The sequence below is a fragment of the Amphiura filiformis genome, chromosome 1 (genome assembly GCF_039555335.1).
Source record: "Amphiura filiformis chromosome 1, Afil_fr2py, whole genome shotgun sequence".
Lineage (NCBI taxonomy): Eukaryota > Metazoa > Echinodermata > Ophiuroidea > Amphilepidida > Amphiuridae > Amphiura > Amphiura filiformis.
Genome location: NC_092628.1, coordinates 47,589,101 through 47,861,834, shown reverse-complemented (window position 1 = coordinate 47,861,834; position 272,734 = coordinate 47,589,101). Strand labels below are relative to the sequence as shown.

Sequence of the window (272,734 nt, the reverse complement as noted above, 5' to 3'; positions counted from 1 at the left end):
ACCCTGGGTGCTGTAGTTTTGTGAAAATCTGAGATTTTGAATAAAACACAGGAACCGTCGTTTTATTATTACAATGGAAATATTAGTCAAACGCATACGCGATATTCATAACACAGTACGTACATGGCGTGTGGGACGGTGATCTCACAACCAAGGATCGTACCAAAACACGGCCGAAGGAGTGATATGTATTGGCGACATCGGCGCTGGTAGTAAATTCCAATTTTCTTTGCTTTGCCTTAATTGTCGGCTCAAAATTAAAAGGGGATATATCTGACAGTAAAAGCTTACATTTTATGGCAAAGATTTACTAATCTATTTTGTATGAAAATGTTATAATATGGCTTTAAGGTTTGAAATCCAAACTATGATGGTTCAACAATGGGTAGTGTTTCTTTACTTCCCCACTACATAAGGTATTCACATCTTTTGCAAATGAGCCTCATGCTCTTGGAAATTTCAATAATTAAACATTTTTGTCCATTTTGTATCAAGTGGGAAATGTTAGACTCTCCTGGAAGTTGTTATGTTATTGAGAAATTTGAAAATAAAGAAATTATTTTACAGTTAGCATAATATTGAGTGTTTCAATACTGTTTCCTGTGATTACTTCTTTGATAACTTAGGGATGAAAATTATAACTAACCCCTTTTCTCTCTCTTATTTTTGAAAGCTACAACTGCTCAAAACGTGTATCAAATTTTGAAGTTGAGGTAGCAAAAAAAAAAATAATTAGTATATTCTGTACATTTTGACACCTTATTAAGTAAATTAAGCTATAAAATTTTGCCAAGATGACCTTTTGAGTGATACATAACCTTTTCATGATAAGATCCTCCACTTTCTTGGATTTCTTCACTGTGGCCGCATCATCCGAAAGTGATGGACGTCCACTTCTTGGCTCATCTGTGAGGGACATGTGGCCAGTTTGGAAATTCCTTTTACAAAAAGCAACAGTGCCATATGATGAGCAATCATCACCGTAGATAGCTTTCATTTCATCATAGATTTTCTAAGCATTGTAGGCCTAACCCTTCAAATGCAGGAACTTAATCACGCTGCGTGCCTCAATTTTCACCATTTTACAGGTTATGCGCCTACTGCCCATCTAGCGCCACCTGTAAAAAAAGTAAACATACTTATGAGACCATTTTTGGACCATAATGTAGAGAAGGATCAGTAATTGCACTGACAAAATTTCATCGATATAGCTCCTTCGCTTCTTGGTGATGTCAAAAACTTTTGGATACCCCCTCGTACTAAAATAAATACCCGGGATCGATACATGTGAATTTGCTATGCACGAGTTTGATATGAGAAGAAAATCTTTGGATACCGGGGTAGAAAATGATGAATATCTCCCGTAAATGATTTCGGATGTGGTTCCTTGCACTTGAATATATATTTTGAACAGATATGATAGTCGTTAGCTTGCGTCTTGAGAGAGTAGCTTGGTCTTGAGTCAAAAACTGACTATAATTCTGATTTATATGTGCCGAATTATATATAGCGCAGTGTATAGGCCAATCGTGAAGGTAGTCGAAACGCACATGACCTATGGCGTCAATGCTTGACTCACACACTAGCAAGGTCAGTCACCGAGCTAATCGGGGCTATTGTCAGTAGCCTTAGTCAGATGTCCTTCGGCCCATTATGCGACTCAAAACTATTAAACAGGTCGATACAAAATGGCCATGAGTGGCGGTGGATTCAACCTACCATGGCGATTTCTGCCATGAAGATATCGGGGCGATGACACTGTGCCAGGCTCAAACAAAATGATCAAACCAGGCTAAAAGGCCTATATAAGCATGCTGGCCTATATGAAAAAAAAAGATTGCTGAACATGAGGCATAATGTGTATACCCGGCCCCTGCTGCATGATTACTTGATCTAATTAAAAACCTCTCGTCGAGGTTTTGCCAAGTTTTAAAAATAACGGTTACTTAATGAAATAACGGTTAGTTCATGAAAAAGAAGAAGTGAAATTTAGCAAAACGCGACGAGGTTTATTTGCCCGTAAGAGAGCTCTATTGTTCCGCTATTGTATCCACTATTGTATTCTTTCATAAAAGCTACTGCAAGAATCGCGGCAATCCCTGATATCGCTGGTGTCTACCGCCGGCGTTTCGTATTTAGGCCTATTAAAAAAATGATCCGATACTCTTACATTTATAGACTTATTCCCGCTTTTTATATAATATTCAGAAATTGCAATTATGAAAACTACAAACTTTGAAAGTGAAAATATATTACCATCGAAAATATATCATACTTAAATTCTATAGAATCTATAGAGGCATTGCATGTGACGTATCATCCCGTAAATATGGCAGACTACTCAAATGCATTCAACAAAAGCATGATTGCAATCTACCGTGACAGTTCGTCTCACACACATAACCCTGCACTACGATCAAATAGGTTGATGACAACATTTGATTGAATGGACTGTACTCCGCCATAACTACGGTGAAGGACAAATTCTTTGTTTGGAGCCAATCAATAATTTCATGCAGGGCCTCTATAGATACCCAATCCAGAAGTGCCCATCTATTTTCTAATTTTTTGTAATCGCGCCCAAATATCCCCGCAAATATCTTATACACGGTTTTATTGATTCATTTTGGGCATTTCAAAAGTTAGAAGTCGTCAAAAATGGCAACATCCATTGATAGCAATGGTTGAGTAAACATTGTCTAAACACTAGATAAAAGGACAGCTTTGTACTACAGAGAAGATGTGAGGAAAAGGAGATAGATCCAGCTATCCTCAAACAAAATATGTGTGCTGCCGCTCATTCAAAAGTAATCACGCTATTCAGGTTTAACAATAAAATACAATAAAGGGGTTCGAACCCATGATGGGTGTGATACACAACTTGCTGCTTAATAGTTTTAGGGAAAGGTCAGTGTCTGTATATCATCATACTATGCATACCATGCATGCAGACCCTAACATTTAGTTATATTTCAAATAAAATATGACCGAAGTTCCATGGCAAATTATAATTTCTGACGCTTGTTGACTCTGTCAACCTCTACGATTTATGATGCAGACTATTTTCAATTATCAAAATATCTTTATTAGGTTTGCAGGAAATGACAGGAAAATACATACAACAATAAAATAAACATGATCAACAATCATCCCTTTTCTAACAAAATCCTAAAACACTCTCCCTAAATAATTATAATTCGAAATAATAACACCTATTCATTTATTCATTATAAACCTCTCGCAAACTGGAATGTGTATGTGGTGAATTGTAATTTTAATAACCGATATATGGAAACAAACAGGTACTATAATATTATTTAAAATCAAGAATAATATCAAACAAATCCTCCTACTCGAACAGTACACTTAATTTAGGCCCGGGATTTAGGCCTGCATTATCAGTCCAAGAGAGTGCCAAATATGGATCAGGAGGATTATATAATAATACCCTGCTATGACAATAGCTGCACTAGGTTAATCGCAAAGAGCTTTTAAATAGAAATAGAGTCGCAATAGATTATATAATCTTTTGTTCGTTTGATGCCGATTAGAAGTTGCGACAGGCTATTCAGTATATATCGAAGTTACGTAATGTTACTATGTCAACGGGATCACGCGCTAGAGTAATGAACCACGATCGAAATGATCACCACATAAAGTATATGGCACTCGAAGGCATACCAAAGTAGCGTGATCCGGTAACCAAGAGAATTACGTAACCACTTCGATGCTGAATTCATAAAAGTGGTACCATTGTTTCGAATAAAGGGGCTCCGCCAGTAAATACGTCACTGATCCGCCATCATATTAACGCTCTACACAACAGGCGAGAATCAATAAGTGACCACACTACAGTCATGTGTAAGGGCAGTCATGTGTAAAGTGGTACCATTGTACTCAATGTATCCCATATATGTGCTTGTGTGGGTCTGAAGACTATAAGGAGGCTTTAGCTGTCGATGCAATCATCTTTACCACCCACCTGACGATAGGTGTTTCATTTAAATAAATTGAATGCTCTTGGTGATCGATTACACATTAGAATGTATGAAGGCTGCCATTTCCAGTCCATATATCTATATTACACTATAATGGTAATCGCTATACGTATACATGTAAGTATAAGTATAGGCCTATAAAGGTTGTTTTTAAGAAATTTCCATTTAATTTTATTTTAAGAAGGAGATTGGTATAGAAATAGTGGCGTACCCAAAAAGGGGAGGGGATTGGGGAGGGACAGATTCACCTCTGTGAGAAGTCTTGGGAAGGGTGAGGGAGGAAGAGGGGAGGAGGGGATATGGAGAATGAGAGAGGGCTGGAGGAAGGGATAATAAAGACAAGTAGATAAATAGAAATATAAGGAAAATGATGGGAATGAGAGAGGGAGGGTGAGAGGGACAATGAGAGCGAGGGAGTGATAAAATGTAGGCCTAGGAAAGAATAAGTACAGAGAAGGGAAAAGAAAGGAATGATGAATACATTTGTGACGTGTCATGTCAAAAGGAGACACTTTTGGGCAGGTTATCAATTTTGAGGTTTTGGCATGTCTTAAATATAGAGATATTTTGCTCCACAACACCCTTTTCCCCAATGAAATCGGACATTCCTGAACGAAGATGTTGAGTTCGTAAGTTATGGTATTACAAAATTGGAAATTGAGATATCGGCCTTTAAAAATATTATTGCCAATGTTGAGAGTATGAATAACCTTGAAAAATGTCTCAAAAAATACAAGATGCCAGTAATATTTCGGTCTGAAACTATCAGATAATATTTTTAACATTAATAACATCACAAATTCGCAACAAACCCAAATTGTGAAAAAATCACCCCCGGGCAGATTTTTGGCTATTTCTCCATTTACGATCCTGCCCAAAAGTGTCTCCTTTTGACATGACACGTCACATTTAATAATAATTATTAGGCCTATATAATAACTAAACACATAACAGCACTGGGCAGCCATTCGACGATGTCAATGCCTTTATTCGTTACGTAATTAGAACGCCCAGTCAGATGTATTTCACACCTACCATACACAACTCACCCAATTTCGCAAACTGGACGTTGAATGTACACTCTCATGAATATTGATTGGCAACATTTTCCAATATGTCAGCGCTCTAATCGGAAACAATAGAACAATAGACCCTGCAGAGCGTTGGTTAATCGTATAATCTCCTTTATGTGGTTAGCATGGCTGGGCCAGGAAATCCACAATGTCAGCCAATGTATGTACATGTATTCGGTACATGTGCCATATCTTTTACAATGGGTGATAAATTTCTGGTTTGTTTTATTTCAAAACGCAACAGTCGATATTCTAAAGCTTGGTCCAAATCCAAGAGAAGAACCAACTCTAGTAATTTATGTGGTTTCAAATTATATCGGCCGTTGCCTTTTTGATAGAAATGGTGTTTGTTGATGTGCACAGTTTCCCATTAGATCATAACATGCTGTTGTACATCCAAGGTCAAAGGTCTTTTAATCCATATTTGGCGTTCTTCTGGGACTGATTATGATTATAGACCTAAGGTAAAAATACTTGAAGAGATAACAAGAAACCTTTCGTGCTTGGCCACTGTAGTGCTTGGCTGATCCTTGCTGGATGAAGGTCAATATTGATCTATTATGTGAGTGAAATCAAACACCGTGTCCTCGTAGCTATTCCCATGTAATCGAAGGTCGTAAAAATTAATCCGATAACAATAGAGGGTATTCATTACTACATCATTGATGTGGTAGATCAATGCTCATGCATAAAATTCTTCCACATAGGCTGTTTAGCTTAATCCTCTTGAAATGATATCATCACACTGATCAGAATGATCTTTATGTTATTACAGTGCGGCCCACATAAAATGTTCAACACAAAGTGAACGATGTTATAACTTGGAGGGCTAACAAACCAACACCGCCAAATTCGACTGACGTGTGTACAACGTGAGAAGCTATGAGGAAATGGAACACTCGTTGTCTGATAATGCATGTGTTTATGGTTCGGATAGCGGTTACTTAGCAGCTCTCGTTCCGCTTGGGTTTATTGAATACACTCTATATATAGTCATCAATATGTCGTTTCCAGTCCCTGGCTGAACTATAGGGTTCAGCTATTATTTTTAAATAATTCTTTTACCCCATGCAGCTGATTGGGGTGGTTGCAGGTCGTTTAAAACCACTAACCGCGAAATGAGGATATCGAACATAGGCCCCCGCAGGGCTACAAAAAACTGCTAACCGCGAAATATGGATATCCAACTAGTTTGCCCCTCGAAGCTGTAAAAAACCACTCATCGCGACTATGGATATCCAACTAGTTTGCCCCGCAGGGCTACAAAGAACCACAAACCGCGAAATATGGATATCCAACAAGTTTGCCCCGCAGGGCTACAAAGAACTGCTAACTGCGAAATATGGATATCCAACTAGTTTGCCCCTCGAAGCTTCAAAAAAATACTCATCGCGAAATATGGATATCTTACTAGTTTGCCCCGCAGGTCTACAAAGAACCATTAACCGCGAAATATGGATATCCAACTACTTCGCCTCGCATGGCTACAAAGAACCACTTACCGCGCAATATCTTTTTACCTCAAAAAAAGAATTAATATCTACCAAAACACGTTTCAAAACGTAAAAAGGGGCCAAGTTTAAAAAATCTTTCCTGTGTGGCTTTTCACCCTTTTTTAAACTTGGTCCCATTTATGAAAGTTTCTAAAGACCCATACGAAGTCATCTTCAGGCTACTTGTTTGTTTTCTTAGTTGTCAGTGTTTTTTGTAGAGTAAATTAATTAATGTTCGTACTTGATTGAAGGTTTTTCCGTAAAGACGTTATAATGTATTTTGATTTAAGCAAAAGTAGCAAATACTCACTTTGTTAAATTCTTCATCGTCTTGTGCGATCCTGCGCCTTATGTACAGATGTAGGGCCTATAATATGTAACAGGTTGACAGACAGTCAATTTGCTAAGTATATATAATACTCTACTACTCTTTATGAACACGCAATATAATGAAACATAAACCTTCAATCAATTTGATAATACATAGCCTACGTCATATTGCACCGCTTTCGAACAGTCTTAAACCTAATTGTTGCATGTAGAAATTAGGACTCATTCTTCATGTTATTACGGTACCACTTTACTGAATGGGACCAAGTTTTAAAAAGGGTGAAAAGCCACACAGGAAAGATTTTTTAAACTTGGCCCCTTTTTACGTTTTGAAACGTGTTTTGGTAGATAGCACATTGCTATTATAAGATCATCGATCATTGGTTGTTTTAATTCTCATACAACAGATATCCTGAAAAGTTGGAGAATCCAGCACATAAATCATAATGGTACACTTCACCAGAATGAAGTTTAATCCATACATTATCCCCAATCTGTAGTGACAACACCACACTACCACTTATCCCACCATATACGTCTAGCCCTCTTCTTTTGTTTCATTATCTATTGTATTTCTTTTGTTCAAAGTCTGGTCAACTGTCGATTATATCAAGTAATGTGGACAGGTCAAGATAATCTGGACAGGTCAAGATAATCTTGGTCAGGTCAATAAATTTTGAACAAGAGAAGTACATGTTCATATTTAGAAACACTGGCCACATTATTTGACTTTTTGGACATATCAACGAACTTAAAATGCATCAAAGTACATTATGAAGTGATCAAACTAGAGAGGGCTCTAATTTTGAATTTTATATATTTTACACGATCAGAATAAATTATTATGCAAGTTTATGCATATTAGATTTAAATGAAGATGGTAAACAATACTTGTGTGTATTGAATGACACGAAGAACACCTTTATTGAATAATGCAAATTAGTTTGTATTATGTCTCTTAAAGCCTGTATAATTAGGACGAGGGTGTCAATCTACCTTTGTCCCCCCTCTCCCAACTAACGCAGATTCCGACAAAGTAGGTAACAAAACAAGAGCCATGAGGTCTCACAAATTAAGTTCAACCAAGGATATTTTGCACCTAAAATGCAGTACATTACAGGCCACAAGACTAGATGTAGAAAAACTACAACAATCCGCGGCCTAACCCCAACCAAAATAGGTCGCGGAGGGTACACAGGAATATGCGTTGATTTGGTTCAGGACATTTGTTCTATAAGTATATTAAAGATAAATATATATTCTATGGTGTTAAATGAGTAACCGTCATGGTAATTTGACCTTTGAACTATTTGATTTACATATTCATTATTAATATTACGAATATGTATAAAGAATTAATATGGCTATCGAGTGGGATAGGACCACAAATGAATTGAATAGAATCTTCCGTTAAATAGGCTATATTGAAATCAATGCTGTATTGTGTGACGGGATTCGAAATATTATTAAGTGATGTCCTTTAATTTTACTATCCAAATCACGTAGTTCGCCTTTAAATTCATTTCTGCATTACGTCATTATCAATCAATCAATTAAGTGGTAATGAGCCGCGCTGATTGGCCGCTTCTAACCACGCGGTCACGCCAGGATGGAAAGCCCATTCTGGCGTTGACCATTCTAGGTGATTATATTTCTATTTATCTTCCGTTATTCTTTTATTATTTTTATTATTATAAAATGGTACTAGGAATTAAATCATTCTAAATTAACTTAGATTATTATGTATAGAACACGTAGAGGTGATTTGGGAGTCATGAAATTAATTTTAGGATGTGTTTTGAGCGATTTTTGTGCGAGTGACTCGAGTGATCCTTTGTTGTTTTACTTTTCCATGTGTGCGTGCACGGAAAGCATAGCGCATCCATACAGATTTCTTGTTGTTTTTGACTACAAATTCACCCCCAAAATCATGCTTTATCGTGTTCGTATTTCATAATCATAGTTTCTAAACAATATGGTATTCCGTGCTGCTCATGTTGGTATATAACAGAATGTTCTATGTAAAGCGGAAAGAGAGAAATGACTGATTTAGTTCGTCTATCTTATATTATTTTTGTAATGAAATTTATATGGTTTCCATTATTGTTGATATGGCTTGGCGTACGTGCAGGATTGTGCATAGCCATGTCAATGAGGTCAAAGGTACACGTACCGCACAGCGCATTGCTAAGTAGCACATACACATGTACATGCGCTAATTGCATCAATTACTCGGGTTTCCCCCGAATATTATTTCGGATCTTTGATTTAATTAATTATTCGAGATGGCGAGTTGCGTATAATATTAATAGGGATTATTATATTTTCGCGTTGTATTATTTTCGTTTGGAAAATAATACTCTCACTCTCTTTCCCACTTTTCACAATTTTTTATGTGTTTACAATATTGTCTGACTTTTGACATTATTCATGATTATTATTATTATGCAAACATTGTAGCCTCAGCTAAAAGCATTTGTTTAATAACGAAATTACATTTTGTCAAATCATAGAGACTTTAAAATTTAGATCAGAGTATTTATGTGAAACTCACGCAAGTCACACCCAAATACTATTTTGGATTAATTAGGTCTTTATTACAAAACATGTCATGTACAGGGCCTATGATCTTATTTAGGCCTATAAATTGTGTGAAGTATATTTAAATATTCATGTGTTTTATTTTTATAATATGTGGATATTAAGTGCTCACGGAAAGTTATTGGTAAGATGTTATGGTATTTTTATTATCATTATTATTTCTCTGATGTGATTTCAACAGACATTGTGTTGTGGTTCCGTGCACGTGTATGTTTGCTTTTCAGTGCATAGAGAGATAGTAAGGAGGAGGAGAAGGTCCTAGGGGCCCATGCGGTAGCGTGGCGAAGCTCATGGACACATCGTGAGGGAATGTAGAGAGAGGAGGTCCTGGGGCCTAATTGCTGCGGAGAGTAATATGTGGCGAGTTTATGGTAGTAGAGAGGAGGAACACGTCGGGCAGGACTGGTGTCCTGGTGCTACGTGGACTGGTGCCCTGGTACTGCGGTGGGGGTTGACCAATCCGAGTTAGACCAATCCGAGTTGAGTGATAGAGGAGTTTGACCAATCCGAGTTTGGGTGATAGAGGAGTTGACCAATCCGAGTTTTGAGTGATGGAGGGCTTGAGCTTTGAGTGGTGGAGGTAGTTGACCAATCCAATTCTGAGTGATGGAGGGCTTGAGCTTTGAGTGATGGAAGTAGTTGACCAATCCAAATTCTGAGTGGTGGAGGTAGTGACAAGGCCTAATAGTATAGTAGGGCCTAATGGTTTGTATAGTGCTATTGTTTATAACACATAGTCTGTTGAAATCTATATTGTTTTATTATGTTGTAATTTTAAGATAGTGATAATACATAACGATACATACCCGGGTATGTCATCTTTTATGTATTGTTGAAAATCTGGTCGGCACCTAGAGGGGGGCCTCTATGCGCAAATTTTCAATTGCGTTCAAAAACTTGGATGTATTTTTCAAAATATTAATATGTGCCAATGCATACTAGTATGTCATTTGCATGTATTATACCTATTGGCGTGGGGCCATGCTGCCCAATTTTCCGTTTGCCAATAGGTAGTTGTGTTTTATATCATATTTGTTCGATTTTATGATGATACCTTGCCAATACATGCTTGCCATGTCGTGCGCAAGTGTCGTTGATATTGGCATGGTGCCGCGCGGGACGACTATGCCCAAATTTTCATTTTGTACTAAATAACTTGGATTTTTGTATTGTAGGCCTTACATGTTATATAATTATATTAACACGTTTTTCTTATTCATCCTGGCGTGATGCATCCTAGACCGTAGACTGGCCCCAGTCTCGGTTCGGTTCCATCTCTGGATAATGTAACAATAAATAATTACATATAAATGCCCTATGAAAAAAATGCCAAAGTCCTCTACCCCCCCTTATTTTGTTCAATGCCAAAACCCATTCCTCTTCATCCACAAATCGACGCCACTAATTACACCCACCACAGTCAACCATGCAGCAATATAGAAATATACTCGTATTATAAGTGAACGCGAAAGTCCATTGAGCGCTGATTCCTCGACTGGTCCAATCTGTTAGAGATCTCACTTCCAAATATTCGTTCAACGAAGCACGGTGATTCCGATGTCAATTACGAAAGCCCCGCCCCAGTTTCAATTCAAATATGGTAGCACAAAGCTATGCCGCGGGATGTGACACAAGATCGGATGGGACACTTGTCAACAACTGAGAGGTATTGAGCTCAAGTGGCACGCGTCTGATAGACCCATGGTACGCGCAATAATAAAAGGCAACCACTCGACTCGGACTTAGGCCTATTGTCCATATTGCGTATATTATCGCGTGCGGTTTGCAAATGTTTGCACATTATTTACCTAGGGAAACCTTTTCAAATATCTCCGCGCTGCCAAGCTGCGTTGATTGGTCGGATACAATATCGTTGTTTAGTCGCTTACACAAACGTTAATGTAGTGAAAACATGGACGTGGTATATAGAAAGATTGCGTGACTCCAAATCCGTAAAAGTGAACTCCCAGCATTTTGTGGGAACTGGAAGTCAAATTGCTTACAGACTGGGAGGGTCCATGTATTGGGTTGATTTTTTATGCTATGTAATTTACATTACCAGTCGTTCTCCATGGACCCGAGGGAGGGTCTACCTAGACCGTTGCTGTTGTGTAGCGTGTCCATTGATGGTACGGCAACTCGTGTTTACTGTTACCTGCTGTCCTGTTGTTGAGACGCGTGAGACAGCCTGCTTGCCAGATCAAAAGGTGGTGCTGATTAATATGCGAGATGGTTATTATACTTTGTGGAGATAAAGTATATCTACCAAAACACGTTTCAAAACGTAAAAAGGGGCCAAGTTAAAAAAATCTTTCCTGTGTGGCTTTTCACCCTTTTTTAAACTTGGTCCCATTCAGTAAAGTGGTACCGTAATAACATGAAGAATGAGTCCTAATTTCTACATGCAACAATTAGGTTTAAGGCTGTTCGAAAGCGGTGCAATATGACGTAGGCTATGTATTATCAAAAACATTTGAAGGTTTATGTTTCATTATATTGCGTGTTCATAAAGAGCAGTAGAGTATTATATATACTTAGCAAATTGACTGTCTGTCAACCTGTTACATATTATAGGCCCTACATTTGTACATAAGGCGCAGGATCGCACAAGACGATGAAGAATTTAACAAAGTGAGTATTTGCTACTTTTGCTTAAATCAAAATACATTATAACGTCTTTACGGAAAAACTTCAAAATCAAGCACGAACATTAATTAATTTACTCTACAAAATGAACACTGACAACTAAGAAAACAAACAAGTAGCCAAAAGATGACTTCGTATGGGTCTTTAGAAACTTTCATAAATGGGACCAAGTTTAAAAAAAGGGTGAAAAGCCACACAGGAAAGATTTTTAAACTTGGCCCCCTTTTTACGTTTTGAAACGTGTTTTGGTAGATATTAATTCTTTTTTGAGGTAAAAAGATATTGCGCGGTAAGTGGTTCTTTGTAGCCATGCGAGGCGAAGTAGTTGGATATCCATATTTCGCGGTTAATGATTTTTTGTAGCCCTGCGGGGCAAAGTAGTTGGATATCCATATTTCGCGATGAGTGGTTTTTGAAGCTTCGAGGGCAAACTAGTTGGATATCCATATTTCGCGGTTAGCAGTTCTTTGTAGCCCTGCGGGGCAAACTTGTTGGATATCCATATTTCGCGGTTTGTGGTTCTTTGTAGCCCTGCGGGGCAAACTAGTTGGATATCCATATTTCGCGGTGAGTGGCTTTTTACAGCTTCGAGGGGCAAACTAGTTGGATATCCATATTTCGCGGTTAGCAGTTTTTCGCGGTTAGCCCTGCGGGGGCCTATGTTCGATATCCTCATTTCGCGGTTAGTGGTTTTTAAACGACCTGTAACCACCCCAATCAGCTGCATTGGGGTAAAAGAATTATTTTTTTTGAACCCTATAGTTCAGCCAGGGACTGGAAACGACATATTGATGACTATATTATAGAGTGTATTCAATAAACCCAAGCGGAACGAGAGCTGCTAAGTAACCGCTATCCTAACCATAAACACATGCACTATCAGACAACGAGTGTTCCATTTCCTCATAGCTTCTCACGTTATAACCTCATACTTTCCCAAGTTATAACATCGTTCACTTTGTGATGATATCATTTCAAGAGGTCACTTCCCGATTAACATGATTAAGCTAAACAGCCCATGGAAGAATTTTATGCATGAGCATTGAGCAACCACATCAATGATGTAGTGATGAATACCCTCTATTGTTATCGGATTAATTTTTACGACCTTCGATTACATGGGAGTAGCAACGAGGACACGGTGTTTGATTTCACTCACATAATAGATCAATATTGACCTTCATCCAGCAAGGATCAGCCAAGCACTACAGTGACCAAGCACGAAAGGTTTCTTGTTATCTCTTCAAGTATTTTTACCTTAGGTCTATAATCATAATGCAGGCCTAAATCCCGGGCCTAAATTAAGTGTACTGTTCGAGTAGGAGGATTTGTTTGATATTATTCTTGATTTTGAATAATATTATAGTACCTGTTTGTTTCCATATCGGTTATTAAAATTACAATTCACCACATACACATTCCAGTTTGCGAGAGGTTTATAATGAATAAATGAATAGGTGTTATTATTTCGAATTATAATTATTTAGGGAGAGTGTTTTAGGATTTTGTTAGAAAAGGGATGATTGTTGATCATGTTTATTTTATTGTTGTATGTATTTTCCTGTCATTTCCTGCAAACCTAATAAAGATATTTTGATAATTGAAAATAGTCTGTATCATAAATCGTAGAGGTTGAAAGAGTCAACAAGCGTCAGAAATTATAATTTGCCATGGAACTTCGGTCATATTTTCATTTGAAATATAACTGGATGTTAGGGTCTGCATGCATGGTATGCATAGTATGATGATATACAGACACTGACCTTTCCCTAAAACTATTAAGCGGGAAGTTGTGTATCACACCCACCATGGGTTCGAACCCCTTTATTGTATTTTATTGTTAAACCAGAATAGCGTGATTACTTTTGAATGAGCGGCAGCACACATATTTTTTTCCTCACATCTTCTCTGTAGTACAAAGCTGTCTTTTTATCTAGTGTTTAGACAATGTTTACTCAACCATTGCTATCAATGGATGTTGCCATTTTTGACGACTTCTAACTTTTGAAATGCCCAAAATGAATCAATAAAACCGTGTATAAGATATTTGCGGGGATATTTGGGCGCGATTACAAAAAATTAGAAAATAAATGGGCACTTCTGGATTGGGTATCTATAGAGGCCCTGCATGAAATTATTGATTGGCTCCAAACAAAGAATTTGAACCGGTGTCCTTCACCGTAGTTATGGCGGAGTACAGTCCATTCAATCAAATGTTGTCATCAACCTATTTGATCGTAGTGCAGGGTTATGTGTGTGAGACGAACTGTCACGGTAGATTGCAATCATGCTTTTGTTGAATGCATTTGAGTAGTCTACCATATTTACGGGATGATACGTCACATGCAATGCCTCTATAGATTCTATACGCTGGCGAAGTTACGTAATAATCGGATTAACTACCATAGCAATAGGTGAAAACAATTTTTGAATATACCGCGCTGCACTGATACGTTCACTCGGTGCCTCTGCGTTGAACCATATCATGTTGATCACTTGCACCTGTAAGATTAGTATCTTTGAAAAGACCAGTATTGTATTCAATCTATGATTGCAGACATACACAGGTGATGCGTTCAACCTGCTTGTAGTGCTGCGCGATATATTCAAAATTGTTTTCACCTATTGCTATGGTAGTTAATCCGATTAATTACGTAACTTCGCCAGCGTATAGAATTTAAGTATGATATATTTTCGATGGTAATATATTTTCACTTTCAAAGTTTGTAGTTTTCATAATTGCAATTTCTGAATATTATATAAAAAGCGGGAATAAGTCTATAAATGTAAGAGTATGGGATCATTTTGAATGTTAATAAATGCGAAACGCCGGCGGTAGACACCTGCAAGATCAGGGATTGCCGCGATTCTTGCAGTAGCTTTTATGAATAGAATACAATAGTGGATACAATAGCGGATACAATAGCGGAACAATAGAGCTCTCTTACGGGTAAATAAACCTCGTCGCGTTTTGCTAAATTTCACTTCTTCTTTTTCATGAACTAACCGTTATTTCATTAAGTAACCGTTATTTTTTAAAACTTGGCAAAACCTCGACGCGAGGTTTTAATTTTGGAAACCCGTAGTATCAGTCTATACGCAGGACAACCAATTCTTTTGTTATGCAAGGCTCACTCAGTCATTTAATGAGGATATGAGGCAATACAAACGATCGAATTTAGTGTTGAAATGAGCAAAATTTTGAGTTACACCTTTTCAATGTAAAATTAATTTTCTCAGCCAAATGAAAAGCAATAATTTTAATTTTTTCAGTAAATGTCAGGAAAAACTGCAATGCTTGATACTGTATTTTTTTCAAATCCTAGTGTTAAACTTAGGCGTGAAATTCAGTCATTTAGTGTAAGATTTTCGATTTTGATAGGCTTCAACTCTGCCCGCGAGCCTTTTTTTTGGATCAACCTTTTAGCTTTTCAAAGTAATATAGTTCGCTAAAGAAGGATTTTTCCCAACTTTCTAACGCACATCACCGTGAGCGATATATCATAGTTTTGTCAGAATTTCCGTTTTGATTCCATAATTTTTTACTACCAGCTGAAAATTTGTCAAATCCATGCGTGAAATCTTAGGCTAATATTAGCATTGTGGATCGATATCTCTGGGTGCCCGGCCTGGCTACAGTGTTGCCAGAACTTCAATATAGCAAAGAAATTACCTAGTGTTTCAATTGTCATGAAGGTGACTGGGTATAGTGCCTTTTGTTTGTGTTTGTTTGAAACCCACCGAAAGTCATAATGAAGCAGCCAAAACAACGTTAAACATGGAAGTTTATAACAACCTATTATAATGACCTAAAGGAAAAATCATTTATGGCAACAATGAGCCTTGCATTGTAAGTCATGGTTAAAATGTGTTGAGTACCACCCCTACCATCCCTACATACACCCCACTACCCACATCACACACCTCTGCACCCACCCCACCCCCATAGGCCTACTTAATATTACATACCGGTACCTAATAATATTTATATAGCACGGCTATAGCTATACATTTAGAAAGTAGGTCCTATAACGCTAAATTATGACAAATAGGCCTACACAAACCCGAACGCAAGTCTGAAGGGTGTAATGAAAATGCCAACCCGCGATGGGGGGGGGGGGGGGGTCATTCAAAATTCACCTGGAAATAGGAGGGACAGAAAATTAAAATCCCCTATAATAACACGAAAATTTTTCTAGGTTTGGACAGTGGATTTTCCCATGGACCTCATCCTAGGTAAATAAACAAACAAACAAACAAACAGACAAAATGGTTTTCATAATCATGGAATCCATAGCCCCTATAAATTGAAATTGCAGGCTATCACGGGAGCAAATTTCCAAAATTCACCTCATTTACCAGAACATCCAATTGGGGATTTGGGCTACCAAATCGCTGGTCAGGCAATCCTGGTTTTCAATGGAAAAGGGACCTGGTTGACAACAATTGAAATATCGATTATTTCTGCTGGTTGCTCTCAAGATAAAGTACTGAGTTTGACATTTTCAGAGCATGAAGGGAAAAAGGGTAAAATAAAAACGGAAATTCTGACAAAACTATAATATATAGACCCACACGATGTGCCTTACAGAGGTGGGAAATATCTTTCTTTAGCAAACTATATTAGTTTGAGACGCTAAAAAATGAATTCCGTAAAAAGCTCGAGGGCGAACTAAAGGCCTATAAAAATCAAAAATATCACACTAAAAGACAAAATATGATGCTGAATTTTAACACCAGGATTTTAAAAAAAATGTATATCCAAGCACTATGTTTTTAACTGACATTACTGAAGAAAAAAAAATATTGCTTTATATTTGACCGAGAAAATAAATTTCATAGCAAAAAGGTGTATCTCTGAATTGTGCTGATTTTAACATGTATCGATCGACTTTTAGCGCGACTATGCATTTCTAAAGAATTGGTTGTCCTGCGTATAGACTGGTATGTCACACAGATAAGACAAGTGCTATGAATAAATTAGTAATACATTGTTGAAGTAAAAACAAGGTATCACTGCAGTTTCTTTGAGGTCAATCACAGACTCCTCCAGTGCGTAGCCGGATTCTAGCTCCGGCAAACCCACCAATAAAACCACTTGCTAATAGCGTTGTTGCGGCTCCCGTATGCATATGCACCGTCGATTTTGATGAATAGACTTACGGTTAAAAGTCAATCAGCCGTAAAATTTAAAGTAGCTCCACGTGCGTGACGCACCACGAATGCAGGCTGATATCAATCAATAAATCCTACCGTGAAGTCTTTAATGCGACCCTGAAAGTTGTGCCTCATACAATTAAAGAGCTGGGTGGGTGCTGTCCACTATATCTGTTAGGTTTCAAGGTTTGATAGACACCGATGTTTGAATTGGTCTAGCGTCCTCATTGCCCATAATAATTTTTTAAATGTTGGATTCGGGGCGAGTTTTTATAAAATAGGGTATTTTGGTGATAGTGATGAAATTGGGAACACCCAATCTGATAACTTTCTTTCCTTCCACTTTATGCCTCCTGTCGTCTCCCGGCCGGGCCTTTCCCTGCTCCGCTCGCGATTTTTTTTCATACATCATAGGGCCTACATATTTGAAAATTTGTTCCGTTTTTCATAATCAAACACGAAATATTTAAAGCAAACTCAGCCTGAAAAATCAACTGATTTTACCACATGCGTTACAAATATATAGGCCTAATTATGATGTACGAAAAAATAATCGCCCCGCTCCTATCCTGTCCTCCTCAGCTGTCCTCGATCTCTTTTCTTCGCCTTTCCTCTCCTCTCATCTCATCTCCACAGTTGTCCGCATCATTCTCATAGGTTCCTCAAAGTTTAATTTGTTGGGTAGGCCTACACCCTGTCAAACCGAAACACCGTCAGTCCGAACCACTGTCAATCCGAATTAAAAAAAAAAATCTAACCCGAACCCTAAACAATTCTGACTGACGGTGGTTCTGACTGACGGTGGTTCTGACTGACAGTGGTTCTGACTGACGGTGGTTCTGACTGACGGTCTTTTAGTGAACTGACGGGGAGACACAGCGGCGTAGCTGTGATTTTTTCCAGGGGGGGCAAGCCTGTATGTTGCGGGGGCCCAAATCCACCAAATTTCCCTGCACTTGGGGGGGGGCGCCAAATAGACACTTTTTGCCAGGCTTATTGATAATAATCGTATGGTATTGCATATCGTATGGATTCCCCATCTCTCTGTCCCTCCTCTCCCTCCCCCCCTCTCTCTCTCTCTTTTTCCTCTTTCTCCCTCCTTTTTCCTCCTTTTTCCTTGCACTAGTGGGCGGGGGCCAAAATAGTTATTATTATCATGAGAGAGAGAGAGATCAGTGGGGTACCGTGGCCGCCCCTACCCCGGGGAGCTGAAGAAAATTAAATTTTGGCGCCCCTTCCTAAACAGCCCGAAAAGGTGGTTTGAAAAAGTGAAGAGCAAAAATTTACTAATTCTTTTTGTCGCCCCTTCTTCCTTTTGCCGCCCCTTCTTCCGCCGCCCCTTCTTTTTGGCCGCCCCTACCTTGCCCCCCCAAGGCCGCCCCCCCAATACGCGCATGGAGAGGGGAGAGAGAGAGGGGCGCCTGACCACTTCCAATGGCAGTATAATAAGCCCAATATATATCAGTATTAAGATAAAGATAAATTGATGTGCAAATCTTGTTTAAAGAAGCCAAATTATAAATCAACTCACATAACCCCGTTTGTTTTCGTTTGGTACAATAAACAACCAGAAAGTGAGATAAAAAAAGACTTTTTGCTCCATTTTTGCGCAAAATGGGTTGATTCTACCCACCCCCTGAAATTCACTTTGCCCCCTCCTCACCCTTGTACCCCCGAAAAATGGCTGTCGCCGCCACTGCCCCCCCAACATTCCCCACCTCCCCACCCCACCACTGATATGGTTAATTTGCGTAAGAGATTAGAGGACTGCTCAGCTGCGCAAGCCCGCTCAGTGTTATGCTAATTCTCTTCATTGTTTTACCGTACAGGTTAGACACCTTAGGTAAAGGTTTACACCCAGTCGCCTTTGGAACAGCGATTTTATTCAATAAAAGTCAATCAATCGTCGCGATAGCGTAGCGACTGAGTTTAAACCTTTACCTAAGGTGAGTAACCTGTTCCGTAACAAACAATGAAGAGAATTAGCATAACAAGCAACTTGCGCTCTCTAATCCTTTACGGAAACTAACAATGAAGGCACAGAGTAGTCATGGTTCCGGTCATATCCTTTATCAAATGTACGGTATCTAACAAAGGAGAATTAGCATATTGACAAAGGACGTACCTAGTAGCCATGGTACCCGTGATACATAACAATGAAGGCACGGAGTAGCCATGGTTCCGGTCATCCTTTATCCAGAACAATCAAATGTACGGTATCTAACAAAGGAGAATTAGCATGTTAACAAAGGAGGTACCTAGTAGCCATGGTACCCGTGATACATAACAATGAGGTACCGAGTAGTCATGGTTCCGGTCATATCCTTTATCCAGAACAGTCAAACGTACGGTAACTAACAAAGGAGAATTAGCATACTAACAAAGGAGGTACCTTAGCGGTCATTCACCTAATCCTATAGAAGTGGGTGTGTTTACATGTTCGTTTAAATTCGAAAGTAACTTGCGAGTGTGTCCACACGAGACGTAGGCCTACTTGTAAGTTCGCTCCCAGGAGAGGAGAGAGTGGAGGTGAGAGGGAATGAGAGAGACAGGGTGGGTTGATTGGGGTCGTATGTGGGAGAGAGAAGAAAGGGAGAGAGAGCATTATGATGAGAGAAATAGAGAGGGCGCCTGACCACTTCAAAGGCCAGTATAATCAGCCCTATATCACACCTTCGGTTTGTATTTAGTACAATAGAAATTGAAAAAATACCTCATTTAAACAAACACATACAGGTGGCGCCGCGGGGGTGGGGGTGACATGGGAGAAAATTTGTTGATTTAGCCGCCTCCCCATGCCCCGAAAAAAAATACTCGCCCGACATTGTTTAAATTCACTTTGCTCCTATCCCCGAAAGAGAAATTTATGGCGCCGCCGCTACCTCCCCCTCTCCTTGAGACAGGGGCTATTTTAGAAGAAAAAAGTCACTGCACGTTAGCAAACGTAAAATCTAAAAGATCAGCTAGCGGAGACAAGCTTTAGGGGAAGGGGTTGCTGGCAGAGGGGTTGTCTCCCCTCGAGTTCTGTAAACTTTTACAAATCACACGTTACAATCACGCATTTTACTGACTCATTTTTGACGTTAAGGGCTGAAAGCTGAGAGCACATCACTCAGACATACCAAATTGCATTCTGAATACGAGGAATAACCGTAACTGATATCAAATAATTTTGATTTTTTTTTTTAAATTTGCGATATAATACAAATTTTATGACAAATTATATTAAAATTAACAATCCCCGAAGTAAAGTTTATCAATCTAATGATATGCACTTAGTTAAAGTGGAAAATTGATTCATGTCTGGTTCACTAATGTATTTCACTAATTCATTTCATTTTTAATTACCTACAGCTCCATGAAAGTACGCACTAGGATCATAAATGTTATTAAGTTTATGGTATTGATGGTATTGATATGCAAAAACGAATACAATCTCTGCAAAATGAATAAAATGCGCACAGGTGCCTACAATTGCACAAATTAATATCTGTAAAATATAATAATAATATAAAAATCCTTTTGATTTACTTAGAAAGGTAATAGGTTTCATTTAAAATGTCATTCCATTTAATTGAATTGTCATTATTGAAAACTCCATAAAAGTACACAGAACCTCTTTATTAAATGTTGAATGAAATGCATACGTGTCCCTACCATCTTTTAACCTGTCGCACAGTAGCGTAAAGTTCTCAAAATGTGAATGTGGTAAGATTTCTGCAACTTAAGTGATGCAAAGATGCATAAGTTGTCGGCAAATTGCATAAAAAAGTTGTATACAAATTCATTACAAAAGATTAAACACACTCTTCATGAACTAAATGTCTATAGTGCTCAACTTAAAACACTAGATGCTCAGTCCATAAACAGGGTGTTTATTTTCTACAAGCAATATACAGGGTGAGTCCAAAAAGTGCAATAGTGCAAAGAATCCATCTTTATTTTATAACCAGATTGAACTTTTAGGATTTAAAACACATGATATATATATTCATTAGTGGCCTTGTGTGACAAAACGAAGTAATTAGCACTTGCCGTTCTGTTTTTATGACACATTTTACAGCGATACCCAATTTTAATGCTTGTCCACGAGATATCTAAACTTTGAATGTCAGCGCACTATACTATTATACTATTAGGAACAACTGCCATTTTCTTAACCTCATTGGGCACTGAAGTAAAATGGAGCACCCAAAGTTTTATTGTCCCTGGTCTTGTATAAGTAGAGGAAACATTGCTTTTATTTGTTGTTATTTTCCTATTTACCCTTACATTAAAAATGTTCATTCTCTATAAAAGAAACATAAAAATATATGGGCGGGTTTTCAAATGTCGAAAGGAATGTGTGCAAATTGAAGTGGTGTGAAAAATTGGAGTTGGAGTTAGGTGAGGTATGAAGGACTTAAGCAATATTAAAAAGTTAGTTTGAACCGAAAAAGGGAATTGAAAGAACACAAAAATCATCCTTGTTTTAAGTTAAGCCAGTTTAAGATCTGGAGTCCTTATTTCGCAATGTGTGCTCTCATTCAAATTATGGTGCCTCGTGGACAAAGAGTTAAAATGGGTATCGCCGTAAAATGACTCATAAAAGTTCAAGGGTTCTCTTGCTTTTTATTACAAGTGGTGTATACTGAGTGTGGCATTTTCAATAATGGGAAAGTTCAACATGAATGGAATATTGATTCGTTGACCCTTTTTACTCACCCTGTATATACGTTTAATACCAAAATGATTTGATGTGTTCATCATTAAGTGTCTAGTTTAGCGTTGAAAGTGTTCAATTTAGTATTTACATCTATACGTTTACCTTGTAAGCACATAGAAGAGTTTAAACCGGCTGATATCACATGCATTTGAAAAACAATCAATTTTTAAATAATTATCATATGGTTAAGCAGTGCTTTTTTCACTGATCTGGACTCCTCTCTACTAATATATCGCAAACAGGCCCATAACCAGGATTTATTGGGGGGGGGGGAGCTGGACTGATTTTGAAAAAGTGGACCTTTTTCAAAATGTGCACCTTTTGGACTAGGACGGATTTTGAAAAAGTGGACTTTTTTCCCAAAATTTGGACCTTTTTGACCAAGAAGGCTTAAAGATTTTCGCTCGCTACGCTCGCAAACGGGAAGTTTTAGGTTAAAAACGGGGATTTTTTTGGGAAGTTTTGGGATGGGGGCGCCGCCCCCACCCCACCCCGCCCCCTGCGTTACGGGCCTGATTGCAAATAAATAAATTATATGGTCTTTAAAGGTTTCCTTGGCCATAAGTATTGTAAATTTTGATTAGAAAACTCCCGATATTGAGTTAGAGGATTGATCAAGCTACCCCGATACGAGGTCTGCTTGCCGTATAGGCTGCGCACTTGCTTTTTTTTTTATTGGTGTCCCCGGTGGCATATCAGCGGTGAGCGGCGATGAAAATGTTCCTGATGGTCATAATTTTTGGTCTGTTTTATTGGGACAATTGCGCACGAAGCGCGCAAAACCTTTCCATTTTACACTATTTTAGCACAAACAAAGGTGATATGTTGTGGTAATTTGCAACATTACACTATTTTGCCCCAAATTAAGGTGTTTACCGGTTTAAAAAAGAAGATGCACAGGGCAATTCTGGACAATTTCTGTCCGGTATATGGAGCTACCCCCACGCCTGTTGCGGATTTTCTCGTCCAGTGGCTTTGCACCACGGTGACCAAAAAATTGGGAGGAGAGGGCGTTACCAGAGGCGTTGTTCTTGATTTCCCCTGCCAATTGAATCACTGATCGCCACAAACTATACAATATAGGATTTCCCGACTAGATCAGACATACTTTGTGGAGGAACTTCTTTAATTTCTTAGTAATTTTTCGGGCTGAAACTAGTATAGAACTATTTTAACTTATGCCTAGAAGAAAAATTTGCCATAAACATGAACAAGGACAATATAATCAATCGTAGGTCCGAACTTATTTCAAAGTGCCGGCATAACAAAGGTAAAACAAAATCGCCGGACTACAATAAGAAAAATAAATAGTTTTTCCGTGCAGCACCAGTTCCGCGCGGTCCTACACCGGCTGAACCCCAGACAATCTTGGAATGATAGGTCCTTGACTGTTGTAAATGACTCTATTGGATTCCTTGATCCTGAAAACATTGGTATAGACATCAGAATCGTGCTGCTGGGTACTTCTCTGACCAAGTTATGGTGATTTTAAGGGATATTGGCGGCCATTTTGAAAAAAGCCCTCTAGTGATAGTCCCCACACTTTTCGATGGGTCAGACCCCTCTCATTTTATTCAGCGTCCTCAAATCTATTAAAAAACACCTCCAAAACTTCTTGTACTCAATCCGAGAACAGGACTTCCATTCTGGAACCTACTGTTTATACTAACATGAGATGTATAGACACTCTGTAGAAATAGCCTATAGTATAATAGTGCTATATACCGCAGTTGAAGAGACCATATAGTCCTACATAGAGGTCTGAGGAAGAGACGCTCCCAATTCTTTAATTTATTAATTTATTAATTTATATTGGTAATCACATTTTTTTTTTGCTCACAAAACAAAGAGTATAAGCCCGCCCACCGCTGTCAATCATTCGAATGAAAATAAAACAAGCTCTGGCCATGGAGGTACTACCTCCATGCTCTGGCAAAATTAGCAATGACGTAGTCTTAACGAAGTCTCTAACGAAGTCCTCGGTTGATTTACTCATTTAATACCATGTTTACATAATCTCAGAGCATTTTATGACCACTCGATAACAGAAAACATATCATAAAACATTCTCGGTTTGTAATGGTTTAAGGGGGTACTAAACCCCTGTGGTAAATTTGTGACTATTTTTGCATTTTTCTCAAAAAATAATCATCACACTGCCACACTGGTAACAAAAGTTATGGCATTAAGAAACTTCATAACTTTGGAACCAAGTGTGCTGGACCTGTTGGTGCTTTCAGTGGGTGATAGTCTATTGTATGACTAATGTATATGTAATGATTGCGGTGACTCATTTTTCAAAAATGCCTCCTTTGGCCCCCATGGACCAGATCGTGTCACATATATTTTTGCCTTTTAGATGCTTTTCCACAGCTTCACATTGTATTTTAACAGAGTGCCTGGAGCCCATGGACATGGGGTGCGTTTGTGGTTGTGGCACGGAGGGGTTGAGTGCGTTTGATCCATCTTTTCTGCTATAAGTGCACACCCCTTTTAGAGGAGTAAATTTTTAATCAAAGAAATGTCTGGATTTCCAAGTCTGCTTTCTGAAAACAACTGAAATTCCAGTTGCCAATTTCGCTTGAAAAAGCTTGGAAATCCAAATAAATGAAGGAAAAATCATGGAAATTTCAAAAAATGAGCTCTCAAATTCAGGATTTCTGACTATTTTTCTGATGGATTTTTTCGCCTTTGGACACTTAAAAAGTCTGGATTTCCAACAATCACGACTGGACCAAAAGTCTGGATATCCGAACTCCTCTATAGGGGTGTGCATCTATTTTCTGGAATAGCCCAATCAGACATACCAAATTGCATTCTAAATACGAGGAATAGCCTTAACTGATATCAAATAATTTTGAATTTTTGTAATTTTCGATATAATACAAATTTTATGATATTTTTTACATTTAACAGTCCTCGAAGTAAAGTTTATCAATCTAATGATATGCACTTAAAGTTGAAAATTGATACATGTCTGGTTCACTAATGTATTTCACTAATTCATTTAATTGACATGTCATTATTTTTAATTACCTACAGCTCCATGAAAGTACACACTAGGATCATTAATGTCATTAAGTTTATGGTATTGATGGTATTGATATGCAAAAATGAATACAAACTCTATAAAAATGCATAAAATGCACACAGGTGCCTACAATTGCACGAAATTGATAGCTGTAAAATGTCATAATAATAAAAAAAACTCCTTTTCATTTACTGAGAAGGGTAGGTTTCATTTAAAATGACATTCCATTTAATTGAATTGTCATTTTTGATAACTCTATAAAAGTACACAGAACCTCTTTATTAAATGTTGAATGAAATTACACACGTGTCCCTACCATCCCTTAACCTGTCGCACAGTAGCGTAACATTCTCAAAATGTGATAAGATTTCTGCAACTTAAGTGATGCAAAGGTGCATAAGTTGTCGGCAAATTGCATAAAAAAGTTGCATATAAATTTCATTACAAAAGCTTAAACACACTCTTCATGAACTAAATGTCTATACTGCTCAACTTAAAACACTAAGATGTTCAGTCCATAAACAGGGTGTTTATTTTCTACAAGCAATATACAGGGTGAATAAAAAGTGCAATAGTATAACCATTTTCTTAACCTCATTGGCACTGAAGTAGAATGGAGCACCCTAAGTTTTATTTGTCCCCAGGCTTGTGTAAGTAGAGGAAACATTACTTTTATTTGAAGAGCTTTGTTACAAAGGCCCTTACAGCCACTTTTCGACTTTTTGAGAGAAACAGCTTTTTTAATTGTGCAAGTATTACTCGTTCGATTTGATTCATTTTGGGTTCGGATAAAGTGTTGATGAATAGAAACTAAAAGAATAGGTTTGGTACAATTTTCAAGCCTTACTATTTGTTTTAATATTTCTTTTATATCGGGCCTTTTGTGGATGTAAGGGCTTTTGTAACAAAATAAATCTACCCTTTTCTAGAAACCACCTTTGCAGTCAAATTTGAACCCATTTGTTTGCACTAGTTTATGTAACTTGACTAATGCTCTCAAAATCAAAAAGAAAAATTGAAATATCTCATTAACTTTTTTAATTATGAATTTTTAATTAAATCCGGCAAAATGACATTTTTGATCATTTCCGAAGCTATAGCTTTCGTTAATTACAATGAATTTTTCCCCAAACTTAGTGACCCCAAGACAATTCCTTTTGGTTTTAATAATTAAACAACATTCTAGGCTACTATTATACATCACAACAACTATTTTCCTAAAATTTTATTTTGAGCGGCGATGAAAACGTTCCTGATGGTCATAATTTTTGGCCTGTTTTACTGGGACAATTGCGCACGAAGCGCGCAAAACCTTTCCATTTTACACTATTTTAGCACAAACCAAGGTGATATGTTGTGTAATTACACTATTTTTGCCCCCAAATTAAGGTGTTTAACGGTCTAAAAAAGAAGATGCACAGGGCAATTGTGGACAATTTCTGTCCGATGGAGCTGCCTCACGCCTGTTGCGGATTTTCTCGTCCAGAGGCTTTCCCCCACGAGTGACCGAAAATTGGGAGGAAAGGTCGTTACCAGAGGCGTTGTGAGGCAATATTTTGCTTGATTTCCCCTGCCAATTGAATGTTTGACTGACCACCACAAACTATACAATAATAGACATAGGATTTCCCGACTAGATCAGTCTTACTTTGTGGGGAACTCCTTTAATTTCTTAGTCATTTTTCGGGCTGAAACTAATATAGCAATATTTAAAGGGGCATTTCGTGATCCACAGCCTCATCCCCCCACTTTTCCCAAAAAAAGTTGAGATTAATTCGTTTAGCAAAAATATCGCCAAATTTGAATTTCGTTCTGGTGCACCAGAACGAAATTACAACACATTGTCTATGGAGCAGTCTAATACACATCATCATGCATAACTCGCAAAACGCAAAATCGGAATCAACTGAAATTTTGGAAATAAGTTTTTTTGTGGATATCTACTGAAAAATGTCATAAAAAGAGGATGCTAGGATCACGAAATCCTCCTTTAAGCACGGATTTTTAATTCTCACTGCACGGATTTCTATTCTCACTGCACGAACGTGCCAGGAGGCACGTTAAAATAGCCCCTGCCTTGAGAGGAGCCTGAGAGAGGGTGAGATAAGGATAAAGCCACCCTTTGCCGGAAATATTTGAGGAGAGAGGTATAGAATTTATTTTGCTTTCCAAGGCCATGACAAGAACCTACATATATAATCAAATCAACTCCGCAGTGGCTCCGGAATCGGGGGGGGGGCGGGTGGTGGTGTGGAAGCAATAATTTTGGTGGGGCCAAGTACCCTAGGCCCCTTCCCATTAATCTAGGGTAAAATTCATACTTTAAGGGTAAAGTTCATAATTTTAAGACCAAATTCACAATTTCAAGGTAAAATTCATAATTTGAAGGTATTCAAATTTTTTTTGTATTGTATTGTATTTTAAGGTCAAATTCATAATTTTAGTATAATTTATAATGTAATTGATTTTAGGTTAACATGTATGCATTTCAAAACCCGCCCTCCCCCACCCCCCCCCCCTTCAGCCTTCGCGTCTCGGAACAGGCTCAAAACAATTGCCCCCCCCCCCCCCACCTCTCCCTATATTCAAAATCTTCCCAGGCCTTCTGCTCAGCGATGACCATGGAGCTTGTTAATCGCAAGTCACCGCCCTCATCGAAGAGGCTTTGAAATATTAAACCTACTATTATTAGGCATGTCCACTAAAAATTGAAGTACTTTTAAATTGATTCAGACCTAACTTATTGGATGGGAATTGATGAAAGAAACATTTTGGCGTTTAAATAATCTTAATTGGACGTTTCATTCCAGAGATATGGCCTTTCGAGTGTCACGGTTTTATATAGGGCTGCTAGAACATGTTAAAAAGTTAAAGTCCAAAAAGGAATACTAACAGAAAGTGCAACTTTAAGGTACTTTTTTTAATGTATTTATTAACTATCTTATCTGGAACATTATATTTGCTTATAGCAACATGAAAATAAGATCATCCTGAAAATTTAATCGATTTTGTTGACATACAACAAAAAATATAAGACCTCAAAACCCATGGTTTGTTTGGTGAAACCTCAAGCATGATCATAGATGGCCGCCATGGAAAATATCTCCATAGAGGAGATGAACAATAAGTGCATTATTTCAAATGAAAAGCGGTAGTCTTAAACATTGTTCAATCTTTTAAGGTCAGCACATTTTATCTTCAAAAATTATTATATTTCATCATGGCATAAGTTTGGTAACATTAATCACTACCAATTTTGAGAAATTTGCTCCAACTCAGAGGTTATCTTTACTACATTGAGCAATACACTGTGTGTGCATGGAAGCCATGATGGTCCCCGGTTTTTATACTCCCTATGAAATGGACATGGTAGTGAGAAGTGCACGGTGAAGTGCATGATTTGAGATGGGCCGCTGTATGCTTAAACATTCTTAAATTTCTTAACATCCTACACATTTTGTCTTCATAAATAGTTAAATTTTATGAGTATGTAAGTTTGCTTGTCTGATTCACTCCAAATTCGGAGATAATTGCATTTGAACACCTGATGCACGGAATGGTGTCACTTCAACCTGTTGTAGTTCTCATCTCATTAAATTTTTCATTAAAAAAAGTTGATCTCTTCATGCAGGAAGGTCCTCTCTATTTACTGACCAAACAGGACAAAGTTTGGTTAATGTTTTCTGGTGGAATCAGGAATTTCTTGAAACACCCTGATATAGGCCTACATTTGGATCAAAACAAGTATGTACGCCATTTAACAGGCCTGGGATTTCTTGTATCGATCAGTTTCTCCATAGACAATACGTGTGTGAGTGCACGCACACAGTAAATGAAAAATCGTTCTAGTGGAAACTGTATTGAGAGTGGGCATCCCTACTATTATATATGCATCGATGCACAAACCCTCTCATTGTTATGTGTATAGACTTTGGATTCGATTTCAAGTGGGATTTATTGATTTATATCAGCATGTTCTTCGTGGTGTGTTACGCAGGTTGAGTGCTTCAAATTATACAGCTGATTGACTTTTAACCGTCAGTCTATTCATCAAAATCTACGGTGCATATGCATACGGGAGCCGCAACAACGCTACTAAGTACCTAGCCGCTCGGTCCCGTCACAGAGGATGATTTAAGCACTTCCCAGCACTCCACTGGGGTCAACTTGCGGTTAGCAGCTGTGTGAGTGAACATGACACCACTGCCCGGGACCACTGCATAAACGTGTATGGTTAAATTTGAATTTGGACTGATATATTTACAATAAAAACACATTCAAAATGTCGGTCGATTTCACATTTTATGTTATCTACAGAAGGTGTGAATTATCCTTCATGCATACATCACTTTAGATCTGAAATCGACCAAGTAATAATGACACACGGGCAATTCTAAAACAACATCTTTTGAACAGACTTCAATGGGATTTGAGAAGTTAAGTGCAGTTGAAGCTCGCGTGATAACACTTTTACAGTGCATGATGGGGCTTCCTTAAATCATCCTCTGGTCCCGTCACAATTGATTTGATTAAATCTAGATAAGACTCATAGACTCGAACGCAGGACACATGGGAAGAATATTACATTGTCTCGGTGTGTTTTTATTTTGGGAAAACACTAAACTTACACAAGATAATCATATCAGCTTTTCCAGTTTGTCTTTTTGAAAATGAATAAACCATAACCACAAATTCGTTTATTTTGGCTCACCGTATATGTAAGATAAACAGTTCAAAACAGACCATTACCATATAGATAATCGGTGTCTTGTTGAGGTATGGTGAGCATGTTAGTCGCTCGGAAGGCAAGACCCCCGGAACCTTGCCTTCCGAGCGACTAACATGCTCACCATACCTCAACAAGACACCGATTATCTATGGTAATGGTCTGTTTCTCACCCTTTATCTACTACATCTTTATCATTATCATGATCACGCATTGCTAGTTGTTACGTCATTTTTCATCAGGTGAACTTCACTGTCTGTAGATCTGCCTAGCCTCTTACTCCATCAGAACCTTGGCATACCTTTACTCCCTGGGAGCCCTTGACCTGAAAATATGATAATAAAATGATACAAATGCAGGTGAATTGAAGTAAAACAAATGACTAGTATTTTCAGCTGGACTCTTTTATGAAACCTACAAATTCATTACTTAGCAGATTCCCGGGCAGATTGGAGTCCCTCTTTTGGTACACGAGGTCCATCAATGCACTTTACTGATACAGCTTGAGCATGTTGAGTGTTGTCATTTGTTTCAAATACGACCGACAGTGGTAACTTTGGCAGCTTTTAGCAGGTCACTTTTAAAAGTTCAACTGTATAGAAATTGATTTTCGGTAAATAATTGGGGGTGTTAGTATCATAGCCATATTCATATCATAAAGGAATAAAAATCAGTTTCTAAAATGAAACGTGCAATCACATTTGTAGACACTATCAGTGGCGTACCGTGGCCGCCTCTCCCCCGGGTGGCTGCAGAAAAGGTGCATTTTGCCGCCCCCTCCATCAACAATCGATGTAGAGTCCCATTTTTTTTCCAAAATTTTCATTACATTTTTCGTAATTCTTCGGCCATTTTTCTTTAATAATCCTTTTTTCTTCTCCTTCTTCTTCCTCCGCTCATTCTTTTTTGCCGTCCCCTGCTTTTACCCCGGGGCTCTCGCCCCAAAGCCCCCCCAAAAAATACGCGCATGCCCTATATGGTTTACAGTACAAACTTACACGATATGTCAAAATTGAGAGAAACAACAAGCAAGTTACTTACTGCTCACACAAGATTAACTTTTAAATGTTTAAGTATTTACAATATATTAACTCTTTTAGTCTAGACCCGGGGTTCCTTTATGCAGGTATCTATTGAATATGTTAAGATTTCTCTCCGCTGACTTGCCCCACCCCTACCCCACCCCTATACTGACTTAGTTACGCCACTACTCAGCTGCTACTAAGGTAAAAAAAATGCATTTTTGGTGTAAACTGGAATATTTTGGAAGTGATTATTAGGCCTATTTGTCACAAAATTTACCAAAAAATACACTCAACAGTTTTATCAAAATAAACGCCCAAGACCCATTCAGTGTGATCCAGCGCAAGTGTAAAAAAATTAAATTTGTTTATAAATTGCTAAAAAGTGAAGGATAAGTCATTCAAATTCTCATTTGGTATTTTTTATTTGACAAATTTGGCAAAAAAAACAAAGAAAACAGAAGTACTGACGAAGTTGAAGCCCCATTCAAATACATGTAGCTAATTTAGATACTGTCAGTATCTAAATTACAGATTCGTGTAAAATGTCTTATTTTGTCTTAAATACGCGGCTTTCGGTTGAACCACTCGCAGGCTATGTTAGCACATATGAGAATATCAAAATCAGAATTTTGATGATTTTTACGATCGTCCGGATCTGAGACGAATATTCGTCTCAGGTCCGGATGAGCAAATCACTGAATGGGCCTTTAAAAGAATGTCGGTCTTTTGCGCCCATATGTTGCGGATGATCCATCTCATTTACGTTGATCACATATAGGCCTAAGCCTATATTAGATGCAAGTTTGATATCAATTACAATTAAATGCCTTATTACTTGTTAGTAGCTTTAAAAATAGTTGTTGCACAATTTCTATTCATACTTACGCTGCTCTAGCTCTGCACCCGTCTTTCCTGGACCTCTTTTCCCAACCTCTCCACGATCTCCCTTTTCCCCACCAAACTCTCCTTTCTGGCCAACAGCACCAGGCAAATCAACCCCCGGTATACCTGGGTTGCCTTGAGGGCCCACTGGCCCTGGGCAGCAGGAGTTACACGCGCCTATATTTTCCGGGGTTGGTGGTGTTTGGGGATACGCATCTCCCGTGATGAGTGCCAACGTTGTTGATAGCAGACAAAGTTGTGACCAAAACATTTTGGGTAGAAATGAAATGGACCTGTAATGAAATAAATAACCCCAGAAATTAGATTGAGATCATCCTTGATCATATATTTGAAACCGGGGAAGGGGGTCTCGTCTCACGCATGGTCTCAGCCGACCAACTCATTATTTTTGATGATGAGGCATTGAACAGCTAATGTGCCATCAATCTAGTGACTCGATTCCTAGACACTGAGAATAAGCAAAATGATATATGGGTGAGAATGAGACTCAGATGATACATACAACAATTTAGCAATTATCAACAATATTAGGAATAGGCCTATACACACAAAATTATATGCATAAACAAAGCGTCAAAGAAAATAGTGAGATTGCGATTTCCGAACGCAGGTATCGAACACCCGTGCAATCTATTCAAAATCCCGTCACAGGAGAGTGATTTTGAATAGATTGCACTGGCGTTCGATACGTACGTTTGGAAATCGCAATCTCTCTATTATTTAAGTATAGGCCTACTTAAAATTAAAGCAAGTTGACAAATCCCAATAATTTATTTTCAAAGAAGACACCAACCGTAGGCCTATAGATAATGTTGTAAAGAATCAGGTATCCACTAGCAGACGTATGGCTCGTTTCTAGTCCCCTTTCCCTCGTTACAAAAAAATAATCCGTTTTATTCAATTTTCTTTTATGTTAAGGGATCTGGAATGAGCGTTTTAAGCGTTCCGACAGTATTTTTTGTGGGACATGAGAGCACATCAGACGTATCGAATTGCATTCTGAGTACGAAGAATGTCTTTCTGATATAAAATAATTTTCATTTTTTTGAAATTCACGATATAATACAAATTTTATGACAAATTATTAAAATTTGATATTTTTCACATTTTTGATATACCCGGTATAACATTCCTCGAAGTAAATTTTATAAATTTAATGATATATTCTTAAAGTGTATGTAGTTGGGAGGAAAAGCCGACGATCAATTGAACATTTTGACCTTTCATATTGAAGATATGGATTTTTTCCCAAAAGACCTAATTTTTTTGGTGTTTTGGGAAAAATCAATATCTTCAATACAAAAAGTCAAAATTTTCAATTGATCGTCGGCTTTTTATCCCACCTACATACACTTTAAGTATAAATCATCAGATTTATAAAGTTTAATTCGAGTACTGTTAAATATCAAAATATCAATTTTTAATGATTTACCATAAAATGTGTATTACATTGCGAATTTCAAAAAATCAAAATTATTTGATATCAGAAGGACATTCTTCGTTTTCAGAATGCAATTCGATATGTCTGATGTGCTCTAATGTCCCACAATAAATACTGCCCAAACGTTCATACCCCATCCCTTAATAGAATAAGTTGACTTGATCATGCACTCAAAATGAGCGAATTGCACCTTATTGTCTGTTGATATTTCATTTCGATACATTAAAATCGCACGTATAAAATATCACGTATCCATAAAGTTATCCGTAAACATTAGAGAGATTGCGACTTCCAAACGTAGTGATCGTACGTACGTCGATCTATTCAAAACCACTCTTCTGTATCGAAGCGACCTCAAGCGAGGTCGCATATTTAGCCAGTTTTGACGATTTTGCACGTTCAAAACCGTGGATACATCGTTGAAAATGTTGTCTATTTAACAATTTGTTAAAGACAGTCAAGAAGAATGAACATACGAAGGAAAGTCTTATTATTATTATTATGATTCTTTTTGTTTGAAAAAATATCATTATAATAAAGCTACAGCGATGTGTTAAAAATTGGATTTCTTGCTCAAATTTACTCCAACCATAGACCGTGAAGACACGGTCTATGCTCCAACGCGAACGTATGGTTGGTTACTGCAACAACAGCGTATTGTCGCTTAAACTCGGGACATGTGTATCAATGTGCGTTCAAAAGAAGGGCATGTGTAAGAGCTTGTAACCGACTACACCAAAATGTCTCTCTTTTGTTCAGTCAAGTGGTTATTAGCAACGCACTGAAGGGTCTATATTGTTCTATTGTGTCCGATTTGAGCGCTGACATATTGGAAAATGTTGCCAATCAATATTCATGAGAGTGTACATTCAACGTCCAGTTATCAAAATTGGGTGACATGTGTTTGGCAGGTGTGAAATATATCTGACTGGGTGTTTTAATTACGTAACGTATTAAGGTTTTGGCATCATTAAGGGGGAATAATACCCTGATTTTCATCAGTACCCCTCTTCTTTTTTTTCTTGCAAATTTATGAAGTACATAAATATGTACATCACCTCATGTCCTGAACTTATAAAATATATCTACATACAAAGTGCTTTTAAACCATTTTAGTAAGTCATTTTAGCCCTATATATTTTTGTTTACTGTATCCTAGTAACTCAGAAGTGTGTTTCATAACAAACCATAATTTATTCTATTCAACATGTTCAAGTAGATTACATGAATAGAATACATTAAATCCTTTGTTATACTCTCTATAGAAAATCTAGTGGTGCATGCAAAATATAGGCCTAACACTGAATAAATTAAATAAACACTTATACAATGGATGCATAGTCATTAGTCAATTTAATACTATTATGTGTTGTTAGGAAAAGAAAAGGCTATTAGGTCACCGTATGTCAGGTTATAGGTCAATTGGTTCAGGTCAAATTTAAGCATCAATTTTGAATACACATGTGAGAGTCTGTGCTATCATAATGAGGCAAAATTTTGATATTCTGTCTTTAACTGGATATATATCGAGAAGTGCAAGGTGGATATACTAATATACCTTGGGATGTAAATGGTGAGTACAATTTAGAATGCCTAGTTGAGATGGATTTCACAAATAAATATAAAATAGTTACAAAAATCACAAAAGTTAAGCTTACGGAAAACTACCCAATATGGTGGTATAGGTGACAAGAAATACAATTTTTTCAACATTGCTGTAGTATAGTTGTGGTAACCTGTTACCTATGGCTTAATTAAGTTTCAGTGAAATAAGATCGCTAGTTAAAAATACAAAATATAGCTCAACATTGAAAATAGAAGCATTTTAACCAGTTCCTTTTTTTTTAGTTGTGGAGCGCCAAGTTCATGAAGTCATAAAAGAAATCAGGAACCACTTATTCCCATTTTACATATCAACTTTATTTCCCTAATGTGTTAGCAACACCTATCCAAAATTTTAACGAAATCCGTTGATAGTAAGCTTTCCAAAATGAAGTGAATTTAAATCATCAGTGATGTACCACCCTTTGGCTTCTACTTTTAAAAGCATGTAAGCTACGTTGATACCGATGCCACCAATAAAACGAGAAGATTTGCCCCTTCATTTGCATACCACTGTGTCCAATTTTTTTTTGTAATTTCTTCACAAAATGCAAAAAAATGCAAAAAAAAATCAATGTGTAGTACCCCCTTAAGTGGCTGCCTCGTGCTGTTATATCATATGCTTGGATTCTATAATAATAATTATTATTTTCTTTTTTCATTCCTTTCTTTTCCTTTCTCTGCACTTATTCTTTCTTATGCACACACTTAAGCAGTGGCGTATATTTCTTTTTGACATGGAGGGGGGGGGGGGGTTAAGTACCCAGTACAGTGAACCTTATGGTACAAATGCGCGGGAAAATTTTAGCATAGGCCTATTGAAACTAAACTGGTGAAATATGGGACAAAAGTGGAATTAATTCGCGCGAAGCGCTAAAAAATGGCATTTTGTGGATGACCAAATATGAGGTTAATTTTGACAGAAACCAATACACAGGCGTCAATATTGGGAGGGTGATTATATCGACCATCCCCCTGGCAAAATATTGGGGGGATTTATCCCCTCCCCCGATCTACGCCTATGTAATTTAGAGCCCTGTGACTGCATCGCTCTCCTTCTACCTCTCTCTCCTTCTCCCCCTCTTCCTTTCTTTTTTTGTCATCCGCCCCTCCCCTACAATCTCGATCACCCATCCGCTTCTCCTCTTTTCACCTCTCGACCGTCCTTCACTACCTCAATTGGACCTGGCTTTTAAAATGAATATTCGTGATATTAAGAAATCCATTTGATTTTATTGAACAGACCTAGCCTATATAACCATGATAACAACATAATAGCTGCGAAGTAGTTAATTATAGAAAGTGACACAGATAGACCTATATACCTGGCAGCAATGACACGTTGTTACGTTTAATCGATCAGCAACTCTATTGAATTTATTTAAATGAGGCGCCTAAATTAAGATGGGCGGTCAATAATTCTATGTCGACGGTAAAGTGTGTTTTTGTGTGTATGCGACAACTCGAGCACCCCCCCGGATACACCCATGTACTTAGTACGTTAATGCCCATTCATATCACCCCCCAACAATCATCAAGCACATACCAGTAACTGTAGAAAAACGAATATCGTCTCTGTCATCCTGTGAAGAAACCTTCAAGAAAGCTGCGCCGAAATACAACGAAGCACTAAATAACGGTGGTTCTGCAAAACCGAACAACAACAAAAAACCGATCTAGAGAAATCATATGGTTTAATCCACCATTCAGCTCAAACGTCAAGACAAATGTCGGTAGAACCATAACATTCCTATCACTGATCGATAAAGCACTTTCCTGCAAAGCACAAGCTGCAGTTATAGCTGCATGAAGTATGAAATCGGTGATTAAAGCTCACAATGACAAAATCAACAGAAAATCTAATCAAACGGATCTTTCTGATAAGACCTGTATAATTGCAGGATTTGCAGAGTCAAACCAGAATGCCCACTGCGCGGAAACTGCCTGATGAAATCAATTGTCTACAAAGCCACCGTAACCCAAGACAACACAACGGCAACTTATATCGGACTTGCTGGTGGAACCTTCAAAGACAGATACCGGAACCACACCAAGTCATTCCGCAACATCAAATATGAAAAATACATAATGGAACTTGAAGAAAACTAATATTGACTATAAATTAAGATGGGACGTGATCAAAAAATCAAACACAGGCAGGGGCTATTTTAGAAGAAAAAAGTCACTGCACGTTAGCAAACGTAAAATCTAAAAGATCAGCTAGCGGAGACAAGCTTTAGGGGAAGGGGTTGCTGGCAGAGGGGTTGTCTCCCCTCGAGTTCTGTAAACTTTTACAAATCACACGTTACAATCACGCATTTTACTGACTCATTTTTGACGTTAAGGGCTGAAAGCTGAGAGCACATCACTCAGACATACCAAATTGCATTCTGAATACGAGGAATAACCGTAACTGATATCAAATAATTTTGATTTTTTTTTTTAAATTTGCGATATAATACAAATTTTATGACAAATTATATTAAAAATTAACAATCCCCGAAGTAAAGTTTATCAATCTAATGATATGCACTTAGTTAAAGTGGAAAATTGATTCATGTCTGGTTCACTAATGTATTTCACTAATTCATTTCATTTTTAATTACCTACAGCTCCATGAAAGTACGCACTAGGATCATAAATGTTATTAAGTTTATGGTATTGATGGTATTGATATGCAAAAACGAATACAATCTCTGCAAAAATGAATAAAATGCGCACAGGTGCCTACAATTGCACAAATTAATATCTGTAAAATATAATAATAATATAAAAAATCCTTTTGATTTACTTAGAAAGGTAATAGGTTTCATTTAAAATGTCATTCCATTTAATTGAATTGTCATTATTGAAAACTCCATAAAAGTACACAGAACCTCTTTATTAAATGTTGAATGAAATGCATACGTGTCCCTACCATCTTTTAACCTGTCGCACAGTAGCGTAAAGTTCTCAAAATGTGAATGTGGTAAGATTTCTGCAACTTAAGTGATGCAAAGATGCATAAGTTGTCGGCAAATTGCATAAAAAAGTTGTATACAAATTCATTACAAAAGATTAAACACACTCTTCATGAACTAAATGTCTATAGTGCTCAACTTAAAACACTAGATGCTCAGTCCATAAACAGGGTGTTTATTTTCTACAAGCAATATACAGGGTGAGTCCAAAAGTGCAATAGTGCAAAGAATCCATCTTTATTTTATAACCAGATTGAACTTTTAGGATTTAAAACACATGATATATATATTCATTAGTGGCCTTGTGTGACAAAACGAAGTAATTAGCACTTGCCGTTCTGTTTTTATGACACATTTTACAGCGATACCCAATTTTAATGCTTGTCCACGAGATATCTAAACTTTGAATGTCAGCGCACTATACTATTATACTATTAGGAACAACTGCCATTTTCTTAACCTCATTGGGCACTGAAGTAAAATGGAGCACCCAAAGTTTTATTGTCCCTGGTCTTGTATAAGTAGAGGAAACATTGCTTTTATTTGTTGTTATTTTCCTATTTACCCTTACATTAAAAATGTTCATTCTCTATAAAAGAAACATAAAAATATATGGGCGGGTTTTTCAAATGTCGAAAGGAATGTGTGCAAATTGAAGTGGTGTGAAAAATTGGAGTTGGAGTTAGGTGAGGTATGAAGGACTTAAGCAATATTAAAAAGTTAGTTTGAACCGAAAAGGAATTGAAAGAACACAAAAAACAACCTTGTTTTAAGTTAAGCCAGTTTAAGATCTGGAGTCCTTATTTCGCAATGTGTGCTCTCATTCAAATTATGGTGCCTCGTGGACAAAGAGTTAAAATGGGTATCGCCGTAAAATGACTCATAAAAGTTCAAGGGTTCTCTTGCTTTTTATTACAAGTGGTGTATACTGAGTGTGGCATTTTCAATAATGGGAAAGTTCAACATGAATGGAATATTGATTCGTTGACCCTTTTTTACTCACCCTGTATATACGTTTAATACCAAAATGATTTGATGTGTTCATCATTAAGTGTCTAGTTTAGCGTTGAAAGTGTTCAATTTAGTATTTACATCTATACGTTTACCTTGTAAGCACATAGAAGAGTTTAAACCGGCTGATATCACATGCATTTGAAAAAACAATCAATTTTTAAATAATTATCATATGGTTAAGCAGTGCTTTTTCACTGATCTGGACTCCTCTCTACTAATATATCGCAAACAGGCCCATAACCAGGATTTATTGGGGGGGGGGGGGAGCTGGACTGATTTTGAAAAAGTGGACCTTTTTTCAAAATGTGCACCTTTTTGGACTAGGACGGATTTTGAAAAAGTGGACTTTTTCCCAAAATTTGGACCTTTTTTGACCAAGAAGGCTTAAAAGATTTTCGCTCGCTACGCTCGCAAACGGGAATTTTTAGGTTAAAACGGGGATTTTTGGGAAGTTTTGGGATGGGGCGCCGCCCCACCCCACCCCGCCCCCTGCGTTACGGGCCTGATTGCAAATAAATAAATTATATGGTCTTTAAAGGTTTCCTTGGCCATAAGTATTGTAAATTTTGATTAGAAAACTCCCGATATTGAGTTAGAGGGATTGATCAAGCTACCCCCGATACGAGGTCTGCTTGCCGTATAGGCTGCGCACTTGCTTTTTTTTATTGGTGTCCCCGGTGGCATATCAGCGGTGAGCGGCGATGAAAATGTTCCTGATGGTCATAATTTTTGGTCTGTTTTATTGGGACAATTGCGCACGAAGCGCGCAAAACCTTTCCATTTTACACTATTTTAGCACAAACAAAGGTGATATGTTGTGGTAATTTGCAACATTACACTATTTTGCCCCAAATTAAGGTGTTTACCGGTTTAAAAAAGAAGATGCACAGGGCAATTCTGGACAATTTCTGTCCGGTATATGGAGCTACCCCCACGCCTGTTGCGGATTTTCTCGTCCAGTGGCTTTGCACCACGGTGACCAAAAATTGGGAGGAGAGGGCGTTACCAGAGGCGTTGTTCTTGATTTCCCCTTCCAATTGAATCACTGATCGCCACAAACTATACAATATAGTATTTCCCGACTAGATCAGACATACTTTGTGGAGGAACTTCTTTAATTTCTTAGTAATTTTTCGGGCTGAAACTAGTATAGAACTATTTTAACTTATGCCTAGAAGAAAAATTTGCCATAAACATGAACAAGGACAATATAATCAATCGTAGGTCCGAACTTATTTCAAAGTGCCGGCATAACAAAGGTAAAACAAAATCGCCGGACTACAATAAGAAAAATAAATAGTTTTTCCGTGCAGCACCAGTTCCGCGCGGTCCTACACCGGCTGAACCCCAGACAATCTTGGAATGATAGGTCCTTGACTGTTGTAAATGACTCTATTGGATTCCTTGATCCTGAAAACATTGGTATAGACATCAGAATCGTGCTGCTGGGTACTTCTCTGACCAAGTTATGGTGATTTTAAGGGATATTGGCGGCCATTTTGAAAAAAGCCCTCTAGTGATAGTCCCCACACTTTTCGATGGGTCAGACCCCTCTCATTTTATTCAGCGTCCTCAAATCTATTAAAAAAAACACCTCCAAAACTTCTTGTACTCAATCCGAGAACGGGACTTCCATTCTGGAACCTACTGTTTATACTAACATGAGATGTATAGACACTCTGTAGAAATAGCCTATAGTATAATAGTGCTATATACCGCAGTTGAAGAGACCATATAGTCCTACATAGAGGTCTGAGGAAGAGACGCTCCCAATTCTTTAATTTATTAATTTATTAATTTATATTGGTAATCACATTTTTGTACCGCTCACAAAACAAAGAGTATAAGCCCGCCCACCGCTGTCAATCATTCGAATGAAAATAAAACAAGCTCTGGCCATGGAGGTACTACCTCCATGCTCTGGCAAAATTAGCAATGACGTAGTCTTAACGAAGTCTCTAACGAAGTCCTCGGTTGATTTACTCATTTAATACCATGTTTACATAATCTCAGAGCATTTTATGACCACTCGATAACAGAAAACATATCATAAAACATTCTCGGTTTGTAATGGTTTAAGGGGGTACTAAACCCCTGTGGTAAATTTGTGACTATTTTTGCATTTTTCTCAAAAAATAATCATCACACTGCCACACTGGTAACAAAAGTTATGGCATTAAGAAACTTCATAACTTTGGAACCAAGTGTGCTGGACCTGTTGGTGCTTTCAGTGGGTGATAGTCTATTGTATGACTAATGTATATGTAATGATTGCGGTGACTCATTTTTCAAAAATGCCTCCTTTGGCCCCCATGGACCAGATCGTGTCACATATATTTTTGCCTTTTAGATGCTTTTCCACAGCTTCACATTGTATTTTAACAGAGTGCCTGGAGCCCATGGACATGGGGTGCGTTTGTGGTTGTGGCACGGAGGGGTTGAGTGCGTTTGATCCATCTTTTCTGCTATAAGTGCACACCCTTTTAGAGGAGTAAATTTTTAATCAAAGAAATGTCTGGATTTCCAAGTCTGCTTTCTGAAAACAACTGAAATTCCAGTTGCCAATTTCGCTTGAAAAAGCTTGGAAATCCAAATAAATGAAGGAAAAATCATGGAAATTTCAAAAAATGAGCTCTCAAATTCAGGATTTCTGACTATTTTTCTGATGGATTTTTTCGCCTTTGGACACTTAAAAAGTCTGGATTTCCAACAATCACGACTGGACCAAAAGTCTGGATATCCGAACTCCTCTATAGGGGGTGTGCATCTATTTTCTGGAATAGCCCAATCAGACATACCAAATTGCATTCTAAATACGAGGAATAGCCTTAACTGATATCAAATAATTTTGAATTTTTGAAATTTGCGATATAATACAAATTTTATGATATTTTTTACATTTAACAGTCCTCGAAGTAAAGTTTATCAATCTAATGATATGCACTTAAAGTTGAAAATTGATACATGTCTGGTTCACTAATGTATTTCACTAATTCATTTAATTGACATGTCATTATTTTTAATTACCTACAGCTCCATGAAAGTACACACTAGGATCATTAATGTCATTAAGTTTATGGTATTGATGGTATTGATATGCAAAAAATGAATACAAACTCTACAAAATGCATAAATGCACACAGGTGCCTACAATTGCACGAAATTGATAGCTGTAAAATGTCATAATAATAAAAAAACTCCTTTTCATTTACTGAGAAGGGTAGGTTTCATTTAAAATGACATTCCATTTAATTGAATTGTCATTTTTGATAACTCTATAAAAGTACACAGAACCTCTTTATTAAATGTTGAATGAAATTACACACGTGTCCCTACCATCCCTTAACCTGTCGCACAGTAGCGTAACATTCTCAAAATGTGATAAGATTTCTGCAACTTAAGTGATGCAAAGGTGCATAAGTTGTCGGCAAATTGCATAAAAAGTTGCATATAAATTTCATTACAAAAGCTTAAACACACTCTTCATGAACTAAATGTCTATACTGCTCAACTTAAAACACTAAGATGTTCAGTCCATAAACAGGGTGTTTATTTTCTACAAGCAATATACAGGGTGAATAAAAAAGTGCAATAGTATAACCATTTTCTTAACCTCATTGGCACTGAAGTAGAATGGAGCACCCTAAGTTTTATTTGTCCCCGGGCTTGTGTAAGTAGAGGAAACATTACTTTTATTTGAAGAGCTTTGTTACAAAGGCCCTTACAGCCACTTTTCGACTTTTTGAGAGAAACAGCTTTTTTTAATTGTGCAAGTATTACTCGTTCGATTTGATTCATTTTGGGTTCGGATAAAGTGTTGATGAATAGAAACTAAAAGAATAGGTTTGGTACAATTTTCAAGCCTTACTATTTGTTTTAATATTTCTTTTATATCGGGCCTTTTGTGGATGTAAGGGCTTTTGTAACAAAATAAATCTACCCCTTTTCTAGAAACCACCTTTGCAGTCAAATTTGAACCCATTTGTTTGCACTAGTTTATGTAACTTGACTAATGCTCTCAAAATCAAAAAGAAAAATTGAAATATCTCATTAACTTTTTAATTATGAATTTTAATTAAATCCGGCAAAATGACATTTTTGATCATTTCCGAAGCTATAGCTTTCGTTAATTACAATGAATTTTTCCCCAAACTTAGTGACCCCAAGACAATTCCTTTTGGTTTTAATAATTAAACAACATTCTAGGCTACTATTATACATCACAACAACTATTTTCCTAAAATTTTATTTTGAGCGGCGATGAAAACGTTCCTGATGGTCATAATTTTTGGCCTGTTTTACTGGGACAATTGCGCACGAAGCGCGCAAAACCTTTCCATTTTACACTATTTTAGCACAAACCAAGGTGATATGTTGTGTAATTACACTATTTTTGCCCCCAAATTAAGGTGTTTAACGGTCTAAAAAAGAAGATGCACAGGGCAATTGTGGACAATTTCTGTCCGATGGAGCTGCCTCACGCCTGTTGCGGATTTTCTCGTCCAGAGGCTTTCCCCCACGAGTGACCGAAAATTGGGAGGAAAGGTCGTTACCAGAGGCGTTGTGAGGCAATATTTTGCTTGATTTCCCCTGCCAATTGAATGTTTGACTGACCACCACAAACTATACAATAATAGACATAGGATTTCCCGACTAGATCAGTCTTACTTTGTGGGGGAACTCCTTTAATTTCTTAGTCATTTTTCGGGCTGAAACTAATATAGCAATATTTAAAGGGGCATTTCGTGATCCACAGCCTCATCCCCCCACTTTTCCCAAAAAAAGTTGAGATTAATTCGTTTAGCAAAAATATCGCCAAATTTGAATTTCGTTCTGGTGCACCAGAACGAAATTACAACACATTGTCTATGGAGCAGTCTAATACACATCATCATGCATAACTCGCAAAACGCAAAATCGGAATCAACTGAAATTTTGGAAATAAGTTTTTTTGTGGATATCTACTGAAAATGTCATAAAAAGAGGATGCTAGGATCACGAAATCCTCCTTTAAGCACGGATTTTTAATTCTCACTGCACGGATTTCTATTCTCACTGCACGAACGTGCCAGGAGGCACGTTAAAATAGCCCCTGAGTACCTACATACATGAAATATTTACCACAAAAATGTCCATAAAATTTTTCAAAACATCTACTGGTACTCTAATCTTTCATCTCCACAAACCCGCTCGCCGATTCATATAGCCAGCAATGAGCTGGCGACAAACAAAAGATAATAGGTTACTCACCAAATACGAAACTTAAGGACAGGTAGCTACAGTCCGGGCTACAGTCTTCAGAATTCAGCAAAATATCGTACTGAGTTATTGCCGTCAGTTGAAAATACAATGACTAACGGTGATTGTTGGGTGCTTTTATGACTTCATGAGAAAATGACAGGCAGATGGTAACAAAGTTCCGCTCACATCACGCTTCACAGTGTATTTTACCCATAAGAAAAATCATTCCGAACGGACCGTACCGTGCATGCACATATCACTGACAGTGACGCAATCAACCAATCAGCAGTTGGAAAATCGTTAACCCAATGACGTCATCGCTGCATTTTCATTGATACAATTCAAAATCATTCAAAAACACGAGTTTTTAATTGCTTGCAATATTTAATTTTTGTGTGTATGAATGTCAATGTCTATCTCAAATTAACATCGTGTATTATCGTAGCGTTGAATGCGCTGAAGTTTGTGAGTTTTGTTTTTTGTGACATTAAAAATCCATCTTTCGCATGGCCGGCCGCTGTGTGGGTGTGTGTGTGTGTGCGTGGGAACGGGGTCAGCTATGCACGCATGGATTCTGTTAATAACGACCTGCATGCATAAACACTAGTACTGCTGACTGAGTGTACCAATCGTAGCAGGGTGTAAAATATAAAACAAAGTCAATGTTTAATCTCAAATACGTTATGGGGTAAATATAAGCATTTGAATATATTTAACAATAATTTGAACCTGAAAAATAAATGAACATGAAAGTTCACGAGTGATTTTTCAACATATTTGACTGTTGGATAAATATGGGTGCTGCAGCTTTGGAGCTAAGGCAATATGGCGCATTACTTTGAAGTTGGTAATGGGTAAATTACACTGTGCGCTTTAAGGTGGTATTGGATGCATTTTCTAGAAATAAGGAAATGCTTTGAGCATGTTTTAAACAGATTAATTGAGTAGGGTAAAGTACACTGATCAATATGCCTTTTGTTTGAAGCAAATCGGACATACGGTTTCTATACTACATCAAATTATATTTTCTTTGTATCTTATTGTTTTTATCAATAATCAATATAGTTAATGAGCTAAAAGGACTGTAAAGGCTCATTAATATGTAATTTTTGCCAATATTTTGCTAAAAATCAATGCATAAATGTTCATGGTACTTTTATTTTGCATACTTTTGCCCTGAAACTTGGTCAAAGTGTTTCTAATATGTTCTAATGTATTATATAGTGAAGCCGCCCCTCATTTGCATATTTGCATAATTAATGAGCTAATTTGCATAAATGCTAATTAATTATGCAAATTAGGGCGGCTAGCTCATTAATTATGCATAAATTATCTGGAAGTCATTAGGAACACTTTGACCAAGTTTGAAACCAATATTCTGTTAAATAAAAATGTTATGATCATTTATGCATTGGATTTTAGCAAAATATTGGCAAAAATTACATATTAATGAGCACTTTCAAGTCATATTAGCTCATTAACTGTATTGATTATTGAGAAAAACAATACAATACAAAGACATTTAAAATGTATGTATTATGAAAACGGTATGTCCGATTAGCTTCAAACAAAAGGCATATGGATCAGTGTTCTCTGCCCTACTCAATTAATATGTTTAAAACATAAATAGAGCACTTCCAAAATGGGTCCAGAACCACCTTAAAACCCGGACCGCTTGCCAAAACAGCTTCCTATGGCGACCGGGCCTTTGCAGTGGCGGCACACTTGCTCTGGAACAGTATCCCTTTCTCCATTCGTCCTGCTGTCTCCACTGATCAATTTAAAACTAAGCTCAAAACTTTCTTGTTCAATTAATTGACTCTGCATTTCTTGCTTATCATGTTCATGTCATTTAGTAGTTTAAGTTGTAGCGTAAGTTGTACACAGTTGTTTTCGCCAAACGTTTGTGCAAATGTTTGTCAAACGTTTATAGTCAAACGGTTTATAAACGGATAAAGAGCCACACACTAATTTAATGGGGTTTTTTTTTTTTCAAAACATTTGTGAAATGTTTATGGAGCAAAATGTTTGTCAAACATTTTATTTTAATCATCTTTTATGTTTGCTTTTCAAATGTTTGCCAAACATTTTCAAATTTACCTTTAATTTAAACTCAAAATCTAATTTTTAGTCAAAAATGAGACTTTTGGTCAAAATTGTGATTTTGGGACAAAATGTTTATTTGCCAAAACGTAAGATAAATGTTTAAAGTTAAAAGTTACTATCAAACAGTTTCTACAAATTATTAATAAAACATATTTATTAATTGTTTGCCAAACATTTATTTAATTCATTTAATATACATTTCTAATAAAATATGTTTGTCAAACAATTGCCGATCACAATGTTTGTCAAACATTTATAGCTGTTTATAAACGGATAAGGAGCCAAACGTTTGTTAAACATTTTCGTAAACGTTTGGCAAACGTTTGTGATCGCTAAATGTTTGTCAAACATTTGGCGAAATCGGCTATAGTTAGCGCTTAGAAACCTTTGTATTTTGCGCTTAATAAATGTTGTTAATTATTGTGTATGCGCATAGCAAGATACGAAGGGATCGTTTTCCCCATTTTTGTTAACACGTTCAGCAGCTGATAGGTGTATCCCATCATGCTCTGCAGTACCATAGTAGAACTGCACATGACATAGAAAGTGTACACAAAATCCCTCACTTCAACTTTCAATTACTCGCTTATATCAGAGGAGCTTAGACTTTTATTTGAAAAAATATGATCTATAAAGTATTGTGAAACTATCCATAGCTCTCAATATCTAAGCGGCTCTTGTTTATATTTTGTATACATTTGCTATGGAGCAAGCAGATAGACTGCAATGCATGATGGGATACTCCCTGTAGCTGCTGTGTTTTTGCATATAACGATCAAGTTGAGTATTGGCAGTTGCAGGGTATAGAGTATGTATGCCAAAGAAGGAACAGTTTATATTTAACAGGTTATTCGGGAGGGGTGTTTGTGGGGGTGGGGTGTGTGTGAGTGGAGTGGGGTGTGTTTTGGAGTGTTTGTGTATGGGGGTGAGCGAGCATGGAGAAATATATGGTTATAAGTGTTTATGTATAAGTATAAGGGGATATAGGTGACACTTTGAGAGGTGGTGGGTATAAAGTTTGATTGTTACCAAGGCCATTATAATTATACTTGCATCATTGATTACATTTCAATATCATTTATTTATTTATTTTCCTTCTTCATCTCCCCCTGCACTTTCTCCAGTGACCCACCTCGGCCTTCGCATACACAAGGTTCTGAATAAAACATCACACATAAACACGACCACCCCTACTTTTAACCCACTACGATGCACCAACAACCGTATACCCACCAAACGCGTATGCCAAAAACCGAGAACCGCTCTAGTGTTGATAAACATAATTATACTGTGCTTTTGCTGAACCATGAAATGGTATCAGCCTATATTAGTGTATGTTACTTACTTGCTTGCTTGCTTGCTTGTTTACTTACTTACTTACTTGCTTGTTTGCTTGCTTGCTTGCTTGCTTGCTTGCTTGCTTGCTTACTTACTTACTTACTTACTTACTTACTTACTTACTTACTTACTTACTTACTTACTTACTTACTTACTTCATATCTCGAAATGCCAAGAAGGTATGACCCTCCGCATACTCTCAAATGAAAGAAAACAAATTAAAGAATCCAATGTTCAAAGTCAAAGGAGTACGTTCGGATTTTGACATTTCGTAAAAAGTAATAGTTAGTAACCAAGAGTTATATCAACATCCATCATAAAAGAGAGTTGAAAAGGCTTACTTTAAATGTAAGATGAAATTTAATGTAGAAAAAAGCTATGAGCTTATTTCAAGTAAACACCTCCCGATATAAATTACACTAAGTAGTGTGATCCGAACTCAGCCAGGAACCCTGTTTCCAGACAAAAATTTGGATGTTGTTACAATGAATTCAAAGTAATTATATCGTCAAGAGACCCACATAGCGGAATACGACATCTATCCTGAGTCAATCTGCATTCTGTTGCCTGCAAAGGCCGACGATCAGACATAATTAAAAGGAGCATGTCCAGATATCAGCGTTAATTTCATGGTAAACTTAAAACGCATCGAAAACGCCCAATTGCAGTCAAAAATATATAATATTAGTGAATCACCAAAGCGAATGGTAACGTAGGTATGTGGAAAAGAACTGTATTAACTATACAAAGTATGTGCCCAAAGATTTGTCTTTGGCATGTCGCTTTTTTGAAATATCAGCAAAATTATCAAGTACCAGTTATGTTCAACCTTGTAGATCCTAAGCAAAGATGAATATATTAAAATTAAAACCAGTGGCCAATACCTGTACCTTGCAACCCTTTAGCTCTGATTTAAGACCCCACTTGTTGAAATTGGTTGAGAATTAAAGAAATGGAGCTCTAAACCCCAAGGAAGTAACGAAATCAAAAGTGTCACTTTCATGTTCTTATAAATGGAAAACACGTCGCTAGTTTTATGTGCTAATCAATAGAGGTTATCCGTGTTCTATAACCTGCATATCCTATCAGCGACTGCTATACCTTGTTTAGGACTTTCGAAAGAAGTACCTGCATGTGCAACCATGACTGTTTCAAAATAGCCCGCCAAAGTCATGCAGGTAACTCCGAGGTCCTGTATTGAATTGGTTTGAATGAGGAATACTACGGGAACCAGCGCCTTTTGTTAGAAGTCACACATGAGTAAAGTGGATAACCTCTATACGCCGTAGAAGTGACGTAGTTAATCGGATTAACTACCATAGCAATAGATGAATACAATTTTGATTGGATTGTCAAAATAGATGTCAAAGAAAGGCTGATTACTCGCACCTGTAAGATAAATATCTTTGAAAAGAGCGGTATTGTATTCAATCTATGTTTGTTGGCATAAACAGGTGATTATTGAAATCTGCTTGTAGTGCAGGGCGCTCAATTCAAATATTGTATTCATCTATTGCTATGGTAGTTAATCCGATTATGACGTCACTTCTACGGCGTATGGAAGCACGGCGATAGTTCTCTTGTTCGTCAATGCTTTATGTACAAATCAATAGGGCATTTAATCATGTAATGGAGCGATACTGCACCTTTTGAATTTGCATTAGGTTTTGGATCATTGTGGCTTTATTTCTTGACCAATTTTAACGAATTGGGTCTTAATTCCGAGCTGAGAGATGCAGCTATTTTTTTTGGCTCTAATTATGACATATCCTCCTTTATATTATAGTGGTAACAATAACTGGTACCTTAATTGTTTTGCAGACTGTATTCGCACTCGGCGGCCCAGTCACTACCTGCGGCTGTGATTTGGGGTAACTCGTCGCTTTCCCTCTCCAGTTACCTGTACTTTAAGTTTGCCCATACCCCAGGCCTTAACCTGCGATACTTAAATTAATGCTGCTTTTTCAAGCAGGTGTCAAGCATTTTTCAAGCAAATAAGCCTTCAAAATCTCGAAAATTTGTGGCAGGTTTTCATCCCATTTACAAGCATCTTAAAATTGACACTATATCACAATGCATTGTCCGATTTCACAAGGTTAACATCTTCTTTATTCTTTCAAAAATAATATAAATTCACAGCCATTATGGTGGACTTTGTAAAGTTATTTTGAAAACAGCCTTGTTTGATACGGTTAAACTTTTCCCATTTCTGTGCTAGATAATCGTACGTGATGTGGCAAACCGGTTTTGGGTTTCTCTTTTTATCAAAACAGCGTCATGGTGAACTTAAATTACAGTTTATATCATATTCCACGATTTATATTGCTGTAAAAGTTGACTTTGATATTACAGATGGTGTTCTGCTTCTGATTTCTAACGACTTATGTCAATGTGAAAACACAAAAAATGCTACTCTTGCTGCGACTGCTTAGTATGATATCACCATTGTGCCGACCTGGTAGAAATAATTTTATGTTTAAATACAAAAATATTATCATATTAAAATATCAAATTAATAATCAAAATCAATTGATTGACTGAGAATATCCACAAATATATCATTATATTAACACATTGTCTATCACATTATCATTATTATTTTATCTAGTCCGAAGATGAAGGTTGCTGCATCAGAATCTTGCAATTGTCGAAATTCTGGAATTCCAACAGTTCAGGATTTTGACGCAGCCTGTCAAAAACCATGGAAATTTCAGAATTCTAGAATTGTGACAGTGTCCACTGTCGCAGTTTTGACAGTTACAAGTTTTTGACAGGCTGCATCAAAAACCTGGAACTGTTGTAATTCTGGAATTTCGACAGAGGGCGCTGTCAACATCTAGGAATTGCCAGGCGGCATAGGACACGCAACACGTGACGTTAAAGGCTGGCGAAAATACAAGGCTGACAGCCCCATTCAAATTATACGGTTAGCAGTTATAAATTGAAAAACAACATACTTACAGTGTGGTACATTGTCGTACCCCAACGGTTAAGACGAGTAAGATAATTTTGCTTTGACACCACATAACAAATTTAGAATTGTTTGTGAAGATTTCATGATTATGTGTTAATCCAATGGCGACGTCAAAAATGACGATATCGCATCCGGGAATGGCGACTACATGGACTAAATAAATGACAGACAAACTCCAAACTCCAATCTGTTCCTGCTGGTCAGTTGGAACAGGTTTTCTCTGTTTTTATAAACTCCAAATAGTCAAAGTCTTAGCATCACCCGACAATGAGGGCCGATTGTTCCATGAAATAATACATGCGAAACAGCTACGCACATACTGCGTATTTTTACGGTCTCTCGCGTAAACGCGAAGACACGTAACGCCAGACCTGAGAAGTAGGTAGGCAACTCTTGAGCGATATCTGATGCGTATTATAGGCGTGATAGGGATAGGCGTATTTATACTATTCCCGATATAGCACACTCCTCCTTTCTTAGCTTTTAGTCCCGTTGATAAGTTCATAAATTCTTTCAAATCCAAACTTGTAGAACACCGTAACTTTCAATGATTTTGAAACGCGTAACTTGGCTAACTTTAACTTAACAAAATGTAACGTATAATACATGCTGTTTATAGTTCCTTGAACTTCTACTACATATCTTCTACCAGCTTTCACGGAGGCATTCTATTCCTCTGCGACTGTCGCCACTGAATATTACTTGCTTGAGCCGTATTATTTGAAGCTGGTGTTGCTGCTGATCTGGATGTGTGTATATTTTCCATTTCTGGAACATCAGACTGTGGACTCTCTGCAATTGCAACTTCATTTCTGTTCTTCTCTGTTATGCTCAGTCGTGGCCTTTCACATTCAAGTATGCTCTCTTTGCTCATGACTTCATATACAACTTTCTGCCTTCAGGTACAGCAGGGAGACACTGCTGCAGAGTCGGGGAGCTGAAAATTGCCTTTGCCAACACCTGCAACCCCCGTTGCAAAGAATCAGTGTTTAACGTGCTGTTTCTGGTGTTGGATTTCCCATTGGGTGCTCCCATGTGCGAGCTGGTATTTTATCAGAGTGAGGGAATGGGCGCCCTCTGCCTCCCTAGCTCAGTTGCTGAACATGCCAGCATAAGGGCGGAGAAAACCATCAGTTTCAACGGCCAAAATGTTCAAATGTCTGGGCCATTTGATTTTGCTACTGTATCGATGTAGAGAGTACAGCCAACGACACAATCATGATGAGACATTGCTCCGTTCTTTCTCCTTCTAGTTATATATACATATCATGGTGTTCGTGATTTGTTACGTTAGGTTTAATACCAGGTCTTTCAAGAGCACTTGTGAGTTATGTTCCGGCCGGACTTTGTCCTAAACTGCTGGAGAACAGTGTGTAAGATCGGGTGCTGTTTTTCTGGTAGGGCTAGTTTAGTTCCAATGGAAAATCCATCAGCTATTCATGGGCTGTGCTGACGCAGGTATTGACATTGCCGGAATTCAAGAACATCGTCTCATTACGCTAAGCCCAACTGATGAACTTTGGTCAGATGATAGGAACTGGGCTTTAATATTCAGTTCTGCTACCAATCAAAGGTACGGAGGAGTGGGTCTGGTCATGTCCAAGCACATTCACAGATGTCTTAAGAGTGTTGAAGCTGTTTTCTAGAGGATACTATTTGTAACATTCCATGGTAACCCTCAGCTTAGCATCACTGTTGTATATGCACCCACTGAGTGCTCAAAGATCTTCTAACAAGGAGGAATTCTATTCATCTCTATCTGACCACCTGGATGGTATGAAAAGACACAACATCAATCTCATCCTCGACGATTTTAATGCCAGAATAGGAACAGATAGTCATCTTTCCCATCCTTAGCTCATTGGTCCAAACTGCTACCATGATTCAACCAATGACAATGGTGAGCGTCTGGTCAACACTTGGCAGGAGTGTAATCTCAGACCGGCCCAGATGATATTCCCCCAACCCAGGAACCGTCTCAGTACTTGACCCATCCAGCCGGATCAACCCATGCACATTCTAATAAACAGCAAGTGGGTAAATTCTCTCCGCAACTGTCGAGCATACAACTCAGTAAAAGTGGACTCCGATCATCGTATTGTGAGCGTCCGACTAGCTGCCAGTCTGCGAACTAGCAAAGGAAAACCTTGCAAGAGACCAAAATTCAACTGGAAAAAGTTGCAAGATCCTGATAAAAAGGAGGAATTTCAGCTGCAGTTATCAGACACCATTCCTGTTCATTATCCTGGTAGACTACCTTCTGACGAAATCAACTTCTGGAATTGACACCGGCATTGTTACCTACCCACGTCGGTCAAGCAGGTATCCTGCTAGGATGCTGAATGGCCTGGATTTTGCTGATGATATTGTCTTGTTGGAATCTTCCATAGCCCGGGCCCAGTCATAGCTTACTAGTACTGCAACTGCAGCAGCTGCAGATCTAGGCCTTGTCATCAGCGCTGCAAACTGCAAACTGTAACGCCCAACCAGCACTTGAAATCTATGGTAGTACCATCAACCATGTCACAGACTTCGAGTACTTGGGTAAGATGGGCTCTAGTGTTGGAAACCTAAAAAGAAGAAAGCAGCTTTCTGGAAACTGGAACGCCTTTGGAGAAGCCCGTCCCTACCAATCGAAACAAAAATCAAGCTGTTTGAGACAACGTGTGTTATTATCTTTCTATACGGGTGCGAGTCATGGGTAATCACCAAGGACATGGAAAAAAAGATCAATGCATTTGCAACATCTTGCTATAGAGTCATGTGAAACATCAAGCGTGTGGATCGGATTCCAAATAAAACCATCTACAATCTGACAAACACCACTCTGGTTGCCAGAGTCAAGATTCACCAACTAAAATTTCTCGGCCATTTGAAGACGGCGAGCCTGTGAAAGAATATGCCCTTTATATTCCACCACATGGGAAGAGGAAACCGGGACGGCAACGCAGACTGTACTTACAGTATGTCCAGCACCTCCTATGAGATACTGAAGGGATGCTGCAGCCAAACAAAATTGTTTCGCTTGCCCAAGATCGCAATAGTTGGAGAAAGCTTGTAGTCGCCTGTTCCGCAGCCGACTGATGATGATTCGTTCTTGCAGATTTAGACGAACTAGCGATAGTTGTGTCTCGCCCCATGAACATCATGTTGTTGCGTGTTTGCTAGATTTGTATGTCATTGTATGAGAAGTTGTCTAATCTTTGTTGTATGTTCCCTGTACCTGCGCTGATACTTTTTTTTGAGTGACTGTATGTGGCATTCTTTCAGCTGCTCCGGTGCTAGAAGGTTGATATGGCGATACTCGTATACTTTTCACTCCTTGGTTCTTCGGGAAGTTTTGATATTCTACGCTCCTGAATTGCAGACCGGTGTTGCATACGATTGGAAGTAGTAACGCATATCTTGTGAATAATTCTCGTAACACATTAATTAACCGTCGCTTTTGCTGTTGTACCATACTGCAGTTACTGTCCGTTTTCTAATACACAATACACGGTGCTCTCACCATTGACGCGTGACCTCTACAAATAGTGTATGTTAGAAGTATATTGCATTTGCCTAGTTAACATCACTGTGTGAAAAATAACCGGCCAATATTTAAAGTATTCTCCAAACTTCTAGCAAATATATTTCTCTAACATGACCTAAAATTACAGCTAGGTTAGATGTTCAGAAATAGTCGCACTTTCGTAAAATATGAGTGAGGGCAAGGCATAGCTAGCTCATAGCCAGCCAACTCCCCGTGTTAATTGAATGGAGATTTGACCGAAAATATTGAGCTATATTGGTAACGGACCGCTCAGTTCTGAAGGATGCCACAAAACACGGTACAAGCTACATTTAAAGTATTCTATGAAATTCTAGAATATATAGTTTTGTAACATGTCCTAAATTTTTAGCTAATTTAGGTGTTTGGAAATAGTCGCACTTTTGTGTTTTAGGAAGGATATGTAAACGACAGATAACACCAAAAATATGAAGAAATTATTTCCAAACCGTGTTAAGTCAACAATCATTATGTTGCTCATTTTCAAGAATGCTGGTTAACAAAAAGCAGACCATTGTCTCATTTCGTGAACAAAGGTCCACATACCATTGTTTCCTTGCGTTTCCTTTATAATCGGTTACCCAACTGAAGCTGTATTATACCAGCATATTGCGATACCGCACATATAAAACAGACACATGTGCACAACCAGAGAAGATCCGATTTAATCAGTTGAGCTGTTTCAATGAGTGTTATATTGGTTTAATAGCTTTTAATGGGGTTTAAGTCCTGCAAAGGTCGAGGTGAATTCTACTGTAGACATGACTGCATCATGCTCTTCATTAGTATAGTAGCCATTTTGATTATACATATGTAATGACAATGGTAACTTACTGAAATACTTCAGATAATCCTTGATGTTGACCATCAACGGCCCTACCCCGTGTCCAACTCCATTGGCAATTTCACTCCTTCAATTTCCACTGGTATAAAGACTGGTTTCGACGTTGTGTAATTGATACCGTCTCGTGCGTGTCGTCTCGTTTGTCGTGGCTGTAGTCGTAATGTTGTGAAAGTAGTGAAAGTAGCGTCACAAAAGTCTTCAAATTGTTCATCATCATCCGTTACGTACCGTACTGTATTTTGTTTTGCATGGTAGCTTGGCGTTGAATGAATATTCAGCTGAATATTACCACATTCTGATTTCAAATGTCCCACTCGATTACATTTGAAACATGGAAAGTTCATATACATGTACTTGCTTAACCTGTAACACTTCCGTTTCCCATTGTTTTCGTTAGGTCTACCGTCTGTGCTGGTTGACTTCCTCTGACCAAGCTTGGGTCTAGACCTTCCACGTCCACTTCCAGAACTTCTATTCTTACCACGTCCATGTCCATTATGTAGTATTTTAGTCACCGTTGATCGTGTTTTACCGCTGATATCCTTAACATTCTTCATTGCCTTTTCTTCTGCTATTGCCATGTCTACCGCTTGAGCAAAATGATAATCCTTTGCTTGGGGACTCAACAATTTCTCTATCGCATCTTCAGAATGTAAACCACAAATAAACTGATCTCTTAAATTCTGCTTCAACTGATCTCCTTGCAATTCACATGAAGCAATTTCTTCAAATTGGTAGAATATTCACTGATAGATTGACCAGGTTCTTGTTTACACGATCTGTATCTACAACTTTCTGCTAGTACTGAACGTTGTAGTCTATAATGGTTCTTTAATAGGTCTAATAATTCCTTGTACGTTTTACCGTGCGGTGGATCTGGAAAGCTTACATCTCGTAGCGTTTTGTAAACTTTGGTTTCTAAACTGCTCAGAAGTATTGCTCTGCGTTTTGCCATTTTATCTTCCGTACAAGCTGCGTCAGAAACCTGGACTTGTCAGACTTCTAGAATTTCGACAATTCCAAGATTATGATGCAGCAGTCCACAAAACAATCCCATTCTTTCCAGTGACCGCTTCCCCTGACGAGCAAACTCAAATTTTCAGGCTCAAATTTTATCAGCTTATAGTAACATAAAGAGAGCCCTCTCTTGATAAGTTTCATAGTGTGGAAAATAACGGTGTACGAATACAGTGCCCTCGTTAATGCAGCTTGTTCTGTGAGCTTAGAAAAGGGCAAAAGGCAATGGTTGGAGCCCTTTCTTGATAATTGCACTGAGTATTTAAGAAAATAAAACACACACACACACCCACCCCCACCCACACCCCCACATACACAAAACCAATCGGACTACAGAGTAGTCTATATAAAACCGTGAAAACTGCCCTCCGTCTTACTATTTTACAGTACATAATTTAGAATGTAGGATTCATTATAATATGCACCAACAGAATTGTTTTACTAGTTCTTCCTTAAAAGCCTCACACATTTCCTGGCTGAAATTTTCAATTTTCTTTTTTCATCAGATATAATATCTTTTGGCTCATTGAAGTATACATGATGTATAATGCAATGAAAGAATTTGTCACAGGACCATTTGAAATTGTACTTCATTTACATAAATGGTAATAATTACAGTGCTATATAATATAATATACTAATATGCCTGTGTATATCCGCATAGTGTTACTATGTAAAAAACCCTCGGAATCAAAGTATTGTCAGTCATCCAGTTGAAATCAATAAATTTGGAAATTAATCTAATACTGGAACCATGGGATCTCTTTCTTCCACGGTACCACAAGCCTTCATTAAACACATTGAACCACGGGGCCGGTGATCTGATAGATAGGGGGTATTGGTGTAACATATCTCCTACATTAGGGTGCATCTACAGCCCCCCTATTTTTAAAATGTTAACCCTGATTTTTGTCCATAGCATAAATGTGTTCCACTATCAAAATAAATACCTCACACAAAATTTCATCGAAATCGGACCTCGTCCTATGGGGCCACCGGCCATCAGAACATTTGTGATAAGCTATACCACAATTTCATAAGGCAGCTATTTTGATTCATATACTTTGTGTGGTTTATTATAGCTGTCGTATTCTCAATGCTAGTGCATCAATTTAGAGATATTTTAGACCATTTCCAAAGCATTTGCATATTTTTTTGTAAATGGCAGCTATGTTTGCAGTCTTGATTGCTGTATCAAGTAATAGCTGCCTTACGTAAAAGAGTTAAATCCTAAATGAAAAATGTTATTTTCAGCACTCACTATCATGACTATTACATTCATTAAGAAGTTCATTGCTTCTTGAGGAGTCTGGTTTGAATCATCAGTGTTAGATTTGTGCTTTCGGAGATTTGGTTCGTTCTTGCGGCTTAGTTCAACAACTTGAAGTGTATTTTGGTAGTGCTTTTCCGTTCTTGCTGCATCCAAGAAGTCCGCGCTTTAAAGCTTTACATCGTGTTCTGCACAGTCGTTGATAATGGCTCCAATGTTGGCAAAGGATTCTTATATGCTGGAGAATTTGACCATGTATCAACATCTTCAGTGAGAACATTAGTGTTTATTTGCAGGATGTGGATAGTGAACCATGAATTGAGTCCTCATTGACTTAAGTCTCCAAGAGATGTTGCAGGCTTGCAGCGGTGATGTTGGTTGGAAACTCAGGCTTTCCAAAGGATAATCCAATCCGCTTCTTAGGTGCTAAGATGTCTACTGCACCTGAGTTTAACATTTTTACCAAAACCAAAACCCAAGATATGATGTTTTTAAAAAACGTTTTTAAAACAATTTGTGTTTGCTGGGTATAGATATAGGAGCGATGAGCGATAGATTGTCTATCGCTGTTCAAAAGCAGCTAAAAGCGATGCATTGCAATTGCTAATCGAGTGAATGCAAATTCAGCTGTATTCAATGGCTCAAGGTCAAAGAGCCCCTTCTAACATTTTGTAACATATCTTAAGACTGCTTACGAATGCAGTACCTGGTTCATAACTTTTCATATTTTCATGATCATGATGATCCGGTAATCCGGTAATCCGGTATTACATACAGTGTACAAAATATGTGCTAGTCCGGCAGTGCAGTGTACCAAATTCTTACCAAATTTTAAGCAATTATTCAGACATTGAAAGATATTATCAACTCAACTTCATCTACATACTTTTCCATAAAAAATACCTCAAATCTAAGGTTTACCATACATCAAATCTATGGACTACCAAACATCTTGATGGAGTACCTAATTCTAAGTACTAGGTGATCCGTGGGACTATACTTTTATTTTCCTTAATATGTACATTGATTTACTATCTATACCAGGTGACATCCCGCTATCTCTAAGGTTCGCTATCTCTAAGGTTCGCTATCACTAACGTGTAAAGTCTATGGAGATCAGAATCCCGCTATCTCTAATAGAGAAAAGGGTTCGCTATACCTAAAAAAGGTCCGCTACTTCTAAGGTTCGATATCACTAATTTAGAATAAGGTTCGCTAGTTCTAAGGTTCGATATCACTAATTATAAATAAGGTTCGCTATCACTAATTTAAAATAAGGTTCGCTATCACTAATTTTGAATAAGGTCCGCTATCACTAATTTATTGAAGGTTCACTATCTCTAAGGTTCGTTATCACTAATTCCAATAAAGGTCCGCTATACCTAAGGTTCGCTATCACTAATTTTGTTTCAGGTTCGCTATCCCTAATTAATTAAGGTTCGCTATCTCTAAGGTTCGTTATCACCAATTTCGATTAAGGTTCGCTATACCTAAGGTTCGTTATCACTAATCTTAAATAAGGTCCACTATCTCTAATTTTAAATAAGGTCCGCTATCTCTAATTTCAAATAAGGTCCGCTATCTCTAATTTTAAATAAGGACCGCTATATCGAACCTTATTTGAAATTAGAGATAGCGAACCTTATTTAAAATTAGAGATAGCGAACCTTATTTAAAATTAGAGATAGCGAACCTTATTTGAAATTAGTGATAGCGAACCTTAGAGATAGCGAACCTTAGAGATAGCGAACCTTATAGATAGCGGACCTTATTTAAAATTAGAGATAGCGAACCTTAGGGATACCGGGATTGTTAAAATTAGAGATAGCGGACCTTATTTTAAATTAGTGATAGCGAACCTTAGAGATAGCGAACCTTCAATAAATTAGTGATAGCGGACCTTATTTAAAATTAGAGATAGCGAACCTTATTTAAAATTAGTGATATCGAACCTTAGAAATACCGAACCTTTTTCAAAATTAGTGATATCGAACCTTAGGTATAGCGAACCTTTTTCGTAATTAGTGATAACGAACCTTAGAGATAGCGAACCTTAGAGATAGCGAACCTTAGAGATAGCGAACCGTAACCCCATTTTCCGCCCTGATGTGGCAGTGACATCAACGCGTTGAGGCAACTGTTTCACAAACACATCTGTGCAGCGTCTTTAAACGTTTGCATGCCAGTGCCTTTAGTGAACGCTAGTGATTTTAAGCTGCGCCCAAAAGAGCCCAAGTGAAATGTGCAGCTTAAAATCGTAGTCCGGTGGCAGAGCAAGGTTAGATGGTTTTGCCAGTTAAAGTAGTTTTCTTTGCTGATTATTACTCTTTTAGTGGTACAAAATAAGATTTTGGGGGGTGTAAAATGGTAACCCTTGGGCAATTAAAAATATTCAAGATGGCCGCTATGGATACTAAAATTAAGCTCGGTTATTCACTAGCGGTACCATAATAAATGATAACTTAAAGTATTTTGTGTAAATTATTTTCCTTTTGGATGCTTTAAATATAAACTATATACAGTTTTATGACACTCTCGCAATTCAAAATGGCCGCTGTTAAACGTCATAAGCAAAAACCATTAGTTTCAAGGTAAAGTTCTTTTGCCAGATTTTGTTTCTTACAATAATTAATGTACACCCTAGAATTAAGCAGATCCAGTTTGACATTTTACTTCTTTACAATCACATAAAAATTCCAAGATGGCCACCACTGAAATGAAAAGTAGAAATATAACACATTTTGGAAGACTTTTTGCAGGGAGTGTATTGAGTGACAGCTTGGGGCTAACAGCTTTCCATTTGGTGATATCTGAACTTTCCATTTCCATTTGGTGATATTTCTTATTGCGATTGCTTAAAGAATATTATAACTTGTATTGTATCTTGTACCCTTTGAGTTGATGTCAATTTATATTGCTTACTTGTTGCTATTTTTTAACATTCATGGTAGCATAATGATGTAATTATTTCCCACCTTTATTTTCACACACTTGTGAAACTGCATTGATTTGGCTGTTCGCATCGTTAGTTAGTTCGTTAGTTTTTGATCATTTTTTCTACGCATTTGCTTGTTCTTGTGCTATTGTTGACCTTTTTACCAATTGGTCCCTGAACTAATTGCTGTGCGCGATCAGCTGTTTTATAGACCTTACCATCCGGGTCTCCATTATAGGCCCTTCTATCCGGGTTCTGTTATTATTATTTTTTTGTTGGTGTTATTTTATGTATTTTATTTGTTTTGTTTTCATGATATTATTCTATGTCTGTTTGTAAAACGTGTCTTAAACTGAATAATGGTACCGGTTTGATATGCTCCACGTGTGGCTCTAATTTCCATCATGCTTGTGTGGACTCTCTGAGTCCTAGTAAAAATTGGATTTGTTCTCCATGCTCCTTACTTGGTCTTCCTTTTAACCAGTTAGTAAGCGACTATGAATACATTAATGCTATCACTAAGCATAATTGTAACATTGATTATGATAGGCTTCAAAGTCTGTCTTTCAATCCTCTTGATATCAGTAATTATGATGATGATTTGAATCAATTCTACTGTTCTTACTATCTGAATGATTCTTTTAATCAACTTTCTAAGAAGACAACTTCCAGCTTTTCAGGCTCTCAGGCTCAGTTTTGTCCTGTCTCTTGCCTTATCACTTGGTTGATTGTTCTACCGTGATCGCATTTGACTGTCAGCAGTGGGCTTGTGATCGGATAGACTACTTGCTTTACTAATTTTGTATGATATTGTTTCGCTAATTCTGGCATTTGTCATTATATCATGTATTATTGAAGTTGTGAAATAAATGTTTTCTTGAATTGAAATTGAATTGAACTGATATCTGTATCGAAATTATCTGCCCAACTTGTACCAATCCTTCCTGAGCTGAGCGACTTCAATTCCTTGACGACTAATATCAACAGCGCCTGCAACTGCAGCCGAAATTCTTGAAGTGTAGGACCGATCATTATAGCAACATGTAACCCGGTAGTCGAACAGATGGTTTAAAATCATCTTTGAATCTCTGAGAAGACACCCAATGCCACTTGAAGATCCATTGCTTGCTTTTGCACAGGACTTTGTTGCCTATCAGTAAAGTTGACAAGGACTTCTTCAACTTCGGCGAGGAAATTGTAACATGTCAGATACTGATTATGCAGCCAAATCCTCGTCGATAGGGATATTGTAGTGTGACTTTACAAAGCGAATCTCTTTGTACTCTCGTACTACAGTCACCTACGATCAGCACGAGTTAATGTGATTTCCAAATGTGTGCAGCATTCCTGATACAATTCAGCAGGTTTCCAAATGCGATTCTTATCACCAGATAGGACATCTACAACATGTTTTAGGAATTCATAAGTTGCATCTTCTTCAGATGCTGCAACATCACAGCGTGTATGGCTTTTGTCACTAAAAAACAGTAAAATAATACAGTTTGTTTGCTTGTTTTATTTCTTCTTTAACCTGGTACACTCACTGAATTGAAAATACAATCATCTGTTCTTCCTTGAGGCACAGGATCTCTGTGATGCATAATTCCCATCGCGTGAAGATCAGTCACAGAGATTTCTAAATGTTCTCTGATTTCATTTGCCTAGCTATAACCATGGTCGCGCATTTTGCTATCAGATACTCAAATTTTGGCATAACGTTCATGTGTAGATATGTACATGTACATATTATGCAAGCTTCCATCTGTCTGGATGCTTTGAATCTTTTGGAGTTCACGCACTTCCCCACATTAGTATTCCTGGAAGTCAAAGTGGGGGGGGATCAACGTAGTCGTTTGGCGGACTGGGTAGAACCATCTTCCACATAATTGCCAATATTAGTGTGTGTATTTACAATTTTTATAATAGTTAATCTTAAGAAATTTATCATTTTTCAGGCTGACATAAGCTGACATACAAATCATACTCACAATCTTGCTTGCATTGATGATTGCTTGTATACGTGGTGGCCCATCGTTCAGAGAGCAACGATGAGCATTATTACATTCGTTCCCGTATCGGTATGTGAAGATAAATTGAAACAAATACATACTCTTTCAATTTTTTTTAAATGACTGAAGAAAATATGCTGTCTTTTTTCTGCGCACGTTGGAATCTTTTCTCGCTGTATAATATACGCCAGTTTGTCATTTTCAAAACTCAACCTTAGTCCATACAAATGTGGGCTATTACTCAAATTACTCCCTTGGGACAGTAGTCATTATATCTTCACACTCCTTCAAAGTGTATTTTCAAAGAGTGTCATACAATTATAGCTACAATTCTCAGGTATTTGTGTTAAAGAACATATTTCATGATGACAATATATACACATGTAATGATTTTTAATTCAATCTGAATGGTGTATTATATTGCTAAAATGGTCTGAAAGACATTATGCAAATGGTTAAGAATGATTAAATTAAATTAAAAGAAACGTACGCGTATGATATGTTATGCAAACCATTCAATATGTTAAGAAAAGACAGTTACCTATTATGAGCATACATTACACAACTCACGGGACGCCATCATGGCAATTTGGGATCACTGAAGCGTGTCAATTCATAATCTACGTGCACATATTACATATTGAGCCCACACTACCATTATTGCGCACTAAATACGCTATAATTATTTATTTTGTTACTAAAAAAATCATTTGAATGCTTTTTAAGAATTACGTGTCGGCCATTTTGAATATCTCGGATTGCCCAAGGGTGACAATTTCACACCCCTTAGAATCTTATCCTACACCACTCAAAGATCATTTATCAGCAAAAAACTAACTTTAACTGCCCAAAACACTATAATTATTTGGTATGATACCATTTGTCACTAAAACACCATTTGAATGCTATTTCAGAGTTACGAATCGGCCATTTTGAATATCTCGGATTGCCCAAGGGTGACAATTTTACACCCCCGAGAATCTTATTCTACACCACTCAAAGATCATTTATCAGCAAAAAATAAACTTTAACTGCCCAGAACAGTATTTGGTATGATACCTTTTGTCAATAAAACACCATTTGAATGCTATTTCAGAGATACGTGGCGGCCATCTTGAATATCTCGGATTGCCCAAGGGTGATAATTTCACACCCCTTAGAATCTTATTCTGCACCACTCAAAGATCATTTATCAGTAAAAAACAAAAAACAAACTTTAACTGCCCAAAACACTGTATATAGTTATTTGGTATGATACCTTTTGTCACTAAAACACCATTTGAATGTTATTTCAGAGATACGTGGCGGCCATCTTGAATATCTCGGATTGCCCAAGGGTGACGATTTTACATCCCACGGAATCTTTTTCTACACCACTCAATGATCAATAACCAGCAAAAAAACAAACTTTAACTGACAAAACCATCTAACCCCAAAAATATGGTGTTTGCAGCCGGACTATCACTAGCGTTCACTCCCGGCGTTCACTATAGGCACCGGCATGCAAACGTTTAAAGACGCTGCAGATTATAAGCTGTAATGACACAAGTAAGGTTTGCTAATACAGTCCTAGATGTAATTATTACCATTTTAATGTCTTTTATCTTTGTGAGACTTGTGTTTTACAGTCCGTCCTTTCCTATACATTCCAATACTACCTTGAACAAAAGGAGCTGCAGTATAAATTTTTACACATTCAAATATTATGTATTTCACCTTGAATTTAAAACATATTTTTTCTTGGGCTATATTTGAGCGAGACCTAATTTAAGGTTCACAATCCAAACTATGATGGTTCAGCAACCTAAAATGGATATTGTTTCTTCACTTGCCCACAAGGTATTCACATCTTTTGGAATTGAGCCACATGCTCTTGGAAATTTCAATTATTAAACATTTTAGTCCATTTTGGTATCAAGTGGGACATTTTAGAGAATCTGCTAGAAGTTAATATGTTTATTGAGGAATCTGAAAATAAAGAAACTATTTTACAGTTATCATAATATTTAATGTTTCAATACTTTGTCTGTGATTACTCCTTTATGGACAACTTGGGGATGAAGATCACGTTGAGATAGCACAGAAAAGCTGAATATGTTCTGTACATTTTGACACCTCATTTGTGTACATTATATAAGCTATACAATTTTGTCAAGATGACCTTTTGAATCATACAGTTGCAGATTTCAAAGTTGTACTGAAAAAATAATCATGTCAATGTATAACACGATGTTCTCTGCATGACTGGTAATGAATGAGTGTGACCGGGCACATTAACACCTAAAGCAATATTTCTTGTGCGTTTACAGTGCAAAATATAATTTAGTCACTTTTTTGCTATTTCAGTTTGAATGTTTGATGCACAGGTTTTGAGTTGCGATCTTCAGAAAAAGGTAGTTATTGTGATGTGCTTATATTAACTACTATTGTGTATAGGATTTGGAAAAGCACATCACAACAATTTGTTGATTTCATAAAAGCTATTCTGAACAACGTAAGGTCTTATTGTACAAGACTGAGAGCTGCATGTATGTACTGTGGAAAGAAGCTGATTGAACACGTGAGATACAATGCATATTGTGTGTGTACCCCCTGTATGATTTAAACTTGAACTTTAGTACATTACCATTGTAATAAGTAACAAAATTCGATCATTGGTTGTATTAATCCTCATACAACAGATATCCTGAAAAGTTGGAGTATCCAGCACGTGAATCATAATAAAAAAAAAAAAAAAAAATTGTTTGTTTGTCCACGTCCGACCGACCGTGTACCCTGGTCCCGACCGTTTTTTTTTTTTTTTTTTGGAATTTTTTTTTTGGAATTTTTTCAAAAAAAAAGAAAAAAAAAAAAAAAAAGATTTTTTTAATTTTTTTTTTTAAGTTTTTTATTTTTTTTTTTTTTTATTTTTCCCTGGACCTAGACCTAAATGTTAGGATCATTCATGGTTGACCTAAAAAAAAAAAAAATTAAGATGTTTTGTATTTTTAATATGAAAATTGATAATTTGTATTCATGTCATAGTCTATTAATGATTTCAAAATGCATTTAATTTGAATGCATTTTGAAATCATTAATAGAGTATGACATGAATACAAAGCATCAATTTTCATATTAAAAATACAAAACATCTTGAATTTTTTTTTTTTTTTTTTTTTTTTTTTTTTTTTTTTAGATCAACCATGAATGATCCTAGCGTTTAGGTCTAGGTCCAGGGACACTACACAAAAATAAAAAAAACTTTTTTTTTTTTTTTTTTTTTTTTTGTATTTGGTACCCGGTTACCCGCCCGAAAAATGCGCCGGGTACCCGGGTACAAAATTACCCGAAAATGCCAGGCCTATCAGCAGAACCATCTCAAGAGTTAAACCAGTGAAGTGCTGTGTGTTTGGACTTATTTACCAGTCTTGTCAGTTGTCAGTTTCAAGTGCAATATCTGTAAAAAAAAAAAAAAAAAAAAATCCGACCTACCGACCCAACTATTTCATAAGCCTTTATGGACAAACAAACAATTTTTTTTTGTTGGCCTAATGCACTTCACCTTCATAGAGTTGAATCCAGACATTATCTCCAATCTGTAATGACAAAACCGCGCTACCACTTATCCCGCCATCTTTATTGTCATCCTTATCACGCGCTGCACCTATTGTTTTTTCATCATTCTTCATCAGGTGAACTTGAGTGTCTCTAGAATTATCTTCTGTGTTTAAATTAAACATGAAGACATATACGCCAGGAATGCGACATGTAAACTTACTAGTGTTAAGATCAAAATCAGTACCAATGTTTGTGATAACCCTATGAAAAATGAGGACTTCTTCGCTTCCTCCTTGTGCCGATGTCATGACGGCTGTAAATGCTGAGCGTCTGGTAACAGCATTACGACCTTGTTCCCCTTTGCTTCCAGGGACACCTGGTTCTCCTTTCTCACCAGACAAGCCTTTTATTCCATCAGAACCTTGCATACCTTTCACTCCTGCCAACCCTTCTTGACCTGCAAGTATGATAATAAAATGATACAAATGCAGGTGAATTAAAGTAAAACTACTTAATTTCACTACTAACAAATGACAAGAATTTCCAGAAATCGGCAATATTTGTTATAAACTGATCAAATTTTTAAACAAATAAAAAATTTGACATGTTTGAGGGGAAACACATTCATCCATCTCCAAATTCCCGAATTTGAGATTGCTTGATATTTATAAACACTCAGATATATTCGTTCACTTAAAACTGATTGACATAACTTTAATATTAATATTTCACCCCACCCCATTTTTTCTTAATTTAAAAATCACTAGTTCCCAAAAATAAAGAAACAAAATTTCCTTATTTTATGTCTCTACCTTATAAAAAGCTGCCAACTGAAACAATCCCAACTCTGAACTTTTTTTTTGTGATTTTTGACCAAATTCAACACTTATAGCAGATTAGATTATTTTGAAACAATGGCAATACTTGTGCCATTTCAGTTGGTGCATTGATGAACCTCGTGCACAGTAAAATTGAATAACTTTGACATGCATGGATTGATAATTTTGGCAGCTTTTCCAGCTCACTTTTTACAAATTTACACTTTAAAAATATATCAGAAACTGATTTTCGTTCGAGCAAAATTAATTCCATTAATTGTACCCAATTGTGACCCAAGGCCAGTAAACGATTATGAAATGTGGGTTTGGTTTTAGTACCATAGCCATATACATATCATAAGGACTATACATGTAAAATTAGTATTTTTGTAGACCATAATAGCTTACTACACCGACATCAAGAAATTGGTGAAACAAACTGGTTACTTACTGCACATACATAAGATGTAAAGTTTGAAATATTAAAATATATTTACCCCTAAGTCTAGACCCATCCCCCTTTATACAGATGTCTATAATGAGAATGTCACCTTTGACCCCCATGCTACTTATCTGAAAAATTTGCATTTTTGGTGTAAACTTGGAATATTTTAGAAGTGATAGTGTCACAAAATTTATCAAAAGTACGCTCGTCAGTTTAATCAAGACAAACGTATAGCAAAGAAGATGGGAGTTTTTGCATTAAAAGAAATGTTGGTCTTTTGCGTCCATAAGTTGCAGATGATCCATCTCATTTACTTGCGTTAATCACATATGGGCCTTCGGTGCAACTTGGATATCAATTGCAATTAAATGCCAAACTTGTCAGTAGCTTTAAAAACAGTTGTTGCAAGATTTGTATTTATACCTACCCTCTGGACCCATCTTTCCCGGAAATCCTCTTGGCCCAACATCTCCACGATCTCCCTTCTCCCCGCTGTCTCCTTGTTCACCTCTACTTCCATCAATTCCGGCTTCTCCCCTATTCCCAGCTTCTCCCTTTATAGATAATCCAGGTTCCCCTTTCGAGCCAACAGCGCCAGGCAACCCATTCGTCCCGTGTGATCCAGGAATTCCTACCCCCGGTATACCTGGGTTGCCTTGAGGGCCCACTGGGCCTTGACAGCAGGAGTTACACGTGCCTATATTCTCCGGGGTGGCGGTGTTTGGGGATACGCAACTCCCATGCTGAGCGCCAACGTTGTTGATAGCAGGCAAAGTTGTGACCAAAACATTTTGGTAGATATGAAATGGGGATGTTTTCAAACCTGTAATGAAATAAATAACACCAAAAATAAGATCCTTGATATATTTGAATCCAGTGGTCTCGTCTCATGGATGGTCTCAGCCATCAAGTCACATTATTTTTGATGAAGCGGCCCAGTGAAGCGGCAACAGTTAATGTGCCATCAATCTAGTGACACGATTCCAAGGTACATAACAAACTAATAGTATAATTTATATGATACATATAGAGAAAGATGGAGGAACTTGAACACCAGCCTTAACAACTCTTATAAATCTGATGAGCTTGCAACCCTCAATAAGCAGATGGAGGACCTGAAGCTGGCCGACGAGATGGAGAATTACACCACCTGGAAAATCATACACTCGCTTTCTGGCAAGAACTCAAGGAAAGGGTGAAAGTCAAAAAGAGGGATGGATCAGCCCCAACCAGTGACAATGAACTGCTTAAGGAATGGAAGGAATATTTTAGCTCACTCCTTAACAACGAAAGTGGCACAGCAGCTTCAGAACTTCCTGCTCCAGCTGTTGAAGATCTTCCTATTATCACTGAGCCCCAACTCGTGAAGAAGTAGTCGAAGCAATAGCAGCCATGAAGACCAACAAGGCAGCAGCATTGGACTATGCTATAACTGCTGAAGCTCTTCAGGAGGGGACAGTGCCGCCGACAAGGGAGGGTAACCGGGTGCGTTACACCGGGGCCCGGGGTCGTAGGGGAACGTAAAAAGTGAAGAAAACATACTTTACTATGGGGCAGTAAAAGCAAAGAAAAGTGACGTCAGGGGCCCTTAAACATGTTAAAGGGTAAAGAAAAGATACCTTGTATAAATTAACGCATATTTTCTTTGCTTTACTATACGGGCCAACAAAGGTCTCTTTTCTTGTCCAAGGTATCTCTTCTTTGCTTTTACGGGCCCTCCGAGGTCTCTTTTTTTTTTTTCTTTTTATGTGTCCATTAAGGTATCTTTTCTTTACTTATTAAGCTTTTTTTTACATACTCACTAGGTCTCTTTTCTTTGCCTTTACAGGTCCATAAGGTCTGGTTTTTTGTTTGTTTTGTTTTTTGTTTTTTGTTGCTCTTTTACGGCCCATGAAAAACAAAGAAAAGAGAGTAGAGCGTATTTTTAAAAAAAGATACAAGATAGCGTTTGAAGCACACACTCTAATAAATATTTCACTTGAATTGATTTGAATTTGTTTTGCTTTGAAATCTCCCAGAAATCGGGGGAGTGCAGCTTAATCGTGGGAACACAAAATGCATATTTTCGCGCGAATTGTGCCCTTCAGTTTATTATTTGATCATTTACCTTAAAATTGGCAATTTTCCGGGCTTCGCACGGAGTTTTTGTTTCAATAATTTCAATATGGGAGCAAAAGTCGCTAATTCGAATTGCAAATTTTTTCGCGTGCTCGCGCGCATTTGTCCAATTCAACGGTTCATACTTGGATCATTTTAGCTTCAAAATGGTTTGAAATTGGCAAAATTTTTGCACTTCGCGTGGAAGTGATTAAGAGACACTTAATCTGGGAGCAAAATGCCACTTTCAAATTGCAAATTTGTGCGCGCTTCGCGGTTCATATTTGATTATTGGCAGCTAAACATGCTACTTTCGCTCCGCTTCAACACATGTTCAAGGATTTTACACCAACCTCCCTCAGCCTAGTCACAAAGAAATTTACGCCACTGCAACCCCCCAACACACCCCCACACACTTATGAAGTCCTACACCGTCATCACTGATCAAAGGGGCCCGCGCGTTCACATTGCCCCCGGGCCCGTAATGGCTCTCGGCGGCACTGGGAGAGGATAGCATGATTGATATGATTCTTGAATTCTGTGTGGAAGTATTCTCAACGCTGACACCGCCACGTCAATTTAATCATTCCTCTACCAAAGAAAGGCGCCCTCTCTCTCATGACAAACTACCGTGGTATTTCGCTTATGTCCATTGCGGTAAAAATGAACAACAAGATCCTTCTGAACAGGATCCGACCTCACTGACAAGCAACCAGGCTGGCTTTAGATCAGGTCGCAGCTGTGCGCAGCAAATACACATTTTGAGGAGGATCATGGAAGGCTTCAAAGAATACCAACTTCACTTGACAGTCACTTTTGTGGACTTCAACAGGTCCGTCATGTTTTCAGTACTGCGGCATTATGGAATACCAAAAGTTGTGGTCAATGCCATCCAAGTGCTCTACAAGGACTCCAATAGTGCCGTTTTGGTAGATGGAAGTTTCTCAGAGCCTTTTCAAGTAACAACTGGAGTGCTTCAGGGTGATGTGTTGGCACCATTCCTGTTCATTATCTTGGTAACTTCTGGAATTGACGCTGGAATTGTAACCTACCCACGTCGGTCAAGCAGGTATCCTGCTAGGATGCTAAATGACCTGGATTTTGCTGACAATATTGCCCTGTTGGAATCTTCCATAGCCCGGGCCCAGTCACAGCTTATTAGGACTGCAACTGCAGCAGCAGATCTAGAAAGCTGGTTTAAATTGACTTTTATTCAATTTATTTATTGGAGAAGAGAGAGAGAAGAGATCGTCAGGGAAAGAGGGTGTGTGTGTGTGGGGGGGGGTAAGGTAAGGGAGAAAGAGAAACAGAGGGGAGAGAGCATTGGAAGTGGGAATGGAAGGAGGGGGAGAGTAGCCCTACCACAGGGCCTTTTTTTATTACACATTATATACTATACACCATGATATACTGAGAACTGCTAAAAACCCAGTGACAGCTCACAACCCACTAACCGCTGTCCTCGAGATTTCTGGGGAATTAGCAGTCACTGGCAGCAGCTCTCTGGACATAGCCAGGATTTATGATATAGCATGGTTTTGGATCACCACAGTCAAAAGGCCCTATACTAGTAGGGCTAGGGGAGAGGGGAGCTCAAGAGTGGAGTGGAATAATAGGGAAGAGTCGATATCGAGTGTGGGGAGGGGGAGGAGGAGGTTATATATAGGTGGCGGAGGAACGTAGGTAAGAGGTATGTGTTGTGCTTTCCGGGAATAATCTAATTCATAATCAAATCATCTACATCATCATGCATCGTTTATATTTCAGACAAATAAACAAAACACACACCCCCACCCCTCAATATATGCACATGTTTCTACATGTAGGCCTCGTATAGAACTCGGGTGTAGACAAGAGTGACAGGAAGCAACACGATCTTTTAGACTTGATAGAAACCCATAAACCTGACATCATCTGTAGTCAAGAATCACATCTTGATAACTCCTTTGCAACGACAGAGGTATTCCCGTCCGAGTATAACGTTTCTCGTAAGGACAGGAACATTCATGGCGGTGGTGTATTTGTAGCTGTAACAAAGAGGTATGTATCCACCACTGAATATTCCCTAGACAATCAATCTGAAATAGTGTGGTGCAAGATTGAGATTGCAGGTACCAAACCTCTACACATAGGATCGTTTTATAGACCCACTGATAACAAAGCTGAACCTATTCAACAATTAAATATTTCCTTAAGCAAGATAACACAGAATGGTACGTTACCTAATGTCATCCTGGGTGGTGATTTTAATTGTCCAGATGTCGAATGGGTAACCCCCGGGGGGTAACCAACACCATTAAGCCAAATCCTCAGTATGGCTACAAAGTCAACAGAGCTTTATTGGATACCGTTGAAGAACATGGTTTAATCCAACAAGTAAAGGAACCAACCCGCTTGAATAACATCCTAGACCTCTTATTAACCACCAACCCAGATCTGGCGGAGCAGGTCGATGTTTGCCCTGGAATGAGCGATCATAAGATAGTAATTGTTGTGATCAATGTTAAATAAAGCTAAGCGTATTACAAAACCTCCACGTAAAGTGTTTGTTTACACGAAAATGAACAAGGAAGGTTTTAAGAATGATGCGCTTGCTTTCCAAAAAGCGTTTCTTACGAGCAATGAGCGTTCTACCAGTGAAAACTGGTCGCACTTCACCAATGAAATCGGTGGGATGGTAGAGAAGCATGTCCCTCAAAAAAATATCAGGGAGCGTTGGGATGTACCCTGGCTATCGCCCGAAATAAAAGGCTCATCCGTAAAAAAACAACGGGTTTATAATGCATTTAAGAAATACAAGTCTGATGTTCTATGGGAACATTTCAGAAAAATTAGAAAAACTGTTCATAGAGAAATGACCAAATCCAAAAATGATTATCTGAGGGGTCTGGTAGATGAATCGCCCAACACAGGGAGTACAACTGTTGGGAAAAGATTCTGGTCCCACGTCAAAACAATCCGGCGTGAGAGTTGTGGAGTTGCAACACTTAATGTGGATGAAGTTGAAATATCCAGCAGCAAAGCAAAGGCAGAAGCCCTCAGTTACCAGTATTCGAGTGTCTTTACAATTGAAGACACCACGGAAATACCCAAAATGGAAGGTGACCCTTTCCCCACTATTAATAATTCGACAATAGATACAGAAGGAGTGAGAAAACTCCTTGAGGATATAAATCCAAAGAAAGCCTCCGGACCTGATGGAGTATCTTCATATATACTGAAAGAGTTCAATCAGGAACTGGCTCCCATTATCAAGTTTATATTTTCCCAATCACTTGAAACAGGTGACATCCCTTGTGACTGGCTTACTGCCAATATTACGGCAATTTTTAAAAAGGGGCCGAAAAACAATCTGGCCAATTACAGGCCAGTGTCCCTCACGTCAGTCACATGCAAAATCATGGAGCACATTCTCTTTCGTCATATAATGTCTCATTTAGAAAAATACAATATTCTTTCTGACTTTCAACATGGATTTAGATGAAACCATAGCTGTGAATCTCAATTGATAATTACCATGCACGAAATCTTGATAATAGCTTGCAAACAGATCTACAAATTCTCGATTTTCAAAAGGCCTTCGACACCGTCCCGCATCAACGACTGCTTAAGAAGCTAGACCATTATGGTATAAGGGGTTCAATCTGGAAATGGATACAAAATTTAATGAATAGAACGCAGAATGTTGGCGTTGATGGTGAATCAGCTCAACCGGCCCAAGTTCTATCTGGTGTCCCGCAGGGAACGGTGTTAGGCCCTTTGATGTTTTTGGTTTACATAAACGACATTGCCTCCCACATAGACAGTTCAACCCGTATTCGTCTTTTTTGCAGATGATTGCCTCCTTTATAGGGTTATCAGAACACCTAATGATAACGACATCCTGCAAACTGACCTTACATCACTGTACAAATGGTCAAACAAATGGCAAATGAGTTTCAATATTTCCAAATGTAAAACACTTAGAGTCACCACAAAGCGTCATCCAATTGTATGTACTTATAGTATGGGAAATGAAATTCTTGAAGGTGTGACGCATCATGCATACTTAGGCGTCGAAATATCTCATAATTTAAAATGGTCGCTGCATTATAAACAATATTGTCGCCAAGGCGAACAGAGCCCTATGGTTTATACGTAGAAATTTACACCGTTGTCCCAAGTCCATCAAACAACAAATGTACATAGCTCTTGTTCGTCCTCATTTAGAATTTGCCTGCGCTGTATGGGATCCATATACAACATCTGATATCCAAAAAATAGAAAAAAAGCAGCGCAGAGCAGCTAGGTTTGTGGTTAATAACTATAAAAGAACCGAAGGTACCGTAACTAGCATTCTAAATGAGTTAAATTGGCCCACACTACAAGAACGCCGAAAAAATATCCGTCTTGCAACTATGTATAAAATTCAATCAGAAGATATAGCAATTCCAATTCCTGATTATATTCACAGGCAAACCATCACAAGCACCAGACAATATCATCCTCTGAAGTTCCGGTCCATGAAAGTATCATCAAATGTGTACAAATACAGTTTCTTTCCAAATACCATATCAGAATGGAATAACCTACCATCATCTGCTCTAGAGTCTTGTAGTATTCAATACTTCAAAACTGCACTATGTAATAATGTAATGTAACTTAATGTTTAATCTGTATTCTCGTAAAAGTATTTGTGTTTTCATCGTAGGCCATTTTTCTTCTCATGTCGCTTTTGCGATTTTATTGAGTATTTGTTTAGATTTGTTTAGATAAGGAGTCATGAAAGTGTGCCACCTACGGAAGAGAGCAACTGTCGCCCGCGTTGATAGATATCCGATAATGAAAATGTTAGCACAATAGGCTATTATATACGTTGGTTATAGGCCATTATACTTTTGGTTATATATACCCTCTTGTGTCCTCCCAGCACAATAGTGTTATGATTGCAGACCAGTTCATCTCCACTTTTTAATCCCTTGATTTTTGGTTTCTGAACAAAAGAGAAACCAAAACTAATGATTTGAAATGAGGGAATGTCCATGATAATTATCGTCAGCCTGCTACGCTAATTACCTAAGTCATGTTTTGTAATTGTAAGTACAAAATATGGTTCAAAGCATGCATTTTTACATATTTATTCACCAATCTTTGCAAAGAACAAATGATAATGATACTAAGAAGAGGGAATAATCCGAAATAATTAGGGTGATGACGTAATTGATGCATGCTTGAATCCACATTTGTTCTTTATTCTCAAAATTACAAAAATTGACTTAGGCGAATAGCGTAGCAGGCTGACGATATGCTATTGGGTGTATCGTCACCCTGCTAACTCATTTTTTTTTTGTATCGAAAGACAAAGGTACGCACTTGTATGAGGGTCATTCAAAAAGTTCTACCTCCATCATCACATCTCTGTTATCTTACGTGCCAGGATATTGAAATTACCCATGATTATACTCTGAATTCTATGCTACAAAACAAAATGTTATTTGATGAAAATGTGATTTTTGGTTGTTTAGATATGTTGGTTAAAGCAAATACTGATGAGGTATGTCAGAAATGGTTAAAAACCGAAGCCAAAATTTTAGTAAGCATCATATAGCAGCTTTGGAAAATTTCCATTAAAATGTTTTTAAGATGCGGCTGTCTAACTGCTTACTCAGGATAAATATTTTGTTCCTATATGAGCTCTCTGACTTATCTAAGGACTTAAAAAGAAAATAAAACACGTTATATATGAGAATAACACATTGAAAGGTTCAACAGACACACAAATGTTGGTGAAATTGGCCAGCTTTCGACTAGACCACGTTTAAGGGTAATTCGTAATTACGTCCTTATTCTAAGCAATGGTTGCATCTTGAGGTGAACATTTTGTTAATGTAACCTTGTATATAATTACAAAATACAAAATCTGTGCATTCGACTTACTTGATTTTAACTTACGACTCAATTAATACGACTTGAACCAACAAGTGCTCACCCGATTCACGTCAACAACATATGCATGGAAAAGGGTTTAAATATGAAGGTTATTCTGAACGTGTAAAAGACACGATACCCAGTAAAATAATTGTATTTATCTGCCAGCATTAGATATTGATTTGAAATTATTTGAACAGAAATAAAACAATTTAATCATTTTCAGAAATATATCTGTAATGATTTCCACATAGATGTGGGCAGCCCTTTTCTTTTCAGACCGTTTCCAACATACCAAATCTGTATTCACCCCAACCAACACATCTTAAAAAACAGAAATCCCATTTTAATCAAATAACTTTTGTTTTGTTTTGATCAGCCCTATCCATTACCCATTTCGTCATGTCCACCCACTTGCTACGCCCATGGTTCTTGGACTTGATTTTCCGATCAAGTGATATCCTCCTCGATGTTTCAGACGCTGCAAACAATTTCAGCCGCTGGAAGACGCAGCATGGCGGCTTAGTCGCTGCGTCTCTCAACGAAAAAACCCGGGCGAAAAAAAACCCGCCCGCAACACATCTAGACGGTCAGCCTTTTGATTGTCTAATGACCGCTTATTTACGCTACTTACCGGCTGTTTTGCTGTCGAACACTATGATTCGTATTCTTATAATACAAAAGTTATTTGCGTTGTACGTTCAGTGGCCCTCGATGTCTGAAGCAACAATGTAGGCAAATGATTTACTCAACATCAGTCGAGCATTATATATATATACACACACGAAAGTTAAAGTTCGGTATTTCCCCTCTTTTCCCCGCAAGTGATGCAATTTTACATTTAAATCAGTATGCCAAACTTTAGAAGTATTTAAAGTTAGGTATTTCCCCTTTTCCCCCGCAAGCATGGCAAGTTATGTAGCTTTACACTTAAATATGCCAAACTTTAGAAAGTCTTTAGGGCCATACGAATACCTAATATAGGTCTGACATCTAAAATACCTGCCTATATCAGTATCGTGCATTCCTGTATAGTGCTGCCCGAGAAGTGAGAAGCTTTCAGATTTTGCGGTCCTCTGCTGTCGGCTCTGCCTCTTCCAATGTAGCCAGCCAGCTCCTAACCCAGAGGAATCCAGCCCGGGAATCCAGTTGACCAGGCAAACTTTCAAGGGTAACCCAATTAAGTAGGCTTAAAATATAATCAAGCCAATGTTTAGTTATTGTTCACCTCTATACCAACAAACTTTACACAGCTCCTAACTTAATGTGTTTTCCAGATATTTAAAGCGGCCTTCAGGCTGTCCTGGCCTTGGCCTCCCTGGTCTTCATCTTCCATGGGATGATTTCCAGTGGTAGACTATCCTGTATGTGGATGCGACATTCGTCCATGCCCTGCAGATGTCCAAAAATGGCAAAGTAATTCTGAGAGTTGGTTAGATGGACGACATTTTGCAATCTCCCCTCCTCCTTGAAAGTTTTTCCCCGGAAGCAACTGATGTGACCGCCGCCTATCTTGAATATGTTGTATTTGTGCATTATTGTGCTCATGTTCTTCAGTCTCTTGGGGCCTAGTCCTACTTCATAAGAGACTTGTTGTACCCCCCAAACGTGGTCTGTTAGCTTCGGTTAACGTTAATGCCCAGAAATATCGGCACACCGAATCTGAGTCTCGGCAGCTCCCAAGAAACCTATATAAGTTGAAAGCCTACGTCAAATAAGCCTCTGCATGCTCTGCTATATATAATACTTGATCTCATCTTTTTCTGCAGCTAATTTTAGCTTAATTTTGTCCCTCTGCATTGCCTTAATGATGACTCAAACGACAATCGTGTTTATGTTGCCCTCTTGACTCTTGACTCGTAGGTTATCCCCACACACGGATGTTGTGATCAGTAGGCCCTAAATCACATTTGTTTTATCTGTTCATCTGTCAACAGTTCCAAAATGAAAGTTAAAGGTGCATGTCAGTAGAAAATGTGTGTAGGCTATATAATATAATTATTTTTAGGAAAGGAATTACAATTATTTTAATGGCGAACCTAGCTTTGGGGCCAGTACAATAATAATCATGATAACATAAAATTGGATCGATTGAGCCCACTTTTTTTTTTATTGGTCGAGTTTTAAAATATTGGACGAGACGCCGTTTCGCGCCGTACTGAATCATCATCTACAACGCGTGCTAGGCAATGTTTGTTGTTGGTTTTGTTTTTTTGTTTTTTTGGGTTTTTTTAATATTATTATTATTTTTTTGCTTGCTATCTTCTAAAGATAGCAAGTTTGGCCACCTTCGTCATTTTAACATTTCTTTATAGCTTTGCATTCGGCCTAGTTCCGATTTTTATACTAAAAGAAAATGTGGCGAGACATGCCGTAATTTGCTCGATTCTGGTGCCGGTGTCTATAGAGCTCCTGCATTGATCTACATGGGTAATATTAAAATTGAAATATCTCAAGAACCGAATACCGTATGACGCTGAAACAAACTTTGAAATAAAGTGTTTACATTTCTCTATCTGTTTTATGTCATTTTGGTGTTTGTCGGATTCGTGTGATTTTGCTATCAACTGCAGATAGCTCAAATTTAAATGCCCGTTGGTTGTCGTTTTTGTCTGCTGAACGAGATAAAGGTACATACCACAAAAAAGCTTTCCAGAGACTTTACGTGCTACATGTATACCAATTATAATGATATGTGACGTTTATGATTAACCACCCCCTTCGTAGTCCGTGTTACAAAATATGGCTCAGTAGTGCTAGGGTTAATATACTGGCGACAGCATTTCTTGAGGATAGCACCAATGTATTGCCATTGCTATCTACTGAAGACAGCATTTCTCGAAGATAACACCAATGTATTGCCATCTACTGAGGAGAGTATTTCTCTAAGATATCCACACTACATTGCTATCTACTGAAGACAGCATTTCACCAAGATAGCCACACTACATTGTTATCTACAGAAGACAGCATTTCACTAAGATAGCCACAATACATCGCTTTCTACTAAAGACAGAATTTTTCGGAGATAGTACCAATGTATTGCTACCTACTGAAGATAGCATTAACACTATTTTTCGTTAAGATATCCGCAATGCAGTATCTACAGAAAATACAAATTTCACTAAAGATATCCACAATGCATTGCTTTCTACAGAAGACAGCATTTCTTTAAGATAGCAACAAAGCATTGCTAGCTACTGAAAACAGCATTTTGTCGGTATTGCTAGTTATCATGCTATTTTCTATGATAGATACACTACATTGCTATCTACAGAAGACAGCATTTCTATCAGATAGCCACAATGCATTGCCACAATTCATTGCTATCTAAAGGCATCTACTGAAGACAACATTTTTATAGCCACAATGCAGAACTGAGCAATGAATTATTTCTCTAACATGTCTATTTGTCTAAGATAGCCGCAATGATGCTATCTATACAGAAGACATTTCTCTAAGGAACCAGCGCATTGCTATCCACTGAAGACATCATTTCTCGAAGCCCCAATATATTGCTATCTACAGAAAACAGCATTTCACTAAGATAGCCACAATACATTGCTATCTACTGAAGACAGCATTTCACTAAGATAGCCACAATACATTGCTATCTACTGAAGACAGCATTTCACTAAGATAGCCACAATACATTGCTATCTACTGAAGACAGCATTTCACTAAGATAGCCACAATACATTGCCATCTACAGAAGACAGAATTTTACTAAGATAGGCACAATACATTGCTATCTACTGAAGACAGCAGTTCACTAAGATAGCCACAATACATTGCTATCTACAGAAGACAGCATTTCACTAAGATAGCCACAATACATTGCTATCTACGGAATACAACATTTTTCGGAGATAGCACCAACGTATTGCCATCTACTGAAGACAGAATTTCTCTAAGATAGGCACAATACATTGCTATCTACTGAAGACAGTATTTCTCTAAGATATCCACAATACATTGCTATCTACTGAAGACGGCATTTCACTAAGATAGGCACAATACATTGCTATCTACTGAAGACAGTATTTCTCTAAGATATCCACAATACATTGCTATCTACTGAAGACGGCATTTCACTAAGATAGGCACAATACATTGCTATCTACAGAAGACAGTATTTCTCTAAGATATCCACAATACATTGCTATCTACTGAAGACAGCATTTTTCGGAGATAGCACCAACGTATTGCCATCTACTGAGGACAGAATTTCTCTAAGATATCCACAATTGCCATCTACAGAAGACAGCATTTCACTACGATAGCCACAATACATTGCTATCTACTGAAGACAGCATTTCACTAAGATAGGCACAATACATTGTCATCTACAGAAGACCGAATTTCACTAAGATAGGCACAATACATTGCTATCTACTGAAGACAGCAGTTCACTAAGATAGCCACAATACATTGATATCTACTGAAGACAGCATTAATATTTTTTCTCTCTAAGATATCCGCAATGCAATATCTACAGAAAACAACATTTCATTGAAGATATCAACAATGCATTGTTATCTACAAAAGACATCATAAGATATATTAGCAACAGAGCATTGCTAGACTGAAAACAGCATTTTTCTACGATAACCACGATACCGTTTTGCCACTGTATTTACCATGCTATTTTCTATTATAGCCACGCTACATTGATATAATATATCTAAAGACAGCATTTCTCTCAGATAGCCGCAATGCATTAATGTTATCTACTGAAGACAGCATTTCTCTAAGATAGTCACACAATGCATTAATGCTATCTACTGAAGACAGCATTTCTCTAAGATAGTCACACAATGCATTAATGCTATCTACTGAAGACAGCATTTCTCTAAGATAGCCGCAATGCATCAATGCTATCTACTGAAGACAGCATTTCTCTAAGATAGCCGCAATGCATTAATGCTATCTACTGAAGACAGCATTTCTCTAAGATAGTCACACAATGCATTAATGCTATCTACTGAAGACAGCATTTCTCTAAGATAGTCACACAATGCATTAATGCTATCTACTGAAGACAGCATTTCTCTAAGATAGTCACACAATGCATTAATGCTATCTACTGAAGACAGCATTTCTCTAAGATAGTCACACAATGCATTAATGCTATCTACTGAAGACAGCATTTCTCTAAGATAGTCACACAATGCATTAATGCTATCTACTGAAGACAGCATTTCTCTAAGATAGTCACACAATGCATTAATGCTATCTCTACTGAAGACAGCATTTCTCTAAGATAGTCACACAATGCATTAATGCTATCTACTGAAGACAGCATTTCTCTAAGATAGTCACACAATGCATCAATGTTATCTACTGAAGACAGCATTTCTCTAAGATAGTCACACAATGCATCAATGGTATCTACTGAAGACAGCATTTCTCTAAGATAGTCACACAATGCATCAATGTTATCTACTGAAGACAGCATTTCTCTAAGATAGTCACACAATGCATTAATGCTATCTACTGAAGACAGCATTTCTCTAAGATAGCCGCAATGCATCAATGCTATCTACTGAAGACAGCATTTCTCTAAGATATCCGCAATGCATTGCTATACAGAAGACAGCATTTCTCTAAGATAGCCACACAGCATTGCTATCTTCAAAAGTAAAGACATTGGAGAAGATGAAAACATTTTTTTATTAACATGAAGTGCATTGAAACATGAAATAAGGAAATAAGGAAAATAAGTTATTCGGTAGGTCTATGGCTTTCAACACCAAAATTGATTAGCTTGGTCAGGGCTGAGACGAATATACCTCTCAGGTCAGGGGCACCCGACATACTGCAGTTACTGTCCGTTTTCCTATATACACAATAAACAGTGCTCTTACCATTGACGCGTAACCTCTACAATTACAAATAGCGTATGTTAGAAGTATGGGTAATTGCCTAGTTAACGTCGCTGTGTGAAAAATAACCGGCCAATATTAAAAGTACTCTTCTAAAATTCTAGAAAATATAGTTTTGTAACATGTCCTAAATTTTTAGCTAATTTAGGTGTTTGGAAATATTCGCACTTTGGTGTTTTAGGAAGGATATGTAAACGACAGATAACACCAAAAATGTGAAGAAATTATTTCCAAACCGTGTTACGGCCCACAGCCATTATGTTTCTCATTTTCAAGCACAGTATTGTCTCATTTCGTGAACAAAGGCCACACAGTAATTGTTACCTTGCATTTGCTTTATAATCGTTCACCCAACTGAAACTATAATACCAGCTCATTGCTCAAAACAGACACATGTGTGTGTGGATTTAACCAGAGAAGATCGGATGTAACATAGTTGAGCTGTTTTCAATGAGCGTTATCTTGGTTTAAAGGAGGATTTCGTGATCCTAGCATCCTCTTTTTCAGTAGATATCCACGAAAATTCAAAATTTCAGTTGATTCCGATTTTGCGTTTGCGAGTTATGCATGATTATGTGTATTACACTGCTCCATAGACAATGTGTTGTAATTTCGTTCTGGTGCACCAGAACGAAATTCAAATTTGGCGATATTTTTGCTAAACGAATTAATCTGCAAGAATATTTGGTACATAAACATTATGTATAGCCAGAGGTATCCAGTGGTGTAAAAATCTCAACTTTTTTGGGGAAAAGTGGGGGGATGAGGCTGTGGATCACGAAATGCCCCTTTAATAGCTTTTAATGGGGTTTAAGTCCTGCAAAGGTCGTGGTGAATTCTACTGTAGAGATGACTGCATCATGATCCACTTTCGCCCCGGGCACCCTGACCCAAAGTTACGCCACTGAAGCTAACCTGGACAAAGCACATTTCTAACGTCTCAACCAGACGAGGACAGAAGCTGAGGAGAGTTGAAAATAAACTTGATGTCAGAGGCAGAGCAACTGTTACAAGGCTCAAGTTCGCAATGTGATGTCTTGGATGAGTGAGAGCGCCACCACTCTAGGATTACAAGACTATCCAGAGGAATGCCCTTCGAATCATAGATGTGAGCGAAGAAGCAAACTTGTACAGAGCTGAACCTCATCTGAATATTTGAATAAGATGTACTACTACTACTAGGCCTACTACTACTACTACTACAAAGTTCTTAGGGCGCAATTCGCAAAGAAAGCATCGTTGCGCTTACAGTAAAAAAACAAATAGGCCTACATAAGAAAACCAGTTCAGAATAAAACAGTTCAGAATAAATAAGTTTTGAGTCTCTGTTTGAAAAGAGTGACTCAAAGATGTAAGGGGCTGTGATATAATTATGAACCTGGGGGAGTAAAATTTCCGAACGGCCCGCCAACTTGCCTCCCTCTCGGCCTGCCAAAATCGCTTGCCCCCCCTCCCTCTCGGCCCGCCAACAAAAATTTGCCCCCCCTTTACACATGCCAGATTTTGGGATCCCAATTTGCAAAGCTTTTATGGTCTAAATAATAGGCCTATGTTTGCAGCGCAGCGAGCCGGAAAATTTTACTAAAGCGCTTCTGTACTGTTTTCCTAAGCCTTTTAAAGCGTTTTTATTCTAAAAGGCGCCCCCATGAATGTGTGCCAAAAATCGCTTTCCCCCCTTCTCGACTGGCCAAAAATTGCTTGACCACCCTTTTGGCTCTCCAAAAAATTCTTGCCCCCCCCCAATTTTATCCTCCCCATGACTCATAATTATTGCACAGCCCCTAATAACAAGGCAGCGGGTTATTTCCATAATTGTGTGTTAGTTGCTGCAAAATTTCTTTAGGTGTTTTAAAAACTTTCCTGCAATAGTGCAAATTATAAATCCAAATCCTCACATTTAATTTTACATGATTCTGTAAAAAATTATGGTAGAACTTTATGGTTCTTCGGAAAAACGTTTTCAAACTCAAACATAAGGGACCGTTCACAAACACTTGTAAGGGGGGGCCTGATGCAAACAAATTTCATCGCAAAAATTTTTCGGGGCCCCCCCCTTAGCCTACAGACCTCAAAAATTTCAGCGCCCCTTTTTGACATGAAAATTATGGGTCAACCCCCTGGCATAGAAAAGCATATAAACTCAATTTTCCCAGGAAAATTTGTGGTCATTTTATCAGCCCCCCCTTAGGAGGGTCAAACATTTTCAGGGGTCCCCAGGGGGGGAAGGAGGATTATGGCCTGTTGACTAACTGAATACTACTATCGCGGATTCAGGGAAATAGGATTGCTCAAATACGCAAATTAACGTGGTGTAGGGATTTTTTGAGCATCTTCGTTAGAAATATAAAAACAAAGAGAAACATAGACATTCATTTGATCTGTGCCATTTTATTACAGACTGAAATCACTCCAAATAAATACCATACGAAGAAAAATATAAAATCTAAATTTTAGCCATATATATTCCAGTATCTATGGGCCGTTTTCGAGAAAATTTAGCTTTTGTAATAACCTCATAGAGTCAAAGTTCAGTTACAGGTCCGTTTATGTTGGTATGTAAGCGATCGGTTAAGTCCGGGGTTGAGTCTGTTGAGACTGTGAATTTGCCGATACTTCGATTATTCAGGTGAAAATCCTGTGAAAATACGCAACGAACGGAGCCGCAGAGAGATCGAGACCGGCGGTCAGGACAGCTGCAGCAGACGACGTTTTGCACTCATACTCCATGTACTCATGCACTGATTATTAGCTTAAAACGTTCCATCAGTCGGAGTTGATATTTATCCATTCTAGGCATCCATTATATAAAACCCAGAGACCAAGGCACTCATATGATTCTGAAGTAAGATCAACTTTCAGTGAATTGCATTGCATTGCCATTGCTAGTACACACAGCATGCACAGCATCATGAGCATCGTGATGGGCCATGGCATGCCATTGCAATGCCCCTGCTTACTGCTTTAGTGCTAGCCTTTAGCCTATATGTCATGGATTTGAATCTTCTAACGTCCAGCTTTCAAGAAAAGACCTAAATACTGCACTGACTGTGGTAAGTTTATTTAGGGTCATATGCTTATTATTTTAAATAGTAATTACTATATAATCAAATTAAGTATTTCTTGGCCAAACTGGAACAATCAGACTCAGTCTCAGTCTCTGATGAACGCTAGTGCAAGTGGCTCCGCGATAAAACACACACGAATATAGCACGGTACGATACAGAAGAAAGTATCACACCGCATTTGCGATGCGTTGCTTTGCGATGTCGATATATTGATTACTTGTTGCCGCAACTCAACGCAACTCGTCGCATTTCCAAGTTAAAATGTATTTAACTTTAACTTTATTGCGATATCGCAATGCAGTACCGTACTAGTCATGCTAGTACTAGTTAGTAGTTTGCAGTACCATGGCATGGCAGCAGTGTGGCAACGCACCGCATCGCAAAGCAACGCATCGCAAATGCAGTGGTAGTATGAACGGACCTTTACACTGCTGACTGCGTACACGCTTCACTACATGGACGCAACGCGCATGTTCCAGTTTGGCCAAGAAATACTTAATTTTATTATTTTTTATAATTGAATTGATACTACTACCAGCTGACTACAACTATTTTGAAGACCGAATTAAAACGACTAGTTTGCGTCTGACGCCAGGGCAGCGCGCGGTGTGATTGGTTAATGATCTGCGCAGTACGGCATTTTTGGTCTGGTTAACAGGACGTCCGAGACGCAAACTAGACTTTTTAATTCGGTCTTCAATAATACAGCCAGGTAAGTAAAATTCCAATTAAATGAACGCAGCGGTCGCACATGCGCAGCCTGACAGTGACATAGCGTGACGTTTTTTGCGTTCACTACGAGATGTACGTCAGCATGAGCTGTCATGTCATGATGTTAGTAACGAGGAAGTGAATCAAACCATGGCAACACACTTGGTGTGATTGGTTTGTATCAAAGGTTTTTTTTTTGCGCTGTAGTTTGAAATACGCGATATACGATCATGCGTGGTGTGCGTCCATTAAATGTATGATGTAGCATGTAATGACTATGTAAGGCAGGCGCGTGTGTATGCCCGGGCATGCTTTCTTCTGGCCATGCATGTTATCTGTGCATGCGTTCATAATGTTCGAGTTTATTTATTTATTTATTATTTAACCTGGGGTGACCAATCAATGCACTGGCACCAAGGGCTAGACAGCCAGCCGTGTAGGGAGTGTTTTACACACCCAAAATTGTAATGGCACACCCAGTTTTTGCCCGCATGGCCTGATACTTTGTTACACAAATCTTGAATTTACACATCCAGTTTTTTGAATTTACATACCCAAACCTTCAATCCTGCCTAAGACCCTGACTGGCACTGTTCTCCCTTGGTTCCCTTAGCCAAGAATTAGCTAATTTACCTGATGTATACACTAATTATTCAATCAGGGTTCCTTTTAGTTTTATCATGTTTATGTGTTAACCATCGCGTACTATGCGCGCAATGTCTAGAGTGCAAAGGACCTTGTGGAAGTTGTGGAAAATAATATGCACTGGACGGCTGGCAGTGCGATTAATTTGTTGAAGAAAATCTGGAAAAATAATACCAGCAGTGATGTACGAACTCAGTCCTTTAGAAAACGTGCCCCGGGCGCTAACCTTAGGGGCCACCAAATTGACCAATTCAGCATCGATTCTGTGCCCCTCCAAGCGATGAAAGTCAAAATTTTTGTTTGCTTCACACACATTACAGCACAAAGTCAGTTAAAAAGAACATTTTAAGACCGATATTCAACTTCTAGTGACCAAAATTAATAAGTGGTAGGCCTTATTTGTCCAACATTTTAGCGCCCACGCGCAATTGTTTCAAGATATTCTTGGGGGGCAATTTCGCTTTCTTGTCCAAGGCACTACCAACCCTAGTTACGCCACCTATTGGGGTAACCCGAAAGACCCTAACTTTGGCCTGACCCAGACTTTTTTTTTTCAACAACAAACAAACAATACAAAACAACAACAAAAATACAAAAAAAAAGGAAATGATTGAAGGAATCCAATTAGCATTTAATCACATTCCTATAAATTGAGTTTTTGAGAAAATCTCAAAATTTACTTTACTGACTCGAGGTCCATGAGATCGTGCATTTTACATTTATACCCCGGTTAGTCCGGTTACGGTATGTCAACAATGCAAAGTGTACTTCCATCATGTATTTATTCAATCTACTGTTAATTTCTTGAATACAGGTAATAGTATCATCAACGCCTGGTGAAGAATCCACAATGTAGTCATGATAGTGGCACAATCTTGGTCAAGCAGCATGACGACAGTAAAGCTGCAAGGACAGCTCAGAAATTCTGGCTATACTTGAAAACCATACATGGATGATGACTTCTGTTCGAGACATGAGCTTAGCACAGAAGCGGAGGAAGACATGCAATAGGTAATTTATTTATGATTTTTATGAAAGGGGGAAGTAGGCATGACAGTGGCAGATCCAGAACCCTCCCAAACCGCACTTCGCCTCCCTGTATCATCGATAAAACACAAACAATATTTCTAATATAGGGCCAACCTTTTTGCCGGAAACGTAGGACACATAATGCACGTAACACACCGGACTGCGGTTGTATGCGACATATAATAAATTGATGTGATGTAATGTGCACCGCACAGAATAATGAAACAGAGGTGATTGTGCATAGGATTGTGATTCGTTAATGAAGAGGGTCTTTTTTTAATTTTGCAAATAAGTGGTATGAAAATGACCCCTATTTGTTGTGTTTCACAAATCTCTTTTCTATATCTGAAAATACCCCCAAATTTTGTGAAATTTAAAACCAGCATTAGTTACCCATGGATACACTGAGTGCCAGAACCGGGGAGCCCCTATTGCCAGGAAGATTGGTTTTTAATTAAAGCTTTAATGTAGTGTTGTATGACTCATTCTGGGGTGCCTAAGGTTCTCCCCTTGGAATTAAGAAGATTTAACCGATAACATGTCCAAATCGCCCATAAGACGATAAAAAAAACCCTGTCCTATGATCGGACGGGCCTCAGGTTCAAGTATGGTCGGTCAGTCTGGCTTTTTTTAAATTTTGGAAATGACCCAAAAAATCACCAAAATCTGTAAATATTTTTCCATTGGGGAAATGTTCGAAATTTGGGTTGGCATTCAGTTGTACAGGAAAATTTTTTTTTCCCAATTTGTTCAAAATCTAGGTCGGTCAAGCCTGTAGAACAGGGTTTTCTTTATTCATTGTCTAATATAACAGTATCTGGACTGCTCAGGTTTGTTTGTAGCACTGCAATGACTGCATGACCCATCATGGAAGCTCATGGAGGTGCCTAATAGAGGCCGTCAGCCTTTCGCCATCTTGTGGGTACAAATGATCTGTGTGTTCATGCGTCGGACACTACGCGCAGGGCGCAGCTTGCCACGCAGCTGTTATCGCGCATTAACGCGGTGATTTTGCTGCTCACGCATGGAGATCGAACGACCATCACAGCGTGTACCCACAAGATGGCGGCATATGACGTCACGCTGACGGCCTCTATTGAGGTTCCCTATAAATCGTCCATTTGTGCATGGGGAGCTAGTTGTGATTCAGAAAATGCACTACTTGGCCAACTTGTTTGTGCATGGTGTGTGCCAATGTTATACTGAAATTTTGAATACAGTTCAATACATTCTGTACATAAAAATAATTCTCTCTCTCTCTCACTGATTTTCAGAGCTCAGATCCACCAGGATATAAGTTCTGATTGAACACCTGAATGGTCACCTCAAGAAGAAGTTCCCCTGCTTTGATGCCCGCTTTGATGGTGCTGGATAGTGTGCCTGTGATACGGGTTTGCAGCATTCTAGTCAACATCAGCCAGGATTGATCATTCATGTCCCCAATCATGTGGAAGCTGCTGTTGCTGATGAAGTAGACCTGGGACCTGGCCCAGTGTTGATGTGATGGACCCTCCCTAAAAATAACCAATTGCACTAACCCGCCCCCAGAAACTGATGAGTCATTGTTATACCAAGAACAGTGGAAACTCATTACAATAAAATCTGCCAACATAAAAATTCCTGATAACACAAAACTTTTCCAGAGTATATACATTATATATCAATTTTCCTGATAGGTGATAACACAAATTCCTGAAATGTGAACTAAAATTCTAGGCCCTGGCACTTTTGGGTTTTAAGATTCCACTGTTCTTGGAATTGCTATGAATGCTGTTGCTGTCAGGGGTGGTGCAATAATTATGTGTACCCCGGGTGGTGAATTCTCAAAATGGTCTGCCAAAAATTGCTTGCCCCTCCCCTCTGACCGTGCCAAACAATCTTTGCCCCCCCCTTTTGACGTGCCAAAAACCTTTGCCCCCCCCTTTTCATGTGCCAAAAATCTTTGCCCACCCCTCCTTACACAGCAAAATCTTTGGGACCTTTAATTTAAATCCTTAAATTGTCTTATCATATAATGCGAGCAGGAAATTTTGCATATTTTAATGTGTTCCTAACGTTTTCCTACACCTTTTTAGGTCATAATATAGAAACGGTGCACAAAATATCTGTGCCAAAAGCTGCTTGCCCCCCCCCCTTTTGACCTGCCAAATTGCTTGACCCCCCTTTCGACCTGCCAAAATTTTTTGCCTCCCCCCCCCCTTTGGGCCTGCCAAAAAATTTGCCCCCCCCCCTATAATTCACCACCCGGGGGTACACATAATTATTGCACCACCCCTCACAGTCAGGAATAAACTACAATTGTTTTATTTAACTTTTAGATATGTTTACCTTTTATAACTTTATTTCCCATGCTGTATGCATGCATGTTACAAAAGCTCACACAAAAGCTTTTTCAAGTCTTGTGTAGTAGTGGAATAGCCAGTGCCTAATTTGCATAATTCTAAAATGACAAATTAGCAGGGTGAAATTTCAATGTTGGTCAAACTTAGTTTAAAAAAATACCAATGTATTCCTCTAATCATGACGAAGTATTTCCTATTCAGTTACAGCAGAAAAGGGGCAAATTTTCCCAATGACCTATAGTTAGTATAGGGCGCTATGGGGTGATATTTGAGTTAGCATTTCGCCTTGCTACATTAGTGGAACCAATAATTTTTGACATCCTTACACCTCAAATTATAAAACTTGACTTGGTTCCATTTTTTTTTGCTATGCCCCTATGCTGCCCAATAGGGGTCAAAGGTCATAATGGGGCCAAACTGTAAAATTTGTTCTATCATATTGTAATATATCTCATATTGCTAGGAATATAAAAGTCAATTACCATATTACACTAGGGTGCTTAGTTCAGGAGTTTGACCTTAGTTAAGGTCAATGTCAAATATCTCATGCATAGAGGCCAAACTTCAATGCACTGATTCAATCACGCTTTATCTCATATTACTCCTCTTGACAAACTTTAAATAAGAAAATAATTTGTTTGAGAAATGGTTGACCTCAAAATCGGATGTACATATTTCTATTGGACTTTGGCTGCATTAAATCTGATGGGGGGGGCAGGACAATACAAATTGCACCAAAATTATGAATTAAGTATATGTTTGAGATTTCTTATGTTAAGGGAAGTAATTTGACGCCAGTTTCGAATAAATCGGACCATTTTTAAATTTTGATCTCTGTGAATGAAAATTTTGACATTTTACCTATTCGGCCTTATAACTCCTGAACTAAGCACTGTAGAAAAATATGACAATTGACTTTTTTATTTCCTGTAATGAGAAGAACAATTTGAGATACGGTACATAACAACAACATGATGGGACTGTTTTTTAAAACTTAAAACTTAAAAGTTTTGGCCCCACTCAGACCTTCGCCCCTCGTGGGAACCACAGGGAAGCATAGAAAATGGAACCAATCAAATTTTCATCCTTTCAGGTTAAGGATGTCAAAAAACATTGGTTCCACTAATGTAGCAAAAGAAAATCCCAAACCCATAGTGCCTTATACAAAGTGTGGCATTATCTTAAATATATCCATGCAGTATCTATGCGCAAACTATTTTTACTTCAATTGATATATTTAAAAAATAAAATTTACCAGAGTGGTAGGGGTGTCTATGTTGGTGTATGTGATAAAATAGATACTATTCCAAAAATATCCCAACTACTGGTATTGAACTCAAACTTATAAACAGCAATGCCAATGATCATTGGTTAGGAATAGGGACCTTATGGAGACCAAAAGGGTCATATTGGGTTCAAATGAGGTCTCCAGGAAGTAATAAATAATTAGGCCATAAAAATTGCTTGATTAGCGTAACATAAAAAAAAAAAAAAAAAAAAATTAGGGTAGGTCGGTCGGCAATTCTTTAAAAAAAATTTTACACACATTTTAAGCGGTAAATTGCGTAAGATAAAGGCCTTGGAACTTTTATGTTTAAAAAATTTTGTTGCAAAACATAAGAAAAAAGTCTAGGGTTGGGCCTATTTTAGGGTCGGTCGGGTTACGCCAATCAAATGATTTTTTTAGGCCTTAGGGGCTATCATTTTCTTCGGAAGGGGGGGTCCAAATATATGGGGGATCATAATTTTTTGGAAAGAAAAAATTGGGGGGGTCATCAAAATTGGTGACCAAAATGTAGGGAGTCACTAGATGACCGCAGATAGTGTGTTTATTTTATTCAAAAAGACTGATTTCAATACAATTTTGGCCAGTGTTAGGGGATAAGGTGTATTGGTGGTTGGGGGGGGGGGTCATAAATGCAAATGTAAATTTGGGACCCCCTTTCTGAAGAAAATGATAGCCCCCTTACCCAAGGTTGATTAAAATTCTTCTTGTATCATGTTTATGGGAAGGGTGAAGAAGGACAATGGAATCAAAAATCATCCAGGGGCCGTATACATTTTGTTTTATTTCAGGAAATGGTTCTGATTGGGCAAAAACCAGGCATGAGAATTTTCAGTTTTTAAACTGAATTCAGTTTTTTTCTTAGCCAAAATTTCCACAACTTTATTATATTTTAACTTCAGCCTCTTTTTGGTACTTTTTGCCCAACTTCACACACATTTTTGATTTTTAAGAAAGTGTACATGTAGTCGCATGCCTGAAATATTTTTCTGCTATGGAATATATTTCTGCTATGAAATGCTTCAGTTCATGGAAAATCAGTGGCATCCATATGTGACATGGGGTTCGCAATTGCTTGCTCAGAGCAAATAGCTTAATGCATTTCTGGTAATGCTCAAATCAGTCGCATAAATTTCAAAGACTTGGCACATTCTTAGTATTCAAAATCTTGAATACAGGATAGGTAGCACAATATTTAAATATTTTATGTTAGTTTTGATAATCGCCGATTATGATAAAGATTAGAAAATGAGAAAAAATAGAATGCAATTAGTCTTTGTACAAGTATTTGGGCTTGATGTCACAGCCCGGGGGCACTTCAATATGAAATGGATATAAGTCTAGGGCTTGCACTTTCGCATTATGGGGCATTTGGTGAGATCAAATGTAAAAAAATATGGGGTCATTGGGTGAGAGCATGATTTTGGCATTCGTGAGAGCAAAATGTAAAAAATATGGGGTCCTTGTGTGCGAACATGACCTTTTTTTTTAAATGGCTTCAAATTTCATTGTTTTTTCAAAATAAGTAACAAAATCAGTGATAAATGAAAGTTTGTGTTCAAATTGAACTTGTAAGGGTCTTTGGGTGACAGATCAAATGGAAAAATGGGGGTCTTCGGGTGACAGAGCATGTGTTCGTAAAAAAATATGGGGTCTTGGGTGACAGCGATGCTGAAAAAGGGGTCTTAACAGCCCTACATACGCTTCACCTCCAAAGTTGAGTGCCCCCCGGGTCACAGCCTACAAAAATGCCCTAAATATGCAAGTATTTTGCCCTTATTTTAAAAAAATTGACCAAATATTAAAATATGATGACTTTCATTACCATTAGGGACTGTTCACAAACACTTGTTGGGGGGGGGGGGGCTGATGCAAAAAAATTTCATAGCAAAATGTTTTTGGGGCCCCCCTTGTCAGATCTCAAAAATTTCAGGGCCCCGCTTTTTGACTTGAAAATTATTGGTCAACCCCATAGAAAAGCATATAACCTCAATTTTCCCAGGAAAATTTGTGGTCAATTTTTTCAGGGCCCCCCTTAAGAGGGTCAAAACATTTAAGGCACCCCTCATTTTGCATCAGGCCCCCCTAACAAGTGTTTGTGAATGGTCCCTTAGAACTAAATGATTATAGGATTTAACTGTTTCATTTGGCAAAACAGGATATTTTTTTAGTTAAAAAAATGGTACAAGGCTGCAACTTGCTAGACTTGAGTCCGGTCCTCGTTGGGGTAGGGCAGAGCTGCCAACTCTCCATCTTTTCGCAGGAGACTCCCTACTTTTAACCCTTCAGAACCCTTAATTTTGGTCATCTCCTGAAAAGGAAATGGTTTCAGCCCATTAAGATGTACACATTTTGACAAATCTCCTGATTGCAACAGGAAATCTCCCTTTTTCAAGATTCAAATATTGGCAGCTCTGGTAGGGCAGTCTTGTAATAAGACTAGTAGAGTTGCACCCTATTCGCAATCGCTCCAAAAAAAAATAGTGCTGTATATAGGGAGTAGGATTCAGTGGCCTAAGTAGGGGGACAAGGGGGGGGGGCAATGTGCCCCGGGCACTACCACTAGGGGGGGGGGGCGACAAATCGGCCTCACTTAAAAAAATATTGAACCTACCATTTGGCATGCATGAGCATGATTGCAATTTCATGTCTTTTTATCACCCCAGCATCCAAGATATTCTCGGGTGGGGATAGGGGCGCCGATTTTGTTTCTTGTCATGGGCGCTACCAACCCTAGTTACGCCACTGATAGGATTTTGATCAGATTGAATGATTTACAGGAAAGGTGTATCTTGTTCAATTGATCAGATCATGGAAGTATGTACTTCCATGAAAAGATACTGATAAATCTAAATTTTTATTGGTCAAACGTACCTTTTGGAAATAGTACTGCTGATTATTTAAAATTTATTGGGTAAGTGTATCCTGATCAATAATTTTTTCTACAACAAACTTTATTAAATAAATATAAGAATTTGCTGAACAACATTACCTGTTTTTTGGTGTGAATTTATTTTGTCTCATATGTAGATAAGGTTATCAATTAACTTATAAGTATTACACCCCTGGCATATTTTTGCCTATTTTTGCATTTTCTCAAAAATTATAGCGTTGGTGACAAGTAAGATATGTATATTATAGGGGCAAGGACTACAACTACTGCACTGTAAATTCAGCAACTCAAGGCAAGTAGTTATTGATTTATTGATCAAATATTGGTTTTCCCTCATTTTTGACTGTAACTCCACAACTCTTGTCTGTGCTGAAATAAAATTTACAGTGCAGTAGTTGTAGTCCTTGCCCCTATAATATACATATCTTACTTGTCACCAATACGCTATCATTTTTGAGAAAAATGCAAAAATAGGCACAAAATATGCCAAGGGTGTAGTACCCCCTTAAAGCACCATTTTCCACTTTCCTTTTGCCAGCCATCACTACCCATGGCCAGAGAATTACTTATCTAAGTTTGTTTCACAGCAGATATTTATTATTTACCAATTTTCACAAGTCCCTGGTCTGTGACATAAAGTTTGACATAAAATGTGGGAATTTTCACACATGTAATTTTGTGTGCTTTGCCAATTTTGAACTACAGCTAAGGATACCAGTTTTTTTGCAGTCCTATACATGAATGAACACAATTATTATTTGAGTAGTTATTATTTTTGTGGTATCTGCATTAAGCGTGAAAAGCACAAATGTTCTGTGAAAATGTCCACGTTTACATTATTCATGTGCCGGGGGAGAATTAATTTTGGCAGGAAAAACTATATGGGATAATGGGAGGCCATATTACAGGCTGTATCAAAATGATTGACATATTAAATAAAGTTGTGATATTTGCAACATTCGCTACTTGCACGGTTCGCCATTATGCACTATGTGCGGGAGAGCCTCGAACTGGCAGCATACATGAATGGGAATTGAACTAGTCATAACGTTCTGTGTAAGGTTACATAATTCTTCCTTTCATGTATGCTGCCAGTTCGAGGCTCTCCCGCACATAGTGCATAATGGCGGAACTGCAAGTAGCTTAATAGCATCCTCTTGAAATGACAAATTTATATATTGATTAGGTGATTTTGTGTCTTTTGTACTTGTACTGGAAACTGTTGGGTAACAATCATTTTGATACAGCCTTATAAGGTATACAGGGATGTGCCACTCCAGAGGGTTGATTTCTTGTAAGAAACACCTAAACTCAAATCAAAAAGTCCCTAAATATGCGTCCCAATTGAAAAAATTGTCCAAAACTGTCAAATCAGCAGACTTGTAGTTGTAGTACTTGTACTGAAAGTGCCAATTTCCATGCCCATATGGCTCTGTTCCCGCACCTGCACTCATGCCCTATTTTGGTTTGACTTTCAGACCTGTACCCGTATTCATACCCATACTCATGGACTGGGAGTAGCTTTTGTACCCATATGTTATACAAAAAAAACCACTAAATACAAACAAAATAATCAAAGTTTCAAAGCATAAGCAAATTTTGGGAGTCATTTTATTTATTGCAAACACAACATTTTGACTTTTTGATACACAATTGACATCTTCAAAATACATTTAATATCCCAGGCATGGACCTAGACTACTTTCTATTGGTGATTTGGTTCTGTGGAAGGTAGATGCCCAATTTTCCGAATTTCAGTGGTCTTGGTGTTCGGAAAATTAATATAAGGTGTGCGAAAACCTGTTCTATGGACGGACTTGCAAAAAAACAAGTTTCTGCAATAGACTAAATGACCAGTGTTCGAAATTTTGGTTGTCCGGTTGCCCGGGACAACTAAAAAAGTCGCCGGACAACCAAAAATACTGATTCGGTTGTCCGCCGGACAACCATAAATCTAGCCAAAAGTCACATTTGTAGGCCTACAGACAACCAAAAACTTAGACGGACAACCAGAAATTGTAATCTGGTTGTCCGTGGGACAACCATTTATTTTTCCTAAATTCGAACACTGTAAATGACCCTAAAATATCACCGAAAGCATAATTGAAAAATAATACCCAGCTGTATTCCATCATACCGTATTGAGGCAAAATTTTGGTTAAAACATGCTTTTTTCATGATTTTTATAATTTTTTACCTAAAATGCTTTTACACTATTTTGGGGAGTGAAAATTTATTTATTTGACAAGAAATGTATCAATGTATTAAGCTGGATCTTTGAATTAAAAAATTTCACACCAACTTATTTCTGTGACCCATAGTTTTTGACGTACCGTAAAACCCCGTCTACAAGCATATATAGTGTTTTTTATGAAAGCTAAATTAATTTGAAGCAAGCGTAAATATACCAATACAATAGATTGGTCTTAAGATAATACTTGTTTGTATATGCTTGGATCCGTAATTTATTTCCTCAAACTCCATAATGGCGCCTGGATTAATGTAGCTTTCCATCAGAAGCACTCTATATGCTTGTAGACGGGGTTTTTACGATATGCCTTCCAGAATACCATAGGCTATTTCAGCATGAAATACATATTATTTGGATTTTTCCACTTTTATACATGTAAATACATAGACCTATAATAGCAGGAAGCCCACAATAAGGCCGTATAAAATTAATGTTTTGGTTCTCGTCCAGAGGATTTTCATGAATTGATGAGGAGGGAGGTGTTTTTTTTTTTTTTTTTTTTTTCAATGTAAAATGTGGCTGGACGCGGCGAATGAGCCGTAAACTCGGCAAATTTCATTTCGAGCTACAGGTGAAAATATATGCAAATCTCGTATTTTGGCGAAGTTGAGATTTTTGCAGATTTGAAATCTTTAAGCTTTCTTCTAAACCCATACAAAGTTTTATTTTAAAGAAATAAGTGGAAATATGAAATAATCTACATTTTCTGAGGCCCAACTGATGAATGGTCATTTTGCTTCCATAAGTTTGAACGTGTTTTTCTCGGTTTCGCGTTTTGATTCATGACAACCTATAACAAGCCATAACTTCGCTTCTGATTATCATATGAAGTTCATTGAGGTGTCATTTTAATCCCTTAAACATGTTCTTTGCAAATATGTAAAAAAGTAAAAATGACCAGAGGGGGACTTTACGGCTTATTCGAGGTGTCCAGGCACAAATTAGCATTGTCAGTAGTTTTCGGTCTTCTCCAACAGTGCTCGAGGAAACGATGAGGCCCTTTTTTTTTTTTTTCAAATGTGAGATTCTGAGGATAAACCCCTAGAGTACCACAAAAAGACTTGGAAGTGATGCTTGTTCTCTAATAAACTTATTTATATGTATGAAGATTTCATAAATCATTCCAAAGTCTAACAAAATTTAAAAATCTAAAAAAAAAAAAAAAAAAATCTGACAAATCCCAGAAATTGAGGAGGGAGGGGACGAGAACCAAAATATTAATTTTACACGGCCTAACAAGTCCTATGATTAATAAGATTTAGAGAGGTTACAAAGTGATTTTGAAGTTTTCGCCCAACATTTATATCAATGCATTAACACTTTTTATTTCAAATATTTTTTATCATGTAAAATTAACTTTTTGGTCAAAATTAAACAAAATCATCAAAATAATACATTTTACCCAAAATATTGCATCAAGATATAAAGACAAATATTGAATACACATGTGACATGTATTCTCCACACCAAATATGAAGTTCATACTATATGTGACCATCCAGCACAACTGAGCCCTGAAGTCGCCAATCATCATTTTTGAGATATTCAACCAAAATATTCTGCTTGAAATTAGCTTTAAAATGATGTATATCATGTCTACTATAATAGTACTTGACATTTAAGTAGTGAAAAATCAATAAAACAGTCAATAAATCCTTTGTTTCCTATTGTTAATTTGTTTATTGTTAAGTTCAATGGAGCATATCTCAATAGTGGCACTGGCGACATCCGGGCTCAGTTGTGGTGGATGGTCACATTATATTTACTTTCAAAGTTATGTCTGTTTTAATAATTGCATTTTTGGTTTTAAAAAAAGGAAAAAAATCACAAAAACTGCATTTTTCAAACCAAATATCTCAGCTCATGTCGCTTTTCAGAAATGCCTGCCAGATTAATCAGAAAGATGGGACTCTTATTTTTTTGGATAATTTCAACCTGGCTGACACTTTTGCCTAAAAATGATGCACAAAAAACTAGAGCAGATAGACCGCTGTGATCTTTCTACTATGATCATGCAGTGTAAATGTAGTCAACTGAATATAACAGATATACCACTGATTACACAGTGTATAGTGCTATCTACTGAAGATAGCAGACACACTGCTAATCATGCGGTGTAAAGTGCTATCAACTGAAGATAGCAGACATACCACTGATTACAGTGTATAGGCCTACACATTGATTACACAAAGTACCAGTCCTCTTCCCCTTCTCTCTATCTCCCTTTCTCTTTCTTTCTCACTTTTACCTTTTTTAGGGATCTACTTTTGTCGTACATACACTGTAGAAGTGACGTAGTTAATCGGATTAACTACCATAGCAATAGATGAATACAATTTTGGCTATATCGCCCCGCACTACAGCGTTCATGCGGTACCGATGCATTGAACCATAAATGTCAAAGAAATCCTGATCACTTGCACCTGTAAGATTAGTCTCTTTGAAAAGAGTGGTATTCTATTATATGATTGAAGACAGGTGATGAGTGCAACGTGCTGCAGTGCAGCGCGGTATATTCAAAACTTGTATTCATCTATTGCTATGGTAGTTAATCCGATTATGACGTCACTTCCACGACATATAGTGTTACATACCTCATATATAGATTCCTGTCATCTGATTGGTTAAAAGTGCAGTCATTGAATTAGCTATGCCCTCCTTTTTAAGAATTACGTAAAAACTGAACTATTCCCGGCATAGTCATTTTCACATCATCGGTAAAGGCCCCGATCAAACTCTACGCTAGCGATGACGTGTTCAAGCATACACACGCTGGCGCCAACCCGCTGCCTGCCAGTTGCGGTGACGCGATCAGTTCATAACGAAAAACTTTCTTTGTAAATTTTTCTCAAAAAATAATAACACACTGGTAACAAAGGTGTTATTAGTTTTTGAGAAAAATGCAAAAATATACACAAATTTATTGAGGGGTGTAGTACCCCCTTAAAGATTTAAGGAGTGTTTAAATCACACTCATTATGACCATTTAAGGAGTGCAGAAGAGTGTGATAGCACTCACAGAACTCTCGCACTCCTCAAAAACTTTCTTTGTAAATTTTACCATGACCTATGAACAATAAAATAGGCCTTTTAACCAATCAGATGACAAAAAGTATATAAAACAAATATTGACTGCTTTATTCGGGTCATAGTTAACATTATAGGCCCATGGTGATCTCGAAACCATGCTATGACCCTCGGCTGTGCCTTGGGTCATAGCATGGTTTTGAGATCACCTTGGGCCTATAATCAAAACCATGCCGCTCATAGCAGTCAATATTTGTATACTATCTACTGAAGATAGCAGACACATTGCTGATTATGCAGTGTAATGAACTGAAGATATCAGATATACCACTGATTACACCCCGGGATTAGTGCTATCTACTAAAGATAGCAGACACACTGCAAATCATGCAGTGTAAAGTGCTATCAACTGAAGGGTTTAGTTTGAAGGTGATTATGTTCTTATTATGCTTTTTTGAAATTAATGGGTGATAAATAGAACTAGCCCAATTTGCAATTAGCGAGCAAGTTCCATTCCCAAACCAGCGAGCATCTTAGATCATCATACAGGTATAAGAGTCCAGCACAGAGCCTGCACAATTCCTTTTCAATTAGTGGTGGGTTAAGCCCATTATTTATCTTAATTCTGCTACTTCTTCCACAGCAGTTTTTAACATGACACATACAGTGTCATTCACGTGAGGCCACAAATTAGTCCCCCAGATCATTAAAGATAGTCTGATAAAATGTCACTTAATATTGCCAAAGATAATTCAATTCATCTCTTGACTTTTGCTGAAGGCTGGTACTTTACATAAATACTAATTTATAGCATTGTTTGACAAATTGTGTAGGTTGAATAAACGGTACCAACAAGAAAATGTACGCTCCATTCAAAAAGCATGCTTTTTTTCTGTAACCATGGCAGCTCTATAAGAGGTAGATTGATGTCCTGAGGTCCCCTTTTCAAATCATCATGCCCCTGTGAAAGAAGACAATAATAACAAGAACATAATTATTTAAAAAGCTTTAATTATAAAACCATTTGATGTATAATCAATGTTATTGCATGCAATGCATGGACGAAATCTACCAACATGAATTTCAACCAATGAATTTTTTGGATCTTGGATTCTATACCTCCCTGTAAACTTAAAGTGGAGGTGTGATTGAAAGGTCTATTTTTGTTCACGGAGTGAACATTTCCACTTGGACCCATATCTCATATGCACAGTTTATCCCTTACATACACCGTGTCTTGAATAGCTATTGTAGCCCATCAACCCTGTGGTTAAGAGGCTAGGAAATAATTTCTAATGTCTCATACCTGGGTTTATATCCCTTTATCTAATCCTGCCCCACATGACAAGGTTCAGTGCAGAGTCCTAGTTAGATATGAAAATGGAAAGTTAGAACAAATTACTATACACCTGATCCATGAGCTGTGTCTTGTTTGTTTGAATCAGGGTCCTGCGTCACAACATTTAGCTAGAACAGATAATTTTGAAAGCTGAAGTTGTCTGATGAGTAACAGGGGCAATGTGGCGCAGTGGTACAGGCTCTACCTCACAGTTGGAGGGTTGCAAGTTCAAGCCTGGCGGTGCCATCGTGTTGTGCACTTGGGCAAGGCGCTTTACTTCACTTTTTTTTTTCTCTACCCATGGGTGAAATGGGGAGCTGTTAGGAATTTTGTCCATTTAGCACCATCTAAAGGTATGAGCATGCCTTGAGCATTGTATAGCAGAGCCATATTCTAACAACAGCAGAATACATGTGAAAGGTGCTGTATAAATGGCAACATTTATTAATAGTGGATGTAGGCAAGTTGTTCTACTCTTTTACCGGGCTTTGAGTTTTAAAAATATTGAGGAGTGCGATAAATAGCACTCCTCAAAATTGTGAGGAGCGCTATTTTGTGAATGAGGCGTGTGATTACACTTAAATGTTATAGAAAGCTTAAGGGGTACTACCCCTTTGGTAATTTGAGATTTTTTTGCATTTTTCTCAAAAATAATAACACACTGGTAACAAAGGTGTTATTAGTTTTGAGAAAAATGCAAAAATATACACAAATTTATTGAGGGTGTAGTACCCCTTAAAGATTTAAGGAGTGTTTAAATCACACTCATTATGACCATTTAAGGAGTGCAGAAGAGTGTGATAGCACTCACAGAACTCTCGCACTCCTCAAAACTCTAAGCCTGTTTTACTGCATGAAAGAACTGCATAATGCTTGCCATTATGAACATTTCCTCCAAAAAATAATACTTGACTTGGTACTTGACTTGGCTATGATAGTGCTTAAAATGTCTTTATAACCGCCATATTTTAAGAGTCATGACACAATAATTTCTGATCCATTATTACATTTCCATGTACCTTTTTAACATATTATTACACTTAAATAGTAAACGGGGGGAGGAGAATTTGCCCCCAGTCAAACTCTTGCCCCCTGTTTCCCCAGTAAAAACCCAAACTTACGAAAATTTCCACTTTTTGAGCCAATTTTGTGCAAAATTTGTTGATTTTGCCCCCTGAAATTCACTTCCCCCCGCCAAAAAAATCCTGGCGCCACCACTGGCTGTGGCTCAAATAATCATGGCTCAAAATGAACATCATAGTCGACAAACAATAATTTCATCCCGGTACACCGCTGTTCGACAGTGTCTCACGTCAAGCAATTCCAAAATGTTGACAGCCCTGCCACCTACCTTTGATCTGAATTTGTTTACTGTATAGGCCTAATAGTTTTACTGTTGTCATGACTCTACTTACCAAGTTACAGTTAAGTATTATCAATTGTGCCCTTACAGACCCTTCACAGAAATTAATCAATCCATTTACAGATTTTACACATCTTTTGTCGGTCACATTTTCGAATCACACACATAAAGTTAATCGCACATATACGCACGCAAATTAGAAATTCAAACTTTAACAATTAATTTAGAGAATCATTGTTTTTAGATTCAGGATGTATACCAAAATTGCTTTTATTTTTGGAATCTAATTAGGAGTTTTGCACACTAGTAAACCCTAATTTAATGATTTTGGTATGTAAATTTTGACCCAAAAATCAAAAAATGCAACGGCCACTGTCTAGTGCAGGGCAATGCATTCCGAAAATAGTGTATCCATTGCTACATAATTAATCTTGTTACATTGCTACTTCTACAGCAAATACCCTTTATACTTTGTTTTTTGCATGTGTTTACCATTGGGACACTTGCAGGGGGGTTGGCAGTTTTGCAGCATACATGTTTCTACTACGGCTAAATGGGCCACTCTCTGTGACAAAAAGTTGAAAATAGCCCTGTACCACTTTAATTTATTGGCATGATACATGTACATATGTCAGCATAATTATTTATGAACATAATTATTTATGATTAGTGTCTAACAATCACGCCAGGGTTGCGTGCCTTCGCGTATCGCAGTAGAGCTTTGCGTGCCTTCGCGATTACGGGATAGACAGTAAGTAGAAAATAGACGGCAAGTGCATAGCAGTTTTGCCCATCTCATTTCATAGAACAATTGGCCCTCATTATCGGGTGAAGCTTTGACTGCTCGCACTCGCACACAATGGCGGCGGGTCCAGAGCCAAAATTCTCGCTTGTGGTGGGACTAAATTTTGATAGACCTTTTACATTGTAGCTCTGTGCCTGTTATTTTATGGATTCTTCATGTTCTTATTTAAAAAAACAAGTAAGTTACAGACTATATTCAAACACAAGAAAAATAGTCCAAAGAATCAACATGTTGCCATGGTAACACAAATTTATTGATGTGGCGGGACGGAATGATAAACTTCATGTATTTGTGAACACAGTATGTTTGTTGAATTTGTATCAAAAGTACTACTGGGATAAAACAGTGGTTTCTAACATGGGTATTAACTTCATCTACCCTTTTGTTATGGAAAGAATTATAAAATTCACCCCCCTCTTTATAGTATGCTCATTAATTTGTAAAAATCAGGACGGAATGTGGCTGGACGGAATTTTGTCCACCATGTCAAAATCAACAAAAAAACAAACAATTGATTCACTTTAAAACTTTCACTTCCAATGAAAAATTATTGCAAAATATTGACTGAGAAAGAAATTTTTTATGCCTTCCTGAACTTTAAAAAAAATCATCTCAAAATGTAGCGGACTGGCGGGCCATGTTTTACACCATAGACCCTGAAAATAGAATTATTGCTGACATCCTACTACAAAAGGCCTGAAAAAAAAAAAGAAGTTAAAATGACTCTGAGTCTAGCAATGTTGATGAATTCAAATTTTGTGTACTCAGGAATATTTAGTTGATATTTTGAAACTGAAGTAGGCCCCTATTGACTGAATTTTTTTTTTGTGTCCCTTTCGGAACTTAAAAAAATCACCTCAAAATGTGGCGGGACGGAATTTTACACCTATTTTAATTTAGTTCTTTATTTTTGCAAAGTCCACTGACACTGAGATTTTTTTAGTGCTAAAATTGTCTAAGACCTTTATAATACCATAAACAAAAAAAACCCTATCTTTTTTAAATAATGTAGTAACATCAAATTTAACAATTCCGTCCCGTCACACCGAGAGGGCGCCACGTGTGTATTTTATTGCTTGCATTCAAATTGACGGGCAAATTTTACTTTTTTTGCTGATTCATAATCTTTGGTTAGTAGTCTAACCAGCTCTCAAGAAATTCACTCCTGTGACAATTTCTAAATTTTAGGTTGAGTGATGACCATTTTTGGCTCTGGCCCGGCGGACTTACTGCATACACGCTTGGCACGCTGGAGTGGCAGTGGCGGCTACATGATGGACGAACGCGTACATTGTTGTATGTTCCAGCTTGGCCAAGAATGATCTAATTGATGTATGCATTTATTATAAACCTATATAAAGACCAATGGGGCATTATGATTGTTGAAGAAAATATATGCTTGGTGTTCACGACATTTATTTAAAAGTGGCCAAAACAATGTTGACAATATCCGTTCAATGAATGATTCATGCATTCAATTTCAAACTTGACATTGAATGCCGGGCAGGTCCCCCACTGTCAAAATCGGACCAGCCAAATTTACACGCTACAGTTAGTACAGAGCCTGAAAAATAAGATCCCGCAAATCACAAATTGACACACGTATGGGAGCTGCCATGGTGTGGTCGGGGGGGTCGCCGGGGTGTAAACGAACGCGTCACCAGCAAGCGCCCCACGCGATCAATAACGTATAGGCGCATAATCGCGCTTGCACGCGACCGGTAGTTCCTGATATGCGATGACAGGGTCAATGGCCGCTTCTGCCCCCGTCAGACTTTCCTGCCGCTGTGGCTTCAGAGCGCAATCTTGTCACAGCGGCGCGGTACAGCGACATGGTACACAGGCGCCGCTAGCATGCTAGTCAGTCGCGCTACAGCGCACAACCAAGTCGCATTGAATAGTTTTCAATAGTACAGGCAGGGAACCCATACCATAGTGGCTCTGCACAAAAAAAATGATAGGGCAGCGCACAGTGTCATCGACCCTATATCTTCATGGCAGGAATCGCCATGGTAGGTTGAATCCACAGCCACGATTAGCCATTTGGTTCAAACCTTTAAAGCTCTTTAAAACTAATAATTAGTCGAGGGACATAACTAAGGCTACTCACAATAGCCGTGTAATTGATCTTGGTTGTGCGTGAATAAGCTTGTATACCCCATTGAGGTCAATGATCATCGACTTTTTATACTGCCTACAGTGAGTGCAGCTGTACTACACGCTGTAATACAGGACCAACCAACGCAATATAAAATGGTCAGATTTTGAGTTCAAAGCGCACTGCCAATTTTCAAAGCGCATTCTAGCGACTATCATATCTGTTCAACACGTATTTTCAAGTGTATGAGACCACATCTGGTTTCTTGAGAAAAATTCATTTGCGGGAGATATTCATCAATTTCTAACCCACTATCCAAGATTTTCGCCTGATATCAAAATCGTGCATAGCAATTCATGTGTATCGATCCCGTGTATTAATTTTAATGTCTCTGCTCCACCAAATAATTATTAGCCAGGCGGTGTCGGTGTGCAGCGCCAATACCGATCATACCGTAGGTATGCCAGGTGAATTCAAATTTGCCATCAAACGGCATCATTTTATATATCAAATTAAAGCCCTTGAGTGAAGAAAGCCAACACTGAAAACCTTTTTGTCATAGCACTTTCCGTAGCAAAGTTACATCTAGTCAAAGATTGACTTTCATCAAAAAGATTCAGCTAGCAAAATTTAAAAAAAAAGCATTTCGGGGGTGTTTCTAGATCTTAGTCTCATGACGATAGCAGCTTTTTTAATGGAACTGCTATCAAAATCCTCTGAAATTCCATGTGCGTAGTCTCTCATCACCAAAAAAATCATATATTTGGGTCAAGTGAAGTAGACCACATATTTATGTAGGTTTCCTTGAGCAAGCGGTTCTTTTAAATTTCAATGTAAATTTGCATTGCCGGCTTAGGCCATTTTGGCTGACTCTAGCAAATGTGTTAAAACGGATGTTTCCCTCTCATACCGATAGTAGGAATTCCAATTGAATGAACGCAGCTTTCAATAGCTGTAGGCCCTACTCGATCCAACCGCGACCGTATATCGCGTATTTCAAACTACAACGCGAACGCACAACCTTGGATACAATGCTAACCAATCAAGAGTGCATTGGCATGGTATTCACTTCTGCGTTAATCACGCACAGTCACACATGCTGGCGTACATCGCACAGTCAGTGTACGCAAAAAAACCTCACGCTATTGAAAACTGCGCTCATTCAATTGGAATTCCTACTATACATACCGATCAAATGATGTGTCTGTTTTGCCCAGTTTTTTTAAGTTTGCGTTGCGAACTAGATTGGAATTATGCTGGTTTCATACTACCCTGTCCCTGACGCTTGCCGCTTAGCGGCGTGGCGCACACGCATTGCAGACAAACGGACACAATAAAGGCTTGTCATTGGTTGAAACGCCTGCCGCTTGTCGCAGCGGGAAAGTATGCTGGAGGCTTTAGTCTATAAGCAAGCGGCAGAGTAGTATGAAACCAGCAATCAGGGTCCTGGCCCGGGTTGAAGGGTGACACTGTTGACATTGGTCATTGCCGATTGCCGATTGCATGCAGCACATGAGCAGCTGCATAGCATAGTGCATGCAGCGTCCTAACCTTGTCGTACTCGTTAGTCTATTTTATTTACTTTAAAATGTATAAAAATTATCTGTATCCACACAAGTGACACAATACTTACAAATCTTCACACAATCACGCAACCACACACGTAGCCATCGTTGAAATAAAAGCAGAATACATTGCCGTGCTGGTACAACGCACTAACGCCGACATGGCTGGATCAGCAACACAGCGAGATGAGCGAGTCAGCGAAATACCGATACATCGATTAGGCCGTCTGGCCATGCAAGGTTGCCAGTCATCAAGAAATCCTCCGTCCCCCCTGGGGGTCCCCTTTTTGCATCAGGCCCCCCCCCCCCTTACAAGTGTTTGTGAACGGTCCCTATGAAAAGACACAACACACCTGTGAATTTGACTTGATTTTATTTTATTTGATGTGAGGTATCGGTATATGCCTACATTTTGATAACAGATCATGACTGAATAAAAAAATTGTCAAATTTAGAAAACTGAGAGCTGTAATGCTGGATTTTTCTGATTTTGCGAGCTTTTGCAGCAGTCAACAAACTTTTTACGACCCCACTTATTTTACAAGTCATGCATATATGGCAACACTGCATCTCACAACCGGACATTGAATAATGCATTATGGGTAATATTGTGCAAAATGGCTGATTTTGTGGAAGTCGACACGGCTAATGATGTAGGAATTTTTCACGAAAGAGATTGATAGGTAAAGTTTTTGTCAAAATGTCTGATATATCTTAAATGTCCATATTTGTATCGTTGTGTTGATCAAGTTTCGTGGGGTTTGTGGTGATAGTATTAGGGGAAACGCACTGGTTTAATAGGCCCTAACTTACATGAACATGCCCAAGCAATTGGGAGTCAACTTGTCGCAATCATTCATGCAATCTTGCACGCACGCACGTACGCATGTACGTAGCTACGTATAAAAGAACTCATTGGTTTAGTACAGGAACTATGTCTACTTGTACACAGCCCATGTCACATGGGGCTCATAACAGTAAACACTGTGCAGTGTGTAACATTAGTACAAGGAACTTATACGATGTCCTCATTTAGACTGCGCAACTCAGTCCTCAATGATAGTCAGTCATTTATCTTTTGGTCGTTATATGACTATCATTTGAGGGACTCACTGAGTTGTTATAATATATCTTCCGAGGTGCAATTTCAGACAATAGCTGGGGATTAGTGGGGCAGAGGTTATCTATTGAATCCTTTCATGACCACTGAAGCATAGTCAAGTCTGCCAAGGTCGGCAAGGACACTCGGCACAAATTGAAAGACCATGTGAACTCTCGACAAAAGAATGCATGCATGTCAGGTCATCGACACCAATTTGGTGTTTGTTATGACACCAATTTGGTGTTTGTTATGCACCTCGAAATATGTACCTTAAAGTCTGTGTCTAGTCCTCATTCACGAACTGATACAATGTACTATCTGTCCATCGTATAAGACTGTTACCGCACGGCAGCTGGTTGAAGGAATATTACACAGTCAAGAATAGGCTCCATCATTTTTTTGTTCCCTCCCAGTCTCCCAAAACATCAAAAGCGTTGCACATTTACTTAAGACTGTCCACTTTCATATACCGGTAACGCAGACAAAGTAGGGCCAAGCTACCTAGCTCTAGAAATGGTCAAATTTTGGCAAGAAATATCTCTGTGTAATCCTATGTAAGTCCCATATCACATCGTTATCGGCGATCGTGATTTTTTTCTCCTGAAGTTTGGCTGGTACCCACTAGCGTCATGCACGTGACATGACACAGCTAAAATAATCGATCGGAAATCGGGGATCATTAAAACGCCAACAAATTTCAAACTTTATGGCGAGCGGTCCGAATTTTGAGCCATACAAGTTTACATGGTGAACTAGTGTAACATGTAGGTATGCCATGTCATGAATGATGATCCACGACAAAAGCGGCTACGCCTACGGGACGCCAGGTATTGAGGTAGCATATTCATTTGTATATTGTATGTTGTTCATGTGTTGTTACACAGTAAGCAGTAATCCATTGACCATGTTGACCGCTATCCTGTCAATCGCGATATCTAATTGATTTGGGGGGTTAGGGTTAGATTTATGTCTGGTTCCATACAGCAATACGCAGTAGGCTTATTGCTGTCTGGTAAGCAGGTACGAATAAATTCGTGTGAATTGAGACGCCAGAGCAGGTCACTCAAAGTACTATTTTAACCACGCCTCACTCAAACAAGGAAATCTCTACACTAATTCACTCACCTTGCGATCCTAAATATCAGTTGAAACAAACATCTAAGTTTCCAAAAACAACTTTGTCATTCCTCAAAACTACAAGTAGGCATGTCCACTAAAAATTGAAGTACTTTTAAATTGATTCAGACCTAACTTATTGGCTGGGAATTGATGAAAGAAACATTTTGGCGTTTAAATAATCTTAATCGTACGTTTCATTCCAGAGATATGGCCTTTTGGGTGTTACGGTTTTATATAGGGCTGCTAGAACATGTTAAAAAGTTAAAGTCCAAAAAGGATTACTAACAGAAAGTGCAATTTTAAGGTACTTTTTCTTAATGTATTTATTAACTAGGGTTATCTGGAACATTATATTTGCTTATAACAACATGAAAATAAGATCATCCTGAAAATTTAATCGATTTTGTTGACATACAACAAAAAATATAAGACCTCAAAACCCATGGTTTGTTTGGTGAAACCTCAAGCATGATCATAGATGGCCGCCATGGAAAATATCTCCATAGAGGAGATGAACAATAAGTGCATTATTTCAAATGAATAGCGGTAGTCTTAAACATTGTTCAATCTTTTACGGTCAGCACATTTTATCTTCAAAAATTATTATATTTCATCATGGCATAAGTTTGGTAATATTAATCATTACCAATTTTGAGAAATTTGCTCCAACTTAAAGGTTATCTTTAATACATTGAGCAAAACACTGTGTGTGCATGGAAGCCATGATGGATAGCATATGAAATGGACATGGTAGTGAGAAGTGCATGATTTGAGATGGGCCATGTAGGCTTAAACATTCTTAAATTTCTTAACATCCTGTACATTTTGTCTTCAAAAATAGTTACATTTTATGACTATGTAAGTTTGCTTTGTCTGATTCACTCCAAATTCGGAAATAATTGCGTTTGAACACCTGATGCACGGAATGGTGTCACTTCAACCTGTTGTAGTTCTCATCTCATTAAATTTTTCATTAAAAAAAGTTGATCTCTTCATGAAGGAAGGTCCTCTCTATTTACTAACCAATCAGGAAAAAGTTTGGTTAATGTTTTCCGGTGGAATCAGGAATTTCTTGAAACACCCTGATATAGGCCTACATTTGGATCAAAACAAGTATGTACGCCATTTAACAGGCCTGGGATTTCTTGTATCGATCAGTTTCTCCATAGACAATACGTGTGTGAGTGCACGCACACAGTAAATGAAAAATCGTTCTAGTGGAAACTGTATTGACAGCAAGCCTCGAAATAAGCAGGCACCCAGGAGCCATTTACCCAATGGTCATAACATTTTGGCTCCTGGTCCACACCAAAATCATGTGAACCAGGCTCTACATTAAAAAAAAAAAAAAAATAGAGCCTGGTAGTTAAAGCGGGTTTTGTATTAAATGTGTACAAACAGTACAATTAACATTTAAATGACTCTTAGCAATTTAAAAATGGCTCCTGGTTTGCTAGATAATCACAGGACCAGGAGCCGCTTGTTCCAAATGTGTGGCTCCTGGTCCAGATCTGCTTATTTCGAGGCTTGATTGACAGTGGGCATCCCTACTACAAGTAACTTCATTAATAAAAAATTGAAATCCTACTATTACCCGTTATTGAAAATTTTGTTCGATTTATGTCAACCAAAAGAATGCGCGAGTCAGGGAGTCGAGTTCAGTTGACCAAAATGGTAGTCTGCCTCCTGGTCACCTCAGATATGACGTCAGTATCAAGCTGCTTATTAAATATTCATGAAACCTACCAACCGAAATCAACGCCACCTGTTTGACCTTACAGGGGTCAGAGATATGCATATTCATGTATGAATGGCTGCTGGCTGAACAGTGATGCGGATATAGTATTCATCACCGGGACTGAGAAATGCAACATTTTCGATGTTTGTACCGGGAATTTCAGACACAGAGACTCGCGGAGATTTCTACAAATTCGCCCAAAGGTAACCAAAGGGTTGGGGATCGATTTTTAACTATCACTAAATGTTTCAGAATTGAGGTCGGCTAAAAAGTAGACCATTTCGGGGACTGTAATTGGTGTAGATGTCACATTTTGAACAGTGGGCGATAAGTGACCAATTTGGCTTTCAGCACAAGTGTTTGGCCTTACTCTAGGTAGGTTAGGTTGACTGAAGTTCCAATAATTGGAACTCACGTCTCCGACCATGTGACGGTGAGTTCCAATTCTAAGGCAAGGAGCTATGTGTATGTGTTGCCACGATTTAGCGTGCGTGTTCATCACCATATTCACATGTACATATAGTCGTGGAGTGGACTTTTCGCTGCTCATAAAAATCACTCAAAAATCATCTTTTAAAATATTTCTTGGACAAAAGCTGCAGTGATGCGTAGAATAAGTTGAGCAATCACAGATGACATACATCAGTGACACAGATTTCAAAAGTGAATATTTTAAATACTAGATATACTAATGCAAACTTGCCAAAATAAAACCCTGGAGGCACCCTACGGGAGTACCTACAACTTGAGAACAAGTCCTCAAAAGTTCAAAACTTGTTGTTATTACAACTAGGTTGACTGTGACAAGAAAATACTGAGGTTACCAACTTACCTGGCATCCCGTTGCCAATTGTCATACTTTGCTCGAGAAGTCTAGCCAAGAATTTGCTCACCGATAGCTTCACATTGTAAACTTGCTTACCAGTCGTTTTCATTATACCAACTACAGTTTGCACATTGAAAAGTGAACTTCGACGTATGTGATGCAAACAATTCTTGCCATACCTTTTTTATTCATTTTTCAGCCGGGACGGTTACGTTTGCGGCCACGCATTGGTATAGGGATGACCGGTTCTTGTGTATATTAGAATTCTGTGGCACCCCCCAATCAGACCAGGTGCCCCCAATCATGGTTGGTGCCCCCCCAATATGATGACCCACGCTACGCCACTGCTTCCTATACGTTACTGTACCAAGTAACGGTATGCATTTATGTTCCGAAATGTTCTGAATGTTATATTTCTCAAAGTAGTTGCTCTACATCTGTAAATGTTAACATTTTTTTGAAGGAAATTTGATGAAGAATTCGACAAATTTGCCATTGGTTTTTGTGTAGGGCATGAAGGAAAAAAGTTTTGACTGATTATGTCATAAAAATCATAAACATTATAGTGTGTGCGACTTTTGAACACCCTGTATTCGACCTCTAAAAATGGTGGCAAATTGTCTGTTTAGCTGACATGAACCATAAAAAGAATTTAGGATTATCTACTGTGTTTGAAACTTTACTGTTTATGTTCCTCCTCGTACCTTTGCGATCGCCTTCTGACACTAACCGCTTGCTATTCCAAGACGCAGCCACAGAATGACTGGCGAAAACAGATTTCACATTGCAGCCGCTACGACTTGGAATTCACTACCCATGGACATTTACCGCGACCACATCCGCGTTCAAGTCTATGCTAAAGACTCATTTATTTTCTTGAACTGTTCTCTTGTTATTTGACTTTTTGTGTATATTTTTGTAAGCGCCATGGTATCTTTGTGAATGGTGCCATAAATGCCTGTAAATGTAAATGTGTTTTATGCCATTGGCTGGCCATAGGGCCCTGTTGATCGTTGACTTCCATTGAAAATAACATGATGAATACATTTTAGATGGTAAGTCCTATACTATTTCTAGATTTTTATGTCAAGACAAACATTTTGCAACCAATTTTGGCAAAATCGGAGCAAGTTGATATTTTTACCCAAACAAAATATGCGATTTTTACCCAAAAATGAGGTTTTTGTAGAACAACTCTGTAACGATAGGTGGTAGATAGCACAAACCATACATTTTTGAGATCCTAGTGATCAGACGAATAATTTGATGTACGGTATTCATTCCAAAAAGCGCCCATGCCCCAATAAGCGCCCACCTGGGGTATTTTCAATTTGCTAAAGGGTACCATTAATGTTGAAGTGACTGATAGACGTTGATACAGTGAAATAGCTGGGATTAGAAGTCCTGTGTAAACTTGCAATACATTTTCTGCATCAGAATAGCTTCTTGATCGTCTCAGGACCCTTCCATAACCTTCATTGCTTCGTTTCTAATAAACGCCTGTTAGGAAAAAATTAGGCGAACCATGTAAAAAATAAGCGCCCACCCAGAATGACTTTGTTTGTTTATACTGGGTGTCCATATTCAGGGGAAAATTTAAGTATTCCCCTGTTAAGCGCCCTGAGCGCTTATTGGAATGAATACGGTACCTGTTGACAAGATTAGAGCATTTTCCAATTTTTACCCCTGTGTGATCTTTTGTGACCTCTAGAGGTCACTACTACACTACTCACAAGGGGTCAAGTTTTCACTAAAATCAAAGAATCCATAATGATCTGCAACGCAATCCATGTTAAAAAGAGTATACATAGAAAATAGGCCATCACAAAAATTTGCAAGAAAATATCTATAAACAGTAAAATTTGTAAATATATATTTGAACTTTTTTAGGGAGAAAAATCACACATTTTGGTAAAAAATGTGCAAATTGCACGTTTTTGCACATTTTCAAAAACTGGCGCACGCATTTTGCTCTCAAAAATAGCGCATTTTCTGTTTTCTCAATGCTTATAATAAAGTAGTAAAACATTGTTTAATAAAAATCAATGTAAATCAGTCAAGATGAAAAGTTTTTACAATCAAAAACAGTTCATTCACAAAATAAGGCAAGGCATGTTACCTTGACACCAGAGGATGATTTAAGGAAGCCCCATCATGCACTGTAAAAGTGTTATCACGCGAGTTTCAACTGCCACTTAACTTTTCAAATCCCATTGAAGTCTGTGCAAAAGATGTTGTTTTAGAATGGCCCGTGTGTCATTATTACTTAGTCGATTTCAGATCTAAAGTGATGTATGCATGAAGGATAATTCACACCTTCTGTAGATAGCATAAAATGTGAAATCGACCGACATTTTGAATGTGTTTTTATTGTAGATATATCAGCCCAAATTCAAATTTAACCATACACGCTTATGCAGTGGTCCCGGCAGTGGTGTCATGTTCACTCACACAGCTGCTAACCGCAAGTTGACCCCAGTGGAGTGCTGGGAAGTGCTTAAATCATCCTCTGCCTTGACACATGCTTATTCTGTATTTACATCAATTTCAACAAAATACCACTGTCCATTGGACTACACTATATAAATATTGAAATAAAATATCCTTGTTTTGTGAACAAAATACCACTGTCCACTGGATTTCACTATATTGAAATAAACATATGATCCGTGTTCTGTGAACAAAATACCACTGTCCACTGGACTACACTATATCATGATTTAATTGTTTACTATAATAAATTTCATATTCAAAATATAAGCATCTGTGTTTTGTGAACAAAAAATTATCCACTTGGTTTCTTTGCAGCACAAATTATCTCCCCCCCCCCACATAATGGAATATTCCAAACTTCCAGGCCGCTAAGGCGCGACTGCAGAAATTTCCCCAATGTATGCAAGTTCACAGCACAGTATAGGCCTATGCATCGCATTGGTAACGATACTGCTCAAAAGTGTTGAGCGAGCGACTCATGAATAATTAATTACTTGTGATCACAAAAAATTTGAGTTTGTTCATTACACCAATATTCCTTGAAATAGTTTTTGCTATATACAGTTAATATGACACTCCCATGTTAAGTATTCGTCTACGACGGTACTCTCAGAAATTTGGTACTATCTACCTTTTCTAGAACAATTTCGCCTAAAATTATCTTAACATCTACATTACAGTTAGTTGTTGTTGAATCAGTTTTGTTCCAATGTGGTGTTCCTAGAATCATATAATTGGTTTTACTGGCGTTTACTGATAATTCTTTTGCTCAGAACGAGTTACTGACTTCCTTAGTTCATTGTTTTCAAATTAACTAAAATTTGTTTCTTATATCTTTATGTGAGTAGAGTATTGTAGTATCGTCTGCAAACAGAATAAAGCTTAATACATGAGATGTGTTAACAATATCATAAATATAAAGTATAAATAGTCTAGGTCCCAATATAGAACCTTGAGGAACACTAATATCTTTCATTTTGGATTCACACAAGTTATAATATATTGTTTCCTGTTACTTAAGGCCGTACTACACCCATATATTGGTTTGATTGGTCTAACAAAATATTTTTTCATTTATAGCTAGGCGATATATGCACGGATCATGTGAAATAAAAATAATTATGAAAAAACTTTGTAAAAGTGTGTCTTTTCACCCATTTGTCTTAAAGTTGACTGGTTGGTAAGGACGCTTATTTTTTTAGCGATCCACTTTTTACGCTCTGTGACAGGCGGCGAGGAAGCGCAACACGTGACGACGAGGCTGGCGAAGATACACTGACAGCCCCATTCAAACCAAACTACACGGATAGCAATTACAAATAGAAAATTATCATACTTGCAGTGGGGTACTTTGTCGTACCCCGACGGTTTTAAAGTAAGATAATTTTGCTTTGACACCACATAACAAATTTAGAATTCTTTGTGACGATTTCATGATTATGTGTTAGATCTAATGGCGCCCTCAAGATTGGCGATATCGTTTCCATCACCGCCTGGTCTGTGATGTCAGCGGATGTCACTCTCCATAGGGATGGGCGATACCAGCTTTTGTCGATTGTCGATCTAGAGCAGTCAGGGGGTGGCGGCCAAATTTTTAGAAAAAATTAAATTAAATTAAAAAAATGGCTGCGGAGCGCGCTTGCGCGACGCAGGAGGTTGTCTGAGGGAGGATGTTCCCCCCTCAGAAATAAGAAACTGGTGCAAAATGAAGATCTAATTGAAGCGATTTGGTGGACAATTTTGGCACTATTACTCACGGCGTAAAATTTTAGTTTGGCGGCCGAATATTTGTGAAATGTGCGGTTCATGAAGTCTTTCTTGGACAAGTTTCCCTATTGTCGTAGGCCTATAAATTGTTTTAAATATAAATCGCTAAAGAAGAAGCGTAAAATGGCCACTTGTATATCGATTAGGGCCTACGAGGGGAGTGTAAAATGAAGAAAATTGAAGTGTTTTGGTGGACCATTTTGGTACTAGTGTGTTAAACTTTAGTTTGAAAAAGCCGTGAATTAGTTAATTGATGTTCCATGAATTCTTCCTTTGACAAGTTTTTCCTGTAAGCCTATACCGCAAATTGTGTTAACATAGGGCTTAAATTTGCAAATGTTGGAAGAAGAGCGAAAATGATCATATGTTTATCCACTACGTTAAGGGTTAGTCTGAGGGGATGCTCCCCTGAGAAGTTTGAAAAATTTGCAAGATGAAGGTCGAACTTTGAAGCCATTCGGTGCATTGTTTTTACACTACTATTTGAATCAATTGCTTTAAACAGAAAAAGGGCCCGAACTCAATTTGCAAAACTTGAGATTGGCAATTTACTAAAGCATGCATAAATCGATGAAGTCGGTATGGAGTCCGCTCTTAATACTGACTTTGGTGGCAAAATGTGAGGGCCCTGCATATCGGGCGGACCAAGCAGTAATTTTCACATGCTTTTAGGACGAGGACCCGCCTTCAAGCAATACCGAAAATAATCGCAGGCCTATATACATGATATAGGACCTACTTCCAATCGTCCCGACTGTGCGATTATTTAGACATCGGCCTACTCAATTACGTGCAATTTAGTTTTCTCCTCCTTTCCTCCATTTTCTTTCTTTTCTCCTTTCTTCCTTTCTTCTTTTTTTTTTTGGGGGGTAGGCCCGTCAGCCCCGAATCCGCTACTTTAAATGAGTCAATGTGTATGTTGGGGAGGGAGGGGGTACTGAGGCCTACCACATTTAATAACGAACTTGCTTACTCTTTGTGGGATTTCAATCGCAACACAGGTAATAATAAAAACAGTAGCAAACTTCACTTTACTAACAAGATACAACAACTTTACAACTTTCTTTTTAATTAATGAAACGGCAAAGCTTATTTTTGACTCAGAGTTTAATTTTAAGATGCTAGCCGAAGTCAATAACTTTGCACATTCTTCGGGTTCCTTTGTTTCCACTCTTGTTAAAAGAAGACATAAAACCTGATGATCAGCTGACTCTTTCTGTTGACAATTTAAGTTTAAAACATTATTAACACAATTTGTGTGTTGATTGTAAACAAAACCAATAGGCCTACAATTGGCTAGTTTCAAATCTTTCAGAACATATTTTAAACCGTGTTTTTTGTACTGAAAATATTTTGTAAAAGATTTGCAATTACTTTGATTGGGATCGAACATTGCCACTTTACAATGCTCAAGGTCACCAAAACTCAGATGTGTGAAAAATCCTTTTGTTAAAAATTGTATGAAATCATCCCTCAGCGTAAACTAGTTTCTATACCGGGGTACACTTCTAAATGTGAATGATACGGTAGGTAGCTGAAAAGTGTTTTGTGACGTTACATGTATACGTAGCCTTCATTAGGAAAACAATTGTTATTTAAAGCACCGTAACATTTTTCAAAATCGGGATTTTTACCTAATTGTAATAAATATAACATAACAAACACACCCTGAAATGTTTTATCGTGTAGGCCTACATGCCTCGCCAATCACCCGCCATGATGTGCTGCTGAGTGCATATCCCATAGACAATCCATTGGATTATTCAAAACACTGTTAAATGTAGGCCTAGGCCTAGCGGTGGGCCTGGGCTGCGAGATCTGGATCTGGATCATTTATAGGCCTACTCCAATAAAAGCAGTGAATTCTGCACCCGGGATTCTGCATCACACTAGCTCACACTAGAGTTGGAGATAGTTGGAGACCTACCACACAATTTATTCGCTACCTGAAGTCGCTAATAGAGAATGAGAGATTAGAATATTTGTTTTCAATTTTCTAATATTTTTTTTTATTTGTTCCATTAAATAATTCTTTAGGCCTATTCTGTCATGTCTGTAAAGTACGGTATCGTATGACGCTGCATCGGTATCAGAGAATCCATGTATCGAGTATCGCTAACCTTAGTCAAAGGTCAAAACCAATTATAAAAATATGGCGCCGATTTCGCCGGGCTTATCTTCAAGCGTAGCAGTGATTTTATCAGTTCCAAGTTTCACACGGATTTTTCATCTTTTCCTCAAAGTGGAAGGAATACACACCGCTACAGGTAAGTGATTTAAACCGTTACACATGAAGTTTTAGGGTGTGTCCAACAGTTTAATATTGAGGTTTTACCATTGTGAACATACCGATTCACATTATTATCGTGTTTTGTAAGCTTTGCTATTTTCTCAGAAAACTGAGCAAAAATTCACCTAATACTGAAAATTGACTGTTTTGACTGTTCTTTAATTTCAACCGTATCAAACCTGAAACAAATGTGCTGCCTTGTGAACACAAATTTTGCATATCATTGTCAACTGGAAGGGGGAAAATAAGTTTAATTTCATTGATAACATGAAATTGATGCATATTTGTGTTTTCAAAGCTGTGCATAATTAATGCATTTCCAAAATAAAAAATATTTTGGTACTATTAGGGTCTGCCATTGCTGATAAATAAGTGTGTAAAGTGGATTCACGCCAGCAGTTCTGAAATTGCAAATATGATCAAAATTGTGATGGGGTCATCATGTACCTCTCTTTGGCTTGTACAATTAAAAGCATGTAAGCTACATTATTTTCAATACCACCAATAGAACGAGAAGATTTGCCCCTTCATTTTGCATACCACTTTGACCAATTTTTTTTTCTCATTTCTTCACAAAATGCAAAAAAAAAAAAAAAAAATGTGATGGGTGTAGTACCCCCTTAAGTAATTCCTAAACCAATCCAGTACAATGCCTCGAAATCCGGAATCCAGTACAATGCCTCAGAATCTGTGGTAGCAACAAAGTCTAGTGAACTAATATGGATAATTTCTTAGATAAAAAACAAGATGCTGTTAAAAAGATTGGTATACATGTACGCAAGCGAGATTTTTAGTTTGTAAAATGCATTGCAAATTGTCGGCTAAAGAGTGCATAAATTAAAATAGTGAACACTAATATCAACAATAAGTATCTACATTGCAAGTGGAAACGGTTTACAAAAACATACCACCTTTTTTCAGGCGATCGGTGATCGCTGAAACCTATATGCAATTCCAGGCGATCTGGAAAAAAAGAGTGTGAGCATAAATGGCTATGAACTTGGGTCACTGAAACAAATGTTTACATTGGTGTCAGGCTTTTATAATGATACAATAATTATGCCCACAATAATGGCTTTCATTTTAATCGTTATTTGTTTTACTGCTATTTTTACTTTTTGAGAAATTTATGAATTTATCGAAAAATTTTTGGAGATCTTTTTTTTTTTGGTCCGAAAAGTACTTTTATAACTTTTGTATGGTACTTTTGTATGATTTTGCCAATAATAATAATAATAAGTTGTTTATAAACAGTGTGTTTGGTGTTGAGCAAAATCTGAAGTAGGTGATTTTGGCCTGGGTCATTTTGGTGACCATAACAATGGACAAAATAGGCTCCTACTCCTAGCAGGAAAAGTACCCATTTTGGTTGGATCTAACTTAACCATCATTAATTATTAATGTTTTAATGCTTTTTAAACTAAAAATACCTAATAGTGAGCTTGTAAGGTTTGTAAACATTTCACAAAACTTAAGGGGGTACTACACCCATTGATTTTTTTTTTCTTTTTTTTGCATTTTGTGAAGAAATTACAAAAAAATTGGACAAAGTGGTATGCAAAATGAAGGGCAAATCTTCTCGCTTTTATTGGTGGCATCGGTATCAACGTAGCTTACATGCTTTTAAAAGTAGAAGCCAAAAGGTGGTACATCACTGATGATTTAAATTCACTTCATTTTGGAAAGCTTACTATCAACGGATTTCGTTAAAATTTTGGATATGTGTTGCTAACACGTTAGGGAAATAAAGTTGATATGTAAAATGGGAATAAGTGGTTCCTGATTTCTTTTATGACTTCATGAACTTGGTGCTCCACAACTATCAAAAAGGAACTGGTTAAAATGCTTCTATTTTCAATGTTGAGCTATATTTTGTATTTTTAACTTGCGTACATTATTTCACTGAAACTTAATTAAGCCACAGGTAACAGGTTACCACAACCATACTACAGCAATGTTGAAAAAATTGTATTTCTTGTCACCTATACCACCATATTGGGTAGTTTTCCGTAAGCTTAACGCTTGTGATTTTGGTAACTATTTTATATTTATTTGTGAAATCCGTCTCAACTAGGCATTCTAAATTGTACTCACCATTTACATCCCAAGGTATATTAGTATATCCACCTTGCACTTCTCGATATATATCCAGTTAAAGACAGAATATCAAAATTATTCCTCATTATGATATCACAAACTCTCACATGTGTATTCAAAATTGATGCTTAAATTTGACCTGAACCAATTGACCTATAACCTGACATACGGTGACCTAATAGCCTTTTCTTCTCCTAACAACACATTATAATATTATTGACTAATGACTATACATCCATTGTGTAAGTGTTTATATATTTTGCATGAACCACTAGATTTTCTATAGAGAGTATAACAAAGGATTTAATGTATTCTATTCATGTACCCTACTTGAACATGCTGAATAGAATAAATCATGGTTTGTTATGAAACACGCATCTGAGTAACTAGGATACAGTAAACAAAATATATATAGGGCTAAAATGACTTACTACAATTGTTTAAAAGCACTTTTTTTTCTTTTTTTCATATTTTTTTTTATTTCACATGATCCGTGCATATATCGCCTAGCTATAAATGAAAAAATATTTATTTAGACCAATCAAACCAGTATATGGGTGTAGTACGCCCTTAATGTTTTTATTATAATAAACAGAGGAACTAAAAGGCTCACTTCTTTTTCCACGTTACAGATTTACCAATAGTATTGACATCCATTCTGCAGTGTGTTGATTCAGCATTGAAATATTGATTGATTGATTGATTTCAATTGGTTGCCCTGGCCCCATTGTTTTATCATTGATCAGTTTACACATGACTATCATGCAGACATGATTGACTTTTTAGGAAGTGGAAGAGATTACTGAATGTCAATATCTATGTATTTGTAATTAATTTGCTGTCAAACCATCTAGTTTAGAGTTCAGGATTGAGGGGTTAAAAAGTGGACAGGAAGTAATATAATTACCCACTTTGTGCATGGACTGTTTACTGTTTACAAACTTGCATGACTTTGTGACACATGTATGTTTTAGTCATCAATGTACATTACATTACATCAGAAAAGTTGAGATCTCAACTTTCCTGATTTACATGTAGTAATTTCGAACAACCACCTCACAAGAAAAATCTTCAAAAATCACCCAATTGGGCTACCAAATCACAGGTTTGGCAACCCTTTGTATACCGGTTTACCTTGAAAGCTATCTAATGATGACACTTGTATTACAATGACCCTTGTAAGTAGCTTGTTATGGATCCACCTCTGTACAAGACCTTTGACATTTACATGTAGCGAGGTTTTCCTCAGTATATTGTGCTTACTAGTATGGATCCATTCTGAAGATGATGCAAATTTATACAGTGGAATTTGGTTAAAAACTTAAAATCAACTTCTTGTTCTTGAAGTTGTGATTTAAAAATAAGTATGATGGTGTACATCTGGGTAGGGTCAGGGTGACCAAAATGTGAAAATGTTGCTGTGGCATTGTACATTGTACAAAAATATACAAGCCTAGAAGGTGTTATCCGGGGGGGGGGGGGGCACTCACATAACAAGATGGTACGGGTATGTGCGGCGGTCAAGGGTCCCTTTTTCAGGCTCTCCTGCAGTTCTTCAAGACCCTCATTTGCATCATGCTCCAGTTCATTGAGCCTCAAACTCTGAAAATTTGAGCTCTTGAGCTCAAATTTAGACAAAATTAGATTTTTTTTTAGTTCCAAAGCCTATAATTTGGGTCAATTTTAGTTCACAGACCCATACAAAAATGTTGAAATTTCAGTTCATCAAGCTCCTATTTTGCCCCAAAATCATTTCTTAGTTCTCAAAGTTCCTTGAGTTGCTGAATTTTTAGTGCAGTAGTTATATATAGTCTTTTCCCCTATAATATACATAGCTTACCTGTCACCAATGCGCTATAATTTTTGAGAAAAATGCAAAAATAGGCACAAAATTGGCCAGGGGTGTAGTACCCCCTTAATATTAAAGATATGTTGTGTGAAAAGTAATATGCCGATTGGCTTTTGCTCATGAGAAATGCTCTTTTTAAAATGAATGGGAGAAAATTCAGTTGATCTACATTGATTTCACATGATGGGTGCACCAAGATTTTATTGAATTGAAATGGTAATCATGCCACTGTTTTTCTTTGAAATTGTAGTTTAACAATATTTTTGGGAATAATAATTTAACAAATGCACTAAGGAATATTCTTGTCAGTTATTCAAAAGAGTCACCTTTACAGGTTTCTCAGATATGGTCATTTTCACAGTAAAGGGTGTAACTTTTGATTTTTAGGGTCAAAATTTCAAACCACTTAAATATGTTTCTGTTTACTGTAATCATGCATAGAAGCAACTTAAATTCCAGTAAAATAGTGTTTCAAGGCTTAAACCTTTTGATTTCTGATAAAAAATTGACATTTCCATAACATTTTGGTTAAAATCTAAGAAAAATGTATTTTACATAAGCTCAGAAAATTATGACATGAAAGCTGGAATACATGTGAAATCCCATTCCAAAGTAAGTCAACAGATATAAGTTAAATTTTATACCATGTTTTGCTATGTTTGTAATTGCAATTTTGAAAATTTTTAACATCAAGGGTCATTTGCAATGGAAATTTCCCAACCTTAAACATATTTTTTAAGTTTTAATTGGGTTCCTAAAATAATTTAAATGTCTAACTTCATGTACAAATACTACTTGATGAAAGGAACCTCCCAGCCAAGTTTCACAGAAATTGGAGTTATTTTTTAGAATTGGCAATTCAAGCGATTTGTGTTTCGGAGGCTTCAGTTAACAACACAGGTGATCATAAAAGTAAAATATTTGGCTAACTACTACAAGTTGACATGAAAAATAGGTAAAAAATATCACAATTACCAATTTTCATGCTTTGCTTCTAAGTATTGAATTTCAGTTGTGACAAAAATTAAATTATCACAGCAAGTCATTTTTTTTTGTTTCGGAGGCTTCATGTTTACAATGGTTAAACATGGCAGAAGTAGTTTTTTTGAAAACAACACTGTTGGGATCATCTAAGCTGTTATTTTCTTGTGTGTATTGAATCAATGATTCTATGCGGCAGATATTGCAGATTTATAACATGATAATTTTTTCACCCATTTGTTAAGTATGGTGTTATTTGCATGTGAAGCCTCCGAAACAGACTTTCTTGGATATCAGTATATTTTTCAAGCATTAACCATAATATCAATTTTTTTTTTAATTTATGACATTCTGCACATATCATGCAACAATTACAATGCAGATATCAATATGGAACATACCAATTTAGATATGCATAGATGATAATTAAGTTTACTGTTGTTTCGGAGGCTTCATTTGTTTCGGAGGCTTCAATTGTTAACGGAAAGTTTGTATTGGGTCCCATTTTCAAACGGTGATATATATCTCCATGATTTAAAAACAAGTGACTTGAGGATCTACTTTGCTACATTTTGATAAATAGATTGGATGAGCTCTTTTATTTATATTTGCCCAAGCTTGCTGAACAGTTTGTTTCGGAGGCTTCAAAAAAGTTAACGGAAAATCGGCTCTTTGAAGTCAAGATTTTATAAAAAATTTAAAAGCTTGCAAATCAACTAATTTTTGTTACCCATTTCAAGTTAAGATATCAACTGTTATGAATCAAGAAGAAGTGAAGAAATAACCAAGAATTATGAACCAAAGCTATACCCACAAAGTTTGTTAACAATTGTTAACGGAAAATGAAGCCTCGAAACGACAAATATCAAGTCCGGTTCTCAAAAATACAGGGCTGTTCACAATTAAATCTAATGTGGCAGTGTTTACTGAACATATGACCGTACTTTCAGGATAAGAAAAATTATCCATGAACTAACTGAAGAAAACACAGGGTTTTACAAAAATGTTACTGTTTTTTACAGTTTTTCAAAATGGCAATATTAGGTACATTTAAGCCTGCTAAAACTGAACGCAGTAACTCCCGAAGATGATTATGCTACCCAAGGTAGCTGCTAACTAGATGACTTATGTGGCCAAAAATCATGGAATTCTGTGGCTTTATTAGAAAACTACGGATCAAAATGTTAAAAATCCAAAGTTACACCCTTTACCGTGAAAATGACCATATACCAACACTCTTTCAACTTGTTAATGCAAAGAAACAAAAACCCTTAAAACATGTTGCATCTAGTAATTGCTAATAAAAATTGTTGCAGTTTATGAAATTCAAATATATGAAACATTTTGTTAAGAATAATAGTATATCGACATCTCTCCAACACATTCCATCTTGCTGACAAACTTTCCCTGTTAATGTAACACAAAATTTATTGCTATACATGTGCTGCACTTACATCAGGCGATGCTTGAAAGTGTTTCCTGGGATCGATTTAAAGCAGGGTATTCAGTGGGAGAGAATCTTTCCCCGGAGAGATGTAGAATATGAAAATATAAGCAGTATCTTATCTATTAGCATTGGTTATGAGGTATTCTACGCAGTGTCCCCAATCCAGATTGATTCAGATTCTTGAGGGTTTGAATAATGTGAGAAGGGAATGAAAAAACAACAATACAACACCCTGTTCTACGGGTGGAAGGACTTCCAAACTTTGTAGGGTCAGTCGGTCTGGATCGATCTTTTGTTTGGAAAGAGGCTAAATTACTCTAAAAAAATCACAGAAGCTTGAAAAATTTGAAAAATAATTTGAGCAATTTTTGGAAACATATGAGCATTTTCTGAATTTTTGTAAACAAATTTCAGTCAAAATCATACATGAGCATTTCCTGAATTTTTGTAAACAAATTTCAGTCAAAATCATAAATGAGCATTTTCTGAATTTTTGTAAACAAATTTCAGTCAAAATCAAATTTCGGTCAAATCATTTCATTCTCATAATCCCCAAAGGCAATATCTGGGTCAGTCGGTAGTGTAGAACACTTTCTTTGTCACTTAAGCATCAAGTATGCAACAACAGCAAGAGATGAGTAGGTGTAGGGGATTTACACATTAAAAAGCCTGGAAGGAAAAGGCTAAGTGCTGGTGTTAAGCTACATGTACAGTACAGGTATAATTGATCCGGACTGCAGTAGTCAAGGTGAAAACCAGATAGCGCATAATCGTGTAGACAGCTCCAGTATGGATTTCAATTCGACAGGTCTAGCTGTGCTATTCCCACTTAAACATCTAGGGATGAGTTACATTTTTGGTGAAGAGATGAAACGTATCTATCCGACTGTTTGAATATGTATGGGGACGTTGACATTGCACAATTTGGTTATGGAAGGGGAATATTTTGTAAGGGAATTATTTTTTTTTGTGAGGAAAGGAAATACAGGATATTGAGTGCACCCTTTGGCACATTTTACACACCGCATAATTTACTGTTCTACTTGTTAATTATCACTTTGTGAATATCAGCACCAGCACGATGTAGCAGCATGGTGTGACCCTGGCATAACCTAGTTCTTTTTGTACGATAATCAGGGGGCATGCATTAGGAAGAACCTTGCTGAAAGGTATAATTAAAATGCAAGCGAGTAGATTTCCCCTTATTCAAATTTTAAGGTAACAAAGAAAATAATAAAGGAATGGAAGAAACGATATAAAAGAATGAATGAAGAGTTTGGAACACAAAAGATGGATTTTTCTGACCATATTTTTAAGAATTTATTTATAAAATTGAATAATGATTTATAGTCAAAATTATATTGTAGCTGAGGTGGTAATTAATTTAGGGACACCCTCTGTCAAGAACTAGCTGATCTGTGCTCTTAAGGGGTACTACACTCTGTGGTAAATTTGTGACTATTTTTTGTTTTTTTCAAAACTAAAAACACTGGTAACAAAAGTTATGTATAGTTAGCAAAGAATCAATTACTACACTGAAATTTCAATAGCTCAATACTAGCGGTTCAGTATATATTATAGGAAATGAGGTACATCCTAGAGGTACCTCATTTCTTATCATATAACAAACCGCTTGTCTTGGGTCACTGAAATGCCAGTGTAGTAATTGGATTCCTTGCCCCTATAATATACATAACTTTTGTTATCAGTGTGTTATTAGTTTTGAGAAAAGTGCAAAAAAATCAAAATTTATCGAAGGGTGTAGTACCCCTTAATTGAAAAGAATTGGAGATGTACATTTTTTTGAACAAGTTGGCATTCAAAAGGTTATGAGTATTGTGTATCATACATTTCCGGGATGGGTGTGTTATCAATATTTAAAAAAAAAAGGTTTTTGAAATTAAATTTTACGTTAAATAATGTATCAAGTGAGGAAACAGGATATCTGCAATATGATTGGAGTGTATCCCTAACCCAGTATAAAGACTTTGATGGAGGAGGGATTATACAGCTTATATAGAATCAAGCTCTGTAATTCCAAGATGAAGCCTCTTACACCAGGCTAATTCTGTGCTCTGTAATTGATAGGAATGGTAGGCTGATAATAATGCCAAGACATACAGTCAGCAAAAGCATTAAGGGTAGACGAGGTAGTGTTGGTCGAAGCAACCTAAAAATTGATTTTCATTATCTAGATCAATATATTATTGAAAATTAACACCTTGATGTTTTGCAAAAGTTCATTCTACAAATCGTATACTCTGCAAACTTGCTTAATTTTTTGTTGTTAATTAGTTATGTACGTTTTACAAAAGTGTTGTCGTTTCAGCCCTCTTCACAACGTAACTCAAGAACCGCAGCACCTATACAAGTATATCTGTGATATTTTAATTCTTCTACACGCTCGCTATGAATTGAGCAATGCAATTTTTGCCAAAGCTCACTACCATTTGTAAGATGCTGTGAACTACCAAATCACAACAGTTTAAAATAATTATAACCTTAAGGGGGTACTACACCCCTCGATAAATTTGTGTCTATTTTTGCATTTTCCTCAACAACTAATAACACAGTGGTAACAAAAGTTATGTATAGTATAGGGCAAGGAGTTCAATTATTACACTGGAATTTCAGTGACCCAAGACAAGCGGTTTGTTATTTATGATAAGAAATAAGGTACCACTAGTATGTACCTCGTTTCCTATCATTATATACTGAACCGCTTGTCTTGAGTCACTGAAATTTCAGTGTAGTAATTGGATTCCTTGCCCCAATAATTTACATAACTTTTATTACCAGTGTGTTATTAGTTTTTGAGAAAAATGCAAAAACAGTCACAAATTTACCACAGGGGTGTAGTACCCCCTTAAGGTACACCAGTTATGTTCACTCCTGTATACCCTAAACAAAGACAGACATTAGAACTCATTAGAACTCATTCATTGAAATTGGGCAAGAAATAAAGAAACTGTGATCTAAAATCTCTCACCCTGATGTGGCAGTGACGTCAACACGTTGAGGCAATTGTTTTACGCACATATCTATGTGGCATCTTTTAAGTGTGTGTGTGTATGCCAGCGCTTTGAGCATCCGCTAGATACTTGATGTTGCGCCCAATGAAATGCGCACAGATGTCACTGCCACATCGGTGAAAATGGTATTCACCCATTGCACGGTTCCGCCATATGCGAGGAGAGCCTCGATCTGGCAGCATGCATGAATGGGAATTGAACCAGTCATATAACATTGCGTAAAGTTACGTAATACTTCCTTTCATGTCTATTGCCAGTTCGAGGCTCTCCCCGCATATGGCGGAACCGTGCAATAGGCGAATAGTATTAGAGCATATATGTCTTTTTTTTATGTCTTTGGATTTATAAATTGGTATTTTTTTTTTCCATATCATTTCAGATTCCAATGGATTTAAGTGAACTGCAAAAGCCATGTAAAGCAGGATAACCAATGGATAATAATATTATGATGCCGTACAGTCTATGATTATTGACTACAATATTTCTTGTATTTAAGTTACAGGTAAGTATTGGAGTGTGATATATACAATTTATGTATTTCTTCTATACAAGGCATTAGCCAGAGGGGTGTCTTTAGGGTGTCTAAAATGGTCAAAAATACCTTATTCTACAAAATCAGGGTGTCCACTTCCTATTCACTCCATTATAAAAATCAGAATTTTAGGGTGTCCAAATTGAAAACAGGGTGTCCAAATGACACCTGGACACCCCTCTGGCTAATGCCTTTCTTCTATAGCTGTCTGTGGTGTTTGCATAGCAGTGAAGAGGATGTTCGGTATTCTGGGTATTTTTACATATGAAGCGCTTATTTCCAAACCATGTTAAGTCCACAACTCCATGTGTCTCATTTACTTGTGAGATACAATCACAATTTGACAAGTTTGACATTAGCAACAATGAGTTGTACCATCAACAAGCTATTATTTACCATAACAATGCTGCATAACAATATGCAGACTATTGTTCTCATTTGGGAAACAAAGGCTTCACACTATATTATTACTGTGTGTCCATCCAGTGTTTGCTTTGTAATGGTGCATCCAACTGAAATTATAATACCTAGTATCACAACACATTGCAATATGGCACAGGGAAATCAGAAACATGGGATAGTGGACTTAACACGGTTTGGAAGTAAGCTCTTCATATGGCATGTTTCTTTGAGGATCCAGAAAGGCAGAAAAATGGTAGGATTTATACAACATGTTTCTATTGAGCATCTAGAAAGCCAGACAAATGGAAGGATATATATATGCGACCTGTCACCACGAAATGAGCGTTAAGTTGCAAGGCTACTGGGTTAGTGGTCTTTGTTTCCTTCGTGAATGGCCCATTGTGCCCCCATTCACAAAGGACATACAAATGTACTTCTGGCTTGAACAGGTGTGCGACAAACAAAGCCATCAAGTCAGTCAGCCTGGATGTCTCGAAACTACTAAACTACTAAACTGCGACTTTATACATATACTCATTTCGTTGTGGCAAGTCACATATAGCGTATTTCTATTTAGCATCCAGAATGAAGGAATCCAAGCTATTTATACCAAGAAAATATAAAGCAAGCAAGCCAGCTTCAGTGATTGATGAAGACTTTTTCAACCCTGGCTGGCTGCCTAGACAGACAGGTCCAAGGATCCACTTTTACGTTGTACCTTATGATCAATATGTTCATGCAATGCATGTTGTTTTTCCCCAGAAGGGCTGTAATAATTCAAAACCCTCATAAAGTGTGGAAATGAGTTGAAAGGCAGCCAACTTAGGTTTCATAGTGAAGAAATAATTGTGATTGAAAAATTGCAATAAATCAGTTGAACTTGAAGCCCTTTGAAACTCAAAAACCTTTGAAAATGTCACACTCAGTTGGCAGTGACTACTGACTAGCAACAAAAAAAAGTCAAAACTGTCGTTGTATTGAATACATGAGCACGATATTGACAATGTGCTTTGCATAAAAAATCTGGGTTGATCCATTTGATGTATGATGCATTAGAATCGCAAATCCTCAAACTCAATCAAGATAGTATGCCTGGCCATAACTGATATGGTGTGCCATATCAGCGTTGGCAACAGGCTCACATTAATGTATTGAAAGCAAAATTTCCAAGCTTTTGCTTCTTGGTGTAGCTAGTTTTGATAGATTATTTTGAAAGTGTTTTATCAAATCTAAAGTGAGGTTCAAGTAGCAGTTGATCCCTATATTAATGTTGATGCCCAACATGCTTGAAATTGTTTCTTTTATTTGCTACCCGGTTACCCGCCCGAAAAATGCGCCGGGTACCCGGGCACAAAATTACCCGAAAATGCCAGGCCTACTCTTGTTTCTCATGGATCTGCACTCACACAATATGAACATATTTCATGTATTATGTATCTAGGGAGAAGTCTTACAATCTTATAGAAATCATGAATTACGTAGAATATAAGGAATCATAGATGTAGATTATACTTCAGAGAAAATGCAAAACCAACCATTTAATAAAAGCCATAACAACAGCAAAAACAAGCAAACTGTAAAAATCCTGCGTCTGTAGATTAAAAATGTGAATACTGAGCACTATCACATTTACACTATCAAGAATCAAGAATATTAATTGATATTTTGCCCATTATGTAACTGCCTTACATTCCTCCGTCCCATCCAAAACTGGCAAGCGTATTGGTGTTCATGAACAAATGATGTCAGAGAAGGATTGAATGTCACGGAATTGGAACATAGACTCAGCGCCCCCACCTCCAATAGGGCTTGAAATGTTTGCAATTTTTCTTCCCATCTTATTTAATATCTGTATGTTCAGGCCGAAAAAAATCTTGATACCGAGCGCATATAACTGATTTTATCAGTTTGTTTTCAGGGAAAAACAGAGGCAGTTTAACTCATAATCATGGCGATATTTAGCTAGAAATCAAGTCCAGTCAGCATGTCTACGACCCTTAGTGTGTGCAGTAATAATATCCTCTAGGATTCACTGCAGCGTTATGTTTCCTCATATCTACTTGCGCTTAAGTGGGGTTGCTATTCGGTTACTATGCAAACACAAAGCATTGTACCTGAACATAGATGATGAACAGCAACATCGTTGTCCCAAGGTATAGCTGGGCTACTTATATTAGTAAGTTGGGCACTGGAATAAAGTGAAGTGGAATTTGGAAAGTTAATAGGATCCCCAGAGTACAGTATTAGTTACCAGGTTTACTCAAGTATAGCATCTAGGGTTGTGATCTTTATATTTGGAGATGAGGATATTGGATTGTATTTTTCAGAACATACTGAATTCCATAAATGTAACCTTTGGGTAAAATATTTTAATCATAGTTTTTTTTTTTTCTAAAGCAAAATGATTCTATTCCCTTCTCCTTCTCTCACCATGAGAGAAAAGAGAGGAAATATTTTAGTAACTACTGAAGTATGTAGCATTATCTTCATCTTCTCTCCTTTTTCATTTCTTCTTTCCCTTCCGTTAGCAAAAAACCATGGGTTGGGTTAGGTTTAGTACACCGTACTTTAAAATTATGGTTACCTAGCTGGGGGGTTTACACCCCCCAGCTAGGTATTGTAATCGTTCGGGTTCTTCCGCTGGCAACAAACCACTGTAATCTTCCCGCTTTTCTTCCGCTGGCAACAAAGTGAAAATGCACATGTTTTTTTTTTGTTACCCTTTGAGTATGAAACCCGACTTGATGCTATGTAAGAATTATTTGACTAGTGAAGATATGGTTTGGTCTTTTTGAATTATTGTTTTTCTAAAGGAATGAATGTGTTTGTTAGTTTGTTACTGTAATTTGTTATTTAACCTAAGGCACTTAATTAGTTGAAAAGGTAATTAATGACCTGTTGTTTCTGCAAGCCCAGGGAATATATGTGTGGGAGGATTGATGGCTAATATGATTTTGGATGTAGTTAGTTGGAATTGAAAGGTTGTTGCAGAAAACTTGGATAATAGTGACAGTAGTTTGTGTAGGAAGCAATAGTTGAAATAATGGCATATGGGCACATGAACAAAGTGAATAACTTTAGGTGATTGCAAAGCCAAAGGTTTTCTTTAAGGTTGAATGTCAATGCAGTGGAAATAAGCAGTAATGGCATATTTATATAGGTTTTTTTAATAGAAATTTGATTTTTGATATGAACCATGCAGGTGTGTTAAAGGCACTCCTTAACAGTAATTGTAGTATAAATTTATGGGTTTAATATTATGTTTACTATTAAAAGTACTAGTATTAGGCTCTGGCTTATCTTTTGATTTTGATTTTGCACCCGTATTTTACAGACTTTGGTGGTATGTTTGGAAACAGGGGATTAATGAGCCAGGCTTTAAAATGTTTAGCATTTATTTCTGTATGGTTATATGTCCGACCTCTTTCTTTGTATGTGTTCTCTGGCCTCTTTCTTTGTAATGAATGTGTTTTTGGCTTGATTAGTAATTCCAATGTTAGTACCGGTATATGAAACTATCAGATGTGTTTCCTTTGCAGTAGGAACTTTAATTCTTTCAGTGCCATTATCATGGCAGTTAATATCAAACTCTAGCTAGCATTTGTTTACAGGCTCTATGTTTTGCTTAAGTAAATGATTGTTGGGGATTTTCTTGTCTTCTGATGTTAGGGTTTTTTGTTTTATACTTATATCTTAGAGTATGTATCTTATTTTGTTTGATTAAAAACATCTTGCATTAATATATATTTGAATCACAGTTCCTAATTTGTGTGGTTTAAAACATTAACAATTGGTGTTCTTGTATTTTACAGGGAAATTAAACATGGTTTAAGATTAAAAAAAAAAAAAAAATAGCTTGCAAATGGAATAGACCTACATGAATGCGGGATATGAATTCATTTGTTTTCCCTACCTTTTTTTTTTTGTTTATGAAGTTGGGGAAAATAGTATAAAAGCCTTTAAAAGTCTAGTAATTGGTAACTGTAAAAGAAGTGCAGGCACCCTTCATGATACCACTGGGTATTATACTGTGCGTGGCGGCAGCACTATTGTGGTGCCACATTACATTTGATGTAGTATATATGTCATGGACTGTAACATTTGAGCTGTTTTTAGGGGTCAATTGGTCATGGTATACAAGTAATATTGTAAATAATTTTTATTGCACAACCTTATGCCCTACAACAAGTTAAAACTGCATTTCTAAAAGGTTTCAGTGTTAGATGAATTGGTTAGTGCATCGTGGTATGATAAAATTCCTTCTATAATCTGTGGATAAATGTTTATAATCTGTGAGTTAATACATTTTATTGTTATCATGGTTATCACCCATTTGCTGTTTTCTGTAATCATGGTGATCTTGAATGAGAAATACTAGCTAGTACTAACAAGGTAAGACTGATCATAGTTTAATTAATTTAATTCTATAGTGATAGTTACAGGACTATTCATGGGTATTGGAATAATTCTGGTAGACCCTGCGCACAAGTATAACCCTAACCCTAAGCAACCCCAATTATAACCCTAACCCTAATCCTCACCGCTTATAAACCTAACCCTAATCCTAACCCTAATTTAAATTTAAATTATAAGGGGGCTGTCATTTTCTTTGGAAGGGGGGTCATGAATATACTGGGGAGTGGGGGTCATAGAATTTTTAGACCAATTATAGGGGTTATAATTTTTCAACACCCAAAATAGGGGGTATAGAATTATTAAGGGCTGGTGACTCAAACTTTTCGCGCGCTGTGCATGTATTCTTGCACACAATCTTTCATTATATAATGCAGATATTTTTCGCATATAGCGCGCCTTCTTTACACACACAATTAAATTTTAACGCACTCCACACACTTTCTTTGCTCTAAAGTTTTGATGCGCTCCTCGCCTTTGTTCCGGCAATGAATAATTTGTCTTGAGTCTGTGTAGTAGTACATGGTGTTACGTAACCCAGTGCAAAATTTGCTACACTAGTGGAACCAATGCTTTTTAGCTTCTGAATACCCCTACGAACCAAACCTGAGTTGGTTCCATTTTTTTTTCGAATAATGTCTTGGTGCCATTTTGAAATTCAAAATGGCCACTATTTTTAGCCTTTTTAAGCCGATTTGTCCCTAAAGCGCACAAAGTCATATTTTTCTTAATGATTATTTATACTTTTGATTGTCAAAATCCACTAAGAACATGATTAGGATCATTTTCTAGAATCCAAGATGGCTGCCAAATCCAAAATGGCCGCCAATTTGTCTGAAATGGTCTGCCAGCTATAAGGACATTGATTTCTTTCCTTTTTCCTGATTATTTTCGCTACTTATGTTTCTGAGAATCCACTGAGAACTAAAAACTTAATTTGGTCCATTTTCTCCAATCCAAGATGGCCTCTAAATCCAAAATGGCTGCCTTTTATTAAAATATGGCATACCGCTTTTGGCAATTACTATCATCGAGAGTAAAATACATGTATCTCATTTCTGTCAGATATGGATATTAACATGATTCTAAACATCTTAAAGTAGTGCAACAACATTGTTTAAGGAGAATAAAGGTGCATTTCACCTTTCAAAATGGCCGCCAAAGTGTTTGAAATTGGCTATGATTAATTTTTCAGCATTTATGCAATGAAATGCAGAAAATCATGTTTTTAAAAGTTGAAATATATTGTAATTCAACTTTAGACATTTATGATAGAGTTGACCTTGATGCATCTAAATGCCTAGTTGTCATCCATACTCATCATCTATGTTATCAGTATTTTCAAGTTCCTCAGTTTGGTGGACAGAGCTGTATTGGTACACTCTTCATCTGCTCCACAAGCACATGCTTCTGTACAAGTCAGCTCAGATAGTGTCGTCTGCAGGAACATCTTCTGGAGCATTTGCTTATTCCACATCCGCATTCTAACAAGCTCGACAACAGACTCGGGAGCTATTGCAATGTCTGACAGGATAGGTACTGGAATGTTATCTGCATCACTCGACCATCCTAGCTTGAATGGGTCTGGAATATTTGGATGTACCACAAGGTCTTGACTCCAAACATTCTGCATATGCGCCTGCAGAATGTGTTGATGCCACGCACAGAAGTTGGAGGGATTTTATCAATCCCCCTGGTTGGCTCTTGAAGCATTTCCGTCTCAGTTTTTCAGCTATGTTGGCCTGTAGGTCGCTTTTTTTGTGCCCATGAGCCTGCATAAAACCTCTCACAGCCTGAAACAACACTTTGAGAAGGCATTTCTGCATCACCAAGTTGACTCAGTGCTGTGAGTTCTTCAGGTGTTGCTTCAGTGAAGACCTTGAAAGCAGCCTTCTTGCCTATACCTCTGATATGTCCACATGTGTTGCATCCTGTTAAACATTAACAATGAAATCCCGGAAGCGCTGCTGCTTTTGATGTCCCAAGACGGATATGTAGCAAGATTTTCCTTCTGTTGTCACCTCTTCCCATAAGTATGGTTGTCTGAAGACCAAGAACAGTGAGTCTTCGAAGAGCAAGGACCATAACATCTGTATCTTGGGTCAGCTTCAGAATTCTCTGCTGCATAGCATGTTAGAGTGTCTGCTTCCTCTTTTGTACTAACACCTGTCGATGGCTGCAAAACTTTGTTTGCCAGGTAGATTGTGACGGAGTCCTTAGTTTTATTGTTATAGCCAAAAATAGCTTTGAGTCATGGATGGGGTTGTGTCAGCAACAATGTAGGCTCTGGCTGATGATTGGACTCCTAACTTGATTATATCTTTGATTGAGTTTTCTCTTCCATAATTATCAAATATGACACGGCAACCTTCATAGTCACTCTAACACGTCTGCACGTGAAAAGCAACATGAATGATGTTCCGCCATCAACAGGAATGTGTTGATACCACGCACCAGAAGTTGCAGGGATTTTATCAATCCCCCTGGTTGGCTTTTGAAGCGTTTCTATCTCAGTTTTTCAGCTGTGTTGGCCTGTAGGTCATTTTTGTGCCCATGAGTCTGCACAAAATCCTCTCACAGCCTGAAACAACACTTTGAGAAGGCATTTCTGCATCACCAAGTTGACTCAGTGCTGTGAGTTCTTCAGGTGTTGCTTCAGTGAAGGCCTTGAAAGCAGTCTTCTTGCCTATACCTCTGATATGTCCACATGTGTCGCATCCTGTTAAACAATGAAATCCCGGAAGCGCTGCTGCTTTTGATGTCCCAAGACGGATATGTATTGGTTTCAGCAAGAGTTTCTTTCTGTTGTCACCTCTTCCCATAAGCATGGTTGTCTGAATGATGTTCGTCTGATTATATCTTTGATTGAGTTTTCTCTTCCATAATTATCAAATATGACACGGCAACCTTCATAGTCACTCTATCACGTCTGCATGTGAAAAGCAACACAAATTATGTTCAGCCATCGACAGGTGTTAGTACGCAAGAGGAAGCAGACACTATAATCATGCTACATGCAGCTAGCAGAGATCTCTCAAGCTGGAAAGAATGTCCATATCATAACCCAAGATGCAGATGTTATGGTCCTTGCTCTTCGAAGACTCACGGTTCTTGGTCTTCAGACAACCATGCTTATGGGAACAGGTGACAACAGAAGGAAAATCTTGCTGAAACCAATACATATCCGTCTTGGGACATCAAAAGCAGCAGCGCTTCCGGGATTTCATTGTTGAACAGGATGCGACACATGTGGATATATCAGAGGTATAGGCAAAAAGACTGCCTTCAAGGCCTTCACTGAAGCAACACCTGAAGAACTCACAGCACTGAGTCAACTTGGTGATGCAGAAATGCCTTCTTAATGTGTTGTTTCAGGCTGTGAGAGGTTTTTGTGCAGGCAGGCTTCAAGAGCCAAGCAGGGAGGATTGATAAAATTCCTTCAGCTTCAAGTGCGTGGCATCAACACATTCTGCGGGCGCATATGCAAGCATATGTTTGGAGTCAAGACCGTGTGGTAAATCCAAATATTCCAGACCCGTTCAAGCTAGGATGGTCGAGTGATGCAGATAACATTCCAGTACCTATCCTGTCAGACATTGCAATAGCTCCCGAGTCTGTTGTCGAGCTTGTTAGGTGCGGATGTGGAATAAGCAAATGCTCCAGAAGATGTTCCTGCAGACGACACAATCTGACTTGTACAGAAGCATGTGATTGTAGAGCAGATGAAGAGTGTACCAATATGATAGGCCTACAGCTGTGCACCAAACTGAGGAACTTATGATGACAACTGGGCGTTTACATGCCTCAAGGTCAGCTCTATCATAAATGTTTGAAGTTGAATTACAATATAGAAATTTCATTGCGTAAATGCTGAAAAATTAATCTTAGCCAATTTCAAGACACTTTGGCGGCCATTTTGAAAGGTTAAACACACCTATATTCTCCTTAAACAATGTTGTTGCACTACTTTAAGATGTTTCGAATCATTTTCTTATCCATATCTAACCGAAATAAGATAGATGTATTTTACTCTCAATGATAGTAAGTTGTTCAAAACGGTATGCCATATTACAATAAAAGGCGGCCATTTTGGATTTAGAGGCCATCTTGGATAGGAGAAAATGGACCAAATTAAGTTTTTAGTTCTCAGTGGATTCTCAGAAACATAAGCAGTGAAAATAATCAGGAAAAAGGAAAGAAATCAATGTCCTTATAGCTGGCAGACCATTTTAGACAAATTGGCGGCCATTTTGGATTTGGCAGCCATCTTGGATTCTAGAAAATGATCCTAATTATGTTCTTAGTGAATTTTGACAATCAAAAGTATAAATAATCATTAAGAAAAATATGACTTTGTGCGCTTTTAGGGACAAATACGGCTTTAAAAGGTTAATATAGTGGCCATTTTGAATTTCAAAATGGCCGCCGACGACACACTCGAAAAAAATGGAACCAACTCAGGTTTTGTTACCTAGGGTATAAGGAACCAAAATAACCTTGGTTCCACTAGTGTAGCAAATTTTGCACTGACTTATAATAATTCTACGTAACACCATGTACTATAGGTGGAAGTGGGGGGGGGGGGTCATAAAAATTTTCGACCCAACATAGGGGGGGGGGGTCTAAAAAAAGATTGTGCCCGCAATAGGAGGGGCATAAAATTTTTACTCCGGTCACCAACCCCCCCCCGACGTAAGAAAATGACATCCCCTAACCAAACCCTAAAACACAGGGTGCACAGGGTAAACCAGAATTATACCTGGGTAATAATAATAATTCCTATTCATGTTTTAGTCCAAGACACAATCCCAGCAAACACAAAATGTTTTCGACATCATTCGCAAAAGGTTGTCAGAAAACGTTTAAATGTCGGGTTATATAAAGGGTATATTAAGGTTATAAAACGTTTTCATAACCTTAAAAACATTTTATGATATTCTACTGTTCAGCAAACAAAAATGTTTTACAAAAACATTTAAATGTCGGGTTATATAAAGGGTATAAAAACATTTTAATAACATTCCAAAAACATTCTTGAAAACTTGATACAAACATTCTAAACAGAATGTTATTTTGGGGTTGAAAAAATATTTTGCGAAAAATGTTTGCCCAAAATATTTTCAAAAACGGTTTAAAAACATTTTCATGACCTTTATATAACCCGACATTTAAATGTTATTGAAAGGTTTTGAAAAAAACATTTGAAGAACATTTTGTGTTTCCTGGGTTCAAATATTTTAAAATAATGTTATTTTAGTATTGACACAATATTTGGCAAAAATGTTTGCAAAAATAGTTTACAATAACATTTTTTGAAAACATTTAAAAATATTGTGTAGTGTGTTTTCATACAAAACGTTTTAAAACGTTATCATGACCTTTATATAACCCGACATTTTAATGTTATTAAAACGTTTTACCTAAAAAACCAAAAGCCAAAATATAACTTATTTAAAACGTTTACGTTTTTGTGTTTGCTGGGATGTTTATCATCACCGCTCAACATCTTTATTAACCACTCCCGCTTACTAACTGCTCCTGTTTACTCTACTAGCTCCCGCTAGTTTTGAATAAAATAAACACACTATCTGTGGTCATCTTGTGACTCCTACATTTTGGTCATCAAAAGTATTATGCCCCCCCGTATTTTTCTTTCCGAAAATTTATGACCCCCTGTATATTTGGGATCCTCCTTCCAAAGAAAATAATAGCCCCCTAGGGGTATTTATGGGGCTCAAACTCAGTGACAACAAACCTCACAACCAGGGGGAGATTTTACAGGGGTCATGTCAAATCTTAGAATTGCTGCATTTTCTGGCAATATGTAGGGGGTACGGAGCTCAAACTCAGTGACAATAAACTTGATGAGAAGAGTAACATTTTGGAACATTTTGCAGGGGGCAGGTCAAAGGTCAGCTGGGGTCAAACCTTCGAATTTCAATATCTGGACATCTGTGAGGGGTACGGGGCTCAATCTCGGTGACAACCTCATGACCTGGGGAACATATAGGTGACCCCGGAGTGACGTCACAAGCCGTTGACCTCCGTTGACAACAAATCCGATTCAGAAGTCAAATTTGTAGTTTTCTGTGGTTTGTCCCTCTTCCAATCGGCCAAAATACTACCATTTCTATAACTTCTCGACAAGGGGCGTCCAGCCAACAACAAAAATAAAGACTCTCCTCTACATGTTCATGTGTTCAGCTTCACATAAAATGCAATTTTCGCCAAGTATTTAACCTTTATTTTACCGAAATCGGCCGAGAAATTTGCTCGATTCGAGGTCAAAACAGAACGTAAACAACCGAATGAGCTCTGCTACAAGTCTTCAAGTACTCGCTCAGCTGCACGATCTATTGTGGGTTGAAAAGCGTAAGTGTAGCCGACTGTAGCGTCATGTAAAAGAAGTACCCGGATGACCGGGGTGACCTATTGGAACATTTTGCACGGGTCAGCTCAAAAGACATCATTCTGGGGCCAAATCTTAGAATTGCGTTATCTGGACATCTGTAAGAGGTACAGGGCTCAAACTCGGTGACAACTCATGACCACAGGCCGTTGCAACTTCTATACTAGCGCAATACAAAAAGATGGCGACAGCGTCGGCTTCCCCTGTGTATTACCCTGTGCGATAGCCTACTGAAAACTGCAGAAAATGCTGCTGCCACCTACGATAGACTGCGTAGTGCTGTGGAGACTTATGCTAATGACAGAAAAATGCTGCTGCCATCTACGTCCACATGTTGCAAGCGTGACGATCGCTGACCTCACATCGATGCGTGGAGTTACAATTCCATCGCACTTCGTGCTCTATTCTTATTCCATGATGACCAGGGGTGAATTATGGAACATCTTGCAGGTGTCTGGTCAAAGGTCATCTGGGTCAAATCTTAGAATTGCATTTTCTGGACATCTGTGAGGAGTACAGGACTCAAAACTCGGTGACAACAAACCTCATCACAGGGGAACATTTTTGGAACATTTTGCAGGGGTCAGATACCTCCACAACACCAACATGCCCCAGCTAGGTTTGTGGTCTATGACCACCATTTGCCTCTAGTTCCATTTGAATCAGACCAGGCCTTTCTGGATATCTATTTTCAATTTTGCATTAATATAAGAGATTGTCTGCATCCGATGCCAATACTTGTAAGGCTATAATCCTGAAGTGTTTTCTCACAGGATAACACAATATTCCCACACAAAGTGTGATGAAATTCTAACCACACTGCCTAGCCCCCTGAGCACTACCTGCCGATCTAACATGGCCTCTGATTGGTCAATTACATGACATCTTCATTTTAATCACCAATCAGAATGGAGCTTTGCAAATAATTCACCCCAATTTTTTGTGTGGTGAATTTTTTCCAACAATGTTGCTGATTGGTCCAATTGATAATGAAAACTTCTTTTTGGCCAATCGGCAGGTAGTTCTCATGGGGCTAGGGTACAACAAGAAATCAGGATACCACTTTTGCTTGTGTCTGCTGTAAAACTTACTGAATTTTGAGAGCACTGAATTTTTGCACATTTCCAGACGTACAGATTAGGCCTACATGATATTTCAGATTTACAGAACAAAATAATGGCACGATAGCCGTGTTATTTGTTTTAGTGGAAAGCAGAAATCTGTGAAGATTACTTGTACCATGTCGATGTCGAGTTTTAGATATATGTGAAAGAAAGTTGTCACAAAAAATGATGGTGTTTTACAATTTAACCTACTTGTGTAAGTGCATACATGTAGTTAATGTTGTACTTTACATCATGTGAGCATATATTTATAATGTTGACTTAAAGATGCCATCGTCAGCCGCTAGAAATTTCTTAAGATGATTATTATGAGCTGCGCTGAGTGCAATAATAGGGTGATCTGTCAGCTGGTGTAAGTATGTGTTGGAAAACAGAAACTCGGCAGAGGTATTTACCAGAGGGTTTGATGTACATGTATTGTACATGGAAGTGGTTTGTGATCAGCAGGGCTCAAGATGCTTGCTTGTTACTTGGGCTACCGGTACTGCGAACAGATTGTATAAAAAATAGCTCTCTGAATGTGTACTTAAAAAAAAAGATGCTAGAGTGAACAACAGCCCATGAGGCATGAGGGGTGACACACATCAAGAACTTATAGGTCCCTAAAAGACAACCACATGGGCCAATCAGTGGTTCACAGCAGCTTTGGAACAACAAGAGTGAAGGGGTCGTTTACAGTAAAGCATCAGACAACTGAAATAAGATGCTTTAATGCACTCTGCTCTTGAAGACTGGTGCACCGTTGTCAGATATGTGTCTGACTACTCCATCTGGTAGGCTATTCCAAATGTGAACTGCAGTGTGGATGATGCCATGGATATGTTTCATTCGGTTATTCTTTGAAGTTTAGGAGGAAAATCTGCCCACAGCCCTTGTTTATTTTGATTGGTGTAAATTAATAATGTTAGCCTTTTCTGCATAAAGGCCTATGTCTGAGTTACATGTATCTAGAGCATAGCTGATTTGGTATATAAATATTTATCCCACTTTGGGAATGGTTAGGCGACCTGGTCTCATAGTTAATGAATTATCTTGTGTTGTTAGATCATCACATCTCTGCGGCATAGGCAGTGTATAATTCATCAAATATATATTCACTGAGTGGGTTTCAGCAGTAAAATTATATTTTAAAGGGAGTCTCCAGCAATCCTAACATTATGCGTTATATGTTAAAAAAATGATTATCAAACACGAATCACATGGTTTTATTTTTAAAAACAAACTCATTGATATTGACCAAAAAAACGAATAAAAACAGTCGGCTCTCAACACGCGATATTCAAAATTCCCCTCGCCAAAATGGTTTAAGTGCAATGATATAATGGTTATTTGTGCTCAATTGTCGTCAGCTTTCATTGTAAATTACTGGGACGTCATTGTACTCGACAATTTCGGTGCCCGGGAATTTTGAATATCGCCTATTGAGAGACTAATGTGTTTATTCGTTTTTTTGGCCACTACTATGAGTTTTTAAAAATGAAACCATGTGATTCGTGCTGTCATGCATGATAATTATTTTCTAACATTATAAGTAAGGCCCGGCAAAAAACGAGATCTCGCTTTTCACGCCGCGAATCTCGCTATTAACCAATTATCTCGCTTTTTAAGAAAGTTCCCAAGCAGTATACTTACTATAAAAATGTTGCTTTATGCCATAAAAGTTCACCGAATTCCACGAATTGAACTTCTCCATCGGAAAAGTGTGCAGAATTCAACAGCATTGCAACCACATTGCAAGTGCAAAAGCCAATGCTTTACTAATAAAAAATGACATTTCATTGCAAATGAGTTCAAGTTTAGGCCAAATATCATTATATTTATTGAATTACTGGAATATTTTGACTATAAAACATAATTCAAGGTCAAATTTTGTCACTTTTTCTTCGACTCACACCAGCATCGGCAGTTCTGTTTACATTGACCTAATCTGAACAATAGAGGGCAGGCAACATTTTTTTATTTATTTATTTTATTTTTTTGATTTTCGTATTTTCTGGCGTTTTTAAAGCTTCTTGTGCCATTTTTCGGGGGAAAATCTCGCTTTTCTCGCTTTTTAAAATTTTGGATCTCGTTTTTTACTTCCAAAAATTGCGTTTTTTGCCGGGGCCTAATTATAAGGCATAATGTTGTGATTACCGGAGACCTTTAAAGGAGACTCTGCAACCTAAATTGAAGTGCAGTTTCATTTTAAAATATGAAGTTAAAATGTGACATGATCTGGTCCATGGAGGCCAAAGGCGGCAAATTTGAAACTGAGATTAATGTAAAAATATGGAGTAAAAAACAATAAAATAGACATCAAAAAACTTCATAACTTTAGAACCATGTATGTGTTTTCAGTAAATGATGGCCTATTGTATGAATAAGGTAATAATTACAGTAACTCAATTTTCAAAAATGCCTCCTTTGGCCCCCATGGACCAGATCGTATCACAAATGTGTTTTTGAACACTTTTGTCCATAAGGTACCGCTAGATGAAATGTTTTATGCCCTCTTTGTATTTCACATTCAGGACCATGGTTCACCCAACACACTGCTTCATTAACTATGTTTTTTTAAGGGCGGGTGCTCAGGCTCAGAGTGGTGAAGCAAAGTGTTTTATACATGGCTCAAAATAAGCTAAGGTGTCATAAAAGTGTAACACACAATTATTTTTCCAGCTCTTTTCTTTTGGTCTCCAACCAGGTTTAAATTATAGTATGCACATATATCGTTCCTAATACACTAAAAGAAAGATAAGTTATAGACCATTTACTTCACAAATTTAATTTTCTAGCCCTTGCAATGACGTTATATTTGACAGACACAATTTTGATGATTTTCTGCAATCAAATAAAAATTTATAAAGTATTACATAAGGTATTTTGTGGTTATTTAGGTGTAGGACCTACAGCAACTGATTGTGGAAAAAATGTGTCCAAATATTACAATAAGGAGGATAAATTGTTATAAATAAAATATGTGTGTCTGTCAAGCCATAACATACACGCAAGATGTCTGTCAAATGTAACATACAGAATAATAATTTGGCAAAAACAGTAGTTCAAGATGGGAAATTGAATAAAGATCACATGCAGTTTATAAATCACATGTTTTAAAACACTTTTATAAACTCTAAACTATCATCATAATGTGAACATCAAGTGATTTTTAATTTTTTCAAACGTATTGCGTATGTTACTTTTGACAGACACATACAAATCTAGCGTATGTTACTTGCGTACAAATGTTTGACAGACAACACTTAACAATGGATTGTGTCATCAAAAAAGCTTCTCCTCACAAAGTGATAGTGCCACAAAGCTAGGTGGAGCTAAATGCTATGTCATGTAGCATAATTAGCTGTATCACCCTAGTTTAGCAGGAATTACAGCACTTTCTTGCGTATGTTACTATTTGACAGACATTTCAAGAAAAATTTTTAAATTGTTATATGTTCAAAAAAGATGGCAGCCACTTACAAATTGATTATAATATGGAGAAATGAAGTTATTTACAATAGATTTACCCTTTAGTTTATGCTTCAAGTCTTTGTTTATAAAAAACTGAGGGACTTCAAAATCAATCAAAAGTTTGACAGACAATAGTAACATACGCAAGGCAAACTTTTAAATCCTTTTTTTGATCTGTTAACTTATAATTCATAATGCCTCTTTCTATTTTTTTGATTGGTTTACTGCACCATTTTGGGAAACAGGTCACATGAATTTCTATAAGGATCAATAAAAAAATTAAAAGCTGTTGAAAAAAGGCGTCTCTTGGCATGTTACAAATAAAAGTGTAAAAATAGGCATTTTTACAGCTATTTTTATTTTTTTTATTATTTAGAGTGAAAGGATTTTACTTAAATTGTGTATGCTATGTCTTTACTACCTAAACTTGCCACTAAACTAGCAAATATTCCATTTCTATAATTATTATTAAAAAAAAAAGATGTCAAAATATATGGCTATAATATGACACCTTAGCATATTTTGAGCCACATGTATGTTCAATAAGGTGATAGATTGGGCTCTGTCTCTCTCACTTAATATGTACCACTACCCACCATCCTAAAGTTTGTTTGGCTTATATAAGGTGGAAAAATTAAGACTCGTGAGTCGTGACACCGTGTATTGATACAGAATGGCATGCATGCAGTTGGGCGCAATGCTTAGTTGTGTGTTGCATAATGTGTGACTGGTGCATGCTTTCATGTGAATTTACGCGATGCGCGCAGTAACAAAAGCCAAATAATTTCCACCTTATAAGCTGAACTCTAGGTGTGTTTACATGCCTTAATATTTTTCGTGCAACTTGCAGAATGCTTTGAATTCTTAGGCATGCAATAATCCCCCCAAGTTACCAGATCCTTCTTCAGAGTTACTGAGTTATAATAGCTAGGCATGTTTGTACTAATTGGAATTTGTTATTTTTATACAGCTTGCAAATTTTGCAAAGGAAATATGTTTGTCAAATTAACAATTTTCAATACTTATCGGCATGTGATGCAACTTGAAACATCAGCATGGTTGTGGGTAAGGTGCATCTTGGGAAGATGAGGAAGAGCGAGTCCTATGAGAGAGGAGCTCGCTGATGGCTGTGAGCTGCTCTGGATGTGTGGGGGAGCAATTGAGCACCTCAACATTGATTGAATCCTAGCCATCGGGATGTGAGTTTCACAAAGCCTCTCTCTTGCTTTCCTTGTGGTAAACTGGGTCTCATAAAAGGAGTGTGCTAGATAAATGGTTATCTTGATGGATTGGTTTGGGGTATCAGCAGGGTTCAAATTTGGTGAGTTTTTCATGGTAGTGCTAAGAGTTGTAGGAATTTTATTTCTAGATTCTTTTGAAACCTAGATTCCTCTAGATATGTTTGTGAAAATGATCTTTGTAAAGTACAATGAAATTGAACGTCAGAGTATAAAAATCAATTTGACTAGCATTTGACCTATATCGGTATGTAAGTTGCTTCAGTACACAGATTCATTCAGTTTTACCCCCTGGAAAAAAAGGAGAAAGCGATATACTCATACTGGAAGAAAGGCTGTATTCACAAGCCTTGCTATCAGTTGCTAACTTTCTCTTTACCCATCTTCATCATCATGTTTAAGGGGCGTGGTCAATGCAATCTTATCACATTCTGGAATCTTATTATCTTGCAATGTGACTTTTTCTTCCTCAAAAGATCAAGAATGGGGCCAAAATGTGGGAGGGAATTTGATAAACTCTTCACCAGCTGAAAGAACACTTCCAAGCACTATTTGAATTAAAATGGTCTTTAAAAGTAAAAAAAATGGCCAGATTTAGGGTTCACACTGCCCATAAAGAGTAATTCAATTGTAATTCTGTGACACAGCTATAAAGTGACACAGTTTCATGCTACAGCTGCTGTCTTTATGTATAGTGTCTCCTTAATTATCGAACTCTCTTAGTCCGTCAATTCTCCGACACTCGCCTTCACTAGCCTGTTAACCGATTAATTTGAGTCTGGACAGTATGTATCTCATGCAACCTAGTGACCTAGTCTTAAACCTATCACACAGCTTGTACGGCATACATTCTGTTCGTCCTCTGCATTATTCATCTCCTCGTCGCCGGTACAGAATCCTCCTCATCCCGGTATCCTCATCTCATTCCCATCCTCAGCAGATGCAAATTGAAAAAAATCTGAAATGTGCCAATTTAGATACAGGTTTGTAAAAAGTCAACATTTTGACCAGGTTGGAAATAATGCTAATTCACAAAATAAAGTCCTAACTTAACATATAAGGCCCAGTGAAATGAAGTTGTTTGACAGTGCTTTGAGCTTCATCACAGTGCTGGTGGCATGGATTCATGACGTCCGCTTTCGACTGTTTTTCTTTCTTGTGTCTAATAAATTAACGAGTACTTTGGCTGGTTCGTTAACTGATTAATTTGATCCCACGGGTCTGGATATCTCAACCTATACTCTTAGTATTATGTGGCTTGCTAAATTAATTCCAGCATGAGACCTGTATATTGTGCTCGGTATTAGGAGACAGTGATTCTTTGAGTTAGATTTTTGTGGCTTTAACTGGGGCAGACTAGTTAGTTAGTCCCTGCCCTGCTCTAGACCTTCCCTTTCTTGAAGTTGATCCATGCCCCCCAAAAAGCTTACAACATGCGTGTCTATTGAGAAAGGCTACAGATATTGTGCTCTGACATGCTTCATTTTGTCCTTGCTCTCTTGTTCAAATTATGTTAATTAGTGCAGGAATTACTGGCTTTATTAGTGAATTTTAAATTTCTTCAGAATGTTATTGGAACCTTAGGCCTAATGAAGTTAATGTACAATGTAGGTTCATGGCAGATGGCTGCTTTAAAGGATCAGGGACATTTATTACTATGTTAGGGAAGTATGTCGGCAGGTTATCTCTGCAAATTCATTTAAATGTTAATTAGCCCGACTGAATTAGCATAGAAGTCTTGCATGTTTGACTGTCAAATGCGGCCCTACTAGTTAGAAACAAATTTGTTGAATGTACATGTGTATCTGCCATAATAGGATGTCTGTGTCAAGTATTGTCACAATTATTGTGACCCTCCAGTGCAAATGGACTCTAAAAGTCAGCAATTTTCACTTTTTGAAATATTAGACAGCCAGATTCACCTGAAAATAAGATACAATGGTATATTGCATTGCATGTCCATATTGCTTGTTAGGAAGGCAGTAAAAAATCAATAAAATGTTTTAATTGTTTGTTAGCTATTGTTCATTGAAAAAGGTTCAATGGACCATACATGTATCTAGTTCTGCTGACATATGGCCACTTTGGATGGTCACAATTTTGTAAAATGTGAAACTAAAAGACTTTATGTGTATAGACTGGTTCCTAGTGCTTCAAAGTAGCAGAGCTGGCCTTTTCTTGGAATAACAAAATGCATTATATCAAAAACCCTGCACATTTATTCTTATTTGTCATGCATGATTAGCAAATGTGTATTGCACATTTTAGAAGGCTAGATAAGTTCAATCAAAATTAATAGTCATTGCATTTATCATTCAAGCAGTAAATTATTTGTGCTGGCTATATTACTTGTCCATTTACAAAGGAAATAGAGGATTTATAAAGGATGATGACCAATGCTTAAAATGTAATTATTGTACTCATCGTTAGTAATACTAATTATCATAGAAAGACACGGGGAGCGGCAGCTATATGCATACATCCACATGATGGTACGGTAATTAATGGATGGAAGGGTTAGGGAATATCAAGATTTTTCTTGATGGTGTGATCAGGATGCACTCTGGATTCCAAGTCTCAATATTTTCTTGGGTGTTAGGATACATTCTGCATTCCAAACATTGACATTACATCCAATTGTTATTCTAAGAGTTGTCAGGCTATGGATTTGGTCAATGCATTTGAAGTGTGTCTAGTACTGTATAAGTGGTAATTTTCGCGAGGGTTTTATTTTCGCGAATTTCGCGATTAGAGCTCCAACCGCGAAAATAACACCTCGCGAATGTATGCAATAATGTATTACAAGTATAGGGAAGGACTGGGCAATCGCGAAAATAACATTCGCGAAAATGTGTCTCTCACTCCAAATCGCGAAAATAACTGTACGCGAAAATTACCACTTATACAGTAGTACATGTATCAAGTGTGGAAAAGATAAAGTGCAGTGTAGAGGCAAGGAAGTGACAATGGTGAGTTCAATACGTAGACTGCGTCTGTCCTCGGGAAGTCCATTTGACCAAAATTTTCTTCCCACAATACAATTTGGACAGGTAAAGATACCAAGGATCCTTATATTTGGACCAGGTCAATATATCTTGCTTTTCTGGCCCACTAAATTACAAAATTAGCCCATCCCAACCCATCACTATAGCATAGGCACCCAAAAAGTACAAGTTGGGTGCTTTTAAGGTCAGTTTTGACAAAATACACACAAAATTATTGGTCTTCACTTGAAACTTGCCCATCGATACATGTACCAAAATCACTGAAAAGGTACTCCAAAATTGTGGCACATCCCAGTACGCCTTCAACCAGGGAGAACCTCCTCAGGATTCTTTATGTAGGCCCAACAAATTTCGCTCATTACATCATATAGTAGCTTGTTGGTTGCTAAGGTCAACAGCTGAGATAGAAATAGATGAGTGCTCTCTCATTAAATATGAGATTACTGCATGACCTTCTAGGTATAATGAGATTTTATTCATCATACTGATATGATGAATTTTTATCAGGTCAAACAAGAGTTGCCACCCTACCATGTATCATTATATTTTGCATAATTTTGTATGTGGGGGTGCCCGGGTGGGCCATTACATGCCCTACAGCCTCACTACAAAAATACATGTAGGCCTACTTATAGATATTCAATGTAGCAGTGTGCAAATTAAGAAAAAAATGAGGTCATCCAGCCGTTAACCTGCAGTGAATTTCTGGTCATCCGCCAGCAAATCTGGGCTTCAGGATGACCGGATGACCACTTAATTTGCACACTGCAATGTAGTAATACACAGAAGTATTGAAGGTAGCGAAAAATAAAATGGGATGGAGAGAAAAGGAAAGTAATCTGGAGTGGATTGAAGAGAAAATTGTAAATTCAGTCACTTCATCATACTCCTAGAAAGGAAGCTATACATGTAGCCACCCATGTACCAAACACACAAATACACAAACACGCAACCTCCACACACTTTGCGGTTGATTCAAGGCTCAAGCATCTGAAATTCAAGTGTGGCTAAAACAAGCAGCAAAGCCCAATTTAGATCCAGGGCTTCAGACTGTATACCATTTTTTTTTTATCTAAGGGCATCGTTAAAAGCTCCCATTTGTAAAATGCAGTATTGAAATTTTGAAACCTGTCTCTTCTTAAGGGGGTACTACACCCATGTGGTAAATTTGTGACTATTTTTGCATTTTTCTCAAAAAATAATTACACACTGGTAACAAAAGTTATGTATATTATTGGGGCAAGAAATCCAATTACTACACTGAAATTTCAGTGACTTAATTGGGATTCCAGGTAAAAACCACATGTGTCTGCTCACGGTCAAAAAATTTTTATTGCATGAGGCGAAAGGGCTTTGGTAGTAGGTTACAAAAAGTCACATCAAAAATTCCTCCGAGCTTGTTGCCATAGCAACCAGATTTTATGATTTTAGTGGGTTTTGCTTATTTTGGGGTGAAAATAAGAGAAAATATACACTTTTCTGAATTGCTCTTGACTTAAAATTTGAGGTCACATCAAAAAAGCAACCTTATCACCATAAAGTACCATCTTTGCACTTTTCCCATGTGCAAAAAATATTTCAATAATATTTCCCCATGTGCAATTTTAGGGATGGGCAACATTGACAATTTAGCACTTTTGAAAAAATTACATTTTTACCCTATCTTTGAAGTCAAAAATCTAATTTTGCTTGAGCACTCAGAATTATTTTCTCTTTGGTGGTACTTGAGCAGACATTGCCCCTTCCAAATCTGTTGAAAAAACTCTGGGGCTATTTGTCCTGTAAAGCCAGTGTTGCCAGAAAGTTTGCCAATTTTCAAAAATGCATTTTTGAAATAATGCATTTTCTACATATTTACTCATATAACTTTTTATACGGCCAACTTAATTGAAATATTGACCCTTTGCGTACACGATTTGACACACAACTGCTTCCGGAAGCAACACTGAAAGGCTACAGAAGAGTCGTGTTCTGCAAAAACCGGTACTAGTGCCAGAAAATCTGACTTTTTAAATCTATATTTCCAATAAGCGCATACTACAGGCTCTAGGTGGGAGTTTGTGTACATGACTCTTTCAGAAATTTACCTTGCATTTTCATATTATATATGCAAAGACCTTCAAAAAAAGTTTGGGTAAGAAGATCAGATCAAGTGCAAGTAAAGATGGCGTCCAAAATGGCCGCCAAATAGGGGTTTCCATTAAAACACACTATAGCAACATGCAAATGATCTAATGATGAAAAAATATTGATGCAATTGATGTTTCTAATCAACGGAAATAAATATGTGCCCATTTTGTTTCATTCGGATTTTTAAAATTCAAAATGGCGCCCAAAATGGCCGCCAGAATAGCATATTTCCATTGAAATACACTAGAGCAACATGAAATTGATATAATAATAAAGTATTTTCAATGGAGTTAGTTTTTATAACTAAAAGAAAGAAATATGCACACAATTTGTTTCATTTGAATCTCTGCAATTCAAGATGGAATCCAAAATGGCCGCCAAATTAGGATATTTCCAGTTAACTGTCCTAGTAATAATTAAATACAAATAGAATTCATATTTCCGATTCGTGAGCCAAATGGAATAAGCAGTGTGATGCCATGATTACTTATTTGGAGAGTACAAAGCTGAAGCATATAGTGAACTTTAGTAGTTGTAGTCTAGTAAACGTTCCTATTATAGCTGTAGCCTATAGTTAACTATCTTAATATAGCTATAGCCCAGTTAACTTTTCTCAACATAGCTGTAGCCTATTCAACTTTCGTAACGTAGCTGATATGTAGCAGAGTCAATTTTCCTAACTTCTGAGTGCTCGTACCTAAAATCTGTTTGCAAGGATGGATTCTGGCTAATATCGCTTGATGAGATAAAGTGCCCCCCTACCGGGGTCGGTATGCTCCACTGGAATTTGGAGATGGTGGGTCTTTGGGAGCTGACGGCGAACCGGTAAAAGGGGGCCTTTCGGACCTGCAAACGGTTAGAATCAAGGGTCTTTCTTAACTTTCTGGTTGAAAATCGTCTGGAATAACCTAGATAATGTAAGGAATGACCAATTTAGGGTCTTTTAAAGCTGAAATTATAAAAATCAGGAGTCTTTCAGAACTCTACTTTCGTAAAATCATAGATACTAAAAAGTATCTATGGTAAAATGCATGTGTTTTTCGGAGCTGCGCGGTCCACACCATAGACCCTAGATATGAGTTTATAGGGTCTATGTCCAAATACAGGTTTTTTTTGGGTAACTGGTGATAACACTAAGCACCAGCAATGTTACAAGTACCAGCAATGGTAAAAGAATGCGAGAGTTGGTGAAATACATAATGACCATGTTACCAAGAGGCCAATGCTAGTTGATTGAGACATATTTATTTTATCATGTGACTAATCAATGTTATCAGAAATAATAGCCTAAAATCCATTCTAGCAATGTCTAGAGACAATTAAACTGTTCTAGGCGGATGTCGGATAACTGGGTTTTGTAACACCTATGTTGTTCTACTGAGATGCTTTGTGGTCTTAAGTATTAGGATTCCGTTTTGATATTATTTCTAGAATCGATTTCATGGTATACTTCTTATGACATTGATTAGTCACATGATAAATATGTTTTCATCAACCAGCTTCTTGGTAACATGCATGGTCATGGCTTTATTAGTAATACATAATCCATCCTTGCAAAACGATTGTAAGTACTACTAGTACTAATATGTTAGGAAAGTGGACTCGGCTACAGTTCCGTTACAAAAGTTTAATAGGCTACAGCTATGTTGAAAAAGTTAACTAGGCTATTATAGCTATAAAGTTAACTAGGGAAAGGCTAAAAGTTCCCTACACTCAGCAGTCTCTCTGAAGATTAAATGTGCTAAATTGCCCTTGTCATGGGGAGCAGGATTAGATAAAGGCATACAAACGAGGGTATGAGATATTAGATATTATTTCCTAGACTCATAACCACATGGTTGGTGTATTACAATAGCTATTCAAGACACATGGTATGCAAGGGATAAACTGTGCATATGAGATGTGGGTTCAAATGGTTTTAATGTTCACTGGCGTGAACAAAAACTAGTTCTGCTTCAAATGGTTTTGATGGCTTTGTTATTTCAAAAGAAGTAACAAAATCAGTGATAGGTGACTGGTTGCTAGCTGTTCATGGATATATAAGGGTTTTTGGGTGACAAATTGAAAGGAAAATTAAGGGGTCTTTGGGTGACAGCAGTTTTTCATACTATCTGGGAACACCAAGCCCACGTTTCAAAACCTGTATGAGATCGTGCTAGCATATGTACAGATAAAGCTAGATAAAATACCGGTAACAGTAAAATAATTAAATAAATTTAATTATGTAAAATGCACTTATTGGAAATATAGATTTAAAAAGTCAGCTTTTCTGGCAATACCGGTTTTTGCAGAATACAACTCTTCTGCAGCCTTTAAGTGTTGCTTCCGGATGCAGTTGTGTGTCAAATCTTGTATGCAAAGGGTAAATATTCCAATTAAGTTGGTCGTGTAAAAAGTTATATGAGTAAATATGTAGAAAATGCATTATTTTGACAAATGCAGTTTAAAAAATTGGGAAACTTTCTGGCAACACTGGAATTTGAGAGATACCAATGAAACAAATTGTGTGCATATTTATTTCCTTTGGTTATAAAAATTAATTCCACTGAGAATACTTTATTATTATATCAACTTCATGTTGCTCTAGTGTATTTCAATGGAAATAGGCTATTCCAGCGGCCATGTTGGACGCCATTTTGAATTTTAAAAATCCGTATGAAAAAAAATGGGCATATATGTATTTCCGTTGATTAGAAACATATTGTATCAATATTTTTTCATCATTAGATCATTTGTATGTTGCTATAGTGTGTTTTAATGGAAAATCCCTATTTGGCGGCCATTTTGGACGCGCCATTTTTGATTGCACTTGATCTGATTTTCTTACTCAAAATTTTTGAAGGTCTTTGCATAATTTATATAACATGAAAATGCTCATGTAAAAGAGTCATGTACACGAACTCCTCCCTAGAGCCTGTAGTAAATCATGAAATGCGCTTATTGGAAATATCTATAGATTCAAAAAGTCTGATTTTCTGGCAATACCGGTTTTTGTAGAACACGACTCTTCTGCAGCCTCTAAGTGTTGCTTCCGGAAGCAGTTGTGTGTCAAATCTTGTACGCAAAGGGTCAATATTTCAATTAAGTTGGTCGTATAAAAAGTTATATGAGTAAATATGTAGAAAATGCATTATTTCGAAAAATGCATTTTTTTGAAAGTTGGCAAACTTTCTGGCAACACTGGCTTTACAGGACAAATAGCCCCAGAGTTTTTTTACCAGATTTGGAAGGGGCAATGTCTGCTTAAGTACCACCAAAGAGAAAATAATTCTTGGTGCTCAAGCAAAATTAGTTTTTTGACTTCAAAGATAGGGTAAAAATGTCATTTTTTCAAAAGTGCTAAAATGTCAATGTTGCCCATCCCTAAAATTGCACATGGGGACATATTATTGAAATATTTTTACACCTGTGAAAAGTGCAAAGATGGTACTTTATGGTGATAAGGTTGCTTTTTAATTTGACCTCAAATTTTAAGTCAAGAGCAATTCAGAAAAGTGTATATTTTCTCTTATTTTCACCCCAAAATAAGCAAAAACCGCTAAAATCATAAAATCTGCCGTTGCTATGGCAACAAGCTCCGGAGGAATTTTTGATGTGACTTTTTGTAACCTACTACCAAAGTCCCTTCGCCTCGTGCAATAAAAAAAATTTGACCGTGAGCAGGCACATGTGGTTTTTACCTGGAATCCCAATTAAGGGTAGATGCAGTATTGTTGGTCGAAGCAACCAAAAAATCGATATCTATTGTCTAAATCAATATATTATTGAAAAATAACACTTTGATGTTTTGCAAAAGTTCATTATACAAATCATATACTCTGAAAACTTGCTTAATTTATTGTTGTTAATAAGTTATGTACATTTTACAAAAGTGTTGTTGTTTCAACCCTCTTTACAACATAATTCAAGAACCACAGGACCTACAAAATATTTCTGTGATATTTGGATTCTTCTACACGCTTGTAAGGAAATGAGCAATGCAATTTTTGTCAAAACTCACTACCATTCGCAAGATGTTGTGAACTACCAAATCGCAACACTTTAAAATAGTGCATTACCTTAAGACAAGCGGTTCAGTATATATGATAGGAAACGAGGTACATCCTAGCGGTACCTTATTTCTGATCATAAATAACAAACCGCTTGTCTTGGGTCACTGAAATTCCAGTGTAGTAATTGGATTCCTTGCCCCTATAATATACACAACTTTTGTTACCACTGTTGTTATTAGTTTTTGAGAAAAATGCAAAAATAGACACAAATTTATCGAGGGGTGTAGTACCCCCTTAACTGTGTTAATTCATACCCTGGTATCCCCTTAACAAGATTACTACTCTTACACAACTGTTGGCAATTTGAACAAACTGAGGGCAAGCACTTGCCAAATTCAATTAAAAATGCCAAACATAAACAAGCAAGAACACAGTTTGTAGGCTATCACCTTTATACATGTATTCTCCTGCTGCGAGGATCTTTAAAGTAAGACCGGAGAACCCTAAATTTGTTTTGGGACGACGGAAGCACAGACTTGTGTGTTGGACAATGGATAGCTGTTGCCGAAACATGATGAAATTCAACAGCAGTCCTTTAGTTAAAACAATATAACATTTCCATGAGAAATAGACTTTCTATATTTTTTCACAAAATTTTAATTTTCACTGTCTTATTGTGTCCCCTTAAATTTTGATCTTAACAAATGCTAAGGCAAAACAGAGGAAATCATTACATAATGCCACTGTCTATTTCGGCAAGTTGTGTGTCAACTTTATTTGTTTCAATATTTGAGTACACTGGTAGGTCATGTTTCAGAATGTTTGAACAACATTGAGGGCATCGATCTAAGTAAATGTTACAATAGTGCTTTAATCTTTGAAGAATAAGCATTTAAAATGTAACAATTGTGAACAAAAAATTATGCTTTTCAAGAATTGAATTGCCGTAGAAATTCCATGTTATTGTTACCCAGTAACTCTTTTTGTAGCTAGACCGAGAGGAAGCAGTTCAGTAATTAACATAATCTTACCAGAATAAAAGGAATTTCATTCTGTTCGACATATTTAAAAAGGCATTTGATAATATACATGAATTTATGCAACAGATGTAAAATTAAAAGTGATTGTGCACTTGCCAACTGCAGCTGATCTGATGTACAAAATTAATGTAATGCATGCACAAAAATTCCCATGGTAAATCATGTCTATAGATGTAGATGAGCATGATGCATGTGAAATTATGTTTACAGTTGGCATAATGCATGAATTTTGAGAGCAAAATATGCGCATCAGTTTTTGAAAATTTGCCCTAAAAGGTTTGAATTTCCAATATTTAAACAAATTTTACTTCTTTTTCGTCTATATTTTCGTGCATTTTTTTGCGACAGTCTATTTTCTATATATCTATTGTGTTGCAGATCAGGGGTAGCGCTAGGTCGCTTTTTGGGGTCCCGGACCCACCAAAATAGAGTTAGGACCCCCTGTTTTTAAATTTTCCGCAAGTTCAGGGGTCCCTGCAGACCCCCAGTTTTTCAATCTAGCGCTATTGCAGACATACTATTTATGCTGCATTTGTGTAACTCGGACTCGCCAAACTCTACTCAGGACCCCCTACTTTTTAATTTTCTGCAAGTTCGGGGGTCCCTGCGGACACTGGAGTGTTTAGTTCTAGCGCTACCCCTGTTGCAGATCATTATGGATTCTTTAGTGAAAACTTAAGGTTTTTGAAAAATGAGTACTTGAAAAATGGTTAAGGGGGTACTACACCCCTCAATAAATTTGACTATTTTTGCATTTTTCTCAAAAACTAATAACACGCTGGTAACAAAAGTTCGATAAAGCGGTTCGATACTTATGATAGAAAATGAGGTACCGCTAGGATGTACCTCATTTCCTATCATATTTACTGAACCGCTTGTCTTGAGTCACTGAAATTTCAGTGTAGTAATTGGATTCCTTGCCCCAATAATATACATAACTTTTTTTACCAGTGTGTTATTAATTTTTGAGAAAAATGCAAAATAGTCACAAATTTACCACAGGGGTGTAGTACCCCCTTAATTTGGGAAAATCATAAAATTTGCGATCAGACCTATAATGCGCGATTATACCCAAAATGTGCAAATTTTAACTTTTTTTGCGCATTGCGCATTCTCCCTATACTTAGTGTACAGGACACAATTACAAGGAAAAAGTTGAAATGTTTGAAAATGTGTGGATCCTTATCATTCTTGCACCTCGCAAGTTAAGACTAAAACGCCATCTGTGCACACATAAAAAGCAAACAGATATGTGTAAATAACATGTTGGATATAGATGCATTAATGTGGGTATATTATGTTTCAATTTTTACGATCTATAACTTGGAATAAAAACAAAAATGACACGCATGTGGCTTAATATCATCCACTTATTACACATGATAGCATCTCAATTTAATAATTTAAGCGCTGATATCCCATGAAGATTAGTGTTTGGAATTGTTTATTAAGTTACTAGATTGTAAGTGAGCCAAAGTGTTTTATCATACCGGTATTAATCACAGCAGCTGATAGGTATATCGCTATATCCCATCATGCTCTGCAGTACCATAATAAAACTGTTTGTCCCATAGAAAGTGTACACAAAATCCCTCACTTCAACTTTCAATTACTCGCTATCAGGGGAGTGTAGACTTTCGTTTGCAAAAATATGACCCCTAAAGTATTGTGAAACTATCCATAGCTCTCAATATCTAAGCGGCTCTTGTTTATATTTTGTATACATTTGCTATGGGGCCGTGCAGATATACTGCAATGCATGATGGGATACTCCTTTCAGCTGCTGTGGGTATTAATATTATTATCCTATATAGACATGTTCACATGATCCATAATCTAAAGACGGATGGAATGGCAAAAATCCAGGCGTGGAGAAAAAAATTGCAAAGGCCAAAAAAAAGAAAGAAAGTGTTGTCTCTCAAACCGGCACGCATACGAAGGTGAAAGCCATCCTGGTACGTAGCCCTATGCGGTGGTCTTTTTTCTTTAATCAGAAAAAAACAAACAAAAAAACTGGCTGCCAGCACAGCCAAAATAATTACAAAAGAAAAAAACCATCCTGTATTTCACATCTAGCTTAATTTGAATGTAAAAATAACCCACCGTAGCTATTTTGCAAAATGTTTGAGAGACAACCTTTCATTTTTTTTTTTTTTTTTTGGCCTAGGAAAAAGTTGTTACCATGGTGGTAACCAGGTAATTTTTTGCATTTTGAGGGAAATTTTGATTTTCCCAGATAAAGAACTTTGCATACAAATTAAGGAACTGTAATTTAAACCGTGTTATTTCCAGCTGATCCTGGTTGCGATGGTTATTTGTGGAATGTCTAGGGTGTGCGCTCTTGAAGCAGCAAAGTCCCTGAATTGTTGTTTAATGGTTTATGGAATGATGTGGGCCACAGTGGTCAGCGAGTCAGCGACAACCTGTAAAGTGTGCTGAGGCTTGTGGATCAACGTCTAGGCTAGAACAAAGCTGGTGAGAGAATTTAGATATTAAGCTTATACACCATCCCTGAAACTTAAGAAACCATAGCACACTCCACGTCCAGGATAAAAAAAAATTAAAATGTGGAAAAATTTAGGTAATTTTCTAAAAATAAAGAAATACATAAGAAATGTTGGAATATGTATGAAACTCTACAAATTGATGGAGTGAAGGCTTATCTTTCTTTTGTTCTAAGTTTTAAATTAATACACAATTCTGATATGCTACTGTAGCTATTTTGCTGTAAGCCTGATTAGCCAATACTACCACAAGGTCCCTGAAATTTTAGGATTTTAGTTGTCATGTGGATGTGGCATGGAGTTTGAAAATCTAGGGTAGCTTGAATTCTGAGGGCGGTATCTTATAAATAATTTTAAGGGAGGGGGAGCTTAGACATTGATAAATGATTTTCATCTGGTGTAGCATATGGATGCTAATTAATATCACTAGATGTTTTGAGGCTCAGTTTCATGTACCCAATTGTAACCCAGAAATATCATGTTGCGTTTTTTGTTGTAGTTACATAAAATTTAAATCCTTGTATATTTTTTATAGAGGATACTTTTTTCACACATTTTTTGTGAATATCTGGGCACCTTTTTGTAATACACAGGTCTGTATGTATACATAAAATCCATAGAAAAAGAGCATTTATGTAAGCATATTTTTCTGCTCCATGAAGTGGCATAAGTCGCAACACACAATTAGACAAATGTTTGAAATGCGGAATGTTCGGAATAGCCTTGATCAAGGCTTCCTCCTTACTTTTTCTCTATTCATGCTCTTCATTGGATCCATGTATAATCAGTGGTAGAAGTAGGCCTATCATATATGGTCATTTTCACAGTAAAGGGTGTAACTTTTGATTTTTAGGGTCAAAATTTCAAACCACTTAAATATGTTTCTGTTTACTGAAATCATGCATAGAAGCAACTTAAATTCCAGTAAAATAATGTTTCAAGGCTTAAACCTTTTAATTTCTAATAAAAAATTTGACATTTCCTTAACATTTTGGTTAAAATCTAAGAAAAAATGTATTTTACATGTGCTCAGAAAATTATGACATGAAAGCTGGAATACATGTGAAATTCCATTCCAAAGTAAGTCTACAGATATAAGTTAAATATTATACCAGGTTTTGCTATGTTTGTAATTGCAGTTTTGAAAATTTTTAACATCAAGTGTCATTTACAATGGAAATTTCCCAACCTTAAACATATTTTTTAAGTTTTAATTGGTTTCCTAAAATAATTTGAATGTCTAACTTCATGTACAAATACTACTTGATGAAAGGAACCTGCCAGCCAAGTTTCACAGAAATTGGAGTTATTCTTTAGAATTGGCAATTCAAGCGATTTGTGTTTCGGAGGCTTCAGTTAACAACACTGGTGATCATAAAAGTAAAATATTTGGCTAACTACTACAAGTTGACATGAAAAAATAGTTTTAAAATATCACAATTACCAATTTTCATGCTTTGCATCTAAGTATTGAATTTCAGTTGTGACAAAATTTAAATTATCACAGCAAGTCATTTTTTTTGTTTCGGAGGCTTCATGTTAACAATGGTTAAACATTGCAGAAGTAGTTTTTTTTAAAATTACTCTGTTGGGATCATCTAAGCTGTTATTTTCTTGTGTGTATTGAATTAATGATTCTATGCAGCAGATATTGTAGATTAATCACACATTATTTTTTTTCACCCATTTGTTAAGTATGGTGTTAACTTGCATGTGAAGCCTCCGAAACAGGTTTTCAAACATTAACCATAATATCATTTTTTTTTAAATTTATGACATTCTGCACATATCAAGTAACAATAACAATGCAGATATCAATATGGAACACACCATTTAGATGTGCAAAGATGATAATTAATCTTATTGTTGTTTCGGAGGCTTCATTTGTTTCGGAGGCTTCATTTGTTTCGGAGGCTTCAAGTGTTAACGGAAAGTTTGTATTGGGTCCCATTTTCAAACGGTGATATATTTCTCCACGATTTAAAAACAAGTGACTTGAGGATCTACTTTGCTACATTTTGATAAATAGATTGGATGAGCTCTTTTATTTATATTTGCCCAAGCTAGCTGAACAGATTGTTTCGGAGGCTTCAAAAAAGTTAACGGAAAAACGGCTCTTTGAAGTCAAGATTTTATAAAAATTTTAAAAGCTTGCAAATCGACTAATTTTTGTTACCCATTTCAAGTTAAGATATCAACTGTTATGAATCAAGAAGAAGTGAAGAAATAACCAAGAATTATGAACCAAAGCTATACCCACAAAGTTTGTTAACAATTGTTAACGGAAAATGAAGCCTCGAAACGACAAATATCAAGTCCGGTTCTCAAAAATACAGGGCTGTACACAATTAAATCTAATGTGACAGTGTTTACTGAACATATGACCATACTTTCAGGATAAGAAAAATTATCCATGAACTAACTGAAGAAAACACAGGGTTTTACAAAAATGTTACTGTTTTTTATAGTTTTTCAAAATGGCAATATTAAGTACATTTAAGCCTGCTAAAACTCAACACAGTAACTCCCAAAGATGATTATGCTACCCAAGGTAGCTGCTAACTAGATGACTTATGTGGCCAAAAATCATGGAATTCTGTGGCTTTATTAGAACACTACGGATCAAAATGTTAAAAATCCAAAGTTACACCCTTTACCGTGAAAATGACCATATACTGGACTCTCTAAAATTTTTAGTCAGGTCAGATTTTTCACATGAACTAGGGAGGAAGTGTGCCTTGTGGGGTGGGCGTGGTGGGCATTTTGCTCAAACACTACCCCTGCAGTGCACAGTATGCCTGGAGTAAAGAAAGATAAGAAAGTCCACTATCTGGCCTCAACAATTCAAATGTCAAATCAATTTTTGCAAAGTTATGATGCTAAATAATTATTTTTAAAGAATAACTTTTGAAACAGAAATTTTTGTGGTGAATTTTGCATTCACTAACTATGGACGCCAAAGGACTTGAAACAAGTCTATGTTCGGAAAAGGTGGAGTACAGTACAGTCCTTATGGGATGGCTAGTGTTGTGAGGAAAAGAATCAGTGGGAACTTGCAATCCAGGATTTGAACTAGAGACCAGTAGGTTGCTATACCGACTGAGCTGTTGAGTCGGCCTGAGGAATTGGCATCCTTTAATAGAATTGGTATTCAATTAATGCTGTGTTTAAAGTCTGTGAATGTTGCCCACACACACCACATTTTCTCTTACGTGCAAGCATGTATTTACACATATTACAGCAGTGTTACCACAAACAGGCTTGAGCTGGTTAAAATACCATTTTATTTTACCTTGGAGCATTAAGCATGCAAACATAAAAAAGTCAAACTTTCTGGTTACCTTTTGCTTTCTTCTGAACTGAAAATACCTTCAGATAATCTATGATTTTGCTACTTTGAAAAATTCCAGGAAAAATTCATGTAAATTGGAAAGGACTTCAGGGCTGGGACTGTCTGCAAATCATGAAAATGGCAGTACCTGTAGACACTGTAGTAAAGAAAGTTTGTAAAAATGTAATTACTTTTCTGTATAGGTCTTGCTTCATTGATTTTGTATTTGTTTCGGATAGGGCCTGCATAACCGGCCAATCAGATTACTGGTCTGTGTAATGTTGTTATGATTATGGGATATATAATCAGCCAATTAAAAACTTTTTGTGATGTGTAGGGCTACAAAGGCACTGTAAACAAGTGTCATTCTTTTCACCACAAGCAAGGGTAGGTTTGTATCATGACCTATTTTTATAATGGATTCATTATGTCAGAAAACTGGTTTGAACTACTACCAGGCGGACTTAGGTAAAGGATTGTCTAGGGCCTACAGGCCTTACATGAAAGTAACTATTTTTATCGGAAATGGAAATGCAGAACTTTGACTCTGTGCCAAATGTACTATTTTGGAAGAAAAAAATGTATGAAAGTGTGTTTTTGCCCATAAAAGATGGGGCCAAGTATGCAGCTTACAAAGTGGCTTAAAAATGTACTTCAGTTGTCTTTTACAGCCTGTTTCTATTGAGCAAACGGTTGCGGGTTGATGCGAGTTAATTCGGGGTGATGCGAGGGAATACGCGGTAACGGCCCCAGCAGAAACAGTACGGGTGAAGGTGAATGCGCGGTGATGCGAGTGATCCGTCAACCACCTTTTGAGGTGGTTAATAGCGGGAATACGAGGTAACGCTTGCAGTGGAAACAGATCGGGTGACGATTTGCGAAAGTGATACCGGAAGTCTCGTAAGTTTAAAGGTCATACCAGATCGAATATTTCGAGTGAAGTTCATGTGGTGGGTGTGGTTCATTCTCACGATCTGACACCGATAATATATATTTTAAATTGCTATAATTTCGTCTTTCTATAATTGCTTTAATATTTCTACTTGACCGTGGTAGCTCCTAAATCATGTCTGAAAAGGAAAAGGGGTCTGATACAGCGTCCATTATTTGGTCGAACGATATGGTTGCGTTTCTAATTTTATCAGTGGCAAGACATGGTCATGAGGAAGGTTTTATATAGATGGGAAGACTAGACGCAATGCTGATGCTCATAAAAAGATGACGGAAGCTGCAACAATTCAGCTCAGAAGCCACCATCCAGCAACTGCAAAAATCCCCAAAGAACAACATGAAATATCTCCGCGAGTGACCTGAATCTGACCCTAAGGTCACAAAAAGTTTTTTGAGACTTCCGCCTTCCCTCGTATTAACGTGCATAGAGAATCGTTACGCTGCATTTTCAGCCCAGTAGAAACGACCCGGTGAATGCGAGGGGATTGAAATGTGGGTGAAGGTGAATTCGCGGTAATGCGAGGTGCTCAGTATAAACACGCTATTAGTCAAGGGGTAGAGGGAGGTGAAGGAGAAAGGAGACATATTTGGAGACATAAAACTCATGGCGAGGTGAGAATGTGGTTTAACCCTAACCCAACCAGAGCTCACTAAAGCTCACTATTAGGCCCCTAACAGTCAATTTTGAGTTTCCCGTCACATAATTTCTGAAAACAAGTGAGGTAACTTTTTCATTATTCATTATTCATTATTTGTCTGCCTTTCATTATATGACCAACACGCATGTAAAATGTGTTGTTATTTGCCGCTCACTCACTTGAAGATGGATGTTTAGCCCAAATGAGATTCAAAAGTATATTACAAAGAGTCTGCAAGGTTGACAGCAAAATGTATGTTTTGATTTTGATTTTTCCACCAAAAATAAAGCCGAAAGGGATATTCATAATTGTTTTTGCAAATATAACCAGTTTTTATTGGTATTTTTTGGAAAATCACAATAATGAATTCAAGTGAGGGTCAGAAAATGAAGTTAGGGCGGGTGACGGGAAACTCAAAATCGACTTTCCTTGGCCTTATAACCACTGCTCGTGCATGCGTTCCACTTGATGTGATGACGCAATCAGCCCGAGTCATATTATACTAACCCAGGGAATCGCTGGCCGGGCCAGCGTAAGTGATGTACCGAAATAGTGGTGGATGTCACATATTTACGACATAATGGTGTATGTCACTGATACGTCACTATGTTGTCCAAAACATGTGGAATGTTGTACACAATTGATAATATCTAATTAATTAATGATGTGTGTGTTGAAAGTTTGTCAAAATGTAGAGCTTAATACATAGATTATGAAACATCACTCATTTTGTCAAAAATGGCTTTATACGCCGTTATGTCTTCCGAGCCGAGCGACGATGTTACTTAGCCTAGATTGGAGTGAAAAGAATCAACTTGTTGTTTTGTAGTACCCTTAAACATGATAAAGCGATGATGACCTACATTTATTTTGAGGGTGAGATTTAATCGTGAAATGATCAGATTGTTGCGTGTCGGCTTGTTCTTGCAAGGTATAATGCCATATAATAAATAATATGGGATTTTATAAGCTGCAATCTTCAAAATGCACTGGAAATGTAAATCACAATAACTTGTTTACTCTTTTAGGGCACATGTATTCTGGAAATGACCTAAATTTACCTTGTCTCCGAGATTGCATAAGTTATTTTAGATGGTCTACTTGCATTTTCAATGCGCCAATGTTCTTTACATTTTACTTGTCTCAAAGCCCTTGGCAGGTTCATAAATGAATTCAGAATGTGTTTGTTTTTTAAATTTGTTTTTTAAAGATTTTTTTTTAAATTTAATTTTGGAATTGTAGATGTCACCTGCAAGTATTCAAAAGTACTGTAGCATAAAATTGTGGTTCATTTACACAACTGAAGTACAAATATCAAATGAGACTATCAAATCAAATAAATTTTCTTCAAAATATTTCTCAGAATTTCATGATTTTACGACAAAAAAAGAAAGAAAAAACGGATGTGCCATTTCAGCTGAAATGGATGCGCTAAGAAAATTGAATGCACACAGGCAGTAAGGCTTGAGACATAGCTTTTTTTAAAAAAGTTTAAGGATAATTTTTCTTTTAATAATTCACTGGGGAATATTGCTTATATGCATATGAATAATATACATGTACATAATACCCCCCCCCCCATATTTGCAAAAGTATAAGAAAGTCCCAAAATGTCAGGTAAGGTTTTCTATGCTTTTTTTTTTGTCAAAAAAGTTTCAAATTTTGGGAAGGTCCACTTTATACAAAATCACCCCCTCTCTAGAAAAAAAGTCCTCTTTTGAAAATCCGCACCCCCTCAAAATAAGAAGAAAAAAATCATGTATGTGAAGTCAACAAGATTTGCATCATGATTTAGTGTTAAAATCCTGCATGCCTGAGCTAGGCCCTGAACCCAAATGACCGTTGATTGACCCCAAACATGAATCTGTATCATCATATAACATATCGGGATGGCCAGAAATTGGTTCATGCTTAATTACCGATAATGCTCGGATCAGGATGCTAGGATCAACACTACAAGATTTTATCATCATTAGTGTTAAAACATGTCTCTGTGAAGTCAACAAGATTTGTGTTAAAATCCTGCATTCATGTCTGAGCTAGGCCCTGAGCCCAACTGACTTTTGATTGACCCCATACATGTATCATCATATAACATGATAACGGGATGGTCAGAAATTAGTTCTTCTTAATTACCGATAATGATATAATATTGGATGGCTGAGCATGATACCATAACATATCGGATGAGTCATAAAAATATCGGACGAGCCAACGGCGAGTTCGATATTTGTATATTATCATTATCATTATATTATCATTATTAGGTTTTCTTAACTCCTAATAACCCTGAAAACATAATAATGCTCGAATCAGGATGCTCGGATCAACACTACAAGATTTTATCATCAATAGTGTTAAAACATGTCTGTGTGAAGCCGACAAGATTTGCATCATGACATTTAGTGTTAAAATCCTGCATTCATGTCTGAGCTAGGCCCTGAGCCCAACTGACCTTTGATTGACCCCATACATGTATCATCATGTAACATATTGGGATGACCAGAAATTGGTTCATGCTTAATTACCGATAATGCTCGGATCAACGCTACAAGATTTTATCATCTGACATTAGTGTTAAAACATGTCTGTGTGAAGCCAACAAGATTTGCATCATCATTTAAGAGTTAAAATCCAGCATACATGCCTGAGCTACATGTAGGCCCTGAGCCCAACTGACCTTTGATTGACCCCATGTATATCATCATGCAAAATATTGGGATGGTCAGAAATTGGTTTGGTTCATGCTTAACGATAATGCGTGTATCAACACAACAAGGTTTTTATCATCATTAGTGTTAAAACATGTCTCTGTGAAGCCAACATGATACATGTTTTGTATGCATCATCAGTGTTAAAACATGTGTCAGTGAAGCCAACAAGATTTGTATCATCATCATCAGTGTTAAAACTGGTTTCAGTGAAGCCATATCAAAATAATTATCAAGCAAGAGAAGGCAAGTGGGAACATTGGCGTGCTTGTCGAGGCTTCCATCTCATAGCAACAACAATGATCTGGTTATGATGCAATCTGTTCAGGCAAGTGAAAAGACACAGGAAAACAGAAATATGTTTTTTTTATTGATTTTACCTGATTTAATAGCTTTTGGTTTGTGCAATTTACTGATCAGTACTTTTCCAGACCAGGACTTTTTCGGGGTGTGAGGGTCTAAGCCAAGCTGGCACAACTAAGGCCAATTTCTACCTTTTTGGATGGTACAATATTTGCTCTAGCCTTTTGGGTAACGAGAAAGGACTAGTTTCTACAAATTCTAGTCTTACACTGCTACTAAGACTTGTAAGTTGTTCCCTTACTGTACACTTACCATGCATATGTACATGGCATTGAAATGAAATAAAACTTGCCTCTAGAGAGTAGTAAATGCATGGAGATAAAAGTGATTGTTGTTATGGATCAATGACCATCGACTATAAATTATGGACAAGAATTCTTTTCCAGCTATTTAGTTTAATGCTTATTCATGCATAGACCAGACCATCAAACAGTTTTGATGGTCTATGATTCAAGGAATTTAGGTCTACACATTGAAAGTCAAGCATTGAAACGGGCATTGAAAGCTGATTTTACACTGAGAAATTATGCAATGGGTCATCTACAGTTTTATTCTGCCAGGACTATTCTCTGTGAGAGAGAACTCTGAAAATGGTGAACAGAACTGAATTTATGTTGTGCAGAAATATGGTGAAATTCAGGCAGTTGTGACCCAGATTTGTTAGCACTAGCAATAAATGCAAACATCTGCAACCAGTGTTCCAGGGTATGAATAGCTTTATAATGTATACTTTGATCATAGCATGTAAATTGAAGTGAAATATACATTTTCGAGAGTTCTGGTAGTTGTAACTACTGTACTTTCTTGTAGATAAATACAAGCAAGGTAAGATAAGCTTTTCTCGCTTACAACATTTGTGCACCGGCTAATTTGTTCCCTTAACCCTGACCATAAAAAAACCTCAATTCAGAAAGCATAGACACAAGCAGGTATCCCATGTGATGCTATTACGTCATCATGCGAACAGTCATATTGGGACGGAAAGCTTGGCCGGGCAAGCTACTCCCCCGTGGCAAGGTAGACCAGTGCATGGGCGTGGCACCCAAAGGGTTGGGGTTCGAAACAGCACCCAAGAAAAAAAGTTTTCTCTTCTTCTTTCTTTCTTTCCGCCTTTTTTCCTTCCCCCTCCCCAAAAAGCAGCTAGGGCGTAAGGGTTAATACTTTAATAACACTCACTTGGAAATCAGGCATTCAATGGACACATGTGCCAAATTGCCAATCTCTATTTTCTTGGGGGGAAACTGGCACTAAAAATATGTTTATTCTACAAAATTATGCCACAACATATACCTGAATTCAAAGTTTTGAATACAATATTTTTATCTGAATTTTTAAAAACACTTTGTACATGAGGTACATTGGCAGTAGTTATTTGTACAGGAGCCCTCATGACTTGTAGGGTGAATAAATATTTGTCAATGAAATGCATTGAAACTGTAATTGATGTTGTTGGAAGGGGATTTCCCATCTATTTCCCTCCAAAATGTAGTGATAAAGTCCATTAATGTCATCCCATGTGCCTCAGTTCCAATTTTATATTTGTGGACAATTATGTAAAAGGGATTTTGCATTTGAATGAGTATGATAAGCTCATTAAACAAAAACAAGACACAGTAAATTTAGCAGTATAAATCAAGTAGTACTTTAATATACAGATCCTTCTACAATCTGTGACTTAATATTACTGTAAATGCTCATTTCAGGAATCTATTTATACCAAATATTTTGCAATAACAACTTACTTGACTGACCTTTATTTTATGTGCACTAAAGTTAAGGGCTGGGGTATGAACGTTTGGACAGTATTTATTTTGGGATATTAGAGCACATCAGACATATCGAATTGCATTCTGACTACGAAGAATGTCATTCTGATATCAAATAATTTTGATTTTTTGAAATTAGCAATTTAATACAAATTTTATGGCAAATCATTAAAATTGATATTTTTGATATTTAACAGTACTTGAAGTAAACTTTATAAATCTGATGATTTATACTTAAAGTGTATGTAGGTGGGATGAAAACCCGACGATCAATTGAAAATTTTGACCTTTTCAGATTGAAGATATGGATTTTTTTCCCAAAACACCAAAACAAATTAGGTCTTTTTGGGAAAAAATCCATATCTTCAATATGAAAGGTCAAAATTTTCAATTGACCGTCGGCTTTTCCTCCCTGCTACATACACTTTAAGAATATATCATTAGATTTATATAATTTACTTCGAGGACTGTTATATATCAAAATTTGAAAAAATATCAAATTTTTATAATTTGTCATAAAATTTGTATTATATTGTGATTTTCAAAAATGAAAATTATTTGATATCAGAAAGACATGCTTCAGTATTCAGAATGCAATTGACAGGTCCGAGGTGCTCTCATGTCCCACAAAAATACTGTCGAAACGCATAATAAACGCTCATTTTAGATCCCTTAAAGGGGTAGACATGTGTAAAGGAACCTATACCATAATATTTTGGACTAGAGTATAGGAAAAATATACAATTTAAAGGGCACCTGTCCATAAGTTGTGCTAGGGTACTTAATTTATAAATAATAGATAAAAAATTAACTGTCATAGGTCTATAAAAACCAAGCAAGGAACTAAACAATTTGAAACATTGAAAATTTGAAGTTGTGTTTGAAAAATATGCCCTTCATGAGATATTACCGTACTGACGCGAGTATAGTCCCACCCCCAAATTTTCGAAAAATTTCAGAAATTAAAAAAAAAAAATTTTTTTTTTTTTGGTTTTGTAGTGTCCCTTGACCTAGACCTAAATGCTAGGATCATTCATGGTTGACCTAAAAAAAAATGAATTTTGCACAAAGTTTTGTGTTTTTATATGAAAATTGATATTTTGTTTTCATGTCATATTCTATTACCGTACTGACGCGAGTATAGTCCCACCTTCGAGTAAAGTCCCACGGGTAACTTTCGAAAAATTTCAGAAATTGCAACAAAAAAACCAATTTTTTTTTTTTTTTTTTTTTAAGTTATTTATTTTTTCGGCTTTGAGTGTCCCAGGACCTAGACCTAAATGCTAGGATCATTCATGGTTGACCTAAAAAAAAAAAAAAAAAAAATTTCAAGATGTTTTGTATTTTTAATATGAAAATTGATACTTGGTATTCATGTCATAATCTATTAATGATTTCAAAATGCATTGAAATTGAATGCATTTTGAAATCATTAATAGATTATGACATGAATACAAATTATCAATTTTCATATTAAAAATACAAAATATCTTGAAATTTGTTTTTTTTTTTAAATTTTTTTTTAGGTCAACCATGAATGATCCTAGCATTTAGGTCTAGGTCTAGGGATTCGAGTATAGTCCCACCCCCCAATTTTGAAAAATGTTCACCCAAAAACGGGGTGGGACTATACTCGCGTCAGTACGGTAATGATATCCAAATGCATTGAATTTTCGTGCAAAATTCAATTTTTTTAAAAATCAACCATGAATGATCCTAGCATTTAGGTCTAGGTCCAGGGACACTCCAAAGTCGAAAAAATAAATAACTTTTGAAAAATTCGAGTATAGTCCCACCCCCCAATTTTGAAAAATGTTCACCCCAAAACGGGGTGGGACTATACTCGAGTCAGTACGGTAGTTCAACCTTGGTACCAATCAAATAATGGAGACCAAATTGTGATTATATTATCCATTGTATATTATCCGTAATGATTGTCAAACGTCTGTACATAATTTGTTTAAAATGCAACGTCTTACAAGCAGCATTGATTACCGGAGAATATTTGACAGAATGCAATTTAGGAGGAAAGAATCGTGAAAGCTAGATTCGTGAGAAAGGGAAAATATGAAGTATTAATCATGTCATCACGAAATGATGTGCACACAAAAATAATATCAATATTATATACTTGATACGTTTTTTTTTTTTCACTTTACCTTCTAACTTGATTCTGTGTTCCTGAAATCGTCATAGTAACAAATGTATTATGTAATTGAAAAGAATATTTCTGTGCAATGTCATTTATTTTGTAGAGAGACATTGTATAATAATGCACTCATGGAAAGAAAGAAAACAGGCTGACTGATTGAATGGTTGCTGTGGGAACAATTATTTAGATTACGAGCATAACAAAATCAGAGAAGAAAGGCACTCCATAAAAGTCCATATATGTGAGACTTACACATAAAGCACCTTTTTACAAAAAAAGGTTTACAAAAAGGGCCTGAACTAAAATAAAAAACACATCAATAGGAATGAGTTAGTTATATATATATTTTTTTTTATATCTCAATGTTTATAGATTAATTTAATTAAGTTAATCAACAACAAATCACAAAAAAGCAGCAAAAAATTGGATACACAAAGTTATGCAGTCAACACTACCCAAAATTTGTTTTTGAAAAAGACACAAAAGCTATTCTGAACAAATGACCTAGATGCTTTGTAATGCAATGATATTAATGATACAATCTTATTATCTTAGTCCATGATGTGGCTCCTCTTTGGCTATTTTCTATGCACGTAATTGATCTTATCATTGTTCTTTATTCTTTCCTCTTTTCACTTGCAGTTGCTTCTAGCTAGTTAGTACTGGTCACTTACGTTATACCCTTATATGCAGGCTCATATCTCAACTTACTTTGGTGCGATGATCTGTCTAGTGAATCGCATTTCCTCTTACTTTGATGTATCCACATCATATCATTCATCTTCTCTAGCTGGCGGTCAGTGTTGCCTGGTCGGTCACTGATGGTCAATTATATAATGCAGCTGGAACCATTGACCATTGTCATGTATAGCATACAGGTCACAAGCTACTAGAATCTTAAATTTCATATTATACAGGCCTCGAAATAAGCCAGAATTTCTGAGCGCCATTTGGGCCCTCGATCTTAAATGTTTGAGGGCCCTCACAAATTTTTTTGGGCCCGAATTTGGGGCATTGGATTTAAGTTAACCTATGAACCCCACAAATAAGTGAGAAAAAATGGTAAATTTTTGAGGGCCATTTGGGCCCGGCAGATGTATCTTTTGCGGGCCCTCACTGATTTTCGGGGGCCGAGGGCCCTTGGGCCCTCCTTATTTCGAGCCCTGATTATTCAATCAATGTCTTGACACACACATGAACTTCCCTGCATCTTGTGTTTGGGGGTGTGGCTCTGTATGGGTGTAGCCGCGTGTGTGGGTGTGGCCCCGTGTTGGGGTGTGCATGTCTGTAAGCTCTCCAATCTAGGACATTTGAATGATATTTTTTCACAACCACAACAAGCAAAAACATTGGCACCGTCAACTACCTTTTGAGGTGGTTTATAATACTGGTGGATATGCGGTAACGTTTGTAGTAGACACAGTTTTGGTGACGATTTTGCAGGTGACACCGGAAGTTAGCCTTCTACAACACAGTGCGAGCATTCAAAATCTGACCTTGAAGATCACAAAAACTATTTTCTGGACTTCCACCCAACCCCACTATATGTGTACATCCATATCAAAATGATGCACTTGTCGGCTGCTACATGTGTCTCATTTCACATAGCTAGGAATAAATACCAGACTCCTCTCAAGTGGAGGTCACTTCCAATTAAGTCACATGGTTAAGGAATGTTATCTGTATTTCTAAACCATGTGACTTGGGATGATTTGAAGTGATCTCCACTTGAGATGAGTCTGGTATTTATTCCTAACTATTATGTGAAATGAGACACATGTAGCAGCCGACAAGTGCATCGTTTTGATATGGATGTACACATATGTGAATTGTTACCCTGGATTTACAGCGCAGCAGAAATGACCGGAAGAAGTGAGAGGATTAAAATGTGGGTGAAGGTGTAAGCGCGGTAATGCGAGGTGCTCAGTATAAACACAGTATATGACACGAGCTACAGTATTACCCTAACCTGTATTGTTTTGATAGAGTCCACCTCTAAGCCCATCTTATCATGCTTCATTTATTAATTGGCATCAAAATGGCAATTACTCAAAGCAGAACTGTGGCCACCACCTCATGGCTGTAAATTGTGAACTTATATAACAAGCTCTACAGAGACGGCTATAATTAATTAAAACAATATTGAAAAATAAACCACGACATTGGGCACCTGCAGGCCAGCAGATGGAAAATAGTTATTACATTAAAAGCGTTCCTCTCCGTGCGTACCATCAATTTCAGCGATCAGATTTCAGAATTACAGACTAAACAGAGCAAAAGGTCTCTTGGTCGGTTGTTGTATAAAAGGCTCGAGCGTATGTATACTCCCTAGTGCTAGTTATGACCTTTCAAAAACCCTGGGCTTACGTTCTCTTGTCTTTTTTTAGTTGCAAGGTCAGAGATATGCATTGAGGTTCAGGAAATTATGAGCTGAATATCGTCATGAAAAGTTTATGAAAGAGTGATGATGTCACTTGGGAAATTACGTACAAAATTGATCCTTCTACTTGGATCTTCAAATATCATAATTGTGATGCGATCTTGCGAAAGGAGTTATTTGTCGGGCAAATCTAAAATTCAGTTTTCAAGTTCATTAGATGTTCCATTTTTTAGAGCAGGTCTCCCCGTCAGTCCGAAACACAGTCAATTCGAACAACAGTCGGTCCGAAAATCTAATTGAAGTTAGGGTTAGGGTTGACGTCTTTTTCAATTAGATTTTCGGACTGACAGGGGTTTAGATTGACAGTGTTTCGGTCTGTTGGGGTTTACCCCTAGATATATTTGGATGAAAATTTCATCACCATTGGACGTACGGTTCTAGAGATATGGTTATTTTAGTCTTGCTCAGAATGATATATTAAATACAAAGGTAATTAAGCACTATTATTGGCTATATGGCAAAATCAATATTAGCGACAAACGACTCGATTCAGTCGATTGCATCCCATATTGTTCTATTACCGGAAATTGAATATGTTAAAAGCTGGAGAGTGATTGAAGTTTCTGTGCAGCTGTACAACAGTACAATATTTGTAATTGAGTTACATTTTATTGTTCAAAATTGACCTTTTTTTGGTAAATCCCATAAGTTTTTTTGCAGTACACCTGAGAACTTGTCATTTGACGTCACGCCGATGCCCACATCGTTGATCGAACGTCGTTACTGTGCATTGCAAGTTGGCGTGACGTCAAATGACGAGTTCTCAAGTGTACTCGCAAAGGCTTATGGGATTTACAGAAAAGGTCAATTTTAGGCAATTGGGAGGCGATTGTAAAATTGAGAAGCATACTATTGGACATAACCAGATACATTAAATGCTGTCACCGTCATGTATGTATGAATTTTTGAGTTGTTTGTATTCTGCATCCAATCAGTGATTGAGTTTGATAAAAATAAATTGTGCATACCGAATGGTGGACGGTATCTTTCAAACACTCTGATGTGTGAAGCTGATAGAGCGACACAAAGCCTAATTTATAATGTAATTGATTTTGTATTTTGTTTCCATGCATGAATGTTTCAATTAATTTGATAGAGGAAATATGACTTCACTAATGTATACGATAACTAAGTCATCTTTTAAATTACTTATGTGCATGTGTTGCGATCACATCTACACATTATATCGCAGTCGTGATGTGGAGTGCGCAATCTTCGCATCGGGCACGGGAGAATATTTTGGCATGCTTCTATCAACTATTGCCCATGCCTTATTGCTATTCAATACCAGTCCTCGGACCAATGACATATGAGTATGCATAGCGCATAAACCAAACACAACGAGAAGTACTTTGCACGTTATAACTGACTCCAAATCATTCATAGGTTGTACGTTAGCGTATGGTTATGGATCATTGTTGGAGAGTAGATAGGTACGTGACAAGGATGGTCATGCTTTCAGGAGTGGTGTTTTTGCATGTATGTGATGCATACAATATGCATGCCAAGAAAACATGTTTACAATTGTGTAGAGAATGTTCCTTTTGATAAGCTATAAATAGAAATGAGTTCTATTCCAAGAAAACCTGTTTACAAGATTGTCGGTAAAGAATGTTCTTTGTGATAAACATTGCCAGAAATAGGTAGACTGAAGATAGCAGCAAAATTCTATTATTATCATTCCTAATACTTTTGTAAATATTATCAATGTGGTGACCCATTTATGCTAAACCTCCAGAATATGATCTGACTTAATAGTCTGTTTCCCATCACCCGTGCACATTACGAAATTTCGCCTGCGTTTGTGAACCAAGAAACCAAAAAAAATCATTATTTGGTAAATCTGTACCCATGTTATGGTTAATGAGTGAAATACTATTTAACTGGATTTCTTTGACCAGGGCAACTACACCACCACTATATTTATCAGCAATCTTTTGCTCTCTTCGCTGCTGCTTTTAAGAAGTGTATAGTGTAAACAGGGAAGTGGGGTACTGATTGGCTAATTTAATCATGACATGAATTATCGGCACCTGATTCGCCGACCAACAAGCTGCATTGCATCATGTCCCAGGGGGAACCTAATTTTTTATTTGATTTTCAGGATGAGCATATCAGCTATGCAAAAGAACTTTGCAGAGAATGATAGTTGCTTGAAGTGTTTTATCATTAAGAGTCCTACAGTGACCCTCATAATTTGTCACTAAGGCTAATGAAAGTCGATTTGGAGTTTCCCGTAACCTGCCCTCTCTTCATGAATATTCTGGCCCTCAACTTGAATTCATTATTGTGATTTTCCACAAAATAATGATAAAAACTGGTTATTTGCAAAAAAAACTGATGAATAGCCGTGCATTTTTAGCAGTAAAATCAAAATCAAAACATCCATTTTGCTACCGACCTTGCAGGCACTTTATAGTATTCTTTTAAATCTCACTTGGGCTAAACATTCATCTTTGAGTGCATGAGAGGTAAATAACAACACGTTTTACACTCGCATTTGGTCATATAATGAAAGTCACAAATTTAATGAATAATTTTATAATGAAAAAGTTACCTCACTTGTTTGTCTAAAATTATATGATGGGTAAACTCAAGATCGATTGTCACTAGCCTAAAAATGACTTGCTTTATAATTCCCCCATCTTAACTGTTCTTGTATGAACCTACATTGTACATGAGCAGATTACCGCAAATTCCCATTAACATTGGAACTCTTGGTAAAATGAAGCAAAACAACCCCTCATCTTATTGTCTTTCTGTGGCATTAGGAGAAAGAGTGGAAATCGTGGTTGCAAACATTTTTTCCCTATAGGAGATGGTAAAAGTCATAAATGCACCGGTATCCATAGGATGCTGTGCATGCGCCCTCAGTGCGTCAATATCAAATCGCCTCTAGACTAGACACATGGCCATACACCTGTCACCTTGGGTTTGTACCTGACCTTGTCATCACAGGGCCTAAAGGCTAAAACGCTAATTGATACTATACTAACAGCAGGGTAGGCACTCAGGGTGAGCACCTGATTTTGGATTTAGGGGCGTACCTGCCTATTTTATATCACGCATTCGTACGTGTAATGTTGTGATTGATGCTGCAAATACATTGTACAATCATGGCATTTTGAAAGGAATTTGATTCAGTTGTGTGTTTGTTTCTATATTATTGGCAGCCAAGATCTTGCTACTGAGCTTTTATATGAAGCATTACAAGTCCTTTAACCCATAATTACCCATTGTAAGTCTGAACCCATGGTTTAATACTCTAATTATCCAACGAGGGGGATCTTGCCCCCTAGTTTTCCCCAATAAAAACACGAAATAATTAAAAATATAGGGCCTACAATTTTATCGGCAATTTTACAGAAATTTCATGATTTTTGATCCCTTGAAATTCACCTTGGTCCCATCAAAAAGACAGAATAATGGCAAGGTTCTATTAAATTCAAAATGTATCACAGAAACTGGAGAAATCTCAATCTGGCTGTCCATGATCATCTTGCTTTCCAGCGGCTTTGAAGATTCCAAAAGTATGCATAATACCAGTTGCTACTAAGATTGTGCGCTTGCATTGAAAGTTAGTATTAAACTAAGTGCGATTCTTAGATGTCCACTAGTGGCGTGGTAAGTTTTAAGTTTGATATAGTGGTGAATTACAAATTTTGGATTACAAAACTGTCCAATTTTAGATTTTGAGATAGGCTGGTTTAAATCAAGGTTATATTACAAGGTTATATAACAAGGTTGTGACATACATGGTATGGTATGCTAACTAGGGCTGTGTACAAGGTGTACACAATGTACATGCAGTATGCAATGTATGTATCTTGACCTTGTCCTCAGATAGCCCAAGGCTGTGCTAGCTAAATTGATTGATACAAACAGCATGGCAGCTACTTTGTGTGTTTATAATGTACTAGTTACTGTGCTGTCAGAAATCTTGGATTACATCTGGCCCATGAACTTGAACATGTAATTAGGTGCAACTTTATATTAGCTTGTTTACTGAAATTCTACTAGTTTTAGCAACTGTGGCTTCAAAATGAACTTGTAGTTGTATAGTCTGCCCATTTTCATTGCATAGATTTTGTTTTATAAAAGAACCAGATCTACTGAAAAATATCTAGGCTTGAACAGTCACTAGGATCCACAACATGCTCATCTATCAGGGGAACAGTTCTTAAACCCCAATACATTTGTACATTCATTGAATGACCTTTGAAGATTTGGGTACAAAACTCATACTCTGAAACTTGAGGTCAAAATTTGCACTATGATTATGTAATTGAGGTTATTGGACTATGCCATTGGGATGAGGCTCTTGTGGCCCATAGTGAGTGGGGTGCAGGTGTAGTTGGCTCCAGGAGATTTACATTTTGTTGATAAATACAAATTGTAATTTTGAAAACATTCTAAGTTGTGCAAATCTATCTTTTGTCAACCCCATAGGTAGTTCTAGTACACTGTACATGTAGCCATGATATTGGGACAGGGAAATACAATCCTAATGCCTGATAGTGCACCCAGAGATTACCAACCTGAAGCCTAACAATATATAAACATGGTAACCATAGCAACATGTGACAGGGAAAAAAAGATCAGTCAAGTGCCTTGTTGCTTGCAAACTTTAATAACCTTGTCAGAAAAAAACCTGCCAATGTCATATTTTTTGTTCCTTATATATTTCCATTGGTGCTGCCTGTCACTATTATATAGTTTAGAGGAGCAAACAGATACATATCAGTCCTGGGGAAAATGTCAACTGCAATAGTGTATGACTGGCAAATTATCTACCACAGATATTTTGTTACAGAGCTGTTGATCGTAATTATCACCCCAAGCAAAGAAAGGAGAATAGAATTCCCCCTACTTCTTTCAGGGTCTGTGGCTCTGTTATAGCTGCTTTATTAATATTAGTTGCTGTGGCTGTAAATTTGGGAGCACACAATTTGCTTAAATTTGCCATATACATTAATGTTGTGTAAATTATGCAAGGGTTCAAATTATGAGTGCAAATACTGGAAAACACCATATTGTCTAAATTAGAGCTGGGAAAAAAACCTCTCCCAACCAACTGTGCATAAAGGTATAAGCCTATTTGAAATGTAAAAACATACTGCTGAAGGCAGGGCAAAAAATAATTTTCATCATGGGGTTTGAAATAACATTTTACTTTAAACTGTATGCTCTTCGTACAGGGTGTATCAAAATGATTGGTACCGAAGACTTTTCATTTTTTGCAGATTTTTTTATCTACTTTTTGTGCCAGTTTGAGGTTAATTGTTTAAATATTTGTAATTCTTTAAGAATTTTAGATCATAAAGATAGCATATTCTATTCAGAAGTTACATGATTCTAAAGGAAAGTAGGTGTTTTTACACTTTCATCATAACGCTGGATCAGTAGCGCACCATTTTCAAAGATCTATTTTACTGCAAATACCTTGTGAGGATGATATATATGTTGAAAATCATGGAAATGTTTAATATTTTCCTTGCCTATTTCTTCATTCATAATATATATTAATGTAATAATCAATATTTATTGCTTGAGAGTATTATTATTGACTTCAATAATTTAGGTGGGGCGCAAGAAGTTTGTGTATCAACACCATCCAGGGCGGTAATTTAACTTGTATTTTTGAGATTACTAAGTGGATGGTGTGGCAGAAAGGCTATAGACTGTAGAAAGTGTAGGTTAGTTTAGACCTGGTAAAAGTTATTGGAATGGCTCCACAATATTCCACACTTCAGTGTGCATTCATAGTTAAGAATCACTGGTCGACGCGAAGCTATGGAGAAGTGCAGAGAAGATTTAGGAGACAGTTTCTAAGAGCAAGGCGTATCCCATGCAAACATGCTATAATTTGCAATGCTTCAAAATTTGATATGGGCAGTTACAGAATGGACCCATCCCAGTTGTTAAGTTCTTTCATGATAGGGCTTCACCTCACACTGCCAGAGTCGTAAGGCAGGGACTTCATGAACTATTTTTCTAAAAGCATGTGTAAAGCAATTTTATGCTATGTATACTGAGGTGAGTATTGAAGAGTATGTATGCAATTAATGGTTCAAGCAGTGAACCTATTCATCTTGTGTTGTGTAAGTCAAACCATGATTACGTCGATCTTCGTTTAAATGACAATAGCTCCCAGATGCATCAACCTATCAACTTCAGATTAATAGATCAATAAGTTAACATATGCCCCTTGCTATTTATAGTACAAAAACTGTATTAATTAGCAATTCTATAATTTTTTATATATTTTTGAAAATGTCACATAGCCCGGTACCAATCATTTTGATACACCCTGTAGTCATGTTTATGATTAGATTCATTTAAATGTCCTACATTTATGGCCATGGATACTTATGGTGGTTAAATGGTGATATTTGTGGGAGTGTCTAGTGGGTGAGAATGTGTTCTGTAATTGCAATGAACAAGAGTGGTACATTAACTTACGCTACCGCGAAAATACAAAAATACAAATATGTGACGTGTCATGTCAAAAGGAGACACTTTTGGGCAGGTTATAAATTTTGAGGTTTTTACATATCTTAAATAAAGAGATATTTTGCTCGACAACACCGTTTTCCCCAATGAAATCGGACATTCCTACGTGAAGATATGGAGTTCCGAAGGTATGGTATTATAAAATTGGAAATTGAGATATCGGCCTTTAAAAATATTATTAACAATGTTGAGAGTAGGACTTAACTTGAAAAATGTCTCAAAAAATACAAGATGCTAGTTATATTCCGCTCTGAAACTATCAGACAATATTTTTATCTTTAATAACATCACAAATTCGCAACAAACCCAAATTGTGAAAAAATCACCCACCGGCAGTTTTTTGGCTATTTCTCCATTTACGATCCTGCCCAAAAGTGTCTCCTTTTGACATGACACGTCACATATGTTCTTTTAATGACTAGGTCTAGACGTAAAAAAACTCAAAATCACAAAATTAAAAACAAGCAATGTAGTTCAAAATCGGCAAAGCGCAAAAATTTACACATGCGAAAATTACCACTTTTACAGTAAGTGAAGACTATTCTACTTTATTTTGCCCTGATCATAGAATAGCTTTGGCTCCAAACTTTGGAGTCATACAAGAATATTGCAGTCATTTCAGACATCAATGCTACATGTTGATTAGGCCAAGAAAAAAAAATTGTTTGCTTGCCCTCAAATGAATTTTAACAATTGGGTCGGTCAGTCAGGATTTTTTTTTTTTAATTACTAGCAAACTCTACTGTTTGTATTAATTATGGCTCAAAATATGAAAAATCAGACAAATTTGGTGTCAAAATGAATCAACTAATATTACAAAACAAGTAACATGTTGAACACAAGCTCTGAAATGCATTTTTTTTACATCTTCAGAATGCAAAAATTTGAAAAGAAAAAAAAAAAATTTCAGGAATTTCCAAAAATAGGGTCGGTAAAAACCTTTTTTCTGATTTCCAAAATTAGGGTCGGTCGGTTGAGGGCAAGCAAACATCTTCTTTTTTTTTGGCCTTATTCCATCTTCTGATGGATGCGTTTGCAAAAATTGACATAGGCACTGCCATTGTGAGCGTCTTGTAGCCATATTGCAGCTGAGCTGTATGTTAGCAAACAACCTGTATGTTGGCCACATTGAATTATTCATAAAGGTGCCATCTGGATCCACACATAATGACAATTTTAGTTTATAAAAGACTATTAGTGTTAATCAGCAACCAGACATGTAATCGGGGAGGGAATATCAATGGTTATGTAAGTGAAAGAGAGGTGAATAGCTGCTTCATGCAAAATGCATTCTTGTGCAGCACAACCAGCACAAAGATGTTGATTTCTCCGTTGCATTCCTACAATAATGTCTATATCCCATTCTATCCTATTTGATATTTAGGCCTACATCCATTAGCCTTTTTCGAAGTATGGCGTACGCAAAAGGAGGGCAGTCTTCAATCTGGGTAAAACCTGGCAAATTCAAAAGACTTTACCCACTTTGTGCAGCGCCATCCTATTGTGTCCGCCATATCTCGAAAAGGCTAATGGGCACTCAAGTGTGTAGTGCAAATGGTTGCTATTTGCTGTAGAAGTAGTGATGTAACAGGATTAATTGCCATAATGATAAGTCAAAACAATCTTATAATGTATTGCCCTGTACTATATATATAAAGCAGGCTGCACTCATCACCTGTCAATGTCATGCCTCGTGTATGTGTGCAATCATAGATTGAATATAATACAGCTCTCTTCTTCTAAGATGCTGGAATCGTACAGGTGCGAGTGAAACATACATAGACTCGGCATAATATAAAATTTCTATAGAACTACGATCCAAGTCTTTGTGCCTTTCTTTTGATAATCCATGGTGCAATGCAGAAGTATAGTGTACGTCTAGTGCAGGGCAATACATACAAAAACTTGTTTTGACCCATCGCTAAGGTGATTGAATCCTGTTACATCACTATTTCTACATCTCCTCTACACATGTATCCACTGTTTTTGCAGTCACACAGTACATTGTATGCAAGAACCACAGGTTTAATTCTTGGATTGTTTGGACCAGGGATGTGAGAGATCATGCAGATATGTAGCACTCATTTGTCAAAACTGTGGGTTCCCATACCCATAAAATTTTCTCTTACATCCCATTATATCTGAAATGTTTATAATTTTTGAAGGATCATTACAGCACAATTAATTCATACTTCGCTAATATTTAAAAGTGGAAGTTACATTGTACTTACACAAATCTTCTTACAAAAGGAAGTTTGCATCAGTGATATTGAAGGTCGGTTAAACCTCAAATTGAATGGTCTATAGAACTACACTGTACTGCGCCACTACTGCCCTTTAGTCTATGCACACACATACATGCACTTGTATAGGTTCAATTTAACTCATTCTGTATCGACACACAGCATAGGAAACACCTCTACACGCAGTCACTACCACAGTACCAGGATATATAACTTACTGTAGTATGAGGAAAGAAGTGGAATTTATGATAATACTGGGATATTTATAAATTTTAATATTGAATTTGTGTGAACCAATCTTATGCTATGCATGGATATTATACAAGTACTCAAGATGTGGCTGTATTTATAATGGTGAGTAAAAGAAGGGCAACATCAACATACAAATCTGTATGGCTGTAGACTACATGTACATGTAGCTAGGAAGTAAAGTCTCTTACTTCCATGGTAGCGGGCCATTGCCGGTGTTTGTTTGTATACACAGAGTAACTGAATTACATGGAAAATCCTGTTCTGCTATCAGCATTTTTCGCTGACAAGTGACATGTACTTCTGGTTGTCAATATGTCTCAGAAATCAGTGGGTTTTTAAAAGTGCTAATAAATATGTGCATAATTTTAGAATGATGATTTGAATTTAAAAATTTTTTTTAAAATACACAAGCCATGTTCAAACCTGAGTCATTACTCGAGTTAAATTTTACATGGCTCGTGATAAAATGCACACATTTTTTTAGCTAACTCGACTGATTATCCATGTACGTGATTTACAACAAACTTTTTTTCGCAACCAGCAACACTTGAATTTACCAAGACCCTATTGCACCTGGGGATAACTTCTGGACTGTATCGCCATAGGTTTAGGAAGAAAGTACAATTTACTTTGGTTTCAGACACTTTTTTTGAATAGAATTTATTTTTCTCGCTATAAATATTTCCGAGCATTGCATCTCGCTTTCTACTGACAAGAAATCTCCCTTTCTATGTTTTTTTTTTTTTTTTGGGGGGAACAGCAAAACAATGTTTATTCTACAAAATTAGCCACATGTTACCAGCCCTTCTTGCTGTGAATGTTGATGATTTTGTAGAAAATTGCCTTGATCTGTTAATGTTTTGTGATCAGTATTTTCCCCAATATTATTGGGACCTCAACACATATTTCCGGCACATTTCCGGGTTTGTTATTGTTTCTAGAGAGAGAAAATGAAAAATGTAAGTTTTCTGTACGATATTTTGATGTAGTTTTTAATCTTTTTTTTTTTTTATTTTTAAAAAAGCTTCCAAGTTTTACATCATGCGAATGCCCGATTTGATGGATTAGCTTTGGCACAAATTTCTAGGATAATTCCATCTATACAGTAGAGAAAAAACTACTGTCTATGATTATTCAAAAGTGAGAAAAGCATGAAATATAGAGAAATGTGATGTGTACCTCGATTGCCCATCCATACAGGCACATCGTCTGTCCGTCCGGTCGAGTTAGCGATTTATCTGTGACTTTTTTCAGAGGTAAATCAGCCGTGTTAAGGTCATGATAAGCTTACACAACTGTTGTCCATCACACAGGCACCAACTCGACCTTTATTACAACTTACCAGGGCTGGCCACTATCTTGGCCATATCACATAATTAAAAGGGCTACAGTTATATGACTAAGAAATGTAGGCAACCTATATTTTGTGTATGATTGTTTGTGTACATAGGATTACGTAGATAAGCTCTATTTTACGATTAACCTTGTGGCAGTTCTAACTTGCACCGCGATCACTCAAAGCATTCCGGAAATCTATGGATTTTAGAAAGTTCCTAAAAAATGATTATTATCGGATATATGTAGGAAATTGGATTTGAAAAGTGCACTTCTTGCTTTCAATTTCATACAGATTGACGTGTGAGAAAGTATTAAAAGATTGAATGTCCGAAAAAGATTTCAAAATATAGTTTTGTGTGATTTGTGTATACAGACTAACATAATTACAAAAAGGAAGTAGGAAAAAAATAAAAACCGAGCATATTTGATGAAGTCCTCGTCTTTCTCCTGATTTTGATTTAAAGAGAAAGGAAGGTGTGTTATCCTGAGTGAATTTAACTCTCTGCACGCGGGTGCCGACTGCAGACGACAAGTATCAAATTTTCTTTTAGCAATTCAAAAATTTCAGAAGTGTTCATTTTCATGATAGTATCTAGTATCAGCATGAAAAATGCATTATAATGAGTACAAACAAGCCTAGTATTGGTTCAGTGGTTCTTGAGATAGCTCTTGTCCCGTGTTCAAATGGACCCCAATGGAAATAAGCTTCAATAGAGGCTTTCTTGGGTTATCCAGGGTTGTCAAAACCCGGACAAATCAAAAAAAAAAATATTTTGAGAAAATATCTCGGAACTTGGGACTTTTTATGTTGAAGCCTATGGCTAGTATAGTACGCAGAGCATTAAATTACAATTTACTATGAAACTTCCGGAATCATGAATAAAAGTAGCATAATGTGATGCATGTAAACACTGCAAGAAAGAATCTTACAGGCAGCTTGACTTTTGCATGCTGCAATCTGAAATTGCTCCACATAAAAACCAAATTGAGTTAGAATGCAGAGAGCCAACATAAATGTTCTGTTACAATTTTGCGAACATCAACATGTCATTTAGTGAAAACGCTCACAACAAAACATCCATTAATGAGATTGGAGCATGACGATAACGGCACCAGTGCTCGTAGACATGGCACGTAATATCTAGGCCGGTACGTATGGCCATGCCCATGCATGAAAGTGATGATAATTAATAACGTTGCTACATGTTATATGCTGCACTAATTACGAGTACAGTAGATGATGTTATGTGGTTACGTGCATAATCAGAACCTGTGTGCAGTGAATCAAGATTTGATTATAACATAAAAGCGTTATTTGGTCCTTGCTCGAGCTGAAAAATTGCTAGAACTGATGATCGAATAGCAATTGTGATGCATAATAGCAATACCCCTGTGATTGCAGCAAAAGATACTGATTTCTAAAGTAAGGTTGGTTGTTGAGTTATTGTTAGCAATTTCAGATTTTAAATTGTATTGAATTTTTAAAAATTGTATTGAATCTGTAAAAAAAATTGTATTGAATTAAAAAAAAATTGTATTGAATTTGTTTTTAAATTGAATTTGATCAATTTCTAGTGCAATGTTTTGAGAAGTTGCGCTCATGCTTGTTTTTGTGTCATCTAGTAACAGCATCATCACCACCCACACATATTCAAGCTAGTGTTTTGTATCATCATCCAGTGTTTTGTGTCATCATATTAAATAAAATAAGAGGTTGATGTGATTTCCCCTGATGTGTGTTATTTTTTTAATATTTCATTTTCGTGTCAGTTTCTCGGAGTTGATATAGGATGAAAATGTTATTGGGCTTGCATGTTTTCATCATTCCCAGGCATGGAGATAATATGTGACCGTACACCACGAATGAGCCGTAAATGTCCTCAATTGTATTCTGAGTTACAGTGTAAAATGGGCATGAAGGTCATATTCATAGGTATTTCAATTTGGTGCTACGTGTATCTCATTAAATGAGGTACACGTAGCACCAAATTGAGGTACCTATGAATACGACCTTCATGCCCATTTTACACTGTAACTCAGAATACAATTGAGGACATTTACGGCTCATTCGTGGTGTACGGTCACATATGTGTGACAAATAATGGTTCAAAGCTATCATCAGATGGTGTGGTTTAAGATTTGATGATATAATACCCTCTTTGTTAATATCTAAATTTCATTTGGCAGGGTTTATAAAGATTGATGCTATAGGGACAGAATTAGATGCATAATTGGACGACAATGATCTTTTCTGGGAAATATTTATTACTATTTAGGGATGAATCCAAGTTGTACTTGTGGGTTCTATGTTATTTATGCAGCACCTGGAGGAAGGTATGCCTATGCATAACCACAGGTTCTGGCATAACTGGCTATTCAGCTGCTCAGTGCCGGTAGTGGGTAAGTGCAATAGCTGCCATGTGTAGATGAGTACATTAATTTCATTAAACTGTGTGTAAATTACCAAATGTACACAGGACAGCTATATTGCACTTACCCACTTCTGGCACTGAGCAGTCCTATTATTTAATACAGATTGTGTGAATTGTCTTATAATACTATGGCCTATATCTTAAGAATTTTGAGATGAATATTTGTGACACAATCTGGGTCATGGGCCCAAAGGCAGCAAATCACAAAACTTCAGAACTTTAGAACTAAATATGCTAGACCTTCGGTGTGACCTTCGGTGTTTTCAGTATATGATAGCGTAACTCAATTTTCAAAATGCCTCTTTTGGCCCCATGGAGCAGATTGTATCACATTTACACACTGAACAAAATGAAAATCCATACATGTAGCTTTTGTATCCATATGGGTCATTGGTATTGGTCAACATGAATATATTAGGTTACTTTACATTATATAATGACATGATATGTACAATGATAACTTGCTTGAATTCATTCAAATGAAAGACACATTGAAATGCGCAATAATGAAATTGGTTATGACCCCAGTCGGCATAGTCAGTGGGGTAAAATGTTCATTTCGTCTTTTTCAAGGGGAACCAAGCAATTTGCCTAAAGGCCCTAGTCAAATTTATTACCAATCTTAACCTGTGAAAGTCTCCAGGTTTGCCACATGGTGAAGAGTCTGTGGACTATTATCATGAAAAGCCCAGATCATCAAGCAAATCAATGTGTCAATGAAAAGTAATTTTTTTTTACATTTTCTCGGTTTTAATTTGGCCTGAAAGTTTCCAAAATGTAATATTAAAAGCACACAAATACACTTCAAGATGATGGTGTTTACCCTGTTTTTATACATATGTAAAATAAAAACATTAAAAAGCAATTTGAATGGTTAGAAAAAGTTTGATAATATTGTCCGGTAATATTGTCCGAACTTTGATTGATCGGAAGGAACACACCTGCCAAAGATAGCAATAGGCAAGCCTGGTGATGGGTACGGTGCAAAGATCAGAATTGCACGTGCAGCCCTCGAATCGTTTCAACATGTGGTGGATGATTACCATGACACCAAGTGATTCACATCTTACAATATGGTGCCAGTATGAACAGATAGAACATAATATGTGATGCGATTAAGCAAAATCAGTCGGAACTCGGGAATATTGATTTTGAGATATTGTCAAAGAAAGGAAATATTTCTTTTTGTTTCCTCTTGTTTTGGAGACTCTTTAATTGCTCTTATCTTTGGAACGTGTTGTTCAATTTCAATGGGGTTTTCTGCAAAATGCAGCTATGTAAATGCCTTTTACTATCCTATAAGAAACTGAAAATATGATATTTCCGAGTTCCGGCTGATTTTGCTTGATCGCATCACATATGAAGATAGTGTCAGAAAATGGGAGGAGATGCTCTTATACTTTGCGTTATTGCAACAGGAACATGTAAATTGAAAATTGCTTATTATAGTTGCTGGTGCGTTCATTTATATCGGGATCGTCATGTTGAGGCGGTATTGCAAGAAAGCCCTATCTACAATAGCTTCCAGGAGTTGTATTTTTTATTAGAATTTTTCTTTTGATGCCTAATTTTTTGGTCTGTTAAAACAATGTGATGTTGGTGATATTTGTGTTATCATGAATACCGGGATTGTCATGTTGAGGGGGTATTGCAAGAAAGCCCCATCTGCAATAGCTTCCAGGAGTTGTATTTTTTATTTTTAGAATTTTTCTCTCAATGTCTAATTATTTGGTCTGTTAAAACAATGTGATATTGGTGATATTTGTTCCTCTTGTATCTATCATTGCGCCAAGGGCCTACTGTGTATCGAGCTCTGATATACTTAATTCCGGGATATGATTTCGCCACGATCAATGAAGACAAATGAGTAAAAATAAATAAATAAATAAAATGGGAAAAAATAATGGATTATTTGATGTGGGAGGCATTTCAGATGCGGGCACTGATGGGAACCATAACATCAAGTACCATTCGCCTTAATACAAGACCAGCTGCATGATACGGAATATACTGCACAAAATATTGCACAAATTTGCAATAATATTTAAACAACTCCTCGACAACCACTCACTTCCAGCAATCTCGGCATCGCTTGGCCTGAGTTAGCCACAAGTCTAAATTTCAAGGCTCGAGTCGGACCAGTTTCGAGATTAACTTTCTGAAAAGGCGTAGACTATAACAATTAAAAATCACTTTGATGATACAAGATGTCAAGCAATGTCATTACACTCTAGCATCATTCATACCTGGACCTAATAACAGTTTGTCACAGAGCTATATGGTTGCTTAATTTGCTTCAATAGTAAATTAAATTCCACATAATGTCAAGGTCATATTCAGTGGCTATGAAATTGTTAATAAAAAAAACCACTGCACACAAATTAGCTGCAATCAAAGCAATATGATTCTGGTGTCAACAATGCTTAATAATTATGACAATTTTACCATTTCTCCATATATAGTTAACACATTGTACATGTTCATTTTCTGCTGACAACTATTGAGTGAGTTGTTACTAACTGTTGTGTTGTGTAAACAATGTGTTCCGAACACAAAAGAAAATACAATAGAATTCTATTTACAAACATGCCTTTACATGAGTGTTTTTTTTAATGAAAGAGACAAATTGCAGATGTGTCACAAAAACATTACAACATACTGGTATTACAATGATACCTATTTGTACAGCTGACTGTATCAGTAATAAAGTTGCTCAAACTCCATATAAATTATAATGTTTTTGTCTCTTACGTTAAAATCAAAATGGTGGGTAAACTTGTTTCATATTTATATGGAGGACATTTTGCTCTAATTTGCACCACACATGGCGAAATAAACCAAAATTGGGGGCTCCTGGGAATTCCAAACCTTTTCTCCTTAATATGTTATTTTATGCTAAGTCAGGGGCAAATATTTTTGCTGGTATGGTGCATTAAACAAGAAAAGTGGTAATAATTGCAGAAGCTATAGTATAATCAATATGATTATCTGTGCAACGAAGCATCTCGGCAACAACGTGTGAAACAGCTGTACAGATCTATGCAGTTAGTTAGTACATGTCTGTGTACTCTTTGAATTATAATTTAAATATCTATGTAAATTTCAGTCTTTCATTAATAGGCCTATATATTTAGAGGTTGGCAAATGAGCCTGTTGTGTAATTTCTCCTTTACTACCATTCAATAGTATACATAATTTTATTATATGTAGTATAGACACTTTTGTGTTGTTGGAAGTAGTTCTTTATTGTCCAGTCAACTGGAAAGATTCTTCCAATTTTATCTATATTGCATCCCTCATCAAAATGTTTAACATAAAATCTCATTTCAGCAGATCGATTTATTATACAAGTTCCCCGAAACCATTTGATGAATATTGTTGTGATTCCTTCTCACAACGTTTCTTCATTTCTGTAATTGAATTGGTGTAGCTAGAAGCATTATGTTCTCAACACTAATTCCACATCAGTTAGCTGCAATGCATGCTGCAGAGATTGAATCTCGGTCCAAAGCATCTTCTCAATCATATTGATTATTATTATCAGTAAGACGACCCCGCTGGTTTTGCCATTATTGAAATTGATATTTTTCCACTGGCACACACCTTGGTAATAGCAATACAATAAGAAGATATTTCGTCACCATACCTGGTAAGGGAGAGCTGCTTCTTATTGAATCTTAGTGTTAATATCATTCTCCCCTATCAGTATTGATTATAAAAATGAGCCATATGCATAATGTAGACACATGTTGAAATAGATAGTGTTACTGTTAGGGTGGTTTTTATCTCGCATCTGTGTTTTCCTGTTGTATATTAAATAAACGATAGGAATTTTTGTTTTTACTATCCTCTATTGTGTGATATAGGCGACAGGCAGGTCCAATATGTTGAGTAGCGTCGGTATCCACTACGAAATTGTGTAGGACCTGGCTGTCGTCTATCACATGGTAGAGGATAGGATAGTAAAATCTAAAATTTCTATTGTTTATTTTCATTCTTCGCCAGATAAATATTATTTTAATAACTGTTTTATTACCGTCATGAAGACTCCCTTAATATTAATGAAGTGAACAAAACTTGTTTACCATTTTAGTCTGGAATAATTGCAGTCATTCCGCATTAATATTGCAGTCATTCCACATTTACCGTACTGACGCGAGTATAGTCCCACCTTCGAGTAAAGTCCCACCCCCAAATTTTCGAAAAATTTCAGAAATTAATTTTTTTTTTTTTTTTTTTTTTTTTTTTTTTTTTTGTAAGTTATTTACTTTTTCGGCTTTGGAGTGTCCCAGGACCTAGACCTAAATGCTAGGATCATTCATGGTTGACCTAAAAAAAAAAAAAAAAAAAATTTCAAGATGTTTTGTATTTTTAATATGAAAATTGATACTTGGTATTCATGTCATAATCTATTAATGATTTCAAAATGCATTCAAATTCAATACATTTTGAAATCATTAATAGAATATGACATGAATACAAATTATTAATTTTCATATTAAAAATACAAAATATCTTGAAATTTTTTTTTTATTTTTTTTTATTTTAGGTCAACCATGAATGATCCTAGCATTTAGGTCTAGGTCTAGGGACACTACAAAACAAAAAAAAAAAAAAGTTAAAAAAAAAAAAAAAAAAAAATTTTTTGAAATTGAGTATAGTCCCACCCCCAATTTTGAAAAATGTTCACCCAAAAGCGGGGTGGGACTATACTCGCGATCAGTACGGTATATTGCAGGCATTCCCCATATTGCAGTTGATAGTTTAAAGAAGGACATTATAGTGATTTTAGGATTCTGTGTCTAGGAAATGTCTAAAGTTCTATAACATGCTTCATGTACATTTAGATATATCATAATTGTACTAATTTTAGATGCACTAAAACATTGCATAAGGGCATAATCACATGGTATTGATCATTAATAATTTGGAAACATACAGGATAATGACAAAATTCATAGTTGTAGTCCAATAACTATGAATTGCATCTTTATTTTCAATAACAGTCCTGATGAACATGTTCAGTAACGGTAACATTACAGGATGTGCATTTAATACCTATTAACAAGGATGTGTGAAGTGCGCATAATTTTCTGTTTGATTGGCCGATAGCTACTAATGTTACCTGAAAAGTGGGCTAATGTGATAATTACAGATGATGGATGCGTGTAAAACTATTGGAAAATGTGCTATTCTGGTTGATATCCATACCCCCTATGGAAGACATGACCTTAATCTCCCACACAGGGGAGTGTAGATTTCAAATGGAGTCACCCATTCAGGTAACCCCATTTGAAATTAACGCACCCTGTGTGGATGATTAAGGTCATGTAAAATCCATAGGGGGTGTATGGGTTTCAACTGGAATAGCGCAATGCAAGTGCTTGACATCATAAAATTGCAGCTCTTTTTACCTCCTTAGAATTATGCGTACACATGAAGTAGAATCTTAACGTCGAGTGTGCCGGGTCTAATCGTATGCCATGTCTGCTTTGGTATCTGGGTAAAAATATCAATTTTCAAATTGAAGATGTAAGAAAATACAAAATCTTGGAAATAATTTTGTCTATCGCTATGCAACATCATACTGTATTGCAATATGTGGTTCCAGTCTTGTAGAACTAGCTTGTTAATCTTTATAGATTGGTTGGGTTGAAAAGAAGTTTCTAAAATTGCATCTGGGTCATATCTGTATTGTGGGGTGGACCTAAAGAACAGAAGCCCATGAGAGGGCACTCAAACTTTAGAAGTGATGGGTATTACAAAGGGGTCGTTTGGTTTTTGAAAAAAAAAGGGTCATCGGATAGAAAATTTCAAAAAATAAAAAGCAAAATTCATTTTTCCCTAAATTTGCCAAATTGTGACCCCTCAGCACAACTGAGCCCGGATGTCGCCAGTGCCACTATTGAGATATGCTCCATTGAACTTAACAATAAACAATAGGAAACAAAGGATTTATTGACTGTTTTATTGATTTTTCACTACTTAAATGTCAAGTACTATAGACATGATATACATCATTTTAAAGCTAATTTCAAGCAGAATATTTTGGTTGAATATCTCAAAAATGATGATTGGCGACTTCGGGCTCAGTTGTGCTGAGGGTCACAATTTACAATACAAATTTGCTGAAATACAAGAATTTGACAGTTTCATGACATTACTTTATGGCATTTTGATGACAAAATTGTATAAAATAGGGGTCATTGGGTAGCCGGACCTAAAAAATTGGGGTCATCGGGTAGGACTTTAAAAAGGTGTCACTGGAGGGGCCTACTGACCTACTGAGGGGGCCTTTTGACAGGTACATATCCGTCACTTCAAAAGTTAAAGTTCCCCACTGGGAAAGAAGTATGCTATCAATTCATCCTCACTAAAAGAAGGAGGATCATCTATTCTATAACCAATTGACTTCTTCATAATTTTGCACAAAGACATGATTAGATAACACTTTCACAAGTCTTTTTGTCATTTTCTTTGAACATTTTTATAGTTGCTTTAAATACAGCGTGGCATTTTTATGCGAATTGATCCAGGAGTGATTTTACGTCACAGCATCACTGCCTGTATTGGGCACATTGTGGTAGAAATCACAGGCTCACTCAATATACACTTATACATCAATGAATTATATTGGCGATCAATGTTTTAATTATATTCCACATGAATGATTATTGGCTTTTAAAGCAAACAGATTATACAAACAGGTTTTTGTTTTTTCGTAACTTATCAGTGATCTTTTTGCTGGGACTTAAAATTTCAAAATGTTACTTTCGAAATTGTCAAAAGGCAAAACTTACGAACCTCAGTTATTTGCATGTGCTCCTGGCAAAATTTACAAAAATTCAGTACCTCATGAAATAATGTTTATAAATGGTAATTCACTTGAGGTAACTTCAGGTCAGTGTCATGTGATCAGGCAAAATGACTTGTGTTGTGTAAACTAAGTACATACACAGTTATTTATAGATTTAATTGTTATGTTCAAGTGATATGGTATCTTCATAGTGGAACATTATAAATTTTTTTAAACATAACAAACATAAACATGTGTTTTTGACCCCCTAAATGGCCATGCGTTTTGAGTTGGGCTGGTAATGCGTTACATGTTTTCGTGAGATGAAAATTGCATGTTTTTCGTTTAGATATGAATATCTTTCACATATTATACCCAACATATATAAAAGTATATATTTTCTGGCTGCAAATGAACCAAGGAATCCAGAAATGCACTTTAAAATGACATAGGGTGTAACACTAAGGAGTTATGAAACTGAAAATTCCAAATATTTTAGGGAAAAAATGTAAAATTTGACAAATTAAAAAAAAAAGTTAGCTTCACCCCACATATTTAAAAGTTCCATATTTGAATTCCTCTCAGTCAGAGCTTTAAATACATATATAACATCATAGGGTTCAATAAAATTAAAATGATTTTGCGCCAGCCTCTTTCAAGGCATATTTTCCCATTGACTTCAATGTGTAACCCGAACGGAAAATAAAATATGCAAAATTGCTTCTCAAAGCAAATTAAATTACCTGGAATATGATTGTATGGTGTTATAGTATGCAGTTTAAAGTGATTTGTAAAAATGTGAAAAAAGAAATGGACCTCTTGCATCATATGACCCCTGGGGGTCACTTTTATTAAATTTGCTCCTCCTGATCCTCCTCCTCCTGATCCTCCTCCACCCCGCACATTATGCTAATTAGATGCAAATTATTCAAATGTTAATAACTGTTTACAACTTTTTTAAGGTTTACTGTATTGGTCTCATCACAAGCTTTAATTTGACACCAAATTTAACTACATAGGCTGCATATTAACTGAGAAAATGAAAAAAATGAACCCTAAAATGTCGCGCGCATGTAACATCTCCACCTATTTACTGGCCCAACTCAAAACGCATGGCCAAATGCAATTCCTGCTCACACATTAGGCACAGTAACATAAATTTATAAATATTGTATACAAACAAACAAACAAACAGGCAAACAAACCAAAAATATACAAAACCTTTCCATAAATGGGGTTTTAGTAAAAAATATTATTTCTGATTGATCTTTGCTGAAAAGTCATCTGGTCACCAATCATCATCAATAACTGTTTTTATCTGGTAAATTAATTTGAAGAAATGGCACAATAAAATCTGTACTAATGGTCACCATTGGGCTTGTGTTGTCAGATCACATCACTAATGGACAAGTTCAGTAATCAGATCTGTCCATGAACTTATACTATAATAGTTAGTGTATGACCATCAAAATATGCAGTGTTTTGAAATGCATGTTTAAATATATGTAATTCAATGATCATGATGATTGGCACTATTGAACTATTGAAGTACTCAGTGGTTTAATGAGTAGTCCATTGATCCATGACCTGTTTGATGATTTAATGAAATAGTTCATTGACACATGACCTGTTTATTTACATGATCAGTACAGTATTATTAATTAGATCCGTTTTAAAAATGATTTAGGAGGTATTGTACTGTAAAAGCTAACAATACTGAAATGATTGATTCTTTTGAAATCCCTGCTTCATAATTTCATATCTTGTTGTAATTTGAGTTTAGTCTTGCAATGCTTTGTTTTTTTCAAATTTAAACAATATACCATTATTTACCAGTGTTTACAGCAGGCAGCAGGGCCAGTAAATTGGTATGAATCAATTCTTGCAAAGAGGGGTGGGGGAGACTTCTCACAGGGTATTTGAGCTTGATTTCATACTTTCACAAAAAAAAAAAAAAAAAAAAAAAAAATGCAAATTGTTTAGACAAATCTTCATGAGAATTTCTTTTTTTTTTAAATATCTTATTAATGTAGGGCTGCTAAGAATACGCAATTGCGTTATTTGCGCCGCAATTTGCGTATTTTGGCTCCAATTGCGTTTTTTGACATTTTTGAAAAAATCTAAAATAAAAAATAAATAAAATTTTTTTTTTTTTTTTTTTTTTGCGATTTTTTTTCCTTATGGATTTGGAGAGTCTCTGGACCTAACATCTAGTGCTACCATCATTAAAAAAAAATTACAAAAAAAAAAAAAAAAAAAAATTGGAAAAAAAGATACAAAAAAATTACAAGTTTGTATCCAAATGGGACCAATTTGTAACTTGTGTTCACTTCAAAATCTATCTAAGATACAGACTTGTGTACAAAACAATGCATTTTTATATCTTCAATAGACTGTGCAGTGAACACAAGTTACAAATCGGTCCCATTTGGATACAAACTTTTAATTTTTTTGTATCTTTTTTCCAATTTTTTCAAAATCAACCACAAATGATTGCAGTACCTCACTCTAGGTCAAGGGACTCTCTAAATCCGCAAAATATTTGTTAAATAACGCAATTTTTTATTTTTTTATTTTCTTTGTTTTTTTTTCTGTTAATTTTTTTTCAAATTTTTTTTTAATGATGGTAGCACTTGATGTTCGGCCTAGGGACTCTCCAAATCCTGAAAAAAAAAAAATTAAAAATCATAAAAAAAATAAAAAAATTGGGTTTTTGGCGGAAATCGCGGATTTTTGCGTTTTTGGAAAATCGGGTGCGTTTTTGGCCTCCAAAATCGCGTATTCTTAGCAGGCCTATATTAATGCAATTTCAGTTCATATTATAAAAACAACCAGAAGATAAATTATTTCAAAATTCCTCCACATGTCCTTAAAGCTAGTCATCTGACATTGAGGTAATAGAATGCGATGCTAATGTTAATATTCTAGGATGTTATGCTGGTATGGTAGCTATATATTAAACCAGGAAACCTGCCTTCCCCTATGGTTGTTTCTTGTCATATCCTGCCTTGTCGAAACCGCCCTCGTCATTGTCGGAAACAAAGAAGGAAGTTGTCGCCAATGACAGAGAAATTAATTCTCATGTATTGCTTCTGATATGAAATATTTGTTCTTGTGTATATATTTAGAGTTAGATATTGGTATAACATAACGAGGTTCAGATTGCAAGAAATTGATTTTTAAAAGCCTTTTATTTAACAGTAGCATTTTGTCTGCCGTATTTTGGCTTTTACATGTCGTTCTTACAAATTACATTTACTGTGGGAAGTAAATGGTTGGCATTTACTGGAAAGTCTCAGTAAAGATCAAGGCTGTGTTTATCATATCAGTTCTGCTTATTTTGGCAGCGTTTCTATTGGTCTTACAGCATTATCGCGCTTTTTCCTTGGGTATTATTCTACTTTTTGACAATAAATGCCGTAGGAATTTCAGTCGGTAAAGGCAGGCAAATGACGCAGTCTGTTTCTACACTTCACAGTTTTTTTGGTTTTTTTTTAAATGGATAGCTGGTACACAAAGGCTTCTGTAACTCACAATAGAACAAACGCCCTGTACATTGTTTGTATGTCTGACCAGAAAATTGTGGCAATCATGGTCCTGCAGAATTTAGCTAGACAGAAACAAGTGACATTTATAGCAATGAAAAGTCGCATCAGTTGTCACCAGTAAATACCACAAAATACCATGAGGATAACCACTGGGCATACGTGCATCCCATATGATGCCATGATGCAATCACCCCAAGTCCTATACGCACGGTGTACGCTGGCTGGGCCAGCGAAACACCTGTAGCTACCGGTCCGTGATTGTGTGCTTGGCACGCGAGGGGTCTAAGGTTCCAATCTCATGGGTACCAAATAACGTCTTTGTTCACCTTCATTCCTTTTTTGTTTCTTCTTTAACTTCCGATAGCAAAAAATTATGGGCATTGATAGGGTTAACTAACATATGTTTACCTAGATTGAGGCCTATGTTAATTGTATTATTTGTTGGTGGCTGTATACTGTATAAGAGGTAATTTTCTCGTACAGTTATTTTCGCGATTTGGAGTTACAGAGACATTTTTGCAATTGTTATTTTCACAATTGCCTAGTCTTGCCCTATACTTACAAAACTTTATTACATATATTTGCGAGATGTTAATTTCGCAGATGGAATTCCATTCGCTAAATCCGCGAAAATAAAACCCTCACGAAAATTACCACTTTTACAGTAACCATGATAACAGAAATCAATCACTTCTATCTAGTGTTGTTATCTTGTCAGTTTAATTTAATTCAGATTTGATTTATCTGTCTGACTTTTATTTTGAACATTTGTAAATCATCCTACTCATTTACACTTTGATTTGAATTTCAGTAGCACATACACTATGCACCACAATGGCCTCATCCCAATGGCATAGTTCAATAACCTCATAAAAAACAATCATAGTGCAAAATTTGCCCTCAAGTTTCAGAGTATGAGTTTTTGTACCCAAATTTTCAAAGGTCATTCAGTGGATGTGCAAATGTATTGGGGTTAAAAGAACTGTGCCTTGATAGATGAGCATGTTGTGGATCCTAGTGATATATGCAACTGCAACAATTTATCCTTAGGTATTTTATCTGGAAGCAACATTTGCCAATAATGTAGGCCTACCTGTATTTGTCATAAGCTGCCTCTGACTCTATTGTTAAATTCCATTATCAATCATCCTATATTTAATAATCTTTGCACTTCTTTGAGGATTTTGAGAATCTTTTCAAAGTTCTGAAATGTATGCAAGTTGATGTGTATACAAGTTTATAAATTTAGTGAAATTTTTGCTTGTAGTGATTTTTATTTAAATTTCCATGCAATCTGTCAACCGATTTGCTCCTTTTGATTTACAATAAAGGACCATGAGAAGAAACAATGATGCATATATTATTAGCTAATTGTAATACCCAGTTATTTGATGTCTCATCCCATTCATTTACTTTGAAAAGAAGCATATTATTAGTCAGCCTTTTTCTTGGAAATCCAATTCAGTAGGCAGGGCAATCAGTATTAATTAGTGAAATTAAATGTTATGCCTTTACTTTTATCTCCATGCAATTGTCCTTTATATCAATCTTTTGGTTACCTTGGATAATGGTGATGCTTGCATAAATTCAGCTTCGCTATATTTTGATACTAATTTTTTTTAAACCCTTTAAAATACCGTATTTTTTGTAATAAACGCTCCCCTTTTGGAAACAATATGGTAGTAATACAACTTGAATTGTGGATCATTCTACTCATATTAAAATGGATCAGGAATTTATAATCTCTGTAGGATGTTTTCTAACATAAAATTGACAGTTTGAAAAGTTTGGAAGTATTTTGCCACAAAAATCCAGGAAAGTCATTTAAATTCTTGGAACATGTCAGAAGGCTGTTCAATGTGTTTATCGGGTGAAGTTGAAAGTCGGGTCAATTTAATGCATTTATTAATCTAGAACTGTAGGGTATACATTACATACTGTAAACAAACAAAACAAAACACCAATCAAACTTTTTTTTTTTAAATCTTTCGACAGCCATAGTGTTACTGTCTATGATTTATTAACAAATTACAAAATAAAAATGATGGCTGATTTTATGATATAAAATTTTTTAACACCAGAAAAGACAGAACAAAACGAACACAGACAACAACTAGTGGCAAATGGTGGTCATAGACCACAAACCTAGCTGGGGCGTGTTGGTGTTGTGGAGGTATCTGACCCCTGCAAAATGTTCCAAAAATGTTCCCCTGGTCATGAGGTTTGTTGTCACCGAGTTTGAGTCCCGTATTCCTTACAGATGTCCAGAAAATGCAATTTTGATATTTGACCCCAGATGACCTTTGACCTGACCCCTGCAAAATGTTCCAAATATGTTCCCCTGGTCATCAAGTTTGTTGTCACCAAGTTTGAGCCCGTACCCCTTACAGATATCCAGAAAATACATTTATAAGATTTGACCTCTGCATGACCTTTGACCTGACCCCTGCAAAATGTTCCCCTGATCATGAGATATGTTGTCACAAAGTTTGGGCCCCATAACCCTTACAGATATCCAGAAAATGAAATTATAAAATTTGACCCCAGATAACCTTTGACTTGACTCCTGCAAAGTGTTCCAAAATGTCCCCCTGATCATTAAGTTTGTTGTCACCAAGTCTGAGCCCCGTACCCCTTACAGATGTCCAGGAAATTCATTTCTAAAATTTGACCTCTGCATGACCTTTGACCTGACCGTGCAAATTGTTCCCTGGTCATGAGATTTGTTGTCACCGAGTTTGAGCCCCATACCCCTTACAGATGTCCAGATAATGCAATTGTAAGATTTTGCCCCTTTAATGACCTTTGACCCCAATTCTGTATGCAAGTTCTAGGCGTGGGGTATAGCCGATGCATATATGCAAATGACATCATTGTACTATATAATATGTGGCAGAAGAAGCATTTTGAAGGTATTTGGTTAAATACAGGAAATGCCCCCTTAATGACCATTTACCCCAATTCTGTTTAGACCCTATGGGCGCTGGATATAGCCAATACATATGTGCAAGTTGCGTAATTGTAGGGTGTAACATGTAGGAGCAGAAGCATTTTCAAATTTATTGCCAGAAAGAAGAAGAAGGAAAGAAGAAAGATCCGATAGCAAAACAGTACCTAGCTCGGGGTTGAAAACCCCCCAGCTAGGTAATGAAACAGACACAATGACAAGTTCCCCATGTTATTTTCATTACATGTAGGTGTGCACAGAATGTGAAAAAAAAAAGGTTTAAAGGGGAGGAAATGCAATGCACACACATTTCTGTGAGTGTTGATGATTGATTGTCTTACAAATGGAAACTACCAACTGCTTTCATTAATGTCATATGAAGAATTTAAAGCTTACAAACAAACTAATAAGAATGCAAATAAACTGATAAACAATAAGTAAAATGGTTTTGAAAGAGACTAAAGTGACAGATTTGTCTGGATCCAAATAAATAAATGAGTATAAGTACCTGATTTCTGGTAGCAAAAATACTTTCCAGACATAATATAATTTGAACCCAGACAAGGGGTTGAACAGGGAATCATATTTTGAATTAAAACATACAGACATCATAACTCATTGTTATGGGTTCAGTGCCAATTCAGTCATGTAGACTTTGTACAGGATAGAAGTTCATGTTCCAAGCAAATGTGACATTCTATAAAATATAATAGTGTTACAATTGAAGGGTTATGATGTGTGGGAGGAAGGCTGGCTATCCACTGAAGGAATTTGATTTGATTAGACCTTTTGATACAATGAATAGTATATCATTCATGGCTTGAAGCTATGGGTCGAGGCATATAAATTGAATGAATTTCATGGTCTCTCTCTTTTCTAGTATTGCCAATTCCCCCTGTTTGCGCGATGAATCGTGATGCTAAAATATTAGACTTTTATTAGTTATTGTGTGCTTGAAAGACACTGTTTTAAAATTTTAAAATGTCATTTTTTAAGACACTGAATTAAAAAAAAAAACCCAAGAAGTCTCTTGATATTGCTCAAGTTCCGCTAGCAACTAAAAGTACAGTTACGTTATTTTATTAATTTCTGTTCTATATGAGTGAAGTTGAAAAATAAGCTTCCACGATGTGGAGAACAGATAGTGCGGTTTTAAAACAGGATGTTGACATAAGTCACTGTGTTTGGACCTGTATTCTTCTGTGGTCAAAATAGGATATGAATAGAAATGGACTTTAAATACTAGTACCGGTAGTTCAGTTCGGGGGCACTGCTAATTCAAAGACGTCTCTGATATCAAATACTCTTGAAGCGTCATGTCACATAACAGTATCATATTTCAGAGACGTCTCATAAATCACATACTCCCTAGTTTCAAAACCCAGTCGCAAACGATATTAGTAATTTTGGTGAACGTGCCAGTGCAGTGGGAATAATTTTGTGTACAGGCCTTTTGTAGCTAGCCCAAGTTGAGCATGTTGAGTGCCTGCTAATTTTACCATTTGATTTTGGCCATTGCAATCTAAGTGTGTTCTGGGACCATTTGTCAGAATTTGCACAGATAGATATAATAGACTTAGATGACTCGATAATACTTATGCAATGGATTATGGGAGACTTAAATTAAATCATATGAACAGGGCCGTAGCAAGTGGTTCATCAGGGTTGTAGCAAGTGGTTCATCAGGGCCGTAGCAAGTGGTCCATCAGGGCCGTAGCAAGTGGTTCAGCAGGGCTGTAGCAAGTGGTTCAGCAGAGCCGTAGCAAGTGGTTCAGCTGGGGAGACCATGGCTGGGTTGGCTGCCCCACATTTTTCAACCTTGCTAAGGCGGTGTTAATGGAAGGCAAGAAGATGTAGACTTGTGTATATCATTCTGTGCATCTTAGATATATATCAACCTTTCTGTAGCTGTTGACAATCAATGCACAGACAACCTAATTCTTGTTGCTATGGTTACACGCATACAAATGCTGTGATTTTCTGCCTCTGGTGCTCCATTTCTCACAGATCTGCATATTGTTCCTGGTATGCAATTTCAGATGCATTAACCTTTAAATTGTTTATTAACATGAAGTCGATCAAAATAAATTATTTACATTTTTGTATAAATTAAATTTAGGTTCTAACCATTTGATCTTCAAATGAACAAAATTTCGAGGCATTAGGTCATTCGAGCTAGTCAGATATAAAACTTAGCACCACATTTATGAAATCATTTATAATGCATTATTCTAACCCACATCTTGGGAATAGCCTCTATATCAGGAATAACCTTATAGCCTGGGCCTAGTAGTTCACCATTCCTTTTTAAAGGGATTTTTTTTTATCTTGGATGTATTTGGTCCATATCAGCTGAATAGTTCAGCCCCTCTGGGGCATGGGGGATGCCCTCCAGTCAGGTCTCTTATCCTCCAGTTGCCCACAGTAAAAACCCAAAATTATGGAAATGTCCATTTTTTGGGACAATTATGAGCAAAATTTGTTAATTTGCCCCCCCCTGAAATTCACTATGCCCCCCCCTCCAACAAAATTCTTGGGAGCCGCCACTGGTCTCTGGTTTGTGATAAACCAGAGCAATCACAAACCAGAGCATCAACTGAACTGCCCGGACATAACAACAATATTTCAGTGGGCGCAGACTACGACTTGACTCGTCAAAACTGCTTGCGGGCTGTTTTGCCAAGTGCTTGATACAGCTGATGTGGGTTGTTTTGACGAGGGAGGTAGAATTGATGTTTTGTGAAATAGTGCATTTGTTAGATTGACACTGCTGTAGAGGTATAGAATGCTACTAATGCCGATTTGATGCCTTAATTAATGTTTACTTGGAAGTGGCAGGGAAAGGAAATGAGGGATAGAAGGAAATGGGAAAGGTGGATATTATTGCTACAAGTGTGAAAATTTAATTTAAAATTCCAAAATTATGTTGTGACACTTATTGTTTCATATGGTTATGTGACCGTCCACCAGTCCAGGGCTGGAAAAAATGAAAATTTCCCTGGAAGATGATCAAAATTGCCCTTCAAAAAGACAAATTTCCCTCCAAATTCTTATGCATTTCTTTGTTTTAAGGACTTAAATTTCCCTCCAGACTTCCAAATTTCCTGGGAAGAAGCTTCCCACTTACATTTTTTCCAGGCCTGGTCCACCACAAATGGGCTAGCGCTGTTGCCATTGGCATTTTCACTTTTTGAGATATTGAACTGGAGATTTGTCTAAAATAAGCTTTACAATGATATTTCCTCTAAATGTAACCTTTCAATTTTGTATTGGTAATTGGTATGATATTCTGAACTCGTATCTTTGACTTTGAACTTGACAAATGTTGCTGTGGGTTATCATTTAAAGTCGCCTTCAAGATGCTGCGATCCTATTTACACAAATGAAGTCGAGTTCAAAGTCGACTTTAGGCTCTCTGTAAATGGGTTCATAGTCTGTATTCAAAACTAATATCATTTTTGTTCAGGTACATATATGTAGGTATGTATATCGGCCTTGGCATTAGAGCGGCAACTATTCACCAAGGCAGTCAACCTAAACCACAACAGTTCAGTGACTGATTCAAATATTTGTTCTTGTCTATTCAATACCATTTGTCATTGTCAACGACCTACTCATCCATGGAATAAGTTATGTATTTTTTAATTCGATAAATGTTCACACATGGGAGAAAAAAGGTTTAAGGTCCCTATTGTATTCTGAACCAACACATGGAAGGCATTAAAGTTACTGTTTGGTTACAGAGGGTGATATTGGAAGAATAAACAGCTTATATTGGACAATTGAAAGGAATTTATCCTATTGTGTAAAAATTATCTATTGAAAAATATATTACCTGAGTTAGAGGTATTCACAGACACATATATATAAATGACCAAAATTGGTTGAGGATTGGTATACGTGAGAAAAATGATTGCTTAGCAATACTTAGTGTTTCGATTACTTCGTTATGATAGTTTCTGTCCACAGAAGAAACTATTTTATTTCATACTACATTTTTGTACCATGACATTGCAAATTTTCTCAGAACATTTTACTTCCAATGGGAGGTAAAATTAAACTACACATGATCTATTCAGTGAATAAGGCAATATAATAAGGAATCCACAGTGACAAAGCCGAAAACAATTCAAAATTGGTTCAGTAATTTTCATTTACTAATGAAAGCATACATGTGGTGATGGGTTAATGGGCGTTTGCCATTTAAATATGTGTACAGTCACATAGTTACGTTGAAATAGGTGGGATGAGCTTCAGAAAATTTTTCTTTCCAAAGAATACCGGAAGTGAAAGTACATAGCTCTAAGAGTTTCTGCCTCTTCTCTATCCAAGATATTAAACCAATTGTGAGGTAGTTGTTACTATCTATGCTGGTGTGCTGGCAGGGTTGGCACTTTGCTGTCGATGTTGTGCGCCTCTCTGCTCGCGCTTCACACTCGCTTTCAGGACATCGAAATCCAGGGGAACTGAGCAAGTTCTAGAAAGTACATGGACTTATGTATGAAATGTGTGTGTGCATAAAAATTTTGTGTATTTCGTGATCGCAGTTGATTCGCTAAATTTTCGTGCATATTAATATTTCTTATTCGAAAAGGCATTAAAGAAAATGGACAAATATTGCAAAAATTTCTTGTCAAAGACAAATGGGTTCTCTCCAAAATGAAAATTTTTATAATGCCGTGAAAATATCTTTAGTGACAGTATGACAACTGGATCTTATTTGTTTATTAAAATGTCTCCAGAGTAAATGTATCTCAGACTAGGAGACAGTTGCAATGACAAACACATTAGATTGCTCTGTCAGAGCAAGGCTGTTGAATTTTGAGTTATCGCAGGTGCGAATACCCACACATTATGTGTAAAATCATGATAATGGGGATGTCATGTACCAGGAAAGTTGAGAATGTATTGTTGTACACACCCCCTGAATTCCAGTAGAAGGCCATTTTGTGAACATGTAGGCGAAATGTCAGGCACTACATGTAGGCAGGCTATTGTTGTACAGGTCTACTACTACTTTCATTTTGTTTATTTTTGTTTGTAAGTTTTTAAAAATTCATTGTTGCCATTATGCTTTCAGTCTAGTCATGTAGTCTGATATGATCTATGTCACCATTACATTTGCATTCACGAAACAATGCTATTAGTACAAACCAAGATTTTAGTGCCACTATTGTTTTGGTTTTCCACTGTGTTTCCTTCCTCAGTGCTGCTATAGAAGTGGCTCATTTCCTGATATCACAGGTTCGAGACACCTTCGAATAGGGTGCATAACTGCGAAAGTAGCCACCGAGCCCGTCAGAGCAAGACTAAAGTAACTTTGGTTAGAACCAGGCAGAAATTGAGTTTTCAAAATAGTAGGCGTGCTGCAAGTCGCACTTCTGGAAATGTTAAGGCGGGCTGTCAGGTGTGGTATCAAATTGCACTCTGTAAGAAGTTAAGGAATTGAGATGTGCCATAAATTGTACTTGGGCAGGTGATTTAAGGTGTGCGATCGCACTCAGGTACCTTAAAACTCAATCCCTGGCCAGTCCTGGAAGGGTCCGTCACACTTAAAGGGCCTATAGATTCAATCTACGATGGCAATGCAACCAGATAGATATGTGTTAGATCATTAATTTTTAAATTAATTTGAATCTTGCCACTACGAAATCCAACATGGCTATATTCAACTTGAGATGAGACACACTATAGGGCTAGATGCAATCTTGAGAGGATGGTTGCTATGTCTGCATCTTGTTTATTTAGGAGTAGTAGAGAAGAATTACATAGTTTCAGCTGATTGACTACTAAAAGGTAGAAGATAATCTCTTCAGGACTTTAAAAATTGTTAGGTAGCAAACCTCTAAGAAAAGCCAACAATGCGTTTGTGATGCATCGATAGATGTGATCCATAGATCTCAAGGTTCCTTGTTTATGTTTTGGGTAGTGGCTACAACATTGTAATTGTATATCAGCATTTTTCTCTAATGATACGTAACAATGCCAGGATTTAAAGTTCAGCCTGCACTATTAGCTATGTGCAGTGGCGTAGCATGAGTCATTCTATTGGGGTGGGGATCAGCCATGATGGGGGGGGCACTGGGCCTGATGGTGGGGCACAAGCCATTATTTGGCAATTTTCCTATGAGATTTTCTAAATGTTCAAATCGATTGGGGAACATGTTCCCCATCTCCTGTGCTCCTGTCAATGTTCATTGTTATGCCACTGACCGTGTGCCATGAAATACACTTGACAATTCCTACTCATAGCTGCAATTTTTGCAGAATATCACTTCAAGTTATTTTATGACAAATTGTTAGATTTATTTTTATATTTTCTACACTTTTTTGAAGGTGGCAAAATGTTAAAAAAGGTCACATGCCCTATGCATTTGCAATCATCAGGCCGTTCTGCATAGAGCTGCATTTACATAATTTGAGAATGTCTATGGTGCATTCAAAGCATTATACAAACCCTTTGGTGAAGTTACATCTATAGTTTTGTTTATTTAGGTTACCCTGAACACATAACTAGTAGTAGCATTTCATCAGTTCTAGTCCAACTAGTGAAGACAGATTCTTTCATCACAGAGGAAAGTGGGTCCTACTTGTAGGAGTAAATTAGTGCCTAGGGTATGCAAGCACTCTAGAATGTAGAAGATCAATAACATGTATGTACATCACTGAAATACAAATGCTAAAAATAACTAGACCCCATCTGTGTTGTTGCATTGATTGTCCTGATTCTTTTGTAATTCGTTATTTAATCAGGCTTGGAGAATATTTTTGATTTTGAATTTGGTTTTGAATGTAGGGGGCCTATTCGATTTAAGGCCAAAAAAAAGTCTGTCTCAGCCACCCGCACGCATTGCTATGTGAATTCCAATTTAGCGCATAGCTTGTTGGCTATTTTTTCCAGAATATATATTTTCAGTATCGTATCGCGATCCAAAGAAAGGGTCTTTCTTTTTTGCAGTTTGTTTGTTGTACACATTTCACCATGATTGTAAGAGTTAGATTCTAAAAAAATGGAGCAGTTTTACTCCGAAACTGGGCTTTACATGCGTGCCGGGAGGGGAAACTATGTTTCTGTTATTGAATACTACAAAGTACATAAACATTGTGCCTTGACTGTAAGAAAAAAAAAATTGCATATCCCATATAGTTCATTTTCTAAAAAAAGAAAAGCATAGCACTTAGCTTAATGTTACATTATAGTTCAATATACATATATGCCTCAATTAATGTGATTTCTTGACAAAAGTGTTTCTCCAGATGTCAAATGATTCTGGGATAAAGGTATCAATTTATTGCGACATGAGCAAAGATGATACTGTACTTTGTCTCCTATCAAGCTGAGAGTAATGCCATGTTGGATTTGGTAGTAGCACTTGAATCGCCAGCGTTGCGTCGCCAGCGTATTGACAAATCACCCTTCTACGCATGTGTATACGCCCAGCGGGATTAGGTCAGCACAGGCTTTGAATCTGCTACTACAAAATTCAACATGGCGTTACTCTCAACTTGAGACGAGACAGACTATAGCACTAGACTGCTGCCCTCAGTCGTCAACCGTCTGGATTGACGACTGAGAAAACTACGTGGAAAAAAAGTGACAGATTTTGCAACAGGATTCCTGTGGCATAGAGCGTGCGCAGTTGTGTCCAAATTGACCTTTTGACCGAGTTTGTTGTTTTAGAAGTTCGAAAGCGCGATCTTGTCACAGCGGCGCGGTACAGCGACGCTGCACGCTGGCGCCGCTTAGTCAGTCGTGTGACGGCGCACAACTGAAGTCGCATTGAATAGTTTTCAGAAGTCCGTCATGATATTGGCTGTAAGATAATCAGTCGTCACTACGAAGCATACACAGTACATGCGAAGTGTAGACGGCTGATTGGAATTAGTCTACTATAGCACTTACTCAGCGCCGCCGAGAGGGCCATGATAGGCAACAGGCCCTCTCTTTACATGCACCATACCCCCATTACCGGGGAACTGGAACCAGTACTATACCTGAACAGCAAGTTACAGAAACTGTACTGCAAAGTGGATATTGGGGTTCATCATTTTGCAGTTTATTTATGACACAAGTAAACTTAAGTAATGTGGTTAATTTCTGACTAGTCTCTTTTCTTTTGATTTTGATTTTATCATAAAATCGTTATGTACATATCCAGGCTTGATGCAGGATTTCATTTGGGGGTGCTGATTTTGAAAAAGTGGACTTTTTTCCAGGGGGAGGGGCGATTTTGTGAAAAGTGGACTTTCTTCCCAAAATTTGGACCTTTTTTGTCCAAAAAAGCATAAAAACCTGATTTTTTTTTTTTTTTTTCGCTACGCTCGCAAATTCTGAAATTTTTGGACTTTTTGTATACTTTTCCAAATTTTTTTTGGGGGTGCGACGGGCCTGTACATAACTAACAAGTATCTTTCTTGTATTATTTAGAAATGGAGAGTGATATATATAGACCACTTGACATCACTGTTTATCAACAACGGCGAGGGACTCGTCTATCGATATGCTTGAAAAGCCGCTACACTGTTCAATGGCTTTCTTGTACTATATGAAATGTGGCGTAGGCGATTTAAAATGCACGTGCTCTTAGCAAACTACGATGCGTACGTACACTGCAGGGCAAAGAACAATGGAAATTGCCATAATGCGCGCGCATAATGCCGGGCAATGACGTCACATGCCAAGTGGTCTATAGCTAACTGGTATCTTTCTTGTTTTATTTGGAAATGGAGAGTGATATATATCTAACTGGTATCTTTCTTGTTTTATTTGGAAATGGAGAGTGATATATATATCTAACCAGTATCTTTCTTGTTTTATTTGTCTCATTTCAGAAACTTTGCCCTGTAGCAGGGCGCCATCACATCTAAGTCGGTTTGATCCAGTACGGCATCTCTTACTTTAAGAGACGCTTGGACCAAGCAAGCAACCAAACACATCACCATGAAAATCAGTACATTAATAACAGGATGTGTGGTGAGTATACACTGGGCAGTGAGAAAAAGATGGATGAGGAGAGGATTGATTGGTGATGGGTGGGTAATGGGAGGGGTGTTACTCTTGAAAGTATCTTTGATTTGATTTAGGAGATGCTTGTAGTCAGCTACTACCGACACATCATCAGGAAAATCAGTACATTAATAACAGGATGTGTGGTGAGTATACACTGGGCAGTGAGAAAAAGATGGATGAGGAGAGGATTGGTTGATGATGGGTGGGTAATTGGGAGGGGTGTTACTCTTGAAAGTATCTTTGATTTGATTTAGGAGATGCTTGTAGTCAGCTACTACCGACACATCATCAGGAAAATCAGTACATTAATAACAGGATGTGTGGTGAGTATACACTGGGCAGTGAGAAAAAGATGGATGAGGAGAGGATTGGTTGATGATGGGTGGGTAATGGGAGGGGTGTTACTCTTGAAAGTATCTTTGATTTGATCTAGGAGATGCTTGTAGTCAGCTACTACCGACACATCATCAGGAAAATCAGTACATTGAGAACAGGATGTGTTGTAAAGGGAACAATGCAAAAGTTTGATGATGTTCTATAATCAATCAGCAGCTTTGAATCGATGGGAGGGGGGTATGATTGACTATGGACTTTTTAACTTGGTGGAGATGCATTACTGTGTGGTGCAATGGTTAGGGTAACCCTTTATTGCATGAGGTCCCGGTTCAATACCGGTGCTGGCGATTTGCTGGGATATTGACTTGGGAAAAAAAGTCTGAAATTAATTGGCAACTTCTGTAGATTAAATTCAAGACTTCCGCTCTCCCCATGGTTCATTTAGAATTGGGTAAATGAATCATGAAAGTACTCCGTCCTTTGGAGGGGACGTTAAGCCGTCGGTCATGTGTGCAGAAAGCCATACCTGTACATGTATCTCGCAGCCAGTTTCGAAAAGAGTAGGGTATTAACGCCTGACTATTCCCAACCTGTCCCGGTGTTCAAATAGACCCCAATGGAAATACGCTTCAATAGAGGCTTTCTTGGGTTATCTAGGGTTGTCAAAACCCGAACAAATCAAATCAAATCAAAATGTGTAAGACATGGGAAGAGAGGCATTGAATCGGGTAGGAGAAGCAAAGGGTATGCTGCAAAGAAGCACCTAGGATTTAAGTGACCCCTCCCCTAAAAAAAGTACAGTGATTTTTTAGAGTATGCTATGCACAGGCATGAAGTCTACAAGCCTCAACACACTTTGACAGGAATTTGCTGGGACCTCTGTATAGGCGCAGTAATCTGCTCAGCCTACATCTAGATTAGCCATCGTAGCCAGGATCAGCTCCCAGAGGTCTCGCACATATAAACCAAGTCAATAGGCAGTTTCTTGGCCACGTACTGCCAAGTTAGTTTAGAACTAGCCCCGTTCACAAACCACGATGCCTCTCGAATAGCGAGCGTAGCGATGGCCTGGACTATTGATGGAATATTGTGGATCATCATAGGTATCAGAGTACAGCACAGAGGCTGTGCTAAGTTAGTTCAGTTGATACACGAGAACACATGAATGTCACATACCAATGCATAGAATCTAACACCTTGCTGATTCAGCTTATAACTTAAAGTTCAGTGCAATTCAGTCAGTGCAAGGTAGATTTGATTCATTTGAGGATTTCCCTGTTGAAACTGTCCTTGTCTTCAAAAACATTATGTCTATTATATATATATTTGCAGGAATCCCAATTGTTTTTGTTGTTCCAATGACCCCAATTTTTGTCTAGAGTTATCAATTCACTCATTCATTCCAAGTCATTTACAAGATATCCCCATTCCCTTCAATGCAAGGTAGGTGTTTTACTGTTTGTCAGCCTTACATGTAGTGCAGAGGCGGGAGTAATTGTAGTCGGGGTTATTCCGGTTCCCTGAAATCATGAAATGAACTTGTTGACAATAACAGCACAAAAGTTACAAAAGCGTGACTGAGCCAAAGCACATAAACATTGCAGTGTTGTGCAAAAGCAGCCAAAAGTAAACATTGATTCAGTGGAAGTTGTGAGGACAAAGGTCTGTATCAACCAAGTTATCGGATATGTCTGTACATCTAAAGCTGAAAGTACATTGACATTGCCTTCACCGAATATGATAAGGTGTGGAGATCAGCAATATATTGTACTGTCAGATCTCCCCTTTACCTTGCTAAACCTTGTTCACTATAATGGAATAATAGGCTTAAATATCATACAGGGAAAAGTTTTGGAGATATCACCATTGCACCATTCACACACATAATAAAACCATGCTAAAATATGACAAGTACAACTAACTGTGATCTGTGTAACATCAGAATTGACATTACATTTAAAAGACTTTTGATACATAGGAAATCGTACCACTGATTTCATACATGACTACATACGTATGTCTCAACATTTGGCATTGTATTCTGTATGTGGCCCTGGGTATTGAACCATGGATTGAATTTATTCATTCCCAGATAAAAAACAAACAAACAAACAACAATAATGATGTGCTTGGTGGTTATCAAGACCTTGTAGGCGGCAGGCATATCTCTGTGTTGCCTTGACTGTTGTAATTATTGAAGCTTTGTTAAGTTGGATAGTGCTGTTAATTTAGGGATTCAATCATGTTTCACCGTTGTTCATCACCGTTTAACAACGATGCGGTACAGCGTCGTCTGCGTGGTTTATTTCGCGAGGGCAGCTTTAGCTGCCCGGTAAGTAAACACGCAGACGCCGAACGCAGTATAATAAGCTAAATATCGTATAATTCACGATTATTTTACGAGGAATGTCAGTTAATCATTGCCACTCAGCCTTACAAAAACTTCGATGATTTTTCTTTTAATATCAGCAATAAAACTACAGAATAAAACGGCAATGTTTAGCCGCTACCTGAAAAATACTGAATTCAACTTGTAAGCTGGCATACGCACAAAGGTTCCAGGCATGACGAATTTTACTGGCGCTCTCGCAGAACGCGTAGTCTCGCTTCGATACGCTGCAGTAAAAGTGTGGATTCATCACGGTTTAACAACGGTTGGCTCCTGTACAAAGGTATAGGAAGAGTTATTGAATATGTCTTTAAAAAACCTTTGTAATTTTCTAAATTTCTTTAAAAAAAAAGTGAAAACAGGTTTAAAATATTCAATTTGTATATTCTCTTTTTTAAGAGAATCGGCAATCAGCATTGTTGTTTTATGAATTTCCATTTGGTCCTGTTGGAGAATTAGCGTAATTGGCATCTATATTGTTTTATTACCAGTTGTTCCTTTTCACAAAACCAGTACGAAGATTACAGTAGCAGAATTGGCAAAAAATGATCTGATTTAAATGCCAAGCCACCTTTAAAACAGGGATGTAACTTTGTCAGGCTTGTGCCTGAATTCAAGCTTTTTATGATCCAGATTTAAAATCTTTTATTTTCAGCCTGTTTTGGGGCCATTCTAGTCATTTTCACGCTGTTTTTCAGGCTTATTCAGGCTGTTTGTCAAAAGTGGAGTTTCATCCCTGTTAAAAACAAGTTATCCAAAATACAAGGGTTTGGCGGGTGTTCTAGTTTTATGCTTTTATCCATATTCATATCAATTGAACACATTTTAGTCTCATGTGTAAGTGCTTAGTAGCGCCTAGATTCATAAAACAAAACCACTAATTGCTGCAGATGGAAAGAGAAGTGGAGTGATCCAATTTTCCACCCTTTTGCTTTTGTTCATTTTTTCTTCAGAGATTTACTATCGTCTTGTCTCACTTGCTGACTGCGCATTGTTTGATTAAAGACAAAATTTTAAGTCCGCCGTGGGGATGTTGAGTGTTAGTGACTAAATGCAGACATTTGAACTGAAAATATTCAGAATAAGTTGCGCTTCGTTCTAGCATCATCTTCAAATTTCTTGAAGTTGCTGGAAAACATGAGTGAAGTAGGTTCAAAGGTGCCTGTTGTTGTCCAGTTGACATTGTGCCATTATTTCATATGTCTGAAGAATGTCATGATTCACAAAATTTAATTGTGCGATGAAAAATGTCAAAAAAAGATAACTTCATTATGAACCATCTTGTTGTACATATGACGATCAATCTGTACTGTACTGTCAGGGCCTGTAAGCTATTATTTCAGCGTTTGGTTTGTTTAGCTAGGTATTATTAAAATAACCATGAGGGAATGTGGCTTGTCAGTTTTCACATAAATTAAGAATCTCAATAGCGGATTTCAAATGTGCGTCGAAAAGTACATTTCAATACTCGGAGATTGTAGTACGGTAATGTGCAAGGTGATTTTAATAGCATGTTTGGGTAGTAATGCTTTGTCAATTACATCTTGTTTGATGCCACTCCAACATTTTTTTGTATCAGTGGGTTTTAAAGGCCAATCATATTTTGCCTTGTGCTATGATGGAGAGATATCAAAAGTATTACTGAAAAAATTTATGTGGCCTTTAGAATTTGCATGTTACTGAACAGTAGCTGTTTATGAGCGAAAATCACATCAGCTTTGATTTGTTTCAGGAACATATTTGACTAAGAAAGAAATAAAGAAACAATAAACAAGTTTGATATAGAAGTAAACAAACAAACAAACAAACAATCAATCAATAACAAGCCAGCTCTGGTTACCCTATTGCTAGTACACTCTCTATATCGGGCCATTTTAGTTGTGTAAACCCTATACAGCATAGGAAATCGAATATTGTGTTCACGTTGACCCGCAAGTGAAAAACGGCAATTGAATCTCCGATTGCAATGATAACATTACAGATGACAGTGTTATTATAAGGTGTTCGTCTCCGTACTTGAAGTAGCCAGATGATGGTCGTTCCTTCAGGTGACGCGTAGGGAATTTGTGTATGTGTTTGCGCCCACATATTTTTTTTTTATGGGAAAACATTTTCACAGTAAAAAGAATTTGCTTTGTGTACATTTGTAAGATTATATTCGGGATTATATTACATGACATCGCATCACATTACATCATATCACTGTTGAACAGAGAAGATATGTTACCCTTCCCAGAATTCTTTGCAACATGATGCATTTGCTCATACATTGTACATCAAATGACACTCACTATTACAGGTTCTCTTTGTTTTCATGTGAGAATAGACTGGCTAAACATAGGTCGCTAGTCAAGAAATAAACATATTTTGCAAGATGTGCTTTGTTCATTGAGGTACCTCTTGTCACCATTGACACACGTTGCACTGGATAGTAAATAAGTACAGAAAATCAAAATGGAAGAAATGCATTGTGGGAAGTGTAAGACATCTTCTCTACCTGTTGAATTACAGGTAAGAATTGTCATTTCAATATTTTGGTTAATTTTGATTTTTCTAATTCTTCATTTGAATTCAAAATCACAAGAAATGATGAAAATATCTGAATGCAAAGTTTAAGAAACCCATTTATCCCATATCGTCAGTGGTTATACTTCACAGGGTTGAAAATTTGAAACAAAAGCCTCTACTAGAAATTGACAAAAAATTAAACTAAATTTATAGTTTGTTTGGGCTTTTTTGGCAAAACTTTCGTTTTTTTGTTACTGCACGCGTCAATTAAGTACCAACTTATTCACTTAATTCATTTCACTTAAAGCGTGCACAGATGTGCATTATGCAATGCTCAACTAGTGTAAATACGTACTACACCGAACTGCATGCACATCATGGTTTATGAATACACAATGTTATGAAGACTTCACACTTTTTCCTGAATGGACTTTGCACCAGGATGTTGAACTTGGTTTAGGTATCTTGCAACAGGAGGTCTTTCAGAGAATATTGCATATGATGTGTAACATAATGAGAAGTACATTTATATCCATGGCTCTAGAATATTATCAGCAATGTGCTCATTTACATATATTAATTTATGTGTTTCTCTGTAAGTTTGTTATCTTGAAATTTGGTAAACTTGCTGGGTTTCAGCAAGAATTTGGTGTGGTTTATTTTTTTCGCCAATGTGGGATTTTTCATCAGGGGGTTTAACAATCAAATGTAAGAATTTTAATGGTGTGTTTCTATGGAGCAAGCACCTGTGTGCCAGGTGATGTAAGTTGATTGGGAGGTAATTGTGGGTGATGGGTCAATAGAAACATTTCAGGTTGACATATATTCCCAGTGATGCGGGGTGATGGTGTTGTCAACCAGACAGCCATCTTCTGATGTGGTTTTTGATGGGATTTGATGTTTGCAGTGGGTGACATGGGCGGTAATGGTTGCTGGGTACTGATCATTACAGTTGTTGCAGTGTACTGTGTCCTTCTTTTTGCATGCCCATGGAAACAGAGGGGGTAGTAAACATGCTGTTAGCTTTTAAAGGAAGATGTTCCTATTTCACCATGTTTCTTCCTTAATGAAATGGCCTTCATTCTTGAGCCTGGTTCTTGAGTTAAAATAAATATTTTCATGCGTTTGTTTTACCATGTTAAAGTGGTTTCAAATTTAAAGTATAAAGCTCGTAGCTTTGCAACTAACTAAAGGATTAGGATTTAGCTGTTTCATTTGGGAAAAATCACTTGATGCACAAGTTGATGTGACATTTAGTAAAAAAAAAACAATTTACTCAATTTTCAAAAATTACTTTCTTTTGTCTTTTGGATCAGATCATGTCACAATTATCAATGAATAATTTTTTTTTAATATTTTAGATGTCACCTAAATTAAACATGTTAAATTTCACATGGTAGATGATACCTAAATTAAACATTTTAAACTCAACATGGTATTAAATAATAGAGTTCAAAATGTTACCACTAGGAAGGCTGTGACTGTGACTTTGTTTCCATAATCAGTAGAAGCACAGGTTCTCATCTGATAATATCAAAAATTATTGCCTTGCATACGAATATTGTAATTATAAGATACAACCGGAAGCATTATTATTGTTCTGTATTTAGCCGAATAGAAACATGATATGTATGCGTTTCAAAATTTGAAGAGTACGGAGAAGTATAAATCTGCCACACTGAAGTATACAGGGAAATTATGGAGTGAATTAAATCGGGAAGTTACATAGGACTGCAAGTTTCCATCTGTATGTATACACAGAAAGAATGACTTGTGCATTATGAGTCTTTTAAGTGGTTAAATGGATACATTTATGAGGGACAATATTTTATAGTCAAATGGGCGACTATGATGGATGATGGATCTGTTTTTCAATGCATGTTGCCCAATATTCGGAGTCAAGTGTACTCTATTAATACTTAAAGTTTGAATAATGGTATTAGCATATGTAATACTTCATAAAAGAAAGAGAGGGGGAGCCAGAATGACAGACACACAGAGTGACAGACAGACACACAGAGTGACAGACAGACAGCATGACAGAACGAAAGAGAGAGAGAGAGAGAGAGAAAAATGTATCATTATCCAATTTAAAAGATACGATCATTGCATAGACACGAACGTAAGCATAGTCATCTATATCATATTACATTTTGTTCTAATTTATCTAAAATTGATCTATCTATATCAATATCTAGGCTCTTTTATTATGTAAATGTGTAGCGAGTATGGTGAACAACAATCTGAGTCCTGTGCAGACTGACCGAAAAAAAAAAATATCATCGTATATGAATTACGCGGTAGTGCTGCATTCATACGTCTTTAAAAATAAAAAAAAAAACGTAGTCTTTTCATTATATAATGCAAGCTTCTCGGGGCATTGTTATCATACAAGATTTATATATAACTGAGCCACCATGATAGGGCTGTACTTCAATTTTGTTGGATGTGGTTAATAGCAGCATGACGGGGAGCGTGGAACCTATAGCAAAACGTGTAGGCAGGAGTAATTGATGCTGCTGAAAGGATGTCTGCCTGTAAGGGGGTTAAAAGAAGATGCGCAATTACACATAGTGCTGATTCCGATGCCCAGAGAACTGAGGAGAAGAGCTGATGATTACACGACATTAAAGATATATAAAGGAAAGCAAGCACCATACATTTGGGTCTGGGTTTGTAATAAGTTGCATGGTGTATAAACTGGGAAGCAGTATGAGAATTGGTAAATTGAAACCAATGCAGTAATATATTGCATGTGAGGATGGTTGTTGACATACACATGGACATGAGGAAGCACACCCCCATACACCCCTACTCATAGTCACCGTGAACCGAGGACATAGATCTATACCCCATTTGAATTTACACCTCAAAACAAAAGGACACACACATTTGATACTAAATTGCCCCACCATGGATTTTTTTACAGCGGTTTGGCATTTCACAAGAGAAGGGCATTTTACCCCTAATGGAGGGCCTTTCAGTGGCGTAACTACGGGGGCAGGGGGGGGGCAACGTGCCCCGGGCGCCACCCTTAGGGGGGTGCCAAATTGACCAATTCAGCATCGATTTTGCGCCCCTCCAAGCGATGAAAGTCAAAATTTTCGCGCGTGTAAGATATTCTCGGGGGGGTAGGGCGCCAATTTTGTGGAGCCTTTTATTAATGCTCATAATTTGCTTTTATCGCCTTTTATTGAGCAGATCTGTCTATAAACTGTGAACACATTTGTGATATGTGTATCCTAATGTAGGTCCACATTTACAGGTAAGCACACACACCCCCACACACTACTAACTGCGAGACATTTTCCATATGGTCTTGTTATCCTGTACAAAATATGAAGTAAAAAAATGAAGCAATATTTAAAAGGGTATTTGATCAAACAAGTCCGGTATTTTTATCTGCCTGTGCAGCATGCGCTAGTGTTACCATTGTTGAATTATGCAGCCTTTTACCCCAGGGAAATAACAGGTAGTTTATCATCAAATTTTCCGGCCGGACAGTTCAGAAAAGCATACATCAAGCTTTCATTAATATAAGCTTGGACACATTCATCATATATACATTATGTGGCTCGATAAATATGATGTTCAATAATGTTGGTAAGGGAAAGAAAAAGTGTTTTGCTTCTGGGAGAGATAGACATTTATATTACAGAGAGAATGAAAGTGAATTCATCGATAACTAATTGCCAAATGTAGCTTGGGACTTTGCCTTTCTTTTATATGATAATCTTTAAAATTAATCTATAAATAAAGTAGGTAATGGGGTTACACATCATAGACTCTCTTCTAGAGTCTATGAGTTAACCAACCCAAAGTGTTACAATTAAACAAGACGACATACAAACCAAATCCCGTCCGGCACACATCCCAACTGAAAAGAGAGCAAGGAAATGTATTTTTATCTGCCTGTGCGGTGTGCGGAAGTGTTACCGTTGTTGAATTATGCAGCCTTTACCCCCAGGGAAATAACAGGTAGTTTATCATCCAATTTTCCAGCTGGACAATTCAGAAAAACATACTCAAGCTTTCATTCATTAGCTTGAACATATACGTATATATGTGGCTTGATAAATATGATGTTCAATAATGTGTTTTGCTTCTGGGAAAGATAGGCATTTATATTACAGAGAGAATGAAATCGAATTCATAGATAACTAATTGCCAAATGTAGCTTGGGACTTTGCCTTTTTTTTTATATGATAATCTTTAATATTAATCTATAAATAAAGTCGGTAATGGGGTTACACATCCTGCATAAGAACAAATAAACACAATGAAGAACGATTGCTCGCTACTTAAGGAAACTGAATATATTATAAAGGAGAGACTGAGCATTTAAGCAACCCAAAGTGTTACAATTAAACATGATGACATACAAACCAAATCCTGTCCGGCGCACATCCCAACTGAAAAGGGAGCAAGGAAATGCGCGGATATGGGATTCAAACCTATAAGGCGGATAGGGCATCCGACTAGTAAACTGAATTTTGTGGGCTAGAATCCCAAAGAAAAAATTTGACAAAATGTTAATTTCCCAGGAAGTAAGCTAAATTTCCCACAATTTATAGCATGTTTTTATAATTACCGGTATACAAAAAAGACATAATTTCCTTCCAAATCCCAAAATTTTCATCCAAACACCAACATTTCCTGGGTCAGGGAGCTTCCCAAATTCCCCACTTTTTTTTTTTGAGCATGACAGCACATTTCCTTGCAATTTTTTCAGTTGGTTGCGCACTGACCTGGATTTCATCTGGCGTTGTCTAGTTTGATTGAATCTCTTTGGGTTGGTTATCTGTTTATCCCCATGAGAACTACCTGCCGATTGGCCAAAATTAATAATTGTGTCCATTTTGTAACCAATCAAGGAGGGGGTTAATAAGATTATCTGCAAATGCAAGTTTTATCATAAATAGTTCAAAGCCTAGTCACAATTGGCAATTGAAAATCAACCAATCAGAAATGCTGTTAGATGACCAGTAGCATCCAGGGGGTTAATCTTTCCTTTATTAATCCATAGACAGTAGAGAGAACTACTGTCTATGATAAATCCAATACTGACTGGAAGCTATAAACACAGCTTTAAAGTATGAGTTTGTGTTATTTTAGTTTATATGAAGCCAGGAAATAGTTTTATGTCTTGCTGATGATGCTACATTAGATTATATCTCCAGCCTTTTGCAGTATTGCGCATCCTGGGCACAGAATATTGTGATAATCTCCATATCGCGATATTTTCCTGAACTTTCCTTTTAGAAGCTTCAAAACAGCTAGAACACATAAAAGATGCTCTAATTTCGCTCCAGTTTCCTTAATATTGAGACTAATAATAGCAAGGTTAGCAACCAAATTTATTGTATGGTGGTACAAGAAAGCATGTTTTTCATAAGTCATGTATCTCAGATTTCAACAAAATTACTTTGATATACCATCAAAAAGTAGTGAATTTATTGCTTTGGAAATTCCGATATGCGCTACGGTAAGTCGCCATTTTAGATTGTGACACTACCCCATATTGCTTATGGGACATAAATTTTGAGGGATGTTGATTGAGTTGGCTGTGTGTGTATGGACTGTACACCTATCCTAGATGTTCGTATTATTAGGTCACCTGTTTTACTTTAGACTAGTCAACTGAATGTCTTGGGAGCAAATCATAGCTGGTTAGTGAACTTTCTGTTCCAGTGATTGCGATCTTAACTGGAACGAAAATTTGCAACTCACTTTGCTACGTTGCGTCTGATACCATCAGACTTCATCTGGCTCATCTGATTGATGATGGTGTGACGTCAGAAGTAAGTTTCAAACTTAAGTTCCAATTTAGATTCATTTAAAAAATTCTACTGGATGAATAATATACATCTATAGACATAAAGAAACTAAAGAACCACACTTTTCTTCTCCTGTACACCTTGCAACATCAGAACTGCAGCTGCCTTCGTGCATGAAATTTCTATAATGCGCAAGGGTAACATATTCTTACGGTTACTAGTCTTGAATACGTAAGAAGTTAACATGTGTGGCACAGACTTCAAAGTCATCGTTAATTTTCCACATCAGGGGATTGTTGTATTTAGGCCAGTGTGTTAAAAGGATGACATTTGCAAATCAAAAAGAGGTCATTAACTCTAAATAAAACATTATGTAGCAATATGCAAAATATTATCACTTTTACTCCCCTGCAAGACGTGTGTCATGCGTGAAAGAGAATATCTTGCAAATTTTTCCAATTGGAGCAGTATGGTTGTAAAGCAAACATCTTTGTAATCACAACTGAGATTAAAATAACTAGCATTTGGGGAAAGACATAGTCCATGTAATACAATCTCAGATCTAATCTTTTATTCCATAAACAGTACCGTAAAACCTTGATAGTTAGCATATGTGCTTACTATCGAGCGCTTTTAAAACATGCAAACATGAAGAGCCCCTTCCACAAAAGTGTAAAGAGTTTTGAGCTAATCATCGATACACATAGTTATATAAGAACAAGTACACCTGCAAATATGTGTTTCAACCCCAGTAGCTGAGTTGGTAAAAGCGCCAGACTTTGGTACAATTTCATGTTTTCAAAAGTGCTCGATAGTAAGCACATATGCTAACTTACTTAAACTATCAAGTTTTTACGGTATGTAGAAATAGTCAAGACTTCAGAATATCTGAAAAGAGCCAGCTTTTCACATGTAAGGCCTGTTTTTCTTGCATCACAGCATTCAAGAGACGATTACCGGTAGAACAGTCGTATATTTAGGGTGTAATGTACCATGCAGTGCTTGTTAGACAGCAAGTGATTAACTCTATTTGTTGGTGATTAATTGTAGTTTCATTCTCGTTAGTAAAATGACTTTCAGTTTGTTTTGTTTTAAGATGTGGCAGTCAAATATCACTGTTATTTTAGAAATTGCAAATGTGACACTTTGTAAGTTTTAATGACACATTTTTGACGATAACTCATGTTGTTTTCTATCAGTCTTTTGAGTTATGACCAAAATGGCAACACAAGGGAGTGTTTTTCAGATTTGGTTTCTTGAGAACTCCGAGACACATGTGCTTATTGAAGTACAAGCCCAACAGTTTTATTCATGACAATTCATACTCATTGCATATGTGAGGTGTTATTTGGAATCAAGAGTGCAAACAAAACACAGGTGTATGTGTTTCTGGCCCAATCAATTGCCCAGATGCCTGTGTCATTTTATCACTTTTTCACTTAAAAAGTGATAGGGATTAGGGATACATGTAGTAGAACGAGTGTCGTCAAATGTCATCACATGTACACATTTTAGGATGTTGAACTTACATTGCAAGGTATAGGAAGCGATTTAAGCATGGCATGGGTTTTTCTCATTTTGATTCACTACCTACCTAAAACTTGTGGATTCTGTGAAGAACAGGTGTTTTTATACATTTTTTTCTATTTGATAGATATTTGTACTTATCTACATTATTCAGAACTTCCAATGTAAGCTGGTTTGGGGGCTATACATCCACCTAGTCAATTTACTATGCTTTTTATACCTTGAGCCATAGGCAAACACAACGTACCCTTCTCGTTTTTTTATATTATACCTTTGTGCCCCAAGACTAATACACAATTGTCTGCATTTGAAATGGAACTCGGTGTCGTTAAACTTCAAATGTAATTTTTTATGTGCTCGATATAATGCACCAAGTATAGTGATGGCAACACACTCGTCTATCTGTTTTGTGTACGATAAATTGCACCGATATTTATTTCATACGATCTTGTGTTGTGTCAAGTGAGTACTTAAAACAAGCTAGAGTGTCCGGTAAGTAGGAAATGAAACTGTAGCAAGGTACTGTTTATTTTTTTTCCACCTTGGTACTGTATATGTTTACACAACAAAAATGTCGCTAATCTTGAAATTGGAAATGACAGGGCTATCATGGAACCTTGTAACCAAGCCCAGGCATTCTTGTACTCATGTGGACATGTATGTCTCATGTATAGATATTAAACATAGTCTTTAAAGTGATGAATTTTGTGGAAATGGTCTGGTTTAAAAACATTTATGGCATGCAACATGATCTGAAAGAGGGTCAGTACAAGTTATGCTGTATTCAGTATGACAGCTATGGAATTACCTTGCAAGTACCATTAAGGATGTGTTTAAATTGTCTCAGAGTTTCAGGTATTCAATGATGATGCTATAGATCTAATGAAGAATTGTAGAGTAGATCAATTGATGTGATACATATTCAAGTAGGGGCTTCATTCTTTCTTATCAGGAAAAAGTCAAGGTTACCAATAATTGGGGTCAAAAGTTGTGAATAGAACTATGCACAAATGTGAACAAATGTCCCAAAATACTGTCAACATTTTGGTTAAATGCTTAAAAGTATTAGGAGTGTTATCTTCAGATGATGGAGCTTACCATCTTTATTATATTGCAGTGTTTTCAAGCAACATCTGCTAACTTCAGTTGATAACATTTTGCTGTCCTCTGTGGTTAATATCCTTTTATCTTCAGTATAAAGCAATATTTGTATCTTCCAGCATTGTAGGTTGCTATCTTCAGTAGATAGCATTAAGATATCTTGATGGAGACTGCTATCATCAGTAGATAACAGCCTGTGATACTATATATTTGGAACATTTTGCCATCTTCAGTAGATAGCATGTTGCTACCTACAGTTGAATAACATTCTAGCATTTGGTTATTGCAGTGATAGGATTTTGCTATCTTCAGTAGATAGTGTTTTGACATTAGATAGCATTTGGCATTGCATAGAGCATTTTTTCTATATTCTGTTTGTTATCTTCAGTAGACAGCTTCTTGATATTTTCAGTGACTAGCATTTTACAATCTTTAATGGATAGCATGATGCAATCTTCAGTAGTTGGCTGTCTTTAGTGGATGGTATTTGCTACTTCAGTGGATAACATTTGGCTGTCTTCAATAGTATTTTGCTGTCTTCAATTGGTCGTTCATAATATTTGCTGTCTTCAGTAGATAGCATTTTGCTGTTTCAATTTGATCAATCATTTTGCTGTCTTCAGTAGATAGTATTTTGTTGTTTTCGTAGGTAGCATTTTTGTTGTCTTCAGTAGATAGTATTTTGCTCTCTGAAGTAGCATTGTGCTCACTTTAGTAGATAGCATTCTGTTCAGTTTGCTGTCTTCAGTAGATAGCATTTTGCTGCCTTCATTAGGTAGAATTTCACTCTCATCAGTAATAAAAAAAACATTTTGCTGTCTCCAGTAAATCAAACATGTGCTGTCTTCAGTAGATAGTACTTTGCCATTATTAGTGTATAGGTCTAGCATTTATGCTGTCTTCAGTAGATAGCATTTTGCTGTCTTCAATAGATAGTATTTTTGGTGCCTTCATTAGATCTTGAAGCATTTTGCAATTCTCAGTAACATACATGTGCAGGATCCGTCTTGGTGACACTCACACACTTCAAAATACATGGCCTGCATATGTTGGATTAGATATATTTTTCTTTGGTAAAAAAACTCACCAAAATGCCTTTTTTATATAGGTTGCTGTATATTTTGATAAAAGGGTTGCAATCTCCTGTAGTAGATAGATCTAGGTGTGTCTGCTATCATTCATTGATAGCAATTTGCTGTCTTCAGTAGATAGCAATCTCACAGAAAGCACATACATTGCACTGTTGAATAGATATGAATGTTGGAATTTGCACAAATATCTTCTTTCACCATGATTGGAACATCTGATACAGTTTAAACCATGAACAATCAAATTAAATTACTTTATAATGATATATTGGAAATGTTTAAATTTTGTATTTTAATGAAAATGGTGGTTGGGCTTTCAGTAGTAATATACTACTAGCGCTAGAATTTTCCATTTCACTGCTTCTTAGATACATACTGTATTTTTTTGCAGACATTTCATTTTTGCAGCCACTATCAACACTCATTGGTCAACAACGAAGCACTCCAAAACCCAAGTGGGAAAATTTACTGTCCCCGTTTCATTATAGAATACACTCAAGCAGCGAACAATTTTTTCCCGAATCCGTTTCTGAAAGGTTATGTTGTGATATCTGTGCCAGTTCACTCATCCCTGAGTCGCCATGAGGGGATTTGTGTATCGTAAGTGGTAGCAAGGATGATGTAAAGGTTGGGGACTGGAATATCCAGAGTGCACAGGGTCGTGGGGTCAAGTAAGCAGATTGTAAGTATTAATGTGAACTGTGCCTGCTGGGAAATGGTATAGCAGGTAGCGAGTTGAGGATATTGAGGGTGAGTGGCGGCGATTCAACGGTTGTGTTTAAAGTAAACACTCAAGCTGATAAAATAGAAGGTAGCATTAAACGCAGTACTAGCAAAGAAAACAATTTTGTGATCACTGTATTCCATGGTGTAAAGGTATGCTGTACTATTGCTTGGTTTTGTATATTGTAAAGGCTTGGTATTGTTTGTATTTAAATTGGGAAGCATTATTAGTGATGCTGTGCTGCTCCACTACAAAGTGTTCCCGTTTGGTTTTAAATGAAGCATTCCAGGTTGGGGCCAGACGAAGTACGACTTGCTTGAATTGACTTAAAGAGCTGTTGTTTGAACATTACAGACTGTACACATATTGTAGAACTTGATACCCTGACAATTGGGTCTTGTTTTGCAACTAGTTTCTATTATTTAGATTTTGGACAAGTGGCTGCAAATATATATATTTCTCAGAATAAACACAGGATCAGTGATCTGGACCTCTTGGGAGATCAGTGCATACATGTATGTTTTGAAAGGGCTTACCAGAATAAAGAAAGAGTGAATGACTGAAAACAAACAAGAATCGGATCGCTCACTTACTGATGAAATTTTGCTGAAGCAGTTATTTTTTTAAATGAAGAATCTTAATCAATGGTGCCATATGCCGTAGAATTCTGTGTACAAGCATGCGTCTAAACGAGTAGTTTGTTTTTTGACGAAAGAGACAAAAGGCTGACACCATTCACAAAAAACATTACAACAGATTTGTCTTGTAATAATATGTTTGTACAGCCGCCTGTATCAGTAATATTATTGCTCAAACTTCAAATTATATTGTTGTGGAGGGTGTCAGCCTTTCGTCTCATTGGTTAAAAAAAACTTGATTAGAGGGATATATACTTGTAGAATGGAATTCTATGGTACACTGTATTAAGACGTGAAAACAGTTAGAAACACAATACTGCAATAGATTGTTTCTTATAAAATAATAATGTTGATAGAAAAAATAATCAGTTCATTTTCTTCGTCATAGTGATTCATGTCCCAGAGGGAGTAGTGTGACCAATCCCCAATCAATGAATACAAACCATTATAATGTTGAAGAAATAAACATTCTGCATCCCAAAGGGAGTATTCAGTACTGTGACCATTGAATGTTAAGAAAACGCAACTCATTACTAAGCTTTCGCACCGGGGCTGTTATAGAATGTGTGCAGAGCATTTCAAAATAAGTGCTGGGTCACCCTATATCTAATCAAAATTAGATAAATTCATACCCCAAAGGGAGCAACATGAGCATTTGCAAACAAATGAATACAAACCATAATATCGATCAGGCCAACTCATGTTTCTATACGTTACCTCATCAATAAAATTTTAAACCTCCTTTACAAACTCTTTACCAAAGGGGCAAATTCTTATTTACTTAATACTGGAATAGAGGGATATTGAACTATGCGATGCTGAGAGGTCGATACATTATGTACGAGAACTAAGTCATGTCGGATACTGCAGCCTGTGGCGTAATAATTTTTAGCCTCTTTACGGGACTAAAAGGTATTGTTTACACGAGAGGCAATGTGATAAGTCAATTTCTCCGAGAAAATTTGTCATCATGAATTTTTAAAAATTCAAAATTCCAGATGAGTTTCAGAACAGTGTTACTATCATATCATATTGAGAATTGCTTCAGGAAAAGATAATTGTTTGGAAATTTTGACTTGTTTATATAGGTAGAATAGGCTTTGCTTGAAGCAGCCAAGCCTGCTTCTAGCCTGCTTGAAGCAGGCTTGGCTGCTCTACAAACACAGAGTGATGAAAGGATACAAAATGAGGCAAAAGAGGGAAGGGGGAGCATTTCTTTTTTTAGGTAGGCTTGATCGTAATCATTGTATTGCATCATGGTATTAGGGTTTAGAGGTTGATAGTGTGAAGTGCGGTTAGAAATTAGGATAACATTTGCGTCATATGCTCAGTTTCTTGTAAAGAGGGTCCATTTTAGACAAGCAAGATGCGTGTGAGGGGTGTGTATTTTGCCTGAAAACGTGGACCAGCATTAGGATACACACAGTGAGACCGTGAACAGCTGCAACTGTGGATGTCCACGGTTGCTGTCTTTAACAAGGACAACACAAATAATGTAAAAATGTATTCAAAGTTGTCCACCTTTGAGGGTTCAGGATGGGTCACAGTTGCATTGGAAGATGTCGGGTGTGTGACACTGACAAGCATTAATTCAAGGGTTAAATTGAAGTTACATAATTATGTTCATTCCATTTTGTTTTGGTAAAATAAAGTGAAAAGGATATATTCATAACTAGGTAAATAATGTGCATTTTAAAAACTTCTACCATGCTAATTATTGAAGTAAAGTCCTGCTTAAGTGATATTAGTTACCGGTACCATACATTCATTGAATTATTGTCATGCTTATAACATTCTTTTTGTGAAGAAATTGTGTTTTTTTTAACCAATTGATCAGGAATGTTTGTAACAAAGGTCCCTTCCTTGTGTTCTGGACTTTAGAAGCGATTCTAGTGCCTACAATTCATTTCATGAGAAGTGTGTAGCGGATGTTTTCCCCACAGCTATAAATGTGAGATGTATTATCACACAGATCAATGGTGAGGTTTGTGCCAGGGTATTACGTATCTTTTATTAGTCAATTGTAGCATCCTTTGAATTGTCAGCTATTCCGACCCATCTCATTCACAGGGACACTTTGTGGCCGGAGAAGCGGGATGTTTCATCAACTGTTAGAAAAGAGAGGATGTTCCGTCTGTATCTTAGAATGCTCCAGATGAATTTCTACACATATTGATGTTGAGGTTTCTGGAGGAGAATTATTTAGGCACTCTATATGGGTCAACATTTATATATGGGTCAACATTAATTTCCCCATGGTAATAAAGAACTTAAAATGATGCAGCAGGCAAAATACACAAGGGGGCTAAGGGCGATTCGCTCCCAAATTTCATATGATAGTCCACATGAAAAATACTTGTCAGAAGCAAAAAGCACACACACACTACTTTTCCTAGTAAGTTTTGTTCAAAAAATCCTTCGTAATCAAAAACGTATTTTGAGCCCAGCGATATATGATATCGATTTGTAACGCCTGGATTCAATTTCTTGATTGATTACACCACACCATTAAGTTGTAAGCATATCCGTAATATAAATAAACACTGATTCCCAGGTATTAATATTTGGAGGGGGTAAAAAGGGAAAATTTCATTATTGATGTTTTTTGTTTGTTATTAGTATATTGTAAAACAGCCTGGGAAATATCATTGCCTGGAATATAAACACGCCACATGCCAAGTTTTTGGAGCAATGTTCGGTTTGTTATTCCATGTTCTTTTCAGTATGTCAGTGCAATGTGTGTGGTACATAGCAACTTTGTAATATTGATTTGTATGTTAATTGTATGCACGCTGCAATAAGCGGTTAGTAGGAAAGGGTTGAAATTGACAAGTTTGGTTTAAATCAGTACAGAATTAGTACAAACGTGTCATAAAATGACTCATGTAGTACTTCATATTTTTAAATGTCTTTAGTTTGTTCCATTTTGTATGTTGTTAGACGTTCCCCAGAGAAGTGTGTTAAAAAATTAATTTTGTGCAAAATTTAACGGAAATAGTCGGTGAAATGTTGCGTACAAAGTCGCATATCTTTTGAAGATTCTCTTGAGTCTTCTCTTGGTCGCTGTTTCAGCTTTCCAGTCACATTTGGGCCCTGAAGTACTTTTAAAGGCAGCAGGGTGAACAATTCCATGTGAAAATGCTCTATCTATAGTCCAATGTAAAAGCATTACGGCATAGCTACCTGCGCTGTCAGTCGATATCCATTTACATACAAATGACTTGAAGAGGCGTCACAAGTAAATCAAAATAGAAAAAAGATTGCCGAGGAACTGGGTAAAATCAATCATGCCGATTTAGACAGCGTTTTGATTGTAAATCGAGTTGAGGTTTAATGGAGATTTTATTTGAATGGTTTTGTATCATTTGGAGTAGTTTTATTTTTGCATTTAGAAGTTGTGAGAGGGAAATAAGTACTTTTGTGTGGAAGAAAATGTTAGTTGTCATTTTAAGTGCTACTGCGACTTGCAACATTGGGCTATTCCATTTAAAATCCACACTACCCCTGTGGAAGATTTAGCTAAAGTCTGCTACAGAGGGAGTATCAATTTTGAATAGAATTGACAATTGTGTAACTTCCATAATTTGTAATACTTACTCCAGTTGTGAAAGATATAGGTTTAAGCCATAACACAGGGGGAGTATGGGTTTCAAAATGATTACCTCGGACCAATTACATTTGAAAACCATACTCCCCCTGTGGAAGATATTTCCTAAATCTTCCACAGAGTAGTGTGGATTTCTCCTCTGGTCAGCCATTATTACCAATTGCGATGAGCCATCATTTGGAATGCTGCTCTAAAAATTAACTGTAGCTCCAGCTATTCTTAAAGGAAACACCTAAGTTCTGTCAATGCATAACTTTGGTAGTTTTGAAAGTTTTCTTTAAAGGTAGCTGCATTTGACAATGAGCCACACCCAGGTGTCATTGATGAGTGTTCATCATTGTGTTTACTGATTTAAGAGAAAATAAATGAGGAAATTTTCCTTTTTTAAGAAGAGGGAATATCAATGGATGTTTGACGTGAACTGAACATCAGTGTAATTTAGCGTTAAAAATGCACAATGCATTCTTTATGGTATGAAACCATAAAAGAAGTCCCATTGTTTACAGAAATAGGAGGAAATTTTACTTACATTTCAATGGATGATGTTTGACAGTACTTGAAAAACAGTGTAATTTGGCATTAAAAAAGCACAATGCATGATACAAGGCATGAAACGCAAAAGGAAATACATCAATTTAAGGGGAGGTAAATATAGTTACTTGTATTGTGAGAAATTGAATAGGTTTGCAGTGCATGGGTATTGGTTGTCGGTGATTCAGTATTGGCTTTGCTTTCAGGTCAGTGGTAATTCATAATTTTTATGCCTCCACCGGAGGTATTATGTTTCCTGGTTGTCCGTCCTCCGTCCGTCCATCTGTCCCGTCCGTCCGAGCTTGCGGGTGCAATTTCTCGTAACTGGTAAGATGTACAGTGATGCAATTTGGTGGGGGGATGGTCGTTGGCGGTCTTCAAATTCCAGTAGGTTTGGTTAGTGGGTCAAGGTCACCCAAGGTCATCTAGGGGTCATCTGAGGTCAAATGAGCAAAACCGTCGATGGGCATGAACCTTGGTATACAGTGATGCAATTTGGTGGAGGGATGGTCGTTGGCGGTCTTCAAATTCCAGTAGGTTTGGTTAGTGGGTCAAGGTCACCCAAGGTCATCTAGGGGTCATCTGAGGTCAAATTAGCAAAACTGTCGTATGGGCATGAATCTTGGTGGGTACTGTAAACATTTAGAACCAAATTTTTTGAAGGTCATTTTGGGGTCATCTGGGGTCACACAGAGGTCATCTGAGGTCAAATAACTTAAAACTGTCGTATGGGCATGAAACTTGGTGGGTACAGTCAACATTTAGAGTCAAATTCTTGGACGGTCATTGTGGGGTCATCCGGGTCACCCAGGGGTCATCTGAGGTCAAATGACTTAAAACTGTCGTATGGGCATGAAACTTGGTGGGTACAGTCAACATTTAGAGTTAAATTCTTGGAAGGTCATTTTGGGGTCATCCGGGGTCATCTGAGGTCAAATAACTTAAAACTGTCGTATGGGCATGAAACTTGGTGGGTACAGTCAACATTTAGAGTCAAATTCTTGGACGGTCATTTTGGGGTCATCCAGGGTCACCCAGGGGTCATCTGAGGTCAAATTACTAAAAACCGTCGTATGGGCATGAAACTTGGTTGGGTACATTCAACATGATACGCCTCAAGGTGGAGGCATTGCGGCCGACGCTTTGCGTCGAGAACCGCGCAAGCCGAGAACCGCTCTAGTTTCATTATAAGAGAGGCATAATATAGTAATATTACAAGGTAAAAAGTGCGGTATTGTTAGAACAAGTATCTAATTTTTTGACGGAAGACCATTGACCTGTCCGTTTTTATCTATGGGGCTTCATCCAGCTAATTCTCTTCCTGGTGTTGCACTTTTTAACGATATTGGAGAAGCAAGTTACCTCTAATGACAATTTTTATAGCTAATTATCATTCGTATGGAACAATAAATGCTAGCTATACATTGGTTCGCTTCAAACTCGGTAGTGACGTCAATGCTTTTTCCCGGTTGCGTCGCAAGCTTGCTGACAAGCCATTCTTGTGTGTGTAGGCTCTGCGAGATTAACTTTACATGTGCGATTCCATACTGCGGCCAGTGGAATTCGCATGTACGTCACTACCGAACTTAAGGTTACCAACATTATAGTTGCTTCATGAAAGGGGCTCTGCTATCAGAAATAATGCTGGTTATAGCTGTATTCGCTAGGTTCTGGGAGAAAAGGTTCGATAACCGTGTGTTTTAAACATACCAAATTCGCTGAAGGTATAAACAAATTTGATGAACCATTCCTACCATATTCATTTTATTCAGGCGGGTCGGAGGGGAACATGACCTAGCAGTGTTTGCATTCAGAGAATATTGAGGCAAATAAAGCTGACACACAAGTTGAATGGTATGGGTTCTATAAAGGTGATCCCCAAGGCTAAGGGGTATCATTTCTGCCCCATGTCCATGATTTTTCTTGGAATTGGAAAATGCCTTAAACTTTCCGTATTGATTTAATAATTGGTCTTAATTCAAGAACCACTAGACCTAAATGTGATTATTGGTTTCTGTGACTCATTTCCCATAAGATCATTCATTGTATTATTAATTAAGAATTACAGGGCAGCTTTTATTTTGTTAAAATGGCTGAAACTGTAAAATAAGGCTCCTTTCAGCCCACTCGCCTTCAGGACCCATTATTATCAATATCAAATGCAAACTCCCGCTATAAATGAGCATTTTGAGATTTAGAGGAGAGTTTGGGCAATTTTCACCTTTTTTTTTCAACTGAAAAGTCGCTGGCTGGGCATGTATAGATGTGCATGGGCGTTTTAATGGAATGAATACTGTAATATCTGAAAGTGGGGGTGGATGACAAGGGTTAATATGCTTTGTCCTTGACAACTTAATCATTTGTGATTTGACGCTGTTTTGCTCAAGCTGTTTACATCAGCGCTCATCTTTACACTGTAGTAAACATTCACCATGAAGAAAGGCGGACAAGCTTTATTAGTTGTTTTTGCAAGTTAAATGTCGTATTCTTTTACCGCACAAACACCTTTATGTTGTCCTATTCTGAAATTTTACAAAGTTTGTATCAAAAGATGTAACAAGATGTGTTTTGAGTACAGGAACAACGAACCTACCCCCAGTGGCGTGTCCGGGGGCTTTGGGTGCTGAAGCCCCCCGCACCTTGTTAAAAATCATGTAAAATCAGCTGTTTTTTGCCAATTTTAGCCATTGAGCCCCCGCATAAATCTGAAAGAGGGGCTGAGCCCCCCCACCCGCACCCCAAGAGGAAAAGATCCTGGACACGCCAGTGCTCCCTCCCACCCTGTCAGGAACATTACCCATCGAAAGTTCAGATTTTGTCATATCGAACACAAGAATTTGTCCTGCCATCCCTTCGCTAATTTGTTGTTTTATAAACCAGTAGAAGTACCCAAAGTACGGATCTTGTTACAATTCCCGTGACACCCCTTCCTATAAATACAGGTTTTTAGAATTAAATTCTGGGCAGCTTTTTAAGTTTGCTTTCGGATACATCTTTTCTGTGTTTATATGACGGGGTATGTTCAGGTTTTATTAGATGTGTTCAGCAACTGGGTTACCATCTAGTCGATGACACGATCTGTGCATATCATGCGCTTTACTCATCAGTGGCTGCATGATTTGCCTTGCAGCCAGTTGTACGTGTTTAAGTCGCAATTTGAAATCTGATAAATAACCAAGTCTTTTGCTCCTCTCCTCAATCTGTTTTAGAATCCATTTTAGATTATTTGCTGTCGGCTTTTTCTATAAAACGGAGAGAGATATTATAGATTTGTTTGTGCGTCTCGCCACTTGGGACATTACAAGTACGGTAGCGAGGCAAGGCAGTGGTCATTTGCGGTCCATGTGTTGTGAAGACACGTTTTGTTTGTAGTATGGATCGGGTCTGTAATTGAACATGGTCAGGGGTCTTTTGTCCTCTTCAAAGTACTTCGGACATTGACTGAAGGGTCAAACTTGTAAGAGTGCATGTCAGCACAAATAACCGTTGTCTTTGAGTTAGTTAAGATTTGTGTTTAGTTACACTTTTGCATAAGAATAAGAATAATTTTATTTTTCTGTTGTTTATGTGACACAGTTTCATAATCTATCAAGTTGAGTCAATTTTGGTATTCAGCAAAATGTATTTTTATAGTTTATTAACCCTAACTGAACACAAGGTTTTCTCGCTATCGAAAGGGAAAGAAGAAACGAAAAAGGAGAGAAGATGAACAAAGAAGTCACTTGGTACCCAAGATTTGACCCTCCGACCCCTCGCATGCCGTGCAGAAGATCACTGACCTGTAGCCGGGTATATATGACTTAGACTGATTGCATCGTCGCATCATGTGCAATGCATGTACGAGCAGTGGTTTTAATAGCAAGATTTAGTGAGACTTGGTTCAGTTAGCGTTAATGAAATTGAATTTGGGAGAGGAAGTTTACAATAGTGGCTGCCGCTTCCAACCCACAGCAGCTAAAAGGAGTTCCCCATTTATGCTTTGCGGTACCAGAATTGATCTGCACGTGCCACTGAAAATATACACAAAGTCCCTCTCTTCAATTTACAATTACTTAAATCAGGGGTGCTTAGACTTTTTTTTTTTAAATATGCCCCTGAAGTATAATGAAACTATCCATAGGTCTCACTATTTAAGCAGCTCTTGCTTAATTTTTGTATACATTCACTATGGAGAAAAAAGATTACTGCAATGCATGTTGGGATAGTCCCAGTGGCGGCACCAGGATTTTTTTCTGGCGGGCATGGGGGGCAAAGTGAATTTCAGGGGTGGCCCAAATCGACAAATTTGCGCAAAAAGTGGCAATTTATGTAATTTGGGGTTTTTGCCTCAAAAGTGGAGGGAAACTGGAGCCGAAGAAAAATATTGGGGGGGCAAATGCCCCTTGCCTCCCCCAGTAGCACTGCCACTGGATAGTCCCTTATGCTGCTGTGCTTCCAACCCTAATCCTAACCTTAATTTCTTTAGATGGTGGGCTTGATGGTTGTGTTTATAATGTCTTACTATATAGGAGGTATGCACCCAACCTCAATTTGCTTGATTGCATCCCTAATAAGAGGATGAACCCATGTTTTGAAGTCATCAGACAGCATGTCCACCACAAGTGAAATGTATTAGCCTGCGCCAGTTTCCGAAACACCTTGTCGCATATCAATATTTTATCTTTGCACGTTAATACTTAACCCTCTTTTCACAGCGTATTTGACTGATGAAGAGACATAGCTTAATATAAGAGCGGCATATTCAGTGTGTACATGACATTTCCTGGGTTTGGGTAAGACTTTGGTTAGGCTGTTGTGAGCCATGCGATGTTTATTTATCGTTTGTAGGCCAGGTCGTGCCCACGTCAGCGATGTATTCTTCTAAGGTGCAGCTGGGTAATTTGCAGACATTCATAGCGATTTCAAAAAGGTTTGAATGCAGGCTATTTGGTAAACATGCAAGAGTTATCTCTCTACTCCACATCACTTATGTACCAGTGACAATGGTTTGCTCTATTAAAGCCATGCTAAGGCGAGTGTGATGACAGAAGCATTATTTTTCTAGTTTTAGTTTAATTGAAAAAAAGAACCCAAGCGAAATCATGCACATAGGGCAGAAATAACACCCCTTATCGTGCATGATATCTGGGATATCTCAGTTTGCCCTTATTGCATATTATGTATACGGTTGAGGTGGTACTGCACCACTGGCCAATTTGATGCCTATTTTTGCATTTTTCTACAAATTTGTTTGAGAGGAATGCAAGGATGGTCACGGTTTTGTCAGAAGGTGTGGTACCGCCTTAAATCCTTTATTCCATAAAAGTGTACTAGAACTTGTTTGTTGAAAATTCATATTAATTTCATGACCCCATTTATATGCTTGTCTGGAACTTGTTGTGATGCATTATATCTTGGATATTTTAGTAGCCTTTATTGTATTGTATATTATGTATACCGTTAAGGTGGTGCTGCACCCCTGGCTAATTTTGTGCCTATTTTTGCATTTTTTCTCCAAATTTGTTGAGAAGAATGCAAGGATGGTCACGGGTTTGTAAGGGGGTGTGGTGCCGACTTAAATCCTTAACTCCATAAAAGTGTACTGGAATAGAATATTGTATTGTTTTATATTACCCCCCTGGAACTTATCTGTATTGTATATTCTTTTTGTATATTCTTTTTGTGCTTGTATTATTATTGTACTGTTTTTATTTGCAACGCATGAAATGATTTAAATAAAAGCCCGATTTCGGGCATGAAATAAAAAAAAACTAGGTAAATAATGTGCATTTTAAGAACTTCTACCATGCTAATTATTAAAGTAAAGTCCTGCTTAAGTGATATTAGTTACCGGTACCATACATTCATTGAATTATTGTCATGCTTATAACATTCTTTTTGTGAAGAAATTGTGGTTTTTTTAACCAATTGATCAGGAATGTTTGTAACAAAGGTCCCTTCCTTGTGTTCTGGACTTTAGAAGCGATTCTAGTGCCCACCATTCGTTTCATGAGAAGTGTGTAGCGGATGTTTTCCCCACAGCTATAAATGTGAGATGTATTATCACACAGATCAATGGCGAGGTTTGTGCCAGGGTATTACGTATCTTTTATTAGTCAATTGTAGCATCCTTTGAATTGTCAGCTATTCCGACCCATCTCATTCACAGGGACACTTTGTGGCCGGAGAAGCCGGGATGTTTCATCAACTGTTAGAAAAGAGAGGATGTTCCGTCTGTATCTTAGAATGCTCCAGATGAATTTCTACACATATTGATGTTGAAATTTCTGTAGGTGAATTATTTAGGCACTCTATATGGGTCAGCGTTAATTTCCCCATGGTAATAAAGAACTTAAAATGATGCAGCACGCAAAATACACAAGGGGGCTAAGGGCGATTCGCTCCCAAATTTCATATGATAGTCCACATGAAAAATATTTGTCAGAAGCAAAAAGCACACACACACACTACTTTTCTAGTAAGTTTTGTTCAAAAAATCCCTCGTTAATTATCAAAAACGTATGTTGAGCCCAGCGATATGATATTGATTTGTAACGCCTGGATTCAATTTCTTGATTGATTACACCACACCATTAAGTTGTAAGCATATCCGTAATATATATAAACACTGATTCCCAGGCATTAATGTTTGGAAGGGGTAAAAAGGGAAAATTTCATTATTGATGTTTTTTTGTTATTAGTATATTGTAAAACAGCCTGGGAAATATCATTGCCTGGAATATAAACACGCCACATGCCAAGTTTTTGGAGCAATGTTCGGTTTATTATTCCATGTTCTTTTCAGTGTGTCAGTACGATGTGTGTGGTAGGTACATAGCAACTTTGTAATATTGATTTGTATGTTAAGTGTATGCACGCTGCAATAAGCGGTTATTAGGAAAGGGTTGAAATTGACAAGTTTGGTTTAAATCAGTACAGAATTAGTACAAACGTGTCTGTCATAAAATGACTCATGTAGTACTTCATATTTTTATATGTCTTTAGTTTGTTCCATTTTGTATGTTGTTAGACGTTCCCCAGAGAAGTGCGTTAAAAAATTAATTTCATGCAAAATTTCACGGAAATAATTGGTGAAATGTTGCGTACAAAGTCGCATATCGTTTGAAGATTCTCTTGAGTCTTCCCCTGGTCTCTGCTTCAGCTTTCCAGTCACATTTGGGCCCTGAAGTACTTTTAAAGGCAGCAGGGTGAACAATTCCATGTGAAAATGCTCTATCTATAGTCCAATGTAAAAGCATTACGGCATAGCTACCTGCGCTGTCAGTCGATATCCATTTACATACAAATGACTTGAAGAGGCGTCACAAGTAAATCAAAATAGAAAAAAGATTGCTGAGGAACTGGGTAAAATCAATCGTGCCGATTTAGACAGCATTTTGATTGTAAATCGAGTTGAGGTTTAATGGAGAGTTTATTTGAGGGGTTTTGTATCGTTTGGAGTAGTTTTATTTTTGCATTTAGAAGTTGTGAGAGGGAAATAAGTAATTTTGTTTGGAAGAAAATGTTAGTCGTCATTTTAAGTGCCACTGCGACTTGCAACATTGGGCTATTCCATGTAAAATCCACACTTTTCTGACAATGCATATATTTTGTAGTTTTCAAAGTTTTCTTTTAAAGGTAGCTGCATTTGATAAATGAGCCACACCCAGGTGTCATTGATGAGTGATCATCATTGTGTTTACTGAATTAAGAGGAAATAAATGAGAGGAAATTTTACTTTTTTAAGAAGATGGAATATCAATGGATGTTTGACGTGAACTGAACATCGGTGTAATTTAGCGTTAAAAATACACAATGCATTCTTTATGGTATGAAACCATAAAAGAAGTCCCATTGTTTACATAAATAGGAGGAAATTTTACTTAAATTTCAAATGATGTTTGACAGTACATCAGAAAAACAGTGTAATTTAGCGTTAAAAAAGCACAATGCATGATACAAGGCGTGAAACGTAAAAGGAAATACATCAATTTAAGGGGAGGTAAATATAGTTACTTGTATTGTGAGAAATTGAATAGGTTTGCAGTACATGGATATTGGTTTTTTATTTTTTCGGTTTTGTAGTGTCTCTGGACCTAGACCTAAATGCCACGATCATTCATGGTTGACCTAAAAAAAAAAAAAAAAAAAAAAAAATTTCAAGATATTTTGTTATTTTTATATGAAAATTGATAATTTGTATTCATGTCATAGTCTATTAATGATTTCAAAATGTATTGAATTTGAATGCATTTTGAAATCATTAATAGACTATGACATGAATACAAATTATCAATTTTCATATTAAAAATAACAAAATATCTTGAAATTTTTTTTTTTTTTTTTTTTTTTTTTAGGTCAACCATGAATGATCCTAGCATTTAGGTCTAGGTCCAGGGACACTACAAAACCGAAAAAATAAAAAAAAAAAAAAAAAAAAAAAAAAAAAAAAAAAAAAAAAAAAAAAGGCGGGTACCCGTTTACCCGACCGAAAATGCCAGCCTTAGTGGTAATTCATAATTTTTTCATTATAAGAGAGGAGTAATAGTAATATTACAAGGTAAAAAGTGTGGTATTGTTAGAACAAGTATCCAATATTTTTTGACGGAAGACCATTGACCTGTCGGTTTTTATCTATGGGGCTTCATCCAGCTAATTCTCTTCCTGGTGTTGCACTTTTTAACGATATTGGAGAAGCAAGTCTAATGACAATTTTTATAGCTAATTATCATTCGACATTCTTATGGAACAATAAATGCTAGCTGTACATTGGTTCGCTTCAAGTTCGGCAGTGACGTCAATGCTTTTTCCCGGTTGCATCGCAAGCGTGCAGGCAAACCACCCTTGTGCGCTTGCGTGTAGGCTCTGCGAGATTAACTTTACACATGCGATTTGATACTGCGACCAGCGAATCGCATGTACGTCACTACCGAACTTACGGTTACCCACATTATAGTTGCTTCATGAAAGGGGCTCTGCTATCAGAAATAATGCTGGTTATAGCTGTATTCACCAAGTTCTGGGAGAAAAGGTTCGATAAGCGTGTGTTATAATTTCAACATGCCAAACTTGCTGAAGGTATAAACAAATTTGATGAACCATTCCTACCATATTCATTTTATTCAGGCAGGTCGGAGGGGAACATGATCTAGCAGTATTTGCATTGAAATATTGAGACAAATAAAGCTGACACACAAGTTGAATGGCATGGGTTCTATAAAGGTGATCCCCAAGGATTTGATATAAGGGGTATTATTTCTGCCCCATGTCCATGATTTTTCTTGGAATTGGAAAATGCCTTAAACTTATTGATTTATTATTGGTCTTAATTCAAGAACCACTAGACCTAAATGTGATTATTGTTTTCAGTGACTCATTTCCCACAAGATCATTCATTGTATTATTATTAAGAATTATGGGGCATTTTTTTATATTTTAGTTAAATGGCTGAAACTGGAAAACAAGGCTCCTTTCAGCCTACTCACCTTCAGGACCCATTATTATCAAATGCAAACTCCTGCTATAAATGAGCATTTTGAGATTTAGAGGAGAGTTTGGGCAATTTTCACCTTTTTTTTTCAACTGAAAAGTCGCTGCCTGGGCATGTATAGATGTGCATGGGCGTTATACAGTAATATCTGAAAGTGGGGGTGGATGGCAGGGGTTAATATGCTTTGTCCTTGACAACTTAATCATTTGTGATTTGACGCTGTTTTGCTCAAGCTGTTTACATCAGCGCTCATCTTTACACTGTAGTAAACATTCACCATGAAGAAAGGCGGACAAGCTTATTAGCTGTTTTTGCAAGTTAAATGACGTATTCTTTTACTGCACAAACACCTATATGTTGACCTATTCTGAAATTTTACAAAGGTTGTATCAAAAGATGTAACAAGATGTGTTTTGAGTACCTCTTGATAAAACAATACAGGAACAACGAACCTACCCCCAGTGGCGTGTCCGGGGGAGGGGGGGGGGCTTTGGGTGCTGAAGCCCCTTGCACTTTGTTAAAAATCATGTAAAATCAGCAGTTTTTTGGCGATTTTTGCCATTAAGCCCCCCCCCCCCCCGCATAAATCTGAACGAGGGGCTGAGCCCCCCGCAGGAAAAGATCCTGGACACGCCAGTGCCCCTCCCACCCTGTCAGGAACATTAGCCATCGAAAGTTCAGATTTTGTCATATCGAACACAATAATTTGTCCTGCCATCCCTTGGCTAATTTGTTGTTTTAAAAACCCAAAAATACGGATCTTGTTACAATTCCCGTGACACCCCTTCCTATAAATACAGGTTTTTAGAATTAAATTCTGGGCAGCTTTTAAAGTTTGCTTTCAGATACATCTTTTCTGTGTTTATACGACGGGGTGTGTTCAGGCTTTATTAGATATGTTCAGCAACTGAGTTACCATCTAGTCGATGACACGATCTGTGCATATCATGCGCTTTACTCATCAGTGGCTGCATGATTTGCCTTGCAGCCAGTTGTACGTGTTTAAGTCGCAATTTGAAATCTGATAAATAACCAAGTCTTTTTCTCCTCTCCTCAATCTGTTTTAGAATCCCTTTTAGATTATTTGCTGTCGGCTTTTTCTATAAAACGGAGAGAGATATTATAGATTTGTTTGTGCGTCTCGCCACTTGGGACATTACAAGTGCGGTAGCGAGGCAAGGCAGTGGTCATTTGCGGTCCGTGTTTTGTGAAGACACGTTTTGTTTGTAGTATGGATCGGGTCTGTAATTGAACATGGTCAGGGGTCTTGTGTCCTCTTCAAAGTGCTTGGGACATTGACTGAAGGGTCAAACTTGTAAGAGTGCATGTCAGCACAAATAACCGTTGTCTTTGGGTTAGTTAAGATTTGTGTTTAGTTACACTTTTGCATAAGAATAAGAATAATTTTATTTTTCTGTTGTTTATGTGACACAGTTTCATAATCTATCAAGTGGAGTCAATTTTGGTATTCAGCAAAATGTATTTTTATAGTTTATTAACCCTAACTGAACACAAGGTTTTCTCGCTATCGAAAGGGAAAGAAGAAACGAAAAAGGAGAGAAGATGAACAAAGAAGTCACTTGGTACCCAAGATTTGACCCTCCGACCCCTCGCATGCCGTGCAGAAGATCACTGACATGTAGCCGGGTATATATGACTTAGACTGATTGCATCGTCGCATCATGTGCAATGCATGTACGAGCAGTGGTTTTAATAGCAAGATTTAGTGAAACTTGGTTCAGTTAGCGTTAATGAAATTGAATTTGGGAGAGGAAGTTTACAATAGTGGCTGCCGCTTCCAACCCACAGCAGCTAAAAGGAGTTCCCCATTTATGCTTTGCGGTACCAGAATTGATCTGCACGTGCCACTGAAAATATACACAAAGTCCCTCTCTTCAATTTACAATTACTTAAATCAGGGGTGCTTAGACTTTTTTTTTTAAATATGCCCCTGAAGTATAATGAAACTATCCATAGGTCTCACTATAAGCAGCTCTTGCTTAATTTTTGTATACATTCACTATGGAGAAAAAAGATTACTGCAATGCATGTTGGGATAGTCCCAGTGGCGGCACCAGGATTTTTTTCTGGCGGGCATGGGGGGCAAAGTGAATTTCAGGGGTGGCCCAAATCGACAAATTTGCGCAAAAAGTGGCAATTTATGTTATTTGGGGTTTTTGCCTCAAAAGTGGAGGGAAACTGGAGCCGAAGAAAAATATTGGGGGGCAAATGCCCCTTGCCTCCCAGTAGCACTGCCACTGGATAGTCCCTTATGCTGCTGTGCTTCCAACCCTAATCCTAACCTTAATTTCTTTAGATGATGGGCTTGATGGTTGTGTTTATAATGTCTTACTATATAGGAGGTATGCACCCAACCTCAATTTGCTTGATTGCATCCCTAATAAGAGGATGAACCCATGTTTTGAAGTCATCAGACAGCATGTCCACCACAAGTGAAATGTATTAGCCTGTGCCAGTTTCCGAAACACCTTGTCGCATATCAATATTTTATCTTTGCACGTTAATACTTAACCCTCTTTTCACAGCGTATTTGACTGATGAAGAGACATAGCTTAATATAAGAGCGGCATATTCAGTGTGTACATGACATTTCCTGGGTTTGGGTAAGACTTTGGTTAGGCTGTTGTGAGCCATGCGATGTTTATTTATCGTTTGTAGGCCAGGTCGTGCCCACATCAGTGATGTATTCTTCTAAGGCGCAGCTGGGTAATTTGCAGACATTCATAGCGATTTCAAAAAGGTTTGAATGCAGGCTATTTGGTAAACATGCAAGAGTTATCTCTCTACTCCACATCACTTATGTATACCACTGACAATGGTTTGCTCTATTAAAGCCATGCTAAGGCGAGTGGAATGACTGATGTATTATTTTTCTAGTTTTAGTTAAAATCATAGTTAGGGGGAACGTGCCCGGCGCCACCCTAAGGGGGGGCGCCAAATTGACTAATTCAGCATCGATTCTGCGCCCCTCCAAGCGATGAAAGTCAACATTTTCGCGTGCTTCGCGCGCATTTCAGCACAAAATTAATTGAGAGAACATTTTAAGATTAATATTCAATATCCAGTAACCAAAATTAATTAGTGGTAGGCCTTATTTGTCCAAAATTTGGCTTGCTCCACGCGCAATTGTTTCAAGAAAAAGGGGAAGGGGGCATATCCTTAGCCCTGAGCGCCACAACCCCTAGCTACGCCACTGCCCGCGTCTAAGATATTCTCAGGTGTGGGGGTGGGTGGGTAGGGGCGCAAATTTTGTTTCTTGCGCCGGGCGCTACCAACCCTAGTTACGCCACTGCATACAAGAAGAAACAGGATGAGGTTGTAAAGCATCTCTTTAATGCATTATATAAACTTTCTTCATCTTCTGTGCACCTGAATTCCATCCCTTGAATCTGTGCCCCCTATTGACGTCACCAAACGACTCACATTCTGAAAATGTGGCAATTGCATCAGCAAAGTACACCTGCATTATCTGAAATGTGTGCCCGATCTACAGAGTATAATTGACTTTAGAGCATTAATTTGTCATGACTTTTGAAGATTTACACAAGTAAAGGCAATGAGGCAGAATGAACTTTTTTTACTCTTATTTGATGATGTTAACTTATTCATGTCAAAATATGCATTTTGCAGTAAACGGTATCCATGCCTTGAGATGTGCATTATTTTTCATGACTTCTGAAGATTTACACAAGTAAAAGGCAATGAGGCAGAATGAACTTTTTTTACTCAAGGAAATTTGATGTTAATAACTTATTCATGTCAAAATATGCATTTTGCTGTAAACGGTATCCATGCTGGTGTGCGCATTTGTGTGTGTGCTTGTTAAGACGGCAGTATTAGCTTCAATTATATAATATTAGAGAGTACTGAGTGTATTGGTAGTAATAAAATTATCTGCATGATCATTTTTAAATTAACCAATTGGTGCCTAATGGCACCCTTGTTTTTGTTACTATTATTAAGAAATAAAGGGTAATACAGTATCCTTTGCACCCAAATAATGTCTAAATGGATAATGTTCCATACTTTATTTCTATTCTATTACTATAAAATAGTACGATTTAAAGAGAAAATACCACTTTTTTGCCCAAATATTTTGGGTTGTTTACTGCGAAGCAGTGTTGTAGTCAAGACCTCTATGTCCGAGACCGAGACCGAGACCAAGACCTGCCCGTCTGAGATCGAGACCGAGACCAAACCTTCCGAGACCAAGACCACCCCTTCCGAGACCGAGACCTCTAAGTTCCGAGACCAAGACCGAGACCGAGACCTTGGTTTAATCCCCTGGGATACTCAAGTTTGGTTTGGGTAGGGGTGTGCTGCTGAGAATTTGAAAGGGAACTCATAATTGTACCAACTGTTTTTTGGACCTGCAGTTAACACTTTTTGTCTTAATTTTTTTTCCAAATTTTGGGAAAATTTCAAAAATGTTGGCGATAGTGGAGGCAAAATTAGGCCAGTGTGTGCAGGGTCAGAAACACCAGTGCGTGAAGCGCACAAAATTGAGCGATTTTACCATATTTGGGCACAAAACACACTTGTTTTCGTGCTGAAAAGAAGATGCACACTGCAGTGTGCACAGGGCAACTATTCCTATTTGTTCATCTATTTTGCTTTTGTGGAGAATGTTCCCCTTGCAAAAGTTAAGTGGGATCCTCGCTTCCACCACCTGCCCACCTATGTTTAATCATGAACTGAAATTGGAAGCTCACATCCGAACAAGCTCACTTATGATTCATTTATACTTTTTATAACTTTATAAAATGATTTTTATATCTTTATTCTTAACAATTTCTTCAACATTCTTTGAAATTTAGGGTAAGGAATAAATAATGAACAACAACAGAAAATCATATCTTTTTCTTCAGGTCTCGAACAAAAAAACGTTCGAGACCGAGACTTTTGAGGTCCGAGACCGAGATCTTTTGAGTTCGAGACCGAGACCTTGATATCCGAGACCGAGACACTACAAAAAGGTCTCGAGATGGTCTCGAGACCGAGACCTGGTCTCGAGACCTACAACACTGCTGCGAAGTAGAGTGCATATATGCGTAAGTGACAGTGCGTATCGCAGAAATACTAAGCATGAAGAAATTATCACCCCATACTTCACCTGAGGTACCCCACAGAAAAAACAGCTATTTTACACCCTTCTTAGGCCAAAAAAAAAAAGGTTTGTCTCAAAGCTCGCGCGAAATTCGGCGAAAATCAGATTTTTTTTTTTCTCCAAATACCATGAAAAAGTCGGGAATAAAAAAAAAAAAAATCGCATTTCGCATTTGTTTTCAAACCACTTGTGAGCTTTGAGACAAACCATTATTTTTTTTTTGCCTTATATACAACATTTGTACAAGGGGAATTTGAAAATAAGATTTTATGCAAAAAATAATCTGCTTGTCTGAAGTTACTTTATCTAGCCAGCAAGCAAATGTGCCTGGAGGAAAGAGATGTAAAAACAGACTAAAAAGACTCTCACTTATTTTTAGCCCATGATGAGTGGTTTGTATAATGAAACCTTTCAGTAGTGGTAGCGAACAGGCAAAGCCTCGTAGCTTTCAAAACGGTAAAGATTTCTTGCTTGCTGACCTTGGCTGGAAATATAATGTTTGTATTATATCAAGCCTGGTAAGTCGCTTGGAAAATTGAATTTGTGAGTATAATGGATATATATATATGCATGATATGGTATGTCTAATATGAATGATTCAATTCAACCACATTTGTGACATGATCCGAAAGCAAAGTGAATTATTGATTGATTGTAGTTTGAATCAAATGTGAATTATCGCAGGAAAACCGACCACTTGTCGGCTTGCTTGATTCGTAGGTAGCAATGGAAGAAAATGTAAAGGAAAAAAAAATTTGAGCTTGGTTTGCCTCATACCATTTTTTTTGTAGGACTATCTGATTTCAACAAGTAAGGTGTAAGGCTCTCACCAATTCCCGGGTACCCGAGTTCCTGCCCGTTCTTGACCTACCCGGGTCAAAATGCACAGGTCAAAGTACCCGAAAAATAAAAAATAAGTTTTCGGCGACTTTGGAGAACCACTGGGCCTATTCTGAAGTGCTAAGATCTAAAATTCAATCGGGTACCCGAGTACATAATTACCCGTTAGTTGAGAGCTTTAGTAAGGTGTCATTTTAAAGGTAAAAAATAGCAGCTTATCCTAAGTTTTAAAATTTTCATTTCTGAAATCAAGTGGTTGGTTTTGATGTGATGGGTCACAAATAAGTGATAAATTTTGTTTTTAACATGAAAATATTCATATCTAGTGCCTTATCAGTATTTATGCACAACATTTGAAATGGAGAAACTGTGCAGATCAGCATTTTACTCTTCGTTTTTTACAAATGTAATCACAATTTTGACACGCCTTAAGTTATATATAGATCTTGGAAACTTTAGCTTTAACAAGCGAAGTTTTGTTTGTTCCTTAACCCTAACGCCCTCGCTGCTTATTGGCGAGGGGGAAGGAAGAAAGAAAGAAGAAGAAGAGAAAACATATTTTCTTGGGTGCAGTTTTGAACCACCGACCCCTCGGGTGCCAGACACGTGCACACGCACACCTTGTCACGGGGTGTAGCTTGCCCGGCCAAGCTTTCCGCGACCATATGACTTTTGCACGATGACGCAATCGCATCATATGGGTTACTTGCTCTGGTGCATGCTTTGTGAAGTGCGGTTTTGTGATGTTTAGTACGGTTAGGGTTGAGGAACCAAATAAGTTCAATTTCAATGAGATTTTCATCATTATGTAGCCTGACATCAAGAGATACTTCCCATAATGCATTTGTCCCATTTTAATTTCCTGAACTGATTTGCTATCTAATGCAACATGGGTCGATAGTGACAAAATGTACCTCAATGAACAGAGCATATCCAGATCTTACAAAACATGTTTATTTCTTGGCTATCGACCCATGTTTATACCAGTCTATTCACAAATTGAAAACGAAGGGAACATGTCCGAAGTAATGGGAGTTTCATTTGGTGAAATGAGGTGATGCGTCATGTTGCAAAGGATTCTGGGAAGGGTGAGATATCTTTTCTGGCCTGACATCTGGGTAAGGATGTCATATGATATTCAAATGATTATTTTGTTTGATCATGTTACATATTTCATATCATTTCCTGGGAATCGTATGATCAATAGTTTTTATGTACTACTCAGACATAAACACACTAAACCAATGGCTAAAAGTGCTGGCTTTATAAATTAGATAGAGAGATATAGTATTGTGTATAGACTTCGTCATAAATCAAGACATCACAGGGCTGTTATACAATGGTGTATAATTGATGAGCTTTCAGAGCAGGAATTATATTGATAACATAATTATATGCAAACTCTTTGCTTGTTAAGCTGAACAGTCTCCAAGATATATAGGGTGTGGCAACATTTAGAGTTAAAATGCATTTTCAAGGTTAGTACGAATGTCCTAAATTGGCTAAATATGGACGGGGTGTGGGTGGATAGGGTGTGGCAACTTGGTTGTGGCATAAAAGCGTAGCCAATATTAAGTGTCATTTATGTATGTGTCATAAAAACCAAGACCAGAATGGAGACTGGAATGATGTGAACTTAACCAAAGAAAAATGGTCAAACAAACAGTAGTACAAAATTCCGGGGAAATCTTTATTCATTGATTGTATTAGGGAATCTTGCAGACATATCCCGAGGTGTCAAAAAAAAAGAACAATAGACTGGAAACCTAAGACACGCATTCACATTGAAAATGACGAGAGACGGTATACAAAATGTAGGTATGCACAGACATTTTCATTAATAATAGAAATAATGTAATAAGAGATTGAATCAAGTAAAGTTGTTTATTTTGCACTCGGAGAGTTGATGGAGGATCATTTCCTCATCCATGTCATCATCGTCAAAGAAGATGGGTACGTCGTCGTGTTAAGATTAAGACACAACGCCAGTGACAGCTTTCATTTGTTAAGAGCAATAAAAGGCTAGGCTTCATCAGTTAGCTTTCAGTGTAATTTATCCCGTTGGAGTGGTGCCTTAATGGCACCGTATTACTGTCAAAGTCGGAATTTCCGCACGAATAATTTTTCACGCTTTGCTAATTTTCAACTGTTTCTTGTTTTTAAATTTGCTTTTCTACGCTTCCTTACATTGACCTATACACAAAAGGAATATATATTTGTGCGTTGTTACTTTCGCGGTAGCAGCTTGGAACACGAAAAGCGCGAAAATAAATGTGCCGCAAAAATTTCCACTTTTACAGTAAAGCAAGTGTCGTTACCATAATTGATATGAGAGAGTAATGAGCGGATAAGTGAATCGGTGATATATAGTGGCATGCAAAAGCTCGTTTTGATACTTCAGTTTTCCGTCTGGTTTGCGGCAATCGTTATTGTAATTTTCTTTCTTGAAATATTGTGAAGGCTTTGGTTATTAATTACAGATGTGCTTGTATTGTTCTACGAGTACATATGTATGATAATGTGTTATGAAATCGATTTCTGTTGTGGGTAAATTGTTTTTTAAATTGTCCAATTCATCATATTAAGAAGTTCAACTTAGGAAGATCCACTGTAAATGTTTTTTAACAGAGATGCTGGGAAAATGGTTAATATTAAACTGCAAGGATAGCAATTTTGACAGTTACAATAATACATTTGCTGGTATTTTGTTGGAGCCTATGAGAAAAAAGTACTAGCACAACATCACGATGTATTCAAACTTTCACCACCCATTAGACTTAAGCTTGGCCGGCCAAGCTACTCCCCGTAGCACGCTATCACCAGTCTTGTTTCTAACCCCCAATAGCCAGGCATTCAAAACCGCACCCAAGAAAAAAACGTCTCTTCATCTTCTTCCTTCTTTTCCGTCGTTCTTTCCTTCCCCCTACCAAAATGGCCCCCAGTATTAAAGTTCATAAATCAAATGTTTCTTGGACAAAATAGACACATTTTTGTTAAATTTCCCTATTGCAAGTTTTCTGTTTTCTTACACTGGGTGATTGAAAAACAGGCGAAGGAATACGGAGAGAATGAAAGATGGATTGGTAAGCATGATAAGGAAAGAAAAGGAGAACAAGAAGAATATAAAAGTGTAATCAGTGTGATGATATTATATGTCAGCGAAAAATGATAAGAAGTGGGACAGTGATTGAATTATGGGTCAGAAAAACAAAATTATACTTTTAACGACTAGAGTCAACATGCAGTATTCCTGTGAAAATAGATATAATATTTTGGAAGTCGTGCAAAATAATGTCAATTATTATAACTTGGGAGTTATTTCATGTGGAAAATGAAAGTCAGAAATAGAATCAAGCCCTTAAGATATCAAATTCTTTTCAGGTTCAGTCTTCCAGTAAAGCAAAGTATTTTGCAGCGTGTATTTTTCAGCCATGATTTGGAAAGATTTTTTACTGCATTTAAAGATGGTTACTTTACAATACTGATCAATTGCTTTGTATTGGAAAAGATATGTTAGTGTAGTGGTTTTACCCTTGCTTAAAGGGGCATTTCGTGATACGCAGTCTCATCCCTCATTTTTCTATAAAAAAAGTTGAGATTTTTATACCACTAGAAGCGTATGGCTGCATAATGTTTATGTACAAAAAAATTCTTGAAGATTAATTCGTTTAGCAAAAATATCGTGAAATTTGAATTACATTCTGGTACACCAGAACAAAATTACAACACAATGTCTGAAAAAGAGGATGCTAGGATCACGAAATACTCCTTTAAATTTCACTGAGGTACCAGGTTTGAGCCCTGGCAGTTACCAACGACATGTGCTTTTTGTTTCCAGTCCATACTCGCTGTTGCATGTTTTCTCCAGCTTCTCTGGTTTCCTGCGCTACTTTCTTCCATGATTGTAAAGTTTCGGATCAATTTCCATATTGAATATGATTTACGGCACAATGCACTAGTATAGATAGTGGTGCAAATAGCCAAAGTAGCAGAAAGTGCCAACAAACCCAAGCAAAAGAAATATTTCTGACCATGAAAAGTGTCAAAACTTGTCACTCGAAACATTTTTGAAATTGGGCTATTCCATTTAAACTTCACACTCTCCCTGTGGAAGATTTCACTGCCATCTCAAATCCTGTTGCACCTTGGTCACTCCAGCTGAAAATTTATTATATACTAGGTTTACGTGAAATTCCAGCTAAAAATTGTTGCAATTTATCAAATCCAGTTGGATTTTGCCCAATTTGGCCTAAAATTTGAACATTTTGTGTTGAATTACAAACTCTTCTACACCTTTCCCACTTTTTATGGATGAAAATGGTTGCATAATAATGTAAACGGTTGAATTTGGTTGGAATTTCAAAATCTTCCACAGTGGGAGACTGGGAGTGTGGTTTTCAAATGCAACGGCTCGTTGCATGCAGAAGATGTCTTGCCTTAATATACTAAACCTAAATCACATACTATTCATTAGTAGCCTAGTAATCTGCCTAATGACCAGGGACAGGCGATTTGCGCGGAAAAAAATAGCAAATTGCGCGGAGATTGCGCGGAAGTGATTTTCAGTGCAAATCATGTATCCCTGCCCATAGGAAAAAAAATAGCAAATGGCGTGGGATTGCGCAGAAAAAAAGTTCCGCGCAAATCGCCTGTCCCTGCTAATGACTCTGTAATGGTCTAATATTGTAGCCTACACTTTGACGAGCTGAAATAAGGGTCATAATGGTCAAATGCTCTTGTGGTATAATTCAAATGGAAATATTAAAGGGAGGTCATTATTGACTGCTTTTTCTTGAATGCACAATTGCCTGATTAATTGCTGATTAATATTTTAGTTTCATAGTTAGGTTCATAATGAACAAGGTATTGACAAAAAAACCTTGTTGTATTATTAGGAGATATTATTTTCAATATAAAATCTGTCCACTCATAAAAAAACATCAATATCAGAGGTCATTTGAAACTGGCTTGGATATCTTGTTTATCCAGAGCCAATTAATAATTTTTAATATAATAATAATTTTATTTCTTATATGGCGCATGATAATGAATATCTCAAAGCGCTTTATAATAACTAAAATTATTATATATTATGCACATTTTTTTCTATGATCTCACTATTAAAGGAGTATTATGTGATCCCAACATCCTCTTTTTATGACATTTTAATTTTATAGTAGATATCCACGAAAAAGCTTATTTTCAAATTTCAGTTGATTCCGATTTTGTGTTTGCGAGTTATGCATGATAATGTGTTTTATACCAGCTCCATAGACAATGTGTTGTAATTTCGGTCTGGTTTACCAGAACATAATTCAAATTTCATGATATATTTGCTAAGCCAGATGTTTCCAGTGGTATAAAAATCTCAACTTTTTTTTGAGAAAAGTGGGGTGGGGGTGATGCTGTGGATCACGAATTGCCCTTTTAAAGGAAGATATTGAATGAAAATACAAATATAATGTTGTTGTTTTCCGCTGTTGATTTCATTCATAACACAAGGCACAGAATTGATAAATAAGATTGATAAAGGTTCTTTTTCAGATCCAATAAAATGATACTACTCACTCAGAAATATTTCAATTCCTATCAGGAATCTTGTTCACTCTAGTACTGGTGTTTCTAGATGTTTTTAGAACCGGTTGATGATGTTACCAAACTTTCTTGTTGCCGAGAATTTATGACCTGGTCATAAATTTTGTCCAGTCTGTAAGCCCCCTCATCCTTGTTCATGGTCTTTTTCCCTCTACTTCTAATCCAGATTGCTTCCTTTAGCTAGCGTGTTGTTTTGTCAGATTCTTGATCAATGACCTGATTGAAATATTTCTGAGTGAGTAGTATCATTTTATTGGATCTGAAAAAGAACCTTTATCAATCTTATGAACTATGAATGATCCTGATGAATCTGTTTCAAGAGAATTGATAAATGTTCCATGTAATTGCCTTTAGTGCAACCTTGGTAAAAAAATGTCAGCGGTGCAAGTTTTATAATCAAAGTGCTTGTTTGATACCGTAGCAGCCATTTTCAATAAAAGCGCAATTTGTGCCTGAAATTTGTATTGCACACGCTGTGGGCATATCTAAAATGATATAAATCAGCGCTAGTGATTGTCAATCAAATCTGACAGGCTACTATCTCTGCTTAATGGTGTTGTTAGGATTTTGAACTTTGATGAAGAAATTAACTTGTAACATGTTATCGAAGTTAACGTCAAGTAACTTGCATCTGGGAGTATTTTGCATAAAAAAGCTTAAAACTTCATTTCATTTGGGGGGAATCAATATTCCTGAGAGAGTTTTTTTTTTATTATAATTTTTTTTATTATCAATTATGGAAAAATATGTCAAGCTGTATGCAAAGAGTTAAAGACATCATTTATTGCAGGGTAATAATAATAATACAGGCATACATGGGTTTATTTAGCGCCAGAATAGTGCATAAACCTCTAGTGGCCTCTTACGTAACCAAATGACTTCAATATCATTCATGTTTCCCATTAACGTTCAATGCACTAGCGGATGTTCAGCATAATTGACAAGGCTGACATTTGCAAAACAAAAGATCCTATGTTAACACCATGTATAAATGAAATCTACATTATGTATTCTAATGGTGAGTACAAACATTCCTATCAGGGTTGTTTGATTTAAATCACGCCAATTGATTTAAATTGCGATTTAAATCACTTTTTTTTTCTTAAATCACTGACTCAAATCAATAACTGTTTCATTTTTTACCATTTTTGATTAATGTAAGTTAATTTCTTTCTTGAATTGACTGTTTTACTTCATTCCTAATGTTTCTACAACTTTTGGATATATATATACCTTTTATGATGTCACTTAATCTATTGCAAAAATTCATCTTCAAGGTGCAGCAGAATTCAACAGGTTTTTTCCCATGATTTTACAAAAAAAAAATTTCTTAGAAATGTTCATGTGAAAACATGTTTTGATTTTTTTTGTAAATACTTTGTAGGATTGTGCATTTGACTAGCATTCCATTGGTACTCTTTTGACTTTATCATGAGGTATAGCAGTTATTTTAAATAAAAGATTTAAATCCAAAAATCCGATTTAAATATAAAAAATCAACAACCCTGATTCCTATGGGAAAGAGGAGCATGGGGAAACAGTGAATTCCAGGGGGTCAAAATCATGAAATTTCTGCAAAATTGCAGTGAAAATGGACAATTTTAGAGTTTTTTATATTTTTTTAAGGGGGATCTCTCTGGGAAAATTTGGCACCCATGATTCTGCCACTGATAATGAGATGTAAGAAAAAGTGTTATTTCATTTGTTGTTTTAAAAATGGGGGAAAAAAAGGTCAGTGAACCAAAACTTATAAAAAATACAATCAGCAGATATAGGAATTCAAAACCATGAATCCATTTTTACTTTTTCCACCTTCAATTTAGAAGTCATGCATATCTGCGCAATAAGTATTCACAATGCTGCATTACACCTCAGACAGGGAAGTTATTGCATGAAATGTTAAAATATGATAACCCTGATTTTTCAAGATGTTTGAAATAGATAAGGGAAAGAAATACTCAAGAAAGTGTTTCTTGGTGTCAAGTCTGTTTTGCGATGAATTTCAATTTCTGAAAGGATTTTCACCTCTCAACCTATGTATCTTTGTGTGTGTATTTTATTTCACTTGCCTTTTCACATTAGAGTAATGTCAGTTTCCTCCTATAAAAAGTAGTCAAGTCTCTTTTTGGTGAATTCCAATTATTTGAATGGATTTTCAGGTCTCAGCCAAAATTTCTTTGTATTTTATAGCACTTGTTGAAGTTGTCTTTTCATCATTAAAAGAAATGTCATTTCCCTCCAATGTTGTCATAATGTCTCTTTCTGAGAAATTCCAAATTCTGAAATGATTTTCAGCTGTCGACATGTATAGTTTTGCATTTTATTTCCACTTGCCTTTTCGCAATAAATAAAGGTCAGTTCCCGTTTACAATGTTGTCATGTCTCTAAAATGCTGAATTCAAATTTCTGAAGGGATTTTCAGCTCTCAATCGGTATATCTTTGCATTTTATTTTGCTTGTGTTTTTACATTATAGAAATGTCAGTTCCTCATACACAATATTGTCATGTCTCTAAATGCTAAGTTTAAATTTCTGAATGGATTTTCAAAGCTCAGGCTATATTTCTCTTTGCATTTCAATAAGTCGATGTTTTCTCATTTCCAAAATGGATTATCTGTGTATCACAACTCTGCAAATGCTTAAGGATGAGAGAAAATGTCAACATACCATTATAGACTTATTTTTTTGCATTTTCAAATCTGATCGGGGACATTGCCCGCTGGTTTCATGTCCTCAGTCAAAATAAGTAATCCACTTCAATCCAAATATTGCACTCTCTTAGATGGCAGGGGTAATATTCGAATATATATTTCTCCAACTGGGTACGTACCCGGTTGTCAGAAGTCCTCCAGGAAGATGTTCCCAGTGGGTATTTACAAGTGCACACACATACACATTACCCCAGCACATTATTCTCCACAAGCCATTTAGCCTAGTTGAATTCATACATACAAGGAATGACCTATTTTTATAAAAAAGAATCTCAGCAAATAACACATTCAATTCAGTACATGTAGTGCATCAGAACAATATGCATACATGTTCTACTCTATTATAATCAATTGGTTACCCAAAATTCAAGATGCTTTTATAAATGCCAACCTCTCACCATGCTTTTTAAAAGATTGGTATTTAAATGCATTCAGTGTGAAGTGCTTTGACAGGAATTGCACAATGTTTTATGTTGTCTGTGATTTAGGGTTGTGAAAACAAGTCGTATGTTAAATTATGAAGTGCGGGATGCCTCAGCAATTTTGTATTGATTAAAGGAGCATTATATTACTTGCTTTCGTACTTTGTACTTGAAGACTTTAAAATTACTTTATTTTTGTGTGATTTAACTGAAAATGGATATTGAACAAAATTTGGCCATAATAGCTGGTTTCATAGTGTCGTGCCACTTTGCCGCTTAATGGATCATATTTGTGTCACTTTGTAGGAGCATCAAAAACGCTAGTGTGGACTAAGCGGCAAGTCAACTCGGGAACGATGCAAATCAAAATGGATAAGTTTGACCATTTTCATGCTGGTTTCATAGTGTCGTGCCACTTTGCTGCTCTGGTGATATTTGTGTCACCGCGCAGTCGCATCAGAAATGCTAGTGGGGACTAAGCGGCAAGTCAACTCAGGAACGGTGCTGCTCTGGATGTATTCTAGAGAGAAAACAGCAGCAACATTGGTTTCAGAGTAAAGCCGCTGTCACCGAGTGGCACACCACTTGGCGACTGCCGCTTGCATTCATTTACCAGTGGCAATGGCAAAGCGTTTGCCTCCAAGTGGCAAGAGGCATGTCATTATAGATGAAACCAGCCTAACCCTGTGTGTAACAGTGGGTACTTTTCAAATATTCCTCCCTGGATAAACTAAATATTTTTGGGGAAATTTGTTAATGCAAGGAGATGTAAAATTTTGTGTCACTAATCTCATTGTCTTTACTTTTTTGTTACAGAATCGGAGGACACTACTTCTATTGGTGCTATGGTATTCTTTCTTCATGCTAGCTGCAGTTGTCTATTACTCAAGAGTCGTGGAGGGAAAGAGTGTAGATCTCGAGGGTCGCCGAGTATATAATAGCCTCTTTGTCTATCCCAGTGCAGTGCCTGTCACACGTCAAACATTCAAAAATGGCCAACAGCGCCCTCCTAGTTTACTACATTCAAAACACTTTGACCGAAAGCTGCCTGAGTATCTATTAGAGGATATAGAATGGCAGCCATTCGATCCGCAAACAGGAAAATATAGATATCGTTATGATAGTAGATATGCACAAGAGAACAAAAGAACTCGAGAGAGTCCGTCGTGGCTAGGCAATGTCACAGATTTAGCGAGTAGAACGATTTACGACGATGTTTTTGTACCGGAGGGATTTGTTGGGAATTTATCTGATTACCTTGCTGCAATGAAACTCTATCAAGAAACGATAGAAAAAGTTATCAAAGCTAGAACTAACCCCGAGACCCCGGGGAGCACACCGCTGACGATACCAGATCGTCAGCAGTTAGAACAGCTTGAATTAGGGCGTAAATTAGTGCTATCTCAACAGCAAGGGCTCCTGGGCGCTAACAGCTCCGCCGCTCTGCTCGCTGCTATCGAGTCGAATATGCAGCAGATACGAAAGGAGACGGAGGCAAGTCTACAAAGATTAGCCGATTTAACTAGTATACTGAACTCCCGAATGGGAGTATACCCAAAGATGCTGCCTTACTAGGACAGTTGCGTTTGAATGCTTGACGCAGCTGCACAATCAATTGTTGCTAGGTGGTAACAATTTAACTAACAATGCATCACTACAGTACATGCTGGCGGGGTTGAACCCGTCAGCCAATGGGGAGAGTCAGAGTGAAGAAAATGTAAATATGCAAATGAAGCCTGCTGTTGCGGGCACGTTACGAGGAGGAAATGTACAGCCTATGCAGAGAGTTGAGGAAACTCCGCCCAAGGACCAAGCAAAGACCGCTCCGGATAGGCCCGGACTCTGGGGCTACTTAACCGGCGGTGGGCCGGTGCTAAAAGAGACGGACAAAAAGAGTCAGAAGAAAGCAGATAAACTTACCCTTAGTGCCACAAGGAAAGCAGCAGAGACTGCTAAATTAGAACAAGACCCGGATATCATCCGGAAACCACCAACCCAGATGCCTGAAGTAGACGGGTATTACCTACTAGAAACTAGAAGGGTAAGTTGCGATATGTTTCAGAAAGTTCAGTGTTACTTCAGAGAAGTTAAGAAGACCCTCTGCCCCCTTACTAGAGAGCTCAGTTGATTAGGGCCAGGAGTTGATTTCACAGATCTACAGTGATTGAGTAAGTCCTTTAACCCATTTAAAGTCCAAATCCATTCATAACTGTAATATAACATTCCTAGTTGGAAGAGTTATGGTGGGTTGGGAACTTAGGATGGGTTTAGGACCCTGGTGTTGTGTCGACCCAGAGTAGGGTTGCCCGCCACCAGTTATCAGCTGTAGCATGAGGGAGTGACCAGTGGCCCCATATGCATTTCCATTTTTTTTTACCTTTGGGTTTGTCTTGCAAGAGCTATTTAGATCATCAACAAAGTTCATACATACACTACCAGAGGACCACTGGTGCCCAGCTACTTCATTGGTACTCAAAAAGTACCTACATGTATGTGGGTGCTCTAACACACATTGGAATCACATATGCTGGTACTGGATTGGTACTGCTCAGTTGTGACAAAAAGTCACGTAAGCTGTAACTTTTTTCCTGGAACATACAGCAAACTGTGGCCTATGAAACGGCAATGTCATTAATCTGTCTGGAAAGGTGCAATAAGTGCTCTATTTATTTACACACTGGTGTTGATATTACACCCAATGGGTGATTTTTCATTTCTGCAATATTTTTCTCCCTGTAATAGCTTGGTTAAGAAATAAAATGACATCGATATATATAAAGACCTGTGTACTGTAATTCCATCAAAACATTTCCTGGAAATGACAGATTTGGAAACTAGATTAAAGTTAATACAAAGCAAAATTAAACTTCTACGCTACTCAAATTTGGTTACACTCACCCGAGTGCTTTCACCGGTTCAACCAATGTCTCCAGCGGATGTTATTGCTTGAAGATTTGTTGTTGCTAGTGATGTTGAGACACCTCTGTTAAATTAAAGATTAAATTAGATTAAAGTTACACTTTTTTTTGACAATAAAACAAATGGTTAAATAAAAAAGTTTTCGAAGAAGAAACTGAGTGCTTTTGAAATATAAGTTCTTACCAGCATCCTGGCAACAACAAAAAAAGCAAAAGCAACACATATTCATAGAGGGCAATTACATAGAATCATTGCACTTTTCAGAAGCACATTTCAACTCAGTAGACCTTATCTACTGAGTTTATTCTACCAATCCTGATGAATTTGTTCAATCATGCACATTTCAACTGTTTCATAATTTGTGATAACACTTCACTTTGTACCTCTTTATTCACCAAGAAATTGGGCAGACTAGTCCATCACTTGGGATATTTTGAACCTTAGTGTATCATAAGTAGGTGTGGGGGTGTGTGGGATGGATGTTAGTAAAATTAGAGAAATAGTATTTTGCGTTTTGATTTGCATTGACTTGCAGAATTGAAACCGATTTAATTGGAAGATATTCAAATGCTACCAGTAATCATATCTTGAATGTTTTTTTTTTACATTTTTGTTCTCAGAAATTACGGCTACGTTGCAAATCATGTGCCGTAATATCCAGCTCAGGTCAGCTTCTAAATTCCAGCGCTGGCGCTGCAATTGACTCATACCCATGTGTGATACGCATGAACAGCGCCCCCGTCTCAGGCTTCCAGGAGGACGTTGGCTCACGGACGACAGCCCGGGTGATGGGCCACGTGAATCTATTAAAACTCAACCAAAGCATGGAAGAACAGTACGAAGTTTTTACCAATACTACCACAAGAACTGAACGCCTGGTTATTCCATGGCTGTACAATGTTCGCATCAACAAGAGACGCGACAAGTACTATAATATCGCCAAGAATTTTTCAAAAGTGTTCTCAGACACAGAATTCTATGTACTGTCATCCAGCAAAATGGCACATGCCGAGAATATTTTCAAGACGGAAACTGGTATATCAAGGTAATGTTTATTCTAATTGTGTTTGAAAAAGGCAATTTTTTTTCCTTCAAGATCAGGCTATTCCATTTAAAATCCACACTATCCGTGTGGAAGATTTTGGAAATATCTTCCGCAGGAAGAGAATTTCAATTGGAATTTGCATATTAGGCAGTTCCATTTGATTTTCATACACTCTCTGAGAAAGATTCAACCCGAATCTTCCGCAGAGAGAGGGTGAGTTTCAAATGGAGCTGCCTAATGTGTTAATTCCATTTGAAATTCAACTCCCCCTGTGGAACATAATTTACTCCACCTAGTGTGGATTTTAAATGGAATAGCCCATTGTGTGTGATCTTGCATCTTCTTTTTTGTGTGTAACATAGCGTTGAGTTTCAAATGGAGCTGCCTAATGTGTTAATTCCATTTGAAATTCATACTCCCCCTATGGAACATATTTCTAAAATCTTCCACAGGGGTAGTGTGGATTTTAAATGGAATAGCTCATTTTGTGTGATCTAGTAGTAGCATCATCTTTTTGTGTGACATAGTGTTGAGGTTGGGTTTGCTGGTTTCAAGGATCATCAGTCACCATCTGATGATGAACTGGTTACATGCGTAATGATGCTTGGAGCTTTGGCAGACCACGGCTGCTGAAATTATCAATACTAATCCCTTTGGATTACCTAATAATAATACATAATAATAAGAAGACTTTTCTATAATGGCCGCCTTATGTCGAGCCTCAATCAAACCTAGTAACTTACACAGGACTACTTATTACACAGCCATTCTACTTGTCAGTGGGTTGCTTCAAGTATGTGCACCTGAACTTTGTACATATGGTGCATCAGTCGTAGAGCACAAAATTACTGAAAATGTGGTACTTTGAAGTAATGTTTTCTGGCAATTGTAGGTAAAAGGTGGAATGTTAGGTATAATTTAGATGAAATTAAAGGGGCGAACTTGTGTTTGCAGGCTGGAATGCCCATCCAGAGAGGTGGCATCACCAAAGCGCCCATCCATCTCTACACACATGCTAGGTCCGTGAGGGCCACAGACTGCAGCAAGAAGAATTTAGCTGTGGTAATTGGAAGCGAAGTCTTTCATAGGTTAATGCACAGCTTGAATCAATTATTTATGGCTCTGTGTGATCATCATTAACTTCTGCTTAAATGCCAAACAGAAATGTTGTGGTAAATAAACTCTACAGGTATACATACAGACATGTAAATGGTAAACAAAACATATCTGTTAGGTTTTCTCATGCTTAACTCTCTCCACATGGGTGTCGACTGCAGACGACAAGCTCGCTCAAAATTTTCTTTTAATTTCAGAAATTTTCACATATATTTTCATGGCCATATTTGGAATCGGCATGGAAAATGCATTAAAATGAGTACAAACAAGCCTAGTATTGGTTCATTGTTTCTTGAGATGCTACTTGATATTTTGAGAAAATATCTCAAAACTTGGGACTTCTTATGTTGAATCCTATGGCCAATAAGAAAAGCATTAAATAGGATGTCTGTCTTCAGGGTATTAATTGATGATATGCTACCCCTCCCTAAAAAAAGGGTTAGTCTCAGAAATTGGATTTGTAATAATGTTGCTTTATGAGAAATCATGATTAGCACAAGCTTTTTGCCAAATATTTCTGAAACCACCCTCTTTTTTTTGTTGCCACATTTCTTTATCAGTAATATATTGGGGCTGTGGTAACAGGAATCTCATATATACATGTGTATTCACCCCTTGCATGGTTCCAACATGTTGGGTAGAGCCTCAAACTGGCAACAGACATGAAGAATTATGTAACTTTACTGTAAGTTACATAACTGTTGTATAACTGATTCAATTCCCCATTCATGTATGTTGCCTGTTTGAGGCTCTACTCAAAACTTGATGACCATGCAAGGAGCGAATAGCTTTTAGAGTGCAGCTGCTTCTCTACTGCTTGATACTGATAAGACAAGTCATGAGTTTACTTGGCATATAGTGTACATTGTTAGTGAACCACAAATAAAGCCAAAACATACATGTTGTTTAAAAAGAAAGACATTTGGATACATGCCAAATAAAAACTTATCCTAGAGAATTCCCTAATGTAAAATACTGCATGGATACCAGTTCTGCACTGCCATATTAAGTGTCTGGCAGTGATAAGATAAAGGATGTGAGATTCAGTGATTCGGTCACACCACATAGACTGGTTGTAAACTATGTGCCAACTTTGCTAAAACGATGTATATTATGAAAACTTTATATTCAAATACATTATTTTACATACACAGAGGATCGTGCTGTAGGACAAGCTATGTGAAAATGTTATATTGAGACTAAGTATTTAGATTCACGGTTTTGGCACAAGGTCAGGGACTGCACCAGGAAGCCATGGCTAGTTTTCAGAGGAAATCGTTTCCCATATATTCTCACGGCTATCGGCTGCAAATGTTTTAAGCAGATGATCCAACATGTTGAAATTACTAAAGCATTTTCCACCCTGATGTAGCAGTGATGTCTGTGCGCATTTAATTGGACGCAGCTACAAATCGCTAGTGTTCGCTCAAAGCGATGGCGTACAAACGCACATGCACAGCTGCCTCAACGCTTTGATGTCACTGCCGCATCATTTTCCTCTTCAACAATAGGATTATTGATTGGTTTAAAAGGTGTTTGACTATGAAAATGAGACATATGTCGCACCAACTTGAGGTACCTATGAATATGACCTTCATGCACATTTTACACTGTAACTCAGAATACAATTTAGGACATTTACGGCTCATTCGTGGTGTACAATCACATATTAGAAGTGAAGTTGAACATAACACAAAGCTACAGAGGCGAGTGTATGCTGAACACCTTATCGGTGCCTTATCACAGGGCATGGTCTCGGATCCATATGGTATTTCTTTGACACAAGGAAAGACCCAATGCCAAATATTTCTGCCATGTTGGAACTGATCAGCGTATATATACATGTGACGGTCAGTGAACCTAATTACTACACAAAAGGAAGGAAAATTTCTAGACTGTACTATTTTGAATGTTTGGGTCTGGATTTTTTTTTCTTCCTTGTTCACAGAATGGCTACATGAATGCTTGAAACTGAATAAAAGTAGAACGGATCAAATTTCCTTGACCAAGTTCTCTTTAACACAGTCCAAGTTTCACTTTCTACATTGTATGGGATGTATTATGAGAGATTTGCTAGGTCCTCTTTTGCCAGACCACCTCCCTGGCCAGACTAAACAGAGCATTCAGAAAAGAATTATGTTTCATCTGCCAGGTTGTAAATGGTATGTTGGTAATGCGAGGTGGTGGAAAGGAGAATAGCAGACAAATTATAGTCTGCTAGATGAAATATAAACAATTACCCTTTTTTTGCCTGCATTTCATCATTAATCCACTCTGTAGCTTATTTGCAAAGACTGATCAACTTCAAACTTGGCATGGGGATTGGATGTGGTGGCACGATGTGCTATATAGTTTTTTGGTCATTTTATTTGCATATTTAGAATATTAATGAGCTGATTTGCATATTTTGCCTACATTCATTAATCCACTCTGCAGCTTAAATGCAATCATCGATCAACTTAACTTGCTATTATGATAGTATATGCTGGGAGATGTGCTGTATAGTTTTGTGTCATGTAATTTGCATATTTATGAATATTAATGATCTTATTTGCATATTATTTGTGTTTACAAACCTTTGTTATTTACTCACCTCTGTGTGGGGGCACCTTAATTACGAACTGCGTAATTCTAGTTTTTAAGAGAAACATCATCAGACTGCCTCAAACCAATAAAGTGATTTTTTAAAGTGATCAAATATTCTGTATGTTTATGTGTGTGTCATGAATGAGTTCATGATGAATGATGTCTGGGAAGGGTTGTGTGGATTGTGTGCCATTTACAATTGCCTGGGAGGATGTAATACATGTATAACAAACCGCAAAATCACCTTGTACATGACTAAGCGGTTAGTGTTTCAACTGCTAGGATAGGATATTGCAAAAGTTGGGATATCACAAAGATCGGGCAATAACAGGTTGTTATTGTGCTATGTGTAGTCTGTAAAGTTATCAGACCCTTTGTATATTCCTATTTTACTGGAAAAGTCAGCTTGTGTGATCATATTGAAGGGATAATGTAGAAGTATTTTTTGACTATTCTGACTTGGAAGTGGGGAATTACTCTAAAGGGGACAATGGCTGTAGTTACTAAGCTCAGTGTTGGTAGGGTACCGCATAATGGGGAATATAGCTGTGATAACCAAGCTTTAGGAGCACATGTAGGCACTCTGTAAAGGAGAGTACACCTCCTGTGCGGGATCGCGCATAGGAGTATAGATGTGATGGCCAAGCTCTGGATCTGTGAGGTTAGCAATTGAGCATCGAATTGGTTACGTAATTCAATTGCTTACCGGATCAGGCTATTACATGCCTGTGAGTGCCATTTACTTTGTGTGGTGATTGTTTCAATCGTGGTTCATTACTCAAGCCTGTGGTCCCGGTGACAGAGTAATATTACGTAACTTTGCTGGTGAATAAAGTATAGCTCAAGGGTGAAGTGCAAGAAAGGCCTATCTGCAATAGCTGCCAGGTGTCATACAGAATGCAGGAATGGTCAAATTGTCTATTGGCAGCTATTGGCTTTCTTGCAAACCCTCAAGCTGCAGTGGACCAAATCGGGATTTGTAGGTTTTCTGCATAAAGGTGGAGCATATGTTGGCTAGCTGTAGTCCAACTAGTGGCAAACTCACAACCCCTCCCCACACCCCCAAAAAAAAAGAATTCTTCAGTTCTTCGGTCAAAAGCTATGTGGGTAGCGAATCATTTGTGATAATTCATTGTATGTTTACCTATGTATATGTCATGAACTTTAAGTCTGAGATGGTCGATGCCTGAGATAGATTAATTTGTGTACAGCCAATGAATTTGCACACAGATAATGTTTATGATCCTGACATTTAACAGCGTCTAGGGTTCAACTTTGGTGAGAGATTCGAGTAAAATAGCTAGATACCCGGTCAAATCAATTTTTGATTCCTTCACTGAGTTCTACAAACAGGAAGTCTGTGAAAATCCATTGATTTTTCATGCGGTTTGGTTTGCGGGATTATGATATGCTCTACTCTTACATTACGTAAGCTCAGAACACAATTATGCGATGTACCATTGACGAAGGTGTGAAGTTAGGTATAAAAATATGAGATATACCTACATGCTTAGATAAACTAACAAGTTTGAAGGTAAAACAATTTTCCCCAACCATTTTTGGTTAAGTATGGTCAAGATTATAGTAATTGCTCTATGGTGCTGATTTTGCATGTTTTGTGTTATAAGTTATTTGCATATTTATGAACATTAATGAGCTGATTTTCATATTGCATATTTTATTTGTAATTACAACCTTGTTGCACACCTATGTGTGGGAGCCACCTTAATTATGAACCGCGTAATTCTAGTACATAATGCCAAACTTAATGTTGCTAATGTTAATTATGGAGGATATTTTAGCATGCACAATTCATTTTCTGACTTTTGCTCTCTTCAGTGGCCTATTCCAGTTAAAATCCATACACCCCCTATGGAAGACTTGACCTTAATCTCCCACACATGGGGTGTAGATTTCAAATGGAGTCGCCCATTCAGGTAACCCCCGTTTAAAATTCACACGCCCTGTGTAGAAGATTAAGGTTATGTCTTCCATAGAGGGTGTATGGATTTCAACTGGACTAGCCCAATAAGACTCGAGAGAAAGAAACCTTCTAAGGTGAGAAACCCTTGCAGCTGAAGAGCGGACTGCTCCAAATTTCCAAGAAATAGTTGCTACGAAAAAGTACAGATATTTTTATCATAGCAAGTCAGATAATTTTGTTGGCAGAAAAATTATTGTCTATGCTAAGTCATCACCTGTAAAAGAACTAGGCCTGCATTGAGAAATTCAATGGTTATGGAATTTTTGGCAAAATGGACATGAAACTTCATTCTTGGAAAGAGTATTAGGCTTCATTATTCTTGATTATATTTGAAAGCAGCACAGGAAATGCATATATCTAATATTGTTTGAACAGTGGTTTTGAATTAGGCATAATACATTGTAAAGCACAGAATGTGCATACATGTACTGTATCATTTGATCTACATTGTAAGTACATATATGTTATAAAGTACATTCCTTTTGTAAATTTACACATTTGAATCACTTCCTCTGGTAGACTGGTAGACTAAAAGTGTCAATGTGCTATAATTGAACTATCTAGTGACACATCACAAGCGGCATTTATCTTTACGCACCTGTTTGTGGTAATGTTATGTTGTGTACGCATGTGCTTCCACTTAGCAACAGGCATGTTATAGTTCATTCCCCGGGTTCATTCCAACACAATACATGTAGGTTCATTTCAATAACTGCTAAACCAAACCTGGATCGGACAGTGCGTTCATTTGAATGCTTTTACTCCCTTATTGCACATGTAATAATATTTACACATTGTCATCACTCATATGATTTGATCCGTGGATGTTTGCAGCTAGGGTTATTGTGGAGAAATAGGGATTATGATGTTGACAAGACCAAATTAAAAGCTGCTAGGAAGTGAAGGGTAATAAATAAAGCAGGAATTTTAATGTATATTTATTAAAGGAAGAGGGGATAAGAGAGAGTTTGTATCAAACAACTTTTATACATTTAGAGGTACTGATTATTGAATTTATAAAATGGCTTATTGTTAGAAACTGTCTCAAAGGTATGTAACATACATGGAAGATCAATTCTTGGATTTGTTTACTACAAGAATTCTAGGAACTAAAATATTTTGAAGCTGTAAGGTACAGTCTAGCACTTAGCTGACAGACATGATTCATGTTTTAATGCATAGTAGTATACACATTATCACATAGATTATATTCATGTGCAAGTCAGGTGTAGTTGTGTCATCAAAGTCACGCCTTAACATTTTATATTACTATTTATAAATTCATTTTAATACAAGATTAAGGGTAGATAATGGGTGTCATCTTGCTATTGGTCACCAGGAAGCATTGCTACTGTAAGTGGGGAACTTGGGAACCACGTTCCCAGGAAATTTTGCTATTTGGAGGGAAATTTGTGTCTTATAAACAAAGAAATACATAAGAAATAATGGGAACATTTTCAATTCTGGAGGGAAATTGTGCAAACTTGGAGGGAAATTTTGATGATGTTCCTGGGAAATATTGCATTTTTTTCCAGCCCTGACTGTCATTCTGGTAGATGTTGCCCATGAATTATGGTGCAGAACCATATGTAACAGGCTTTATTACACAACTTTGTTAGAAGAATGATCTTCTCTATCTTCTACATGTATTTCAGGTGACATTTTTTCTGCTCTACTGCTCTATCTGTCTGTCAGAAAGGAAAAGAAATTTTTCATAAAAATGTTTTGTTTATTATAGATTCAATAGGAGCTCAAAAACAACAAATTACAGATTGCAAGATCGCTAGGTTTAAGGTAAAAGGTCCATGCTTGTCTTTTAGAGGCTTATCTCTCTTTGGAAGCGAATGGGGCATTCTTCCATGTATATTGTTGCTGTGGGGGCTACTCTACTCCCACACAACGAATCTGTGTTTATCTTCCCAGCTTAGAGCCGCTACCTATTCACACATGAGAAGAAGCAAACAGGTTTGAGTGCATTCAAGGACGCAACAAGTTGGCCATGATGGAACTCGAACCCACAACCTTGTGATCTTGAACAGGGTTAAGTGCATTCAAGGATGCAACAAGTTGGCCATGATGGGACTTGAACCCACAACCTTGTGATCATGAACAGAATTAAGTACATTCAAGGATGTAACAAGTGGTCATGATGGGACTCGAACCCACAACCTTGTGATAATTGAGTCTGATCACTTAAAAGGCATCTGTGCCGGCATCTGTGCTCCCAATATGGCCACTATGCTGAACTATCCTGCATAATCAGAGTATCTCAGATTGGTTAAAATAAAAATCAATGAAGATTTTTACAGCTTGACATTATATAATAGTGATTCAATTTCTTTTGTTTCTGTACCATCATTTAGGCCCAAAACTTAGCAGGTTCTTTATACTGGATATAATTTGACATTTGAATGCGTTAGAGTAGGCACCGGAGTTTCGCGCGATTTAAAACGGCAAAATGCGCTGACCACTTTTCAAAATGCGCGAAAATGCGCCAAAAAATAGGTCAAAATGCGCTAAAATGCGTGATACCATGTTATCAATGCAAAACACGAGAAAACATCGGTAAAACCATGGCCTGTCAATCAGTTACGAACGACTTCCGATTCATTTCCAGTTTCTGGAAAAAATAAAGATGGCGACCATCACAAATCGTCGATCGAAATGTCGAAAGCAAGGGCAAATTTCCCCACATTATGCTTGGTTTAATGATCGTTATTTGTATTTTGATGTACATAAGTGAAGTTAGAACCAATATTGCGTGAATTTTCTTGTAAATGCTGCCGATTTGGGGCATAAAATTGTAAGTTTTAACTTTAAGCTTATCGATGGGTCAAAATCGTGAACATTCTCGATGGAACCCAAAATGCGCTTTGGACACCCAAATGCGCGAAAATGTGCGCTTTTGCGCGAACCGCGCAAAACTCCGGTGCCTACGTTAGAGCAACATTTTGTGATGAAAATCCTGTTCAAAAAATGTCAGCTGGAGAAACAGAGCAATATAAATCCTGGTGCTGATACATAGTGTTTGAGTTTTATGATTGGCACCTAGGTTTCATTATCAATGAGGTATAGGACTTTATTTTTTCGGAGAAGAGCAGGTAGGGAAACTACTTGATTATATTTCTACATGTTCATACTACATACTCTGAAAATTTTAGAAAATTCGCAACGAGTCCCGTTTTTTTAAAATCTCATTTTGTTCCTAAAATGGGGTTATAAGCGCCTCAACGGGCACTCTCTCCATAGGGCTACATGTAAAGACCAGTTATAGACAAATGGCCCTAAAATAAAAGCGGACTCATGCAAATTTCCTCAAATTTTGCATATGATGTAGATTTAACATCTGGAATGTAATGCAAGTGATGTCGTTGCTGCTCTCTAAATTCATTTTTAAAATGTCCGCCCCAGACCAAGGTGTTGGCCCAAGATTATTAAATTGGCATATGTTTTGCTCAGTGTTGCCAAAAGAAAATCCAATGCCATGCCTTGTCAATTTTCAGCCCAAAAGTTCATTTACCGTCCATACCGTTCACATTTAGTAGCAAAGTACTTTGAATCACCCAATTGGGTGAAAAGCAGTTAGTTTTGAAAGCAACTTCTGCTTTTCATTCGTGAATAGTACATCATCCTTTTTGCACAAACTCGCACATAATAAACAAGATTGTTTTGACACAATCTAAAAGTGCAGTTACTGTCTGAATGGCCAAAAATAGTTACGCGCTAAAGGCTATTATATTGCAGTGTGATGATTGCAAAAATAGCCAAATTTTAAAGCAAGATTCAGCCGGATTTTTGAGCTGAGGCAGGCATGTTCTATACTGGCTTTCAGTAAAAAACGTCACTCTCTTGCTCTGATTGATGCGAGTGCCCTGTTAATAAGCGACATACGCAAAGCTTTGTTTTCCCTTCATGAGTGCCGCACTGCGCCGACCAACACTTTGATGCATAATCGCCCAATCAGATTACTGGTCTGTTATGATTGTCAGACGATTGAATTAACCAATCAGAACCCACTCATCCATTTTTCTGTTCTGTTCGCTCTGAAAATGTACTCAAGTGCCGTTCCTTTCTGCCTGCAAGTGTAAGTAACCCAATTCAGCAGTTAAAGTGCAGTGTTGGCAATCCCTGGTTTTGCTCAAAAGTGCAATGACTTGCTTAACATATATGTTCACACTTTGCATGCCAAGCAATGGCAAGCATGGAAGGACATTTTGCACATTCAGGTGTCATGCAAGGACGTTATTCACAGTCAGTTAGAGTCATAATAACAGAAAATGTATTTACAAAGTAATCAAAGCATTGTACATGTATAAGATTTAGAGCAATACTCAGTGGCAGTGCCACGGGGGAGCATGAGGGGAAAATGCCCACCCAGTCAGAACTCGTTTCCCCCAGTAAAAACCCAAAATTACGAAAATTTCACCTTTTTGCAGTAATTCTGGCGCCGCCACTGTCAATACTGTCAAATGTCAACAACTATTTCAGTCTACTGTAGTATGAAATATAAAACATGTCAAATTATTCTTAAGTTATTTCTGATTAGCATTCACATAGGCTGTATGTAATAAGAAACATGAAATTAAATATTCATTTTTATGTTAGCGGAAGTTGATATGTTTGCAGTTTTAAAACATGACAGTATACCTTGCAAAATATATACATTAACATTATCGTATTTATATGAAGGTTTTAAATAAATCGAAAAGTATATATGAATATCTTCAACAGCTGGTTTTGATTTATATTCTAAATTTGATTCAATGAAATAAATTACGTATTTAAAATCATGAGTGCTTTATGTTGATAACAAAACAAACTGTAAAGGAAATCAAATTTTTTTGGTAAATTTCAAACTTAGTCAAAAGTCACTAACATCAGCCTATTTTTGGCTGAACGCATCTTATTTATTGAGAAGGAAAAATGAAAGGAATGGGACCTGCACGTAATTTGAATTTGCTCTGTTTTTCCAATTTGAGTTGTAAAGCGAGAAGTGCATACATGTGTGGAAGCAATTAGACGATGGTTCAATTCATTTGTACAGCAATATGTTTGCAGAATACCATGTCACCGGAGATAATTAATTTACGCAAAAAAAGACTTCGCTTTTGGATATTGTCATTTCCATTTATAAAATTATATTTGCGTATTGTAATGAATGACAGTAATTGATTTTTTGCTCTTGGAATTCATTAATTTAAATGACAAGCGGCATCTCAAGAACCATTGAAAATGGAACTAAAATATTATGCTATGTATAATTATGTTAATATTTGTTTCATTTGTTAGTCCACATCAATAATGGGCGAAGGAAGCTATTTTAGCTTCAAGGCTTCAGTATACTTATTGAACATTAACTCATTTTCATTACTATAATAGTAATGCTAGGCATTCATCTGAGCGTCCTTTCATTTGTGCGCTCGATAAAACGATATCTTTTGATTTAAGCGAGTATGAGCGTCCATCTTGGGAGCATAGATGTATCTCAAGTAGGCAGTGGTTGTGGTCGGAGGTGTGTCAATAGTCAATTGGGTCAAATAATGTTAAATTGCTAAAAACATTGTCCGGGTTGAACAAGCTAGGGCTCTTCAGCAGCTGGAGCTAAAACAGGAAACATTCAACATTGTGGCAAAATGTATGGTATACTATCCTTGTTTGATGCAAGGATTTGTTTTAATTAAGTATCATTGCATAATTGTATGAATGCATTTTTCCTAGCTATCACATGTGGATAAGTGGATGTGGAAAAACAAAATCACATCTGGTGATATTGAAGGCTTCAGCATACTTAATGAACTAAAGTCTTATTCAGATTCCCTTTTACAAATTAAGCGTACTGCTAGCCGTCCAGCGCGTATTATTTTCACAAGGTCCAATGCACACGCTTGACGTCGCGCACGTATATACGCGATGGTTAAGCTGTCAAATGAAATCTGAATAAGACTTTAATTCTATTCAAATGTATTCAAAAATTAACCAGAGGCTCCCTCTCTCCCCAGAATGTGCTTACATGCACACTAGCTCAAAATTGTATCTCCTTTTATCTCACTTCTGTCAAAATGTAACTTAACTCAAGTAACGATCAAAATTGTATACCATTTTAGTCAATATCTCACAACCATTTTCTTCCAACATCTCTCCTATTCTATGATAGTGTAATTCTTCATATTATATGATTTTTTTTGTGTATTATTCCTGACATTTCTGCACAATCTTTTGTCGCCATGGTAACCTTACAGGAAAGAAGCCAAGACGTGGTTATCAACTGGATGGATGACGCTACTGTTTGCGCTGGATGTTTGCGAGGACATTGATGTCTTTGGGCTCGTCAGTGACGACTTTTGCAAGTAAGATATAATAGACGAATAACATCACTTCTCTTAAGGTCAAATGTCGTGTAAGCAGTGCGTGCAAAAATGTGCATGTTTTGACATTAATGCGTATGCTTGTTTGTGTTCAGACATAATGTGATAATGTGGTGATATAAACCATCGTCTGGTGGTACTGCCTTAAGAGAGCTCAAAATAACCTAATTATTATTCATTGAATGCTCCAATTATAGGCTTGTTGCAACAGATAACATGATAAACAATATGAATTTGATCAATCTTTACCACAACTGATGTAACCATATTTGACGATCTGACGATAACTGGCAAAACAATAATTCCCAGTCAACACAGTTAAAACAACCTGTTATTTTAGCACACATGTTATGTTTCAATTGTATTGTGCTTGCAATCTGTCATTCTAAATGTTGTATTTCTACAACGTTGATTTGTCTGCGACTTTATAGTTACGGAAAATGGATTGATATGAAGTAGAACTACCGAAATGTGCATGCTTTAAAAAATATCAACAATAAGAACAATATAATATTCCATGACTCAATCTATTAAACACATAAATAAACCCTTACACGTAATCAAAATTTTAAAAAAGGTATATTGATAATGCAATCAATCATGTAAAAGTATATAATTGTAATCAACAAGATTCTCATGTTTAAACTTCTCAGTAGCGATTTATATCATGGAGTACATTTCAATTTCATCGTGTGATGCTATGTTGGAAAAAAGCATTGCGATATACTGTTGAGATCTAGGGTGTGATTTTCGGGTAATTTTTTTTTTTTTTTTTTTTTAATTTTTTTTTTCAAAGTTTTTTTTCGGTTTTGTAGTGTCTCTGGACCTAGACCTAAATGCTAGGATCATTCATGGTTGAAAAAAAAAAAATTGAATTTTGCACATTGTTTTGTGTTTTTAATATGAAAATTGATACATAGTTTTCATGTCATACTCTATTAATGATATCAAAATGCATTCAAATTCAAATCGCTACTGAGAAGTTTAAACATGAGAATCTTCTCTCCATTATTTCCCTCCACCATGCCATACCTTTAATCTCACCCCTCACCGAATCAATTCCCCCAAGGCCCCTCTGTTATTTCCCCTCTACCATGGTCATCTAATCACATCTCTCACCCCACCAATTATCCGTCCAAGGTGCCTCTGCCATTCCCCTCTGTCATGGTCATCCCTTTAACCTAATTAGCTTGCCACAAGCCCTCTGTCAAGGTTCCTCCATCCCTCACACTTGATCTCCAGACACCGGGACCTTGCTTGTTGTATATAAAGGTAGCCACTCAGGCTGTGTGGTTAGTTAACAGTTGGAGTTGAGTTCTAGTACAGTTGCGAGTTTTTAGCAGTTGGTCAATGAGAACCACTTTATTAGAGAGTGGTTCTCTCATGATAATACATAAACCAGGTTGATCATTATCCCGTATCAGGTAGATTACCACACCGGAGGTCAGCTAGTAAAGGTTGATGCTTCCAGTAGGCTATTCTAGTTGATTCCATTCACTCCATATGGAAGACACGATCTTAATCTTCCACAGGAGTAGTGTGAATATCAAATCTAGGGGTTATGTTACCTGAATGGATGACTCTATTTGAAACCTACAACCCCTGTGTTTGAAATATATACATACTCCCCATATGGAAGACATGACCTTAATCTTTCACAAGGGGGGGGGGGTGAATATCAAATATAGGGGTTACCTAAATGGGTGACTGCATTTGAAATCTACACTCCCTGTGTGGGAGATTTCTGGTTAATGTCTTCAACAGGGGGTGTATGGACATCAACAGGAATAACCCAATACATGAAAGAAATATGACAAGCAAATAGTTGATCCAAATTAATCATAAATCATAAATTGATATTTTCCATCATTGAGAGGATGAAGCAGAAAAGTGGTTGATAAATGAGCTATTCCAGTTGAAATCCATACACCCCCTATGGCAGACATGACCTTGATCTTTCACACATGGAATATGAATTTCAAATGGGGTTACCTGAATGGGTGACTCCATTTGAAATCTACACTCCCTCTGTTGGATATTTAAGGTCATGTCTGCCATAGAGGTGTATGGATTTCAACTGGAATAGCTCAGTCTCACTGCTGAGGCCAAGGTCAGTCGATGTGGTCAGCGCATTGAGGTGACTAGTTTGCTCGCGCATATATGAGCACAATGTTTTGAAACAGAGCACTGTGTTTTTCAGTGTACGCACTGATTCGAGTGAATGTATGCAATTTGAATATCGACTGCGCTTGATAAATGTGGCGCAGACTGGTTAGACTAAATTCACTATGGTGCTGTTTGTTGATGTGTATCAGTCAGGTGTTATTGTTATTCTATCTGTCGCCTTCATTGTGGCATCTGTAAAACGTTGGCTTTGTTTGTATTTATAATTAATTTAAAAAAAAAATTATTTCATGATGTAGACAATACATGATTGGACTACTACTAACCAATGTTTATTCTGTTTGTGTCTTTTTATATAGGCAACATCCGAATGACACCACTCCATATCACTACTATGAGGAAAAGGACGGTAAGAAGGAATGCGAGTACTACCAACAGAGCGAAACCCATCTCACTTTCGGTCATCTCTTCATCACAGAGAAGGCGATCTTCGCTCGCTGGGCACGGCGCTACAACATCAAATTCCGGTACCCAGAATGGAACGCAACCACATACAACACTAACAGTTCAAACTCCTTGGACACGCCATTCTTGAAATTATACAAAGAAGCGCAGCATAACAAGACGTTACGAGACGGCACCAAGAAGGGCAGAGGTCCAGCCAAGCCGAAAGGACCTCCGTTAATCGGGCCGAAAACCAAAGAAGAGGCGGAGAAGGAGAAGTACCAGAAGTTCACGCATGCGGTTATGTTCATAGTGGCGATCTTCTTAAGTTTGGTTGTCTTCTTGCTACTCTTTTTACTGGCAAGTTTATTTGTTTTCTGTTTCTACTTGTGACCAAAATGTCTAACTGTCCCTAAATATGGCAATAGTCAAACATTATCTTTTACTGGTATTTGTGGGGGGAGGGAACCGTTGTTTTGCCTTGTCTGGCACCCGGCTAGGGTGAAGTATATATACCGGCTGTCCGTGTTTTGAATCTTATTTACTGAAAATATTTACACAGTCTCTACATCTCATGAAGGAGACTGAGTTAGGCATTTCTTAAGGTTGTATTAGGTGTGATTCTGGGTTCCATTGGGATATCACACGTTGCAGCCTCATAGGACACATCTCATCAACTCTCATATGCATTTAACATTCATACTTTGACCTTTTTCGTACAGGGTGTTCAAACTGACACTCCAAAACGTAAGGTCAAATTATGAGATGTAACCTGTGTATGTACGTTGTTGGACTTTGTCCTTAGAATTGAGGTTGTATCTGGGCAATTTTATTTCATGTGTGACAAGTTACAACGTAGACATACATGTCCTGCATAAATGCATTGAATCAATTCCATTCAGCGCGAAATGGGAGCAGGGTAGTTGTGTGTATTTGACAAGTTTAAGCGCTTCCGTTCTGATTCCCGACTTGCTTAATATTTTGAATAATAATAATAATAATAATAATAATAATAATAATAATAATAATAATAATAATAATAATAATAATAATAATAATAATAATAATAATAATAATAATAATAATAATAATAATAATAATAATAATAATAATAATAATAATAATAATAATAATAATAATAATAATAATAATAATAATAATAATAAAAAGATAAAACTATTGCCATGTTCAGGTAGTATTGTACAAAAAATAATCATTTTTTTTAATGAAAATATGTTGATTATGTTAATATTGTTTTTGGTATTATAAGGTTTATTATGAATATTGTTATATTGAAGTGTTCCCTACTTTATCCAAAACAGATTTTTAGTACTACTCTATGATCATAACAATATTATGCTTCTAGATTAATATGAGCATTATTTTTATACACTAAAGATGAAGAAAATATGAATTTTTGTAAAAATCATTTTGCTTGGGAGTGGGATAGGGCCGAGCGGTGAGAGTATTTGTGTATTTTGCGACTGCTCAAATTTGTGAATTCTAAGTTGTGACTGAGCACCTTGTTTGATGTGAATATCTGTGGGTTTTTTTGGGGGGGAGGGGCATTTGATGTTGATTATCAGTGAGCGTGGTGCTGTATGAATCGTGAAACAATGATTGGAAACTGAGAAACGATAAATTGTGGTAAACAGTACATAGCTTAGTTTATAAGTCAATGTAATCACATGAAATGTTAACTTAATACACAGCAGGATCCCTCTTCAGTCCAAAGTAGCCCATGGTGTACCTTTGGTGTACCATTCTTTAACTGTAGTGTAATATAATTTTAAAGGGTACTTATAGGTGACCTCATAGGTGTTCAGTAGCCAGATGGTAGAAAGGTACTACAATTACAGATGAAGATGACCGTGTAGTACCATGTTGGTGAATTTTAAGTACCATGTAATACTGACTTCAGCAACAGTACACTATAAGTAACTTGGATCACCAAGGGGTATGTTACCCTGTAAAGGAGGCAGCTGGTTGTGTAAACATGCAGTCCTGTGACTTCATCCTATGTTAATTATGATGTACAGTGTTGTTGCAAAGTAAAGTACTCACAATTATCTTACTTTAATAGTACTCCAATGAGGTGAGGTTACAACATCAAGTAGAGGGAGAGCAAATGTAACAAAATTCAGACCTTATTAACCCTATCAACAGTATATCAGAAACTTACTATAACAAAGTTGCCATCTTAAAACATCAGCAGTTTCTTCCAATATGTGTTTCCATTTAACCATCCGTTAGAAAATGTAGATTTGCTTCATCTGCTCAGCCCAGTGACGGGAGTGTTGTATTGAAACGTGCTTGATTGATTGATTCAATCGGCCAACCATGACCACTTTTTGCATCATCATTTACTAAAATATCCGCAGATATGCTCCCCCCAGTAATCCAATCGTCATTATCATTTTTGTTTTCTCTCTGTGTGTGTATTAATTTTACCCAGGCATTTTTACCTTGAAATAACACCCCGTCCAGCTTCATCAATTGAATGAATGAAAAAAGAAGGTGAATAGAAAGTATTGAGCATGAATGAAGTAGTTTTGAAGAACCTTTTAGATTGCTGTGATTATATACGGGTCCAATTTCACAAAGATAATCCATGTATCCAAAGTGCCCAGGCACACAGGCTATTCCATTTAAAATCCACACCACCCCTGTGAAGATTTTGGAAATATGTTCCACAGGGGGAGTATGAATTTCAATTGGAATTGGCATGTTAGGCAGCTCCATTTGATTTTCATACACCCTATTTGAAAGATTCAACCTGAATCAGAGGGAGGGCGAGTTTCAAATGGAGCTGCCTAATATGTTGATTCCATTTGAAGTTCATACTCCCCCTGTGGAACATATTTCCAAAATCTTCCGCAGGGGTAGTGTGGATTTTAAACGGAATAGCCCGATGGTGTGGTACTGTGTGGTGTATAATTTTGGGGATGTTGCAGACACTTTTAATTGGACGTGTTGCAAGTCTATTTTGAGGGGTTTATTTTAATTATTCATTATTTAGGTGGTTTTTATTCTTGGTGATGGAGAACAACGTATTGATGAGAGTAATTTGTCATTTTATACGTTTGGTCAACTCCAAGTTACATTAGTATTGGGAGGAAATGCATTGTGGGAAGTTTAAGGTAGATACGCCGGGTTGGATGTCTTTGTGTATTTTGGCTGCTGACTTTCCCAATTAACAAACAGCACCCTATATTTAGCCCACTGCTAACAATGAATGCGGAAAACCCACGGGGTACAATTGTGCCGACCTGCTTAGTTCTTTTTGTTCAAGCTTGATCTACTTGAAGCTTTTTATTTACTGATATTGTTTTCTGGGTTTTTGCTGCGTTGCACGTTATTACAGTTTACCAAAGCATCAAAGAAGTGAATGATTCAAGAGTAGAGGTACTTCAGGGTGGCACAATGTCTGTAATATAATTGAAGACCGAATTAAAAAGACTAGTTTGCGTCTGACGTCCTGTCAACCAGACCAAAAATGCAGTACTGCGCAGGTCAGCAACCAATCACACCACACCGTTGCCCTGACGTCAGACCCAAACTAGTCTTTTTAATTCGGTCTTCAATTATAACGCCCACTTGTTATTTTAATCATATTTATTGTTTTATTTTAGTTGTGTCGTCTGCTTAGATGTGTCGCTTAGATGCTTGTTATTATTCATAGCTTATTTATTGGTATTTTGGCTACATTCTTACATCTGGAAGAATTGCAAATCGTTTTTGGAGTACTTCAATTTCCGGATCCATTATGTGAGGGATGCACAGGTTTTAATATTATGACAAGAAATGGAACAAAATAATATATCTCCATGTATGTTATTTTCTTTTCTTGTAGTGTCTTTTTTTTTGCCTTCCCCTAAATGAAATTTTCTGTTGTGGATAAGTGGTTTGTTTACATCTTTCTTTCTTTCTTTCTTTCATGTGACTAATGTTCATATCCTTATCAATCAAGCACAGTTTAACGAGATTGGGTGTTGCAGGAACCATTGATGACGTTATAAGTTGGTGTTAATATTATCATCCCTCGGACAAAGTGTTTTATGTAGTCCCCCGCTTAAAATCTTTCTTTGAAAACTGATATTGTCAAATTTAATTAGTGCGGAGTCATAGCATACGGTCAAATCGCAAAATTGACTGATGATAGGGTCTCAAGTTGGAGGAGGGGGGGAAAGAACATGGGTGATTTGGTGAAGTAAACTTTAATCCTCAAGTGCAAAGCTCAGGTGATCAGA

General features: G+C 37.1%; 2 protein-coding genes and 2 long non-coding RNA genes across 4 annotated transcripts; 2 read left to right on the top strand and 2 right to left on the bottom strand.

The window, feature by feature from the left end:
* Positions 1-30,002: 30,002 nt before the first annotated feature.
* LOC140148134 (uncharacterized) lies at positions 30,003-44,127 on the bottom strand. Its single transcript, XR_011858448.1, has 3 exons — positions 43,956-44,127; positions 31,671-31,960; positions 30,003-30,085 (listed from the first exon to the last, which is right to left on the bottom strand). It is a non-coding gene; the product is annotated as an uncharacterized lncRNA (long non-coding RNA).
* A 21,389-nt stretch (positions 44,128-65,516) lies between these two features.
* LOC140161218 (uncharacterized) lies at positions 65,517-71,575 on the bottom strand. The gene is made up of 3 exons (XM_072184672.1): positions 71,503-71,575; positions 67,217-67,612; positions 65,517-65,983 (listed from the first exon to the last, which is right to left on the bottom strand). The coding sequence occupies exons 1-3, from the start codon at positions 71,573-71,575 to the stop codon at positions 65,517-65,519; spliced, it is 936 nt and encodes a 311-aa protein (XP_072040773.1).
* A 12,043-nt stretch (positions 71,576-83,618) lies between these two features.
* LOC140166401 (uncharacterized) lies at positions 83,619-87,514 on the top strand. Its single transcript, XR_011860854.1, has 3 exons — positions 83,619-83,728; positions 85,914-86,110; positions 87,403-87,514. It is a non-coding gene; the product is annotated as an uncharacterized lncRNA (long non-coding RNA).
* Positions 87,515-105,700: 18,186 nt separating this feature from the next.
* Positions 105,701-269,451, top strand: LOC140161207 (uncharacterized). Its single transcript, XM_072184662.1, is given in 8 exon segments — positions 105,701-105,779; positions 126,217-126,339; positions 205,333-205,474; positions 250,718-251,469; positions 251,471-251,942; positions 253,441-253,865; positions 265,791-265,898; positions 268,400-269,451. Coding segments are annotated over 6 exon segments (2,268 nt in total). The 5' UTR covers positions 105,701-105,779; positions 126,217-126,339; positions 205,333-205,441; the 3' UTR covers positions 268,878-269,451.
* The last annotated feature ends 3,283 nt before the right edge of the window (positions 269,452-272,734 follow it).

Excerpts from the sequence above, each read along its gene's own strand:
- LOC140161218 (XM_072184672.1), bottom strand. The coding sequence starts at position 71,575 with ATGCTTCTCTACCATCCCACCGATTTCATTGGTGAAGTGCGACCAGTT. Across the intron at positions 67,613-71,502 it reads TGGTAGAACGCTCATTGCTC|GTTTGAAAACATCCCCATTT; the intron begins GTAAGAAACGCT and ends ATTTCATTACAG. Across the intron at positions 65,984-67,216 it reads GGGAAAGATGGGTCCAGAGG|GTCAAGAAGGGTTGGCAGGA; the intron begins GTAGGTATAAAT and ends TCATACTTGCAG.